The sequence below is a fragment of the Coregonus lavaretus genome (genome assembly GCF_964263955.1).
Source record: "Coregonus lavaretus genome assembly, chromosome: 3".
In the NCBI taxonomy this organism is placed as follows: Eukaryota; Metazoa; Chordata; class Actinopteri; order Salmoniformes; family Salmonidae; genus Coregonus; species Coregonus lavaretus.
In genome coordinates this window covers 68,924,689-69,213,046 of record NC_139990.1, presented here as the reverse complement: position 1 = coordinate 69,213,046, position 288,358 = coordinate 68,924,689, and the positions used below count along the sequence as shown (strand labels likewise).

Below are 288,358 nucleotides of genomic sequence, written 5' to 3'. Positions count from 1 at the left end.
TATCATCCTTCCTATAATATTATCTTTTTAAGCCAATATGATTCCCAAAAACCTACTTTTTAAAATCTTCTACCAGACAGCCGTCTAGTGTACATCTTATTGTACAGTTCAATTTACACAATGCATCTCTTCCCAATAATGCAATAGGTATATGCTCTAATATTAGTATCTTAAGAGTAATTAACTGTTTTACTACCTCAAATCCCTATCCTAATTAGTTAATTTTACATAGTGAGATGTTTACCCTCTTTAGGCTCAACACAGATAAGTTTTTCCACTATTCACCATTCTTCTCATAGTCCTCTGGTTTTTACTTCAATTGTTAGATATTTTCTTCCTAATTGGTGCTACCAGCTGACACCCCCCTTCGTATCTTCTAGGCACTCTAGAATCTTTAGGGTTCACCTGGAGAACAGGTGATCTTGACTGGCCCCTGTATCTTCCTTTAAAATGTTCTCTGTTGTTTCCTCCTGACTTGTTGCACTCACAGGTAAAGTGACCAATCTGTCCATAATTATAACAGTCTTCTGGAGATTGCTGGAAGTGTAGCTGAAATCTTCCTCCTCCTTCTAAGCCTTCTCGTCCTCTTCCTCTCCAATTCTGTGTCTGTCCAGAAACTGGCTGTGGATATGAAACATCTGGTACCCCCCTTGGTGGCTGGTACATTGCATTTGACATTGTTCAGTTGAAGCTGTAGTAGTGATTGTTGATTTGGTTCACTCTGATTCTTCATAACCAAAGCTTCTCTTCTCCTTCTTCTTCTCCAATTCTTGGGATCCTTTTCTCAGCAGTTTCTCCTCTTCTGTATCTTCAGCTGTGTTACTTCTTCTAAACTATTTGCTTTATCCAGGTATGATAAACATCGGTCTATATCTCTATTTCTTCTTTGCTAGTCATTGTAGGATAACCTCCTTTTGAATACACAGCACCTTTAGTCCCCTCTTTATCGCTGTCTTCATCTGAACTCGAATCTCTTGTATCCTTCTTCCTTCAACTTCCATCAGAGATCAAATCTCTAGTATCCTTCTTCTTTCCTCTCTTGCCAACTTCCTTCTGATCACAGAGTCATATCCACCCATGACCTCTTCTCAATCACTCTCATCTTTATCATCCTCGTCTTCTTTAACCTCACTCTTCTCTTCCAGACATCTCATTTTCTTCCTTCTGGAGTTTTGGATTCATCTTTCTGGTCGTTTCTGCTTGTCCTCTATCTATTATTCGTTCATCTTCCTCTCCGATGCAACAATCACCCTCCTGGATGATCCCTGGAAGCTGAGGATAAACATCCCTAAGCTCTACTTCCTTCTCGTAAGGTGGGCGTCTTTTTGCTGAATCCGTATGTGAGAAAGGTGTACTAACTTCTGCCATTAGTTTTCCTGTCGCCTTCTCTATACCGTTGTTTATCTTATCGCTGGAATCTTTTATCAGTTTTTGTTTGAGAATGAAGGGCAACTTTTGTTTCATTTGCCGGATAACCTAGCACTACTTTAGTTAAAGGATTACTATTTTTTCCATATCAACCGGTGTAATCACTTTCATAGCCTTGCTGTCCTTTCTCCCCATTGTAACAACCCTTTTATATTCCTTTATCGTGACTTATTTTATTTTAGCCTATATAGCCTATGGCTTCCCCCCTTTAATTATTAATATAAACCTAAACAACTCAAAAAAAAAAAATTTTTTTTTTTTTTTTTTTAAATAAATCAATTAAAAATCATGAATAATTAAAACCAATTTTTATTCCTATATCCTATGTCACCAATTTATCAATTAGTGGTGGCTATCTTACCACAACCCATCAAATGCAAGTAGTCAACTTCAGACTACAATACCCATAAACAAAGCCTGTAACCCCTTGCTCTATAAGCACCTAATTATCTTAAATTTACAGAATAATGTCAGTCCTTGATTCCCAACACAACTCCAATCAACCCCAGTGATGCACATAGCCTCCAAAATGCAATTTTTAATGAATCAGTTTGCCAAGCCTATGTGAAATTGTCATAACATCACATATCCTGTTAGGGGAAGATTTTGTGAACTAGCCTGATATCTGATCCTCTGTCGCGTCACATGATGTCACGTCAGCACTTCCTGTATCTCCTCTCTCTCTCCTGTCGTATCGTCCTATTGCTCCTCTCATATGACAGAAGAACAGAGACACAGAATAACATTTTAGTAGTTAATGCAATCACTGAGTATTTCCAACCATTCAATATTCGTTCGTTCTACATTCGCTCTAAGACTTAATTTAATTCATTACGTATTTTATTTTAATCCGTCATTTAATTTAATTCACTATACTCCGTCAACATATATTTAATGTATAAATTCACTACATCTCAACAAATAGTTTCATGTTCAAACACCAGCCGCTTTAAACTATAAGATTCGCGTTAAAATCTCTCCTCTTTGTTCCCTCGTCTGTGTCTATTCCTGCAGCACGCAGCCCCCCAGAAATATGACACGTTACCCACAATCCCGTTTTGTAGTTTTAGTAAACAACGTTTTGTAGTTTTTTAGTACCGGAACCAAACGTCTCATAATCTCGAGCCATAAACTACAACTCCCACGTTTTGTAGTGTAGTGTCATAAAATTAAACGCATGCGCAAATGCATTCAATGATACGATTCCCAGACAATAGAACGATAGCATTACGCTACAGCTTCACTATTTTATACCTTATACTCACACAATTACACATAACAGAGCTCACATTTGCGTAGAACTTTGAATTCTACACACACACAAACAAGTTTAAGAGGCTTATCCTATCGCAATAGGACCTCTAAGGACACGTTAGCATGTAGCACGCAACACAATTAGCATTTAGCCTTAGCATTTAGCATTAGCCGCTATGTATAATGTAGCATGACCCACACTCCAGCATTTAGCATTAACATTAGCCTTAGCCTTTAGCTAACTGCGGCCTACCACACAAATAAGCATCCTGCACTGCCCATTTTCTTTTTAACATATTTTCCTACCATTTTGTGCTACCGTGGACTTAATGACAATTCACCGAGAAATCACACCCATGCAAACCCCCCGTCGGACGAAAGTCGAGCAATAATCACAATCAGATACATTTCATTAATCCGAGTTTTTCTTTAAAAACACACCGAATTGCACATTCTATCGTACAAACGGATTTGTCGGCCCAATATCTAAAATGGCCCCCCTGGGGTCTTTAAGCGGTACAGTGCCCTAATGAATGCGCATATCTGCCTTAATTGTACACTGCCAATACTTAATTCCTACCGTTTTATGCTCTAAAATTCCAATTATCTGCCGTTTCCAATGGAATAACATTTTAGGCAGCCTCCTAGTCGACAGCAATAACGCCACATGAGGCACATTTCGGTCGTATGGTACACCCCTCCAGTGTACAATCACATAGCATCCAAACTAAGCTGTGAGGAACACTCACCCTTGTCTGGTCATGACTCCAGACCGAGTTAGCTTGAGTTAGCCTGGCGGCTACGAATGAGCAAAGGAGAGATGCAGACCAGCCCCACGTTGGGCGCCATTTGTCGTATCGGGTGAATGCTGGCAATTATTGCTGTCAATCAAGGAGTCCGCTTAGGCTGCACCGTGTTAGAGGCTTTTATTAAAATCACGAGGTTACAGCATAAGTTACAGACCCGCAGTGTCTGGAGGAGCACCGTCCAAAATAATCTGAATGCTCCTGACCCTTCTTCGTTTTTCCCCCAGTATATATAAACTCCCCAAGATGTGGGTGGCTCCCTCTACTGTCCAATCCCCTGTCTACAACACACTTCCTGTCTGTTGTATGTGGCGTTACACTAAAACATTCCCTCTTGATACTAAAATTAACGTCCTCTCTGGTTCCACTTAAAACATTAACAACGTCATAATCTCAATACACGACACAGGTTTTTAGAAATTTTTGCAAAAGTATATATATATAAAAAAACTGAAATATCATATTTACATAAGTATTCAGACCCTTTACACAGTACTTTGTTGAAGCACATTCGGCAGCAATTACAGCCTCGAGTCTTCTTGGGTATGACGCTACAAGCTTGGCACACCAGTATTTGTGGAGCTTCTCCCATTCTTCTCTGCAGATCCTCTCAAGCTCTGTCAGGTTGGATGGGGAGCATTGCTGCACAGCTATTTTCAGGTCTCTACAGAGATGTTCGATCGGGTTCAAGTCCGGGCTCTAGATGGGCCACTCCAGGACATTCATAGACTTGTCCCGAAGCCAATCCTGCATTGTCTTGGCTGTGTGCTTAGGGTCATTGTCCTGTTGGAAGGTGAACCTTCGCCCCAGTCTGAGGTCCTGAGCGCGCTGGAGCAGGTTTTCATCAAGGATCTCTCTGTACTTTCCTCCATTCATCTTTGCCTCGATCATGACTAGTCTTCCAGTCCCTGCTGCTGAAAAACATCCCCACAGCATGATGCTGCCACCACCATGCTTCCCCATAGGGATGGTGCCAGGTTTCCTCCAGATGTGACGCTTGGCATTCAGGCCAAAGAGTTCAATCTTGGTTTCATCAGACCAGAGAATCTTGTTTCTCATGGTCTGAGAGTCTTTAGGCGCCTTTTGGAAAACTCCAAGGGGGCTGTCATGTGCCTTTTACTGAGGAGTGGCTTCCGTCTGGTCACTCTACCATAAAGGCCTGATTGGTGGAGTGCTGTAGAGATGGTTGTCCTTCTGGAAGGTTCTCCCATCTCCACAGAGGAACTCTAGAGCTGTATCAGAGTGACCATCGGGTTTTTGGTCACCTCCCTGACCAAGGCCCTTCTCCCCCGATTGCTCAGTTTGTCTGGGCGGCCAGCTCTAGGAAGAGTCTTGGTGGTTCCAAACTTCTTCCATTTAAGAATGGAGGCGGCCACTGTGTTGTTGGGGACCTTCAATGCTGCAGAAATGTTTTTGTACCTTTCCCCAGATCTGTGCCTCGACACAATCCTGTCTCAGAGCTCTACAAACAATTCCTTCGACCTCATGGCTTGGTTTTTGCTCCGATATGCACTGTCAACTGTGGGACCTTATATAGACAGGTGTGTGCCTTTCCAAATCATGTCCAATCAATTGAATTTACCACAGGTGGACTCCAATCAAGTTGTAGAAACATCTCAAGGATGATAAATGGAAACAGGATGCACCTGAGTTCAATTTCGATTCTCATAGCAAAGGGTCTGAATACTTATGTAAAGAAAGTTAGATATTTTTTTTTTTTTTTAGTAAATTTGCAAACATTTCTAAAAACCTTTTTTTGCTTTGTCATTATGGGGTATTGTATGTAGATTTGCTGAGGATTTTTATTTATTTAATCCATTTTAGAATAAGGCTGTAACATAACAAAATGTGGAAAAAGTCAAGGGGTCAGAATACTTTCCCGAAGGCACTGTACCTCCACTACACTACATTGATATGCATCGTGGGGATTAAGAAGTGAGTATACGCAAGGCCCACAAAGAATGTGGGTATATGGCATATACCAGCGTTTACCTCCACTATACCATTGGGAGCTTGGTCAGATATAGGAGCCGAAGTCATGCTCCTTCATGACCGGTATCTGTGGCGAGATGGAGCCTGGAGCTGATCTACGCAGCCATACCCATCAGGCACAGAAGGTGATTACTAATAAGACAGTACATCACAAGAGTTTAGTAACATCACCCTTTCAATACATGTCACTCATCAACTCTTCCTCGTTTTTCTACCATTTAATCGAATAGTACTATCAAGAGGGGAGTGGCGAGACCCTGTGTATTCTTCAAACATGTCAGGGAACTCCGGTCTTATACGGGAGCGGGATGCTTTTAAGAAATCCCGCTATGACCTCTGACGAGCCATCAAACAGATAGCTAGATCGTAGGGTGTCCACCCACTCTGCTTCCTTATGTTAACATGTATTTGACCATGTTCTGAATTGTTCAGTGGCGTCTTTCTCTAACATATCATTAACATTATATCCACAAAGTTGGATTTCGTAACCTAATACATCCAATAGTAAACACAGAGCTCTGTTGACATAGCGGTGCAGGTTTCTCGTACCAACTTTTGAGGATTTTACATGTTGTGGTCGTCGTCTTCAAAGTTGTTTCTGCGGGTCGCAGAAAACAAAATTAGCATGACGAGCTGAATTAACTATAAAAGGCTTTGAATTAAAAAACGTTTTGTATACGCTCAGTGCGCCGTTGACATTTCACAGAGAGAAGCTCGTTTTTGTGAGAAATCTTCTAAAAATAACAGGAATTTCAAATGAAAATGAAAAGCGTATACTAAAATATGAAAATACTACATGTCATGTCTCAAAATCAACATCCATCTTACCTTTATATTGTTTTATGTCCTGCGGATTGGAGAAGAAAGATGACGATTTCAATGTGAAAGTGAACCTGTCAGGTAGCCGGTAGCCTTAAATCTTGCACAGAATCCAGCCAAGCTGACTCGATGCAATTTTCCAGATTTTTGACCTCTTTTTTAATCTGGCCTCCATTGATTTAGTCACCCTAATTCTGGCCATCCTACAAGGGTAAAAACTCAAATAACTTTTGAATGGGTTATGATAGACATGATCTTTGGACCATTGATTTTCTAAGAGGATTATCTACACAATTAACACCCAATTGGTCAAAAGTTGTGTTTTTGATTGGACACCCTATAGTTAGGCTAGCCAGCTGCAGCTATCCCCAAGCTATGCTAGCTATCTCCTGTCAGCTTGGCTAAACACAAGGTCAGTGCAGGCTTTAGCCTACACATAGAACTGAATTAGCTGACCATCGAGATGGCGAGTAAGGAGGGGAGAAGTCCTCAACTTCAAAACTTCTCTCCATAGCAAAGCTAGCTTAGTTTACCTTGCTGTCACTACTCACTACTGCCCTTGTTTTTGGTGATTTAAAGGCAAAGACTCACCCAAGAAACACCCACATCAAACCACACCCCTAACACAACTCTAGCTTGGCTTCAGTCATGGCCGCTAGCATTTCTTAATGAGCATTATGAAAACGAGGCCAAATCAGGACTGTTCTATGATGATTCCGTTTAAAATATATGTATATATATATATATTTTAAAATCCATTTTGGGCCCTTCAATCTTATTAAGCTGGTCATCCAAGCCCTACTGCAGCTGTGCTCCTGAATGACTGTGCATTCACCACCACCCTGATCCCTGTACAGATCATGGTCCTCCTACCCACCTCTGACGTTTCAGTAGACGGAGATCTTGGTGCCAGATAACATCAGACACACACACACACACACACACACACACACACACACACACACACACACACACACACACACACACACACACACACACACACACACACACACACACTTTCTCCTGCGCCCTCACTTATCTCTATACGTGTGGTTCTTCTGCTCGTACTCTAACACACATTTAGCCTCAGGCAGCCAGGAGAGGTTATGTGGAGGATGGTGGTCAGGGTCAAACGTGATGCAGTTTAGAGCAGGCGTCTTGGGAAAGATCACTGTTAATTTGTATCTCCATTTAAATTGGTGTTCCAGAAGGGCAAACAACCACAAGCTCGCCATGACCCCAGGGACACTTTTGATTGGCTCTTGTACTGCTTCTCTGGGTGTTCCTCATCCAAACATGGATGTCAATGTTCATGTCAGTTATTTTAGTACATTTTAATAGTAATGTCAATATTAGGATGGCAAAGATCATACTCATAAGATTTTTTTGTGTAATACACAAATCAAGCATATCCTCCAAAGTTCACGAAATATACAGTCAGGTCCATAATTATTGGCACCCTTGAAAAAGATGAGCAAAAAAGATAGAAAAATTATAATAAATTATATTATTTTATACTAATACAGTAATAGTAATAGACTGAGATGGCCATGGTAAAAAATCCACAAAGAAATGGCCACAAAATCAACATTTTGCAATAGCCATCTCAGTCTCCGTACTTGAACCCCATTGAAAACCTGTAGTTTGAATTGAAGTGGGCAGTCCATAAGAGCAGACAAAGGATATTAAGGATCTGGAAAGATTCTGTATGGAGGACTGGTCTAAGATCCCTCCCAAAGTGTTCTCCAATCTCTTTTTGTATTTTTTTTTTCATTTTTTTTTTCTCACTTTTATTTAACCAGGTAAGCCAGTTGAGAACACGTTCTCATTTACAACTGCGACCTCATAAAACATTTTTAAAAAAGGCTCAGTGTTGTTATCCTCGCAAAGGGAGGGTACTAGAGTATTGAAACGAGGGGTGCCAATAATTTTGACCCCTATCCTTTTTTGACTTTTATATTACTTGTAAAACATAATCTGTGCAATTGAATTACTATAAAATAATATAATTTGCAGATTGACTACAATATAGCTCAGTATTTGTATTATCTATTTTATAGTCTTTTTTGCTCATCTTTATCAAGGGTGCCAATAATGATGGACCTGCCTGTATATGCATTTAAATGATTTTTTGTTAGAAAAGTTGCCTCTGCTCTGACTGATCCATACCTAATTTCATCAGGCCATTGTGTTACGTAACACGTAATTCAAGAGGGAAGAATTCCAGTCTTACAAACCCCATTAATGTAACATATCCCAGCCATGAGGTAATACAAAGAAAAGGAGTTGGGTAATATATTTTGGATGAATTACAATATAAGTGTGTGCATTATAGTCTGGACCCCAATTCCCAGATTAGTTGTTGAAATTAAATTAAATGAGTTCTAATTGACTGGGCTTGTTGTGATTAAAGAATGGAATAATGGAAGAACCCTGAGTAACTTCTCGGAAAACTGAAATGAATGGGGAGCTCCATCATGCCGATGGATTCTCCTTAGTAGGGGGGGACGCCATCCCACATCCCACATTCAGCTCAAATTCACGGTAGACATTGTCGCATTTGTAAAATAATCAAGTTATAATGTATCTATTAGAATAATTACGAAGCAGATCTGATTGAATTATAATGTTGAAAAGGCGTGTAGAGAGAGAGAGCCAAGTTATGCGTAGATGAGTCTGTGTGTGTGTCTCTGGGTTGCAACGGTTCAGTTACTTTGTCGTGTTTACTGTCATGGTGGAGCACATCCTTTTCGAGCTAATGGAGGATGCTTTTGGAGGTTTTTGAAAATGAAGACGCTGCTTTTTGGCCTTTTAATTGTTCCTCCAGACTCTTGATGGAAGAAAATGTGTCTGTGAAAATAAAGTGAAATGTAATGTCTCGTGACATTATGACTTGGGGGTTGGCTGTGTGTCAGTGGACACTAATGAATTGGCACTGTCAGTGGTGTGAACTCTGGACCCGGCAGAGAGCATGTGCTTAGTGGCCGTGCTGAAGCATGTCAGCGAACCGGGCCAAGTGAAGTGGTAAGATAGAATAAGAGAAGAAGAAGAAAAAATAAAATCATGGGGAGCAAAACACCTTATTCGTTGGCCATTTTAAAGATCAGTGATGGGATCAGTTAGCTCTAGCAGATGGCCCATGAATGTGGGGGTTTCGTTCTCACTGCATGCACCGGTTATCTCTGTCTTGTCACAGACGCCTATAGACCATGATGAGTAAACTTTACATCATTTGGCTTGCTACCAAGATGCATGTTCTCTCTCTCCTGTTTTCTCTTCTCTCTCGTCTCTTGTTCCCCTTCTCTCTTACTCTTGCTCCTTACCCTCTCTCTCTCTCTCTCTCTCTCTCTCTCTCTCTCTCTCTCTCTCTCTCTCTCTCTCTCTCTCTCTCTCTCTCTCTCTCTCTCTCTCTCTCTCTCTCTCTCTCTCTCTCTCTCTCTCTCTCTCTCTCATATTTCCTATTCCACCCATCTCTCGTCAGCTACCTGAGGGCAGACATCCCACTAAGTAACAGACCAATAGACCAGGCGTGACAATAACTATTTCCTCCTGATTCCTGCTTACAAGCAAAAACTCAAGCTTATAGCGTCATACCCAAGAAGACTCAAGACTGTAATCGCTGCCAAAGGTGCTTCAACAAAGTACTGATTAAAGGGTCTGAATACTTATGTAAATGTAATATTTCCGTTTTTTAAAAATACATTTGCAAACATTTCTAAAAACCTGTTTTTGCTTTTCCATTATGGGATATTGTATTTAGATTGATGAGGGAAAAAACAATTAAATCAATTTTAGAATAAGGCTTTTACATAATAAAAATTAGGAAAAAGTCAAGGGGTCTGAATACTTTCCGAATGCACTGTCTTCCTCAATTACCTTGTACTCCTGCACATCGACTCTGTACTGGTACCCCATGTACAGTGGGGAAAAAAGTATTTAGTCAGCCACCAATTGTGCAAGTTCTCCCACTTAAAAAGATGAGAGAGGCCTGTAATTTTCATCATAGGTACACGTCAACTATGACAGACAAAATGAGAAAGAAAAATCCAGAAAATCACATTGTAGGATTTTTATGAATTTATTTGCAAATTATGGTGGAAATAAGTATTTGGTCAATAACAAAAGTTTCTCAATACTTTGTTATATACCATTTGTTGGAAATGCCACAGGTCAAACATTTTCTGTAAGTCTTCACAAGGTTTTCACACACTGTTGCTGGTATTTTGGCCCATTCCTCCATGCAGATCTCCTCTAGAGCAGTGATGTTTTGGGGCTGTCGCTGGGCAACACGGAATTTCAACTCCCTCCAAAGATTTTCTATGGGGTTGAGATCTGGAGACTGGCTAGGCCACTCCAGGACCTTGAAATGCTTCTTACGAAGCCACTCCTTCGTTGCCCGGGCGGTGTGTTTGGGATCATTGTCATGCTGAAAGACCCAGCCACGTTTCATCTTCAATGCCCTTGCTGATGGAAGGAGGTTTTCACTCAAAATCTCACGATACATGGCCCCATTCATTCTTTCCTTTACACGGATCAGTCGTCCTGGTCCCTTTGCAGAAAAACAGCCCCAAAGCATGATGTTCCACCCCCATGCGTCACAGTAGGTATGGTGTTCTTTGGATGCAACTCAGCATTCTTTGTCCTCCAAACATGACGAGTTGAGTTTTTACCAAAAAGTTATATTTTGGTTTCATCTGACCATATGACATTCTCCCAATCCTCTTCTGGATCATCCAAATGCACTCTAGCAAACTTCAGACGGGCCTGGACATGTACTGGCTTAAGCAGGGGGACACGTCTGGCACTGCAGGATTTGAGTCCCTGGCGGCGTAGTGTGTTACTGATGGTAGGCTTTGTTACTTTGGTCCCAGCTCTCTGCAGGTCATTCACTAGGTCCCCCCGTGTGGTTCTGGGATTTTTGTTCACCGTTCTTGTGATCATTTTGACCCCACGGGGTGAGATCTTGCGTGGAGCCCCAGATCGAGGGAGATTATCAGTGGTCTTGTATGTCTTCCATTTCCTAATAATTGCTCCCACATATGATTTCTTCAAACTAAGCTGCTTACCTATTGCAGATTCAGTCTTCCCAGCCTGGTGCAGGTCTACAATTTTGTTTCTGGTGTCCTTTGACAGCTCTTTGGTCTTGGCCATAGTGGAGTTTGGAGTGTGACTGTTTGAGGTTGTGGACAGGTGTCTTTTATACTGATAACAAGTTCAAACAGGTGCCATTAATACAGGTAACGAGTGGAGGACAGAGGAGCCTCTTAAAGAAGAAGTTACAGGTCTGTGAGAGCCAGAAATCTTGCTTGTTTGTAGGTGACCAAATACTTATTTTCCACCATAATTTGCAAATAAATTCATAAAAAATCCTACAATGTGATTTTCTGGATTTCTCAATTTGTCTGTCATAGTTGACGTGTACCTATGATGAAAATTACAGGCCTCACTCATCTTTTTAAGTGGGAGAACTTGCACAATTGGTGGCTGACTAAATACTTTTTTTCCCCACTGTATATAGCCAAGTTATCGTTACTCATTGTGTATTCATTATTATTATTATATTATACTATTATTATTATTATTATATTATTATTATTATTCATTATTTGTGTTATCTTTCCATTATTATTCTATTTGTCTCTCTGCATTGTTGGGAAGGGACCATAAGTATTTTACTGTTATTCTACACCTGTTGTTTACAAAGCATGTGACAAATAGAATTTAATTTGATTTGACAAACGCTCATTTAAAACGGCTAACTTGTCAGGGAGACAGAGGGAAAGGAGACTGGTAGATGGATGAATTAAAGGCATACTAAGGAAGAAAGAAGGAATGAACAAAGAGACACCAGAGAGGGGAGATAAAGAGGAGAGCGGGAGAGAGAAAGAGTCCTCTTAGGAAAGTGGCTGGATAGTTCTTAATGGCTTCGGGGTGGCTCTATCTAGAGAATTGCCACCCCTGAAACTAGGCTACAAACCCTACTGTTGGATGTAAGCACCACATCTTACAGAATGTATTTACAATACATTGGATGGGTGTTGACCAGCACTGTAAGGCATTCACTCAGTTGTCAATCAATATAATGTTAAAGAATAATAAATGTGTAAGTTAGTTATGCAATGTTATTTTTGATGGTCTGTAGTTAGAAAAAAGGCCTGATGCAAAACTTTTGAAATGGCGACAAAACAAAATAAGCTAGACAAGTTGGGATATTTTTGTGTCGGTAAAATTTATGATGTGAGAAATGGCGATGGAAATGTTTTTATGTGCAAATATTGATATAATAACCATCATATCAAAGTAAACTTGGGGTCACGCTATGATATGTTGTCCTTCCACTACGACTCGGGAAAGCATGCAATTTATTAGGCTACAGATTAAATAAGTTACGATGAACACAGGGTGGTGAAAATGCAGGGGATAAGCTTGATGGTGACATGATGATCTTTTGGTGACATGATGATCGATGCTTGGCTGCCATTAATCAAATAAAAATGATATTGCTATTTTGTCCATAATAATCTCATAATGTAGGTAGCCTACCCGCACTGTGTTTGTGAGCTGTTGGCTAGAGTGCACGTGCCAACACCAGAGTGGGCACATTTGCTATATAACGCAATTGTTTTGGCGACAAAACTGTCAGGAGAGTTGGAAATGCGATGGAAACCCATTCAAGTTGTATTTTTTATTTGGTACATGGGAATTTAACCGCAAAAGTAACTTTTATGTGCACTACATCATCACGCACAGCCTTTTATCCGCAACAAGTCAATATTATGGAAATACATCTCTGGTGGGAAAATGCACATATTGTTTTTATGCAGATTTTAGAATGTTCGCATGTCAACAATTGGATAGAAACCTAGCTATAGACATAATTTTCTCCTCTCAAAACTTTCCCCCTTCTCCCTGAGAAAGTTTGAAGCGAACGGATGGGCGGGGCAGCTGTTGGTTCCGGCGAGCACTGAGCAAGCGTCTCAGGACAGAGGTTACTCTCTGCATTGCATCCCAGTCACACAATGCACGCGGGGCTCCGCCATATGAATTCAATTTTCATTACCCACTCTAATAAATGCGGTGTGAATCCTGAGAGGCCGTGGTTTGCAAAAAATGAATCTGGAACATGAATAAACGATGTCCCACTGGAGGGTGGGCTCCTCCTTTGTGAGCGAAGATTGACTCCTCCAAGATAGGACACAACAGCCACAAGGAACAGAAACAGAAATTGAAGCCCGAAAGGCAGACTTTTTGTATAGCAATCTATCCCCCCACCCTACCCAACCAATCTGTGAAGCTGTATATCATAATAATACATATTATATGCAGTGTGACTGCAAGCCTTCCTAGCTATCAAATTCCCCCAGAGGTCAGCACTTGTATTATTCCAACAACATAGGGGATTTTAGACACAGAAGCTTTCTGTCATCGCTCGCCCGCTCTCTGCGTCTTTTCCCTCTGCCAGTCAGCGACATTCACTGCTTTGTGTTTGTTTTTCTCTTACATGCCTCATGACTTATTAGAAATTACCAGCTTGCTTTAAAGAGGTTGAAATTGAATGAGATTGATTCATTTTTCACTCTACTCCTAATGTAACAGTGATCTATCAATGACTGTGCTTCATTCCACAACAAGTAAACCTGGGTAATTATATAAAAACAATACCTTTTTCTACTGTCCTACGGTGATCTATCAATGATGGTACTTCACTCGACAACAGGTAAACCTTAGTAACTCCCTCACAGAATACAACTAGCATCCAATATACAGTTACCACTAAACATGATACTAGGCACAGAGGTCTAAACACTTTATTTACATTTTAGTCATTTAGCAGACGCTCTTATCCAGAGCAACTTACAGTTAGTGAGTGCATACATTTCTTCATACTGGTCCCCCGTGGGAATCAAACCCACAACCCTGGCGTTGCAAGCGCCATGCTCTACCAACTGAGCTACACGGGAGAAGCCACCGGTGTGTCCTCAAAGAGGACTATTAGATAGACCATTGAGCTCTCCCTCCTCTCCATCCTCTGCAGCAGATGGGGTGGTGGTCTGTGATCTGTGGAGGCAATTTTGTGCATGGCTGCCATGCCACGTCCTGGTGTGACATCTCATGCTGGTATCCGGGCTGTACCCTGACCTTCAGACACCACTGATGTGCAGCTGTCTGGCTGGGGAAGCACACACACTCTGAGGGGTGGGAATGAAAAAAAAAAAAGGTTTTGGTTAGCGACTTTTGTGTTAGCACTATTGGGAGATAGACACAATAGTGATTAGCGAGGCTGGTAATTGATAAGTGTTAGTGTTGTGTTATCTGGCTGGGGAAGCACACACTATTGGGGGGAAGAATACAAACAGGTTTGTGTTAGCGACTTTTGTGTTAGCACCCTTTTGTGTTAGCACCATTGGGAGATGCACAATGTAGTGATTAACCAAAGGGTGATAACTGATAAAAAACGTGTGTTGTAGTGTTTGTGTTGTGTTGTGCTGGGAAAAAATTCTAATGCATCTCTGAGGATTGGAGTAATATTGTTCCCTGACTTTCACCTGAGCAAGTGAGAGGGACTGAGAAGAAATATGAATACCAAAGGGGAGGATTGTATGAACAATAGCTACTTATAAGTGTTTCACAATGTAAAATCTCTAATCTGGACATATGAAACCTTTTGTGGTTTTTGAATCTAGTCATTTGCAATTATCAAGAGATTTAACTGATTACTTTACACATCCAGAGAATGTTTTGATATATATGAAAAACCAGGCTCATAAACTGTCCGTGTTCAAGTGAATGCTGCCTATACTCTCCCAGTGATTTCACAGAATTATGTTCTATTTCTGTAGAAGACGATAATGAGTGTAAATTGTTACATGTTCTCTCCTCGTTTTCTCTGCATTTCTTTCCATTCTTTGACATATGGGAAACACCAGTGATACATATAGGATGATACATACAGATGGTTTACCATAGGTATAAATAGCTATGGCTTACCGTAGTCTATGCATATTGTCATGACATTTCAAATCATAGTGGGTTGATAGCTGTGGATGGTAACCTATGCCCTAGTGCACATTTCCATCTTGACTTTCTGGGAAATGTGATTACAGACAAGACTAACACTTCAGCTTCTTCACTGGTATTGTACAGCCTGTCATATACACACACGCGAGTGCACACACACGCACACAGCCCGCCACGTTCCACACAAACACTTGCTATTTATTGGGGCAGAGTGGGAGGGCACATAACATGACACTCAAAGAGACACTTCCTCCGTGGGGAGAGATCGCCTCTAATTACTAGTGGGATTGACAGTCAGCCCCATCCTGTCCAGGGGGAGCCCAAAACAAATGAGAGAATAATTGTAAGAAGCGCTTGGCTTCCTGTCTGCAACTGCATACAGACCGAGGGAGGCTGTGTGGTGTTTGTACAACGAATGGGCAAAGACAAACACCAAGGCAGCAAATTTTGACTTATTCATACATGTTCTGAACAACAGCCCTGTACATTTTTTGGGTCGTCGTATATATTGTGTTGAGGTTGATATTTGTTTGGAAATGTCCATCAAGTGTTATAATCACTATGGCATACTGTGTAACCTAGAATATACAGTTCCAAACAAATAAAAGGAAACACATTTTCTTGGTCGAATTGGCTGCAGTATTATTCAGCAGTTGTATTGTAACATAATGCATCTTCCTAGACCAGGGGTATTCAAATCTTACCCAGAATACTGCTGGTTTTCTACCTGATAATTAATTGCACACACTTGGTGTCCCAGGTCTAAATGATTAGAGGGGAATAATTTTTAAAAAGCAGTGGAACTGATTAGAATTTGAGGGTCCTAGACTATCAACTATCCATACTATCAATGCATAACAACTTCTCTCTAAATCACAATAACCCTCCAAAAACCAACAACAAACCTATTGTAAAATGGTCTCAAAGGTAAGTATTTCCTGGCAGCCCAATTTAGCAGAGACCTCTGTGTTACAACATGTCAACTCTCAGAGCCTGGATGTGGATGGTTGGAGGGTATAAGAGGCAGTGCTGCTGTACTATCCTGTCTCCGACATGGAGGTGTGTTTGTATGTGTGTGTGTGTGTGTGTGTGTGTGTGTGTGTGTGTGTGTGTGTGTGTGTGTGTGTGTGTGTCTGTCTGTCTGTCTGTCTGTCTGTCTGTCTGTCTGTCTGTCTGTCTGTCTGTCTGTCTGTCTGTCTGTCTGTCTGTCTGTCTGTCTGTCTGTCTGTCTTTGTGTGCATGTGTGTGGAAGCAATGCTGCTATACCATCCTGTATCAGACAGTGAGGTGTGTGTGTGTGTGTGTGTGTGTGTGTGTGTGTGTGTGTGTGTGTGTGTGTGTGTGTAAAGCCCCGGCTGGCGGACTAACTTGTTACAGAGATGACAGCCTGTTTTGTTTCACTACATAGTAGCTCTCCCTGACAGTCTTTCAGTCCAGAGCCAGGAGCCAAACTAACAGAGGAGGTAACGATGCCAGATATCTCAGGATCTTTACTCGCTCTCTGAGATGTTGGAGGACCAACAGCTTTGATGTTTGGCCTCACTGCTTTGCTTTTTTATCCTTGGGTGGTGAACCGTGAGTGAGGATTTGTGGTAACAGTATGAGTCCTATAGTTTAAGCATGTATTGGGTACATCCTTTTGGTTTCCTCATGTGGAAGGTGTACATTTACCTGACCTTCATGTTACCGATATTGCTGATTTAAACAATAACATATAGACTGAGTGCAAAATATAAATTAAATACCATATCAATAGCACCATGTACTTCCTTGGTAGTGACTGCTGTGCGCCAGAGGACACTCTTGCAGATGCACCAAAAACACACCTGCAAGTCACCCATAATTCAAGTCCACGCTCGGAAAAAAATTCATTCGGCAGCCCAGATGATCCAACAGGCAGAGCTGGTAGTATAAATACCACAAACGTGCTGGACTAAATAATAACACTATAGCTAGTATTCATCCTCAGAGTTTTTAGGGGCTCAGATTGGCTTTTCTCAAATACCGCTCAGCTATTTCAATAACTTACGGCTGCGTTGGTTCTGACAAACTATGAACATGAGGGTTTTCAGACATTTGTATCTAACCAGACTATAGGTGGATTGGTTCATCAGAACCATAATAATACAGTCCAAATATGTCTGCCTATGGTGTCCATATTAGGACAGCCTCAGAGTTGTAAGGAGGGCGTGAATCCTTAATTACTAGATTGAGCCATATCCAGGTTTCCTTCCTTCATCAGTTCTTTCAGTGATGTCCAAGATGAAAGCGATCTCTCTCCTCCCCTCATCCCTCATTCTTTGACCAAAGCTATTCTTCCCCCTCCAGGATATCCTGACATCTACTGTATGCTACCTCCCCAAAGCAGTTGGAACAGGTTGTGGATAAAATATTGATGCCTGAAGCCGGTAATTAAGCTATAATAGGATGAGGTAGACGAACCCAGTCCAAATGATGGGAGAGAGGGTCACATGGGGCCGAGAAAGGTGTGCCGTGGCATCTAACGTGGGGACATCAGAGCATCACTCTTGTTATTTTTATAAGGTCAACTCAATTATGTGGCGACCCCAGGTAATTATTCAATACGCAAAGTTAATAAACACTGGAAGGGATGCTGCTACTGATACCTCCGAGAGGGACTTTGTCACTTGCAATTGAAATTCGGGCCTGACTCAGAGGTACAGAGATGCTGAAAATAGAAGACAGGTAATTATCTATTGCTTAAGAGAGAACGGCGGGAGAAAAAAGGAGCTTGTCAGGGTGTTGAGAGGGAGGGATGGTTATTTAGCAACTTATTTTTCCACAGCTGTGTTCAAAAACAAAGGGAAGAACAAATGAAAGTACCTCTGGAATTACTGAGGGAGCTGGCACACTTGTTTTCTGCACTCACTGTTGGAATAAAACATTTGTCGGCAAGTATTTTATTCTAACCCTCCTCCCTTTGCCATTTCGCATTCTTCACCCAGTGACATACAGTGCTTTTTTTCCGGTGGAATTCCAAATGACAAATACTGCACATTTATATAAAGTTGAGAGGTGGTATATAGAACACAGGCCCTTAAGTCTTTATTAAAATCCCAATGGGAAGATGGTGAATGAGGGTATCCTGGGATAAGTTACGCAATACGTGTATAAATCATGCAAATGTGATGTACTGAATATGACTTCATCATCAGAGTGTTGTACATTTGTCATTTCTTAATAGTTAGAATATTGGGGTTGATAGTAGGCACTGTCATCCCCTCGAGCAGCCCACTTCACCAGCATTTTTTGAATACTGAAGACCCCCCCCCTGTAAGATGTATTGTTTGTGTCACTGCCATTTTTTTGTATTTTTGGGGGGGGGGGGGGGGGCGGGTAGATCAGCTTAATATTGCAGATAGATTGTAACTTCCATCAATGTAATTGTCTGCATCACTTCCAATCCCCCATGTTTATATATATATATATATATATATACACATACACATACATACACATATACACACATACACACACACATACAATGGGGAAAAAATGTTTTTGTCAGCCACCAATTGTGCAAGTTCTCCCACTTAAAAAGATGAGAGAGGGCTGTAATTTTGATCATAGGTACACGTCAACTATGACAGACAAATTGAGGAAAAAAATCCAGAAAATCACATTGTAGGATTTTTTATGAATTTATTTGCAAATTATGGTGGAAAATAAGTATTTGGCCACCTACAAACAAGCAAGATTTCTGGCAATGATTTTTTTGTTGGCAATGACACAGGTCAAAGGTTTTCTGTAAGTCTTCACTATGCCTGAGTGGCGCAGTGGTCTAAGGCACTGCATCGCAGTGCTAACTGTGCCACTAGAGATCCTGGTTCGAATCCAGGCTCTGTCACAGCCGGCCGCGCAGGGATGTAGCTCAGTTGATAGAGCATGGCGTTTGCAACGCCAGGGTTGTGGGTTTGATTCCCACGGGGGGCCAGTATACAAAATAAAAAAAATGTATTCACTAACTGTAAGTCGCTCCTCCATGCAGATCTCCTCTAGAGCAGTGATGTTTTGGGGCTGTCGCTGGGCAACACGGACATTCAACTCCCTCCAAAGATTTTCTATGGGGTTGAGATCTGGAGACTGGCTAGGCCACTCCAGGACCTTGAAATGCTTCTTACGAAGCCACTCCTTCGTTGCCTGGGCGGTGTGTTTGGGATCATTGTCATGCTGAAAGACCCAGCCACGTTTCATCTTCAATGCCCTTGCTGATGGAAGGAGGTTTTCACTCAAAATCTCACGATACGTGGCCCCATTCATTCTTTCCTTTACACGGATCAGTCGTCCTGGTCCCTTTGCAGAAAAACAGCCCCAAAGCATGATGTTCCACCCTCATGCTTCACAGTAGGTATGGTGTTCTTTGGATGCAACTCTCAGCATTCTTTGTCCTCCAAACACGATGAGTTGAGTTTTTACCAAAAAGTTCTATTTTGGTTTCATCTGACCATATGACATTCTCCCAATCCTCTTCTGGATCATCCAAATGCACTCTAGCAAACTTCAGATGGGCCTGGACATGTACTGGCTTAAGCAGGGGGACACGTCTGGCACTGCAGGATTTGAGTCCCTGGCGGCATAGTGTGTTACTGATGGTAGGCTTTGTTACTTTGGTCCCAGCTCTCTGCAGGTCATTCACTAGGTCCCCCCGTGTGGTTCTGGGATTTTTGCTCACCGTTCTTGTGATCATTTTGACCCCACAGGGTGAGATCTTGCGTGGAGCCCCAGATCGAGGGAGATTATCAGTGGTCTTGTATGTCTTCCATTTCCTAATAATTGCTCCCACAGTTGATTTCTTCAAACCAAGCTGCTTACCTATTGCAGATTCAGTCTTCCCAGCCTGGTGCAGGTCTACAATTTTGTTTCTGGTGTCATTTGACAGCTCTTTGGTCTTGGCCATAGTGGAGTTTGGAGTGTGACTGTTTGAGGTTGTGGACAGGTGTCTTTAATACTGATAACAAGTTCAAACAGGTGCCATTAATACAGGTAACGAGTGGAGGACAGAGGAGCCTCTTAAAGAAGAAGTTACAGGTCTGTGAGAGCCAGAAATCTTGCTTGTTTGTAGGTGACCAAATACTTATTTTCCACCATAATTTGCAAATAAATTCATAAAAAATCCTACATGTGATTTTCTGGAGAAAAAAAATCTCATTTTGTCTGTCATAGTTGACGTGTACCTATGATGAAAATTACAGGCCTCTCTCATCTTTTTAAGTGGGAGAACTTGCACAATTGGTGGCTGACTAAATACTTTTTTTCCCCACTGTACATACATACATACATACACATACATATCCTTTAAAAAATATATATATTCCCCTTTATTACTTTCCAACCCCGCCACCCTTTCCCCACTTGGAGTAAACTAGTGAAAAACAACGCCTAGGCCTCTACTTCCAGCCCATACTCAACATCTACATTTTATGGACACAGTCAATTTTACAGTAATTACATTTTGTTCGTTCTTTCTCCTGAACTTCTTCTACTCTCAACCGCTCCGATCATTTTCATGATGTCCATCCGGTTTGCTTCTATATGCCATATCTTTCTAACTGTGCTCCTTCACAAAAGCTCCCAACCTACAACCCATACACTTATTATGGACACAGTGTGCCTACATTATTAGTTATCTTGTTATTGTTTGTTGTTAGTTGTTATTAGTCCCACCCTTCAATTCCATTCAACATCTCCCATCTATCTTTTAACACCATCCATATAGGATTTCTATTTGCCATATATATTTCAACTGTACTGTGATGTCTTACAAAAGTTCTGAACCTTTCTATTCTCATTGTTTCTACAGATTGTGAATTGAAAATAAACATTTTTGCTAATAGTATTATTATGTTATTGATCGATTGACTATGACTTTTCAGATCACCCAGTAGTGCTATCTGCAGGGTTAGCTCCAGGTGAATATTGCAATCCATTAGCCATTCCTGGACCTGTGTCCAAAAACAAGCTACAAATGGACAGTACCAAAACAAATTATCTAATGATTCTGTCTCTTCACAGCAAAATCTGCAGAGCTGGGAAGATTGTATCCCCCATATAAGTAACATTCTATTGGTAGCAAGAATTTTATATAATAATTTAAATTGAAAGATTCTAAGTTTTGAATCCGGTGTCGTTTTGCGTATCAGTTCATAAACACTATGCCATGTGATCGGTACGTCAAAAATCTCTTCCCAACTATTTTGCAATCTATATGGGATGGCTGTCAATCCTTTGGTCCTTAAATGAAACTGATATACCTTTTTATTTATCACAGTTTTCCTTAACCAATTATGTTCTTTAATGCAAGGCCAACAGACAAGTTCCTTACTTTCTCCTCCCACTTTCCTCTTCCATTTTTGCGGTAAGGCTGCAAATATTTGGTTGTAATTTTGGGTAGAGCAGACATTTCAATATGTTTTTGTTAGCTGCATGTGCGACATAACTCCACCAGTCCTACCGATGATATCATTTACAAAGATTATACCTTTTTTAAACATTTTGTCAAAAAAAAAGGTTTTTTGTCAATTAGTATATTTGAGTTTAACCACAATATTTGTTGCTTTATTTATTCTGTCGTTTCTGGAGGAGTAAATTGAAATTGCAACCAACTTTCTATGGCTTGTTTTAGAAATAGTGATATCTGGGAGATGATTTCCTTTTCAAATAACTGAAAGTGAGTGGTTGTAATCTGAATTAAGGGAAAAAGGCCATTCTTGAACATTGGGTGAGACAATCTTACTAATTTGCTAGAGAACCAGTTTGGATTTAAGTATAACTTTTATATGACTGAAGCTTTTAGTGATAGGTCTAATGCTTTAATATTTAATAATTTCTGTCCTCCGAATTCATATTCATTATACAAATAGGCCCATTTAATTTTGTCTGGCTTGCCGTTCCAAATAAAATGGAATATATTTTTCTCATATAATTTAAAAAACTGTTCGCTAGGCGTAGGCAAGACCATAAGCAAATAGGTAAACTGGGATAATACTAAAGAGTTAATCAGGGTGATTTTTCCACACATTGACAGGCACCCACCTTTCCATGGTAGCAAGATCTTATCTATTTTTGCTAACTTTCTATTATAATTTATTGAAGTGAGATCATTTATTTCCTTTGGGATATGTATTCCGAGTATATCCACATCACCATCAAAACATTTTATTGATGAACTACATGGCAATGTAAAAATTGTATTTTTTATTGATCCAATACGTAATATAGTACATTTGTCATAATTTGGTTGTAATCCAGAGAGGTTAGAAAATGTATCTAGATCCTCTATGAGGCTGTGGAGTGATTCTAGTTGTGGATTTAAAAGAAAACATGAATCATCAGCGTACAATGACACCTTTGTTTTTAAGCCCTGGATTTCTAATCCCCTGATATTATTGTTGGATCTGATTTTAATAGCTAACATCTCGATGGCCACAATAAATAGATATGTCGATAGTGGACAACCTTGTTTCACTCCTCTTGACAGTTTAAAACTTTCGGAGAAATAGCCATTATTTACTATTTTACACCTAGGGTTACTATACATGATTTTGACCTATTTTATAAGAGATTCTCCAAAATGGAAATGCTCCAGGCATTTATATATAAACCCCAGTCGTACTTTATCAAATGCCTTTTCGAAGTCTGCTATGAATAGCAGGCCTGGTTTCTCAGATTTTCCATAATGTTATATTGTTTCCAATACTTGCCTTATATTATCTCCAATGTCTGATTAGAATGAATAATAACGGACAATACCTTTTTAATTCTATGCGCTATACATTTTGCTAGAATTTTTGCATCACAACACTGAAGTGTAAGGGGCCTCCAATTTTTTTAATGGACTGGATCTTTATTTTTTCCACTTGTATCCTGTTTCAGTAATAATGAGATCAGACCTTCTTCTTGAGTGTCAGATAATCTACCATTTACATAGGAGTGGTTAAAACATGCTAATAGCGGTCCTCTTAGTATATCAAAAAAGGTTTGGTATACTTCGACTGGTATGCCATCCAACCCTGGAGTTTTCCCAGACTTAAAGTCTTTAATTGCATCCAGAAGTTCCTCCTCTGTAATTTCACCTTCACATGAGTCTTTCTGTTTGGCTGTTAATTTTACATTATCAATAGAAAAAAAATCTCTACAATTAGCTTAAGTTAGAGGAGATGGAGGCGACTGAAATGAAAACATATGCTTAAAGTACCTTGTTTCCTCCTTCAAAATATAATTTGGTGAATCATGGGTTACTCCGTCAATTGTAACCAATTTAATTAAATTATTTTTGGTAGCATTCCTATGTTGAAGATTAAAAAAGAAATTGGTACATCTTTCCCCATATTCTATCCAGTTTGCTTTATTTTTATAATATAATACACTTGATCTTTCTTGAATAAGTTTCTCCATTTCTTTTTGTTTTTCCTCTAATTTATTCTGAGCCTCTATGTTACAGTTTTTATTGCCATCTATCTGTTCTGTTAGACTTTCTATTTCCTTTGTTAGTATAAACTCTTTTGACCTAAATTGCTTTTGTTTTCGAGATGAGTACTGAATTGCATGGCCTCTAAAGGCACATTTAAAGGTGTCCCATACAATAAGGGGATTTGCTGTACCTATGTTATGTCGGAAAAAGTCAGTTATAAATTCCTTTGTCCTAGTTAAAAATAAATTATCATCCAATAGGCTTTGATTAAATTTCCAATATCCTCGCCCACGTGGAAATTCAGTAAGAGTAATGTATATGCCAATTATATGATGATGATATGAACACTTTTTTAACTTTTGGTGCCAACGAGAATGAGATAAGAAAGAAGTCAAGACGACTAGCTTGATTGAGTCTCCGCCATGTACAGTGGGGAGAACAAGTAGTTGATACACTGCCAATTTTACAGGTTTTCCTACTTACAAAGCATGTAGAGGTCTGTAATTTTTTATCATAGGTACACTTCAACTGTGAGAGACGGAATCTAAAACAAAAATCCAGAAATTTGCATTTCATTGCATGACATAAGTATTTGATACATCAGAAAAGCAGAACTTAATATTTGGTACAGAAACCTTTGTTTGCAATTACAGAGATCATACATTTCCTGTAGGTCTTGACCAGGTTTGCACACACTGCAGCAGGGATTTTGGCCCACTCCTCCATACAGACCTTCTCCAGATCCTTCAGGTTTCGGGGCTGTCGCTGGGCAATACGGACTTTCAGCTCCCTCCAAAGATTTTCTATTGGGTTCAGGTCTGGAGACTGGCTAGGCCACTCCAGGACCTTGAGATGCTTCTTACGGAGCCACTCCTTAGTTGCCCTGGCTGTGTGTTTCTGGTCGTTGTCATGCTGGAAGACCCAGCCACGACCCATCTTCAATGCTCTTACTGAGGGAAGAAGGTTGTTGGCTAAGATCTCGTGATACATGGCCCCATGCATCCTCCCCTCAATACGGTGCAGTCGTCCTGTCCCCTTTGCAGAAAAGCATCCCCAAAGAATAAGTTTCCACCTCCATGCTTCACGGTTGGGATGGTGTTCTTGGGGTTGTACTCATCCTTCTTCCTCCTCCAAACACAGCGAGTGTAGTTTAGACCAAAAAGCTCTATTTTTGTCTCATCAGACCACATGACCTTCTCCCATTCCTCCTCTGGATCATCCAGATGGTCATTGGCAAACTTCAGACGGGCCTGGACATGTGCTGGCTTGAGCAGGGGGACCTTGCGTGCGCTGCATGATTTTAATCCATGACGGCGTAGTGTTACTAATGGTTTTCTTTGAGACTGTGGTCCCAGCTCTCTTCAGGTCATTGACCAGGTCCTGCCGTGTAGTTTTGGGCTGATCCCTCACCTTCCTCATGATCATTGATGCCCCACGAGGTGAGATGTTGCATGGAGCCCCAGACCGAGGGTGATTGACCGTCATCTTGAACTTCTTCCATTTTCTAACAATTGCGCCAACAGTTGTTGCCTTCTCACCAAGCTGCTTGCCTATTGTCCTGTAGCCCATCCCAGCCTTGTGCAGGTCTACAATTTTATCCCTGATGTCCTTACACAGCTCTCTGGTCTTGGCCATTGTGGAGAGGTTGGAGTCTGTTTGATTGAGTGTGTGGACAGGTGTCTTTTATACAGGTAACGAGTTCAAACATGTGCAGTTAATACAGGTAATGAGTGGAGAACAGGAGGGCTTCTTAAAGAAAAACTAACAGGTCTGTGAGAGCCGGAATTCTTACTGGTTGGTAGGTGATCAAATACTTATGTCATGCAATAAAATGCAAATTAATTACTTAAAAATCATACAATGTGATTTTCTGGATTTTTGTTTTAGATTCCGTCTCTCACAGTTGAAGTGTACCTATGATAAAAATTACAGACCTCTACATGCTTTGTAAGTAGGAAAACCTGCAATATCGGCAGTGTATCAAATACTTGTTCTCCCCACTGTATATCTCACTAGATCAGGATATTTAAGCCTCCATATATCTACTAGTTCTAATGTATCCACGACATTCACAATTTCCTTAAGAGCATGTGGGTGATTGTTTGTGGTGTGATTTCCTTTACGGTCCATTGAGCTATTTAAAACAGTATTACAATCCCCCACCATAATAATATTGTCTTGATTTGCTTGCAGGGTTGATAATTTATTATATATTGTCAAAGAAGTGTGGATCATCATTATTTTGTCCGTAAATGTTAATGAGCCATATCTGTTTATTGTCCAATAACATATTTAAAATAATCCATCTACCTTGCGTATCTATTTGGACAATTTGCACATTCGGATCGAAATTACTATTACTTAATATCATCACCCCTTTTTAATTTCTTTGCCCATGGGAGAAGTATATTTCGCCCCCCCCCCCCCCATTCCTTTTTCCACGCAACTTCATCTAGAATTGTTGAATGAGTTTCCTGTAAACAATAGATATTATATTCCTTCTCTTTGAGCCATGTAAATATTGTTATTCTTTTGTTATTATCAGCTAAGCCATTTCAATTATAACTGGCTATACTTATTTCACCATACATCATAATGAGATACAAGTTTCAAGTCTATTTATCATTATATATGTTTGTAAATTTACCATGAAAAAAACGTAATGATTGAGTGTCCATATAGCTGTACCATGATATTTGCATTGCTACTGTCAGAAGAACCGATGTGGATGTGGTGGAGGAGTCAGGCGCAGGACACAGAGGCTTCGTCCAAACAGACTTTACTAGTCCAAAGTGCAACAATACAATACACGACCTCGAAAACAACAGAGGCGAAGGAATTACGCAAACATGCGTAAACATTAAACAAAACAAACAGAGCGCAAAACACGCAGCTCAGAACGACAGGCAGCCAACAACACACAATCTAACCAATACAAAACAGGGAACTTATAGGACACGTAATCAGCACACAAACAGACACAGGTGTACAAGACAGACCAAAGCAATCACACCCAGAAACATTCAACGGTGGCAGCTAGTACTCCGGGGACGGCGAACGCCGAAGCCTGCCCGAACCAGGAGGAGGAGCAGTCTCGGCCGAAACCGTGACAGTACCCCCCCCTTGACGCGCGGCCCCAGCCGTGCGCCGACCCCGGTCTCGGGGACGGCCAGGAGGACGCAGACCCGGGTGCGTGGGATGCCCACGGTGGAACTCAGTCAGGAGGGATGGATCGAGGATGTCCCTCCTAGGCACCCAGCACCGTTCCTCCGGACCGTACCCCTCCCACTCCACGAGATACTGGAGACCACTCATCCGGCGCCTCGAGTCCAAGATGGTCCGGACCCTGTACGCCGGGGCCCCCTCGATGTCCAAAGGGGGCGGAGGGGTCTCTCCTATCTCATCTTCTTGGAGTGGGCCAGCTACCACAGGCCTGAGAAGAGACACATGGAACGAGGGGTTAATATTTTTGTACTCAATAGGCAGTTGTAACCTGTAACACACCTCGTTCAATCTTCTCAGGACTTTGAAGGGCCCCACAAACCGCCGACCCAGCTTCCGGCAGGGCAGGCGGAGGGGCAGGTTTCGAGTCGAGAGCCAGACTTGATCTCCCGGTGCGTACACCGGTCCCTCACTGCGGTGGCGATCGGCGCTCGCCTTTTGTTGACGGATGGCCCGCTGCAGATGGACATGGGCAGCGTCCCACGTCTCCTCCGAGCGCCGAATCCACTCGTCCACCGCAGGGGCCTCGATCTGGCTCTCGTGCCACGGTGCCAGGACCGGCTGATACCCTAAAACACACTGGAAAGGTGTTAAATTGGTGGAGGAGTGGCGAAGAGAGTTCTGGGCCATCTCTGCCCAGGGGATATACCTAGACCACTCCTCCGGCCGGTCCCGGCAATAGGACCTCAGAAACCTACCCACATCCTGGTTGACTCGTTCAACCTGCCCATTGCTCTCTGGGTGGTACCCCGAGGTAAGGCTCACCGAGACCCCCAAGCGTTCCATGAACGCCCCCCAGACTCTGGAGGTGAACTGGGGACCTCGGTCAGACACAATATCCTCGGGGACCCCATAGTGCCGGAACACGTGGGTAAATAGGGCCTCGGCGGTCTGTAGGGCAGTAGGGAGACCCGGCATTGGGAGGAGACGACAGGCCTTGGAAAACCGATCCACAACGACCAAAATGGTGGTATTCCCCTGGGAAGGGGGTAGGTCGGTCACAAAATCCACCGAGAGGTGGGACCATGGTCGTTGTGGAACGGGTAGGGGATGTAACTTACCCCTGGGCAAATGTCTAGGCGCCTTACACTGGGCGCACACCGAGCAGGAGGAGACATAAACCCTCACATCCTTAGCTAACGTTGGCCACCAGTATTTCACGCTAAGGCAGTGCACTGTCCGGCCAATACCTGGATGTCCAGAGGAGGGTGATGTATGAGCCCAATAAATAAGACGATCACGAACCTCGAGCGGAACGTACGTCCGCCCCACAGGACACTCGGGGGGAGTAGGGTCGGTACGCAGTGCCCGCTCGATTTCCGTATCGACCTCCCATACCACCGGAGCCACCAGACAAGACTCCGGCAGTATGGAAGTAGGCTCAATGGACCTCTCCTCTGTGTCATACCGCCGGGACAGGGCGTCTGCCTTACCGTTCTGGGACCCTGGGATGTATGTGATCTTAAAAACAAACCGGGTCAGGAACATGTTCCACCTAGCCTGACGAGGGTTCAATCTCCTAGCTGCCCGGATGTACTCCAGGTTACGGTGATCAGTCAGAATGAGGAAAGGGTGTTGAGCCCCCTCAAGCCAATGCCTCCACACCTTTAGGGCCTGGACTACAGCTAACAGCTCCCTGTCCCCAACGTCATAATTGCGCTCCGCCGAGCTGAGCTTCTTGGAGTAGAACGCACAGGGGCGGAGCTTAGGTGGCGTACCGGACCGTTGTGACAGGACTGCCCCAAAACCGGTCTCGGACGCGTCTACCTCAACTTGGAATGGTAAAGAGGGATCCGGATGCGCCAGCACCGGGGCCGAGGTGAACAGGTTCTTAAGTTTGACAAATGCCCTGTCCGCCTCAGCTGACCACTGCAAACGAACCGGACCCCCCTTTAGTAGGGACGTAATGGGAGCTACAACCTGTCCAAAGCCCCGGATAAACCTCCGGTAGTAATTAGCAAAACCCAAGAACTGCTGCACCTCTTTTACAGTGATTGGAGTTTGCCAATTACGCACGGCCGACACACGGTCTACCTCTATCTCCACACCAGACGCGGACAACCGATAACCCAAAAAGGAGACGGACTCCTGGAAGAACAGGCATTTCTCTGCCTTGACATACAAGTCATGCTCCAACAGTCTTCTCAACACTCGGCGCACCAGGGCTACATGCTCGGCTCGTGTAGAAGAGTACACTAGGATGTCGTCGATATACTCTACCACACCCTGCCCATGCATGTCCCGGAAAATCTCGTCAACAAAGGATTGGAAGACTGAAGGGGCATTCATTAGCCCGTATGGCATGACGAGATACTCGTAATGACCCGAGGTGGTACTAAATGCTGTTTTCCATTCACCCCCCTCCCTAATGCGCACCAGATTGTACGCGCTCATGAGATCCAACTTTGTGAAGAACTGCGCTCCGCGTAATGATTCCGTCATAGTCGCAATCAGTGGAAGAGGGTAACTGTACTTAACCGTGATCTGATTGAGACTACGGTAATCAATACACGGGCGCAAACCCCCGTTCTTCTTCTTCACAAAGAAGAAACTCGAGGAAACCGGGGAAGAGGAAGTATGTATCCCTGTGCCAAGGACTCGGCTATGTAAGTCTCCATAGCCGCTGTCTCCTCTTGAGACAAGGGATACACACGGCTCCGCGGAAGAGCCGCTCCTGTTTGGAGATTTATCGCACAGTCCCCCCGTCTATGAGGTGGTAGCCGTGTTGCCCTCGTTTTGCTGAACACAAGTGCTAAGTCCTCATACTCGGGGGGAATGCGCATTGCGGGCACTTGGTTCGGACTCTCTACCGAGGTCGCCCCTAAGGAAACACCTAGACATCTCCATACACACTGGGCAGACCACTCCATAAGAGCCCTCTGTTGCCACGCAATAGTAGGATCATGGGCGCTTAACCAGGGAAGCCCCAGCACCACGGGGTACGCAGGAGAGTCAATCAGATAAAACTGAATGATCTCCTCATGACCCCCCTGCGTCGTCATCTTAAGTGGTGCTGTGACTTCTCTGATCAGCCCCGACCCCAAAGGCCGGCTGTCTAAGGCGTGGACAGGAAAGGGGGCTTCTACCGGCCGAAGAGGAATTCCTAACCTATAACAAAATGCCCGATCAATAAAATTCCCAGCTGCGCCTGAATCTACTAGCGCCTTATGCTGGGAATGAGGTGCCACCTGTGGAAATCTCACAGGAATACTCATGTGGCCAACAGAGAGCTCTGGGTAAGTGGGGCGCCTACTCACCTGAAATGACTCCCCAGTGCGTGACCTGTTGTCCCCTCTCCCAGGAGACCCTCCCCAGCACCTGGCCGCGGTGTGTCCTCCACGGCCACAGTTGGTGCAGGGGGTGGCCTCCCTCGGGTTCTCTCTCCTCCTCTCTCTAGCGCCAGCACCCCCGAGCTCCATAGGAATCGGCTCGGAGGTGCTGGAGGGTGGAATGGACGACCCCCACTCGGGGGGGGAGACGCTCTCGTATCCCGAGGGCGCTGGGTGTATGGTAGCCAGGTAGAGTTCCACCTGCAGGAGGAACCCCTGACACCCAGCTGCAGAACCGTCATATGCCCTCGGGAGCGAGAGCCGAATGCCACTGGGTTCCGGTGCTGAGAGAGGAGGACTGGCCGTTGGTGATGGGATGGTGTAAGAAGGCGTGGGCACCTCTCCAGTAACCAACCGGCGCAGAGTGTTGGACACCTCGTCCATGGCGGCCCCAAGTTGCCGGATCATGGTGTCCTGATAGCTGATCCGTTCTTCCAGCGACTTGGGTGCCGCCACTGCTCCTGCTGACTCCATAGTTGGTGTGTTGTTCTGTCAGAAGAACCGATGTGGATGTGGTGGAGGAGTCAGGCGCAGGACACAGAGGCTTCGTCCAAACAGACTTTACTAGTCCAAAGTGCAACAATACAATACACGACCTCGAAAACAACAGAGGCGAAGGAATTACGCAAACATGCGTAAACATTAAACAAAACAAACAGAGCGCAAAACACGCAGCTCAGAACAACAGGCAGCCAACAACACACAATCTAACCAATACAAAACAGGGAACTTATAGGACACGTAATCAGCACACAAACAGACACAGGTGTACAAGACAGACCAAAGCAATCACACCCAGAAACATTCAACGGTGGCAGCTAGTACTCCGGGGACGGCGAACGCCGAAGCCTGCCCGAACCAGGAGGAGGAGCAGTCTCGGCCGAAACCGTGACAGCTACTAAGTATCCCTTCAATTGTTCTCCACTAATTCCCCCGCTAAAGCCCCTCCACCCCCAACATCCCCACCCCCCCACAACAGATGCCGGACAAACACACACGCACATACTCACACACTCCAACACACTCATCCCCCCTCCTCCACAATCCACCATAAAATCAGATACTCAATGGTTGTTATAGCTCAGAGCCAAACTCAAGAAATGACCTGATTTACGAGTGCACATACAGTTACAGCTGATTGAGAAAGCATGCAAGATTGAGCAGAAATTGACAACAATGTCAGATTTGATTAATCTACTTAATCCATGTCAAGTCCTAGGTGATGGAGATCAGATCCACCCTCTTCACCTGAGACACAAACACTCTGGTCCCCCGTTGTAACCATTTTTCCCAAGCATCTCCGTGCAGTCAGACCTTTGATTATTTTGTGCCACCTGGGCCACAATGATAAACCCCCTCTCTGATTGTCCGAGTGTGACCCCCTCCCCATGGGTTACTGCAGCCAGTGTTGCCAGCACTGCCACTACCTGGGTGGGGGTACCCCACCGGAATCCCCACCGGCTAGGTAAAAGGTTGTCAAGGTTCTCATTAGCAGCTTTGAGAATTTCCTTGTGTATAATGCTCTCCCATCAGGGGGCACTGGCTTTGTAGGACCAACCCTGCCAGGCAGGCTCAGAATCTTGAGGGGGTGGTGCTGCTCAAGTAGGTCTCTGACCGCATTTATTTCTCTGTTTAGGCTGCATACTCACAGCAGGTCCATAAAAGAGATGGGAACTTCTCTTTGGTGTATGGGTCACTCAGGTGGGTGTCCAGGATATAGGGTTGAGGATCTTTCCATCATGATAGGACAATAAAAAATTAAATTAGATGTATACTATATTTAAAAATGTATATCCCTCATCTACACAAAATTGAAAGCTCTCCCTCACTACCCCTGCTCATAGACACCTGTTGGCTCTAGGATATGCAACCATTTCCCCTCTCACTCAATTAACACCGTACCTTTCCAAACACAAAAATGCACACCACATGGTTGACTGCGGAGGAAATGGGCCGAGCGTGCAAACGCACCCACTTCCCACACCCACCGCAAGGGGGAAAGGACGCCAGGGAGAACACAGGACCAACCCCAACAACCGTCCGCCAAAACAACAATTGCCCGCCAAAAAAACCAAGTTCTAATTAGTTGTATTTGAAGATGTATTATTCTGCTTGTTATCTTTTCTTGTCGTTTTATCCTTTTTGAAATACTATACTTACTATAAATGTTATTTAATATTCCAATCCCTATCATTGCTAGTATTGGGTGTTCCATTATTCAACTCCTCTATTACAACTTTTAGAATAGCCATGGAGTAGTCTTTGTGTCTCTGAACATTTGGTTGTCAATATATAGTTTATCGACCACAAGTGCCACACGTTTCCCTTTTAATCTATTTTCCTTGAAGATTGGATACAGAACTTTGCACCTTTCTGCAATCTCCCTCGGGAACTGATCATTCATGCCTATTTTCGTGCCAGCAGGTCTTTTTCCTAGGCTTTTAACCATAGCTTTATCCTTAAAAAATGATAGGGCGATCATATTTCTGTCCTCTTTGTCTGAAACGGTGTACACGTTCGAGTTGGATTTAATCGACAGCCTCGAGTGGTATTTGAAGCGCTGTATGCAGGAAATCCTTCATAATATTCTTGGTTATTTCTCCCTCCTTTTCCTGAATACCCGTAAGTACTAGATTTTCTTTCATCGATCTAGTTTGGATGTCTAGTAAGGCTTCTCTCAGAAGGTTGTTCTCCTTTTTAAGTTCCCTAATGTCCATTTCCATCTTAGTTACTGTCACTTTTAATTTTTTGGTTTCTGTTTCCATTATCGATGCTTTTTCGTCACACATTTCAAGACTCGCTTTCAACTCTTTTACGTCCTTACTGACCAATTCTAGTATGCCCAATTTGTCATTTATCGACTTCAACAGGTCGCTTTCCACACTTACCAGACCCAGTGATGAAAAGCATATAACATCTGTATCAGTCGACGAGTCACGTTTTTTCTTGGGGATTGGTTCTCCTCGTTTATCTTCTGCCATGTTTGGGTGTTGCGTGTTGTTGTAATATTTGTCAATATATTTCTCTAGCCTTATGATTTGTTTTGTGTTATTATCCAGATTGAATTTTATTTACTGCGAATATATGAAATGCTAATATTTAGTCTAACTTACTGATTTCGAATATTATGTTTTTATCTTGAGGTGGTTTGTACCGCTTTCTATTCAATACGCCATCTTGTCTACCTAGACATACTGCCATTTTTTTGGTAATACGCTTGGAAAGCGGATTGTGTTACAATACACATGGATGCATGACACAATCTGTCAAATATAAACACAACTGTTGATAGCAAAATAGTGTAGGAGGGTTGCTAAATAACTATAAACACATTTAGCTAGATAGCTAACCATCTTTGCAAACCGTGGGGTGAAACAATTGACATATTTACAGTTAGTTAGCTGTGCATTGCTAGCAAACCTAAGGCAGTCTCCAAAACTGACAAGGTGTGTCCAGTTTTGTTTACATGTTGCGGTTTATGACTTTCAACTTTCCAAGCGTATTGGTCAAATGTAAACACAACTGGAGACACCTTGTCATTTGTGGAGGCATGTTTCTGATACGACAGCACCTAACAGTAGCTAGCTATAGCATGTAGGAGCTGTTGCTAAATAACTGCAAATAACTTTAGCTAGGTAGTTAACAAAGTTGGTCAACTGTGGGACTAACTTGCTCTACTGTGACATCTCCACTTTCCAAAGATCTCTTGCAAAAAGCAGTTGCTAAGGGATGTGTGATACAATACTTCCATGCAACTCTAGTGGCTATGAGATACATTAGCCATTAGGTCAAACATGTCTCTACCCCTTTTACTTCCTCTCTGTGTGGCGGTTTTGGGAAATTGCATCGCTGCTCTTTCACTGTATATATCCATTAATATGTTATTAACATATATTATGTGTCATAAAAATCGAGAATGTCCTCACTATACGCAAATACGAGTGTTTCTGCATCTCACCGGTAGAAACGGGCTATCTACATTTCCTGGTTGTAAGCAAACCACAATATCCAGAATTCATAGCAATTTCAGGGCGTGGTACCACCCCTGTCGAGGTGGATCCGGTTCAGAATGGGTGTCAACAGGTAGCTAACGTTACTCGCTTAACAAGCGACTCGTTCATAGAACATCAGCTTGCGAATAGCTATTTATTTTTATTTTTGTTTCTACAAACAACTGTAAAGTTTAGTCATGGTGTGGTGCTCAGTACCTGGATGTGCAAACTACAATCAAGCACAGGCTGCTGGGGTAACATTTCATCAGTTACCTTACTAAGAAGTCGGGCAGAGGTAACATAGCTAACTTAGCTAGCTAGCTAAATAGCTAGCGAACTACATTTGTTAATCTAAACCAAAATCTATCTACCTAGCTTTCATAATACACTGGCTAGACATTCCAAAGCAAAACAATGTAATTAACCAGCTGCTATCTGGCGATGTGATTTGTAACTTTGCAAGCTAACTTTAGCTACGTTAGGTTATGTTAGCTACAGCCTACCGGACCATATCTAACCGTTAGCTAGCTAACTAACTACAGCGGAGGCTAACATGACTGGCCTATACGCTGTTTTTACAGAGTCCGATCCCATCAACATTTGCAGCGGCTTCAACATCAAACTCAGCACCAGGAACTCCATGACTCCATGATGAGCAAATACATATACTGGAGCTAGGCATAAACATGGTCATAGTTGGTGTGTTTATAAGTGGACTACAACTTCTACTGTAGTTCTCTGTATTATGGAGGCTTAGTTGATTGCAAAGCTTGAAGTCTAAATTGGAGAAAAGCAGAGTTATTAGTCAGGAGGGGATGGTGTGGGTGACTGACTTGTGTCTGTTGGGGGTGGGTATTATTTGTGTGTGAAGGTTAGTCAGCATGATCTATTGACAGGAGAGGTATGGGTGTAGATAGTACTTTGTTTGAGTGTGTATCGATGGGGACAAAGTAGTAAAATGTTGGCTAATCACTGACTACTGTATGTCCTACAGACTAATTCTGCTGCTGCTGATGACCTTTACACCAGCTTCAGTAGTACAGATCCTATAGACCCATTGGATGAAAGTTTTCCACCGGGAACAAGCTTAAGCTCAACATCATCTGACTCAGAAGAGGAAAAGACTGCATGACACTGGCAAGTGCCAAAGTGTATAGTCTATGTCCAAGGTCATGGAGCTCATGAAGTTCTGCCAGACCAGCTGCCATTGCACAACTCAAGACAAGGTTCACCAGCTGAAGAATATGCAGGACCCTGCCTGGAACATTCAGCCAGCACAACATCCATATTCAGTTAGACTGATGTTGGAGTAAAATATAGAATGCATAGTATGCTCACAATTGCATTGTGGTATTGATATTGCTAGCTCTTGTACATATGTTTACAATAGAGTTTCATATACTATGTTTTATATAATATTTTTTTTACAAGTATACTGACAAGTGACTAAATGATTCCATCTGCATCAGAAACCAATAGTGTCAACTTCAACTTCTGGATCAATTCATTGTGATAGTCATGGAAGTATTTAGCTACAATTTTACTGCTAAAACAGATGATGCTGCGAGTTGGTGCATCATTTCAACTTTCATTTGTTGGCAAGTAAACATGCTTCAATATAACAGTATATTAGTCTGTCAATGTAGCAAATAAGTAGACATGGCTTGTATTCAAGGCTAAGTTTATTTGCTCTGGAGACTGAGGTGAGTTTACACAGTAGTATGCAGGAACAGTTATGGCAATGTATGACATAAAGTTCCTCTGTGGAGATGGGAGAACCTTCCAGACGGATTACCATCTCTGTAGCACTCCACCAATCAGGGCTTTATGGTAGAGTGGCCAGACAGAAGCCACTCCTCAGTAAAAGGCACATGACAGCCCGTTTGGAGTTTGCCAAAACTCAAGATTCTCTGGTCTGATGAAACCAAGATTGAACTCTTTGGCCTGAATGCCAAGCATCATGTCTGGAGGAAACCTGGCACCATCCCTACGGTGAAGCATGTTGGTGGCAGCATCATGCTGTGGGGATGTTTTTCAGTGGCAGGTACTGGGAGACTAGTCAGGATCGAGAGAAAGATGAACGGCACAAAGTACAGAGAAATCCTGCAGAGAAGAATGGAAGAAACTCCCCATATAGAGGTGTGCCAAGCTTGTAGTGTCATACCCAATAAGATTTGAGGCTGTAATCACTGCCAAAGGTGCTTAAACAAAGTACTGAGTAAAGGGTCTGAATACTTATGTAAATGTGATATTTCAGTTTGTTATTTATAATATATTTGCTAAAAATTTTAAAAACCTGTTTTTGCTTTGTCATTATGGGGTATTGTGTGTGGATTGATGAGGGGGAAAAAACAATATAATCCATTTTAGAATATGGCTGTAACGTAACAAAATGTGGAAAACGTCAAGGGGTCTGAATACTTTCCGAATGCACTGTATATACAGTAGAAGAAAAATATACTACTAACGCCTATAATAAATACTACAGTTCTACAAAGGGAAAACTGTTTCAGGGTGCAGTGAGGTGTCCAAAGTTACTCTCAAGGGGAGATTGTTGTTATGGACCTTTCAAATCTCCTGTTGAATTGCTCAAATGGCCTCAACAACACATGCAGGCAAGGGGATTCGGTGTCCTGTGCCTAGCTTCTCCCCACGTAGAACAAACTCACAAAACAATCTGTAGGCCACCAAGCGGTATTGTTTGTAAGAGAATGACAAAAACGCTATTAAACTTTCATGGGCAATTGTTGTGTACTGTCTGTATTCCTGCTGTAGCAGCACGATGCAGAATATTACACATCTCACAGATACACGTTAGACACATGTCATTACTTTACTCTTCATCATCATCATCATCATCATCATCATCAAAACATTTATCCAGTTTTGCTCCTATTCCTAATTTGAGGCACTGAGTCTAACTAGTATACCTAGCTAACATTAGCTAGCTAGTTATCTATAACATTTGGCTAAAATACATTTTGGGTATAGCAACAAAGCTAGCTAGCTCAACTTGTAGTGTTACTAGCAAGCTCCGTTATGGTTGAATCGATCACAAAATTATACTGTACTAAACAGCACTGCCTCGTGTGAAAAGAGAGCTTAGCTAGATTGCTAGCTATCTACCAACAGCAAAACAACTTACTCGTTGTCAAGGGGTGCTGAAGGTGGGTGTGGTGCATGAATCAAGCGCAGGACGCAGAAGCTCAGTCCAAAAGACTTTAGTGCAATATTCACGTAGAAAATAAGCACAATAAGCCCGAAGGCGAAATAACGGCGCACACAGGTGTCAAACAAACGGCGCACTAACATGTGTGAAAAACCTCTCCAAAACACTGGAGGGAAGTACGTAGCTCCAACACAAAACAGAAGAGCAATCACACACAAAGACAAACACACACAACGAGAACTAAATAGGACACTAACGAGGACTAACAAGACACAGGTGTACAACATCAAGACAAAACCAAACGAACATGAAACATAGATCGGTGGCAGCTAGTACTCCGGGGACGACGACCACCGAAGCCTGCCCGAACCAGGAGGAGGAGCAGCCTCGGCCGAAACCGTGACAGTACCCCCCCCCCTTGATGCGCGGCTCCAGCATGAAACATAGATCGGTGGCAGCTAGTACTCGGGGACGACCAGGAGGACGCGGAGCAGGGCGCGCGGGATGGTCCCGGTGGAACTCCGACAGGAGAGATGGGTCTAGGATGTCCCTCCGCGGCACCCAGCACCTCTCCTCCGGGCCATACCCCTCCCACTCCACGAGATACTGGAGACCCCCCATCCGGCGTCTTGAGTCCAAGATGGACCGAACGGTGTACGCCGGAGCCCCCTCGATGTCCAGTGGGGGCGGAGGAGTCTCCCCTATCTCATTGTCCTGGAGTGGACCAGCTACCACCGGCCTGAGAAGAGACACATGGAACGAGGGGTTAATATTCTTATACTCAACAGGTAGATGTAACCTATAACACACCTCGTTCAATCTTCTCAGGACTTTAAAGGGCCCCACAAACCCCCGACCCAGCTACCGGCAGGGCAGGCGGAGGGGTAGGTTTCTGGTAGAGAGCCAGACTCGATCTCCGGGTGCGTACACCGGCCCCTCACTGCGGTGGAGATCGGCGCTCGCCTTGTGACGAAGGACGGCCCGCTGCAGGTGGACGTGGGCAGCGTTCCACGTCTCTTCCGAGCGCCTCATCCAATCATCCACCGCAGGGGCCTCGATCTGGCTCTGCTGCCAAGGTGCCAGAACCGGCTGGTAACCTAACACACATTGGAAGGGGGTTAGGTTGGTAGAGGAGTGGCGTAGAGAGTTCTGGGCCATCTCGGCCCAGGGAATGTACCGTGCCCACTCCTCCGGCCGGCCCTGGCAATACGACCTCAGAAACCTACCCACATCCTGGTTGACACGTTCTACCTGCCCGTTACTCTCCGGGTGGTACCCTGAGGTAAGGCTAACCGAGACCCCCAAACGCTCCATGAACGCTCTCCAAACACGGGAGGTAAACTGGGGGCCTCGAACAGACACTATATCCTCGGGTACCCCGTAATGCCGGAAGACGTGGGTAAATAGGGCCTCAGCGGTCTGTAGGGCAGTAGGAAGACCCGACATAGGGAGAAGACGACAGGCCTTAGAGAACCGGTCCACAACGACCAGGATGGTGGTATTCCCCTGAGAGAGGGGAAGGTCTGTCACAAAATCCACCGAGAGGTGGGACCATGGTCGTTGTGGAACGGGCAGGGGTTGTAACTTACCCCTGGGCAGATGTCGGGGCGCCTTACACTGGGCGCACACCGAGCAGGAAGAAACATAAACCCTCACATCCCTAGCCAAAGTGGGCCACTAGTATTTAGTGCTAAGGCAGTGCACTGTCCGGCCAATACCCGGATGTCCAGAGGAGGGTGACGTGTGAGCCCAGTAAATGAGTCGATCCCGAATCTCGAGCGGAACGTACTTCCGACCCTCAGGACACTGTGGAGGGCTGGGGTCGGTACGCAACGCTCGCTCGATTTCGGCATCGACCTCCCACACCACCGGTGCCACAAGGCAAGACTCCGGTAGTATGGGAGTAGGCTCAACGGACCTCTCCTCCGTGTCATACCGCCGGGACAGCGTATCTGCCTTACCATTCTGGGACCCAGGGATGTACGTGATTTTAAACACGAACCTGGTGAGAAACATACTCCATCGAGCCTGGCGAGGGTTCAGTCTCCTCGCTGCCCGGATGTACTCCAGGTTCCGATGGTCAGTCAAAATGAGGAAAGGGTGTTGAGCCCCCTCAAGCCAATGCCTCCACACCTTAAGGGCTTGAACTACAGCTAACAGCTCCCTGTCCCCAACGTCATAGTTACGCTCCGCCGGGCTGAGCTTTTTTGAGTAAAAAGCACAGGGGCGGAGTTTAGGTGGCTCGCCGGACCGTTGAGAGAGAACGGCCCCTATACCAGCCTCAGACGCGTCTACCTCAACCTGAAAGGGTAATGCGGGATCCGGATGTGCCAGCACCGGAGCCGACGTAAACAGGTCCTTCAGTCTCCTAAAGGCCCTGTCCGCATCAGCTGACCACTGCAGGCGCACCGGACCCCCTTTCAGAAGGGACGTGATGGGAGCTGCCACCTGTCCAAAACCCCGGATAAACCTCCGGTAGTAATTCGCAAAGCCCAAGAACTGCTGCACCTCTTTTACAGTTGTTGGAGTTTGCCAATTACGCACAGCGGACACACGATCCACCTCCATTCTCACCCCTGACGCGGACAACCGATAACCCAAAAAGGTGACCGACTCCTGGAAAAACAGACATTTCTCTGCCTTGACATATAGGTCGTGCTCCAACAGCCTCCTCAATACACAACGCACCAGGGTTATATGCTCGGCTCGGGTAGACGAGTACACCAGAATGTCATCAATGTACACGACCACCCCTTGTCCCTGCATATCCCGGAAAATGTCATCTACGAAGGATTGGAAGACTGATGGAGCATTCATCAACCCATATGGCATGACGAGATATTCGAAATGACCTGACGTGGTACTAAACGCTGTCTTCCATTCGTCGCCCTCCCTAATGCGCACCAAGTTATACGCGATCCTGAGATTCAATTTTGTGAAAAACCGCGCTCCATGCAATGACTCTGTCATGGTCGCAATCAGAGGGAGTGGATAACTGTATTTCACAGTAATCTGATTGAGACCACGGTAATCAATGCACGGGCGCAACCCTCCATCTTTCTTCTTCACAAAAAAGAAGCTCGAGGAGGCGGGAGAAGTGGAGGGCCGAATGTATCCCTGTCTCAACGATTCAGCTATGTAAGTCTCCATAGCTTTTCTCTCCTCTTGAGACAAAGGATACACGTGGCTCCGTGGGAGCGCTGCTCCTGCCTGGAGATCAATCGCACAATCCCCCTGTCTATGAGGAGGCAACTGCGTCGCCCTAGTTTTACTACACACGAGAGCTAAATCCCCATATTCAGGCGGAAGGTGCAGTGCGGGCACTTGGTTTGGACTTTCCACCGAAGTCGCCCCCACGGAAACACCCAGACATCGCCCCTCGCACTGAGCAGACCACCCATCGAGAGCCCTCTGTTGCCACGAAATAGCAGGGTTATGGGTGCTTAATCAGGGAATTCCCAGCACCACTGGGTACGCAGGAGAGTCGATCAGATACAGCTGTATAGTCTCTTCATGACCCCCCTGCGCACACATCCTAAGTGGTGCTGTGATCTCCCTAATCAACCCCGACCCCAACGGGCGGCTATCTAAGGCATGAACGGGAAAAGGTTTGTCAACAGGTAGGAGAGGGATCCCTAAATCTAAACAAAACTTCCGATCAACAAAATTCCCAGCTGCGCCTGAATCTACTAGCGCCTTATGCTGGGAATGAGGTGCAACCTGTGGAAAACACACAGGTATACAAAAGTGCGCAACAGAAAGCTCTGGGTAAGTGGGACGTCTACTCACCTGGGAGGCCCCCCCAGTGTGTGGCCTGTTGTCTTCTCCCCCGGAGAACCCTCCCCAGCACCTGGCCGCAGTGTGCCCTCCACGACCGCACTTGGTGCAGGAGACAGGCCCCCTCGGGCTCCTCCTCCTCCTTTCTCTAGCACCGGCACCCCCGAGCTCCATAGGGTTCGGCTCGGAGGTGCCGGAGGGCGGAATGGACGGACCCCCCTCGGGACGTCCACGGGTGGCCAGCAGGGTGTCCAGATGGATGGACATATCGACCAACTGGTCGAAGGTGAGATGGGTATCCCTGCAGGCCAACTCACGTTGAACGTCCTCCCGTAGGCCACATCGAAAATGGTCGATGAGGGCCCGTTCATTCCACCCTGCGTCCGCCGCTAGAGTCCGGAACTCTAGAGCAAACGCCTGTGCGCTCCTCCTCCCCTGTATCAGGTGGACTAATCGGTGGCAGCTAGTACTCCGGGGACGACGACCGCCGAAGCCTGCCCGAACCAGGGGGAGGAGCAGCCTCGGCCGAAACCGTGACACTCGTTTGTCATTTTTGTATGTAAAAGAACATCAAGACCTGTTTCATTGTCCAGCTCTTCTTGGAAAGAGGAATCATCAGAAGCAGCAATTGTAATTATTTTGCTAGCCATCTCAGATAGACAGTGCACAGTAATATAACTCCCCGTGAACCTGTAGAAACTAGTACCGCCCCCGTTTTAAAATGGCTGCCTTCTAGGGTCGGAACAAGGAAGTAGGGCTCTCATCAGGTTGTATTCTTTAAAAAAACAATTCCTCTATTGAACAAGGACAATCATATCTACTCGCTGCTAGCGTGATCATGCAATCGGCGAATCATAAAGGCCACAATAATTGCTACAAAACGTAATCAATTTTTAGAACAGACAGCAGGCTCACTCAACCAATTACGTCATTGGCTGAACTCTCCCGGCGTGAAAATCCCCCAAATACTGCTATGGTGCATATTTATGTCTGAAACAACCCCATCACTCATAATTATGTAGGGAGACTGGAAAAACACCCCAAATAGTGTCTAGTGGTGAAGTTTCACTTTAACAAAAATGATTGCGTCAACTGTCACACCAGGTGATTCAGTGTGCGACTAAGGAGTCCTTGGAAGGATGCTTATACGAAAGAGAACCTAAAGTGGAAGACTCAGGGGGTAAATGGACCGATGAAAGTTTATGAACCGTCTCCATGGTTGCATCATTATATACCCATAACCAGACTATGGAACCCCCCTGTAGAGAAATTACTCCATACGATACAGTAAGGTACATGGAGTGGGCGCCACTGGAAGCCTTGATGGCCGCTTTAAGGCATGCTAATAAAACGATAATGGCAAGATAAACCAGTGAGCAACAAACCGTGATGAGGATGAAGTGTCGGTCATGTGCGATACAGATGTTAATGACATGATGCAACATTACTTTATTGTTCGTAATTGTTGACTGACTGTGACAATTGATACTGTATAAACACAATGAAATGGCATATTTATTTGGGCTTTTTCCAATCTCCCTCATGTTGTATGAAGACATGTTTACTCATGTTCTGAACATAATTGGCTGGTGTATCCTCTCCTTCCTCTTTGATTATTTTTTTTTTGGGGGGGGGGGATCAGCTTTGATATTGCAGATAGATTGTGGCTTCCTTCAATGTACTTGTCTGCATAATTTCCAATCCCCAATATATTTTTTGGTATATATATACATAAAATATTATTTTCCCCTAACCCTACCATCCCTCCCCTAATTGGAGTAAACTAATGGACAACAACCTTTAGGCTTCTACTTCCAGCTTATACATACTATATACATTTTACGGACACACTATATTTTACAATAGTTATCTTCTGTTTGTTTTTAGTCCCATCCTTCAGCTCCACTCAATCTCTGAACACCATCCAGTTTTGATTTCTATTTGCCATATATTTTGCAACTGTTTCATTTTTTTATTTTTATTTCACCTTTATGTAACCAGGTAAGCCAGTTGAGAAAAAGTTCTCATTTACAACTGCGACCTGGCCAAGATAAAGCAAAGCAGTGCGATAAAAAACAACAACACAGAGTTACATATGGGGTAAACAAAACATAAAGTCAAAAATACAACAGAAAATATATATACAGTGTGTGCAAATGTAGCAAGTTATGGAGGTAAGGCAATAAATAGGCCATAGTGCAAAATAATTACGATTTAGTATTAACACTGGAATGATAGATGTGCAAGAGATGGTGTGCAAATAGAGATACTGGGGTGCAAATGAGTAAAATAAATAACAATATGGGGAAGAGGTAGTTGGGTGGGCTTATTTCAGATGGGCTGTGTACAGGTGCAGTGATCGGTAAGGTGCTCTGACAACTAATGCTTAAAGTTAGTGAGGGAGATAAGAGTCTCCAGCTTCAGAGATTTTTGCAGTTCGTTCCAGTCATTGGCAGCAGAGAACTGGAAGGAATGGCGGCTAAAGGAGGTGTTGGCTTTGGGAATGACCAGTGAGATATACCTGCTGGAGCGCATACTACGGGTGGGTGTTGCTATGGTGACCAATGAGCTAAAATAAGGCAGGGATTTGCCTAGTAGTGATTTATAGATGACCTGGAGCCAGTGGGTTTGGCGACGGATATGTAGTGAGGACCAGCCAACAAGAGCGTACAGGTCACAGTGGTGGGTAGTATATGGGGCTTTGGTGACAAAACGGATGGCACTGTGATAGACTACATCCAATTTGCTGAGTAGAGTGTTGGAGGCTATTTTGTAAATGACATCGCTGAAGTCAAGGATCGGTAGGATAGTCAGTTTAACGAGGGCATGTTTGGCAGCATGAGTGAAGGAGGCTTCTTTGCGAAATAGGAAGCCGATTCTAAATTTAACTTTTGATTGGAGATACATAATGTGAGTCTGGAAGGATAGTCTACAGTCTAACCAGACACCTAGGTATTTGTAGTTGTCCACATACTCTAGGTCAGACCCGCCGAGAGTAGTGATTCTAGTCAGGTGGGCGGGTGCCAGCAGCGTTCGATTGAAGAGCATGCATTTAGTTTTACTAGTGTTTAAGAACAGTTGGAGGCTACGGAAGGAGTGTTGTATGGCTAGTGTCCAATGAAGGGACAGATGTATACAAAATGGTGTCGTCTGCGTAGAGGTGGATCTGAGAGTCACCAGCAGCAAGAGCGACATCATTGATATACACAGAGAAAAGAGTCGGCCCGAGAATTGAACCCTGTGGTACCCCCATAGAGACTGCCATAGGTCCAGACAACAGGCCCTCCGATTTGACACATTGAACTCTATCTGAGAAGTAGTTGGTGAACCAGGCGAGACAGTCATTTGAGAAACCAAGGCTATTTAGTCTGCCAATAAGAATGCGGTGGTTGACAGAGTCGAAAGCCTTGGCCAGGTCGATGAAGATGGCTGCACAGTACTGTCTATTATCGATCGCGGTTATAATATTGTTTAGGACCTTGAGCGTGGCTGAGGTGCACCCATGACCAGCTCGGAAACCGGATTGCATAGCGGAGAAGGTACGGTGGGATTCGAAATGGTTGGTGATCTGTTTGTTAACTTGGCTTTCAAAAACTTTCGAAAGGCAGGGCAGGATGGATATAGGTCTGTAACAGTTTGGATATAGAGTGTCACCCCCTTTGACGAGGGGGATGACCGCGGCAGCTTTCCAATCTCTGGGGATCTCAGACGTTACGAAAGAGAGGTTGAACAGGCTAGTAATAGGGGTTGCGACAATTTCGGCTGCTAATTTTAGAAAGAAAGGGTCAGATTGTCTAGCCCAGATGGTATGTAGAGGTCCAGATTTTGCAGCTCTTTCAGAACATCAGCTGTCCGAATTTGTGTGAAGGAGAAGCGGGGGGGGGGATGGGCAAGTTGCAGCGGAGGGTGCAGAGCTGGTGGCCGGGGTAGTGGTAGCCAGGTGGAAAGCATGGCCAGCCGTAGCAAAATGCTTGTTGAAATTCTCGATTATTGTAGATTTATCGGTGGTGATAGTGTTTCCTAGACTCAGTGCAGTGGGCAGCTGGGAGGAGGTCCTCTTATTCTCCATGGACTTTACAGTGTCCCAAAACTTTTTGGAGTTCTGTTTGAAAAATCTAGCCTTTACTTTTCTAACTTCCCTGAAAAGTTGCATATCGCGGGGGCTATTCGATGCTAATGCAGTACGCCACAGGATGTTTTTGTGCAGGTCAAGGGCAGTCAAGTCTGAGGAGAACCAGGGGCTATATCTGTTCTTAGTTCTGAATTTCTTGAATGGGGCATGCTTATTTAAGATTGAGAGGAAAGCCCTTTTAAAGAACAACCAGGCATCCTCTACTGATGAAATGAGATCGATATCCATCCAGGATACCTGGGCCAGGTCAATTAGGAAGGCCTGCTCGCTAAAGTGTTTTAGGGAGCGTTTGACAGTGATGAGGGGTGGTCGTTTGACCGCAGACCCGTTACGGACGCAGGCAATAAGGCAGTGATCGCTGAGATCCTGGTTGAAGACAGCGGAGGTGTATTTAGAGGGTAAGTTAGTCAGGATGATATCTATGAGGGTGCCCATGTTTATGGATTTAGGGTTGTACCTGGTAGGTTCCTTGATAATTTGTGTGAAATTGAGGGCATCTAGTTTGGATTGTAGGATGCCCAGGGTTTTAATCATATCCCAGTTTAGGTCACCAAGCAGTACGAACTCTGAGGATAGATGGGGGCAATCAATTCACATATGGTGTCCAGGGCGCAGCTGGGGTCTGAGGGGGGTCTGTAGCAAGCGGCAACAGTGAGAGACTTATTTCTGGAACGGTGGATTTTTAGAAGTAGGAGCTCAAACTGTTTGGGCACAGACCTGGATAGTATGATAGAGCTCTGCAGGCTATCTCTACAGTAGATTGCAACTCCACCCCCTTTGGCAGTTCTATCTAGACGGAAAAGGTTGTAGTTGGGGACATTTCTGAATTTTTGGTGGCCTTCCTAAGCCAGGATTCAGACACCGCTAGAACATCAGGGTTGGTGGAGTGTGCTATTGCAGTGAATAACTCAAACTTAGGAAGGAGGCTTCTGATGTTAACGGTTACAGAAGTCAACAAATGATAGCGCCTGGGGAGTAGGCGTGATACTGGGGGCTGCAGGGCCAGGGTTAACCTCTACATCACCAGAGGAACAGAGGAGGACTAGAATAAGGATACGGCTAAGGGCTTTAAGAACTAGCTTTTTCTTCTAGTGCGTTGGGTACAGAGAATTAAGGGGCAGATTTCTGAGCGTTGTAGAATAGATTCAGGGTGATAATGGAAGGAAATGAGTACAGTGGAGGTAAACCTAAGCGTTGGGTAATAATGAAAGAGATAGCATCACTGGAGGCACCGATTGAGCCGGTCTCCGCGTGTGTGGGGGGTGGAACAAAGGAGCTATTTGAGGCAGTTTGAGAGGGACTTGGGGATCTACAGTGAAATTGTATAATAAGAACTAACTGGAACAGCAATAGGCAAGGCATATTGACATGGGAGAGAGGCATAAAGCAATCACAGGTGTTATTCGAGAGAGCTAAGACAACAACTGGTAATGGCGATGAAAGTTTGGGCTGAGGCTAAACAGATAAAACAGGACAGGGTACCGTGTAAAGGAACAGTCCAGCAGGCATCAGCTGTGCAGCTGAGTGATCATAAGGTCCAGGTAACAGCAATGTGAGTCCGAGAGCAGTTCGAATTGGTGCTACAGCACAGGCGATCAGGAAGCACGGCTGTTGAATTGCGTGGGCTAGCGGGCCGAGGCTAGCAGATGGATCTTCGTGGTTGTCACAACGGGAAGCCTGTTGAAACCACAGACGATTACGTCGGCAGACCAGTCGTGATGGATCGGCAGGGCTCCATGTAGACACTAGGAGGTCCTGTCCGGATGACAGAGAGGTAGATAGCCGGGAGATGGGCCTGACTCGAGGCTAGCTCAAGGCTGATTAGCCAACCACAAAATCCATTCGGTTGCAGCTAGCTAGTTGCGATGATCCGGTGTTAAAGGTCCAGTGATTCAGTGATTCCGGCAGAAAATCCGATATGTTCTGGGTCGATAACGCGCTGTGCAGACTGGCCGATAATAGTCCAGGCTAGAGCTGGCTGGTAGTTAGTGCAGGCAATGGACAATGGTGAAAAAACCCTGCTAACGGTGGCTAATAGCAAGTAGCTAGTTAGCTGGCTACTCCCGTCCGGTAGACAGAGAGGTAGATAGTCGGGATATGGGCCTGGCTCGAGGCTAGCTCAAGGCTAACTGGTGCTTGCTTCGGGGGCCGTGGTGATTAGCCAACAGCAACATCCATTCGGTTGTGGCTAGCTGGTTGCGATCCGGTGTTAAGGTCCAGTGATTCAGTTATTCCGGCAGAAAATCCGATGTTCTGGTTGAAAACCGCTAACGGTGGCTAATAGCAAGTAACTAGTTAGCTGGCTAGCTAGTTTCAACTGGAGATTCTAGATAAAATGTAAGTAAATAATAGAATCCGTTCCACATTGAGTGAGGCGGGTTGCAGGAAAGTATATTTAGTAGAAGGATGAAAAGTGTGATAGGGGAATATATACAACAAAAGACAAAAAAAAGTAAAAACTGGCTATTTACACGGACACACAAGAGTACACGACTGCACTGCTACGCCATCTGTGTTGTGATGTTTCACAAAAGTTCTGAACCTTTCTATTCTCATAGATTCTACATATTAAAAATTAAAGATAAACATTTTTGCTAAGAGTATTATTATATTATTGATCGATTGACGGTGACTTTTTAAATCACCCATCAGTGCTATTTGCAGAGTTAAATCCAGGTAAATGTTGCAATTCTTCAGCCATACACAAAAAAAAAAAAAAAAAAAAAAGGTATGCACTGTCAGAGTGGTGTGTGTAGATGAGTGGAAGGAATCAAGCGCAGGAACCAGGATGACTTCAACCGTCTTTTTAGTAACGTTCAAACACGTGAACAAAATAGTCGCCAACCCAACCGGGTGGCGCAAAACAAATACGCACAAAACACAGTGCGAAATACACAAGAAAAGCGCACGCAGTGCGAACTCTCGGGACAAGCCAACAACGAGAGAAATGTAACCTTACAGAGGCAGTCTGACAATAAACAATCACGCATAACACCTGACCCAAACAAACGAAACTAAATAGGGAACATCATCAAACACAAACAAGGGACAGGTGTTACAAAGAGACAAAACCAAACGAACAAGAAACATAGAACGGTGGCAGCTAGTACTCCGGAGACGACGACCGCCGAAGCCTGCCCGAACAAGGAAGAGGAGCAGCCTCGGCCGAAACCGTGACAGTACCCCCCCCTTGACGCGTGGCTCCAGCCGTGCGCCGACCCGGGGCTCGGGGACGACCCGGACGACGCGGAGCAGGGCGCGCAGGATGACCCCGATGGAACTCGGTCAGCAGGGACTGGTCCAATATGTCCCTCCTTGGCACCCAGCACCGCTCCTCCGGACCGTACCCCTCCCACTCCACGAGATATTGAAGACCCCCCATCCGGCGTCTCGAATCAAGGATGGACCTCACGGTGTAGGCCGGAGCCCCCTCGATGTCCAACGGGGGTGGAGGAGTCTCCTCAATCTCAAAGTCCTGGAGTGGACCAGCTACCACCGGCCTGAGGAGAGACACATGGAACGAGGGGTTAATATTCTTGTAATCAATAGGTAGTTCTAACCTGTAACTCACCTCGTTCAATCTCCTCAGGACTTTAAAGGGCCCCACAAACCGCCGACCCAGCTTCCGGCAGGGCAGGCGGAGGGGCAGGTTTCTGGTTGAGAGCCAGACTCGATCTCCAGGTGCGTACACTGGCCCCTCACTGCGGTGTAGGTCGGCGCTCGTCTTCTGTCGACGTATGGCACGCTGCAGATGGACGTGTGCAGCGTCCCACGTCTCCTCCGAGCGCCGCACCCACTCATCCACAGTGGGGGCCTCGATCTGGCTCTCATGCCATGGTGCCAGAACCGGCTGGTACCCTAATACACACTGAAAAGGGGTTAGTTGGGTGGAGGAGTGGCGAAGAGAGTTCTGTGCCATCTCGGCCCAGGGCACATATCTCGCCCACTCCTCCGGCCGGCCCTGACAGTATGACCTCAGAAACCTACCCACATCCTGGTTCACACGTTCAACCTGCCCATTACTCTCCGGGTGGTAACCCGAGGTAAGGCTTACCGAAACCCCCAACCGTTCCATAAATGCTCTCCACACTCTGGAGGTGAACTGGGGGCCTCGGTCAGACACTATATCCTCGGGTACCCCGTAATGCCGGAAGACATGGGTGAACAGAGCCTCTGCGGTCTGTAGGGCAGTGGGTAGACCCGGCATGGGAAGGAGACGACAGGCCTTCGAGAACCGATCCACAACGACCAGGATGGTAGTATTCCCCTGTGAGGGGGGAAGGTCGGTAACAAAATCCACCGAGAGGTGGGACCAGGGTCGTTGTGGAATAGGCAGGGGTTGTAACTTACCCCTGGGCAAATGTCTGGGCGCCTTACACTGGGCACACACCGAACAGGAGGAGACATAAATCCTCACATCCCTAGCTAACGTTGGCCACCAGTACTTCGTGCTAAGGCAGTGCACTGTCCGGCCGATACCCGGATGGCCAGAGGAGGGGGACGTATGAGCCCAACAAATGAGGCGATCGCGTACCTCGAGCGGAACGTACGTCCGACCCACTGGACACTGTGGAGGACTCGGGTCGGTGCGTAACGCCCGCTCGATCTCGCCATCAACCTCCCACACCACCGGTGCAACCAGACAAGACTCTGGTAGTATGGGCGTGGGCTCAACGGACCTCTCCTCCGCGTCATACCGCCGAGACAGAGCATCTGCCTTCCCGTTCTGGGACCCAGGGATGTATGTGATCTTAAACACAAACCGGGCTAGAAACATAGTCCAGCGGGCCTGGCGAGGATTCAGTCTCCTAGCTGCCCGGATGTACTCCAGGTTACGATGGTCAGTTAGAATGAGGAAAGGGTGTTGAGCCCCCTCGAGCCAATGCCGCCACACCTTTAGGGCCTGTACCACGGCTAACAGCTCCCTGTCTCCTACGTCATAATTCCGCTCCGCCGGACTGAGCTTCTTTGAATAAAACGCACAGGGACGGAGTTTAGGTGGAGTGCCAGAACGCTGGGAAAGAACGGCCCCTATCCCGGCCTCTGACGCGTCCACCTCTACCTGGAACGGTAAAGAGGGATCCGGATGCGCCAACACCGGCGCCGAGGTAAACAGGTCTTCAGTCTCCCAAATGCCCTGTCCGCCTCAGCTGACCACCGCAAGCGCACCGGACCCCCCTTTAACAGAGACGTTATGGGAGCTGCCACCTGTCCAAAACCCCGGATAAACCTCCGGTAATAATTCGCAAAACCCAAGAACCGTTGCACCTCCTTCACAGTGGTTGGGGTCTGCCAATTACGCACAGCTGACACCCGGTCTACCTCCATCTTCACCCCTGACGCAGACAACTGGTAACCCAGAAAGGAGACCGACTTCTGAAAAAACAGACATTTCTCCGCCTTGACATATAGGTCATGCTCCAACAGCCTCCTCAATACTCGGCGCACCAGGGCTACATGCTCTGCACGGGTAGGACTGTACACCAGAATGTCGTCGATGTACACAACTACTCCCTGTCCCTGCATGTCCCGGAAAATCTCATCGACGAAGGATTGGAAGACTGAGGGAGCATTCATTAACCCATATGGCATGACTAGATACTCGTAGTGTCCGGAAGTCGTGCTAAACGCTGTCTTCCATTCATCGCCCTCTCTAATGCGCACCAAGTTATATGCGCTCCTGAGATCCAATTTTGTAAAGAACTGCGCACCGTGCAGTGACTCCGTCATAGTCGCAATCAGAGGAAGTGGATAGCTGTACTTCACTGTGATCTGATTGAGACCGCGGTAATCAATACACGGGCGCAGACCTCCATCCTTTTTCTTCACAAAAAAGAAACTCGAGGAAGCGGGTGAAGTGGAGGCCCGTATGTATCCCTGTCTAAGAGACTCAGCGATGTACGTCTCCATTGCCTTCCTCTCCTCTTGAGACAAGGGATACACATGGCTCCGCGGGAGAGCTGCTCCTGACTGGAGATCTATCGCACAATCCCCCCGTCTATGAGGCGGCAGCTGCGCCGCCCTAGTCTTACTAAACACCAGTTTCAAATCCTCATACTCGGGGGGAATATGCAGTGCTGTCATTAGATTCGGACTTTCCACCGAGGTCGCCCCTATGGAAACACCCAGACACCGCCCCTCACACTGGGCAGACCACCCTTTAAGAGCTTTCTCTCGCCACATAATAGTAGGGTCATGGGTCATCAACCAGGGAAGACCCAGCACTACCGGATACGCAGGAGAGTCAATCAGATAGAGCTGAATTATCTCCTCATGACCCTCCTGCGCCATCATCTGAAGGGGTGCTGTGACCTCCCTAATCAACCCAGACCCTAACGGACGGCTATCTAGGGCATGAACGGGAAAAGGCTTATCAACTGGAAGGAGGGGAATCCCTAACTCTATACAGAACTGGCGATCTACAAAATTCCCAGCTGCGCCTGAATCTACCAGCGCCTTATGCTGGGAACGAGGTGCAACCTGTGGAAAACAAACAGGCAAGGTTAGGTGCACGACAGAAAGCTCTGGGTAAGTAGGGCGCCTACTCACCTGGGGGGACCCCCCAATGCGTAACCTGCCTTCTCCCTCACCGGGGGACCCTCCCCAACACCTAGCCGCGGTGTGCCCTCCACGGCCACAGTTAGTGCAGGGACCGGGCCCCCTCGGGTTCCTACTCCTCCGTTCCCTAGCGCCAGCACCCCCGAGCTCCATAGGGCTCGGCTCGGAGGTGCTGGAGAGTGGAATGGGCGAACCCCCCCCGGGACGTCCACGGGTGGCGAGCAGGGTATCCAGCCGAATGGCCATGTCGACAAGCTGGTCAAAGGTCAACGAGGTGTCCCTGCACGCCAACTCTCGCTGGACGTCCTCCCGGAGGCTGCAGCGGAAGTGGTCGATATGGGCCCGCTCATTCCACCCTGCATCGGCCGCTAGGGTCCGGAACTCCAAGGCAAAGTCCTGGGCGCTCCTCATCCCCTGTCGGAGGTAGAACAGACGCTCCCCCACCGCCTTCCCCTCTGGTGGATGGTCAAACACAGCACGGAAGCGGCGGGAGAACTCCGCATAGTTAGTGGTAGCGGCGTCCATTCTCCTCCATTCAGCGTTGGCCCACTCCAACGCCTTGCCGGTGAGACAGGAGATGAGGGCTGAGACGCTCTCATGTCCCGAGGGCGCCGGGTGTACGGTGGCGAGGTAGAGCTCCACTTGCAGCAGGAACCCTTGACACCCGGCAGTGGAGCCGTCGTACGCCCTCGGGAGCGAGAGCCGAATCCCACTGGGTTCCGGAGATGAGGCAGGAGGACTGACCGATGGGGATGGTTCGGTTCGTGGGGGCGTGGGTACCCCGCTGGTTTCCCATCGGTGAAGAGTGTTCATCACCCCCTCCAGGGCATGACAGACCTGGTTAATACGATCCTCCTGTCCACGAAGACGTTCCTCCATCCCGGCTGTTGGCGCGGTCGCTCCTGCTGATTCCATGGATAGATGCGTGATTCTGTCAGAGTGGTGTGTGTAGATGAGTGGAAGGAATCAAGCGCAGGAACCAGGATGACTTCAACCGTCTTTTTAGTAACGTTCAAACACGTGAACAAAATAGTCGCCAACCCAACCGGGTGGCGCAAAACAAATACGCACAAAACACAGTGCGAAATACACAAGAAAAGCGCACGCAGTGCGAACTCTCGGGACAAGCCAACAACGAGAGAAATGTAACCTTACAGAGGCAGTCTGACAATAAACAATCACGCATAACACCTGACCCAAACAAACGAAACTAAATAGGGAACATCATCAAACACAAACAAGGGACAGGTGTTACAAAGAGACAAAACCAAACGAACAAGAAACATAGAACGGTGGCAGCTAGTACTCCGGAGACGACGACCGCCGAAGCCTGCCCGAACAAGGAAGAGGAGCAGCCTCGGCCGAAACCGTGACATGCACGCATGACTGTAAGTCGCTTTGGATAAAAGCGTCTGCTAAATGGCATATTATATTATTATTATTATATTCCTGAACCTGCGACCAAAAACAAGCTACATATGGACAGTACCAAAACAAATTATCTAATGATTCTGTCTCTTCACAGCAAAATCTGCAGAGCTGGGATGGTTGTATCCCCCATATATATAACATTCTCTTGGTTGCAAGAATTTTGTATAATAATTTATATTGAAAAACTCTACGTTTTGAATCCAGCGCTGTTTTGTGTATCAGTTCATAAACTGGGGGGCATTCTTACTTAGTAGGGCTGGACATAGGGCTACAAGATCTGGAGAGATACACAAGGGTGTGTAACATTTCTTCCAATAAATTGCATATAACTTGATGTCATGACGTGACTTACTTTAAATGTATGACTGTTATTTATCCAATCACCTAACTATGTTTAATTGTCACTCGATTAAATTAATCATGTAACAATTAACTCATTAGGAATTTGGGAAGTTGTTTAAAGGAAGAAGTTGTTTAACAAGTTATTATCTCCCGAATTAAACTCTTAGAAGATATGTTATATATCGATAACAGTCACTTATCAAATAATTACCTCTTATCAGTCTTATTCTGAACGTCGCATAATCCTTGAACCTGCAAGAACCCTAACCTGATTGATGAATCAGCAATACACAAATTGGCTTAATTATTTATTTACTAACTAACTAAATAATAACAATATAAACACACATAGGTTATTGATTACTAACGTAATACAATGAAAACAGGTCCCTAGTGGACTGGACTAACATTAGCATGAATGCTTGGGTAGTGGAGGGGTCAGAATCGAAGGGAGAGACAGAGATTCAAACTATCATAGTTACTTTGGAAACTACGCTCATAGTAATCATAATTCTTATGCACCCTAATAATTGTCTATTCGGATTAGAAATGCAACATGTATTTACGTGTTGCTGTCCTCGATAGTTGAGTTGATGATGTAGGACTCTGGTTTGCCCACCAGAGATCCCAATGTCCTTGGTAGAGTTTCTGGTCGTAGTGGTGGTTAGAATGATTACTACAGATGTACCAGCGGTTGTCTGAGAGGGATTGTCCTCTCCTCTCTCGTGTCTTTAGTGAAAGTTCTCTAGACGACTATACATGCCAGCTGCAGACTGAAATGATAAGGTCTAGTGCATTGTCTTCTTCTTCGCCCCGTGTAGAGGTTGAGAGTTTCAGAGTTTCTCCATTTCAAACATGAGGACTAATGTCTCACGTTTTCTGGTCTTTCTAGTCTAACCATTTTGTAACGTGTAGCTTCAGCTTCACGCTTCTTGGTCTTGTAGAGTGTCAACCATTTTAAGTTGTGGGGCTTACTGGTGTCAAGGGGTGCTGAAGGTGGGTGTGGTGCATGAATGAAGCGCAGGACGCAGAAGCTCAGTCCAAAAGACTTTAGTGCAATATTCACGTAGAAAATAAGCACAATAAGCCCGAAGGCAAAATAACGGCGCACACAGGCGTCAAACAAACGGCGCACTAACATGTGCGAAAAACCTCTCCAAAACACTGGAGGGAAGTACGTAGCTCCAACACGAAACAGAAGAGCAATCACACACAAAGACAAACACACACAACGAGAACTAAATAGGACACTAACGAGGACTAACAAGACACAGGTGTACAACATCAAGACAAAACCAAACGAACATGAAACATAGATCGGTGGCAGCTAGTACTCCGGGGACGACGACCGCCGAAGCCTGCCCGAACCAGGAGGAGGAGCAGCCTCGGCCGAAACCGTGACAGTACCCCCCCCTTGACGCGCGGCTCCAGCCGTGCGCCGACCCCGGCCTCGGGGACGACCAGGAGGACGCGGAGCAGGGCGTGCGGGATGGTCCCGGTGGAACTCCGACAGGAGAGATGGGTCTAGGATGTCCCTCCGCGGCACCCAGCACCGCTCCTCCGGGCCGTACCCCTCCCACTCCACGAGATACTGGAGACCCCCCATCCGGCGTCTTGAGTCCAAGATGGACCGAACAGTGTACGCCGGAGCCCCCTCGATGTCCAGTGGGGGCGGAGGAGTCTCCCCTATCTCATTGTCCTGGAGTGGACCAGCTACCACCGGCCTGAGAAGAGACACATGGAACGAGGGGTTAATATTCTTATACTCAACAGGTAGATTTAACCTATAACACACCTCGTTCAATCTTCTCAGGACTTTAAAGGGCCCCACAAACCGCCGACCCAGCTTCCGGCAGGGCAGGCGGAGGGGTAGGTTTCTGGTAGAGAGCCAGACTCGATCTCCGGGTGCGTACACCGGCCCCTCACTGCGGTGGAGATCGGCGCTCGCCTTGTGACGAAGGACGGCCCGCTGCAGGTGGACGTGGGCAGCGTTCCACGTCTCTTCCGAGCGCCTCATCCAATCATCCACGGCAGGGGCCTCGATCTGGCTCTGCTGCCAAGGTGCCAGAACCGGCTGGTAACCTAACACACATTGGAAGGGGGTTAGGTTGGTAGAGGAGTGGCGGAGAGAGTTCTGGGCCATCTCGGCCCAGGGAATGTACCGTGCCCACTCCTCCGGCCGGCCCTGGCAATACGACCTCAGAAACCTACCCACATCCTGGTTGACACGTTCTACCTGCCCGTTACTCTCCGGGTGGTACCCTGAGGTAAGGCTAACCGAGACCCCCAAACGCTCCATGAACGCTCTCCAAACACGGGAGGTAAACTGGGGGCCTCGATCAGACACTATATCCTCGGGTACCCCGTAATGCCAGAAGACGTGGGTAAATAGGGCCTCAGCGGTCTGTAGGGCAGTAGGAAGACCCGACATAGGGAGAAGACGACAGGCCTTAGAGAACCGGTCCACAACGACCAGGATGGTGGTATTCCCCTGAGAGAGGGGAAGGTCTGTCACAAAATCCACCGAGAGGTGGGACCATGGTCGTTGTGGAACGGGCAGGGGTTGTAACTTACCCCTGGGCAGATGTCGGGGCGCCTTACACTGGGCGCACACCGAGCAGGAGGAGACATAAACCCTCACATCCCTGGCCAAAGTGGGCCACCAGTATTTAGTGCTAAGGCAATGCACTGTCCGGCCAATACCCGGATGTCCAGAGGAGGGTGACGTGTGAGCCCAGTAAATGAGTCGATCCCGAATCTCGAGCGGAACGTACTTCCGACCCTCAGGACACTGTGGAGGGCTGGGGTCGGTACGCAACGCTCGCTCGATTTCGGCATCGACCTCCCACACCACCGGTGCCACAAGGCAAGACTCCGGTAGTATGGGAGTAGGCTCAACGGACCTCTCCTCCGTGTCATACCGCCGGGACAGCGCATCTGCCTTACCATTCTGGGACCCAGGGATGTACGTGATTTTAAATACGAACCTGGTGAGAAACATACTCCATCGAGCCTGGCGAGGGTTCAGTCTCCTCGCTGCCCGGATGTATTCCAGGTTCCGATGGTCAGTCAAAATGAGGAGAGGGTGTTGAGCCTCCTCAAGCCAATGCCTCCACACCTTAAGGGCTTGAACTACAGCTAACAGCTCCCTGTCCCCTACGTCATAGTTACGCTCCGCCGGGCTGAGCTTTTTTGAGTAAAAAGCACAGGGGCGGAGTTTAGGTGGCGTGCCGGACCGTTGAGAGAGAACGGCCCCTATACCAGCCTCAGACGCGTCTACCTCAACCTGAAAGGGTAATGAGGGATCTGGATGCGCCAGCACCGGAGCCGACGTAAACAGGTCCTTCAGCCTCCTAAAGGCCCTGTCCGCATCAGCTGACCACTGCAGGCGCACCGGACCCCCTTTCAGAAGGGACGTGATGGGAGCTGCCACCTGTCCAAAACCCCGGATAAACCTCCGGTAGTAATTCGCAAAGCCCAAGAACTGCTGCACCTCTTTTACAGTGGTTGGAGTTTGCCATTTACGCACAGCGGACACACCATCCACCTCCATTCTCACCCCTGACGCGGACAACCAATAACCCAAAAAGGAGACCGACTCCTGGAAAAACAGACATTTCTCTGCCTTGACATATAGGTCGTGCTCCAACAGCCTCCTCAATACACGACGCACCAGGGTTATATGCTCGGCTCGGGTAGACGAGTACACCAGAATGTCATCAATGTACACGACCACCCCTTGTCCCTGCATATCCCGGAAAATGTCATCTACGAAGGATTGGAAGACTGATGGAGCATTCATCAACCCATATGGCATGACGAGATATTCGAAATGACCTGACGTGGTACTAAACGCTGTCTTCCATTCGTCGCCCTCCCTAATGCGCACCAAGTTATACGCGCTCCTGAGATCCAATTTTGTGAAAAACCGCGCTCCATGCAATGACTCTGTCATGGTCGCAATCAGAGGGAGTGGATAACTGTATTTCACAGTAATCTGATTGAGACCACGGTAATCAATGCACGGGCGCAACCCTCCATCTTTCTTCTTCACAAAAAAGAAACTTGAGGAGGCGGGAGAAGTGGAGGGCCGAATGTATCCCTGTCTCAAAGATTCGGCTATGTAAGTCTCCATAGCTTTTCTCTCCTCTTGAGACAAAGGATACACGTGGCTCCGTGGGAGCGCTGCTCCTGCCTGGAGATCAATCGCACAATCCCCCTGTCTATGAGGAGGCAACTGCGTCACCCTAGTTTTACTAAACACGAGAGCTAAATCCCCATATTCAGGCGGAATGTGCAGTGCGGGCACTTGGTTTGGACTTTCCACCGAAGTCGCCCCCACGGAAACACCCAGACATCGCCCCTCGCACTGAGCAGACCACCCATCGAGAGCCCTCTGTTGCCACGAAATAGCAGGGTTATGGGTGCTTAACCAGGGAATTCCCAGCACCACCGGGTACGCAGGAGAGTCGATCAGATACAGCTGTATAGTCTCTTCATGACCCCCCTGCGCACACATTCTAAGTGGTGCTGTGATCTCCCTAATCAACCCCGACCCCAACGGGCGGCTATCTAAGGCATGAACGGGAAAAGGTTTGTCAACAGGTAGGAGAGGGATCCCTAAATCTAAACAAAACTTCCGATCAACAAAATTCCCAGCTGCGCCTGAATCTACTAGCGCCTTATGCTGGGAATGAGGTGCAACCTGTGGAAAACACACAGGTATACAAAAGTGCGCAACAGAAAGCTCTGGGTAAGTGGGACGTCTACTCACCTGGGAGGCCCCCCCAGTGCGTGGCCTGTTGTCTTCTCCCCCGGAGAACCCTCCCCAGCACCTGGCCGCAGTGTGCCCTCCACGACCGCACTTGGTGCAGGAGACAGGCCCCCTCGGGCTCCTCCTCCTCCTTTCTCTAGCGCCGGCACCCCCGAGCTCCATAGGGCTCGGCTCGGAGGTGCCGGAGGGCGGAATGGACGGACCCCCCTCGGGACGTCCACGGGTGGCCAGCAGGGTGTCCAGATGGATGGACATATCGACCAACTGGTCGAAGGTGAGATGGGTATCCCTGCAGGCCAACTCACGTTGAACGTCCTCCCGTAGGCTACATCGAAAATGGTCGATGAGGGCCCGTTCATTCCACCCTGCGTCTGCCGCTAGAGTCCGGAACTCTAGAGCAAACGCCTGTGCGCTCCTCCTCCCCTGTCTCAGGTGGACTAGACGCTCCCCCTGAGAACTCGGCGTAGGAGATGGTGTTGGCGTCCATCTTCCTCCACTCGGCGTTAGCCCACTCCAACGCCTTGCCCGTGAGACAGGATATGAGGGCGGAAACGCTCTCGTGTCCCGAGGGCACCGGGTGTACAGTGGCCAGGTAGAGCTCCACCTGCAGGAGGAACCCCTGACACCCGGCAGCTGTTCCGTCATACGCCCTCGGGAGCGAGAGCCGAATCCCCCTGGGTTCCGGACCTGGGACTGGTGGACCGGCCGATGGGGTTGGCAGGGTAGGTGGAGGTGTGGGTACCCCGCTGGCCTCCCATCGGTGCAGGGTGTTGATGACGTCCTGTAGAGCGGTCCCCAGTTGTCGTATCTGGTCATCTTGGCCGCGAACATGCTCCTCGAGCGACTCAGGCGTAACTGCAGATCCTGCTGATTCTATTTTGGTGTGTGATTCTGACAAGGGGTGCTGAAGGTGGGTGTGGTGCATGAATCAAGCGCAGGATGCAGAAGCTCAGTCCAAAAGACTTTAGTGCAATATTCACGTAGAATATAAGCACAATAAGCCCGAAGGCGAAATAACGGCGCACACAGGCGTCAAACAAACGGCGCACTAACATGTGCGAAAAACCTCTCCAAAACACTGGAGGGAAGTACGTAGCTCCAACACGAAACAGAAGAGCAATCACACACAAAGACAAACACACACAACGAGAACTAAATAGGACACTAACGAGGACTAACAAGACACAGGTGTACAACATCAAGACAAAACCAAACGAACATGAAACATAGATCGGTGGCAGCTAGTACTCCGGGGACGACGACCGCCGAAGCCTGCCCGAACCAGGAGGAGGAGCAGCCTCGGCCGAAACCGTGACAACTGGTCTGGTAGAAATTCAACCATTTGCAATGTTTGGCTCATGCTTCACGTCTGCTGGTCTAAAGGTTGATTCGTTTTTCAAGGCTTTTTATGCCCTCTGGGTAAAAGGGGCGTTCCATCGTGATGACACGTGGTCCTCTGTAGCTCAGCTGGTAGAGCATTGCGCTTGTAATGCCAAGGTAGTGGGTTAGATCCCCGGGACCACCCATACACAAAAAAAATTATGCACGCATGACTGTAAGTCGCTTTGGATAAAAGCGTCTGCTAAATGGCAAATTATTATTATTATGATTTCTGATGTCACTCGGGCCTTGGCTAGACACTGTGCATAGTTTATATGAAAAACTATTATCTCATTAGAAGACTAAAATCACATTCCTATCTTCACCAAAATACTCTCATACTTAATCATATTTTTAATACAACATTTAGATGTGAACTTGATAGATAGAATATGTTCACTTTCCGAGTTACAGTTATTACTTGATACCATCCTTAATGACATCACAAAATAATAAACAATATGACATGATTATTCTTTAGATCCCCACTGACCATTCCAAACACTTGGAGGTCAGGAATAATGTTCCAATGTCCAATCTTTTGACGTTAGAGTTTTAAGGTGGCAAGAGTCTCTCTGTAACAAAGAGTTTTCTTTCTTCCCATACTAGAGACCAAAAGGAGTCCTTTTCTGCAAACTATTTATGACCGGCTGTTAATTCATAAAACTGGCCCAACTCCCCCTTCTCCTCTCCTGTGGGAGAGAGGGGGGGTCTGGCTATCTGTCAGCCATTTGCCAAGCTGATCTGGCACCTTTGATCCTCACCAAGGAGAGAGTCATGACAGTCTGCCTCTGGTGGATTCAACCTTGGAAGGATTCTTCAAGTTGGAACCCAGCATAAAAATGACCACCGGATGTCCTGGTTGTGGATCATCTTTGCGGTCCCCCTCTGGTAGTTTGAGGTGAATTTCTTCATGAGGCTTTTTATGCACTCAGGGTAAAAGGGGCGTTCCATCATGTTTGTGCTCATCTGGGTGTGGCCACTGACTCATAACTGGGAAGTGTAGCCCCCCAGAGATACAGTCATGTTGTTCCACCATCTTTAATGACATCACAACATAGTAATGAATTTGACATGATTGTTCTTTAAGTCCCCACGAACCATTTCCCACATTATTTTAAGTAGGAATATTGTTTCATTACCCACTTTTGGATGTTAGAGTCTTGGCGGGAAGACTTCCTTTGTTAACAAAGGGGTCCTTCCTCTTCATGGCAAGGAAGAGAAAGTCTGCACGGTATTTACGACCTGTCATAAAACTGGCCCCCAGGAAAGGGGCTGTTCAAACCTTTGCCTAGCCGGCATGTTTGATCCTCAACTCATGAGGGCAAGTCATGACATTGACTATCCACGTAATATGCAAAAGTTGATTTACATTCATGCACTGTTAATAAGCAGGTTTCCTGTTTCAAAACCTTGCATGCTGCTGGAAAAAAGGAACTAGATCACTGGTAAACAGCATGGAATATACTGAACAATATCCAGGAATGATCATAGCTTTGCTCCTTTCAACTTTCATGTTGTATTTTGAGCTTTTCAACTTTTATTGTGGTGCCACCTTTTTAAGTATTTATGACTCAGGGCAGTCCCTTTGTCGCAAGCAGAATAAACTCCCTAGTGACTTTACTCTCTTTCTGCTTCATGGACAGAGAGTAACTATTAATTTCCCCAAACATTCAACTTCATTTGACTGTTTTCCTATGGGCCGTACTGTAGTATGAAAGCTTTTCTCTGGTTTTCCTATTTTACCTCACAGAAACAAAGATTTAGGAAGTAATGCATTTGGTGGCAGAAGTCTGTTTGCAGAGACAGGTAGAAGCACAATACTGTAAGTGAATGAATGCAAGTTCTCTCTGAACACCTACCAAACTGTCAATGTTTGAAGTGTTTTTAGGCAGAGAAAATGCAGTAATTTGGAGGACATTACAGTCATAATTGCTGGTGAGATCCAGTGATTTTGCATGCAACCTCTGATTGAGGACTGGTGTCTGTCAGAAAGTCCATCAACAATCTGCTTTTTCCTGACTACATCTGGCAGGAGCTTTTACTGTCTAATACTGAGGTGTTTCATGTTGTTGCTGTCATTTTATTGGTTAAATGTAGAAGTGCAGTTTTTGTTTTTGTAGGAGAGGTCAACGTGTAGTTCTAAAATAATACACACCAAATGCAACCTGTTTTGATAAAGTCAATGTTTTATCTCTATCTTGGATTGACACTTTATGATCAGAAAAATAGTCTGCTCACTGTTACAGTGTGTATTTTCCACCATCACCCTAAACTGAAGGAATAGGCTACCTCTGTATCATAGCAGTAGGCCCTGGACCTCGGAAGTGAACAGCAATCTCATGTGTGATCTCATAAATACAAACTACAATACCTACACTATAAAAACAGGGAGTGATAAACATGATCTGGGTTTCAGCCTTCAGAGGTTGCTTGTTTGGTCAGAGGCAGTGGGAAACCTACACACTGTACATGTAGAGAGCTGACTATGAGAGCTATGCTTCTTGACAGCCGCGCTGCATTCCCCAATTCCATTTCACAGATGGTCTCCGCACTTCAACCGAGAGGGCGGGAATTTGTTTTATTCCTTATTCCGACTAACCGTCAACCCCCACTCTCGCCACAAATCATTTTAAAAGAGGGGGTAGTGTAAAATAAACCTCTATCATGGGAGGGGAAAGTACCTTTTAAGATCTGTCAAAGCCTCGGCTAATAGGGGTTATCCATCGTGGGCTTTCAAAATGTCACATTGGAGCCTCGTTTATTTGCATAACCTGTAAAGCATCCCAGAGAGCGCGAGTGCATTGATTTAGCCTGGTGTCTCGGGAGACTCCGCCGGCGCTAAGGCACTCCTTAATCCACTAAACTGGTCCACTCTCAGGTACTCTAGTACTGTTTTACAGGCGTAGCATGGCGTGAATTCCTGCTCCGCTCATTCCTATGCACTCAGCTAGCCTAATCTGCAGCCTGGCCACAGAGTAAATATCATCAGGTGATCTGTGGGATGTTGTGAAAGGCCTTCTAAACCCCCAAGAATAATTCTCGCTCAGCCTTTTTGGACGGATGTATTCTAAGAGAGATTCCTTGCAAATGTCCTCTAGCGATTTTCTTGTAGAATATTTAGAGCAAGGTGTAGGCTACATTTCATTAAAACTCCCAAATAGCTTTGATGAAACCTAAACATAATGGATTAGCTAGGCCAGTTATTCACAAACCAACTTGGATCAATTGCAAGAACAGCAAGAGGAATGAACCTGAGTATATTTACATTTGTTAGATTCAAACAGGGCTCCATCAAGGCCACATTTATCATTGCTTCCATCTTCCAAGTTGTTAATCCCCCGAGGCTATCGCTCCCCCATGGCAGTCTCACCAGATTGTGATCATTGTGAAACATCACTGACACTGAGGCCCATCCAGAGGAAATTCCTGTGATTGCGGATAGCAACTTTTTTGTTTTCCAATTCCTACTACATGCAGAACATCAAATGTTATGGTACAGCTTGAGACATTACTGTACTTAAATCCTATACACATGCACCGAACACATTTCTAAAGCACCACATCTGAAACTATCCAGTGTGTGAGTCCAACAATGAAATTCAATGAAACATCTTAGCATGCATGAGGTATATTGTACTATATTGAATAGTAAGAGTGCACTGTTCTTGGTGTGCTCAGGGCATTCAATCGATCGGGTGCTGTAACATCACCCGGAGTGTGTGAGCGGGCAGCTGAGGGTGATTCATGGAGGGATTTATGAACAATGATGAAAATCGATGTGGAATAAGAAATGAGAAACAACTGAGCAGATTATGGAGGTTATTAAGGCATTTCGGCAAAGAGTAAAAGAATGGACACTTACTACGGGTCGGCTCGGCTAAGAGGACAGAGGAAAAAGAAAAAGAAATACACAACGTGAAAATACTGTGTGTGTGTTTGTCCAGTGAGGCTGTAGTAGGAGCACATATCCTTAGCAGTTTTTTCTGACTTTTCTTCAAGGTAAGCAGGAGTTCCATGTAAAACTTCCACTTAACTAGAGGGTGGCAACTTCAGTTGAAAACTGCTGGAAAAATGCAATCGTAAACACAAACAAATTAAAACCAGAACTTAATTTGTTTCATTATCTATAAGAAAACATACAGGAGCCGTCTGCCTCATCCAGGAGAGTCATTAAAATGTATATTGATTAAAATATGCCTGTGGAGAAACCTGCACAAATAACAACGTAATAGGGAATTTGTGCTTTTTTAATAGAGCCTCCTGCTTGGACAAAACAAACCAATTTGAGTTCTATAACAGACAGGTGAAAATAGAGATATCGGAAAGACTTTGCCTAATCTGCATTAGACAGACATTTTTAAATAGAGGGGCTGGATGGACTCATCCAATATTTTGTGAATGTGGGAGGAATGGTAATTGTCAACAATGCTGTGAGTTGGACAATGAAATGCTTCCAAATACAATTGTATCCCTTTGACTACAAAAGTCCATCAGTCTTTGCCTCCCTCCAACAGTGTCATTACTGTAGGTGCATTATCAAGTAAGGACAGATGCACCCTCACTAAAATTGGCGGATTGCAGCGATTTATGGAAATTATTGAAAGTGTTTTAAAAGTATTGTCGATTACATTTTACATTTACATTTTAGTCATTTAGCAGATGCTCTTATCCAGAGCGACTTACAGGAGCAATTAGGGTTAAGTGCCTTGCTCAAGGGCACATCGACAGATTTTACTAGGCATACTTACCAAAAACGACTGACGTACTCCTCAATGTAAAGAGTCACTGTTGCATTTACAATGTTGCGTGCAACATGTCTTGGAAATGAGTGGCCAAAATTATTACCATCTGGCACTTGTTTAGCATATGCCCGGCACATTAACTCAGTAAGTTCAGTCAACTGGGAATGTTGATTCTGTTGGAGAGCAAACTCAAGTCTCAACATATTACCTTTGATATAGTAGGTGAAGTACTACTACAGTTGTACTACAGTAGGCTACTACAGCTACGATGGTGTAATAAAGGTGTAGATTCACGCGCAGAGCGCGGCAGGTGTTTATTTCGCCTTCACAGAAGGCAGGAATCGTGGTCACAGGCAGGCAACGGTCATACGCAGTTTGGCAAACAGACAGGTGAATCAAAACTAGGCCTGAAGGCAATAACTGGTTCTCACAAACAAGCTAGGAAAAGGCTTAGTAGAGTCAAAACGAACAATACCTCACAAGGCACAAACAGAAAGAACTGAACTAAATAAGGAGCTGATGAGACCAGGTGAGTAACTAACACAGGTGAAATCAATGAACAAACATGAAAGACAGGGCTACGTTCAAAAACACAAAGAAACAGGGCTACGTTCAAGAACACAAGGTGAACTAAGAAAATAAATACAGAACCTTACAGTTGGCTCTTTTGACACAGTAGTAGTAGCAGGATACTAATGTGGAATCCATTAATTTGAATCCAGGGGTTCAGAAATGTTGTCTGTTTTTACATAATTGAATGGAAGTGTGTCAAAATCATTACTGTAGCTGTTACAAATAGTGCTGAGCGATTAGTGCTTTTTGAGATCGGTTTGGATTAGGTTTGATAATTTTTTGGGGAAATAATGACATTACACTTTTTTAATGGAAATTCCAAAGACAAAAATCGTGAACATTCAATTGCCAAAACATTATTCCATTGTCTCTGTTAGGGCCACATTAGACATCAATAGAAAAATAGGAAATTACTATGAAATAATATTACTTATTCATATTTTTTTTCCGTTAAAGTCATAATCTCATCTCTGCTCAGGCAGTATCAGTCAGCCATCCAGACCATCTAACCTACAGTTGAAGTCGGAAGTTTACATACACCTTAGCCAAATACATTTAAACTCAGTTTTTCACAACCCCTGACATTTAATCCTAGTAAAAATGCCCTGTCTTAGGTCAGTTAGGATCACCACTTTATTTTAAGAATGTGAAATGTCAGAATAACAGTAGAGAGAATGATTTATTTCAGCTTTTATTTCTTTCATCACATTCCCAGTGGGTCAGAAGTTTACATACACTCAATTAGTATTTGGTAGCATTGCCTTTAAACTGTTTAACTTGGGTCAAACATTTCGGTTAGCCTTCCACAAGCTTCCCACAATAAGTTGGGTGAATTTTGTCCCATTCCTCCTGACAGAGCTGGTGTAACTGAGTCAGGTTTGTAGGCCTCCTTGCTTGCACACACTTTTTCAGTTCTGCCCACAGATTTTCTATAGGATTGAGGTCAGGGCTTTGTGATGGCCACTCCTGTCACGTTCGTTCATGAACGGGTCAGACCAAGGCGCAGCGTGATGTGCGTACATGTTTATTAAATATTAAACACCACGACAAAACAACAACCAAAACAAAACGTGAAGTCCAAGGCAGCACAACACAACATACCTTAACTGGAACAAGATCCCACAACCCACTAGTGCCAATAGGCTGCCTAAGTATGGCTCCCAATCAGAGACAACAAGCTACAGCTGCCTCTGATTGGGAACCACACCGGCCAACATAGAAATACACATAATAGAACACCAACATGGAAATACCCAACATAGAACATACACACCCTGACTCAACATTTAAGCGTCCCCTGAGTCAGGGCGTGACAGTACCCCCCCCCCCCCCCCCCCCCCCCCCACCAAAGGTGCGGACTCCGACCGCACAACATAAACATAACAGGGTAGGGGCCGGGTGGGCATTCCGCCTCGGAGGCAGATCCGGCTCCGGGCGTGACAACCACCGATTCTTCGCCTCCCTGTTGCGCCCCTGGTCTGGTCTGGACCTCGGCGCGCTGCTTGCCCTCTCCTTCCTCCCACGAAGTACCAAGCCCTGTCTGGACACTGGTGTGGGAGACCCCGAACCTGGAGAGGGGCTGACGTCTGGGTCTGGACTGGAACTGCTGACTGGAGCTGGACCCGACGACGGTGGAGCGAACTGCTCTGGCTCCGGAGTGGAGCCGCTGACCGGAGCTGGATCAGGCACCGGTGGAGCGGACTGCTCTGGCTCCGGAGTGGAGCCGCTGACCGGAGCTGGACTGGACCCCGGTGGAGCGGATTGCTCTGGTTCCGGAGTGGAGCAGCTAACCGGAGCTGGATCAGGCACCGGTGGAGCGGACTGCTCTGGCTCCGGAGTGGAGCAGCTGACCGGAGCTGGATCAGGCACCGGTGGAGCGGACTGCTCTGGCTCCGGAGTGGAGCAGCTGACCGGAGCTGAACTGGGCACCGGTGGAACAGGCACAGGCCGTGCCGGACTGGACACACGCACCACTGGCTTGGTGCGAGGAGCAGGAACAGGCCGGACCGGGCTGGCGACGCGGAACACTGGCTTGGTGCGGGGAGCAGGAACGGGCCGTACCGGACTGGCGACGCGCACCACTGGCCTGGTGCGGGGAGTAGGAACAGGCCGGGCCGGGCTGGCGATGCGCACCACTGGCTTGGTGCGAGGGGCACGAACAGGCCGGGCCGGGCTGGCGACGCGCACCACTGGCTTGGTACGAGGGACAGGAACAGGCTGGGCCGGGCTGGCGACGCGCACCACTGGCTTGGTGCGAGGGGCAGGACAGGCCGGGCCGGGCTGGCGACGCGCACCACTGGCTTGGTGCGAGGGACAGCAACAGGCCGGACCAGGCTGGCGACGCGCACCACTGGCTTGGTGCGAGGGGCAGGAACAGGCCGGACTGGGCTGGCGACGCGCACCAATGGCCTGGTGCGAGGAGCAGGAACGGGCCGGACCGGACTGCGAAGGCGGACTGGAGGTCTGGAGCGGAGAGCTGGCACAACCAGTCCTGGCTGGCTGCCCACTTTCGCACTACACGTGCGGGGCGCTGGCACAGGACGCACTGGGCTGTGCACGCGCACTGGCGATACAGCTCGTAGAACTGGCGCAGGATGCGCGGGACAGAGGAGGCGTACTGGAGACCAGGAGCGTTGAGCCGGCACACCCCGTCCTGGCTGGATGCCCATCTTCGCACGGCAAGTGCGTTGTGCAAGCACAGGACGTACAGGACTGTGCCGGTGCACTGGCGACACAGTACGTAGCTCCGCATAACATGGAGCTTGCCCAGTCATACGCCTTCTCGCGTGAGTACGGGGAGTTGGCTCTGCTCTAACCCTAGGCTCCGCCAACCACCCTCTTAGCCCCCCCAAAAAATTCAGGCTTCTTCCTCGACCGGCTTCCTCTGTGCTGCCGTTGCTCCTCTCCTGCCTGGGCATCTACCTTTGCCCATGGCCCTTTCCCCGCAAATATCTCCTCCCATGACCACCATTTGCCCACCTGTGACATGGCAATTCGCTCTTCCTGGGCACGCTGCTTGGTCCTCGTTTGGTGGGATCTTCTGTCACGTTCGTTCATGAACGGGTCAGACCAAGGCGCAGCGTGATATGCGTACATGTTTATTAAATATTAAACACCACGACAAAACAACAAACAAAACGAAACGTGAAGTCCAAGGCAGCACAATACAACATACCTTAACTGGAACAAGATCCCACAACCCACTAGTGCCAATAGGCTGCCCAAGTATGGTCCCCAATCAGAGACAATGAGCTACAGCTGCCTCTGATTGGAAACCACACCGGCCAACATAGAAATACACATAATAGAACACCAACATAGAAATACCCAACATAGAACATACACACCCTGACTCAACATTTAAGCGTCCCCTGAGTCAGGGTGTGACAACTCCAATACCTTGACTTTGTTGTCCTTAAGTCATTTTGCCACAACTTTGGAAGTATGCTTGGGGTCATTGTCCATTTGGAAGATCCATTTGCGACCAAGTTTTAACTTCCTGACTGATATCTTGAGATGTTGCTTCAATATATCCACATAATTATCCTTCCTCATGATGCCATCTATTTTGTGAAGTGCACCAGTACCTTCTGCAGCAAAGCACCCCCACAGCATGATGCTGCCACCCCCGTGCTTCACGGTTGGGATGGTGTTCTTCGGCTTGCAAGCGACCCCCTTTTTCCTCTAAACATAATGATGGTCATTATGGCCAAACAGTTCTATTTTTGTTTCATCAGACCAGAGGACATTTCTCCAAAAAGTATAATATTTGTCCTCATGTGCAGTTGCAAACCGTGGTCTGTCTTTTTTATGTGTCACGCCCTGGCTCTGGGGACTCTTGTATGTTGAGCCAGGGTGTGAGTTTTCATTGTTTTGTGTTCTAGTTTGGTATTTCTATGTTGGCCAGGGTGGTTCCCAGTCAGAGACGGCTGTAGCTCGTTGTCTCTGATTGGGAGCCATACTTAGGTAGCCTTTTGGCATTGTTTTGGTGTGGTATCTTGTTCCGTGTATGGTTAGTGTTTGTAACCAAGGACGTCACGTTATCGTTTTGTTGTTTTGTTCTCTAATAAATAAGTATGTTCAGTCATCACGCTGCGCATTGGTCCACTTCCTCCAGCGATAGTGACAGAAGATCCCACCTCGACTGGGTCAAGCAGCGTGAGGAGGAGAGAGGCTGGACTTGGGAGCAGAGGAGCGAGAGTCTGGCGAGAGCCATGGAGGCCTAGCCCAGGGGGAGGAGAGACGCCCAGACATTTTTTAGGGGGGGCTCACGCCGTGGACGACGGGGCAGCAGGAGGCCGGGATAGAGTGGTTCAGCGGGTTGGCAAAGGAGGCCGCCAGGTTACGGGAGTCACTGGTCACCAGGGGGAAGGAGAATGTAGAGGCACGGCGAGAGGTACTGGGGTGTGTTGCCAGTCCGGTCCGGCCCGTTCCTGATCCCCGCATAGGGCCAGTGGTGTGTGTCCCCAGTACGGTCCGGCTTGTTCCTGTCCCTCGCACCGAGCCTGTGGTGCGCGTCGCCAGCCCGGTCCGGCATGTTCCTGCCCCTCGCACCAAGCCTGTGGTGCGCGTCGCCAGCCCGGTCCGGCCTGTTCCTGACCCTCGCACCAAGCCAGTGGTGCGCGTCGCCAGCCCGGTCCGGCCCGTTCCTGCTTCCCGCATCAAGCCAGTGGTGCACGTCGTCAGCCCGTTTTGGTCCGTTCCTGCTCCCCGCACCAAGCCAGTGGTGCGCTTCGTCAGCCCGGTTCGGCCCGTCCCTGCTCCCCGCACCAAGCCTGTGGTGCGCGTCGTCAGCCCGGTCCGGCCTGTTCCTGCTCCCCGCACCAAGACAGTGGTGCGCTTCGTCAGCCCGGTTCGGCCCGTCCCTGCTCCCCGCACCAAGCCAATGGTGCGCGTCGTCAGCCCGGTCCGGCCTGTTCCTGCTCCCCGCACCAAGCCAGTGGTGCGCTTCGTCAGCCCGGTTCGGCCCGTCCCTGCTCCCCGCACCAAGCCAATGGTGCGCGTCATCAGCCCGGTCCGGCCCGTCCCTGCTCCCGGCACCCAGCCTGTGGTGCGCGTCGTCAGTCCGGCACAACCCGTGCCTGTTCCACCGGTGCCTGGTCCGGCACCGGTCAGCTGCTCCACTCCGGAGCTAGAGCAATCCGCTCCACCAGTGTTCAGTCCAGCTCCGGCCAGCAGGGCCAGACCGGACAAGGGGCGCTTTGGGGGGTTAGAGAGGGAGTGGGGGTCATGCCCGGAGCCGGATCCGCCGCCGAGGCGGAGTGCCCACCCGGCCCCTCCCCTGTTGTGTTTGGTTGGCGCGGTCGGAGTCCGCGCCTTTGGGGGGGGTACTGTCACGCCCTGGCTCTGGGGACTCTTATATGTTGAGCCAGGGTGTGAGTTTTCATTGTTTTGTGTTCTAGTTTGGTATTTCTATGTTGGCCAGGGTGGTTCCCAGTCAGAGACGGCTGTAGCTCGTTGTCTCTGATTGGGAGCCATACTTAGGTAGCCGTTTGGCATTGTTTTGGTGTGGTATCTTGTTCTGTGTATGGTTAGTGTTTGTAACCAAGGACGTCACGTTATCGTTTTGTTGTTTTGTTCTCTAATAAATAAGTATGTTCACTCATCACGCTGCGCATTGGTCCACTTCCTCCAGCGATCATGACATTATGGCGGTTTTGGAGCAGTGGCTTCTTCCTTGCTGAGCGGCCTTTCAGGTTATGTCGATATAGGACTCATTTTACTGTGGATATAGATACTTTTGTACCTGTTTCCTCCAGCATCTTCACAAGGTCCTTTGCTGTTGTTCTGGGATTGATTTGCACTTTTCGCACCAAAGAACATTCATCTCTAGGAGACAGAACTCGTCTCCTTCCTGAGCGGTATGACAGCTGCGTGGTCCCATGGTGTTTATACTTGCGTACTATTGTTTGTACAGATGAACGTGGTACATTCAGGCGTTTGGAAATTGCTCCCAAGGATAAACTAGACTTGTGGAGGTCTACACATTTTTTTCTGAGGTCTTGGCTGATTTCTTTTGAATTTCCCATGATGTCAAGCAAAGTGGCACTGAGTTTGAAGGTAGGCCTTGAAATACATCCACAGGTACACATCCAATTGACTCAAATTATGTAAATTAGCCTATCAGAAGCTTCTAAAGCCATGAAATCATTTTCTGGAATTTTCCAAGCTGTTTAAAGGCACAGTCAACTTGGTGTATGGAAACTTCTGACCCACTGGAATTGTGATACAGTGAATTATAAGTGAAATAATCTGTCTGTAAACAATTGTTGGAAAAATTACTTGTGTCATGCACAAAGTAGATGTCCTAACCGATTTGACAAAACTATAGTTTGTTAACAAGAAATTTGTGGAGTGGTTGAAAAACGAGTTTTAATGACCTAAGTGCATGTAAACTTCCGACTTCAACTGTATGTGCTACCCATACTGTCTTTAGTTATCCTATTTAGCTAGCCTGCCTAAGCATGCTGCAGAGCTGTCTGACAGAATCATTTGACTAGTTCTTCTAAGTAGATAAGGCATACTTTCACGTCTCTGTCGTCTTTGTGTTGTTTACATTCCTCTGTTATACGGTCTGTGTACGTATCTAACCTAACAGAGCAGGAGTAAAAGTGTATCCGTCCAGAGATCTGTATATACTTTAATGACGAGATGCTCATGTCTCCGCCCTAACAATGGGAGTTGTTGTCCCAAAGGCGGGAAGGCAGGCGACAAGCTTATGTTCAAAATAAGCCCATAGAAATGCATTGGGCTTATTGTGGACGGATTTTGACGAGAGTGAAACCTCGCGCTTTGCCTCTTCTTCGCTGATCTGTCTCTGTCCGAGATGGAAAAAACAGGCACAATGGGTTATTGTCATTGAAGTTAATTACCACGTTTTGGAGCTGAACTACACTGAATATTTTCTTACTGAAAACTACAACTTCCTTCAGCCCAGCGTCCCACATAGTTCTTGACTTGAAACAGCGCGTTGGGCTCACAATAAACAAAAAAACTAAATGGAATTCAAGTAATTGAACCGACATCGGTCAATTAATTGTTTAATAAAAAACGGAAATGTAGGTTAATTGCTCAGCACTAGTCACAAAGCTATACAATTGGAGCTTTGCTGAATAAATCACAGAGTATAAAATACAGTTATCAATACCAGAGCGAGAGGGTCCACAGTAAAATGGCCACTTCAATCAGAGGGTATAGCACAACCCTTATCATTTAATAACATCCATTTCATTTTGTGCAATTACAACAGCAGTATCAATAGGGACCGAGCCACCGACTTTGTCTATTACTCAAACCTGCTCTCTTTTTATTGTGGCTATTGTATCACCCAAGGTGGGTAACATACACACGCACACACACACATTCCACGAAGCACAGGTTGTCCTAGGGATTATGGATTAAGGCTTGGACAATAAAAGAATGGGCCAATTGCTTTGATGGAATTGCAGGGGCCATGCACAGCTGGCTGTATTGAATTCAGGGTGGCTGGCGTGGCTTGGGCCAGAGCGGGGCTCCAAGGGCTTGGAGCGGACGTGAGACCTCCCCATTCGGAGAGCTCCATCTGTTCCCTCTGTCAAGTCTGATGGGCAGAAGGCCCGTGCCAGGAGCCTGCTGGCTGGGCTGCCCCGTCCTTACTCTCCTCTGGAGCCCACACACTGGCACACTGGAGTCCATTCTGGAAAACAATGAGAATTAACTGTAGGGATAGGAAAGCAAAAGCAAACCAAAGAGTCCATAGTGTAATAGATAAAGTGTACTACCTGGAGGTGTAGGGGATGGAGAGAGTATGAGATGCTCTTTCTCTTTGACCCTCTTCCCCTTATTCATGAACTTGGCATCAGTGGTACCATGTTGCAGAGGATTTGTCCAGTGTTTGAGTGTTACCATACTAGCCTGGGTTTTCAACACACCTAACAGCATTTAAATCCAGACCATGTCTTGTCCTCACACAAATGCCCACTGGGCATCCCACTAAACTGTATGTACCTAATTTGAACATGTTTCAAATGCTACTTTGCATTATACAAACTGGTACTGAGGTCATTTGAAATACCATTAAACACACACAAAAATGATGTTTGCTATCCTGTTCAATCTCTTATGGATGGAAGCAACATTTTAGTTGATTTTCTGCTTTCTCTTAGTGGATAAGAGGATCCACTCTGCTAGGTGCTTCTGTGTTTTAAATCACTGTCGACAATAGGGCTCTCTCCAAGGATAAGATCTGTGATTTCATTACATTTGCTCCGATACCATCTCCCGCTGAATTGAGGCTTTTCTTAATATTTTAAACAGAAAATGTTTCCCCAGACTGAAATTAATTAAAAAGTCAAATAGACTCGGATTGTGTGTTCAGACACTGCCACGTTCCTTTTGAACTTTCTGTCAATCAATAGGACTGCCTCTGTAGATTTGATTTCTTGTATTTCAAAAGGCAAGTATCATAGGAGGGGGTACCTTTGTGTGCATGCTTGGGAGGATGGAATCTGAAGAGACATATTGACTTCATGGCAATGTAACCTCAATGCAGCTAGAATTAATTCAAGAGCTTTGCATAAGGACATCTCTTTTGTGTGGGCAATCACTTTTAATCAGTTACCATTTTGTCCTGTTCACAAGTGCTTATGACTCAGAGAGAGGCAAAGTGTGGTGTGTGTGTGTTTGTTGTGTGTGTGCGTGCCTGTGTGTGAGCGGGGTTGGAAATTTTTTTGGAGGAGTGGTGGGAGAGTGGTGGGAGAGTGAGAGACAGTAACACAAACAGACAGACAAGTCTAGTTCCTTGTACAGACTCGTGACTTATACCTTTCTCATGAATTTGCTCATACGATATGTAATACAGAGCTGAAGGGTCCAGAGTACAATAATCTGAGGGATTTGGGGATGTAAAGAATGAATAAGCACGAGTGGACCAGCAGACTTTATCCACTTTGTGATTCGCAGATACAAATCTCATTTGTGGAGTCGTAATAGTGGGGTTATCCTCTCTAAAAGCTGTGTGATGGGGGAATTGCCTGGCTCACTCCAACCAACTCATACTTGATAGTGCATTATCATTAGTGGAGAAACGCAGATTAATATTTCATTATGAGTACTGTGGCATTGACAAGGGCCTTCCAGGCGTATTGGGTGATGTGTTATTCTCCATCTCTCGCCAATTCGTCTTTCCCCGGCATAGTGATGGACAGGCCAATAGTGTGAGGTGCTGAGGACGAAGAGATACTCATTCATATCCATATTCATCCTTAGTGAATGAGCAATACTCTTTAGAGTGACGTATTATACACATTATACTCTTTCTAGAAGAGAGATGGAAGTAAGTTTGAGACTATGTATTCAATTTGCCTTCAGATTTGTCATAGGTCTATCAGTACACTGTTTTATAGGTGATATATGCACTGGTAATTGGTATTGGTATTCTATATCATACCTGTGGTGTTTTATGGATTGAGAGACTAATGGTTACACATACAGTGAGGGAAAAAAGTATTTGATCCCCTGCTGATTTTGTACTTTTGCCCACTGACAAATAAATGATCAGTCTATAATTTTAATGGTAGGTTTATTTGAACAGTGAGAGACAGAATAACAACAAAAGAATCCAGAAAAACGAATGTCAAAAATGTTATAAATTGATTAGCATTTTAATGAGGGAAATAAGTATTTGACCCCTCTGCAAAACATTACTTTGTACTTGGTGGCAAAACCCTTGTTGGCAATCACAGAGGTCAGACGTTTCTTGTAGTTGGCCACCAGGTTTGCACACATCTCAGGAGGGATTTTGTCCCACTCCTCTTTGCAGATCTTCTCCAAGTCATTAAGGTTTCGAGGCTGACGTTTGGCAACTCGAACCTTCAGCTCCCTCCACAGATTTTCTATGGGATTAAGGTCTGGAGATTGGCTAGGCCACTCCAGGACCTTTAATGTGCTTCTTCTTGAGCCACTCCTTTGTTGCCTTGGCCGTGTGTTTTGGGTCATTGTCATGCTGGAATACCCATCTACGACCCATTTTCAATGCCCTGGCTGAGGGAAGGAGGTTCTCACCCAAGATTTGATTCCCCGTCCATCGTCCCTTTGATGCGGTGAAGTTGTCCTGTCCCCTTAGCAGAAAAACACCCCCAAAGCATAATGTTTCCACCTCCATGTTTGACGGTGGGGATGGTGTTCTTGGGGTCATAGGCAGCATTCATCCTCCTCCAAACACGGCGAGTTGAGTTGATGCCAAAGAGCTCGATTTTGGTCTCATCTAACCACAACACTTTCACCCAGTTCTCCTCTGAATCATTCAGATGTTCATTGGCAAACTTCAGACGGGCATGTATATGTGCTTTCAATTGTTTTCTTGGTGACTATGGTCCCAGCTGCCTTGAAATCATTGACAAGATCCTCCCGTGTAGTTCTGGGCTGATTCCTCACCGTTCTCATGATCATTGCAACTCCATGAGGTGAGATCTTGCATGGAGCCCCAGGCCGAGGGAGATTGACAGTTCTTTGTGTTTCTTCCATTTGCGAATAATCACACCAACTGTTGTCACCTTCTCACCAAGCTGCTTGGCGATGGTCTTGTAGCCCATTCCAGCTTTGTGTAGGTCTACAATCTTATCCCTGACATCCTTGGAGAGCTCTTTGGTCTTGGCCATGGTGGAGAGTTTGGAATCTGATTGATTGATTGCTTCTGTGGACAGGTGTCTTTTATACAAGTAACAAGCTGAGATTAGGAGCACTCCCTTTAAGAGTGTGGTCCTAATCTCAGCTCATTACCTGTATAAAAGACACCTGGGAGCCAGAAATCTTTCTGATTGAGAGGGGTTCAAATACTTATTTCCCTCATTAAAATGCAAATCAATTCATAAAATTTTTGACATGTGTTTTTCTGGATTTTTGTTGTTGTTATTCTGTCTCTCACTGTTCAAATAAACCTACCATTAAAATTATAGACTGATCATGTCTTTGTCAGTGGGCAAACGTACAAAATCAGCAGGGGATCAAATACTTTTTTCCCTCACTGTACAGCATAAAAGAGATGTTGTAGAAATGTCCTCAAACGTTTGAGTTTATGGCAGCTTGCAAGCCTGGGCTGTGTCGGATTTAGGTGCAAAAAAATGCACTAGATGAAAGCTAAGTGTATTCCAACCCCTTTAAAGTGACTGTTTGATTTCTGACATCCTGCATAAACTCGGTGAATGTTCAAAGATGACATGTTTAAACCTGGGCTCGTTTGAAATATCAAAGTGTTCGTAAACCAACTTTCCAAATGTCACCACGGAGGATCCTCCAGTCGTTTGATACCTGTTTTATGAGTAGCACAAATGACAGGTCTGAAGGTAATTTACCACCGCTATCAGCATGGAAATGTTGCTCTTCTGTAAGTATTTTACTTTTGAATTGTCATTTTGTCTATATTAAATATGAATTACTATTTATCTACTCTACCCTTGACAGCTGTGTAGTCTTTTGAAAGACATAGTACGTCTTTGGCTTAAAGAATAATGATGAGAGTTGGCGTTTCCGTGGATTTCCTGCCTCAGACAGATAGCGATGGTGTCTGCAGACAGAGGCGTCATACCCGTTGAAACTGAGGGGCTCCTTACATACTTAAGAGTTACCAACAAACTGCTATTCACTATGGGATTAATCCTAACTAAGCAGCAGACAACATTGGAGGGATCTCTAAAATCTATAATCCTTAATTGAAACAATAACAAAGTAGTCAACCAGGCTCTGTTTTGGTAAAAAGCTGAGGGATGGGCCTGGAGAAATGTAACCACTCTCACATTCATAGACAGAGCTATGGATGCAAGGACTGACCATCCATGATATCAAAATGATAGTTTTAACCATGTTTTTAGGCTATACAGTGTTTGTTTACATTTACATTGTAAAACAAGCTTATATTTGGGGTTCTGATGGGTGTATGACAGTTGAACTAAGCTCATGGTATTTATAAGTTATATTCTTCAAGAAACAATGGGTATGTATCATTAATTGATCATTCCAAAAATGGATATAGCAACTAGGATTCCAGCTTTAGGTGATGATGAGTCTACGTCATTCATTCACTCAGTTACTCAAAAAGGACAAACCTTCCCTTGGTGATGATCTTGCTATTGTAATTTCATAAATGGCTGCTCTAACATGTTCTGTGTATCTTTGACAACATCAGCTCTCAGTCCTCCTAATTTCTGTCGCTCATTCTCTTCGTCTCTATCCCCCCAAACCCTCTTCTCTTTCGTCATTCTCTCTCTCAACAGTCTCTCCCACTCGTCTCTAGACTCTTCCATACACTGTGGATTTCCTTTGTCACCGAACACCTAGGAGAATGTCTGATGGAGTTGAATTAAGCTAATTAAGTCCCCCCCCCACTCCCCCTTACCCTTTCTTTACTTCCTGGCGTGTGATCAGGATGTCGAGGGCTCACAATAAAATAGCTGGTGATTGTTACGCAACACAACCTGTGTGTCCCAAATTGCACCCTGTACCCTATGTAGTGCACTACTTTTGACCAGGTTCCATAGGGAACAGGTTGCCATTTGGGACGTAGGCAAGCATACAATGACTTCACAACCGGCAAATTGATCATGAGGATCAATTCTTGCTAAAGAGCAGTCGACTGTAGCAATTTCTCACGTCTCCAAAAAAACGTCCTACATCAGTACAGTGTAGAAGTCCTTAAATATTACCAATCAGTGGTATGAGTGTGTGATCAGGACCGGAGAGACAAGAGCATTGGCAGGGAAGGAGGAGGGATCATTTTTTCTGGAGGAGTGAAGGGGGTAGCAGCAACCATGACCGAGAGACCCCACCTCTCCTTTGGGAACAGGTAGAAAGAGGAGGCTGTGGTGAGCAAGGGGATGGAACAGACAGAGCATGGTAGATACAGGTCTAGGTCCCTTTTTGCATGTCAAATGAATAAATTATAAAAGCCCACTTTCAGCCAGTTGCTGATTGTCCTCTCTCTCTCTCTCTCTCTCTCTCTCTCTCTCTCTCTCTCTCTCTCTCTCTCTCTCTCTCTCTCTCTCTCTCTCTCTCTCTCTCTCTCTCTCTCTCTCTGTCGCTCGTTCTCTCTCTCCCTGTGTATCTACGTGGCTCAGATTCTTATCTCCCTCCTTCTTGTTCACCTGTTTCTCAGGTCATCCTCCAGCACACTTCAAGGTGAGTGCGTCAGTAATAAGCTTTACCATCTGAAACAAGCATTTGTATGGATTTTAGAGGTCTAGATGGCTTTGTTGTACTGTTGGGAAAAGCATCATACACTTATTGTTCTGTGTTGTATACCAATGGTCTTGCACTTGCCATTTCCGGTGGTGGAGTGCTGCGTAGCGACCGATTTCAGCCTGTGGAGAAATGGGTGCATGTACGTGCACACACATGCATGTGGACACACAAATACACACTCAGGCACACACATGCTCGCACGCATGCACACACACACACACACACATACACACATACACACGCACACGCACACTAGCCTACCAAACTCTGAAACTCATTTACATGCAGTATTTAAGCAAACCCAAGGCAACATGTAGAGGCAAAAGTACAATATGTCCCGAATGGTTTGCCAAGAAAAGCACTTTGAGCGATGCTAATAAGATCCACTTTAGGTGAGGCAGTCAGTAGGTTTTCAATATTGTCTCATAAGTTCACATCCTCCTCAAGTCTTCTCCCAGTTGCAATATTAACCTGATCATTAACAAATGCCTCACACTGCAGGCGTCTTTCGTTAGCTTATTAATTAGAGATGGTCTTTGTGTTGGATAGTGGATAATTGCACAATTGATGCCCTTCACTAAAGCTATTTGCACACCAATTCTCCAGAAAGTTTGCAGAATCGTCTAAAAGTTTGAGGGTGCGTAGAGATACATCAGACTTTCTTTGGGTTGTGTTTGTCTGTGCAAGGGATGCAGAGGAGAGAGAGAGATAGAGGTAGCAAACTCTCCAGGCCTATAGGTTCTGTGGAGAGAGGGAGCGAGAGTAGCGGGAGAAAGAGAGAGAGGGCAACGAGAGCGAGAGAGAGAAATAGCAAACTCTCCCTAGGTTCTGCTGCAGAGAGAGAGGGAGACAGAGAAAGAGAGAGAGATCGAAAGTGAGAGAGAGGTAGCAAACTCTTTAGGCCTCCTAGGTTCTGTGGAGAGAGAGAGAGAGAGAGAAAATGAGCGAGAGAGAGAGAAATAGCTAACTCTCCAGGCCTCATAGGTTGGTTCTGCAGAGCTGTTCTGTTGTCTAGGCAAGCCTCTGATGCCTTCCCCCTCAGTTTGACATTCAACACGGTTCCACTCAGCTCCTGACCCCATGACCTCTTCATATCCCTCTCCCAGGTTGTCTGTGACTCACCAGAGTGACTGCGGCGACCTTGAGTTCTGCGCTCAGCGGACCTCTATAAGTAGAGCCCTGAAAAAACCAGCCATAAATATTTTACTGTCCAGATGGATCAATTATGAGTATAGGTTGTGGGTTACAGGATGTCTTGGGCTTGCTCAAGTTTTTTTTTACTTATTCATTGCTTTTTCTAAGCCGAATCAACATACAGTATTCTGTTCCCTTAGGAAATGGCTGTATTTTGTTTGTCTACTCGGTTTTCGGTGTTGTTTCTGTTGTTAAATTCAGGCGTCTCACTGAAGACAAAAATTATGTCCAGCACTGATTGTGTAACTACAGCTTTTTGGGGGGTTCTGTTTCTACATTCACCGCCAGTCAGAGTTATCGGAAATGCCAGAAGGCTTAAGAGGAAGATTACCCTGTTCTTATTTTCCATCCCATTGGCTGCAAAGTTTTCGCAGAGTATCTTCTTCACATGAATAGCCCTCCCCCAAGGAGTGTCTCCCAAAATGGCAGGCGGAGCAGCATGCTAAAGGTTCTCAGAGGCAAGTTTTTCTAAAACAACCCTGGCTTTTTTTCCACTTCCTACTTATTATTCCCAAAAAACAAGCGAATTCCCAGGGCAACTTCATCATACTTTTCTCTCTGAGTCTCAGTATGGTTGATGTTATGGCTTCAAGAGGACCCTGTGAAGTCTCACTCTCCTCAGAGCTGAAGCAGCGGAGGGTTTCAGCCATCAAGAAAACAAAGGGCTCTGGAATCACCAGTTCCCCATTTGCCAGAGCAAAGTTAAAAGTGGCACAGTTCCTTCTAATGCTCAGAGGCCTCTTTTTAGATATACAGTACTTATAATTTAATGTATAATGCACTCTGCTGCTGCAGCGCTCTCAAAAGTTACAGTAGCTATCTATTGTAACAGCTTGTCTTTCAAAGAAAACAACAAACAGGGAATGTTCCACGCTCTTCTTGGAAAAAAGGATGTATGCTAACTATGATACCGTTGCAACCGTGGACACATATGATGTAATTGCAGTGAAAGCCAATAAACATTACCATTCGTAACCTAGAGAACAGAATAATTGCCCTGATGGCTACAGTTATGTTCTGTACCAACATGAACATTTGAGAAATGTTACATATTCGATGGATATATGTTATTGAAAGATAGTGAAAGTTGATCATTCATTTGTACATTTGGACTACACTTTCATTTTGTACACCAATAACCTGTTGGCAGTGAAATATAATGTCAAGCTATAGACAATAGGCTTTCTCCTAGCCAGATCAATTGTATTAACTCTCACATTACAGCTTGCAAGAGGTGCAGTGGCTGACTGGGACAACAATGTGGCCCTGGCCTTTTATTCACACCACCCCACATCATTTTTTTGTGTACTGCGTCATCCAATTGTGCACCACGTCATCCATTTTGTGATATCATACGAATTTTGCAACATGTTACGAATTTGTTGCGCTTATGATCCTGGAGTGTGTCTTTAAGCCATGTTGTAAAAGCTAACGATTTAGGCCATATTACCAAATGAGTGCCTGTCATATGTGTTACCCTGAATTAGCACCTACCCTAAGTGTTAATTATTATTACAGGGCTCCAGACTAACATTTCCCCCTGTTGTCACTGGTGCCACTAACTTTTACAGTTGGTGGCACCAGCCCATGATTTGGTCGGACCCTTATAAGATCTTTCATAGTGCTTTATTAAGGAGTGTAATAAATAGACTACTGAGGTATTCAAGAAATACGTTGTTTCATCTAACACATCCAAGCAGGAATGCATGATTCAATATATTTTGATGTGCAACCTAATCCATTGATTGTCATGAATTTTGGGTTGACAATAAGACTATTGTTGCTATATTTTACTGTAGAAATAGGACTCCAGAATCTCAACTTTTTTGTTTAATAAAAAAGAATCAGATACATCTTTCTGTGCACTAATATCATAGGCTAATTAATTTGGGGTTTAACACCTGAGGAAGTGGAAACTCAAAACACATTAACTAGATTGCTAACTCTTAATATAATGCCCACTGCTAGCAGCAATGTAATCATCCAACAGTAAATGCATGCAGTTGTAGGCTACTACCTATGAGACCTATAGGCCTATGCCCTAGCAAAGGCCATCGCATTTCACGTGCGTGCCGCTCCATATCTCAAAGCTAAATTAAATATTTTGGTTGTAAAATAGTTCCTGTTGAGCTGAATATTGAGAGTTGAGAAATACAAATTATACCTACAGAAAGCTGAGACCCTCATCTGTTGGACAGGAACAAAGGGATGAAGCTTCCAAAGCTGAGTTTTTCCCACAATTGCATTTTGAAATGTTATACGATTAGAACACATTTTCCTCTCGAGTGCATGGGGGGAAAGGAGAGTGGCTCACTCATCACAGCAGCAGGCCCCAACGAAACAGACAGGGCAGACACTCATTAAAACAATCATGAGGATAATGCACTTTACTGTTTGACCAAATAATTTTTTTAGCCATCCAAAAATTTGATGTTTTGAGTGAGGTGACAATGTAGAATGTGCTCTTTCTACATTTATATGCACCTTTTCAATTTTTTTTTTTACAATTCATGAGCTTGGCTGACTAATGACAGAGTCAGGGTGGGTCTCTTTGCTGATGAGTGTTTCACTTTGAATGTGAATTTGAGCGACCTCAGCTCAGCCAATCAGAAAGCCGGGACATCTTGGAAGGGTGGCCAGTTGTTGCCCACTGATCAGCCAAATGCTCATTATAGATGATTATGACAACAGAGAAATTGCGCACAAATCAATCAAAAAATTACAGGCTCATGGGCCGCCGACATTGTCTCATAAAAATTATATACCAGTCCAAAGTTTGAACACACCTACTCATTCAAGGGTTTTCTTTATTTTTACTATTTTCTACATTGTAGAATAGTAGTGAATACATCAAAACTATGAAATAACACATATGGAATCATGTAGTAACCAAAAAAGTGTTAAACAAATCAAAATATTTTTTATATTTTAGATTCTTCCTTTCCTGTGGCGGTCCTCATGAGAGCCAGTTTCATCATAGTGCTGTGTAAGGACTATTTTACCAAGAAGGAGCGTGATGGAGTGCTGCATCAGATGACCTGGCCTCCACAATCACCCAACCTCAACCCAATTGAGATGGTTTGGGATAAGTTCGATGGCAGAGTGAAGGAAAAGCAGCCAACAAGTGCTCAGCATATGTGGGAACTCCTTCAACACTGTTGGAAAATCATTCCTCATGAAGCTGGTTGAGAGAATGCCAAGAGTGTGCAAAGCTGTTATCAAGGCAAAGGGTGGCTACTTTGAAGAATTTCTTTAACACTTTTTTGGTTACTACATAATTCCATATGTGTTATTTCATAGTTTTGATGTCTTCACTATTATTCTACAATGTACAAAATAGTACAAATAAAGAAAAACCCTTGAATGAGTAGGTGTTCTAAAACGTTTGACCAGTAGTGTATATATACAAAACATTACTTTTTTTGTGTGCCAATTTCAACCTGCACACCCAACAAAAAAATTGTCCAGCCTATCTGGTATTTTCCAGAATTACCAGAGAAACTGAGCGACAGGGAGCCAGAATGGCCAGGAGAGGGCTCTGCCTGTCAGGGAACAGACAACCTACTGATAGCATTGAGCCTATACTATCACCTCACCCACCATCATCATCATCCTCATCCATCTTCATCCATACCCCTGCAGACCTGCAGACCGACCCGACATTAATACGCTGGGCCAGGCATCGACTGCCTTTGAATATTTCAATATAGCCCTGCTTATCTCTCAGCCCTGTGACCTGTCGGTGAGAGAGAGAGGGTGAGCGAGGGGGAGAGAGAGAGAGTGCAGCGCGAGAAGTATGGAATGGATACTGTCTGTGTGCTGATATTTAAGTGAGGTATAGCCTTAAGGTATAGTAGGTTTTTCTATGAATACCAGATCTCACTGCACTCTCATTTGTGGACCCACAACTGATACTGAATTCCAGTGTTCTTTTCGAATCCCTAGTCAAATAGCCAGGGGAATGTAACAAAAGCAGCTGCTACAGTAAGTCTTTTACTTTCTGGAAAGAGATGTTCTCTAGTCTGCTCTTTTTGAGTCAACTGCGCCTCTTCAATGTCCAATTCCTAATTTAAAAAGGTTCTTAGGTAGGCGTTAAGAGAGTATCTGCTTTAAAAGTACAGATTAGCGCATTCAGATCAATGTTGAAGTTAATTTGCGCGGGTAGATTTATCAGTTTAAATGTTTCATATTCAGGGTTGTTACCTACCAGTCATGAACTACAGTATCTGTCTTAATGTGAATGCCATGGCTGACTAGTCTGGTGTCATTTGGCTCCCTGATGAAAAAAAATGTATTTTGGCAAAGATTTCCCACTGCCCAGCCTGAATTCATTGAGATAGGACATCAGTGAAACAACCCAAGCTGTCACAATGACCACATACTGCATCTACATCACTCTCTTGTTAAAGTGTATACATACAGTCTACAGACATTCTGTGGATGCTATTGACACACAGGCTGAATACGGTTGAAACAGCATTGGACTGTGAATGTCATCAAACATGCGTGCCAGGGCCTCCTTGTCAATATCTATCACCATCAGACAGGTGATACTCTTATATGTAGCCTGGCTTCTTGGCTGTGTCCCAAATGTCACCCTATTCCCTACGTAGTGTAATACTTCCCTATGGGCCCTTGTCAAAAGTAGTGCACTACATTTAGGGAATATGGTGCCATTTGGGACACAGATTCTTAAGCACAGACCCTGGTCTGTCCTTGATTTGTGGCTGGTGGTGCTTCCTGAATGCACAATGAGGCAGGGGAATAGACTGACCATCAGGCATCAGGGTAATCCCATCAAAAACCTCACACTGACTGCCACATGTCAGCTAGCTCATGTTAATGCATTTTAATGGAATTCACACGGTTAACAATCTAGAGGCCATTGCACTGTTTTGTTGTCTGGTAACAAACAGCATGATTGAACACAGAGTAATAGCAGGTAGTGGGTTGCCAATATGTCTGTCAGAAGAGCCCATCCATGGGGTCTGATTATTGGGTATGGGAGCAGGAAGAGCAGGAGGTAGCCTCACCTAGAACCCAAGACCCACAGTGGATAGCCCTGGTATAGCCTCGATCTAGAATTGGGCACAAGCTTGAGGAGGGATTTAACACCAACCAGCAGAGAGAAGTTAAAGGATCATGGAATAGCTTAGTGTGTGGGGTAGGAAGGGAGAAGGAAGGAGGGAAGGAAAATGGGTTGAGGGAACCTTGCAGCCCCTAATTGGTTTCTCATTCTGGGGAATCCATTGCTCCATGCCTCGGAGAGCTAGAGTTGTGCTCAGAAAGCCAAGACCGAGAGAGAGAGCAAAGCCTTCGGATTTAAAGGGAATATGTATCTTAAAGGAGTGCTGTGTTTCTCGTGGAGGGGTACTATACAGGGATCTATAATTCATAAGGCCTTCTCCTTATTAGGGGTCTTATAATGGTGCCAAGGGTGCTTACGCAGGGCTCTGTATCGGATGATAGGTTTCTCAGAGGAGCGACGCGGTTACAGGGGAACCCGCCGGCGCTCGACGACACCACTGCCAACCACCACCGTTGCACTTTCACCCGTTTTTTGACACAGATCCCTTTGTCATTCATGATCACTCACACATCTGGAACTCCTCCGCCACCCCAATCCATACTTCTTAGCATAACAATGGGTATGGTATATAAAGATCTTGGCTTGTTTAAAGAAGTGCTGTTGCTGCCTTTTCAATCCATACACTAGGTCAAAAATAAGGAGAAAATACTATTTGTTTCTACAGTGCTCACACAGGAAGGGTATGCATCCAGGATATGAATTGTAAGCATAATTAAATGACTGTAGTTTGGAATATACTGTATGAATTCTGATCATACTCCTGACTTGTGAGGTGGTAATCCAGGGTAGTGGTGTGTGTGTTTGACCGTTTGTGTTAGTGTGTCTAAGCATGTGTGTGTGTGTGTGTGTGTGTGTGTGTGTGTGTGTGTGTGTGTGTGTGTGTGTGTATGCTGCACTGTGTGTGTCCATACAGTACATGTGTGTGTGTCCGTACGTGTGTCCGTACGTGTGTGTGTGAGTGATGTGTGTGTTTGTATGTACGCGTATGTGCGTGTGAGCGTATGTACAAGCATACGCGCGTGCGGTGTATGTGTGTGCACATGTATGTATGTGTGTGTGTGTGTGTGTGACTGATAAATACAGAGGCTGGACAGACAGGAGGGCCAGCCCTCATCCCTGGCCAGTACTGATTAGAGCCCAGCTGCAGCAAGATAAATTACTCATCGGCCATGTGATGAGATCTAATCACATCAAACAAACTTTTTTTATCATTACCTCCCCCAGGTTTCCTTTTCACTTCGTGTTTGGCTCATAATCAAAAGCAATATAGACGGCAGTGAAGTTTCTTTCTTGAGTGGAAGATTCAGTCCAGATTTCAAGGCTAAAACTTAAGTATGAGTAGTATCCAGCAGTACAAGTGGTTACTGTATGGATAGATATATTTTTTTATTTTTTTATTTCACCTTTATTTAACCAGTTAAGCCAGTTGAGAACAAGTTCTCATTTACAACTGCGACCTGGCCAAGATAAAGCAAAGCAGTGCGATAAAAATAACAACACTCCCGAGTGGCGCAGCTAGCTGTGCCACTAGAGATCCTGGTTTGAATCCAGGCTCTGTCGTAGCCGGCCGTGACCGGGAGACCCATGGGGCGGCGCACCATTGGCCCAGCGTCGTCCAGGGTAGGGGAGGGAATGGCCGGCAGGGATGTAGCTCAGCTAGTAGAGCATGGTGTTTGCAACGCCAGGGTTGTGGGTTTGATTCCCACGGGGGGCCAGTATGAAAAAATAAATAAATAAATAAATAATGTATGCACTCACTAACTGTAAGTCACTGTGGATAAGAGCGTCTGCTAAATGACAAAAAAATAAAAATAAACAAATACAACACAGAGTTACATACAGTGGGGAGAACAAGTATTTGATACACTGCCGATTTTGCAGGTTTTCCTACTTACAAAGCATGTAGAGGTCTGTAATTTTTATCATAGGTACACTTCAACTGTGAGAGACGGAATCTAAAACAAAAATCCAGAAAATCACATTGTATGATTTTTAAGTAATTAATTTGCATTTTATTGCATGACATAAGTATTTGATCACCTACCAACCAGTAAGAATTCTGGCTCTCACAGACCTGTTAGTTTTTCTTTAAGAAGCCCTCCCGTTCTCCACTCATTACCTGTATTAACTGCACCTGTTTGAACTCGTTACCTGTATAAAAGACACCTGTCCACACACTCAATCAAACAGACTCCAACCTCTCCACAATGGCCAAGACCAGAGAGCTGTGTAAGGACATCAGGGATACAATTGTAGACCTGCACAAGGCTGGGATGGGCTACAGGACAATAGGCAAGCAGCTTGGTGAGAAGGCAACAACTTTTGGCGCAATTATTAGAAAATGGAAGAAGTTCAAGATGCCGGTCAATCACCCTCGGTCTGGGGCTCCATGCAAGATCTCACCTCGTGGGGCATCAATGATCATGAGGAAGGTGAGGGATCAGCCCAGAACTACACGGCAGGACCTGGTCAATGACCTGAAGAGAGCTGGGACCACAGTCTCAAAGAAAACCATTAGTAACACACTACGCCGTCATGGATTAAAATCCTGCAGCGCACGCAAGGTCCCCCTGCTCAAGCCAGCGCATGTCCAGGCCCGTCTGAAGTTTGCCAATGACCATCTGGATGATCCAGAGGAGGAATGGGAAAAGGTAATGTGGTCTGATGAGACAAAAATAGAGCTTTTTGGTCTAAACTCCACTCGCCGTGTTTGGAGGAAGAAGAAGGATGAGTACAACCCCAAGAACACCATTCCAACCGTGAAGCATGGAGGTGGAAACATCATTCTTTGGGGATGCTTTTCTGCAAAGGGGACATGACGACTGCACCGTATTGAGGGGAGGATGGATGGGGCCATGTATCGCGAGATCTTGGCCAACAACCTCCTTCCCTCAGTAAGAGCATTGAAGATGGGTCGTGGCTGGGTCTTCCAGCATGACAACGACCCGAAACACACAGCCAGGGCAACTAAGGAGTGGCTCCGTAAGAAGCATCTCAAGGTCCTGGAGTGGCCTAGCCAGTCTCCAGACCTGAACCCAATAGAAAATCTTTGGAGGGAGCTGAAAGTCCGTATTGCCCAGCGACAGCCCCGAAACCTGAAGGATCTGGAGAAGGTCTGTATGGAGGAGTGGGCCAAAATCCCTGCTGCAGTATGTGCAAACCTGGTCAAGACCTACAGGAAACGTATGATCTCTGTAATTGCAAACAAAGGTTTCTGTACCAAATATTAAGTTCTGCTTTTCTGATGTATCAAATACTTATGTCATGCAATAAAATGCAAATTAATTACTAATGATTTTCTGGATTTTTGTTTTAGATTCCCTCTCACAGTTGAAGTGTACCTATGATAAAAATTACAGACCTCTACATGCTTTGTAAGTAGGAAAACCTGCAAAATCGGCAGTGTATCAAATACTTGTTCTCCCCACTGTATGGGGTAAAACAAAACAAAGTCAAAAATAAAACAGAAAATATATATATACAGTGTGTGCAAATGTAGCAAGTTATGGAGGTAAGGCAATAAATAGGCCATAGTGCAAAATAATTATAATTAGTATTAACACTGGAATGATAGATGTGCAAGAGATGATGTGCAAATAGAGATACTGGGGTGCAAATTAGCAAAATAAATAACAATATGGGGATGAGGTAGTTGGGTGGGCTAATTTCAGATGGGCTGTGTACAGGTGCAGTGATCGGTAAGGTGCCATATGGATAGATACTGTATGGATATAGAGTATATATGGATACATACTGTATGGATAGATATGATCAATTTATAGTAATACAGATTATATAATTAAGGAACATTCCCACTAAATTACTGTAGCCTACATAAAGTACCATGAGGGACACTGTTAGAGGCAATATTCTCTGGTATATTGAATTCCACGTGCACTTCGTACAACTGAAATTAAATGCTGCGTAGCCGTGATCTGAACCAGATAAACGTTGATTACAGTTACGCTGTGATAAATGGAAGGGCTAGGGCACCCATGTGAGCAGTTTTACTCACCATAGATCACAATTTGTCAGTGTGCTGTAGCGGAGCAGCTTTGTACTGTCCATTTCACGAGGAGTCAATAAGCTGTGGTAATGTAAGGTTGGATGCATAGCAGAAACAACAGAAACAACTTGCATTAATTAATGGATGGATAACCTGTGCGGGTGCATGTGTGTGGATGTATGTCTTCAGCGGAGGACACACACATTTGAGCAGAAGTTAGATGATATTGTGGTGTAGTCTTCCCTGCTACTGCTGTCATGCATCATTGTATCCTCTCATTTTCCCTACAAGATACAAACTGCTGTGTTTATCACTGTGGTTACACTGTCTCTCATGTCATTAGCCCTGATCATCATTTTTCATATGGTTGCATGCCTGACAACTGTGTGTATGTGTGTGTGTGTGTGCGTGCAACACACAAATACACAGAGCTTGATTTGCAGAGCTGGAATACTGGCAATTTCTAATGTGAACCTCATTGTCTAGATGAGTTAGGACAGTCTGCTCTTATATTTGTTCATGGCCTTTTGACCATGCAATGTTGGCGATAAAGCAATGGATTTCTCTTACGTTACTGTCTGTGGTACTTTTTTGAGTCAATAGATTTGCTAAATAATTAGGCATGGAAATCAATAATCATATTGATATTACACAATGTTTCCACTGCAGCTGAAAATACAACTTTATTATTTCTGAGAAATGAAGCTCCAACACAACCCGAGCAGCGACCAATCATGATAAGAGACTGCAGCAAGCCAGGGGTCAAAGGTCAATTCATTAAGTCTCAAATCATAGGTTGCCATGAATTCCCATCTTTTTCGTTAAGTATGATGGTGATTGGCTGAGCAGATATGCTGAAATTAGAAACGGCCAGTAACTAGGCAGATTATATTACATCTGAGTGAACTACAGGAAATTACACAGCTCTCAAAACAATGTCCACTGAGCTGGATTCAATTAACTTAATTAGCATTCATTTGATTTGGTTAATTCTGAAGCACTTCTGCCTTGTACTATAAAGTACAGTTCCCTTTTACTTATCTAGTAATTACACATATGTTACCAATTCAAATGACATGATATGTGACCACATAGCATTTGGAGAACATACTATAATGTAAAGGTTTATTGTGACCAAAATGCATGCTTTTTTTAATGCATTTTCTCTCTCAGTAGTATTGCCCCATTTAACATGAAAGTGAAAGTTAATGAAAGAGTATTTCATAAATGTCATGCTAAGTGAGACCAAGTACTTCACCAAAACTCTTGAGTACTTTATATTTTTGTTGTCTTAATGTCTTGTTTATTTCCTACAAGTAGCACATAATTTGTTGCTCAATAATTCCTTTGTTTTGAGTTGGAAATATTAAGCTACTGGAGCCTGTATAGAAATGCTAAAATAATCTCTCTTACACAAGACAGCCATTAGACTTTTGTTTACCATGGAAATTCATCAGACTTTGTTTGTCGTAGAGAGAATGTCTTAATGCCTTATTCTCTTTGATATAATGAACTGCAACATGATGTAAACTAGTTAATTTCTTAATCCATTCCGCGTTTCGCATTGGCATATTACCCTCGAGTATATAGAATGAGAATTTAGGCTCTTGAATTTTCAATATTTAGCAACTATGAATTGTTTGTATATGCATATTTTTGGCTCATTTCCAAGTACTTGTGCCAGTCAAAAAGGCAATGTGACATTGACATGTCATTGCTCCTTTAAAACAAAATACAATCTGTCTGTCATCTAATCAAGACTGATACTGCAGCAGTGGGAAGCTTCTGTTGAAAGTCAGCTACTGTGACAGTGTAATCCTGTCTCCCATAGCTACCTTGTTTCAGCGCTCATGTTTCTTTTCGGGTAACTTCGGCTTCCCTTCATGGCAGAACTTTGGCTGGCCTCTCGCCAGCCTATACTACTGGACATCCATGTGAAAGATTGCAGTCATTGTTCTCCCCTGAATGGGATAATGTCCCTTCACAAAAGGCTCCTTGGCATTATCAGCTAAATTGTGTTTCCGGCTTTATGCCTGAAAGTCCGACTTTCATTAACTTTTTATCACTGGTTTATGACAGTGGCGCTGAAGTGAGCGAACCAGGCCTCGGTGGTACTAGCTAAGGGGTTGGCTTTAAATTAAAACAGACAGGTGATATTCACTTGTTGTGATGTCAGTACATTTTTTCCTTCTTTTCCTTATTCTTTGACGCTGCTACTTTATTTGATCGGAGTTTGCTGCCTTGTCCTCCCTCTATCACCTGGTTGGGTTTGGGCTGATAAAAATAGCTTGGCTTTCTGCAGCGGTGTGTATTGTTAGTCAGTGTTGCTGTCACAGCCTGTTTACGCACAAACAGCCTTTCCGAAAGTCTGCGGTCCTCATACTGTCATATGTGATCGGGTGGATGGAGTTGGATGGCCCATTCTACCAGCGTGCAGAGGATGTGTTACGAAGGCCCGAGGCCTTAGCCTGAGCGGTCACTGTCAGCTCTGGTCTTGGTTTAGGGGCGAGCGGATTAGCCAAGGTAGAGGATTGAAAGGTGACATGAGAAGGATGTAGGGGGAGGAAGGTTGCTGACAGAATATGCTTTGGAATGGAGAGGTCCTGCAAGGGCCAGCTTGACTAAAACCACACATGACTCACTGCCCGCAGGCAGATCAGGAGAGGGTCCTGTCATGCGCTATTACTCTAGCTACCTCTGTTGTGAGAGCAATGTTGCTGCTGCAGGACAGACCTATCCTGTTGTGTGTCATTGTCCTGCATATTTAGGTCTGAGGAGGCCATGGTTACAGTAGGTAGCGCTACTGTAACCAGACTTAAAACATACCGTACAATATTTTGATATTTTTGATAGGACGGTCACCTTTTATGTCGGGTCAATAGGGTAGCTCTGTTTTTTTTAGTACTCCTCACCATAGTAATTTCCCTGAGTGGTTGATGCACATAGCACTCAGTTTTCATGTATGCAACACTGTAAGGGAAATGAAATGGAATCAACAAACAATGACAGTAAAGCAGACTACGTCGATATTACACTTTAGTGTTTGTATCAGTCTCTCACACAACAACAATACTTTTGTTTACCATGGAAATTCATCAGACTTTGTTTGTCGTAGAGAGAATGTCTTAATGCCTTATTCTCTTTGAAATAATGAACTGTAACAAGATGAAAACCAGTTAATTTCTTAATCCATTCCGCGTTTCGCATTGGTCTATTACCCTCGAGTATTTAGAATGAGAATTTCGGCTCTTGAATTTTCAATATTTAGCAAATATGAACAGTTTGTATATGCTTATTTTTGGCTAATTTCCAAGTACTTGTGTCAGTCAAAAAGGCAATGTGACATTGACATGCCATTGCTCCTTTTAAACAAAATACAATCTGTCTGTCATCTAATCAAGACTGATACTGCAGTGGTGGGAAGCTTCAGTTTTTCTTTTTTTTCCAACAAACAACGACAGTAAAGCAGACCACCAATATTACAAGTTAGTGTTTATACCAGTCTCAGGTTTTCATTAGCACAGTCTACGACAATCTCTTCCATCATCCAACAACCCCACAGCACCTTGTGCTAGCATCAACATGGTAACACTCAACAAATGAGTGCTCCTTACAATGCCAGTGACAGCAGTAAAGCATATATATGAGTAATCCATGTTCAGCAGGAGTATTAGTCACATTCTAATCTCTCCTCCATAGGATTCAAAAAGGTGTTTTTGGTATGTTGGTTTTACTCATCCTCCTAGTATACAGGTTCATTAAAAAGACTGATAAACACTAACAACAGCCAAAAATGGCAATTCTGTTATCAGTAATAACTTGTATGCCAAGAGCGTTCACAACAAAGCTGCTAAATGTGATCAAATGGACAGGTGAGTGGCACTGCAGTTAAAAGGGCTTAAATGTAACCATGTTCATTTTCCCAAATCTTTTAGCTGCACATTGGCAGCTACATAACGGAAAGCCAAACTTAACAGAAGAAACAATGATTGATCAGTCATAACATTATCGATTGCCCTGGTCTAATTGGTGGAGGTAATTAATTTGTTAGGAAACTCTCAATGGTAGCTGCTAGCTACACAGGGTCACTGTTGGTAGGCCAGCCACCCAGCTGTTTGACTAAGGGTTGGTTGGAAGTTGAACTCTCTCTTTGACTATGAAGGGACGATTGACAGCAGTGGGAAGCCTGAGGGCCTCTGTGGCTGTCCTAATATGGACACCATATATTGACACTCCCTTCGTTGGCCCAAAGACTCAACACATAACTCCATAGGGACTGCTCTAGTCCTGAATATGCTTAGCGAAGACTGGCAGTGGCCCTGATATGATAATTTCGATTTCTAGCAGATGTATGAATGGATATGACTCCCTTGCCTATCACTCCACCAATACACTCACAAACCATAAAACACCACATGCAATCAAAAACCATAAAAAATCCAATTCCATTTGCAGTGTGTTTCCCGATAAGCATATTGGAGAAGGGCCAAGCTGCTTTAACCTTTAGCCTTCCACTGGGATCAAGGAACTGGAATTTCCCGCTCTGGTAAACAGTCAAATCTTTATCATCCATATTGACTTTTTGCATCACTTCACTTCAGGCTTCAATTGAAACTTTTCCTGGATTTGAAACAGACCAAAAATCAACTGTGTCATCATTATTGTAACGTCTCCTGTATTTTCTTATCCAGATGGGTGCGCTTCATTGATCCATGAAGTGGTCATTGGAGTGTCACTCGATGAATAGAAGCCTGATCAAGCAGAGGCGGTTGCCGTGGAGACGGATAGGAGGGGAACACAGGTAAGGGATGGATGATTGCCTGGTTGATGAGAGGACGGAGCTTCACTGTACAATCACAGCCAGTGAGCATTGAGCGTTCTGTCGTTTAGTGACAGAAAAAACACTGAACATTTTGGATAGAGCATGGATGGAGCCATGATTTCCAAATTACCTAAAATCTGAGAGTGATTTGCCGATCGTCCAAGCAAATCCCTACTCCTCAGGTTTTCAAAGTTACCCTTACAAAAAATATTGCAATTTTGAAACTGCAGTAAAAGTGCAGTAACTGCAGTCGACTGTGGTATTTTGGATGCAGTAAATGCATAATAACTGCAGTTACACTGCAAAATTACTGCAGTAAAAAACATATTTTGGACGCAGCATTTGCATAATACTGCACTCTAACTGCAGTTATAATGCAGCGTACTGCAGTTCTACTGCACTGACTGCAATCTTTTTTCGTAACGGTATATCTGAAATCTCATGAGAGTAGCGCAGGTCTCAGTCTGATATAGTCTGAAACCTTTTAATGGCTGTAGTATACCTGCCTCCATCCAATTAGAGAAACTCTGATTACCATATGAATTCCCACAATTGCAAACAAAATCAATTGGAGACAACATGCAAACACATTAGTTGAAAAAACATAGTACATTTTCCTCTTGGTACAGGACGTCGTGACGCATCTGTGTAATGAAAATAACCTTTCATAGTGTGCTCTTAAAGATGATCCATGAATAACCTATGGGGAAAGTGCTTTGTGTAAAATTATTCCCCTAATAGTCCTCTACAGATGCCCCATTATCGATTCCCATCCACTGCCAATACCAAGCTTAATCTCGCAAGGCAGTAGAGCAGCACAGGCATCATCCACCCATATCCTCCCCTCTACAATGTGGCTCATAGAGATAAATGGCTTCCTAAACACGGCAGCTTATTTTTTAGGCCTCTCTGCTGACGGATTAATTGTAGCTAATAAAATCTGTGTGGTGCTCCTTGCTTCTTCCTATGGCTGAAGCCATACAAGAGGAACATTTGGAGGGCGAAAAAACGCTGTACTGTAGCCAGCCTAGCCAGGGAAAGACTCTTGTGTTGTTATCTAATCGTGCAGGGGCTGTGATTTTGAGTGTTCTTGTGGCCATGGTGTCAGGTGTTGTCTGGGTATTGTCTGTGTAGTAGGAACTCAAAGTCACTGGCAGCAGGCTTGTGAGAAAGACAGCATGTCAGAGAGAAGAAGAGAGGACGAGGGCTGTGGTTGACGTTGGAGGTGTTTGTGAAAGGTGTTCAGACCTCAAAAACACATAGTAGAAAATTGAAATAGCCTGCCTTTGTCATTTTGGCTCATTAAAAAACAGGATTTTGTGTGAATCTATTACAGTAAGGTACTTAATTGTTACCCAGAAATTATTTGATATTGATATAACACCAGCTGCACTGGGCCTTTAACACTTTTAATTATTCTAATTCAATTAGTTGATTGTGCAAATGATGAAAAACGGAATGTATACAGAAAAGATACAGATACCGAAAACAATGACACAACATACTGCATATTACCCAGGTCTGGTATGTATGCAACGGTTATATATGAACTATTTACTCCTTGTTAAAAAGGTTTAGAGTGGACTGACGTTCCTGAAACTCTTGTAAATGAAGGAAATAATTTTAATATGTACAATCAGGTGGCCTTTCCATTATGTTACACTGTACAGCTCCTTGCCTGGTCTCAAACAAAACCATTTCCATGCAAATAAATGGGAGATATACACTAAGTGTACAAAACATAAATGACACCTGCTCTTTCCATGACATAGACTGACCAGGTGAATCCAGCTGAAAGCTATGATCCCTTATTGATGTCACTTGTTAAATCCACTTCAATCAGTGTAGATGACGGGGAGAAGACAGGTTAAAGAAGGATTTTTGAGCCTTGAGACAATTGAGACATGGATTGTGTATGTGAATGGGCAAGACAAAATATTTAAGTGCCTTTGAAGGGGGTATGGTAGTAGGTGCCAGGCGCGTCGGTTTGTGTCAAGAACTACAATGATGCTGTTTTTTTTACCCTCAATAGTTTCCCGTGTGTATCAAGAATGGTCCACCACCCAAAGTACATCCAGCCAACTTGACACAACTGTGGGAAGCATTGGAATCAACATGGGCCAACATCCTTGTGGAACACTTTTGACAGCTCGTAGGTAGACACCTCAATATTAGGAAGGTGTTCTTAATGTTTTGTACACTCAGTGTATGTCCCCTCCAAACAAGCTATTTATGGTCTGTACATAAGCTATTTTGAGACCAAGCGATTCAATTATGCAAGCGGCGAACACATGCCAAGTTTAACATTCAATGATAAATACAGTACATAGCTACATCCCCAAGTGCACATGCATATATTTATTCCCAGATGCTTTCGACGTGGTTAGGTGGGGAGGGAGGCAATGCCGTTAGAGAGAGTGTGTTTACAGAAGCGGATGAGGATCAGAAAATATCGTAGTAGTAATTTATTATCCTCCGTGACTCAAGTTTATGGAAGGCGTCCAGCGTTGCCAGATCTGCGCAGGCAGGCAGGCTGGGGAGTCCCCACTGGCCTCTTCTCTCTGGGCGAAGCCCGAGGCGTCAAGCTTTATCCGGCTCTCTCCTGCCAGAGGGGATATCTCGGAGATTGATAAATGATGAATTCCTGACGGATTGCCCAAGTTGGTCGGCGGGACAGAAAATAGCACTGCGCCATAATACACGAGGGATGTTGTCTGGCGCACACCGTACTGCATCTGACCCCCAGTCAGACAAGATAGACGACGTCCTGCGTCTTTGTTATTCTGTTCCGTTATTTTTTTTTATAACACACTGGATCTGTCAATAATGCTTAACAATTACGGTCTCGAGTCCTATGGTTACATTTAAAGTGACAGGGTTTCATTTCTTTAACATACGCATGAATTGATCATTAGCTTCGGAATCGTTAATTAAGGCACAGGACATTTCCTGGGCGAGCCGCACTTTGATGGAGAGACAATCATTAGTGGCCCTTTGGGTGCTTTTAATATACTCTCCAGACAGAGGCCGATGCAGCAGTCACTTGGGGGGAGGGAGGGCTAAACCCGCAAATCAACTTGCTTGACCTGCAATTTGCACTGGGGGAGATCAGTAGCAGTAAAAGCAGGAGACGCCCCCCGGTGTTTCCCTACTGTTGCTTTTCTATTATCCAGCCTTTTATTGTCAGCAAGAGAAGAGAAAAGCTCCACATAGCAGGCTGTGTTGTTATAGGAAGTCATTAACAGTGGTAGCATCTAGGTTTTGTGCAAAGTATCCCAGTCGTTTACTTAGTCATTTCTGTATCTATTAATCTCCTCCTTTCCAGCCTTTATTGTCAGGAAGAGATAGCACCACATATCATGAAGCAGTGTTGTTATAAGAAGTCAATGATAATAGTAGTAGTAAGATAGAGTGTTTTTAGTTTTTGTGCAACAAACCCTGAATCACAGCCATTTATTTGTTGTCATTTCTGTATCTTTCCGTCTCTGTACTGGCTGTTCCATGATTAATGTGTATTTATTCTGATAACATTAGAACTTGGGGTCATGTTTGTTCAATAAGAAATTATCACCTGTCCTGGAATCAATTATGCCCTTATTTTTAAACTTGTACATATTGGAAAATTGATAGATCTCATAACTTCAGGCGATCACATGTAATTATGAAGACTGAAAGGACTTTGGTGGCCGAGGCCACTGCATTTTAAACGACCTCTCCTTCGCTTCATGCATCCATATGCCTACATTTCCTCACAAAGAGAGGCTCTTTGATCGCATCGATCTCACCTTGAGTACATTAAAAGACTGGCTAGTAAGATGTTACATAAAGCTGACTGTCTCTGACACATAACACACCGTAAAAGGCTAGTGACCTTTATACGACGAGGTAGCTCTTACACTCCATCGAAGATGAACTCGGCATGATGGGGAAAAAATGACAAGCCTTCTAAAAAAAACAAAGAACAAGAATCAATAGGTCTTCTTATTCTCAATGGGAATGGTGGTCTACAGGGCCAAACCTTTGGGGTTGGCTTTTCCCTCGTGTGCCGCGAGACCTGGCGAACAGAGGCACCTCGGGTCACAAATCAAATGAAGCGCTTGATTGCATCTTCAACCGACATTGATTTCCTGGGTCGGAGGATGACCACAAGTCAATGTCCTCCCCCCTGATTAAACATCAACGTCTCCTTTGACAAACTGTTGGAGGTTATCTCGACCACTATCTCCCTCACTGGGAATCCATGGCTGATTGTTAAGTGGTTGAGTTATTTGATTGGTTCCATACGGCTGGTCAGAGGAAGCCTTAAACAAGGCCCCTCCAACAGTATAGAAATGATGGTAACACGTAGCTGTGTGCTATAGGCACACACGTAATACCTTCTGAGTGCATGTGCAAGGCCTTATCATACACTTACATTATGATGCATTATAACACTTGCTATAAACTGTCATAACAACACATAAGTAGTTGTAATCTTTCGTATGATACTGATATGGTGGATATAATTATTTGCCATGATAGACCACAGTAGTTTGCATTCGATCTCCATTTGCTTTGGAGGTTGCTATTTCTTCAAAACTAGTGTGAAACAAGCAAATGAGAAGTTAGCCAAAGCTTCACTGTGGAATGCAAGCTTGCAAAAGACATGCAATTTACTAATTTAGTGAATCACGTACACATGTTGTGTTGAGAAAAAACCACAACTTAAGAAATCACTGAAAAAATTCCCTCTGAAGCAGTGGGTCAATGTTGCGCTGTGAGGGGTGTTGACACCATTCCGACATTGTGGATTTGCCTCTCACACATTGAGTATGTTCAATGGATGTACTGGCTTTCATTTCATCGGACGAATTGCCTTAGCGTTACCTTTCAGTATGGTGTGCATAATAGGACCTGCATGCTACGTCAGACATGCCACAGCTGGCTTTGTTGGGTGCTGTCCATGGTCCTGACAGTTTTAGATCCTTTGGTGGTGCTGAAAAGACGGCTAAGTATTGTAAACTGTGTACATTTACATTTACATTTTAGTAATTTAGCAGACGCTCTTATCCAGAGCGACTTACAGGAGCAATTAGGGTTAAGTGCCTTCCTCAAGGGCACATCGACAGATTTTTCACCTAGTCGGCTCGGGGATTAGAACCAGCGACCTTTCGGTTACTGGAACAATGCTCTTAACAACTAAGCAACCTGCCGCCCCTGTGTACCATATCTTCTTGTGTATACAGTGTCCGTATTGGACAGCCTCAGAATCAATAAGTTGGTGTCAGTCATTCAACTACATGCACACAGCGATAATCTATTATAAACTGAATAATATTACTTTTTACAATGACTAATACCCAAACTTTTGATCTAATGGATGATTTGAGGCCATCAGTGTCAATGGTTAATGACAGGTAAACTTCTGGGGATGTCATTGGTTGGTCCTACAATATAGCTTGAGGCAAAGTTGGACACAACAAGCTTTGAAGCATTTGAGGCACACATTTCACTAATTACTTCAGGGCATGTATTTCAAGTCATTTGCTTCAGAAGTTCAGGATGAAAAATGCATGGATGTGTGTTCCCACCATGAAAGAGGTCTCCAGCAAGGTTGGGGTCAATTCCTTTTCAAGTCATTGAATTCAGGAAGTAAACTAAAATTCTAATTCCACTTCAAATTTTTTGTCTCATAAGTTAGCTTTCCATCCAATTGGTGACAGATTTTTCTCAAATCTGCGTAAAAACATTGCACATTTTCCCACCAGAAATGTGTTTCCATTAAATTGACTTGTTGCATATAAAAGGCTGTGTGTGATGACATAATGCACATAAAAATAACGTTTGTGGTTAAATTCCCATGTACTGAATAAAATAATACAAGTTAAATGGGTTTCCATCACATTTTCAGCTCTACTGATGGTTTTGTCACAACAAATGTTGCATTATATAGCAAATGTGCCCACTCTGGTCTTGGCACGTGCACTCTAGCCAACAGTTTGCAGATACAGTGCATTCGCTGTGTGCTTAGGGTCATTGTCCTGTTAGAAGATTAATCTTTGCCCCAGCCTGAGGTCCTGAGCACTCTGGAGCAGGTTTTCATCAAGAATCTCTCTGTACTTTGCTCCGTTCACTTTCCCTTGATCCTGATTAGTCTCCCAGTCCCTGCCACTGAAAAACATCCCCACAGCATGATGCTGCCACCACCATGCTTCACCGTAGGGATGGTGCCAGGTTTCCTCAAGACGTGACAATTGGCATTCAGGCCAAAGCGTTCAATCTTAGTTTCATCAGACCAGAGAATCTTGTTTCTCATGGTCTGATAGTCCTTTAGGTGCCTTTTGGCAAATTCCAAGCGGGCTGTCATGTGCCTTTTACTCAGGAGTGGCTTCCGTCTGGCCACCCTACCATAAAGGCCTGATTGGTGGAGTGCTGCAGAGATGGTTGTCCTTGCTCTGTCAGAGTGACCATAGGGTTCTTGGTCACCTCCCTGACCAAGGCCCTTCTCCCCCAATTTCTCAGTTTGGAAAGGCGGCCAGCTCTAAGAAGAATCTTGGTGGTTCCAAACTTCTTCCATTTAAGAATGATGTAGGCCACTGTGTTCTTGGGGACCTTCAATGCTGCAGAGATGTTTTGATACCCTTCCCCAGATCTGTGCCTCGACACAATCCTTTCTCGGAGCTCTACGGACAATTCCTTTGACCTCATGGCTTGGTTTTTGCTCTGACATGCACTGTCAACTGTGGAACCTAATATAGACAGGTCTGTGCCTTTCCAAATCATGTCCAATCAATCGAATTTACCACAGGTGGACTCCAATCAAGTTGTAGAAACATCTCAAGGATGATCAATGTAAACAGGATGTACCAGAGCTCAATTTTGAGTCTCATAGCAAAGGGTCTGAATACTTATGTAAATATTTTTACATTTATGTAAAATGTCTGTTTTACATTTTTCATACATTTGCAAAAATCTCTAAAAACCTGTTTTCGCTTTGTCATTATGGGGTATTGCGTGTAGATTGATGAGGAAAATAATGTATTTAATCAATTTTAGTATAAAGCTGTAACGTGACAAAATGTGGAAAAGGGGAAAGGGTCTGAATACTTTCCGAATGCACTGTACATGACGAGATTATTATGGATAAGAGCAAGATTCTTTTTATTTGTCAAATGGCAGCCAATCTTTGATAATCATGTTACCAGAATAAGACCCTATTGGAAAGTATTGTAGCATCAAGCTCATCACTGTGCACTTTCACCACCCTGTGAAGTTCATCATGACTTTTTAATCTGTAGCCTAATAAACTGCATGGTTTCCTGAGTCATAGTGTGAGGACCACACAACATATCATCACGTGGCTCCAAGTTTAATTCGATATGATGGTTATTATATCAATATTTGTGGATAAAGGCGTTTCCACCGCCATTTCTCGCATTAATACATTTTACAGACACAAAAAGATCCCACCTTGTCTAGTGTATTTTGTTTTGTCGACGCTTGGAAAGTTTGCAGACAAATTTGCTGTTTCCATCAGTCCTGTCATGAAATGTTTTATCCGACATGTACTTTACTCGCATAAAAAGGTTGGAGGGAAACCTGGTTAGTCCTTAAGAGTCTAATGCAAATTCATCAAATTCCATGAAACATGGAATTTGGCCTTACTGCTATTAGCCCATAGAAACACATTGAATAACAGATTCATACATAGAAAAACATATAGTCAAAAAATTAATCAAAAGGAAGTTTGTTTTAAAGTGTCTGTCCTATATCTGAGCGAAAACAAAAAACATCAGGATTATTTTATGACCGATATTTAACCCCTTTTTTTTTGGCACTCAACTAACTTTTTTTACTGGCACCAGGCTACCTTCAGACAGGTTTTGGCGGAGAAAAACACTGTGTTCGTGAGAGTCACATTTTCCATAGAGTGGTCATACTAGTTTTGTAGGCCAAACTGCTCAGACTCTACAGAAGTTTCCGTGAGAAGACAGATTTTCAGGGATGTCTCGTGGTCTGACGAACACCGCTGTAGCTCGGTCACCTTTCACCGCCGATGCTGAAGGCCATCATTTGGCGGATGTGGTTGATTGAGACACAGCCCATGCAAAAAAGATTTAACAAACAGATTTTGCTGGACATTTTTTTATTATGCTATTTAGATTTCTGTGGGGGCGTGGACATCGACTCTAGGGGGTTAGTGAGAATTGAGGAAAGTTTAAATAGGAATTTCAGTTGATTTCCTGAATTGATAAGGAATTGACCACAATATTACTCACCAGTAACCTTTATGGATTTTGTACACAGGGCCAATGTCCGGTATCCAGTATTACCCCCAGCCTAGCAGGTCGAAACCGACTGAAGTGTAGGAACTAGGAAAGTGTTTCTCGGTCTCTCTGACTGCCTTCCAGGAGAATGTGAGAGGTTGGGAGGCCTAGGAGAATAGAGGATTTGGGGAGCCAGCAGAGGCTGACTAATCAGCGGCTGCTTGGGAGAGCATTAAGACAGACGTGTGGAGGGGAAATGTGACACCTGGAAATTACACAATGTAATGGAATCAGCCAAGTGGTAAATGTAGCTTTTAAATAGGTTTTGTGTTCTCCATTAACTTCCCAGACACTGATTGCCTTTGACAGTCGGGGAAAGTGCCGGTCAGCATGTTGCCCCCAGCCCCCAGCCCCCAACCTGACTCGCCCCACCTCACCGATCCAACACACACCCCTTCCCACACACACACACCTCCCACCCACCCCCAGACACAAAGTTCTTCATAGTTAGTAAGGTTGTTGGGGGCAAAATGACAATCAGGTTGGCGGTTGATGTTCTGTAGAAAAGTGTTGGTGTCAGTGATCGATTTGGACAATGGGGCATTCGTTATTCTCTGACATTTTTTGGCTATACAATATGCATTATGTTTGCAGATCTGACATGTATTGCATGTTGTTGCATTGGTTATGTTGGCTTTAACAAAAGCTCTGCAGCTAATGATTTGTGACAGGGAGGAAAGGTTGCTCCTCCTAAAACAGAGGCTAATCATGCAAACTTTCACTTTGTACTGCCAATTAAACAACAAAGTCAACAAATTAGCTGATTGATAGAAGGATTGCTTTTGTGTTTGTTCTGATTTCATGGGAAGGTTGATATTGGAGAAGGATGAGGTCTCAAGATTGTGTTATCCATATGGGGTTTAGAAGCAAATGTAAATATGCTCTCTGACGGGAATATGGTTATTGCGCATACAACACAAACACTGCATCAACATCTGTTCAATCCATCTCTCCAGTCAACAACTGGAACAATGGTTTTTGATGCTGTTTATGTTTTGTTACATCAAAGAAACATCAAAATATGTTTTTTGGTCCAGTTAATTATTACTTCTGTGAACTGTTTTCAAAGCGCTGATACAGTTCCTGTCCCTGTAAGCTGTATCAATTTGATAAATGTACTACATTCAAATTAAAATACATAAATTATCAAGTACATTTTGTAGCTGTGTAATGTGAAGTCATGTGAAAACCACGATCTTGGAAGTATACAATTGTTTTGCATCAATCGTCTGTGGGTCTAATACTATATACAAACAGTGTAGGTTAATGACATTAAATCTCTCTTGAATCCATACCAAGGCCCAATAGGTTTTTATAATGCTTTTCTCCATATAAACATAGAACAGGCAAATGTTTGGACTCACATTTGCCTCGAAATCCATTGAACATGTACTCTAACATGTGGGAGTGTGAGCTGGCCCATGGGGGGCAGTTCTGTGCCATGAAACAAGCAACCTTCAGCCTTCACTCTCACCCTACAGGCCTTTCAATGCAAATTAGAGGAGAGTTTGGTGTGCATCCATCTGCTTTCCCTTTTTGCATTTCAAATGAATAAATGATAAAAGCCCACTTTCAGCCAGTTGCTGATTGTCCTCTCTCTCTCTCTCTCTCTCTCTCTCTCTCTCTCTCTCTCTCTCTCTCTCTCTCTCTCTCTCTCTCTCTCTCTCTCTCTCTCTCTCTCTCTCTCTCTCTCTCTCTCTCTCTCTCTCTCCACTCTCCGGTGTAGCTGCTGTTTTCAGGTCTCCAAGGAGGAGATGCAAGTGTATTATCATCATCAAATGAATTACTTTTGAAATTATGACTATTTATGTGCTTTGCATAGCATGCGAATGATGCAACTTTTACTGTCACTTTCCCAGAGCCCCATAGTTATTACCCCACTTATACAGCCAAGTGGCTTTGGCACAATATCTGAAACACATTGCAAGAGGCTAATTTGACCAGTTGTTAAAACTTTTTTTTCTGGCAATTAATTTCATTGACTTCAGTGCTTAGTGCCTGTGTGGTTCATGTTTATCATAATGAGGAGGACCCTCTATATTCTCCTGAGTGGCGCAGTGGTCTAAGGCACTGCATCGCAGTGCTAACTGTGCCACTAGAGATCCTGGTTCGAATCCAGGCTCTGTCGCAGCCGGCCGTGACTGGGAGACTCATGGGCGGTGCACAATTGGCCCAGGATAGGGGAGGGAATGGCCGGCAGGGATGTAGCTCAGTTGATAGAGCATGGTGTTTGCAACACCAGGGTTGTGGGTTCAATTCCCATGGGGGGCCAGTATAAAAAAAATATGTATTCACTAACTGTAAGTTGCTCTGGATAAGAGTGTCTGCTAAATGACTAAAATGTAAATGTATATTAACATCCAATGTAAGTCAGCAGGGTCTCTCTAACTGAGCAGAACCACTGGTAACACAGTATCACTGAATTCAGTGTTTGCTCTACCGATGAACATCCTACACTAGCTCTATTTGAACACTGGGGTAAAGCAATGGCGCTTGTAACAACGGGGTTGTGGGTTCGATTCTCACAGGGGAACAGTAATGAAATGTATGCACTCACTACTTTATGTCGCTCTCAGAGTGTGTGCTAAATATGTAAAAGGTAACACTGAACACCCTACACTAAAGTCAGTGTTAGCTTTTTTTACACTGAATATCCTACACTGAATTCAAAGCTAGCTATTTAACACTGAATATTCTACACTGAATTCAAGGTCAGCTCATTAACATTGAATATCCTACACTGAATTCAGTGTTAGCTCTACTTTAACACTGAATATCCTACACTGAATTCCCAGAGACAAGCAGGGAACCTTCTCTACCATTGTCTCCTCCTTTGCTCTCTAACATTACCAGCCTCAGGTAAACAGTGCAGTGTGCACAGATCTGTAAAATAATGGGCCATTACTGCTTCTGTTCCTGGTAGAATGTTGATGTCCACCACCGCAATGTTAGAATGGTGGGAGTGTACGAGTCAAACTGCGTGTTACCTCATGGGAAGTGGGGGTGTAGAGGAGTGTATGTTTAAGTCAAACACCAATTACTGTAGGCACTGAACTCTGGATAATCCAGAGCAAGAGTTTAAACTCTGCTGCAGATCCACCATGGCTAGGAATGACAGCTAACTCCCACAACTTGTCCTTATTTTACTTATTGTAAATATATCTAAAAACTTCATATCTTAATTCATGAATGATGTATGAGTTCTGTATGATGTTTTATTCAGAGTGGCTAGGATATACATGTATATAGATGTATCAGATACCTAGGGAATAATCATATGGTCCCCAGTCAGTCAGTGCACTCAAATTGACTCTTTAAATGATTCATGTGCGTTTGCATGTGGATGAACGTTCAGCATCCCATAGTACTCAACAACACACGGTGATGAATGTTCAGTGTTTTCAACAAGTTGTTTAGTTTGGCCACAGACTGGTTTGAGAGCACATAAATCTAGGACAAATTCATTAATTATTAATCTCATTTCTCATTTGATTATCTGCTTTTTTAAATGTCTGCGCTGTTGAATATTAATAATTCAGAAACGATGTTGGCTCCAGACACAGATATTTTGACATCCATGCTGTTTTGCAATGGTTTGTTTCACATCTGAGCTATAACGGAATATAAAAGATTGAGCTAACACAGTTAGTGTAATACTGCATCACCTTTACTCAATATGTGGTAAAAAATATTTTGACGTTTGAAAGTGAGAAGTTGCTTTTATGTTAGATGCTTAAACAATATACAGTATTTGTAATGTAGTTGACCCCACCCAAGTAATTACAGTAACTCAAATATCACATTGACTGGAAAATGAATTGGACATAAAGAATGTTGAACATCAATTAAAGCCTTGCTTTGACGTTTTTGAAGAGATGCACCGATAAAAGCTTTTTGCATCTTATTTTCAGCATCTCAGTCCTACTGAAGCTCAACTCCAAGGTAGAAGTAGCAAGAACAAGTAAATGAGAAGGCCTTTTAAAAAGAGAGTCTCCAGTTCTAAACATTGCAGTCCTTGTATCCTACCTTCAGATTGCTATGTGACTGGAAATTCTATTAGGCCAAACATTTAACCAAATGTAATGTTTAATGACACTGTTTCTAATTTTATCATATTTCCCTTTTTAGAGCATTATCTGAAATCAGCCATGCCTTGTGAAAATTCAGAGACCGTGGCGCGAAATGGTCTTATCAGAAAAGACAGATGGGATTGTCGATAGTTGATAGCGGGATTCTTTTTTATCTCAAATCACTTTATAGGATTGGAATTCCAGGCAGCCTGCATCTTCAAAGCAACACAAGGCCAGCCACTCATGCAGGCCTGACAGACGGAGGGGGCTATGTTTTTAATAACCTCAGTGCCACAGAGGCCTCGGGATGACGCCAGACACCGGGGCACCAACCGGGACACTGCCACGTACCTCCATGCCGGGACACCGGGCCTTGGCCCTCACACAAGCAGGACAGCAAATACAACAGACCGCTGGCCTGAAACAGGTGATAATGTCTTTGCGCGACCGCCGGTTCCACATGAGGAAAAAGTCAACAGTGATAGTGGAAGGTATCTTGGTATCTCGCGGGCTGTGACATTTAGCACCCTTTTTTTCCCACTCTGGGAATGTTTTTGATGAAAGCTCAGTCGATTCAATGAGATGTCTCTAAATACTTTAACTCAGTTATGAGTTTCAAGGTTATTTTACTTTAGCCTTCCAGTTTCTGTTCCAGTTTCTGTTCCAAGCCAGTGATCGAGGTCCAAAAATCTATCAAAGATGAAAAAGGTTGAAGGATGTTGAAAATAAATGTTTTGATGAAGAACTACATTCTTTATACTCAGACTAAAGTGCTAAAACCATTTTTTATATACCAACCGCACGAAGACCTAGTGAATGTTCCTCAGTATTACCAATAGTTCCCAATGAGTGTTTACAGTACAGTATGTGCTAGCCAGAATGCTATTTAAGAGAGCTCTTACAGTTTACAGATTAGGTGAAATATTTCTGACATCCGCTTGCCATACTCGTTCCTCACCCACATCTCATGCACCTATCTGGTTCTACCCATCATGGAACCCTTCCCTTCAACTGATGTTGAAGGACGTTATGTTGACAAGGTTATGGCGGACCCTTAAACATGGAGGCTATGGCAGCTGCCACCCTTCTCCCTTTCTGGCCCTGCTCTGTTTCTGACACCAAGGCTTGTTTTTCTGGCTCTGTGGTATAATTTAAAAGGGAAGGAAGTCCAAGTAATGGAATACTTGTTGAGAAACAGTGAATCACACATGCTGAGCCATAGTGTTCCATCATGTCTCAGAAATCCAGTATATCTTAGAGTAAAAAAAGGACTATTGACATGCTATTGATAAATAATGCATAACTCCACAGTACAATGCGAGGAGAATCGCAGACTAGCTGTAGCGCTCAATGTTTAATGGGAACATCGTTGAGAATGAATGTACAAATGATCTAGCCTGTAATTATCTTCAGTCACATGCACTGTTGCTCTTTTATCTGGAATATAGCAGTGGGTGAAAACTGGATATTAACCCAGTTATTTACTGTACATAGCAAATCCATTGGAAAATTGAGTCATACAATTCTGAGAAGATTCAGAGAAAATGCTTTATTCAGAAATCATGTCTACATGCATTCATGGACATCAGGCATAAACATCAATGGGACTATGTGCTTAGTACTGCAAGCTCCTGTACATCAAATGTTTTTATTTTCCCATGGTTGTATCTCAATCACTTCTTTATCATAATAAATGTACAGCTGTTGCGATATACTCCCTCAAAACTAACAGCAGACTGTTCAGCAACGATGCACCTCAGGCCAGACAGGTTTAGCAAACGCATGGTACATTATTAATGATGCTCCCCTAAGAGACAGGCCATGGGCCAGGCCTAGAGACGACATCTGTCAAGCAGAACTACATCTCTCTTTTGGTCGGAAATTCGTCCAGGGCCTCAAGAAAAAAAGAACTTGACAGACCAGGAGCATCCCAAGTCCAAAGAGATACCTGTTTAAAGGGCCTCTAAATTGACATTCCGGAATATTCAGGAATTCTTCCACTATTTCCCTGTGCCTCTTTCTTATAAAAGCCCTTGACAGCCCAGGAGTATCTCAGCTCCAAATAGATCCTATTTGGAAGGGCTTCTAAGGTGACATTCCAATCACAGTTCCTGATTTTGGGGAATTTACTTTCATGTACCTCTTCTTTATATACATATACACTTGGGGGTATTTTGGAACTCATTAGTTTAATTAGCAATAAACTGCAATTATTTCTGCAGCTGGAATCAGCGTGACGGTACTACAAACATTGTTGGGAAAAAGGAATGAAAGAAAAAAGGAAATGGAGCGCCAGCTTTCAGTGAGTTTTCTCTCTCCATACTCTGTAGCTTTTAGGAGCGATATACAGTGAGGGAAAAAAAGTATTTGATCCCCTGCTGATTTTGTACATTTGCCCACTGACAAAGACATGATCAGTCTATATTTTTTATGGTAGGTTTATTTGAACAGTGAGAGACAGAATAACAACAGAAAAATCCAGAAAAATGCATGTCAAAAATGTTCTAAATTGATTTGCATTTTAATTAGGGAAATAAGTATTTGAACCCCTCTCAATCAGAAAGATGTCTGGCTCCCATGTGTCTTTTATACAGGTAACAGAAGCAATCAATCAATCAGATTCCAAACTCTCCATCATGGCCAAGACCAAAGAGCTCTCCAAGGATGTCAAGGACAAGATTGTAGACCTACACAAGGCTGGAATGGGCTACAAGTCCATTGCCAAGCAGCTTGGTGAGAAGGTGACAACAGTTGGTGTGATTATTCGCAAATGGAAGAAACACAAAGAACTGCCAATCTCCCTCGGCCTGAGGCTCCATGCAAGATCTCACCTCGTGGAGTTGCAATGATCATGAGAACGGTGAGGAATCAGCCCAGAACTACACGGGAGGATCTTGTCAATGATTTAAACGCAGCTGGGACCATAGTCACCAAGAAAACAATTGGTAACACACTACGCCATGAAGGACTGAAATCCTGCAGGGCCCGCAAGGTCCCCCTGCTCAAGAAAGCACATATACATGCCCGTCTGAAGTTTGCCAATGAACATCTGAATGATTCAGAGGAGAACTGGGTGAAAGTGTTGTGGTCAGATGAGACCAAAATCGAGCTCTTTCTGTTTGGAGGAGGAGGAATGCTGCCTATGACCCCAAGAACACCATCCCCACCATCAAACATGGAGGTGGAAACATTATGCTTTGGGGATGTTTTTCTGCTAAGGGGACAGGACAACTTCACCGCATCAAAGGGACGATGGACGGGGCCATGTACCGTCAAATCTTGGGTGAGAACCTCCTTCCCTCAGCCAGGGCATTGAAAATGGGTCGTGGATGGGTATTCCAGCATGACAATGACCCAAAACACACGGCCAAGGCAACAAAGGAGTGGCTCAAGAAGAAGCACATTAAGGTCCTGGAGTGGCCTAGCCAGTCTCCAGACCTTAATCCCATAGAAAATCTGTGGAGGGAGCTGAAGGTTCGAGTTGCCAAACGTCAGCCTCGAAACCTTAATGACTTGGAGAAGATATGCAAAGAGGAGTGGGACAAAACCCCTCCTGAGATTTGTGCAAACCTGGTGGCCAACTACAAGAAACGTCTGACCTCTGTGATCACTGTTCAAATAAACCTACCATTGAAATTATAGACTGATCATTTCTTTGTCAGTGGGCAAACGTACAAATCAGCAGGGGATCAAATACTTTTTTCCCTCACTGTAATTACTTACTGTGAGGCAGGTAGGTTCATCTTGAAAAGTTACTTAGCACTACAAAGTGTCAATTTCTTTTTCCTCAGTTTAATAGTTATACATTTGTGGGCTTGTTTATTACTCCCTGTGACTCAATAAAAAATTGTATGAATAAATAATACGGTCAATTTAAGGGACTTGCTCTCTCTTTCTCTCTCACACACATACTATAGCTCCCTATTCCCTGACCATATCCATAATTCAATAGGTTTATGGAACGCAAGTGTTCGGTTAGACCTCTCACAGAGGAATGGCATCACACCTTGAAATAACTGGTGAATATACAGTATATTGAGGTTTTAAAAAATATAAAAAAGAAGTACAGAATATACAGGAGAGAAGGTAAATCTTATGAGGCTGAGGCCAGAACCTTTTACATCACTGGACTTGAAAAAGGATAAAGTATGGTAATTTATTAGATTTTTTCAATGAAGAGAGTCATGGAATGTCTCACATGACAGTAATATTATGACCGTTTTGTTATGCCATCTTTAGGGATTACAGCAATGGAACAGGTGAGTGTGATGTAATGTTTGAGTGTTGAGGAAGACAGAGGTGATGTATCACTTGACTGTCGTAACCATGTGTAGATGATGGTGGTCATAAAGGGTGGCAGAGGACATCCATCCAATCACGGGGTCAAACAGAGACCTGCAGTTACTCTGTGGGGCTTGAAAGTACACTATTACGGGGAAAGAGGTTGAGTTAAATTAGCTCAACTGACATTCAGGCGCACAATAATTCAGAGTATGAAGTGTATACTTTGTGTGTGTGTTAGTGCACTGATGTGTGTGTGTGTGTGTGTCTGTGTGTGTGCACTGATGCCTAAGACTGTGTCTGTGTACGTGGACTTATTTCTATGTGTGTATGTGTGTGTGTATTTGTGCACATGCCCAATGCATTTGTGAGTATATCTCACAGGCAATGAGATCTTGGACAGGAGGAGTAATTGATTTAGAGAATCTTAAAATCAATTGGCGGACAGCTGGGGCTGGGGAGATTAGAAGTGAAGCGCAGGCGGCCCAGAGTGCAGTCAGAGAGGCCCTAGAGCAAACAGTAATATCAGGATTATAGGCCTGGGGAGTTGTACCTGTTTTCTCTCATTTCGTTTCCTCTCTCTCTCCCAGCGGTGGCAGTCTATTCACTAACCACTTTCCCCCGTACCCCCACTCTCACTCCACCACACTCTCCTCCTTTTTCTCCCAATTCCCCTCTGGTGTCTTACAACAAGAGTAAAGAAGTGAATGTCCCCCAGCCTCGCAGCAATGGAGAAATATTGAGAGAATGACTGTGAGAAAAGGAGAAGGACAAGTCAGGCAGGTGATTTAGCGTGACCTTTCACCTGTTTACGCTCTACGTCATTGTCAGTTTCCCCCCTACAATCCATTTCAGAAGACGCCAAGTCAGAGAGAGGCAAGTGAGCATTCTCTTACTGTACTAACTCAAAAAGGGAACCACTTCACCCAATGAAGGAACTAAGGCAATGTGTTCAAAGGTCATTTGTATAATTGTTTTGGTTGACCGAGCCTTCGGAGAATGATGCAGACGTTTCTGGAGTATATCTTGTGCCCTTTCCAATAGATTGGATTAAACTCATTAGCATTGGAGCAGCCAGCACTACAGGTTAAAGTTGTCACAAAAATGTGACACTTCGCTTTACAATTCTCTCCCATGTTTGCAGTTACACCTTTGTCTGCTTTTTATTTTTCAGTCCCAGAGCTGGCCTGATAAAATACAGTTTAGTAGGCCTAATTAACTACGTTTGCTTGGTCCATTGGTCCACTGTAAGCAATTTCTGTGTACATAAAACAATGTCTATGAGTGGGACGGAATAATCCAATTCTATTACAAAAAGTATTTTTCTAAGGTTTTAATCATTTGTCGAGGGATTTTAATTAACAATGGCACAGCTGCATGAAGGGCAGTGTAGTGCTGCACTGTTCAAAATCGATCCAATAATTCAAATCAGCTTCTTTCAACCGAAAATGAAGTACCAAGCTTGTTTTTCATTACAGCATTTAATATTTAATGAACACGAGCTATTAAAAAATGGAAGGCGAGAAAACTCTTGTTTTAGGGACTACATTTTATTTTTCATCGCCTTCAAATGTCAAGTAAACACATTTGACTCCAGCTTACTGTTCCGCTCACTCATGACAATGTTAAATGAACAAAATTAACTTCCGACCATTACAACAACATAAAGAAATTAAGACATAACCGATTTGCAGTGAATGAAACACGACCAAACACTGCAATTAAAAGACGCTACCTGTTGAACATGTGTGCAGTCCCTTAATGTTTATTTTCCTCAGGGACAAGTGAGTCATGCTGCTGTTCGTCAAACTCCCAGAACTACCAATCCACTCTGCTCTTTGTCTGTCTGTTACATCACAGACTCCTCCCAACAACTTCAATGCCAGTTTGCTGCCTCTTCTTCCATTCCCATTCTAGCTTCACGTTCACTGACATTAGTGAAACAGTAATGAGAATTGGTCCTCGCTGTACCGTATATAAAGCAGCTGTCTGAATTGGTTTGCAGAACTCTTGAGGAGTATTCAGTACTGCGTACTACTTCAGCACAAGAGCCTTGTTTGACGTCAATAGGGAACCAAGGAGACTGCATGGTCATGGAGAATGATACATAAGATGTCACTTTGCTGTGTGTGTATAAAAAATAGTCAGAAGACAGATTTGAACTCAGTGTGCTGGAGGCTTTATGAACAATCATATGATCCATTTGGATGAAACAGTGAGGCTGAAGTAAGCGCAAGGACATCGGGAATTAGACAAGTGTCTCTACTGCACCTTTAATTGGCTTATAGCGGCACATGAAGTCACCGCCCTGAACTGTTTGAACATTTTACTAAGCACATTTGGAATTTGCAATACACCACAGCCTCTCTGAAATAGTTAACATCAAGACCTTCCTCTCAGTCCTCTCAGCGGAACTCCATGGTCAGAAAGAGAGTTAGACAAAAGGGAAAGCTCTCTCAGTGATTCTCTGTTTCCCAAAACCCTGCACAGTGCACAGACCGCAGACCTAAAAACGAGGTGCTCTAACTGGTCGTGGCTCTTTTCAGCTGTGGTGTGACATTGATGAGAGTAGGTGGCTGGCTCGCTGCATGTGGCTCCCAGACCTCTTCACTGGGCGTTTAGGATGAACTCCCTCTGATTAGCAGTGTAAGTCAGCAGATGCTTCATGGTTTAGAAGTAATGGGCGCTCCTTCAGTTCATAACCTTCCCATAACCCTCCTTTATGGTCACTGAGGAAGATCAGTCTGGGCAGGGCATACTTAGAACCGTGGATGAGATCTAACCTCTGACTGCACTTAGCTCTCACAGGGGACTGATGAATACAGTCACATGGTGGAGTGTCATGGTAGGCTGATTTCCTTTTGATATTAGCAGAGAGTGCATGCCTTTTAATTGTTACAGTGTATTACTGCCGTGGTATTATAGACTTTTGATTTAATTAGGATATCGTTGCAGAGTTGTCCTCTTTTGTTATGGACTGTTAAATGAAACCTTTTTCTGAGTGGTTCTTGGGGTAGCCTGGATATCACTAAATTGGAGAACTTCCCATTACATTTTGAAAAAAGATGATGGATTTGGTGCTGGTCCAAATCTAAATCTAATAATAAATTGACATCAAATTACTGCCGGAATATAGCACTAGTTGCTACTATCACACTGCTGTTAATGTTTTGACTGACAGACCCTTCAATTTATACCAAACCACCATTTTGACAAAGAAGCACAAGTCATCAAAATATTTGCAGATCTCTTTGCGGTTGGTGGAAACCCTTAGTTCGCCTACTAATTTTACCCTCTGCTGAGCTCTCCCAAGGCTGCTGTGGATTTCCTGAGGATTGGCATTTCCCATGAGCGGCAGAGGGTAGGTTTGGCACCATAGTAGAGAGGCTCAGGGAGGCACATGCATGGTTTCCTCCAGCAATCACATGGGCTGGGATGGGGAAGAGGATAGAGAAGGGGGAGGGGGCGATGGAAAGTTGTGAATCGGCAGAGGCGAGGGTGGGTGTGGGGTTATATGTGCTCACCCATCCAGAGGATGTGGGGGATCAGATCACCGAGGCAGAAGGGAGAGCTGGGAAGCTTCTCAGTGTATTTCCCAGCTCTCCATGCCGGAAGCCTAAGGTTTGGCAGGGCTGGGTATGCACAACATGTAAATCAGACCTGACAAAGAACACAGCCATTGGGCAGTGATGAACACCATGATTTAAAGCTAGCTAATGTACAGTAATGTATGTACATGTACATCTTGTTTACAGTAATCCCAAAAATACATTTAAGCCACGCAAGTGGTTACAACTGGAGTGGACTTTTATTTATTTTTAACCAAAAATTAGCAGGTGTCTAAAAATCCCTCCCTTGCTGTTTTAGCATTGCCATCTGCAGTAAAGAAATCAATAGCTCAAAAAATAAGGCTGCTGTACCTCCCAATCCTCCATGATTACTCCCATCTTACCAATAACTATTGTAAAGCCCTTCTTTATCCGATGTGTCTGATACACATTTCAGAATGACATGGCTCTGAATGTGCTCCTTCTAGACTCCAGACACAGTTTCTGATGGTAAAAAGAATAGCAGAATAAAATGGCGGCGGCACATGCAGCGCTCTTATCTACACTGCACCATACATACATTTCTCCTACCACCTCTATGATAACCATGGTGTTACACAAATACAGTGTAAATCTTCCTGGCCGTTGTATAGCGCTGTGGCGGATTCTCTGGCTGACTTATTGCTTCATTTATCAGGGGCCTAAAGCAGTTGCAATTGTCCGGTATCGTCATAAGCCGGTTGAGTCGAGCAGGTTTGGAGAATTGCACCGGCAGGGCAGGGTCCCCTTCAAACAGACATGAGGCATATGCTGGCTGGCAATGCTGTCGCACAGACGGATGCTGGGAGGATTTTGCTGGCAAGGAGAAGTGGCAAGAGTTCAAAGGCTGTGGGTGAAAATCCTCAGCACCTTTTTCGTGATCAACCCCAACGTCAAGTTACAGCACAGACGGCTTGAACCTCCATAGAAAATAATACACATTGCAAGTTATTTCAGAATAAGAGTATCTTTTTCAAGGTTACACAAAAGTAAAGTATGAAATACTTTTTGTTAAAGGACATTTTGTTTTTCCCACTTGTTGAAACGTTCCACTTCACCTTTCATCTACTCATTCCATGAGTTCCACATTCACGCATGCGATCCAACCAATTTAGGGAGAGAGAATGCATTATCGTGATTAGCAGGTGGCCCAAAATGTTGATTAATGTGATTTGATACAGGCAGATAATTCCGCCTGATGTCTAATATTTGGCTGATCCAAAAGACAATGGACATTAATTATCATCGTTACACATGCAACTGGCATGAAATTTGCTCATTACCTATTCCCATCTAATAGAGAGTCAATTTATTCAGAATTCCAGGAATCATCTGTGGAAATGTGAAATGAGAGGGTTGTCCACATACAGACGAGAATAAGAGAGCCCTTTTGCGTCAGTAAGTGAGTGAGAATATTATGGATGTTAATGGATTTCTAAGGTCTCCACCATTTCAAACAACAGAGTCAAACCCTTACCTTCGAGGTAAACATCAGTCAGACTGCAAGCTTTTTCCTAAAGGGTTCATTTAAAAATGTCTGGGTTCATATGCAATGTTTAAGTTAGTCCTGAATTTATCTCCAATAGTCCCCTTTTTATATCCATGGCAACCTGTTGGTGGTTGTTTAACTGTCAAAAGGGCCAGGCTTACTTTGAATACAATTTAGACATACTTTTCCAAATTATTTTCCCTTTCCCTTGAATAATTCAAAAGTAATGTGCCTTTCAGATTTAGAACATGGAAATTGTCAGTGAAATGGCTTCCCATTACCGTATTCTTGCTAAAATGTACTAGGTCCACCTTTTGAGAATCCATGGTCTCAGACAAAGTGTGACACCAAGCAAGAGAAATCGCCTTGTCACCACTATGATTTGCGGCAGTTTTGCGCTTTCCCATTCAAAAGGTTTGGATTAGGATAAAGATGAACTGAACCTACATCAGAGTTTAGAAACCAAACCCTTCCACCCTTAGGCCACATAAAACCTGACTCGGTGCAATGTTTTCCTGTAGCGTTCAATAAGAGAACAGCGAGTGGCCCAAGGGAGAGGCTGTGAGATTGATAGGCGTGCCACTTTGATCACTCAACTAAAGTAAGCTGCCCCTTTCTCTGCTTTGTGTACATCTGTGTTTATGAAATTGCAATCGATTGTTTCAATTACATGAGCAGATGGACCATGGCATTGTCACCGTTGGTGTGCAAGCTTTGAACAAACCTTTATGATTTCATGTTTTTGCTGCAAATAAAACGTTTGCTCCTTTCTTACTCCATACTCATTCATATTAGGCTTTTATATGCTTCACGTGGAGACTCTACCTCAAGTACTCCGTATAGAAAATGATGCATAAGTCTTAGATGATTGCTCTCGCAAGTGCTGTTGATCCCATTGAGGTGCATCAGTTTTCAGGTAACGTTGTTGTCCATGGTGCTGAAATTATATGAGGAAGTGTGGTTGTTGGAGGCAGATACTTGGTGTTGTCGCTCTCCATGGTGATGAAGTTATGAGAGGAAACGTGTTTCAAGGAGGCAGTTATTTGGTGTTGTTGCTCTCCATGGTTCTGAAGTCTTTGGCCAGTCTAACAGTCTGTAGTGTTGGTGCTTTAAATGAATGCACTGCATGAGTGCATCAAGGCAGTATCCTATAACATGATCAATGACATAGAACCCCACACAGTATGATAGAAACCTTTTGTAGATTTTAGGGTACACTTTCTCTTTCTTCACCACGCACAAAATCGCACACACGCACATACACACAACGCACACACACAAACACACAAACACATAACATACACACACACACACACACACACACACACACACACACACACACACACACACTGTGCTCAGTGTAATTACCAGTGCTGCACCTGTATTCGATTATAGCTATAGGTGACTGCTAAGATCATCAGCCCGTCAGTGGAGCATGTCGAAGACAAAGACTTCTGACAATTAATATAATAGGGCTGGCAATCAAGAACGGCTCTCCTTAGTATCGGGTGGATGCTCCCCCTTGAATGCAAAGCACACATCATGTAACGTAAAACAGAGCTGCATGGCAGTCTTGCGTAAGATATTAGGCTTGACGTTGTGTATACTCATTAATGCTGTGAGAACAGACCTCCTACTGGAGCAAACATCCCTCTGATTTGTTCCTGTCTTCTATACTTATCACAACCTAGGACAAACAAATTGCCTAAAGACAGTGAAAATAAATATCTGCTGCTAAAGTGAAGGCTAAAAAACAAATATATCTTCTTTATTTTTTACAATGGTCTAATTATAATATATTATTTCAGCTGACACGTTAGTTACATATGTCACTTTCGGTGACTGTTTTTGTAAACTATGCAGATACAGTATGTACTGTAACCTTTCTGAAGTTCAGTTTTATGTACACATCAGTGCTCTTCTCACCACTTAGTGTTTGTTCAAATGTTTTCTCCTCCCCCCTCTTCCACTCTTCCCCTGTTCCACTCCTCTGTGCACTAAACTGGAAATGTTACTGTCTGACTGTAATTGTTATGTTTGCCTCTCTCTCTGTCTCAGTCAACATATCCCACCATTCACCACGGGGGGACGCGTGATGACAGCCTATTGTAGTTGGTTGAGATAACACACGGATAGAGTCTTGGGTTGAAGAGAGTTCATTGGACTTGGTGAAACTTGGCTAAACTTGGCTTTCTATCTGTAGATACATATCGATGAGTCATATGTACAGAAAGCTTTGACAAGCTGAACAGTCAGAGTGGAAGTTGTTACGGACAGTATAGATAGCAACGATAATCTGTTATAAAAGATCATAGGGACAAACTCCAACATAATATTTCACATTTTGTTTTGTGGGCATCCCAAGGGATACATGAATATTGATTAGTAAAAATCTTAATACAGCAAGAATATTGCGACCACATAGAAAAGATTGGCAATATATTAATAGATTGTACACTTGCATTTCCCCCTCTCGTAGTCTATCTCCAATTGCCCTAGTAGGTTGTCTTGGAAAACGGTGAAATTCCATTGACTCTACACAAATCCCTGCTCTCTAATCCTTAAAATTTGAGTACATTGTATTCTCACTAACCACTCAGTGGCTGGTAAATACAAATCCCTTCACCTTTCACCATGCAGTCAACAGATAATTGCTGTATTCTTCTCTTAGAAGGGGGCCCATGGGGAAAACAAGCAAACAGTCAGAGAGAGAACCAGCAGCACAGTTGGGCTTGACACCGGTAATGGTGGGGTTAGCTCTGCAAAGGCCTTGTCTTGTACAGGTCTGCCATCCCTGACAGAGCAAACAAAATGGCTAATTAGACCTTTGCAACCCAAGGTGGTGAAACTTAAAGGGCTCAAGCTCTAAGTCTTTAAGGCCAGTCCCTGGTGGGTTGGGGCAATGCATGATGCTCTGATTCACGACTTCATTCATGAGTGGTAGGATGCTCACATGCTGTGACTGGGGAACTTCTCTCTTTCTGTTGCTAACACTTACTGTTGTCCTTAACCTCATCAGGCCCAAGGACCCCAGCAAAAATGTGTATTTTATCTGCATGTCTAGCCCTCAAAATGAAGTGTTTTACCATTTCCTTTTCAGGACAACCAGGGCTACAACACACAACAATTTGACATAAACAGTTGCATTCATGAGTTTTATTGACAAATGTCAATATAAAAATAAGGTAATAAACCCCTGATAAAAATGAATTTATTAGAATGCTTTAAGTACAGAAATGGTTTACTCAGTGGGAAATTAATATCTAAGTAGTCAGTGACAACAGTGTGGAGTTTGGAGTTTGTGACAGGAACTATTTGAGCTTATTGCAGTATAATAGACACTATGTCCTCGGATTTCCTATGATATTCTATGTAGAAGAACGCCTTACCTTCTAACTACTGGCATGTGAGCGTCATGGAGCAAAACATCACATGTTCGTGAGAGTCTCAGCTTTTAATAGATGGGTCATAATAGTTTGTAGCTCAAACCATTCTGACTTTACAGATGTTTCTGTGAGAAGAACCGTCCCCGGACCGCTTCGGGATCCGCCCTTGTCTCACAAACACCGCTCTAGCTCAGCCCCCAGGTATCACACAGACTAATGGTATCAATGGATGCAGAGGAAATAGACATATCCAATGGTACAACTCCTAGGTCTGTAGTTCAAACACACAATGTTAAAAAGGGGTTGGAAGTCCAAAGCGCGCCTGCATCACGGTGGGACTGTAGGAGTTAAAAGATGGTAGGATTTTAACATCTGGAAATCTTTACTATTGAACCCCTCTTTAAGGCCAAGATGAACCACGGGATGCCGGACACCATATGAACGATATAGATTAATTAATGCCTATAAGAGTTACAATGGTTCACAATTATTATTTTTTACAGAAATGTAAGTAAGAATTAAATAAACATAATTCACTTGAATGCTTCCTTTCTTCGGTATTGTCAGTACATCCTATTGATCCCTGGTGCTAGAAACAGATGCATATGAGGCTGCAGCTATGGTACAAGACACATCAATGAGGTAAAACTGCAGATACTTGCAGGTCTGTTGAAGTATGGTCAGGATTTTCCCCTCAAAGCTTCAACATTCAAGTTTAAAGCAAGATATGGTTTTTGAGTCATGATATTATAACATTTAATACCTAATACTCAACGTAGTACACAAGGGGGGCAAATGGTTTAGATACATGGAAATGAAGTTGTAACACATTGATTGGTACATTGAAGTCCAATTTCTAAAGTGCCAAATTGTATAATTAGGAGAAATCGAACATTTCTCTCTCCCCAAATCATGTACACATTTGCATTTCATCAAATGTTTGCCCTCTCTGTCTGTTAGAAACAACTTATTAATCAACACAGCCTTTTTGAATAAACTTGGACATCAACGTATTCAACATTGACATTTGCATCCGGTGCAATTTGAATACAATTATCTTGATAATCGGCTTGAAATTGTTTGCTGGCACTTGATTGGACCAAAAAAAATCAATAGTCAAAATCTAGGAATGTTGAAGTGTTACAAACGGGTTGATAAAATGCATTCATATCCCCTCTGATGTGTTTCAGCCTCCTTCAGATAACATCAGAAACGGTGATTCGTCTGATACCGTCTCAGTGAGACTGACTCCTGTAACTCAATATATGTTAATGTCACCCAGGCAAGGTTCACTTGAACTGATTATCTATGTACCAGATCTTTGATTAAACCAGTGCGGTGGCTGCTGCTGTATGCATTGATTGAAAGAGCAGGTTTTCTGACTAATCTATTTATCTCAATCTATCTTTTTTCTTTAGATCTCAGACAGTGATGACTTCAGTGAGGGTGCTACTCATTTTCCACTGTGTTTTTGATTTAGAACGATTCAGTCAAGCATTAAATCAGTGTTAAATACTGAAGCACAGGAAGGCATCTATTTTTATGCATTGTGATATAAAAATTGTGTTATTATACAGACGGACACAGAGAATCTCAACTGCAAGAACATTTCAGAGGAGTTGTCATGCTCAGAATGATTATATTTTCACTGATTTTAGTGTTTGGAAATTAATGTGAAATAATGTGTCTCCATTTGCAAAGGTTTTATTTGCAATTTCATCCCAGCCCAATGCATTTTAGTACATGAGATTCAGAATTAAATGGATTTTCAGACTGAGACTGTGATGACTGCTGAGCTGGATCTGTAGTGTGAAATAGAAATGACTAAATGGTTACTGCTCTTTCGTAAAATCACAGACAAATTCAAGCTCTGTAGCCTCTGTCAAGAGAATGGTGCATATCATTCATTGGCAGATTGTGAATAATCAGTTTGGCATGTTCCTGTTCAAAGAGGAACCATTACACAATTTAATGTTTCTGAAGAGCTATACCTGATAATATGAGGATACCAATGCAACGAGAATAGTTTACAATAGAGTTTAAAACTATTCACTGAACTTACAGTACTCTGTACAAAAAAGGACAAGAAAGTACAGTATATTGAACATTTCCTTCATCAGTGACATAGAAGCCACTCTCTGAGTGCTGTTGCATTTCCTTTATCAATTTCCTCATCCCTATATTGTTATCTATTTTGCTCATTTGTACCCCAGTATCTCTATTTGCACATCATCTCTTGCACATCTATCATTCCAGTGTTAATACTAATTGTAATTATTTTGCACTATAGCCTATTTTATTGCCTACCTCCATAACTTGCTAAATTTGCACACTGTATATTATATGTATTTCTGTTGTATTTTTGACTTTTTTTTGTTTTACCCCATATGTAACTCTGTGTTTGTTTTTATCGCACTGCTATGCTTTATCTTGGCCAGGTCGCAGTTGTAAATGAGAACTTGTTCTCAACTGGTTTACCTGGTTAAATAAAGGTGAAATAAAAAAATAAAATAAAATGACCTGTACGTTTTTGACATTTTCTTGCTCATTCAAATCAAATCAAATTGTTTTTGTCACATATGCCGAATACAACTTTACCGTGAAATGCTTACTTACAAGCCTTTTCCCAACAACCTATGGATTTCACATGACTGGGAATACAGATATGCATCTGTCGGTCTCAGATACCTTTAAAAAAAGTAGGGCCATGGATCAGAAAATCAGTCAGTATCTGGTGTGACCACCATTTGCCTCATGTAGCGCGACACATCTTCTTAGCATAGAGTTGATTAGGCTGTTGATTGTGGCTTATGGAATGTTGTCCCACTTCTCTTTAATGGCTGTGCGAAGTTGCTGGATATTTGTGGGAACTGGAACACGCTGTCGTACACGTCATCCCAAACATGCTCAATGGGTGACATGTCTGGTGAGTATGCAGGCCATGGAAGAACTGGGAAATGTTCAGCTTCCAGGAATTGTGTACAGATCCATGCGACATGGGGTCGTACATTATCATTCTGAAACATGAGGTGATGGCGGCAGATGAATGGCACGACAATGGGCCTCAGGATCTAGTCACGGTATCTCTGTGCATTCAAATTGCCATCGATAAAATGCAATTGTGTTCATTGTCCGTAACATATGCATGCCCATACCATAACCCCACCGGCACTCTGTTCACAACGTTGACAACAGCAAACCTCTCGCCCACACGACACTGTCACGCTCTGGCTCTGGGACTGTGTATTTTGAGCCAGGGTGTGTTCTTTTGGTTGTGTTTCCTTGTTTGGTCGTGTGACTCCCAATCAGTGGTAACGAGTGTCAGCTGTCGGCTCGTTATCTCTGATTGGGAGCCATATTTAAACTGTCAGTGTTCACCTTAGTGTTGTGGGTTTTTGTTCCTTGTCAGTCATTGTAACCGAGGATTTCACGATTCGTCATTGTTTGTTGTTTTTGTAGTGAGTACTTTAATTTAATAAAGTAATGTTCGCTCAACGCGCTGCGCTTTGGTCTCCCTCATTAGACGATCGTGACAGAAAAACCCACCATAACAGGACCAAGCAGCGTGAGGAAGAGAGAGGATGGACTTGGGAGCAGTTGAGTAGGAGTCTCGACTGGGCCAAGCCAAGAGAAGAGGAGAGAGGTTGGACATTGGAGCAGTGGGGTGAGAGTCTGGCGAGAACTATGGAGGCCTGGTCCACGAAGAGGAGAGAACCCCAGAAAATTTTTAGGGGGGGGCTCACGACGTCGGACCAGCAGGAGGCCGCGATAGAGCGGTCCAGTGTGTTGCCGGAGGAGGCCGCCGGGTTATGGGGGCCACTGGTCGAAGAGGGGATGGAGGAAGTAGAGGCACGGCGAGAGGTACTGGCGTGTGTTGCCAGTCCGGTCCGGCCCGTTCCAGATCCCGGTGTAGGGCCAGTGGTGTGTGTCCCCAGTACAGTCCGGCCCATCCAAGCTCCCCGCACCAAGCCAGTGGTGTGCGTCGTCAGCCCTGTCTGGCCCGTTCCTGCTCTCCGCGCCAAGTCTATGGTGCGTTTCGTCAGCCCTGTCCGGCCCGTTCCTGCTCTCCGCACCAGGTCTGTGGTGCGCGTCGCCAGCCCAGTCCGGCCCATCCAAGCTCCCCGCACCAGGTCAGTGGTGCGCGTCGCCAGCCCTGTCCGGCCCGTGCCTGCTCTCCGCACCAAGTCTATGGTGCGTTTCGTCAGCCCTGTCCGGCCCATTCCTGCTACTCGCACCAAGCCAAGGGTGCGAGTCGTCAGCCGGATTCAGCCCATTCCTGCTACTCGCACCAAGCCAAGGGTGCGAGTCGTCAGCCGGATTCAGCCCATTCCTGCTACTCGCACCAAGCCAGGGATGCGAGTCTTCAGCCTGGTGAGGCCTGTTCCGGCTCCACGCACCATGCAATGGGTGCGTATCGTCTGCCAGGTCCGGTCCATTCCTGCCTCACGCGCCAAGCCAGGGGTGCGCGTTGGCAGTCCTGATCCAGCTAACTGGGTCAGATCGGACTGGGGGCACTACGGGGGGATTGTAGTAGGGTGGTGGTCAAGCCCGGAGCCGGAGCCGCCTCCGAGGAGCAATACCCACCCAGCCCTTCCCTATTTGGGGTGTAGGCGCGGTCGGAGTCCGCGCCTTTAGGGGGGGGGTACTGTCACGCTCTGGCTCCGGGACTGTGTATTTTGAGCCAGGGTGTGTTCTTTTGGTTGTGTTTCCTTGTTTGGTCGTGTGACTCCCAATCAGTGGTAACGAGTGTCAGCTGTCGGCTCGTTATCTCTGATTGGGAGCCATATTTAAACTGTCAGTGTTCACCTTAGTGTTGTGGGTTTTTGTTCCTTGTCAGTCATTGTAACCGAGGACTTCACGATTCGTCATTGTTTGTTGTTTTTGTAGTGAGTACTTTAATTTAATAAAGTCATGTTCGCTCAACGCGCTGCGCTTTGGTCTCCCTCATTAGACGATCGTGACAGACACCATACACTACTGGTCAAAGGTTTTAGAACACCAACTTATTCAAGGGTTTTTCTTTGTTTATACTATTTTCTACATTGTAGAATAATAGTGAAGACATCATAACTATGAAATAACACATATGGAATAATGTAGTAACCAAAAAAGTGTTAAACAAATCAAACTATATTTTATATTTCAGATTCTTCAAATAGCCACCCTTTGCCTTGATGACAGCTTTGGACACTCTTGGCATTCTCTCAACCAGCTTCACCTGGAATGCTTTTCCAACAGTCTTGAAGAGCACTTGTTGGCTGCTTTTCCTTCACTCTGCGGTCCGACTCATCCCAAACCATCTCAATTTGGTTGAGGTCGGGGGATTGTGGAGGCCAGGTCATCTGATGCAGCACTCCATCACTCTCCTTCTTGGTCAAATAGCCCTTACACAGCCTGGAGGTGTGTTGGGTTATTGCCCTGTTGAAAAACAAATGATAGTCCCACTAAGCCCAAATCAGATGGGATGGCGTATCGCTGCAGAATGCTGTGGTAGACATGCTGGTTAAGTGTGCCTTGAATTCGGAATAGATCACAGACAGTGTCACCAGCAAAGCACCCCCACACCATAACACCTCCTCCTCCATGCTTTACGGTAGGAAATACACATATGGAGAACAACCGTTCGCCCACACCGCATCTCACAAAGACACAGCGGTTGGAACCAACAATCTCCAATTTGGACTCCAGACCAAAGGACAAATTTCCACCGGTCTAATGTCCATTGTTCATGTTTCTTGGCCCAAGCAAGTCTCTTCTTCTTATTGGTGTCCTTTGGTAGTGGATTCTTTGCAGCAATTAGACCATGAAGGCCTGATTCACACAGTCTCCTCTGAACAGTTGATGTTGAGATGTGTCTGTTACTTGAACTCTGTGAAGCATTTATTTGGGCTGCAATTTCTGAGGCTGGTAACTCTAATGAACTTATCCTCTGCAGCAGAGGTAACTCTGGGTCTTCCATTCCTGTGGCGGTGCTCATGAGATCCAGTTTCATCATAGCGCTTGATGGTTTTTGCGACTGCACTTGAAGAAACATTCAACGTTCTTGAAATGTTCCATATTGACTGACCTTCATGTATTAAAGTAATGCCTGAGTGGCGCAGTGGTCTAAGGCACTAGCAGTGCTAACTGTGCCACTAGAGATCCTGGTTCGAATCCAGGCTCTGTCGCAGCCGGCCGCGACCGGGAGGCTCATGGGCGGCGCACAATTGGCCCAGGGTAGGGGAGGGAATGGCCGGCAGGGATGTAGCTCAGTTGATAGAGCATGGCGTTTGCAATGCCAGGGTTGTGGGTTCGTTTCCCACGGGGGGCCAGTATAAAAAATAAAATAAAATATGTATTCACTAACTGTAAGTCGCTCTGGATAAGAGCGTCTGCTAAATGACTAAAATGTAAATGTAATGATGGACTGTCGTTTCTCTTTGCTTATTTGAGCTGTTCTTGCCATGATATGGACTTGGTCTTTTTTTACCAAATAGGGCTATCTTCTGTATACCCCCCCTAACTTGTCACAACACAACTGATTGGCTCAAACGCATTAAGAAGGAAAGGAATTCCACAAATTAACTTTTAAGAAGGCACACCTGTTAATTTAAATACATTCCAGGTGACTACGTCATGAAGCTCGTTGAGAGAATGCCAAGAGTTTGCAAAGCTGTCATCAAGGCAAATGGTGGCTGTTTGAAGATTCTCAAATATAAAATATATTTTGATTTGTTTTTTTGGTTTTGGTTACTACATGATTCCATTTGTTATTTCATAGTTTTGATTTCTTCACTATTATTCTACAAAGTAAAAAATAGTAAAAATAAAGAAAAACCCTTGAATGAGTAGGTGTTCTAAATCTTTTGACCGGTAGTGTACACGTGGTCTATGGTTGTGAGGCCGGTTGTACGTACTGCCAAATTCTCTAAAATGACATTGGAGGCGGCTTATGGTCGAGAACAGAACAACAGCTCTGGTGGACATTCCTGCAGTCAGCATGCCAATTGCACGCTCCCTCAAAACTTGAGACATCTGTGGCATTGTGTTGTGTGACAAAACTGCACATTTTAGAGTGGCCTTTTATTGTCCCCAGCACAAGGTGCACCTGTGTAATGATCATACTGTTTAATCAGCTTCTTGATATGCCACAACTGTCAGGTGGACAATGGACAATCTACAGGTCTCCTCAAGCCTACCCGACCCACTCACTGACTCTTGTCTTCTCCGATTAAAAAACTTGTGTCTAACCCTCAACTACTGAGATGGAGTATAAGGTCCCATGATGCCAGTGATGTATTAAAGCTACGTGTAGCTCCTGTCAATGTGCAGGGGTACGAGGTAGTTGAGGTAGTGTACATGTACAGTAGGTAGGGTTAAAAGTGAGGAGGCAATCAGGATAGATAATAAACAGAGTAGCAGCGGCGTATGTGAAGAGTGTGAAAGAGTGTGAAAGTGTGTCTGTGCATGTGTGTGTGTGTTTTGTGAGTGTGAGAGTACAGTATGTAGTATGTGTGAGTGTGTGGATACGTTAGCTTGGCTCTCTTGTGTGTTCGTGCCGTGGGAGGACGGGTTTCTTCGTTGGCAGAAAGCAATGGCTAGCTAGTATGCTAACTATTCTAGCTAACTAACTGGCTGAATAAGTTGACGACGGACTCGCTCAAGCTGTCGGGACTAACCCACAACGTTAGACACGGACACGAAAGATCTGCTTGGCGTGTTGACACACTGGTGGTTTGTTGTGGCCGAGTATTGGTGCTAAACCGTGTTGTTTGAGTCCGGCATGCTAGTTGGCTGTGGCGTCAAATGACTAGGTGCCCTGGACGGTTTTCACGGAAGAATACTGAACCAAGTTAGCTAGCTGAATAAACTAAGTTTGTCTATTCGTAGAAAACATTGAACCGCTGTAGTTTACAACAATTATAGTTTCTGAGGTGGAAGTTGGGAGAGTTATATTTGGGTGTTTCAGTGAAACGTAAGTGAGGGAGGCCCCGCTCTCTCGCTTTCCCAGATGTTTAGTTCATTTAATTCCGATCTCCTTTGCATTATTGTAGCCATTTTCTGTAGCCTGTCAACTATGCCTCTGTCTATCCCTGTTCTCTCCTCTCTGCACAGGCTATACAAACGCCTCACACCGCGGGGCTGCTGCCTCTCTAACCTGGTGGTCCCTGCACGCACGACCCACGTGGAGTTACAGGTCTCCGGCAGCCTCTGGAACTGCCGTTCTGCGGCCAACAAGGCAGAGTTCATCTCAGCCTATGCTACCCTCCAGTCCCTCGACTTCTTGGCGCTGACGGAAACATGGATTACCACTGAAAACACTGCTACTCCTACTGCTCTCTCCTTGTCTGACCATGTGTTCTCGCATACCCCGAGAGCATCTGGTCAGCGGGGTGGTGGCACAGGAATCCTGATCCCTCCCAAGTGGACATTCTCTCTTTTTCCCCTGACCCACCTGTCTATCTCCTCATTTGAATTCCATGCTGTCACAGTCACTAGCCCATTCAAGCTTAACATCCTTGTCATTTATCGCCCTCCAGGTTCCCTTGGAGAGTTGAGCTTGACGCTTTGATAAGTTCCTTTCCTGAGGATGGCTCACCCCTCACAGTTCTGGGTGACTTCATCCTACCTACGTCTACCTTTGACTAATTTCTCTCTGCCTCCTTCTTTCCACTCCTCTCCTCTTTTGACCTCACCCTCTCAACGTCCCCCCTACTCACAAGGCAGGCAATACGCTTGACCTCATCTTTACTAGATGCTGTTCTTCTACTAATCTCACTGCAACTCCCCTCCATGTCTCTGACCACTACTTTGTATCCTTTTCTCTCTCGCTCTCCTCCAACACTACTCACTCTGCCCCTACTCAGATGGTAATGCGCCGTCGCAACCTTCGCTCTCTCTTTCCCGCTACTCTCTCCACTTCCATCCTATCATCTCTTCCCTCTGCTCAATCCTTCTCCCTCCAATCTCCTGATTCTGCCTCCTCAACTCTCCTCTCCTCCCTTTCTGCATCCTTTGACTCTCTATGTCCCCTATCCTCCCGTCCGGCTTGGTCCTCCCCTCCTGCTCCGTGGCTTGATGACTCATTGCGAGCTCACAGAACAGGGCTCCGGGCAGCCGAGTGGAAATGGAGGAAAACTAGACTCCCTGCGGACCTGGCATCTTTTCACTCCCTCCTCTCTATATTTTCTTCATCTGTTTCTGCTGCTAAAGCCACTTTCTACCACTCTAAATTCTAAGCATCTGCCTCTAACCCTAGGAAGCTCTTTGCCACCGTCTCCTCCCTGCTGAATCCTCCTCCCCCTCCCCCCCTCCTCCCTCTCTGTGGATGACTTCGTCAACCATTTTGAAAAGAAGGTTGACGACATCCGATCCTCGTTTGTTAAGTCAAATGACTGCTGGTCCTGCTCACACTGCCCTACCCTATGCTTTGACTTCTTTCTCCCCTCTCTCTCCAGATGAAATCTTGCGACTTGTGACGGCCGGCCGCCCAACAATCTGCCCGCTTGACCCTATCCCCTCCTCTCTTCTCCAGACCATCTCCGGTGACCTTCTCCCTTACCTCACCTCACTCATCAACTCATCCTTGACCGCTGGCTATGTCCCTTCCGTCTTCAAGAGAGTGAGAGTTGCACCCCTTCTCAAAAAACCAACACTCGATGCCTCTGATGTCAACAACTACAGACCAGTTTCCCTTCTTTCTTTTCTCTCCAAAACTCTTGAGCGTGCCGTCTTTAGCCAACTCTCTTGCTATCTCTCTCAGAATGACCTTCTTGATCCAAACCAGTCAGGTTTCAAGACTGGTCATTCAACTGACTGCTCTTCTCTGTGTCACGGAGGCTCTCCGCACTGCTAAAGCTAACTCTCTCTCCTCTGCTCTTGTCCTTCTAGACCTGTCTGCAGCCTTTGATACTGTGAACCATCAGATCCTCCTCTCCACCCTCTCCGAGTTGGGCATCTCCGGCGCGGCTCACTCTTGGATTGCGTCCTACCTGACCGGTCGCTCCTACCAAGTGACGTGGCGAGAATCTGTCTCCGCACCACGTGCTCTCACCACTGGTGTCCCCCAGGGCTCAGTTCTAGGCCCTCTCCTATTCTCGCTATACACCAAGTCACTTGGCTCTGTCATATCCTCACATGGCCTCTCCTATCATTGCTACGCAGACGACACACAACTAATCTTCTCCTTTCCCCCTTCTGATAACCAGGTGGCGAATCGCATCTCTGCATGTCTGGCAGACATATCAGTGTGGATGACGGATCACCACCTCAAGCTGAACCTCGGCAAGACGGAGCTGCTCTTCCTCCCGGGGAAGGACTGCCTGTTCCATGATCTCGCCATCACGGTTGACAACTCCGTTGTGTCCTCCTCCCAGAGTGCGGAGAGCCTTGGCGTGACCCTGGACAACACCCTGTCGTTCTCCGCTAACATCAAAGCGGTGACCCGATCCTGTAGGTTCATGCTCTACAACATTCGGAGAGTACGACCCTGCCTTACACAGGATGCGGCACAGGTCCTAATCCAGGCACTTGTCATCTCCCGCCTGGATTACTGCAACTCGCTGTTGGCTGGGCTCCCTGCCTGTGCCATTAAACCCCTACAACTCATCCAGAATGCCGCAGCCCGACTGGTGTTCAACCTTCCCAAGTTCTCTCACGTCACCCCGCTCCTCCGCACACTCCACTGGCTTCCAGTTGAAGCTCGCATCTGCTACAAGACCATGGTGCTTGCCTACGGAGCTGTGAGGGGAACGGCACCTCCGTACCTTCAGGCTCTGATCAGTCCCTACACCCAAACACGGGCATTGCGTTCATCTACCTCTGGCCTGCTGGCCCCCCTACCTCTGCGGAAGCACAGTTCCAGCTCAGCCCAGTTAAAACTGTTCGCTGCTCTGGCACCCCAATGGTGGAACAAGCTCCCTCACGACGCCAGGACAGCGGAGTCACTCACCACCTTCCGGAGACACTTGAAACCCCACCTCTTTAAGGAATACCTGGGATAGGATAAAGTAATCCTTCTACCCCCCCTTACCCCACCCCCCCCCCCAAAAAAAAATGGTATAGTGGTTATCCCACTGGCTATAAGGTGAATGCACCAATTTGTAAGTCGCTCTGGATAAGAGCGTCTGCTAAATGACGTAAATGTAAAAACTTTAAATGGGTAGAGTCCAGTGAGTGTACAAGAGTGTCAGTGCAAAAAAAAGGGGTCAATGCAAATAGTCCAGGTAGCCATTTGATTAACTGTTCAGCAGTCTTATGGCTTGGGGGGGTAGAAGCTGTTCAGGAGCCTTTTGGTCTGAGATTTGGCACTCCGGTACCGCTTGCCGTGCGGTAGCAGAGAAAAAAGTATATGACTTGGGTGGCTGGAGTCTTTGAAATTCCAATTTCCCTCAGACCCTAATGCTCACAGTGGAATTGTTGTGACACTAGGACACTGCTCTCACAGTTTCAGCTGGCCCTGTTCCTCCCTTATTTCCACAAAAGCAGTGGTTTGTTTTGGACACATTTTCTGAAACGGGTCGAGATGAGTGAAGAATCAATCAAGCCTGTGGCTGCTCTTTGACTTTGGTGTGACTACAACCAATGGGAGGGCTTGTCCAGCACAAGCTTTGAGCGACATGCTTTTGGTTTCGAGGGAGCCTCACTTCACACCCATCTGAATGAACCAATGATGATGGACAAAACATGCACATTCATGAATTATTCCAACAGCAATTTTATGTGAAAATAAGACAAACTGACTTGATCTACAGTGTTTGTAGCAGACCTGGGTTCAAATACTATTTGAAATCTTTCAAATACTTTCAGCGTTTGTTCTAGCCTGCCTAGCGTGCCAGATGGGCTGGGTTTACAGTTTTATGGCTATTAAGCCAGGCAAGTTCAATCAAGCACATATAAAGTATTTTAATTGATTTAATATAGTATTTGAACCCAGGTCTGATCTGTAGAGTGGGGTAGTCTAACAATGTTGACAAAAGTGGCCTTTCTCCATCGAAAATAAATACAGACTTTAATCTCAAATCAAATCAAATCAAATCCAATTTTATTGGTCACATGCGCCGAATACAACAGGTGCAGACATTACAGTGAAATGCTTACTTACAGCCCTTAACCAACAGTGCATTTATTTTAAACAAAAAAAGTAAAAATAAACCAACAACAAAAAAAGTGTTGAGAAAAAAAAGAGCAGAAGAAAAATAAAGTGACAATAGGGAGGCTATATATACAGGGGGGTACCGTTGCAGAGTCAATGTGCGGGGGCACCGGCTAGTTGAGGTAGTTGAGGTAATATGTACATGTGGGTAGAGTTAAAGTGACTATGCATAAATACTTAACAGAGTAGCAGCAGCGTAAAAAGGATGGGGTGGGGGGGCAGTGCAAATAGTCCGGGTAGCCATGATTAGCTGTTCAGGAGTCTTATGGCTTGGGGGTAGAAGCTGTTGAGAAGTCTTTTGGACCTAGACTTGGCACTCCGGTACCGCTTGCCGTGCGGTAGCAGAGAGAACAGTCTATGACTAGGGTGGCTGGAGTCTTTGACAATTTTGAGGGCCTTCCTCTGACACCGCCTGGTATAGAGGTCCTGGATGGCAGGAAGCTTTGCCCCAGTGATGTACTGGGCCGTACGCACTACCCTCTGTAGTGCCTTGCGGTCGGAGGCCAAGCAGTTGCCCCGTCGATGAGAATGGGGGCGTGCTCAGTCCTCTTTTTTTCCCTGTAGTCCACAATCATCTCCTTTGTCTTGGTCACGTTGAGGGAGAGGTTGTTGTCCTGGCACCACACGGCCAGATCTCTGACCTCCTCCCTAGTCTACAACAGTAATGAATCTACAATTCATTACTGTTTAAATATTGCTGTACTTATTAAAATTCACTAATCCTACCCTGAAATCTTCAAATACCATGACCACAGTGCATGCCCCTAGGTTCCAAACAACCATCAAAAACAGACATATTTACAGACAAAAAGAAAAAACCCTGTAAATACACAAGTGAGTACAATAATGCAAGACTCTAGTGATGGCATTAATTCAGAAGAACAGTACGCTTTATAACATAATTAAAAGTGGTCCGGGTTAGGGAATGCTGCAGGGTGCAATTACTCATAACTGCCAATGTGATAACATGAAAGTCAGGGGATCACTGTATTGTTTAAATTCAAAAACATTTTAAATTAACGGGGCCCCATTCAGAAGGGTCGTACTGTTTCATGCATGTATGCACAGACCCAATCACACAGACACACAGAAACACAAACACACACACACACACACACTCACACACACACACACACACACACACACACACACACACACACACACACACACACACACACACACACACACACACACACACACACACATACACACACACACACACACACATACACACACACACACACACTCACACTCATCCCCCCTGCCCCCCCCCCCCACCACACACAGTACATGTAAACACACATACATGCACACTCACACAAGCAAAAACATCCATCCAAACACACACAGATACTGTCCACGCAAGCAGACATCATTGTAGCTATTGCGCAACAGTAGAATGTTGAGTTTAAACCCTGTGTGACCTTAACCCACTACATTACAAACGCTCTCTCAGTTATGCGCTGAATTAAGTCTTGTAGTGTTAACCCACGTCTCCAGGGTCAGGGTAAGCATATAGTGCCTTCAGAAGGTATTCATACACCTTGACTTATTCCACATTTTGTTGTGTTACAGGCTGAATTCAAAATTGATTACATTGATATTTTTTCTCACCCATCTAAACACAATACCCCATAATGACATACTGAAAACATGTTTTTTGAAGTTTTTGCAAATGTATTGAAAATGAAATACAGGAGTATCTTATTTACAAAAGTATTCACACCCGTGAGTCAATACTTTGTAAAAGCACCTTGTCTTGACCTGACTCAGGGGACTCTTATATGTTGAGTCAGGGTGTGTGTATTCTTTGTTTGTGTATATTCATGTGGGTTTTCTAGGATGGGTATTTCTATGTTGGCCGGTGTGGTTCCCAATCAGAGGCAGCTGTCGCTCGTTGTCTCTGATTGGGAACCATACTTAAGCAGCCTATTGGCAAAGTCTAGTTGTGGGATCTTGTTCCGTGTAAGGTATGTTGTGTGTGCTACCTTGGACTTCAAGTTTCGTTTCGTTTATTGTTTGGTCGAGTGTTTATTAAGTTAAAATAAGCGGGGGTTAATAAAGGAACCCAGTCCTGCTCCTCGCACCAAGCAAATGGTGCGTGTCGCCAGTCCGGTCCGGCCCGTTCCTGCTCCTCGCACCAAGCCAGTGGTGCGTGTCGCCAGTCTGGTCCGGCCCCTTTCCTGCTCTCCGCACTAAGCCAGTGGTGCGTGTTCCCAGCACGGCCCGACCCGTTCCTGCTCCTCGCACCAAGCCAGTGGTGTGCGTCGCCAGCCCAGCCCGGCCTGTTCCTGCTCCTCGCACCAAGCCAGTGGTGTGCGTCGCCAGTCCAGCCCGGCCTGTTCCTGCTCCTCGCACCAAGCCAGTGGTGTGCGTCGCCAGCCCGGTCCGGCCTGTTCCTACTCCTCGCACCAAGCCAGTGGTGCGCGTCGCCAGTCCGGCCCGGCCTGTTCCTGCTCATCGCAACAAGCCAGTGGTGCGCGTCACCAGCCCGGCCTGTTCCTGCTCCTCGCACCAAGCCAGTGGTGCGCGTCGCCAGCCCGGCCTGTTCCTGCTCCTCGCACCAAGCCAGTTGTGCGCGTCGCCAGTCCGGCCCGCCCTGTTCTGGATCCTCGCACCAGACCAGTGGTGCGTTTGTCCAGTCCGGCATGGCCCGTGCCCATTCCACCAGTGCCTGGTCCGGCACCGGTCAGCTGCTCCACTCCGGAGCCAGAGCAGTCCGCTCCACTAGTGCCTGATCCAGTTCCAGTCAGCTGCTCCACTCCGGAGCCAGAGCAGTCCGCTCCACCGGTGCCTGATCCAGCTCCGGTCAGCGGCTCCACTCTGGAGCCAGAGCAGTCCGCTCCACCGGTGCCCAGTCCAGCTCCGGTCAGCGGCTCCAGTCCAGACCATGACGTCAGCCCCTCTCCAGGTTCGGGGTCTCCCACACCAGGGTCCAGACAGGTCCTGGCGTATCGTGGGAGGAAGGAGAGGGGAAGTAGCGCACCGAGGTCCAGACCAGGGGCGCAACAGGGAGGCGGAGAGTGAGAGGTCGTCACGCCCCGAGCTGGATCCGCCTCCGAGAAGGAATGCCCACCCAGCCATGTTTATGTTGTGCGGTCGGAGTCCGCACCTTTGGGGGGGTGGGTACTGTCACGACCTGACTCAGGGGACTCTTATATGTTGAGTCAGGGTGTGGGTATTCTTTGTTTGTGTATATTCTATGTGGGTTTTCTAGGATGGGTATTTCTATGTTGGCCGGTGTGGTTCCCAATCAGAGGCAGCTGTCGCTCGTTGTCTCTGATTGGGGCCAATACTTAAGCAGCCTATTGGCACAGTCTAGTTGTGGGATCTTGTTCCGTGTAAGTTATAATAATAATATGCCATTTAGCAGACGCTTTTATCCAAAGCGACTTACAGTCATGCGTGCATACATTATTTTAATTTTTTTGTGTATGGGTGGTCCCGGGGATCGAACCCACTACCTTGGCATTACAAGCGCCGTGCTCTACCAGCTGAGCTACAGAGGACCACAGTTATGTTGTGTGTGCTAACTTGGACTTCACGTTTCGTTTCGTTTTTCAAGTGTTTATTAAGTTAAAATAAACATGTATGCATATCACGCTGCGCCTTGGTCCGTCCCGTCCTTCAATGAACGTGACACACCTTTGGCAGCGATTACAGCTGTGCATCTTTCTGGGTAGGTCTCTAAGAGCTTTCCACACCTGGATTGTGCAACATTTTCCCATTATTCTTTTCAAAATTCTTCAAGCTCTGTCAACCATTCTCAGGTCTTGCCATAGATGCTGAATGGTGAATTCATCTCCCAGTGTCTGGTGGAAAGCAGACTGAACCAGGTTTTCCTCTAGGATTTTGCCTGTGCTTAGCTCCTTTACGTACATTTTTTTATCCTGAAAAACTCCCCAGTCCTTAACGATTACAAACATACCTACAGCTGAAGTCGGAAGTTTACATACACTTAGGTTGGAGTCATTAAAACTAGTTTTTCAACCACTCCACAAATGTCTTGTTAACAAACTCGGTTAGGACATCTACTTTGTGCATGACACAAGTAATTTGTTTATTTCACTTATAATTCACTGTATCACCGAGCTACACTACTCTCACAAAATAACAATCACCCACAAGGACAAGGGGGGCAGAGGGAACACTTATACACTGACTAATTGAAGGGATAAGAACCAGGTGTGTGTAATTAACAAGACAAGACAAATGGAATGATGATATATGGAGCGGCAGTGGCTAGTAAGCCGGTGACGACGAACGCCGAAACCTGCCCGAACAAGGAGGGGAGGCAGCCTCGGCGGAAGTCGTGACAGACATTTCACATTCTTAAAATGAAGTAGTGATCCTAACTGACCTAAGACAGGGGATTTTTACTAGGATTAAATGTCAGGAGTTGAAATGTATTTGGCCAAGGTGTATGTAAGCTTCCGACTTCAACTGTATATAAGCTTGCCATAACAAAGGGGTTGAATACTTATTGACTCAAGACATTTCAGCTTTTCATTTTTTATTAATCTGTAAAAATTTCAAAAACATAATTCCACTTTGACATTATGGGGTATTGTGTGAAGGCCAATGACAAACATTTTTTAAATTCAGGCTGTAACACAACAAAAATATGGAAAAAGTAAAGGGGTGTGAATACCTTCTGAAGGCACTGTACCTGGCCTGAAGCCACCTCTGGAACACCTCAAGTACCACACACGTCTGAACTCAGAAATACCTCATCCATTTCACGAAAATAATAATAAAAGAAAATGTATATTCTGTCTAATACTTCTTCAATACACATCCTCAACCAACCCTCCCCCTCCCCTGATCTCTATATTTCTCTTAAAGAAAATTGCAGTTCTCTCACATGCATTTAGATTCTGACAATAAGGCCATGAGTGACTATCAATACAACTCGTCCAGTCCTGAAATATCCCATTTTGCTAATGTTATCCAGTTTTCAGAAAAGAGCCGTTCTCAATATCTGCCCCCCTCCCAAACCGTCCTTCCTCTCCCAGTCCTGACACCTGTTTAAGTTTTGAATCCTATTTTTCATTGGTGAAGAGAATTTTAATGGCCCATTGAGTTGGCAGCCGCAAACGAAAACAAAGTGGAATTGCATTCTAAACCATTTATAAGGTACTTTTGAGCCTACCAAGCCGGTCTGGGATGGATATTGCATACAATTAATTTCTCATTGTTTGTGTTAGACAGGGTCATTCAGGTTAATTGAGTCTTATTTCAAAATCCTGGCTGGGGGCCACGCGTGGAGCCTTTACTGTATATCAATTTTAATTGATATACAAGGAGTAGGCAGCAACGAGCATTGCCAGACTAATGATGGGCAAACACGGTGTAAACAAAAACAAAGCCTGGCCTGTTAAACTGCCGGAGCGATATTAGCCGACGTAGCAGCTAATCGGACAGTCGCTGTCATCGACTGTCTCCTTTTTGGTCATTGACAGATACTGAGTGGAGAATTATAAGAATATAGATAACCTCTCCAAACATAGCATTAGGTTTTTCGACTGGTGGTGTATTAGTTAGCCAAGCATATTTATGATACAGTCCAAATGTCTCATTACACTTCTAGCATTGTATGAACCCCATTGAGATAATCAACACATTATTCCGAAAATGTGTTCTACTGGTGGCATGTACATTTTGTAATGAGCAAAGTGAAAACAGTCATTAGCTATATGAATTAGCCATTTGCCTCAATGTCAACCCTGTCAACATTTATGGATATTAATACTTTGCGTTAGCTCCATAACATGCAAACAAGAAACATAAGGGTTGGTGGTGGAGTTGAATTTCACTTCAGCTAAGTGGGATACATTATGCTGCATACATGTAGCAACATCCATTCCCAGAGGTTTAAATGTGTATTTCATCATAAGTGTTTGGTGGGAGTTGGATTACAGGTATTGAGGAGGCAAAAAAGTGCCACTTCACCGACTGCTGTGGGGATTACGGAATGTGCTGTAAGACAATGCCGATGATGAAGGAGGTCTTGAGTTCCACATGCTAATTAAGTATGCAAATGAGATTTCATCAGCATAGGTCAAACAGAGCATTACATTTCTTCAAATCGCTCTCTGATGACAACCCTGAGTGTAGGTCAGGACAACATTTGATCTCTGACCTCTGTGGACTCCCTCTCTGAAGCACATCGCTGCAGTCCAGGTTCAAGTACATTTCAGTCATAGGAGTTCTCTGAGATAATTAATCGCTCCTTGATTAATCTCGACAAGGTCGCCAACCGTCCCTCTCAAGTGTCCAATCTGTTTGCACTTGCTGACCTGAAGGTCCCATTGAAGATACCAGCCACTTGGGTCTTGATAGACCATTGCCTTTTGCGAGTGTAAGGGGAATAGGTCCTTGTGTGGCACACATGATGCTATTTTACCAATGACCTGACATTACATTTAATATAATGTAATCACTGTGAGGCAACCAGTGGTAGAAATACATAATTTGAGAAACTAATCAATGATTTTGTAGGTCACTGGTGTCTGCTCTTGCACAGCAAACAGCAAATGTCTTGAAGCTCTGCTACTGGTACGTTTGGATATCAACTGAAATCGGGATTCTCATCTATAACCTTTTGGATTGAAACCCTCGCAGCATTCATTTCCCATCTCCCAGACTGTCTAGATGAATGATCAGGCCTGTGATTGTCTGCCCTCCCGCCACGGCACAACACACATCAGGCGCACCACATAGATCTTCAGCTCAGTCTCCAGCTCCGAGCCAGAACGGGCCTGAGCCCACAGTATATAAACGTTGTGATCAGAGCCAGAATTTGTCCAATTCCTCATAACCTCATCTGCAGATGGCACATTGCCTTGAATCATACGCTACGAGGCCATGGCCAGCGTTCAATCTGTCAACAGTGAGCAAAGCAGTAGGGCAATATTGCTCTAGTAAAGTTGAAGAGAGTAAATCGACATTTAATTATCTGTCTGCCCACTAAAGCGGCAAGGACGTTATGGCAGGGTGACACAAACCCACAGCGTTGACAGGCTTACAGTATGTGTTAAGGAGGTGAAGTAGAAATAGTTGTGGTTCAGCGTGACCATACTAAACAATGTAGATTATTGTCACGCCCTGGCTCTGGGTACTATGTTATGTTGAGCCAGGGTGTGTAAGTCTATGTTTATTTTTCTATGTTGGTCTGAGTGACTCCCAATCAGAGGCAACGAGTGTCAGCTGGGTGTCTCTGATTGGGAGCCATAATTAACTATCGGTCTTTTCACTTTGTGTTGTGGTTTCTTGTTCATTTCGGTTCGTGTTTAACCGTAGACGTCACGTTATCGTTTATTGTTTTGATCGTGTGATCTGTAAATAAAAGGATATGTTCACTTTCAACGCTGCGCCTTGGTCCACTCTGTTAGACGATCGTGACAGAAGAAACCACCATAACAGGACCAAGCAGCATGAAGAAGAGAGAGGATGGACTTGGGAGCAGTTGAGCAGGAGTCTCGACTGGGCCAAGCCAAGAGAAGAGGAGAGAGGTTGGAGTTTGGAGCAGTGGGGTGAGAGTCTGGCGAGAACGATGGAGGCCTTGTCCACGGGGAGGAGAGACCCCCAGAACATTTTTAGGGGGGGGGCTCACGACGTCGGACCAGCAGGGGGCCGCGATAGAGCGGCCCAGTGGGTTGCCAGAGGAGGCCGCCAGGTTACGGGGGCTACTGGTCGAAGAGGGGATGGAGGATGTAGAGGCACGGCGAGAGGTACTGGGGTGTGTTACCAGTCCGGTCCGGCCCGTTCCAGATCCCGAGGTAGAGCCAGTGGTGTGTGTCCCCAGTACGGTCCGGCCTGTTCCAGCCCCTCGCACCAAGTGTACGGTGCGCATCGCCAGCCCAGCCCGGCCTGTCCCTGCTCCCCGCATCAAGTCTGTGGTGCGTCTCGTCAGCCCGGCTCTGCCCATTCCTGCTCCCCGCACCAGGTCTGTGGTGCGCGTCGCCAGCCCAGTCCGGCCCATTCCTGCTCCCTGCATCAAGTCTGTGGTGCGTCTCGTCAGTCCGGCACGGCCCGTGCCTGCTCTCCGCACCAGGTCTGTGGTGCGTTTCGTCAGCCCTGTCCGGCCCATCCAAGCTCCCCGCACCAAGCCAGTGGTGTGCGTCGTCAGTCCGGCACGGCCCGTGCCTGCTCTCCGCACCAAGTCTATGGTGCGTTTCGTCAGCCCTGTCCGGCCCGTTCCTGCTCTCCGCACCAAGTCTGTGGTGCGCGTCGCCAGCCCGGTCCGGCCCGTCCAAGCTCCCCGCACCGGGTCAGTGGTGCGCGTCGTCAGCCCGGTCCGGCTCATTCCTGCTCCCCGCACCAAGTCAGGGGTGCGCTTCGTCAGCCCGGTCCGGCCCGTTCCTCCTCCACGCATCAAGCCAGGGGTGTGCGTCGTCAGTCCAGCACAACCTGTGCCTGGGTCATGTCCGGAGCCGGATCCGCCGCCGAGGCGGAGTGCCCACCCGGTCCCTCCCCTGTTGTGGTTGTTTGGCGCGGCCGGAGTCCGCGCCTTTGGGGGGGGGTACTGTCACGCCCTGGCTCTGGGTACTATGTTATGTTGAGCCAGGGTGTGTAAGTCTATGTTTATTTTTCTATGTTGGTCTGAGTGACTCCCAATCAGAGGCAACGAGTGTCAGCTGGGTGTCTCTGATTGGGAGCCATATTTAACTATCGGTCTTTTCACTTTGTGTTGTGGTTTCTTGTTCATTTCGGTTCGTGTTTAACCGTAGACGTCACGTTATCGTTTATTGTTTTGATCGTGTGATCTGTAAATAAAAGGATATGTTCACTTTCAACGCTGCGCCTTGGTCCACTCTGTTAGACGATCGTGACAATTATAAAATTATATTTTTGACCATGACAGACATAGGATGGGAAATGATTGAAACGGTCTGAAGGGAGAAACTATGGGCCCTTCTCCCAAAAAAAATTATATATATTCCTCACATCCTCTCTCCTTAACTCCTTCTCAACATGCATTGGAAAATAAGTTCAGAGAGGAGTGATAGAGGAGACAAGGCCTTTATCAAGATGTGTAGAAAGATATAGAAGTAACATTGTCTGAGTGTCCGTCAATAGTGCAGCATATTCATTTATCCCTTAGAAACCAGGGTCCAGCGACTATCAACCCAACACCTTAGCCATTACGGCAAGAGATACGAACCTCTTGACAAGGTTGCTTGGTGTTGAGTTAAGTTCACTACACTACATTGCCAAAGAGTATGCAAAGAAATTACCATATCAATCAGGCTAAACATACTTTTGAATTTGCAGCACATAATCTTTTTAAATGTTTTGTTTGAATCTCATTTAAATGTTCTTTGGGCTCAAAAATTTCCATATACAGTCTGGAAAGTAGATTTTGTTGTATTTGATGAAACCAATCATAATGTTGTGTTTTAAAATCACTTCCTTTCAAAGGAGAGGCTCGAAAATCCTGACACCCAATTCAAAACCATATTGGACTGTAGTCTTTCTGAAAGCCGGGTTCCAATTCACCTTTTGTTGTAGGGAGATGTTCGATCTCAAACATTATCTTCTGCCTGGTGGAGATGCCTTTTATAATCTTCTTAAAGAGAGAATGAAAATCAATGAGAACAAATGTTTCACATGATTCATTTTTGCAGCTCAATAGCAGCACAGCAATTTCTCAAAATAATTATGAACAATCTAACACTGTGGATTGCACATCTCGTCCTAGCCAATCCCAGACCTGGGTTATAAGCAGCTATTGAAAGGCGCCTTGAGAGAAACATTGATCGTATCTTTCTGTTCTGTTACCGTCACTCGAAAATAAACTAAATGTGCTGATCAATCCAGTCAACTAAGTGCAACACTTGTCGATGTTTCTAGTTTTACAATGGGGACTTGGTGTTTTCTGAACCATTAGCTATGACTGACTCTCCAGACAAGTAATTGATTGCAAAAGTCTTCTAGCTTGTAAATGCGAAGGCAATCATTTCACAGGGAAAAAAAGAGGACAGAAGCACACTCAAACTGTCGTCAAATCTGAACGTGTGACTTAACAGGTGTCAGGTTGAATTATCTTTTAATTTACTGCTTGGCCGATGTGTAACGATTTTTGGTCATATAAGGTAGCCTACATAGGCTGCCCTGTAACACCACAACAGTAGTGTTCATTCAGATTCTGAGCAAAACACCAACCCCTCGTACACACATTCAGAACTTATAACCAATGATGACACTACCAGTGAAAAGTTTGGACACACCTACTCATTCCAGGGTTTTTCTTTATTTTTACTATTTTCTACAGTGTAGAATAATAGTGAAGACATCAAAACTATGAAATAACACATATGGAATCATGTAGTAACCAAAAAAGTGTTAAACAAATCAAAAACTTTTTTATATTTGAGATTCTTCAAAGTAGCCACCCTTTGCCTTGATGACAGCTTTGCACACTCTTGGCATTCTCTCAACCAGCTTCGCATGAATGCTTTTCCAACAGTATTGAAGGAGTTCCCACATATGCTGAGCACTTTTGGCTGATTTTCCTTCACTCTGAGGTCCAACTCATCCCAAACCATCTCATTTGGGTTGAGGTTGGGTGATTGTGGAGGACAGGTAATCTGATGCAGCACTCCATCACTCTCCTTCTTGGTCAAATAGCCCTTACACAGCCGCCTGGAAAAAAACAAATGATAGTCCCACTAAGCGCAAACCAGATGGGATGGCGTATTGCTGCAAAATGCTGTGGTAGCAATGCTGGTTAAGTGTGCCTTGAATTCTAAATAAATCACAGACAGTGTCATCAGCAAAGCACCCCCACACCATCACACCTCCTCTTCCATGCTTTACGGTGAGAACTACACATGTGGAGATCATCCATTCACCTACTCTGCGTCTCACAAAGACATGGCAGTTGGAACCATAAATCTCAAATTTGGACTCATCAGACCAAAGGACAGATTTCCACAAGTCTAATGTCTAATGGCTTACCATAGCAGCCCATAGCTTCCCATAGCAGCCCATAGCTTCCCATAGCAGCCCATAGCTTCCCATAGCATCCCATAGCTTTCCATAGCAGCCCATAGCTTCCCATAGCATCCCATAGCAGCCCATAGTTTCCCATAGCATCCCACCATGTCTTGGGTGATGGCACACACACCTGTCTGACCATTGATCATTGTCATCGATCAGATCCATAGATCAGTCTGGGTGATGGAGAGCACTGCCACAAGGCTCTCTATAGAGGGCACCCCCAGACCCCAGAATGTATTGTTTGCTGAAGCTGTGTACATTTAGTATTTGAAAGAGCAGCAGTCAATTAATCTTGATAATGTGAGAGCAGGGCCAAATCACTCACGTTGATAGTCCTTATATTGTGCCAAGGGGCCATAGATCTGCTCCTCAATACATGAATATGCAGTGGCAGAGTCAGTTCTGGTTGTTTTACCTCGCATGCCCTCTGATACAAGCAGTTGATTTCCCTCCCATTCAAAATAGGAATATAAAACCAATGGGCCAAGCTGTTCTCCAATCAATGCATTCATAAGCTCATTAAGACTAGATCGACATTTCGCCATCTTCAGACTGAGTATCTTCAACAGACTCTTTTAAATCCCTTTATATTTCAATTTAAAAATCAAGTGCAGAGATAGAGGTAGGGACTCAGTATAGAGATACCAACATTTCACTCTCAGCCTTTCCTTCATTAAAATATAAATTCCATTTCTCACAAGGGACAAACTGATATATTAATTTTAGTTTTCACTGGAATGCATCATGGCAGTAAGTAATACAGTACTGTGTGTCACTGTGTAGATTAATACACGTGTGATGTGACTTGATACTTCCACACAGTCACTACTGTACCTACAGCAGACAGGAAGTGGCGGAGAGAGGGGGTGTGCACTGCAGGCGGTGGCACACTCTCTATGTCCGTCTTGCGGCTGACGGCTCCATATAAAGCATGACAAATTGACAGACAGAAGGGCGCTAAGTAGTTATGTGAGCTTAATGTACTCATTGACACAGACAGAGCACTCAAAATAACCATGATGAGCAGTCTGCTTTGTCAATGGCCCATGCCCCACTGCCAGACTATTATTTTCCAACATGTAAATTCACAATTTCACCCATTCAATCGTTTCCTGCTACATTTGTTCACAAGCTTTCTTTGTCTTTAAACATGTTGATTAGGCCTGAAAGGAGTGAGAAAATGGCTGCACTTTTTACGTTAGAGACACCTTTAAATTAAAAATGACTCAATGGGATGGGTAGACTATATACTATTAGATTAAAAGGGGAAACTTTGTAGTGTAGAATTGGCAGAATAACACACAATATATATTTATACTGAACATTTCAACTGCTTTTTAGGGAGCATTAATCTAATAAAAAAATGCATCATCAACACATAGATGTAAAATATGTAGAAATAAATAAGAATTGAAAACGGAGTAATCTGGTCGTATAATCTCGCGTGTAAAATGTTTCATGGACATAATTGTGACCTATGCTTAATGATTCAAGTGCCTCTAGTGGCACAATGGAATAAGGCTGGTGGCGCTCGCTCTCACAACCCAAACTCTGCTCAGTACCAAAAAAAGATAATCACCAGTGAATCTGTCCAACCACGCACAGGTTGTGAGTTGAACAAGCATTCCATTTAAAAAAGCCATTCTGGTCGTGCACAGATTTTTTGTTGTTGATTTTTCAAAAATTATTAGGCTAATCTAAAATTTGAAGCACGATAGGCTAGTCAGTCCTTCATTGCACTATGAGATAAACAGACAGCAACGACTACTGCATCATGAAGAAGCTTTTCTTAAACCTTTCGAATATTTTTTCTAAATGAACATTAATTACCATTTTGACAATAATCATTATTGGCTAAATTGGCTTTATCAACATTTTTGACAAATTGAATATTTCAAATCAGGACTGATATTTTAAATATTTCAAATATGTGATGAGCTTGCATGAATTCTGAAGAAACGTTTTAAGAAACAGGTTTTCAAGGCTTCTTGTGGCTAACACCGGTCAGAGCATTGTTGGAGGCGACCAAAGGTACCGCAGGCGCAGTTCCCTTCCACATTTGTACGGGAATCCATCCCGGTTGTTCTCGAGCCAGCAGACAAATAGCATCAACCGTAGGAGGCGAAGGGATACAGACTCGTGCAGGCTAATTGTAGCAGCCAGCGTTCGCAGGTGTAACGTTGATCCGCCTGTGTGTGGAACTGGGGTATAATCTTGACAAGCCGTTCAGAGCCTTGAGATTGAAAAAACTGGGAGAATGTTGCACCAAGTACAATGAGCGCCCATTTGTCGCAGACACACATTTCAAATTTGATGAGCAACACTGAAGCGTCTTTGGAATCTTAAAAAGTGGATCCCACGACTTTACAATCATGCGAAATACTTGGTTGTCTGCCCGGAGTTCGATTTTGGAATACTGGACACCGGCCATTCTATGTCTCTTTTGGATTCAGTACTCTTGTGGGATGCCTCATGTCATTCGAATAGGTAAGTGTTATTAATTGTCTATTTATGTGTAATGTGGACCGGCTATAGATAAAGAATCAGTATAATTATTGGAGTGGACATCCTATCTATTTAGGAAAGTGAGGGTCTCTCTCTATCTGTGCTTGTGCAGCATCTGTGGTTTTTGGAGTAACGGTTTGCCCTTCATCTATAAAATATATATTTTTACGGTCTTTTCAAGGGTATGCTATCAGATGATTGTGTGCATCTAAAACAATATTACAGAGACTATAGCCCACAGTAGTTTATACGACAGTGATGAATTTGATTAAATGCTGTGCAACTATTGTGACTTCATTTCAGGAGCCTGCGAGGCTGCGATGCAACCACATTGTAGCCTACATGTGTAAAAATGACCCCTACCCATGCTTGTTTGTTTTTCAATTCCATTATTTTCTGATAGTCTATTATACGTCCCCTATGTGGCAATCGATATTTTTGACGCGTTATAAATACAGCCTAAGTCGATACATATGATTAGTCTTCATCTCACGTCAGTTATTCATTTTGGAGAAGGTTGACATGCTTAAAACTGCTTGAAAAAGTAGAGAAAGTTCGCATAGCAATACAATAGAAGTGTGCACAACCCAAACATTGTATTTGTACTTAAGAGGGCAAATAAGGAACAACAACAAATATTAAGGGGCCCCGTGTGCTGAGATGGCACAGGTGTCGCCCGCCCTGGACAGCCGCATGACGCGTAGGCCTATGGAATGAAATAAGTTCGTAAGCAACCCCTGCGCTGATCTCTAGTGCCTTTTTTCACAATCTTTCCCCATTGCTTTAACGTTAATGTGATGACACAAGTGAGCGCGTGATGCTGCCCTGTCTTTTGGAATCACTCCAAGTAAAACAATGTGAGAATTCTCATTCTGAGCGCGGCGATGCGATGAAACGTTTTGTGCCGCAAGGAGAGAGGGACAGAATGAAGATCAATACGTTTTTGTCCCAAGGCAAATCGCTTTTGACAAGTGGCTCGGTGCCATGCAGGACAATTACTCAAAATGGCATTAGCTGACATTAACGTAGCTTTACAAGGCTCAATGTAAACGATGGAGAGAGATATGATAGGGCCCTGGACAAATGTGTGTATTTTGTATTAACAGATAACCTAACCAGTCATTATGTAAAAGAGTGAACAAACATAATGAATATAAAATATAGTTTTAATTTTACAAATTGTGGGGTATAATCTATTTTGCCCAAATCCAGTCCATTTGTTTTTAAAGAACAGGCAGGCCTATGTCTTACAGTAAAACATATGTTATTACATAGTTATTAGGTTACACCATAGTCTAGTTTTTCACCTGTCAACAAATAACCACTAAGACAGCCATACAAGCCGTACATATTCTAAATAATCAAATATTTGGATAAATAAAAGCTGTGTGTATATTTTCCTATACAACTTGTTAGAAAAATATTGAGAGCAAACCAAACCATGATGCCTATGCATGGTATTGAGTATTAGAGATGTGGTTTGTCATCACTTATTCTGGCTGGTCATGTCTTGATGATTGACTGCAGCATTGTGAACAGCTATGACTTTGATTTTGTTGTTGAGAGTTGTGATTTCTTAGATGCTGTTTAGACTCCTCTTTGTTTTAGTGATGCAAATGTAAGGATTTTGTCAAAATAACCTTTTTTTCTATTACCGCAGCACATTCAATGTAGTCTGAAAATAGCCTGTGACAGGTCTTGGTTTTGAAATGCCACAGAGCTGAGACAAATGTACCTTGAAATTGAAATTATTGCTATTTTTTTTGGTGGATATTATTTGTATTTTTATTCTAGTGCAGGTGCTGTTCTTTCTGTATCCGTGAGTTAGGCTTTTGACAAAAGGCAGATGAGAACGATGTGCCAAGAAAATGTGCTGAATTTGAGTTGATGTCCATATGAACAAAAACATACAAATGCTTTAGAACAGAAAAATGAAATGCATGAAAATGTGTCTGCACGTACACTCTGAATGTGTGTGTGTTTGTGTGTGTGTGGTTTGTGTCTACTGTGCTTCTTGGGCATATTTTATACGGTAATAATACAGTGACATCTATGTCAGTAACACTGTGTCTCTGTGTAAATCTTAATTTTACAGTTAATTTCTGAGTGGCTTTGAATGGGTTTGTATGTCTGTCTGCACATAATCTACTTTAAATTTGTCTATGGGCATCTTAGCATGCTCATGTATGGTATGTTTTATACTAGGCCTAGACTGTATGTGCATACAGGTTGTCAATTGGCAGTCGCCATACCCTAGCTCAACACCAACAATTAAAAATAGGCTACTAAAATCATTCCAATCCTGATTAAAAGCCAAATGCAGTTTAGAGGTATTAGAAATCATTCCAATCCTGATTAAAAGCCAAATGCAGTTTAGAGGTATTAGAAATCATTCCAATCCTGATTAAAAGCCAAATGCAGTTTAGAGGTATTAAAGGCTGACTTTAGGACCATGCGGAAGCCTGGCTGGCTGGCTTTATGGAGAGCGCATCGATGCAGCTGCAGGGGACAGCACGTAAAGATGGCTGTAGTAAATGGCTTTGGATAGGTAACTGCTGTTTGACATGACATTAAACTAAACTAGAGTTTTAATCCCGGTGCTACTCTAGTGCCTAGCAGCTAATTCTTGTATAACGTGTTTGTAGAAGGTTAAGTCCCCTATTAACTGAGGTGAGTGAAGCCACAGCAACAAGGTGATCATGGCTGGAGTCAATCTAGCTTTGCCATACCCTAGGATTAGCTGAAATGACGCTGCTGTGTGCATGTACATTATGTGAGACGTTAAGAGAGTGTATCCGTGAGTATGTGTGTGGGTGTGTGTATGAGATATACCATTCAAACACTCGTATTCTGGATCAAAGCCATTCATCAACAGACCACCAGAGGGCCCTGTTGTAGTTCATGGTCGCCGGCCAGCGTCGAACAATACGTTACAATACCAAACAAGCAAGCAACATTCACTGGAAGTGGGTGGTGGTGGCGGGCCAGTGGCGTGGGGTGTTCTGTCTGTGCAGTGTCTGCTCTCCGTTAGGTAGCCTAAGCAATTCTCTCCAAGTAAACCATCTGTGTAATGGTGGGCATCCAAGGTGGAGTTGTTTCCATTGATTTGAGTGCTTTTACAGTGCATAGCTCCATACTGAGGGCCAGATGGTCAATCCTTCAGCAGGCCTGTAAACGTCTGAGGGAAGAAAATAGAAAATACTCTTTCTAGTGTATCTAGGCCTATTTTATTCCCCCTAACCTTCAGCGTTCTCCCTCTTCTCTTCTATTTCTTGTCTTTACCCTGCTAAACAAGTAGTGCTCATACCATCATTTCTATGGTACATAGATAATGTATAGGATAGAGAGATTTCAGTATATTTATGCTAGGCTACCCTGGTTGATAATGAGGTCTGGTTTTAGCTTATAATCAGTGAAGCTCAGACAGTGATTGTGTCTACCGGTGCTCATGAATAAATTGATTCTCTCAGTCATACGTGGAAACAAGGACCATGTTAAACGGTGCAACACTGTACAATAGTCATGAATGCAGGCATTTGTTTGTGCTTTGTCAGAGACTAGACCAACAGCCTGCCGTCTGTTTCTCTACAGCATCCTGTCTGACTTAGGGTCTAAAGCTTTACACCTAAAGCTATAGTTGTTCATTTTGTGTGTCTTCTGTTAAAGTGATGCTCCTGAACAATTGTATAATTTCAACCAGTAGTGGTGCTCACGAGCCAGAACAGGTCCTCGTTTCTTGTGTACTACGTCATCCAATTGTGTACCACGTCATCCAATTGTGTACTACGTCATCCATTTTGTTTGATGTTACATCCTGAAAAAAAAATATATATGTTTAGCAATTTGTATAATATGTGACAAATCCAATGTGTACAATATGTTGTTGTGCTTAAGATCCCGGACTTCATCTTTAAGTTATGCCAACTTCAATGGATGCCAATGGTTATGTAACAAATTCAGCCAATCAATGAGATTTGAGCATACTTAATTTGACAAGAGGAAGGCTGTAACACCCATTTTAGACTGTAAAATGACAAAATGTACGACAGTTTACAGGGAAGTTACTGAAATCTATGTGATGCAATGCAACTATATAAATACCTGAACAGCAGGTAAAGGAAAATATGGATTTTGTAACAGCTTAGAACAATGGCAATGATTATATATATAATGGATGTCTCACTCTCATGCCTCACTATCATAGAGGAGCCAATGCTTATGCTGAGAACCAATGTTTTTGAAATTACAAACCAGCCCACAAACCATTTAATAAATACTTATAGTTATGCTTATTTCATTTTAGTTGGAGGCAGAAGATTGATTAAACTAATTTATATTATCTTGTCTCTTTTATTTCTTAATGCTGCTATTCAGTGCCAGACAGGGATGTATTGAATATTCAATTACTTTATCTACCTAATACCTAGTGCTTCATCATGGCCAATTAATCAATCTTTCTCATGATATGACATCGCTTTGGTTTCTTTTGCTCCCTTTTGCCCCTCCTCCTCAACCAGCCGGTGTCTGCGTTTTCATTTTGTCTCCCCAAATGGAATTTATGCTTTGGGGAAAACACTACCTAAATACATTTTCTGCGTGAAATAACAGTCGAGAAGTCTCCAGATGTATTTGCTGCTGTATGCATTGTGACTGTTCCAAAGCTAGATTTCTGTGAGGAGAATTAGAGCTGCGTTTGCTAGCTGATGCTCGGTTGAAATTCTCCAAACACGACGAGTCCCTTCAGAGGCTGGTCTTTATCCCTCCCAACCAGAAAACGTTCTTCATGTGATTAGCTTCTGCAGAATGCAGGCGAGAAGGAGAGCGCTCTCCACTCACACTCTCTATCACACACTCTCTCTATCACACACACACACTTGCCTAGATCCTCAACAGTGTTCACGAAAATCTTCTAATTTTAAATGACTCGCAAATATTTCAAGAGGCTGCGAAAAGGGCCGTTGTATAGTACTTCGCTTCTATTTATACAAAAGTTGAACTCAAGACCGTGTGCAAAAGAATTCCCCACAGAGTCCCGACAACAGAAAGAGAGAGAGAGAGAAAAATAGTTGCGTTAGATAAAGAAAGGCAACAGCGAGAGGTAAACACATCAACAGTTGTGTGAAATTAAGATGGCCATCAATTGCCAGAGTGGAAAACAAATATTAAATGTTCATGTAAATGTAATCTGTCCCTAGCCAGAAGAGGAGAAGGCAGGCAGGTAGAATCCTCTTGGCAGTGAGCTAGGCTAGCAGCCTGGGAGTTGTTGTGGTGCATACGAACAAAGACTGGGAGAGGTCACAGTACAATTGTATCCAGCGAGAGCGGGCTCCTTTGATGTGTGTGATGCAGTGGTCTCTGTTAGCGACGCAGAGACAGAGGAGGAGATTGAAGGATACAACAGTTATTCTACCTGTACAAACCCACTCGTACACAAAGGCACAATATACACAACGTCTTCACTTAATACCTCATACCATTGGGTTACTGTCTCTCTCTCTCTCTTTCTCTCGCTCTCTCGCTCTCTCGCTCTCTCGCTCTCTCTCTCTCGCTCTCTTTCTCTCTCTCTCTCTCTCTCTCTCTCTCTCTCTCTCTCTCTCTTTCTCTCTCTCTCTCTCTCTCTCTTTCTCTCTCTCTCTGTCTCTCTCCCTCTCTCAACTACTACACCCATAGTGACACTTCAACTAATACACATAAACGCACACTCACAAAAACTCCATCCACGAACACACTCCAGAACATATGTCTGGTCTCACAGGGGCTCTTGTACACAATCCAATTCCATTCACTGTCAGCACACTTGCGTCCCATCATTAGCTTCAATATAGCTGATGAGAAACGGCAGATGTTCATTTTGTTCAGGAGAGGGCCCTGTCTCAGAATGTGTTGTTTCCAGTTCTCCGCTGTCAGCAGGACACACTGTTTCTGCTCCATAGGAGACAAAATGTTACCCTACAAACAAGCAAATACTCCAGGCAATATACTGAAATATAGGGCTACTGTTAGGAATTTTCATATTCATGTGTTACGTGTTATGAATCCAGACATATGTCACTGATAACTAATATGTCAGCTTGGGTGACATAACTACAAACGTTAAATGTCACTATTTTGACATAATCTAATGAGATTCTAATGAAAGACAATAATATGAAAGGTTTAATATAATCCTTTGTGAAAATGTTGATGAGGTCAACAAGAGGTAATACAGAGACACAATGTGTCAACACCATGATGATCATATGCTATACTTAGCAACAAACGTTGTCTCAAGAAAGAGTACACCTGCCGTATACAATAGTTGTATTATTCATGCTAGGTAATGTTTATTAAATCCAAAATCCATTGGGGATTAATGTAACGGAAATCCCTAACAGTAAGGTAACCCTATGACACAGTAGGGCCTTTTAGCTACACAGCTAGCCTAGCTGTGTTTCCACACCAGATGGTGTTTTCATATCATACTACAAAGTGTGTGCTCCACAGTGAAAGATCTGTAGCAAGCATATGCTTCTGATAACTATTTAAATAAATAATACTGAGCAACCCTCACATCAATGCGTCCGTCTAGTTCTAAAGAAATTAGCCAAAAACTTGGAAAGGAGTTTGGAAAGGAGTTTTATTGAATAGAGTTTCAGCATTTACTGTTGATGTTTTTCTAGATGATTCTTCTGTACTTGGTACTAAGTATTGAGGTAATGTAATTTATTGAATTGAACATAAACAAAAATTGCTAGCACACGTGGAAGTCAGGCAAAATGGCCACCTGATAACTATCTCAGTTAACTATCTCCCCGTCTCTCCCCAGCAGCCTCCTGGGACAAAATGTCATTATAGCAGCCAGACGTGTGCTTTCCTGGATTTGACAGTGTTTTAAAATTCATGGCTTGTCAATGTGGGCTTTTTTTGGTTGTAAATGTTGCTGTACCGAGGCAATGAATCAAATTTCATGCTTTAGCCATTCTGTCACGCCCTGGCTCTGGGGACTCTTTATGTTGAGCCAGGGTGTGTAGGTTTCATTGTTTAGTTTTCTATGTTTGTGTTCTAGATCGTTTAGATCTATGTTGGCCAGGGTGGTTCCCAATCAGAGGCAGCTGTAGCTTGTTGTCTCTGATTGGGAACCATACTTAGGCAGCCTGCGGGCATGTTACTTTGTGGGATCTTGTTCCGAAAGGTTTGTGTTAACCTAGGACTTCACGTTTCGTTTGTTATTTTGTTCGTGTGGTGTACTGCAATAAAAGATGTACGTTTATCACGCTGCGCCTTGGTCCGCTTCATCAATCAGCGATCGTGACAGAAGATCCCACCATGACTGGATCAAGCAGCGTGAAGAGGAGAGAGGATGGACTTGGGAGGAGAGGAGTGAGAGTCTGGCGAGAGCCATGGAGGCCATGTTCACGGGGGAGAGACAAGCCCCAAAAAAATGTAGGGGGGGGGGGGGGCTCACGCCGTGGACGACGAGGCAGCAGGAGGCCGCGATAGAGCGGTTCAGCCGGTTAGCAGAGGAGGCCGCCAGATTAAGGGGGTCATTGGTCACGAGGGAGAAGGAGAGTGTAGAGGCACGGCGAGAGGAACTGGTTAGGCAGCAGAGGGAGCGGAGGTTTATGAGGAAACCCAGTCCCGCTCCTCGCACCAAGCAAGTGGTGTGTGTCACCAGTCCGGTCCGGCCCGTTCCTGATTCCCGCACAAGGCCAGTGGTGTGTGTTCCCAGTACGGTCAGGCCCGTTCCTGCTCCCCGCACTAAGCCTGTGGTGCGCGTTGCCAGCCCGGTCCGGCCTGTTCCTGCTCCCCGCACCAAGCCAGTGGTGCGCGTCGTCAGCCCGGTCCGGCCTGTTCCTGCTCCCCGCACCAAGCCAATGGTGCGCGTCGTCAGCCCGGTCCGGCCCGTTCCTGCTCCCCGCACCAAGCCAGTGGTGCGCGTCGTCAGCCCGGTCCGGCCCGTTCCTGCTCCCCGCACCAAGCCAGTGGTGCGCGTCGCCAGCCCGGTCCGGCCCGTTCCTGCTCCCCGCACCAAGCCAATGGTGCGCGTCGTCAGCCCGGTCCGGCCTGTTCCTGCTCCCCGCACCAAGCCAATGGTGCGCGTCGTCAGCCCGGTCCGGCCCGTTCCTGCTCCCCGCACCAAGCCAGTGGTGCGCGTCGTCAGCCCGGTCCGGCCCGTTCCTGCTCCCCGCACCAAGCCAGTGGTGCGCGTCGCCAGCCCGGTCCGGCCCGTTCCTGCTCCCCGCACCAAGCCAATGGTGCGCGTCGTCAGCCCGGTCCGGCCCGTTCCTGCTCCCCGCACCAAGCCAGTGGTGCGCGTCGTCAGCCCGGTTCGGCCCGTTCCTGCTCCCCGCACCAAGCCAGTGGTGCGCGTCGTCAGCCCGGTCCGGCCCGTTCCTGCTCCCCGCACCAAGCCAGTGGTGCGCGTCGTCAGCCCGGTCCGGCCCGTTCCTGCTCCCCGCACCAAGCCAGTGGTGCGCGTCGTCAGTCCGGCACGGTCCGTGCCTGTTCCACCGGTGCCTGGTCCGGCACCGGTCAGCTGCTCCACGCCGGAGCCAGAGCAATCCGCTCCACCGTTGTTCAGTCCAGCTCCGGCCAGCGGGGCCAGACCAGACCAGGGGCGCAACGGGGGGGGGGTAGAGAGAGTGTGGTGGTCACGCCCGGAGCCGGATCCGCCTCCGAGGCGGAATGCCCACCCGGCCCCTACCCTGTTGTGTTGGTGTGGCGCGGTCGCAGTCCGCGCCTTTGGGGGGGGGGGTACTGTCACGCCCTGGCTCTGGAGATTCTTTATGTTGAGCCAGGGTGTGTAGGTTTCATTGTTTAGTTTTCTATGTTTGTGTTCTAGATCGTTTAGATCTATGTTGGCCAGGGTGGTTCCCAATCAGAGGCAGCTGTAGCTTGTTGTCTCTGATTGGGAACCATACTTAGGCAGCCTGCGGGCATGTTACTTTGTGGGATCTTGTTCCGAAAGGTTTGTGTTAACCTAGGACTTCACGTTTCGTTTGTTGTTTTGTTCGTGTGGTGTACTGCAATAAAATATGTACGTTTATCACGCTGCGCCTTGGTCCGCTTCATCAATCAGTGATCGTGACACATTCGTCTTTATTATGTGCCGTTGTCCTTTCAGTTTGACTCCCTCTCTCAGCCTTTTCCGGGTTCTGCTGGAAAAGTCAAATAAAATTAAAACAGACAGGAAACCTTGATCACCAGCCATTTTATTTTGTGGGTCATGGAGCTCTATAGCATGGTTAATTGGAACTGATCTTGTTAGTGGGAAATTTGGCAAGTATTTGTTACATTTCAGCATGGGGAGCAATTTGTCTTTGGATTTGTAAACATGCATCCATGTATGCGCACAAGCACGATATGCATACACCAAGATGTGTTCCCAGAGGGGTGGCAGGTAGAGTGTTAGGCCAGAAAACCGAAAGGTCGATGATTCGAATCCCCGAGCCGGTAAGTGGAAAGATCTGCTGTTCTGCCCTTGAGCAAGACAGTTAACCCACAACAACAACTGCTACCTGGGCTCCGATGACGTGGACATCGATTAAGGCAGCCCCCCGCACCTCTCTGATTCAGAGGGGTTAGGTTAAATGCAAAAGTTACATTTCGGTTGAATGCATTCAGTTGTGCAACTGACTAGATATCCCCTTTCCATTCCCATCCCACACATGCCTACACACAGACAACACACACAAAACGCACACACCGTTATGGTCTCCCATTGTTTTTCCCTCCACGCTGCAGTATAAGTGAAAGAGAGAGAGAGAGAGAGAGAGAGAGAGAGAGAGAGAGAGAGAGAGAGAGAGAGAGAGAGAGAGAGAGAGAGAGAGAGAGAGAGAGAGAGAGAGAGAGAGAGAGAGAGAGAGAGAATGTGCGCACAGACGAAGCTTGGGAGACTCTTATTTAGTTTGTTAATTAGCTTGAACCTTTTGATCCCAATTTTAAAACCTGCCACGTCGCTATGCCAGCTTCTTTTGTGCATTGCCCCAAGCAAGATAAAAACAGAGCCTTTATTCCATCGCCTTTCAAAAAGCATGGCATTCAACATAGCAGTTTCCTTCGCCTTCTATATAAAAATACTGCCTTATCTGTCCACGGACTGTGTATACTGGTGTAACTACGCAGCTCTAAGACACCCCTTGTTACACAGGCATTACAATAGCAAGACCTTTTCTTCTCCTCTTTATAGTAATCAGGATTTGACACCGAAGGTATCAGTGGCCTGCACCGGTTTAAATCCTATTTAGCTGGGACTTAGTACAATGCACAGGGCGTGGTATGATTTCATTCTGCCATTTTAATCAGGCACCTTATTGTTATGGGTGTGCTGCAAATGTCAGTTCTGGTCATGTGATTCCGTCCCTGCATTGTGTGTGAGGTTTCATGGCTGGGGGTTGGGGTGGGGGTCTGTGTCTGGTTAGGATGGGGCTGGAGGTGTGTGTCTAATGTGTATGTGTGTGTATGTGTGTAGTGTAGTGGACATGTGTATATATGTGTTAGTGTCTGTGTGTGCATGCGTGCATGCTGGAGGTTTATGTGTGCATGCATGTGTGTGTTTGTTTGCATATGTGCATGCGTTTAACCCCCTAGCCAGGAAACGGTGCACGTTAGGCTACCAATCAACAGTGACAGAGTGTGCTGGGAAGAACTCACCCTCCGTTCCCCCTTGGCGAGGAGTAGCAGCTAAGAAAAACCTCTCTGGGCCAAAATATTGCAAATTAATGACTATCACTCTGAGAAACAGAGATCCCTTCAAGACAATTCCGCCTCACACCTTTTTCCCCGGCGGTGACAGTCGGCAACAATATCAGGAAAGATACCTGTCGAGCTTCCGCGTTCACTGCACTCGCTTACTCCCTCACTCCTTTCATTGACTGATAGCTTGGAGGTTGGAAGCCACTGTCAAGGTATCCTCCTTCGTCTAAGGGAATGTTGACCATCTACTGTCCGACTGTCCCCGGGGTACACTATGGTTAACCACAGAATGTATGCTGTGAATCACTTAAGTGCTGCCTGTCTGCATGTGCCCAGACGAAGATAAATGGGACTCGAGATGGAGATTATCATTGTTGGGGAGGGATGGGAGAGGAATTGAATGGGGGAGTGGAGGTTAGTGGGCGACTTGGGATTGTCGGTGCAGATCAGCTAAGCTATTAGCGATATTTGCATGAATCTTAGCATTAGCAGAAAGGCATTCCATCCAACGTTCAGAACCGTACCCTTCCCTCAGGTCACAACTTCAGATGTTCTTTGTGAAGTGAGCGAGAATCTTAGAAGGCCTGGCTGTCATAGTAACAGCAGCTCATGTTGCCTGCCAATCTGCTACGTGATTGCGCGGCAGGTAGCTTAGTGGTTAAGAGCGTTGTGCCAGTAACTGAAAGGTCGCTGGTTCTAATCCTCGAGTCGACTAGGTGAAAAATCTGTCGATGTGCCCTTGAGCAAGGCACTTAACCCTAATTGCTCCTGTAAGTCGCTCTGGATAAGAGCGTCTGCTAAATGACTAAAATGTAATGTGATTGGATGACGCCGGCTCTTTTTTATCAAGAATGAAGTGTTTGATTGGTCCTCGATCTAATCAGCACACTTATTCTTCAAAATCAATTCTCTATCAAAGAGACTTAATGAGGAGTTTCGATGCTGTGCTTTTCTCAAATATTTTTTTTACACTCTCAACTTTCCCCTCAGTATTTGTATAATGACTGATTCGTTCACTTATTAAACAGTTTCCAGTTACTCATAGTAGCTCTCAGTTTGGTTCCACAGTGTTATAGTTCTGTTCTAACTTGCCAGTCTTTTTTGGTTAACCTCATTGTCTTCTTTGTCATGACATGGGTTTTGACTCCACAATTGGTCTTTGATTAGTTACATGAACCTTGTTGTGCAGTAACACAATCTGTGTATAATGCATTTTAGTGTTCATATCATGGCTCAGTCTATATACAGTACAAAGGTTATACATGCATTCATAATGCATCACTTACTGGAGGCTTATAGACATTGGTACTAACATCTGTCACTGTTCATTTGGTCACTAGTAGTGTGGTTTGCATATTGCTTGAAGATGTGAGTCAAGCAAAGAAAATTCAATCTCACGAACAAAAGCCCTTAACTCTTTAACTTCAACCTGATTTTACACACAATATATAGAGAGTGAGATATAGATAGAATCTGGTCTATATTCTGTTTAAACTGGTTAATTAGGTAAACTAAGTGCACGACATCAAGGGTAAACTTGAGATGATACAATTTGCATGAGCAACAATAGTCTTTAATCAGCTACTTTTATTTGCTTAGATTAAAATAATCAGCCTAAGAATGCCATGTAAATGTAACAAGACATCTGCAATGTATTTAAATACTCTCAAGTCAGAAGTAAACAATGTTTATCATATTTGTCCATTTGTTTATGCAAATCATTTTAGATCTAATTGATTATTGTTCTGTGTATTCTTTTATACAGTATGTATATGATTCGGCCTAGCAGAATATTCAATAACAGGACAGAGATTTTTGTCATGTTGCCATGGCAATGTTCTAATTGTTTGTGTTTCCTCTGTGTGCTTCATGATATATATATATATTGCCTTCACCACCTTTTCATATAATCGTCAAGATTATAGTCTTCATATACGTATGGAATCCTTTCATACAATCTTCCCTTCTACCATCCTGCTACCATCTAAAACATGACGTCAGCCAGGGAAAGCAAATGTGCAGCTCTGTCCACAAGTGAGCTCATTACACTGGAAATAGGAGAAATATGGGGAAATGTCAAAGGCACTGTTGAGTCATTCTGCTAAGGCCCAAGAACATTGAGGTGAGAGGTGCATCAGTGACCTCTAGGATTGGAAATAAACACCGGAAATAGCAGCTTAGCAGCTGCCCTCTACGACAATGCGATGTCTAGACGGTAAAATATATTACGGAAATGTAGGGGAGCATTACAGCTTAGAAACAGCAATACCCTGAATGTCTAAAGTGATCTATTCTAAATGTCAGGTATTAGGGTTGAGGAGAGGGTAAGGCTGCCTTTGGTGGTAATACAGAAACCCCCCTGCTTTTTCATGGTATTGGTATTGTACTTCACCCTTACATTCTGAATACATTATCTTTAAACAAATATCAAATAAAACTATGTAAACATTTCCATATAATCCCAACATGGTGTCATTATATATGTCAAAATAGTGAAATGTAATATTAGTCACTTCCGTTGACATATTGCTTATCTCACTAATTTTTTCGATTTAATTCAACCAAAATATACTTGTACCTACTGTACATGTATTTGTTGTATGGCATTTCGCAAAGTATCTCCTATGAAAACAAGAGGCCCTCACCATTACCAGTCTGATGGTTGTACAGTTATATGTGACCAACAGAGAAAGGCCACACTTAAAATGATTGGCATGCAGGTGGCGTCCCAGAATTAATTATTGTTTAATGCCCTGCACTTGCTCTCTCTGCACTGTCCACGTATGGATCTCCTGTCTGTCTCAAGGAGTAATTACTTTAAACGTGCACAGGTCCATTCCTGAAGGAGACATAGGCATTCTGTGGAGAGCAACCTGCAATGTAAGCCATGTTTGAATACTTTTCAAATGAATCCTTCCTTCTTCCCTTCATTGAGTTTGTTTAAATCGTATTATTGTGAATACTCAGATTAATATAATAGTTATATTAAAACGTTTACATGCTTTGCAAGAAAAACTATTTTCTTAATAATCCTGTTTACATGGACACATCTGAAATCAGGCTACCTGGTGGGACTTTGATAAATTCAGAAAATCGGCAGTCAAAATAAACGTTCTACCATAACGACCATGTTATTTTTGAGAAGCCTATTTGATTCTGTGTTCGGACATATAAAGTTTGTATGTGAAAACTACAGGTAACTGCCAAAATAAAGGAAACACCAACATAAAGTGTCTTAATAGGGCGTTGGGCCACCACCAGCCAGAACAGCTTCAGTGCGCCTTAGCATAGATTCTACAAGTGTCTGGAACTCTTTTGGAGGGATGCGACACCATTCTTCCACGAGAAATTCCATAATTTGGTGTTTTGTTGATAGTGGTGGAAAACGCTGTCTCAGGCGCCTTTCCAGAATCTCCCATAAGTGTTCAATTGGGTTAAGATCTGGTGATTGAGATGGCCATGGCATATGGTTTACATCGTTTTCATGCTCATCAAACCATTCAGTGATGACTTGTGCCCTGTGGATGGGGGCATTGTTATCCTATGGGGGCATAGCCATTTTTTGCTATAATAATGGCCTGCCCAGCATTTTTATACATGACTGTATCCCTCATTTACTCAAATGTTCCCATTATTTTGGCAGTTACCTGTATTTCTATGACGCATACTTTCAGTTTTTCCTAACTCACTTCACTCGCGCAAAAGAGGGAGGCTCGCACTGCTGGTGCTATCACATGCGCAGATCAAATACCGGTGTATTTGATCTGCGCATGTGGAACTCCGATTAAGGTGTTTACATGTCCTAATAATTCGAAAGATTGCTCAGAAATCCAGGTGTTTTAATCAGCGTATGCTTACTTCGATTATGACCTTTACGCCAATTAAGGTAAGCAGAGTAAGGTGTTTACATGACTAATACCATACTCGGCCTACTGCCATCGAATTATTAGTGTGCATGTAAACGTACTCGTTGAAGTAATCACTGATCTGACGAGATTGGATAGGTAAAAGTAAGTGTTACCCAACACAGCTTCCACCAATCCACATTATGTCAAATGTGTTATTACTTCAAGGAAAGTAGGACAGCATTATTTTAGGTAATTGAACAGGGCAGTAATTACAAAGTAACTTGAAATATACATAACAGGCCTGTACATTATATGCTATGTATGGAATTCATTGCTTGATCCAAAGTCTGATTCATGTAAGCATGATTCAAAAGTCTATTCACAATTGCCCATTGTTAGACTTGAATAGTCGGTTTTGCTCACACCAAAATCACTGATTGAACCACATGAGATCGTAAGAGTGATTGAAAAAAGCTTTATTCCTATTCGGGGCACTCTTGGAGGCCAGGGTACAATCAGCGGGGCTTTGTGAGGCTCTGTCTGCAGCCGTTAATGACGGCTGGCACGAGCTGAGCAGAGAGATCAGAGCGTGCATGTTCTCCGTCAATAGACAGAGCAAGCACTCTGGAGATAACAGAGCCAGCACAGTGAATGTGTGGCTGTGAGTGACTGTGTGTATTTGCAAATGTGTGTGTGTGTGACTCTGTGTGTGTTCCGAGTGGAGCCTATTAGAGCGGGGAGCTGCTCCAGCCGCTGTCAAACTTTAAAAGAGAGGACCAGAGAAGATATTACCTGCAATGATGGGCTTTTGCCGACTAACGCTGCAGTGTTCAACTGTAAAGACTGGGCTCTATCAAACTGTCAGGATGTCAGACTTTTGTTAATTTATTAATTCATTTATCCTTCGTTTCATATTAGACATGAAGATGATAGGAAAGGGTTCCTTTTCCTTTTCCCCTCTTAACAACCTCCCTCCTCCTCCTCCTCCTCCTCCTCTCCTCCCTCCTTTTATTCCTTGAGCGGTGAAACAACCGCTCATTTAAACTCTTGTTCCTTTAGGAGGAAAATATAAGCTTTTGTTTGGGGTTTCATTCACTCTCTATTCCATTTCCTGTCAAACTGGAGATGCAATCCTGTTCAGCATGTGCTCATTGTTGTAATCCCGGCAAGGGGACAATGGCCTTTCCTTTCCCCTCGCCTTCCCTCTGACAAATACCCCATCTTCCTCCTCTCACTGGATTATCGTGCTTAAATTTTTTCAGACCAATTACAGGGTTTTACACGCTGCCGGTTGTGAGGGAATTGATTACTGTTCAATCATTTCCCATATTTCCAATCCATTTATGCTAATTTGAGGGTTGAAAGAAGTTCAATGGAGCACTCAGTCAGTGCTATGTCCAGTGCATGTGTCACGGATACGGCCGAGGCTGCCCCTCCTCCTCGTTCGGGCAGGCTTCGGCGGTCGTGGTCACCGGAGTACTAGCTGCCACCGATCGATGTTTCTGTGTCTCACTAGTTCTGTCTGTATTGTTCACACCTGTTACTCATTAGGCTTATTAGTTTCCCTATATTACCTCTGTTTTCCCTCCTGAGTGTGTGCGTGATTGTTCTTTGTTACGTCGTCTGTTGAGCTGTTGTTTTGCTCTTCCCTGCGTGGAGGGTTTGCTGTGTTTACTTGGAGTCAAGTAAAGCCATTTATTCTCAGTTCTGTGTCCTGTGCCTGATTCCGTTTCCCCACTGCACCCAGACGCTGACAGAATCACGCACCCGTTATGGAGTCAGCAGGCACGCCCGATCCCAGCGCTTCGGTGGAGGAACGCATCCACCAGCACGCGACCATGCTGCAGCGACTAGGTTCGGCTCTGGATCAAGTGATCAACACCATGGGTCGATGGGAGAGAGTTGGGTTTTATACACCTCCTCCTTCGCCGATTTCTCTTCCATCCAGATCCTCAAACCCTGGGTCCAGTGGTCTTCGGCTCTCGCTCCCGAGGGAATACGATGGGACAGCTGCCGGGTGTAAGGGTTTCCTGCTCCAGGTGGAACTTTACCTGGCCACCATCCACCCAGCTCCCTCGGGATACGAGAGCGTGTCCGCCCTCATCTCCTGTCTGTCGGGCAGAGCCCTGGAATGGGCCAACGCGGAGTGGGGTGGAATAGACGCTGAGTCCGTTCGTTATGAGGACTTTACCCGCCGTTTCCGGGCAGTATTCGATCATCCGCCTGAGGGGAGAGCGGCGGGGGAGCGTCTGTTTCACCTCAGCCAGGGAATGAGGGGCGCACAGGAATACGCCCTGGATTTCAGGACACTGGCAGCCAGTGCGGGATTGAACGAGAGGGCCCTGATTGATCACTACCGATGCAGTCTACGGGAGGACGTTCGTCGGGAGCTGGCCTGCAGGGACACTAATCTTAACCTGGACCAGCTGGTAGATTTATCGATCCGGCTGGATAACCTGTTGGCTACCCGCGGACGTCCAGATCAGGGTCCGTCCAGTCCATCCCCCAGCACTTCCGAGTCCACACCTATGGAGCTTGGAAGTGCTGATGCGGAGAGACCGAGCAAGGGGGTGGTCTCCTGCACCAACTGTGGCCGCAGAGGACACACTGCGGGCCGGTGCAGGAGAAGACCCTCATGGAATCGAGGCAGCAGGCAGGGTTCTGGGGGATCATCCCAGGTGAGTAGGCACCCAACTCACCGAGAGCTCCCTGTTGCCCACATGATGATTAATGTTATTTTCCCTGAGTTTTCCCCACATTCCCAGCATAGGGCGCTCGTAGATTCCGGCGCAGCTGGGAATTTCATGGACAGATTGGTTGCGCATAGATTAGGGATTCCTATATTGCCGTTAGATGTGCCCTTCCCCATACGTGCACTAGATAGTCGCCCATTAGGGTCAGGTATGGTTAGGGAGGTCACAGCTCCACTTCGGATGGAGAAACAGGGGGGTCATGAGGAGAGAATTAGTCTCTTCCTTATTGATACCCCTGCGTTTCCCGTGGTGCTGGGCCTTCCCTGGCTAGCCACCCATGACCCCAGTATTTCGTGGCAACAGAGGGCTCTGAAGGGATGGTCACCTCAGTGCTCGGGAAGGTGTGTAGGTGTTTCCGTAGAGGCAACCACGGTGGAGAGTCCAAACCATGTCTCCCCAATGCACATTCCCTCAGAATATGCCGATTTGGCTCTCGCCTTCTGTAAAAGGAAGGCGACTCAATTACCACCCAATCGACGAGGGGATTGTGCGATAGATCTCCGTGAGGGTGCTGCACTTCCCAGGAGTCATGTGTATCCTCTGTCACAGGAGGAGATGGTGGCTATGGAGACATATGTCACCGAATCTCTGGGACAGGGATACATTCGGCCCTCCACTTCCCCTGCCTCCTCGAGTTTCTTTTTTGTGAAGAAAAAGGATGGAGGTTTATGCCCGTGCATTGACTATCGAGGTCTAAATCAGATAACCATAAAATACAGCTATCCTCTTCCTCTCATTGCTAGTATGACGGAGTCATTGCACGGGGCACGCTTCTTCACAAAATTGGACCTCAGGAGCGCGTACAATCTGATCCGTATCCGTGAGGGGGACGAGTGGAAGACGGCATTTAGTACCACCTCTGGTCACTATGAGTACCTCGTCATGCCGTACGGGTTGATGAATGCTCCCTCAGTCTTTCAATCCTTTGTCGATGAGATTTTCAGGGACCTGCATGGACAGGGTGTAGTGGTGTATATAGATGATATTCTCATATACTCCGCTACACGCGATGAGCATGTGTCCCTGGTGCGCAAGGTGCTTGGTAGACTGTTGGAGCATGACCTGTACGTTAAGGCTGAGAAATGTCTGTTCTTCAGACAGTCCGTCTCCTTCTTAGGATACCGCTCGAGATGGAGTGTGACCGCATTTCAGCCATGCGTAATTGGCCGACTCCTACCATGGTAAAGGAGGTGCAGCGATTTTTGGGTTTTGCCAACTACTAACAGAGATTTATCCGGGGCTTTCGCCAGGTAGCAGCTCCCATAACCTCTTTGCTAAAGGGCGGTTTGGTGCGCCTGCAGTGGTCAGCGGAGGCGAACAGGGCTTTTGGTCAGCTGAAGGTGCTGTTCACCACGGCTCCCGTGCTGGCTCATCCGGATCCGTCCTTGCAATTCATAGTCGAGGTGGACGCGTCCGATGCGGGGATAGGAGCTGTACTGTCTCAGCGCTCGAGTACGCCTCCCAAACTCCGCCCCTGTGCTTTCTTCTCGAAGAAGCTCAGCCCGGCGGAGCAAAACTACGACGTGGGGGATCGGGAGCTGTTAGCTGTTGGGAAAGCTCTTAAGGTGTGGAGACATTGGCTTGAGGGGGCTAAACACCCTTTTCTCATTTTGACTGACCACCGCAATCTGGAGTACATTCGGGCAGCGAGGAGACTGAATCTTCGTCAGGCAAGGTGGGCCATGTTTTTCACGCGTTTTGTGTTCACCCTATCATATAGACCAGGTTCCCAGAATGCTAAGGCAGATGCTCTGTCCCGGCTATATGACTCAGAGGATCGGACCAGGGAGCCTACTGCCATACTCCCTGGTGGCGCCGGTGGTATGGGAGGTTGACGCGGACATCGAGCGGGCGTTACGCACGCAGCCCACTCCCCCCCAGTGTCCAGTGGATCGTGCGTACGTTCCGTCCGAGGTTCGCGATCGTTTGATTTATTGGGCTCACACGTCACCTTCTTCTGGCCATCCTGGCATTGGTCGGACAGTGCGCTGTCTTAGTGGGAAGTACTGGTGGCCCACTTTAGCTCAGGACGTGAGGGTTTATGTTTCTTCCTGTTCGGTGTGCGCTCAGTGCAAGGCACCTAGACACCTGCCCAGAGGTAAATTACAACCTCTCCCCGTTCCACAGCGGCCGTGGTCACACCTATCGGTGGACTTTGTAACAGATCTTCCTCCGTCACAGGGTAACACCACGATCCTGGTCGTTGTGGATCGGTTTTCTAAGTCCTGTCGTCTCATTCCTTTGCCCGGTCTCCTTACTGCCCTACAGACCGCAGAGGCCCTGTTCACACACGTCTTCCGGCACTACGGGGTTACTGAGGATATAGTGTCTGATCGGGGTCCCCAGTTCACATCGAGGGTCTGGAAGGCTTTTATGGACCATCTGGGGGTCTCGGTCAGCCTGACCTCAGGTTTTCATCCCGAGAGTAATGGGCAGGTGGAAAGAGTAAACCAGGATGTGGGTAGATTTCTGAGGTCGTATTGCCAGGACCGGCAGGGGGATTGGTCAGTTTACATCCCCTGGGCAGAAATGGCACAAAATTCCCTCCGCCACTCCTCCACTGACCTGTCTCCCTTTCAGTGTGTACTAGGTTACCAGCCGGTCCTGGCACCGTGGCATCAGAGCCAGATCGAGGCTCCTGCGGTGGATGAATGGTTTCGGCGCTCGGAGGAGACATGGAACGCTGCCCATGTACGCCTGCAAAGGGCAATTAGGAGACAGAAGGCGAGTGCCGACCGCCACCGCAGTGAGGCTCCGGTTTATGCACCGGGGGACCGGGTCTGGCTCTCGACCCGAAACCTGCTACTTCGCCTGCCCTGCCAGAAGCTGGGTTGGCGGTTTGTGGGGCCCTTTAAAGTCCTGAGGAGGTTGAACGAGGTTTGTTATAGGTTACAGCTCCCCCCTGATTACCGTATTAACCCCTCGTTCCATGTGTCTCTCCTCAGGCCGGTGGTAGCTGGTCCGCTCCAGGAGTCTGAGGTGCGGGAGGTTCCTCCGCCCCCATTGGACATTGAGGGGGCACCGGCGTACTCGGTCCGTTCCATCATGGATTCGAGGTGTCGGGTTGGAGGCCTGCAGTATCTCGTGGAGTGGGAGGGGTACGGTCCGGAGGAACGGAGCTGGGTTCCCAGGAGGGTCATCCTTGATCCCTCCTTGTTAAGGGAGTTCCATCGTCGTCATCCGACTCGCCCTGCTCCGCGTCCTCCTGGCCGTCCCCGAGGCGGGGGGGGGGGAGGGGGGGGTACTGTCACGGATTCGGCCGAGGCTGCCCCTCCTCCTCGTTCGGGCAGGCTTCGGTGGTCGTCGTCACCGGAGTACTAGCTGCCACCGATCGATGTTTCTGTGTCTCACTAGTTCTGTCTGTATTGTTCACACCTGTTACTCATTAGGCTTATTAGTTTCCCTATATTACCTCTGTTTTCCCTCCTGAGTGTGTGCGTGATTGTTCTTTGTTACGTCGTCTGTTGAGCTGTTGTTTTGCTCTTCCCTGCGTGGAGGGTTTGCTGTGTTTACTTGGAGTCAAGTAAAGCCATTTATTCACAGTTCTGTGTCCTGCACCTGATTCCGTTTCCCCACTGCACCCAGACGCTGACAGCATGGGCCTGAATGTGATCTGGCAGCATTGTGATTTGCTAATCATAGGGATCAGAGGGACCATTCCAGACAACTTTGACACCGACAGCGGCACACACTTCTTTGTCAAATAATCTCTACCTTTCCGTCATATTCAACCCCATGAACGGTTATTTACTTGCCATTTTCAGATTTTTTCCCATCCCTTGAATTCCCCCCTACATTCCTTCCCATGGCTGTGCCAGTCATCTGTACACCTTGGTGTTGAAAAAACTGCACATGGAAATGGGCTGGTGATTGCCTCCCTTGGTGGTGATGGATGGTTTGAGAGGAGGATTTGAGTGATCTCCCCACAGACATAGCCCCTCCTTGGGGGTTGATTAGCTATAGAGCAGGCTGCCACGCTGGCTGAACAGCCCCGCTCAGCCTCACTCAGCCCTGTCAGGGACCCATTGATTGCAGGGTGCTTCAGAAATCAGCCCGCCGCTCTGCCTTGTCGTCCAGGGCTAACATGCTATCAGGTGGGAGAATGCACAATGCATTACTTTTCCATTTGCCGGTGAATATGCACATTTGAAAATGTTTCACGCACTTCAACTTGGGATGGTGGGGGAGGGATGGTCAGTCAGCCTGTCTGAAGGATCTGCATGGGAGGATACTGTCAGGGTGTCCTTGAGTGACGCATTATGACAAGGCATTCTATATTGTCGTATATTGTCCCTATCAATGTCAAAATGTATCCCTCCTCTGCCTCTGTATCCCTCCTCTCCCTCTGAAGCTTGAAAGACATTACAGAGACACATTAAAGGCTGAGAGTTTTGGTGTCTTTGGAGGAAATCTCTCTGAGATATGCTGTTATGTAACACAGTGTATTATTGTGCAAACAGAGAGCAGGAATGCATTAGTTGTTCTCTGTCGGGTGTCTGAGCTTGAGCAATGGATGTCAAAGAGGGCGGCTTCTCTCACTGTCACCGGTGCCGCCAGCTGAAAATGGGACTCATGTAATGACTTTTTTAACAAGGCAGTTGTAATAGAATATCTATACTGGCATTCATAAACATTTTGTCAAGAGACATGATTGAAATTAAAATGATTCTGAAATGAGAGTTCCAGCTCAGGTTATTGGTTCTTCTGTCGCTCATTTATATCAACTATTGGAGGACTGCAATTTATTTAATCGCAGATTCTATTAATTCAGACTTCGGATTCATCCTCGCCGATCTTTTATGACTGTTGCAATTTGTTTCATTGGCTGTTGGTGTTAGTCACTTCATACTACTTCAACGGTTCAACCTAGGACAAACCCAACACATTTGAATGCATGTATAACTGCACCAAAGAGTGTTCTAGACTAGCCTGAATCATATCTATTCCATAACACTGAGTCTAGTAACACATGTAGACTACACACTGTACATGTACAGACTGCTGTACATGCTGTCGAACAAACAAACACACAAGCACAGTCGCTACCTGGCAAACCGTCTCTGCCCTCCCGTTGTCCATCCTTCTGCCTCTAGTCAAGGGCGCAGCAGGCTTGCCTTGGCCACACAAGCATGTCCAGGCTTGTCGACTCACCGGGTAGCTGGGACAACCTCCAGTCACTCAATCCAGCAGCTGCTTTCAGTCAACCAAGACAGGAACACACAAGATGGCACCATGCTACTGTGTCTCTTATAGGGTTTTTGTCATCCAAAACACTGTCAATAAAATACAACTTTATTGTCCATCGAAGCGAAAATTAGTATTTTTAATGTCTATTCTGATGTTCTTCTGTCTAGACCTGTAGTGGTATTTCAACTGCAAAAAGATGACGAAATTACCATGACCATCTTGATGTGTGCAATTGCATTTAGCTGGCTGCCAGCTTTTATCCCATTTTTGAAGAGAAGTGGGGGACTGTGACCACATGCTCATTCATGTCCAGTCGGAAATATGTCTCTTTATTCAGACATCGCACAGTCATACTGTGGATAAAATCACTCCCCCCGAATCCCATGTTTGTTGCTATCCACGTCCTATATTTCCTTTTGCTTCTTTCAAGGGGAAATGCATGTTTTCCAAGTAATTTGGTTGGATGCCAGTCTCCCTCACCCCTCCAGCTACAGCACTGTATAATCTTCTATATCTAGCTATGTTGTTCCGCCGCCATTAAAATGTCAGTCAGTTTAAGCCATTCCCAACACCGAGCTCCTACTATATGTTTACCAGACATTTTGTATTAACCCTACTCTTTTTTCAGTGCTCCTTTGACAAAGATTATAGTGTCACATCACTTGAATGGTATAGGTTTCACTGTCTCCCCTGTGCCTGTAATAGACTTGTGCCCTATTGCGGTAGAATAGCATTGTAAAATAAATCCACAATCATATTCTGCACTGCATTTGCATAAGAAGTGGAAGGCTGTCGCAGTCGAGTGTCTTGTAGTAACATTATACATTTGTTCAGCAAAGAATGTTTGTCAAAGACGGGGAAGCTTGAGAGAAAATATTGGCTTTGTCAAGGGCCCCTGAAGAGTGTTGTAATCAGAGGGAAATAACATGCTAGCTAATGCTACTGCAGCACGCGGGTGTGTATGTGAATGTGTGTGTGTGTGTTTGAGTGCCATGCTTTTCGGAAGATAAGCTGGGGACTTTGAATACCAGTAATTCATTTGTTCCCGCATTGGGCATAGATATGGTGGAGGGGGGGGGGGGGGGGGGGTGATGCCTGTGGTGGCATGTCTCTCCCTCTTCCAGACACATGCACTCTCTCTCTCTCTTTCTCTCCCCCCTCCCCTCTCTCTCTCTCTCTCTCCCTCGCTCTCTCTCCCCCACACGCACATGCCCTCAATTTCTCTCTCTCCCTCTTTCTCTCCCCCAACACACACATACCTGTACATGCCCTCTCTCTCTCTCCTTCTCTCCTCGACACACGTATATGCACTCTCTTTTCCTCTCCCCACACTGCCTCTCTCTACACTATCTCTCTCTTCGTCTCTCTCCCCCACACTGCCTCTCTCTACTCTCTCTCTCTCTCTCTCTCTCTCTCTCTCTCTCTCTCTCTATATATATATATATATATATATTTGCCAGTATGAGTGTTTTTAACTCAAAGGTTGTGAGAGATAAGGGGACATAGTCTACCCTTGATATGGCCAGTCAGCCAAACTAAACTCAGCCTCTCAAAGTGTCACGCTCTCTGTAGTGCTGACCAGAGGGAAAAAACATCTGAAAAATCTGCAGGTGCACACACACACACGTACACACGTACACACGTACACACACACACACACACACACACACACACACACTCACACACACACACACACACACACACACGTACACACACGTACACACACACACACAGGACAAGAAGAGCAATGCGGCTTGGGGTAGTTTATCATGCTCAATGGCAGTGGAGCAGTGATCATAAAGTCATAATACATTAAGTAAGGTTGTTTCAGCCTCTGACCTACGTAGGTAAAAGAGTCCGCCGTGACTCCAGAAGTCAGATGAGATAGGCCTTCACAACATTTTGTCATATTGAGATAGCCTACATGAACAACATACACATTATTATGACATTTGAGCATGCAACTCATCCATATTACCTTATTTGTTAGACCTCTTATAAGCCTTCCACCATCTTATGTTCTGACCCTTACGTTTGTCATATGAACTACAGTATGTGACTCCAGAGGCTACAGCAAGCAGCTTTCTACTGCAATTAAAATGTTATTTTCTACTCCATTCATAATACACTTTCATACACTTCCCTCTGCAGATTCCTGATAGCGTCTCCCTGCAGGACACAGTTACAGTAGAGAGAACCATTCAAAGCAAGGCATATCATTCAGTTGACAAGTAGTTCTAACTGTGTGCCTGTCTGTGTGCCTGCGAGCATGCGTTTTTAAGAACACTGGTTATATCATAGCCTGTATCTTAATATGAGGAACATCCTTAGTCACTCTTAAGCCACATGGAAATCAGCAAGGGTGGCTGTCGACACGTGTACATCGTTTGCATCCCAAATGGCAGCCTATTCCCTATGTAGTGCAGTACTTTTGAAAGTAGTGCACTATGTAGGCATTAGGGTGCCATTTGGAAGGCAGGAATTGTGATTAACATGTCCAGAGGCTGGAGGAGCTGCAATTAAGGTCCATTCGAGGTCAAGGAGAAATATGGCAGCCATTTTTTGTCTTCTCTGAATGTGGAGGAGGGGACATTTTCTCAGTGCTCATGTAATACATGATTACTCTCTAGAAATATTTGAAACTCTATTGTGACATTTAGACAGTAGGGAGCGGATAATGACTTCTCTTGTGGTTATGCTTTTGCAAACAATGTTCTCTCTAAATGTCTCTCAGATCCATCCCACCCGCTGATTTACAGTAAAAACAGATGCTGATTAGCCATATTTCATCAAATGAGAAGGCCCACTTTGTCCCTCTTCAAAATTAATCTCTGATGTTCAACAATTTTATTCAATCTTTTGGGCATTTCCCATTTCCCTTTATCCCCATTGACAATGTGTAATTGGAGTAGCAGATTCCTCTGCTTTTATTACTACATCCATCCTGAATGTTTTTGAAAATAAATTAAACTTGTCAAAGTAATCGTACTAGGAAGGAACAGACAATGCTGTCTATCCAAAGCATTGATGTGGGCCTTATAAGGCAGCCATGGTTACATTTAGCTGTTCTCGTATTTAAAAAAATCTACTTGATTCACTGTGCTACTTCCCAAACATGCACAGAGGCACTTACACATTCACCCACCTGCAGAGACACACATACACATGGACACACCACAAGCACACACACACACACACACACACACACACACACACACACACACACACACACACACACACACACACACACACACACACACACACACACACACACAGATGCATACAAGCACACACACTACACACTGAAGGGTATACTGCATTTCTTCAACCCTGCAGAGGAGAGGGAGGTGAAGAATATGAGACAAATGGTCCATTATATAAACTTGATCTGTTCTGTGGCGGCAAACATCAACAACCCCATTTAATCCCTCCTCCCTGTTTGGGGCCTCCACCTTTCATCACTTTCTTGTCAAGCATAGCAGACAGCCTAATATGAGAGGGCAAGAACAGTGTAAACAGTGGGCAGATTTGAGATGTATCACTGTAATGGAGTAATTACCCGGCAGTGGGGAACTGCACAAGGGCGCTAACCAACACTCCGGCGTTTGCATTAGGGTCGACCTCTATGAAGATCAAAAGGAATGTCCAAATATGGTATTTCATTTTTTATCACCTAACCCCTATTGCCCTCATTTTTTTGTTAAACACCTGGTAACCACGGGACAGCTTCTCCTCAGCTTTTTCTTTCTTTCTATTGGAAACCAGAGGCTGCATGGGGAACGTGAAATTGGTAGACTGCTCGCAGTTGCGGCCGCCTCTGTATTGAAAACGAATTATTAGATTTAATGGTATGTAGGGGAGAGAAAAGCAATGAATAAATAACAGGTTATAAAGGCGCGGAATTCAAATCAGCCTCGGATTCAATTTGTCGACAGAATGGTAATAGGGAGACCAGAGAGGGGAGGCAGAGAGCGGTGCGATTCTCTCCGCCCACCAGTGTCACACCGTGCTAATTCATGTTTCATGCTCGGCAAATGCAGGCCAAACCGCTATTTTCTCCCTTCAACCATTGCCTGCCATTAGAGTTATCTTTTTTTCCCTCCTTTTTTTTCAAAGAGCTCCCCCTCTTTAAAAGCATTAGCCGTGGATGATAGCAATTTTACGAGGGGGTTCGAGAATAAACGTCCAGAGCTTAATGGCCCTTCCGTGAGCCGGTGAGTTGTTTGCGAGGCCGCAACACATTCATCGGCTACAGGGACTAGTTGGGCCTCCTTTTCATGGCTCCCGTGTAGCAGCACATCCTTATGGCTTCTTCAAAGCACTTTGGCGCCACGCTAGCAGAAAGTGTGTGGATAAGAAAAGAAGCAGACTGTAAATGCCCTGCTAATGACTCTCAGCAGGACTACCCTTGTATCGTTTATGAAGCGGGGAAAAAGGTCTGCATCATTATACAGCGCCCATCTGAATTCCACCGGCAGCATGATGCTCAACAAAGAGAATCCCCTCCTGGCGAATTGTGCATAATGGGACACATTAGCGTATCGTTAGCCTGCTAGCGTTGCCTGGAGGTCAAGCCAGTGCTTCGATGTTCATGCTGAAGAACTCCTGTGTCTCCAGATGGTAATTAAGTCATTTCTGAACAGACAAACACTAGTAGCTAGAAACGCTTGCAGACACATTTGGGTGTGTAGTTCACATGATGTTGCGGCATTGTTGGTTTGTTGAAGAATTGTAAACTTGAGTTAAAGGGAAAATCCACTCTAAAACTCTTTTGGCATTTGGCATTAGTCCACTGTTGATACAGTCCCTAAAGCTGAAATGCAAAACATTTTGGGACTGTATCAACAAAAGATAGTTTGGGGGGATTTTCCCTTTAATGTAGGCTGTGCGTCTAACGGTTAGTCTTCTAAAGAAGATTTTGGCTCTTTAGTCTATACTGCATCCAGCTGAAGGTGAATAGGTGAACTCAACGATCTATTCCAAGCTCTCCAGTGGCCATTGTGTTGGTCTTTGAGCGAAGGTAGTGAAGGATGGACCTTTTTGTGGGAGATTTCTTTGAAGCTCTGGTCCATTGTCAAGCCTCCTATTGGGCACACTCCTCAGAACTATGACTCATTGTCCCTCATCTCTCCACTTAAAGCTTGAAAAATGGAGCAGGCGACCTAAGTTTAGAGCACTACAATCTGCAAAAAATGTGCGCTGTAGGATGTTGAGTATTTCCATTGTGTCACTCAGTGCCTGGAACATCAAACACTTGAGTATGAAGATAGAGGAAATTAAACTACATGGCAACATGAATGATTTGAATGATTCAAGGCAACAGAGAGTTTTTGCTACAGGTTCCCAGCTCCAGGAGTAGACACAGTGTCACCACCACGCTATAAGAAGATGGTTAAATGATAGAGGGGCATGATTACGGTATTGTCAGTTAGAGGGATGTAGGGCTGGGTAGACAGAGGCAGAGATGGATAGTGAGGAAGATGGATCGTAAGCACGATGATTGTTGAGAGGGATAGACGGGTGGACAAAGTGAGAGATAGATGGGGAGAGCTAAAGAAAGGAAAGTGAGAGATAGATGGGGAGAGCTAAAGAAAGGAGTGCACAGGGAGGAGGGGCCTAATGCAGCTGCAGCAGATACGTACCAGGCTCTATCTAGTACTCGCTCAGCTATTCTCTCACAATAAGGCAGTGCCCTAAAATATCAATTGATTTCAGTCGCTTCCAAAATGATACGGACTGGCGTTAGTCATCATGGAGTTTACTATGGCCAAAATATATCAAAAGCAAACATGATAGGCTGGCCCTAAAAGAACACCTGTTCATCGAGAACCTTATTTTTGATATTGTGACGTCTTTCCATTGTAAATCAATGATAACGGGAGGTTCCATCGTTCAGTCTGAAAGCAAATGTGGGTGGAAGGTGTAGAGGCGAGGGATTGTCAGGCTAACAAGTGAGGGTAAGTTAGTGGATAATGGGAAAGTCATCTGTGAGAGATGAGTATCAATTATAGGCACTTAGGGCGCTAATGATCAGAAAAAGGATCCTAATGAGGATATGTGAAGGTGGTGTCGCATTTCCCAGAGTCAAGAGTGGCGCGTTAAGATTCCAACAGAGTGCTGATAGCTATGAATACACAAATGTCCTCACGCCTGCTGCCAAGGTCGTCAGACAGCACAATGCAATTAACACTATTCCAAGGTTGGAACATGTCTCTCATCTCTTACTGCATGAGATGGAACTGCTGTGCTGCTGCTGGCTTGCAATGACAAGATTTGCTGCTGACTGTGTTGGTCGGTTTTGCAGTGCACTATGGGGCCTGGTAGTCAACATAAAAATGTTCTAGCAGAGCGCAGTGGGGTAGCTAACTGACTGTAAATAAATAAATGGTTTCACCAAACAGTTAGCCAAGATGGTTAGCTAGCACACTAAAGTTGTTTATAGTTAGCTAGCAACCACTCCTACAGTCGATTGCTAGCTAATGTAATGCTGTTGTATCACAAACGTGCAAAAAAATGACAATGTTTCTCCAGTATTTACATTTGACACATTGTGAAATAATCCCTTTTTTAAAAGTGTTTTCGAATAGGGACTCAAGCACCCTCTATCTGTAATATTAAAATGCAATTTTCTATTTTCACTAGTTGTTATGGTCATCTTAATTTGGTGAAATTGTTTGATTGACGGTAGTTCTTCCAAACTGTTTACATAATGACTTTTAAAAATATATATATATTTTTTTACAAACACTTTCGCTTGACTCCCTCCCTTTCTAGCTCTGACTTTTCTGATAGCTTTATTGAGGAAAACTGTACTTACTATACCTGTGATATGTGGTTGTCACACCTACTGTAGCTCTTAAGATGAATGCACTAACTGTAAGTCGCTCTGGATAAGAGTGTCTGCGAAATGACAAAAATGTTGGAGAAAAAAAATGACATTGGACAAAGTCTATGGGAGGTGTTGAATTGGCCCAATCCAAAGATTTCTATCCCTTTGTCCTATGACGATTGGGCCTTGTGCTTTGTGTGGGGGCTTTATGAAGAGAATATGTCTGGGCAGGAAAGAGAGCATGATACCACTGACATCGCAGCACCTTTCCTTCGCTCCTGGGTTATTTGATTATGTCTGGTGGCAGCTTGCTCCGAGATGACCTCATTACCCATCTGGCTCACAGGTCAGCTCCACATTACGTCAAAGAAGATGTACTTCCTGACAATCTCTCACCACAAGGCCACAAGAAACATGGGAAACGCTAGGAAGAGCAAGAGGGCCCTCTAGATTCAACAATGACACAGCAATGGTTTTATGGATTGATTCATTCACTTACTGTAGACATATATTTTCCCCATTTTCCGCAGATGGCTGTAGCCATTGAATTATGTTTTTGAAATATGTTATTTATTTGTACTTCAGGGCATCTGGAGCATTTGACCTCCTGAATTGCAAATGTAATTTCCATTCTACTGCCCAATCCACTCTGCTTGATGGTGTTTCATTTAGTCTCAGTCTACCACAAAATTGTATGATTAAAGGGTGTAAGAGTGTAACAATGTGCAAGAAGTTTTAATTTCAAGGTTATACAAAGGTTTATTTAATATATCATGTATTCTTGACATTTAAGGACATAAAAGGAGGAAAATACATGCAATGATGGTTTATTTATGAATGCATATCACAAGCATCACTAAATCCATTACTCAGATTGTTTACGAATACATTATTACAACACTGGTATTTTATGATATTGTATGCATCTTTTTGTTATTTATAATCAAATTAATGATTACTTCTTGAGTCTGATGTTTCTTCTGAGGGGACTACTCCAGAACTGAAGTATTTTTCTATTGCCATTTGTAGTTTAATTGATGACACAGTATAGTTATTGTTGCCTTTCTGAACCCCCAAAGTTAGGCAGAACCCAGACTGTCCTTGATTAGCTGATTCTACCCCAAAACATTTGCTCTGTTGGTTCATCTGAGTCATTGATAGCTCTTTCATATACTAGAACATGTGTTATTCTTTCCTTCCTGTTCCTCCTATCTCATCCCATGGGGTACTCCGAGGAATTACTATGCTCTCAAGCATCCTGAGGCATTCCTGTTTGTGCAACAGTGTTTTGGGTCAGACAAAGTGAGACGTGGGCCATAATGTAATATGTGGGTTCCTCAGCAGTGACATACTGCCTTGTTTTTGGACAGAGCTGAGACAGAGTTTGTGACAGGGTGCCTTGACTCACCTAGGGGTTTATTGCATCTAGCTGAGAAAATGCTCTCCTCTATTACCTTCTCGTTTGATATGGCTGCATTCGACAGGCCTCAACATGTAGGCCTATACCACAGAAGGAGGATGTGGGCTCAGCGTTGAGAGTGAGCTAGGCCGTGTTCATTTAGGGAACAACGGGAAACTTTTTGCAATGGAAAACAGAAATGAGCGTTTCTTATTGGACAAGACTAGGTAGTCCTTCCCTTTTTGTGCAGCAATATATTGGAGGGACTGACAGTTAGGGTTGTTTTGAAATCTATACAGCACACTGGAATGACTTAACGCAAGCTGTTTTAGAGGCTGATACCTCTGCTAACAAATACTTCAGTGGCCTGAGATGATAAGACATTGAGATGCAAACAGATTTCTTTACACAATGCTATGCTTTCATGAGATTGTTATCATACAGCATAAGCCTACTATAGATGTAACTCTGGTATTTTTATTTATTTTTTCAAAAATATAAACATTCCATATGCACAAAAAGCTTATTTCTCTCAAATGTTGTGATCAAATGTGTTTACATCCCTGTTAGTGAGCATTTCCCCTTTACCAAGATAATCAATCCACCTGACAGGTGTGGCATATCAAGAAGCTGATTAAACAGCATGATCATTAGACAGGTGCTGGGGACAATAAAAGGCCACTTTAAAATGTGCAGTTTTGTCACACAACACAATGCCACAGATGTCTGAAGTTTTTAGGGAGTGTGCAATTGGCATGCTGACTGCAGGAATGTCTACCAGAGCTGTTGCCAGAGTATTGCATGTTAATGTATCTACCATAAGCTGCCTCCAACGTCGTTTTAGAGAATTTGGCAGTACATCCAGCTCGCCTCATAACCGCAGACCATGTATAACCACGCCGGCCCAGGACCTCCACGTCCGGCTTCTTCACCTGTGGGATCGTCTGAGACCAGCCACCCGGACAGCTGATGAAACTGTGGGTTTGCACAACCGAAGAACTTCTGCACCAACTGTCAGAAACCGTCTCAGAGAAGCTCATCTGCGTGCTTGTCGTCCTCACAAGGGTCTTGACCTGACTGCAGTTCGCCATATGAATCTACTTCAGTGGGCAAATGCTCACCTTCGATTGCCACTGGCACGCTGAAGACGAATCTTCACGAATGAATCACGGTTACAACTGTACCGGGCAGATGGCAGACGGCGTTGTGTGGGCGAGCGGTGTGCTGGTGGCGGTGGGGTAATGGTATGGGCAGGCATAAGCTACGGACAATGAACACAATTGCATTTTATCTATGGCAATTTGAATGCACAGATATACCATGATGAGATCCTGAGGCCCATTGTCATGCCATTCATCCGCCGCCATCACCTCATGTTTCAGCATGAGGATGCACGACCCCATGTCGCAAGGATCTATATACAATTCCTGGAAGCTGAAAATGGTCTGCATACTCACCAGACTGTCACCATTTGAGCGTTTGGGATTCTCTGGATCGATGTGTACGACAGCGTGTTCCAGTTTCAGCCAATAACCAGAAAATATGCACAGCCATTGAAGAGGAGTGGGACATGCCACAATCAACAGGCTGATCAACTTAATGTGAAGGAGATGTGTCGCGCTGCATGAGGCAAATGGTGGTCACACCAGATACTGACTGGATTTCTTATCCACGCCCCTACCTTTTTTTTAAGGTATCTTTGACCAACAGATGCATACAGTGAGGGAAAAAAGTATTTGATCCCCTGCTGATTTTGTACGTTTGCCCACTGACAAAGACATGATCAGTCTATAATTTTAATGGTAGGTTTATTTGAACAGTGAGAGACAGAATAACAACAAAATAATCCAGAAAACGCATGTCAAAAATGTTATGAATTGATTTGCCTTTTAATGAGGGAAATAAGTATTTGACCCCTCTGCAAAACATTACTTAGTACTTGGTGGCAAAACCCTTGTTGGCAATCACAGAGGTCAGACGTTTCTTGTAGTTGGCCACCAGGTTTGCACACATCTCAGGAGGGATTTTGTCCCACTCCTCTTTGCAGATCTTCTCCAAGTCATTAAGGTTTCGAGGCTGACGTTTGGCAACTCGAACCTTCAGCTCCCTCCACAGATTTTCTATGGGATTAAGGTCTGGAGACTGGCTAGGCCACTCCAGGACCTTAATGTGCTTCTTATTGAGCCACTCTTTTGTTGCCTTGGCCGTGTGTTTTGGTTCATTGTCATGCTGGAATACCCATCCACGACCCATTTTCAATGCTCTGGCTGAGGGAAGGAGGTTCTCACCCAAGATTTGACAGTACATGGCCCTGTCCATCGTCTCTTTGATGCGGGGAAGTTGTCCTTTCCCCTTAGCAGAAAAACACCCCCAAAGCATAATGTTTCCACCTCCATGTTTGACGGTGGGGATGGTGTTCTTGGGGTCATAGGCAGCATTCCTCCTCCTCCAAACACGGCGAGTTGAGTTGATGCCAAAGAGCTCGATTTTGGTCTCATCTGACCACAACACTTTCACCCAGTTCTCCTCTGAATCATTCAGATGTTCACTGGCAAACTTCAGATGGGCCTGTATATGTGCTTTCTTGAGCAGGGGGACCTTGCGGGCGCTGCAGGATTTCAGTCCTTCACGGCATAGTGTGTTACCAATTGTTTTCTTGGTGACTATGGTCCCAGCTGCCTTGAGATCATTGACAAGATCCTCCCGTGTAGTTCTGGGCTGATTCCTCACCGTTCTCATGATCATTGCCACTCCACGAGGTGAGATCTTGCATGGAGCCCCAGGCCGAGGGAGATTGACAGTTCTTTTGTGTTTCTTCCATTTGCGAATAATCGCACCAACTGTTGTCACCTTCTCAACAAGCTGCTTGGCGATGGTCTTGTAGCCCATTCCAGCCTTGTGTAGGTCTACAATCTTGTCCCTGACATCCTTGGAGAGCTCTTTGGTCTTGGCCATGGTGGAGAGTTTGGAATCTGATTGATTGATTGCTTCTGTGGACAGGTGTCTTTTTTTACATGTAACAAGCTGAGATTAGGAGCACTCCCTTTAAGAGTGTGCTCCTAATCTCAGCTCGTTACCTGTATAAAGGACACCTGGGAGCCAGAAATCTTTCTGATTGAGAGGGGGTCAAATACTTATTTCCCTCATTAAAATGCAAATCAATTTATAACATTTTTGACATGCGTTTTTCTGGATTTTTTTGTTGTTATTCTGTCTCTCACTGTTCAAATAAACCTACCATTAAAATTATAGACTGATCATTTCTTTGTCAGTGGGCAAACGTACAAAATCAGCAGGGGATCAAATACTTTTTTCCCTCACTGTATCTGTATACCCAGTCATGTGAAATCCATAGATTAGGGCCTAATTCTTTAAATTGACTGATTTCCTTATATCTGTAAAAAGGGACAGCAGCGGCTTTTTTTTTTTGTTGAGAAAGATGAACACTTTTAATTTCAGCAAGACACTGATGACACTGTTTTACAGGAGTTTTATTGAATCCGTATTGATGTTCTCGATGGTGGCCTGGTTTGGCAATCTTAATGTTTGCAACAAAAATAGCTTGGACATGGTGGTTAAGGTGGCCAGCAAGGTCATCGGGGTGCAACAGGCACAGCTCTCTGTGACATTCAGAAAGCAAGTGGAGAGGAGAGCTAACAGTATCCAAGACTGTCCTGATCACCTCCTCCTCAACGATTTTGCTCCTCTCCCCTCAGGTTGTCATTTTAGACTTCCAAAACTTAATAGCAACAGATACAATAACTATTTTATCCCACAGGCCAAAAACCTTCTGAATCTGCACATGAAATGAAATGTCTATTTATTGCTGCACTTTTGCACATTGATTGCTCCTTTTTATCAATCTCATTGTTTCATGTTATGTGTATATCAGTTTTATGGTTGTCACTGTTTTTAATTTACATTTTTATTGTTGAACCCTGACTGCACAACAAATTTCCCAATTGGGACATTAAAGATAACTTGAACTTGAACTTATATGAACTGTAACTCAGTAAAATCTTAGAAATTGTTGCATGTTGTACAACATTTGCACATTATATTTTAAAAAATTCTTTAAGCTCTGTCAAGTTCGTTGTTGATCATTGCTAGACAGCCATTTGCAAGCCTTGCCATAGATTTTCAAGCCAATTTAAGTCAAAACTGTAACTAGGCCATTCAGGAAAGTTCAATGTCATCTTGGTAAGCAACTCCAGTGTATATTTGGCCTTATGTTTTAGGTTATTGTCCTGCTGAAAGGTGAATTGATCTCCCAGTGTCTGTTAAAAAGCAGACTGGATCAGGTTTTCCTCTAGGATTTTGCCTGTGCTAAGTTTTGCCTGTGCTTAGCTCTATTCCATTACTTTTTATCCCCCAAAAAAACTCCCTAGTCCTTGCCGATGACAAACATACCCATAACATGATGCAGTCACCACCATGCTTGAAAATATGAATAGTGGTACTCAGTGATGTGTTGTTTTGGATTTGGCCAAAACAGCCATTCAATTCTGTAACTGTTTTAAAGTCACCCTTAACATCAAGGTGAAATCCCTAAGCAGGTTTCCTTTCTCTCTGGCAACTGAGTTAGGAAGGACACCTGTCTCTTGGTAGTGACTGGGTGTATTAATACACCATCCAAAGTGTAATTAATAACTTCACCATGCTCAAAGGGATATTCAATGTCTGGTATGGTATATTTAGACCTGTTGTTACATATATTGAGTTATTTTAGGCACCTACATCAGTGTTTAAAAACCCATAAGATTATGACACCTACATAACAGTTTAAAAACCCACTAAACCACAGTAGTTATTTTATGGCTGGATGTGACACCTACTTAAGTGTGTCAAAACCCACAAAACCTACCACACAAGGCAAAACATTCCGTTACACCATATTCTATGTGTTAACAGTATGTTTGTTATATCTATTTTTTCATTGACCATGTTCAATTATCATTGTAATTGCGCACACATTGATGACTGGGTTGAATGCAGGGGCAGATTAAATCTCAGGAGCAGGACAAGACACTCTCTTTTTGACTGATGACGGACATAAGGGCATGTAATGATAGGCCTATCTGGCTTATATGATTATGATGGTCATTATGCTTCTTGAAAGTGTCATAAAGTGTATTTTCTTAGTCCGAGTAAAGTGACTCAGGATGGTCATAATGCTTCATGACAGAGTCATAAAGTGTATTTTCTACAAGTTATTTAAAATATGATGAAAAAAACTTGACTGTAAAGAATGTATTATAACAAAAACAAAGGATTTAAGAGAAACTTTCAAATGAAAGGAAAATTCTTGGCAGGGGATAAAACTAATTTGAATAGATGTTGGTTTTGACACTGTAGGTAAAATAATGCAATATATGTCACAACAGGTGATAGTAAATATAGTGGGGAAAAAAAGTATTTAGTCAGCCACCAATTGTGCAAGTTCTCCCACTTAAAAAGATGAGAGAGGCCTGTAATTTTCATCATAGGTACACGTCAACTATGACAGACAAAATGAGAAAGAAAAATCCAGAAAATCACATTGTAGGATTTTTTATGAATTTATTTGCAAATTATGGTGGAAAATAAGTATTTGGTCAATAACAAAAGTTTCTCAATACTTTGTTATATACCCTTTGTTGGCAATGACACAGGTCAAACGTTTTCTGTAAGTCTTCACAAGGTTTTCACACACTGTTGCTGGTATTTTGGCCCATTCATCCATGCAGATCTCCTCTAGAGCAGTGATGTTTTGGGGCTGTCGCTGGGCAACACGGACTTTCAATTCCCTCCAAAGATTTTCTATGGGGTTGAGATCTGGAGACTGGCTAGGCCACTCCAGGACCTTGAAATGCTTCTTACGAAGCCACTCCTTCGTTGTGTTTGGGATCATTGTCATGCTGAAAGACCCAGCCACGTTTCATCTTCAATGCCCTTGCTGATGGAAGGAGGTTTTCACTCAAAATCTCACGATACATGGCCCCATTCATTCTTTCCTTTACACGGATCAGTCGTCCTGGTCCCTTTGCAGAAAAACAGCCCCAAAGCATGATGTTTCCACCCCCATGCTTCACAGTAGGTATGGTGTTCTTTGGATGCAACTCAGCATTCTTTGTCCTCCAAACACGACGAGTTGAGTTTTTACCAAAAAGTTATATTTTGGTTTCATCTGACCATATGACATTCTCCCAATCCTCTTCTGGATCATCCAAATGCACTCTAGCAAACTTCAGACGGGCCTGGACATGTACTGGCTTAAGCAGGGGGACACGTCTGGCACTGCAGGATTTGAGTCCCTGGCGGCGTAGTGTGTTACTGATGGTAGGCTTTGTTACTTTGGTCCCAGCTCTCTGCAGGTCATTCACTAGGTCCCCCCGTGTGGTTCTGGGATTTTTGCTCACCGTTCTTGTGATCATTTTGACCCCACAGGGTGAGATCTTGCGTGGAGCCCCAGATCGAGGGAGATTATCAGTGGTCTTGCATGTCTTCCATTTCCTTCCTTTGACAGCTCTTTGGTCTTGGCCGTAGTGGAGTTTGGAGTGTGACTGTTTGAGGTTGTGGACAGGTGTCTTTTATACTGATAACAAGTTCAAACAGGTGCCATTAATACAGGTAACGAGTGGAGGACAGAGGAGCCTCTTAAAGAAGAAGTTACAGGTCTGTGAGAGCCAGAAATCTTGCTTGTTTGTAGGTGACCAAATACTTATTTTCCACCATAATTTGCAAATAAATTCATTAAAAATCCTACAATGTGATTTTCTGGATTTTTTTTGCTCAATTTGTCTGTCATAGTTGACGTGTACCTATGATGAAAATTACAGGCCTCTCTCATCTTTTTAAGTGGGAGAACTTGCACAATTGGTGGCTGACTAAATACTTTTTTCCCTACTGTATGTAGGTCATGACAGTGTTATGACCATATAATGACAGGTTATGTCAGCAGTTATAACATATTATGACATGGTTATGACCGTGTCATAACGTGTTATGATACTGGGTGTCAAGTAACGTGTTACCGATAATTGTATGTGTGGGGTACAAAGATGAGGTAGTCACTATTATGAGGTAGTCACTAAACACTATTATGTGACTTGTTAAGCACATTTTTACTCCTAAACTTATTTAGGCTTGCCATAACAAAGGGGTTGAATACTTATTGACACAACACATTTCAGCTTTTCATTTTTTATGAATTTGTGAAAATTTGTAAAAACATAATTCCACTTTCACATTATTGTGTATTGTCTGTAGGCCAGTGACACAATCTACACACAATACCCCATAATGACAAAAACAGTTTAACATAAGAATTCAGTATTCAGACCCTTTACTCAGTAATTTGTTGAAGCACCTTTGCCAGCAATTACAGCCTTGACTCTTCTTGGGTATGACGCTACAAGCTTGGCACACCTGTATTTGGGGAGTTTCTCCCATTCTTGTCTGCATATCCTCCCAAGCTCTGTCAGGTTGGATGGGGAGCGATGCTGCACAGCTATTTTCAGGTCTCTCCAGAGATGTTCAATCGGGTTCAAGTCCGGGCTCTGGCTGGGCCACTCAAGGACATTCAGAGACTTGTCCCGAAGCCAATCCTGCGTTGTCTTGGCTGTGTGCTTAGGGTTGTTGTCCTGTTGGAAGGTGAACCTTCGCCCCAGTGTGAGGTCCTGAGCGCTCTGGAGCAGGATCTCTCTGTACTTTACTCCGTTCATCTTTGCCTTAATCCTGACTAGTCTCCCAGTCCCTGCCGCTGGAAAAACACCCCCACAGCATGATGCTGCCACCACCATGCTTCACCGTAGGGATGCTTCCAGGTTTCCTCCAGACGTGACGCTTGGCATTCAGGCCAAAGAGTTCAATCTTGGTTTCATCAGACCAGAGAATCTTGTTTCTCATTGTCTGAGAGTCCTTAGGTGCCCTTTGGCAAACTCCAGGCGGGCTGCCTTTTACTGAGGAGTGGCTTCCATCTGGCCACTCTACCATAAAGGCCTGATTGGTGGACTGCTGCAGAGATTGTTGTCCTTCTGGAAGGTTCTCCCATCTCCACAGAGGAACTCTAGAGCTCTGTCAGAGTGACCATCGGGTTCTTGGTCACCTCCCTGTCCAAGGCCCTTCTCCCACGATTACTCAGTTTGGCCGGGCGGCCAGTTCTAGGAAGAGTCTTGGTGGGTCCAAACTTCTTCCATTTAAGAATGATGGAGGCCACTGTGCTCTTGGGGACCTTCAATGCTGCAGAAATGTTTTGGTACCCTTCCTCAGATCGGTACCTTGTCACAATCCTGTCTCGGAGCTCTACGGACAATTCCTTCGACATGGCTTGGTTTTTGCTCTGACGTGCACTGTCAACTGTGGGACCTTATATAGACAGGTGTGTGCCTTTCCAAATCATGTCCAATCAATTGAATTTACCACAGGTGGACTCCAATCAAGTTGTAGAAACATCTCAAGGACGATCAATGGAAACAGGATGCACCTGAGCTCAATTTCGATTCTCATACTTACGTAAATAAGTCTGAATACTTATGTAAATAAGTTATTTATGTTTTTTTATTTTAATGCATTTGCAAACATTTCTAAAAACCTGTTTTTGCTTTTTCATTATAGGGTATTGTGTGTAGATTGCTGAGGATTTGTTTTTTATTTAATCCATTTTAGAATAAGGCTGTAACGGAAGAAAATGTTGAAAAAGTCAATGGGTCTGAATACTTTCCGAAGGCACTGTATGTGTGTTGCAATGGACGTATGGGTGGCTTAGCTCTGTATTTCCACAGTGAAATGTATGAGTAGTATGGGACTTTCAATAATCCAGTGAATTTGTGAGCTAACTGTTTAAATTAAGCCATATTATAACATGTGGACATAAACCTCCTCCAATGGCTGACAGTGCAGTCAGTGCAGTGTTTCTATAGTTCCATGGGGCTTTGGAGTCACTAACACAGGGGTTGCAGCATGCAGCACAACACTCCACCTCCCTCCTAATGCCTCACCCCAGCCCTCACCCCTTCTAAGCTCCAGGGGGATGCTCCTGCCCCCCCCATCCCCACTCTCCCACACCTGGCCTGCCTGCGCCTCCCCCCACCTCCTCTCCTCTATGCCTCCTTCTCTTCTTCCTACTCCCACTGGCAGCAGGCTAGGCGGTAATTAATTTTCCACATTTAACCGGGAGGAAAAACGGCTAGCGTCTTGGGACACGGCAGCGCATGCCACCAGCCTGCATCCCGGATTCCGGGGATTAGGATAATTAGCCCCCGGAAGAGCGTACCAGACAGATGGAGAGAGGAGATGGTGGCATCTCGTGGCAGTGCATGGTGGAGGACTGCTGATTCCTCCTATTTTTCCCCTCTCCGCCAGTTCTCTGAAAAAAGTAAAACACTGGAAACAATAGCTTGCCCACCCAAGAAATGAGGAGGGAGAGCTCAAACACCAACAGATCTCAGAGCGGTTCTGAACACATTTCTGCCTCAGGATAGAAGTCTTCTGATGTGCTCTGTTTTGTTGCTATGGGTGTTTAGGTTGAGATTGTGGATACGTTCTCAAAAAGTTTGGATTTGAAATCAAACAATGACTTTGAGGTTAAAGTGCAGACTGTCAGCTTTAAATTGAGGGTATTTTCATTCATATCGGGTGAACCGTTTAGAAATGACAGCACTTTTTGTACATAGTCCCCCCATTTTAAGTATGCCTTATCTTGCACCAATTGGATTCACACACTACTTACATGCAGTCTATTAAGTTGACCAGTTCAACACATGCTTCTTCGATGCCGAATGTCACTCACACGCATGCTCTGGTTTCTCTTGCTGCCATTGCGTTGCTGCTTTAACTAGCTGTTACTCGCTTTTCTTGCTGTTTTCTGATATCCCACCACCACCTCAGCCTCCACCTGTCTGGGTTCTGTGTTTGTTCTTTCAGGGGATTTGGTATAGCATATCGTGCTCACTGCCAGTAGTTATTTCATAATCTTTATTTGATGCTTCGCTCTGGCAGTGAGCTACCCAGAAGGAGCAGAGCCAAACACCAAGACTATGCATTGTAATATTTTTAAATAAATGGTTAATCGTACACGTGGTGTTTCCTTTCTGAAAACAACTAAATGACCAACATCGGTTCAATTGAATTCCATTGAGTTTTTTTTTTTTGTGATCCCAACGCGCCATTTTCTAGAGAGAAATTAAGTTAAGAACTATGTGGGCTGCTGGGCTTAAGGGAGTTGTGGTTTTCATTAATCAAATATTCAACCTAGTTCAGTGCAGAAACATGGTAATTAACTACAATGCCCATAATCCATTGCCCCAGTTGTTTTCGGCTCAGAGACGGATCAGAGAGGAAGAGGCGAAGAGTGAGTTTTCACACTTGCCAAAATCTGTCCAAAATAAGCCCAATGCATTTCAATTGGCTTATTTTGGACCTAAGCTTTTCACCTGCCTTCCTAGCAGGGACAGAGACAGTTTGTGAAAGTATGCCTTATCTACTTTGAAGAACTAGTATAATGATTTTGTCAGACAGCTCTGCAGCATACTTAGGCAGGCTAGAAAAATAGGATTACTAAAGACAGTACAGTATGGGGAGCACATAGATAACGTTAGGTGGTCTGGCTGGCTGGCTGACTGCTACTGCCTGAGCAGTGATGAGATGATGACTTTATGGAATGAAAAAATTAAGTAATCAAATAAAATGAAGTAGTAGACACAGCTGAAATATTGTATTATTTAATAGTAATTTCCTATTTTTCTATTGACATCTACCCAATGTGGACCTGACAGACACAATGGAATATTTTCAATGTTTTGGCAATTGAATGTTCACTATTTTTGGCTTTGGAATGCCCATTAAAAAGCTTTAAAATCATTGTAATTTCATTATTTCATAATGCATTTAAAAGGTGCACTATGCAGAAAACGCTGCGCCATTTCCTGTTTGCAAAAATTCTAATAGATCGCCTAATTTCAATTTGTGTGACAAAACAAGCAGGTATAGTGTGGAGAATCATTGCACCATCTAAACTGCTGTGAAATATATTTTCCATAACCAAAAATATTGTATTTTCAGCTGTTTGAAACTGGTGTACAAAACCGAAAGTAAAAGACGCAAAAACTAAACTTAAGAATGGGAAGCATAGAAAGAGCACACAACAGAACAGATCTACCGCTTCTTAGACTTGCTTTCAATGAGAATGACAGATCTATAACTCAAATTTCTATGTGAATTTCATTGGGTGATTTTTATTTTTTATTGAACCGAAACCGAACCAACCTCAAAAAGCACTAATCGCTCAGCATTGTTTTCCTGCCTGTGTGGGGAAGCCTGCAAGTGCTTATCATTTGTGCGATGGTCAGGCAGACAGGGCAGTCTGACAGCGGCTCCACACTCTCCAGTCCGCTGACCAGCCGCTCGGCCCTCCAGACTCCATCAGTCGGTTAATGAAAAAGAGAGTGAACTTGTTGCAAGGCGCCAATGCAGAAAACAGATTAACTCAGCTGGGCTGCACAAAGCTAGGCCCGAACATCAGCTGCACCTTGGGTGGTGGGATGTGGAATGAAGTGAGTGAAAGGGAGCAGGGGTGGGGGTGAATCTGTGTAGATATTCTAGCCTTTGGGGCAATTCCTTTGACCCTTCCCCTCCCTCTAGCCCCTAGTATGCCCGCATCGCCGAAGACATTAATGTTACAAGCCTCCAAACATCTGTATATCTTATAGATTTCTAGCGTGGACTGGCAGCTTTGGCTGTCTTTTCCACCCTGGGTGTTTTTTCTCTCCCCTTTTTCTTTTATTTTCTCTCTCTCTCTCTCTCTCTCTCTCTCTCTCTCTCTCTCTCTCTCTCTCTCTCTCTCTCTCTCTCTCTCTCTCTCTCTCTCTCTCTCTCTCTCTATCTCTCTCTCTCTCTCTCTCTCTCTCTCCATATCTCTCTCTCTCTCTCTCTCTCTCTCTCTCTCCATATCTCTCTCTCTCTCTCTCTCTCGCTCTCTCTCTCTCTCTCTCTCTCTCCGTATCTCTCTCTCCGTATCTCTCTCTCCGTATCTCTCTCTCTCCCCCCTCTCTGTATCTCTCTCTCTCTCTCTCTCTCTCTCTCTCTCTCTCTCTCTCTCTCTCTCTCTCTCTCTCTCTGTATCTCTCTCTCTCTCTCTCTCTCTCTCTCTCATCTTTCTCTATCTCTGTCTTTCTGTATCTCTCTCTCTCTCTCTGTATCTCTCTCCCTCTCCTTCCATCTCTCTGTATCTCTCTCTCTCTCTCTCTCTCTCTCTCTATCTCTCTCTCTCTCTCTCTCTCTCTCTCTCTCTCTCTCTCTCTCTCTCTCTCTCTCTCTCTCTCTCTCTCTCTCTCTCTCTCTCTCTCTCTCTCTCACACACACATGAGCAGAACAAAGTGACAGTTAGCTCCAGAGACTCTAACGCAGTGGTGCGCAATGTCTGAGGCTGGCATCTGACAAACCACAATAGGGGGCCTGCGATTTTGAATCAGCTTGACTGAGGGGAGACGAGGGGGAGAACGTAGGAAGGGAGCGGGGATACAGAAAAGGCGTTTGACAGGTAGACAGCAGGTGCAGGGATGTGCATGTTTCTCCCGCACAAAATATTTTGTATCAGTCCTCACCGCGTCTTCAGAGTGATATTAGTGTCTTATCATTTTTACAGTAATGTATGTAGACCAACTGAATTTAAATGATGTGCCAAGCTCCAATACTGTATGTCAATTCTCTGTCTATTAGATCCTAGGCCATTTTGGGTTCTCAGTATCATAGTTTGGTCTTTTAGAGGTTAGGGTCTACTAACATGCTCTCATGTTTCATGTCACATATTGATGTTTTGATCTTATCCTAGGATATTTACGTTGTGAAAACCTTCCCTGTTCAATAATATAGTTACCATGGGTTGCCAACAGCCTATTTTGTTATTTCTGTATAACAAAAAATATATGACAAAGTTGGCTCTTTTACAATGGGGGTCAATGGGAAAGAATGTTTGTTTTACCCAATTTGTGGGTGTGGTCGAGGGGAATTCCGTATTATTATGTAGTATACCGCCTCGTGATGTCACCAGGCAAGCCAAAACTCCACCCATGCAAAACCTGCTGATTACAAGGTCCTGTGAAGATTGTATTTTCAACCAGCAACTATTAGGAAATAACATCAGCTGTTGTACAATATGATACAAAACACAGGATAAACATAATTTTGACTGCACTGGGCCTTTAAGTAGTCAATTATTTGAATTTGTTCAATAAGGTTACTTCTGAAGGAAATTGCTTTACAAACATATTGCAATGTCACCATAATAGCTTATTTATTAAACTGTTTTAGATAGAAGCTCACTTGGAATAGTGTAAGTGACTACCTGAATGAAGGCACCTCTGTCTATTTGATAAACTCATTTGTTGGGGCCCATAACATCATTGATCCTACTCATCAATCATTTTTAATAGATACGTTGTCCTTTAGCCTTCCTCAGTCAATTTACAATGAAAACATTTGTTTTATTGGATAGTAAAATACAATGGCTCAGTGAAATTAGCATGGTTAGCTGATATTCGCCAAGGTTACCTCTAATTAATAGAGTTCTCCAATTGATACAATACATAATTAACACGGCTAATTAAAGATGTGTTGACAAAATGTTGACTTGAGCATATCCCTGTCCTTATTTGCTCTGAACAAAGAAAAAAATTATCTCAAAGGCAAAGAAAGTCACCTGTAAATACCTGGTATCATAAATTCACACCAGGTGGGGTACATTTGGGTCACAGGAAGGAGGGCTTTAATCATGCTGAACAAGCTTAATTGCTTGTAACCCATATGAAACGGTAGAGTTGTGACGTGATTAAATCTAATAATACTTCCAACATACAATTAAGATAATTAATCAAGTCATATAGATCTGAATTTAGTAGCACCTCATTGCATATCATGTTTAGGGGAAGACATTACAACAATCGTATTACTTCTACTCTACCTCAATCTCTTTTTGCCAGGAAGCAAAGCAAAGCAAAGTAGGAGCATTTTTGTTTTATATGCCATAATCTAATATCTATCTGTTGGGAAACTATCCTAACCTACCCTGATTTACCTTAGTAGCAGTAACTTGGTAGCAGTAAAGTGGATAAACCCTGTAAAATTTCATTCTGTACGGTATGAGCTTGCTGCAAATAGAAATAATATGTCCAAATTACTTGGTAAGGAATCACTTCATCTTCCTTATCACAATGAATAAGGATTAATTTGCATGTGAAATATTACAAGATGAATAATTGAGCAGAAAACCTCCCATGCCAAATTAGTCTTGGGGATTGATTTGTATGGTCTTAACCTGTGATCCCAGGACAAATATCACACAACCTATTGGTGACATCACGCAGACAACTTCCACCCAATGATGAATACATTTCAGAAATTTCAGTCAACTTCATTTCAGTTGACTGAAATGACTGTCCCAGTCGAATACAGGTTAGGTAAATAATAAATAAGCAATGTCGCTTCATGCAGTGGACCGAGTTATGATTGCGTAGTCACTGAGCTTGTTAATTAAGTCTGTTAACAGGCAATGACAGCGCCTGAAACAGCACGCGTCACACGTAATGAGTCGTGAGCTATGAGTCGCCGTGATTCCACCAGACACCTAACATGATTTAGTGCAGTGTCCTTTGGATAACGACATGTCTTGACTGACAAGCAAGGTCTGACTCTCCGCTCACTGGGATGTGGCAGACGTGATATTGCGACCCATGCTGTCTTTCTCAACAATATGTGCAGTTAAAAGTCCTTAAGGAGTCCTGGTACTTACTCTCCTCACCCTCTCTCACTGTCTCTCTTTCTTGACATGCTCTCGCCCTGGTCTCTTGATCCCTCAAGCAACCTTGAGATTGGCCACGCGTATTTGAAAGACGCCCTCCTGGCAGATGCCGTTCATTTAACTGGGTTAGATCGGCAGGGAAAACAATGACGCCTTTTTCTCCCAGAGGCTTCGGTCAGGCTGGGCTCACACCAAACAGAGGGCCTCCCCGGGAGGTCTATGTGTGGACAGCTGAGATATGAAGTGAGGAAAAACCCTGCACACTCCTAGTAATAGTCTTTAGAATGTTAGTTGGTGTGTTGACCTGAGATGTTCCATTATCTGAAACAAAATAAGGAAATCCGTACTGGTCTACTGAAATATCCTTATCAAATATATAGGCTTATTACTGGCTACAACAATACAGTAGTAGCCAGTCATCAAAATGCATTTTGCATGTTTTGGGCACTCTGTATGCTCCATAGCTAAATCATGTATATGAAACATTGTTTGCTTGATGTATGCAAAGCCTTTGTGAGAGTGGGAGAAAGTGATTACATTTTATGTGGTGTCACGAACGTCGTAATGAACGGACCAAGGCGCAGCGTGATATGCGTACATCTTTTAATAGTACTTAATACACGATACAACAAAACGAAACGTGAAGTCCTCGGTCATAAACACACAAACCTACACGGAACAAGATCCCACAAATGACAAGTGCACAAAAGGCTGCCTAAGTATGGTTCCCAATCAGAGACAACCGCCGACTGCGACCGCGCCAACTAAACCCAACAGGGGAGGGGCCGGGTGGGCATTCCGCCTCGGAGGCGGATCCGGCTCCGGGCGTGACCACCACCCTCTAACTACCCCCCCATAGCGCCCCTGGTCTGGTCTGGCCCCGTTGGCTGGAGCTGGACTGGACATCGGTGGAGCGGATTGCTTAGGCTCCGGTGTGGAGCAGCTGACCGGTACCTGACCAGGCACCGGTGAAACAGGCACGGGCTGTGCCGGACTGACGACGCGCACCAAAGGCTTGGTGCGAGGGGCAGGAACAGGCCGGGCCGGGCTGGCGACGCGCACCACTGGCTTGGTGCGAGGGGCAGGAACAGGCCGGGCCGGGCTGGCGACGCGCATCACAGGCTTGGTGCGAGGGACAGGAACAGGCCGGGCCGGGCTGGCGACGCGCACCACAGGCTTGGTGCGAGGGGCAGGAACGGGCCGGGACGTACTGGGAACACGCACCACTAACTTAGTGCGGGGAACAGGAACGGGTTGGGCCGTACTGGGAACACGCACCACTAACTTAGTGTGGGGAGCAGGAACGGGTTGGGCCGTACTGGGAACACGCACCACTAACTTAGTGCGGGGAGCAGGAACGGGTTGGGCCGTACTGGGAACACGCACCACTAACTTAGTGCGGGGAGCAGGAACGGGTTGGGCCATACTGGGAACACGCACCACTAACTTAGTGCGGGGAGCAGGAACGGGTTGGGCCGTACTGGGAACACGCACCACTAACTTAGTGTGTGGAGCAGGAACGGGTTGGGCCATACTGGGAACACGCACCACTAACTTAGTGCGGGGAGCAGGAACGGGTCGGGCCGTACTGGGAACACGCACCACTAACTTAGTGCGGGGAGCAGGAACGGGTCGGGCCGGACTGGGAACACGCACCACTAACTTAGTGCGGGGATCAGGAACGGGCCGGACCGGACTGGTGACACACACCACTTTCTTGGTGCGAGGAGCGGGACTGGGTTTCCTCATAAACCTCCGCTCCCTCTGCTGCCTACTCAGTTCCTCTCGCCGTGCCTCTACTCTCTCCTTCTCCCTTATCGCCTCCAGTAGCTCCTCCCTCTGACCAACTAACTCCTGCTCCCTCATGACCAATAGCCCCCGTAACCTGGTGGCCTCCTCTCCTATTCTGCAGATACGCCCTGTAGCTGCCTCCAGCAGCCCCGTCGTCCATGCCGTGTGCCCCCCCAATTTTTTTATTGGGGGTGCCTCTCGCCTGTCCGACGACGACACTGTTGGCGCCGTACCTCCTTTCTCGCCAGGGCTTTAACCTTTGCCCATGGCCCTTTGCCCGCGAACATGTCCTCCCAGGACCACCATTGGCCCACCTGGGCCATCGCCAACTTCTCCAGCTCCTTACCCGGCGTTTGCTCCGAAACACGCTGCTTGGTCCTGTTTTGGTGGGATCTTCTGTCACGATCGTCGTAATGAACGGACCAAGGCGCAGCGTGATATGCGTACATCTTTTAATAGTACTTAATACACGATACAACAAAACAACAAAACGAAACGTGAAGTCCTCGGTCATAAACACACAAACCTACACGGAACAAGATCCCACAAATGACAAGTGCACAAAAGGCTGCCTAAGTATGGTTCCCAATCAGAGACAACAAGCAACAGCTGATTCATGTTGCCTCTGATTGGGAACCACCCCGGCCAACATAGAAAACACATGAACTAGAAACTGAACATAGAACACAAAACATAGACCCTACACACCCTGGCTCAACATATAAGAGTCCCCAGAGCCAGGGCGTGACATGTGGTCTATTTGACATACACTCACAATAGTGGGGTGGTGGGTAGAGAGTTGCAGACTGTGCAGTTATTGTATAACATTTTAATAGTAAACCCTTTGTAAAAAAGACCCACAAGCAACGCAGGTTCCTGTGGTAATTAACTTGTCAGCCAGCGCTGAAGCTTTGGAGTTTTGGGCCTCGTCGTTTCTGTTTTTATTATTCAATTCAGCACTAAGGTTGCTCTCCTCTCCCCCTCTGATTTCTCAAATGCCACGCTCGGCCTCTTGTTTTGCTACCAGGAACACATTTCCCACTTTCCCCGTGGAGCTGGGATATACTGAATTGCCTCTCATTCAAAATAAATAATCTGCTCCTATAATGCCGCTAATGCCATGTATTCACACAAATGCTAAACAGCCAAAAGTCACATAAGCAGAGGGGATTTTCTTCTCTTTTTCAGCTTTCTATCAATAGTACTAACGACTGCCGATAAATACATTAGAGACTTGACTTCACAAGAAGGTGAGGTTCAGCGTGCTGTATGGATTTGAGCTCTGTCTCAGTTTTTCTGGCCCTCAGTTGTTGGGGGAAAAGTGCCATAGCCAGGCAGACGGTATAGATTAGCCTAACATGCAGTGCTCAGAACATTTATGCTAGAGCATTTGTAGCTGAGGGGGGGTTTTGATGACAGTATATATTTAGAACTACAGTTGAAGTCGGAAGTTTACATACACTTAGGTTGGAGTCATTAAAACTTGTTTTTCAACCACTCCACAAATGTCTTGTTAAGAAACTATAGTTTTGGCAAGTCGGTTAGGACATCTACTTTGTGCATGACACAAGTAATTTTTCCAACAATTGTTTACAGACATATTATTTCACTTATAATTCATTGTATCACAATTCCAGTGGGTCAGAAGTTTACATACACTAAGTTGACTGTGCCTTTAAACAGCTTGGAAAATTCCAGAAAATGATGTCATGGCTTTAGAACCTTCTGATAAGCTAATTGACATCATTTGAGTCAATTGGAAGTGTACCTGTGGATGTATTTCAAGGCCTACCTTCAAACTCAGTGCCTCTGTGCTTGACATCATGGGAAAATCAGAAGAAATCAGCCAAGACCTCAGAAAACAAATTGTAGACCTCCACAAGTCTGGTTCATCCTTGGGAGCAATTTCCAAATGCCTGAAGGTAACACATGCATCTGTACAAACTATAGTATGCAAGTATAAACACCATGGGACCACACAGCCGTCATACCGCTCAGGAAGGAGACGCGTTCTGTCTCCTAGAGATGAATGTACTTTGGTGCGAAAAGTGCAAATCAATCCCAGAACAACAGCAAAGGACCTAGTGAAGATGCTGGAGGAAACAGGTACAAAAGTATCTATATCCACAGTAAAACGAGTCCTATATCGACATAACCTGAAAGGTCGCTCAGCAAGGAAGAAGTCACTGCTCCAAAACCGCCATAAAAAAGCCAGACTACGGTTTGTAACTGCACATGGGGACAAAGATCGTACTTTTTGGAGAAATGTCCTCTGGTCTGATGAAACTGTTTGGCCACAATGACCATCATTATGTTTGGAGGAAAAATGGGGTTGCTTGCAAGCCGAAGAACACCATCCCAACCGTGAAGCACGGGGGTGGCAGCATCATGCTGTGGGGGTGCTTTGCTGCAGGAGGGACTGGTGCACTTCACAAAATAGATGGCATCATGAGGAAGGAAAATTATGTGGATATATTGAAGCATCTCAAGACATCAGTCAGGAAGTTAAAGCTTGGTCGCAAATGGGTCTTCCAAATGGATAATGACCCCAAGTATACTTCCAACAAAGTCAAGGTATTGGAGTGGCCATCACAAAGCCCTGACCTCAATCCTATAGAGAATTTGTGGGCAGAACTGAAAAAGCGTGTGCGGGCAAGGAGGCCTACACACCTGACTCAGTTACACCAGCTCTGCCAGGAGGAATGGGCCAAAATTCATACAACTTATTGTGGGAAGCTTGTGGAAGGCTACCCGAAACGTTTGACCCAAGTTAAACAATTTAAAGGCAATGCTACCAAATACTAATTGAGTGTATGTAAACTTCTGACCCACTGGGAATGTGATGAAAGAAATAAAAGCTGAAATAGATCATTCTCTCTACTATTATTCTGACATTTCACATTCTTCAAATAAAGTGGTGATCCTAACTGACCTAAAACAGGGAATCTTTACTAGGATTAAATGTCAGGAATTGTGAAAAACTGAGTTTAAATGTATTTGGCTAAGGTGTATGTAAACTTCCGACTTCAACTGTATATATGATTTTATTTTGTTGACAAATCATACATACGGTACATGCAGTTTCAAACCCTTATGAAATAACTTTAGACAGATATGTTCGACAGTACTGCTGAAGTAATGGTATGCCAAACCCCCCTTTATTGTTCAAGGAATACAAAACAGATGGACAAAATAAACACAGCTACAGTGGGGAAAAAAGTATTTATTCAGCCACCAATTGTGCAAGTTCTCCCACATAAAATGAAAAGAGAGGCCTGCAATTTTCATCATAGGTACACGTCAACTATGACAGACAAATTGAGATTTTTTTTCTCCAGAAAATCACATTGTAGGATTTGTAATGATTTTATTTGCAAATAATGGTGGAAAATAAGTATTTGGTCACCTACAAACAAGCAAGATTTCTGGCTCTCACAGACCTGTAACTTCTTCTTTAAGAGGCTCCTCTGTCCTCCACTCGTTACCTGTATTAATGGCACCTGTTTGAACTTGTTATCAATATAAAAGACACCTGTCCACAACCTCAAACAGTCACACTCCAAACTCCAATATGGCCAAGACCAAAGAGCTGTCAAAGGACACCAGAAACAAAATTGTAGACCTGCACCAGGCTGGGAAGACTGAATCTGCAATAGGTAAGCAGCTTGGTTTGAAGAAATCAACTGTGGGAGCAATTATTAGGAAATGGAAGACATACAAGACCCCTGATAATCTCCCTCGATCTGGGGCTCCACGCAAGATCTCACCCTGTGGGGTCAAAATGATCACAAGAACGGTGAGCAAAAATCCCAGAACCACACGGGGGGACCTAGTGAATGACCTGCAGAGAGCTGGGACCAAAGTAACAAAGCCTACCATCAGTAACACACTACGCCGCCAGGGACTCAAATCCTGCAGTGCCAGACGTGTCCCCTTGCTTAAGCCAGTACATGTCCAGGCCCGTCTGAAGTTTGCTAGAGTGCATTTGGATGATCCAGAAGAGGATTGGGAGAATGTCATATGGTCAGATGAAACCAAAATAGAACTTTTTGGTAAAAACTCAACTCGTCGTGTTTGGAGGACAAAGAATGCTGAGTTGCATCCAAAGAACACCATACCTACTGTGAAGCATGGGGGTGGAAACATCATGCTTTGGGGCTGTTTTTCTGCAAAGGGACTAGGACGACTGATCCGTGTAAAGGAAAGAATGAATGGGGCCATGTATCGTGAGATTTTGAGTGAAAACCTCCTTCTATCAGCAAGGGCATTGAAGATGAAACGTGGCTGGGTCTTTCAGCATGACAATGATCCCAAACACACCGCCCGGGCAACGAAGGAGTGGCTTCGTAAGAAGCATTTCAAGGTCCTGGAGTGGCCTAGCCAGTCTCCAGATCTCAACCCCATAGAAAATCTTTGGAGGGAGTTGAAAGTCCGTGTTGCCCAGCGACAGCCCCAAAACATCACTGCTCTAGAGGAGATCTGCATGGAGGAATGGGCCAAAATACCAGCAACAGTGTGTGAAAACGTTTGACCTGTGTCATTGCCAACAAAGGGTATATAACAAAGTATTGAGAAACTTTTGTTATTGACCAAATACTTATTTTCCACTATAATTTGCAAATAAATTCATAAAAAATCCTACAATGTGATTTTCTGGATTTTTTCCCCTCATTTTGTCTGTCATAGTTGACGTGTACCTATGATGAAAATTACAGGCCTCTCTCATCTTTTTAAGTGGGAGAACTTGCACAATTGGTGGCTGACTAAATAATTGTTTTCCCCACTGTATGTGCAGCAGCACTATATTACTGCTACTATATTTCATAAATCATAACTCAAAGATACATAAAAGGTACCGTGCCAGCACACTATTACTATCACAGAATAGTCGATAAATAATTGAGGTGGCGGAAATTCAAGTTATTCATAAAAGCTAGGCAATGAATTCTGAATGGGTAACGTTTTCACAAAGATCATTCCATATCAATGTGCCTCCTGTTATACATATGTATGTCCTTCCCCCCATAAGCTTTTCTGTGTAGGCTAGTGCCTGCTATAATGGAATTATTATATCAGGCAGGTAAATCATTGTTCTCTCTCTCTCTCTCTCTCTCTCTCTCTCTCTCTCTCTCTCTCTCTCTCTCTCTCTCTCTCTCTCTCTCTCTCTCTCTCTCTCTCTCTCTCTCTCTCTCTCTCTCTCTCTCTCTCTCTCTCTCTCTCTCTCTCTCTCTCAGCACATTACCCAAGCCTGTGATATGAAAGAGAACCACAAGGTGCAACTCATCTCATTCTCCCCGTGTTGTTATTTTTCTGCTTGGTTGTCAGGCGTCGTGGCTCCAACATAAAGCTGTCGGAGAAGGAGAGGGCGGCGTCCATGTCGGCGATCAGAGAGAACAGAGAGCACAATTTATGCTGTGCAACGAGTGTGACCATCCCTCAGAGAGAATGGGTGGAGGAATTGACATACATTTTTATTTTTTAAACAAGCAGTTGTTCCAGATAGTCAGAGAGATAAAATGGTATGGCGTGAAGTCAGTGAAGACAAGAGAGCAGTTAATGTTTAGATACCCATACACCTTTAGGCTACCCACATACACCTGCGAAGCCATACATCATTCTAATCCTCTCCACTCAAAATCTTCTTCTGTTATCTTCTTTTATCAAATAGCAATTTATTTTTGGTTTGGTTTTTGTGTCAAACGACGAAGACCAACGGTTGGGAGATTCATGGTATTTATAAGTGGGAGAGGAGTCAAGGAGCATGTACAGCTGGGTGCTGCATTGCAGTTCAATTCGGTGAGAAGAAACTGAATCGAAGGGCAATTCATATAGAGGACCCAAAAGTAATACGTTAAGGATGGTGTACTCAACTCACCCCTCCTTGAGTCAGTTCATGCTGAGGGTGTCCTAAAATGTACACTGTGTAGAGGACATTATTGGAAACTCAGCAATGAAATGAAAGTGAGATGTTTGTTGGTTCACTCTGTTTATGCATTGCTCATGATTGTGTTGTTGACAGTGGTATTAAAGTGGTATTAAATGTCTGGGACTTGGAACATGGGGATATGTACGTAAACAGCACCATTGCACATGTTTATATGCTTCCTCATCACCAGCAGCAATTCCAGTCAAGGACAGATTGCTGCAGGTAGCCTCGAGGTTAGAGTGTTGGGCCAGTAACCCAAAGGTTGCTGGTTCAAGTCCCGGACCTGACAAGGTAGGAAAATAATCTGTGGATGTGAGCAAGGCACTTAACCACAATTGCTCCAGGCATGCTGGACAATGATGATCCTGGCCGTGACCCCACTCCCTGTGGGTTTCTCAGGAGGAGTTGGGAAATGCAAAAAACACATTTCTATTACACGCTTGTTTGTAACAGGACAAATATTAGCACCCCCAAAATTATTATCGTATACACAGAGTCGGACAGAAGCTTGGGGCTTGAGTTATGGTTTTAAATTGGGTGGCAATGATATGGGCCTTGAAGTTTTTTTATATAGTTGTAATAAGGGAATGTAAGATTGGGTTTAGGTTTCCAGAAGGACAATGAGGTTAGGGCTAACGTACGGTGTCCATATTAGGACAGTCACATGTTCAAGGAAGCTGTGTCCTAATATGTCCTAACCGATATTCCCTCAAAAAAAATTAGACACTGAGCAGATTTCAGGTCTTGCTGAGCGCAAACTTGAACATTGTGAAAATTCTGTGCAACTTTCTGCGCGCATTTACTGTGAACACTGAGGCTGTACCCACTTTAAGTTACATTTTTAACAGTGGCCAAGTAGACTGCTGTGGCTATTTGACCATAATGTAGGCCTACCATATTGACCTACCGTCAAAAACAATGGAGAAAAATGCATCCCATAACATTTTAACATGGAAATAGCTGTTCTGTCAGTAGCAGCAAAACATGCAGGGCTTGACATTACCCTGTTATCCACTTGTCCTTCAGACAAGGTGGTGACTGAAAATGTTGTGTTGTTTGATGAAAGAAACCACTTTACAAAAGAAAATTCATTATTATTCCCATACCATTATTAGAAAGAAACAGACAAATTATGCTACCCTCTGCTTATTGGCTACTTAGCTTATTCAAGAACGTCTCAAAATACAATACTGCCCCTTTAAGACATAAAACAAGCTCTTTACCTGACTCTTTACCTAGAAATGCACACATTTTGTGTTCTTGTAGGAAGCAACCACTCCCCCATTGTTAACTAGAAATTAATAGAATAGAATCCTACTCCAATGCCCTCTGCCTACAATAAAATCTTCCGCACAGTTAGTTTTGCATGCTGTCTTGCATTGTTCGTTTTGTTTCGGTATATTACATTGAAAGTGGCTAATATTGAGTTGATTGGAGCACAATTCCCACAGTAGAGTGAAAAGTTGATAGAGTTAACTAAAGGGGAACTCTAGAAAGTTGAGTTTAGTTCAATCTCGTACTTCTCTGTGCGGGCTGATATTTCTTCTGTGCGCCAGTCTGAGGGGAGCTGCGCACCCCGCAGCTTAGAGGGAACATTGGTCCTAACCCTAGCACTAGTACGGTGTCCATATTAAGACAGACTCACACTCTGATACAGCTTCCATGGACATGTGTCTGTCCTAATATGGACAACATTTTGGTGCTAGGAATAGGGTTAAATGAATACTTAATGTGAAATAAGGATGTTTTCTTTTAATTAGTGCATTCAGAAAACTTTGAGAAAATATCTGATGTTCATGAATGCAGTATTTTTAATAGCTTCAAGGGCAGAGTAATGGTTGACAATGTGATATGCTCGGCTGCATTTAATATGGCAAAATAAATAAAAACCTGAATTATTTTTCAGAAGGCATTGCCTTGGATCTTTATCCTAATGGATTTGTTTAAAGTGGCCTAATGGTGTTCTTGGTTGTCGTCCAACGATATTCCAAGAGGCAATACAGGAATAATTTAGACATTTAATGTTGAACCGTATATTTTTGTCAAGGGCACTGGTCTCATTAGTATTATTCTCATATGCCATCTGAACTGGGTGTCTTTGGAACTAGCGCTTTGTTTCCCTCCAACTTGTATTTCTTTGATTGCGATTTCACTGAGCCTGACAGTACGAATGAGAGAGAGAGAGAGAGAGAGAGAGAGAGAGAGAGAGAGAGAGAGAGAGAGAGAGAGAGAGAGAGAGAGAGAGAGAGAGAGCTTGGCACTGTGAAAAAAGATTAGTGATGAGATGAGTCTCGATGCACCTGTCAGAGTTGACCAGATCAGGTAATGAGGATATACTCCCTGAGGATGCTAATGATGCTAACGAACCCATTAGCCGCTCATGTGCGAATCACTGAGAATTACTGAGGAAGCCGGGACGTTCAAACGCAGCAGCCAAATTAAAATGCACCGCACATGGCCCTGAAATGTAAATATCCTGCCTTTGCAACGATGGAGCTGGCCTCCTTCTCTGCTCCTCTAATCGGCTTTCAGAAGACGGTGCAAAGTGCTCAGGAATAATGGCTGTGTGCTGTGATAAAACACCAGGCTTTTATTATAAACCGACAATAGTCAAGCTGTGTTTGAAAAGGGACTAAAATGTAAGCTCTGCGCATATTGTTCCACACGTCTCGAATAAGTGGTACTTCTTTTTGCCCTGCCGTTGCTATTTTTCCAGAGACGTGTCTCGTGTTACACATTTCCATTTTCATATTCATATAAACACTGGTATTTCCTTGCCAATTAGATTGTGGTATTGAGGAAATTAGATTGTGTAGTTATTTGTCTAGTCATTTTATTTCATGTGCCATCCAGAATCATCCACTATTGGCCCTCCTGTAGCTTAGTTGGTAGAGCATGGCTCTTGCAACGCAAGTATGAAAAATGTATGCACTCACTAATTGTAAGTCGCTCTGGATAAAAGCGTCTGCTAAATGACTAAAATGTAAATGGTCATGGCAGTATGCTGTATACACTGTCATGGCATATATTTGGTTCCCCGACAGTCCCCTCATATAATAGGCATACAGCAATAACACCCCTATACTTAGAGTAACAAATATATTGACTAATAACTACTGTTGATTGAGGGTATGTCGGCTGAATGTGTTTTAGATACTGTAGCTGGTATTTGTTAAGATGACTGAAGTGAAATGTTATATAAAACAGACCATTGCTAAATGTCCCTTGGCTTACCGCCAGGTTCCCCACCTCTGGAAAGACTTTCGAAGAGGAGCAGGTAACCATGTCTTTTATGACTGCAGGGATTAATCTCGCTCCCCAATAACACCAGAAAGGGAGGAGATGATGTAAAAAGGAAGGGAAAAAAAGAGTCTTGAACCTGAATTGAGATTTTGTGATTGGTTCTGTTCCAGGGGAAGTGAAGGCAATCCGACTGAGGTCACTTAATTTCCATTTTAGTGTCTAGCTGTCCCAGAAACTAGCCAGAGGTGTCCCAAACGATGTTCCCCCACACCTCTCCCTCATTTGTCTACATTAACTTTGCATGGTGTGTGGTCCTCGCGCATAATATCTGGGCCAGTTTTATATTTAGCCCTGTCCGCAAGCACCTTGAAAACAGGGTAACCTAGTCTCCTCGAACCCTGTCGACGATGTGGCACAAAACTTTCCTCTCTTCCCCATAGAGATGCACCTGGCTACATTTTAATACCTTTGACAAAAACCTGTTGAAATGCAGTAATAGAGACTTCATATACACAATGTTTTATTTTTCAGTTTTGCACTTAAACATTTATAGAATGTTTCAACGTTTCAGAGTAAGACAAGTGGTCATTAAACAAATGTCCTTTCGTCTTTTATTACCGCTTTTGGCAACATAAACTAATTTCAGTGTTCGTGGGAAGATAATAGTTCTGTCAAGAGAGTTTTATACACAGCTACGAATAGAATCTCCTGTTCTAATTTTGTTACGCCGTAAAAATAACAGAACCAGGGTCAAAACTACCTGAGCTAATCATGTGTAGTCCATAAACAATGCCAACCCTTTCCCTTGACTCCCTTCATATGGAATTTGAGGTGGCACTATCCACAGGGCTAAACACAGCCTCGATATTAATTGCATCCTTAGTTGTAAAATCAATGTCAATTACAGCAGCCTAAGTCGTTGTGACCCACAGTAGATATCTAACCTTGTGATCACTGTTTTATGTTTTAGAGGCCCATTTTGCAGCGGTTGGAGAGAAGCGTGGAATTAAAAGCCCCTTTCAAGTCCCAATAATGAAAACGAAGCCACGAAGCCCCTAAGCTACCAATTGACCTGTTGTTTAGAATTATGCACATGAAAATATACTGCTGCACAGTTCCGTTGTTGAAAGCTATTAATCTTCTCAACACCTCCACCCCGTCACACTCAGTCAGATTTTAAGCTGCTATTTCCCTAACCCTGTTCGCTTAGTTACTAGTCAGGCACTTTACATTGTGAGGATACGAAGAAACAAAACACAAAGCAATTGTTTTGTGAAAAAGGATTATAAAGACTCTGCATTTGTGATAATTGTCCATTTTCATATGTGCTGACCTAGAGCAGGCTATGACACTTACTTTTATTTAATTTGACTGTTTTTATGTGTGTGTTTTTTCTAGGTTGACATTGCAGTGTTTAGGGAGAATTTGTATATGCAGTGCCTGCTAGTAGGTGATGTACATTGGGAAGAGAAAAAGTGATGGTTTGGCATTGTGTTGCAGTGTTTCGTGCGGGGCAAATTGTGGCATGTCAACCTGCTGCAGTGGTGGCAGCTGGCATGTTTACAGAGCTCGTTCTCCATGCTCGCCTGGCTCATTTTACTCATGAAGGAGCCCGCTAGGGCACAAAGATTTCAATCTTTGATGCTCTCTCTCTCTCTCTCTCTCTCTCTCTCTCTCTCTCTCTCTCTCCACATGAAAAACAATGGCATCATTGGAAACAGAAACCGTTTTTGTCTCTCCGCAGATGCAGAGAGAGTGGCTTTCTCCTCCTGCGAGCCAACTTTGTGTCCTGCAGTGAAAAGATGCCAAGGCTGTGGGTACTGGTTCTTCTCTGCCACCGTATGTGGACAAAAGAGGGTGGTGGTGGAAGTGAAGAGGGTGGCGGGTGGAATGGGGGAAAGCTGGCACTGCTCTGGGCCCCCATCCACCTGGCTTTAGTTACCATTGTCCCTTGTTCTGGCACAGTCTTTGATTGGACAGGCGGTTGGAACACATTTACCTCAGTGATAACAATGGAACTTAATGGAGAGGGGGAGATGGGGGGTGTTTGTACCTGGCATGGTGGTGGTGGACTGTCCATTGGAGGTGTGCATTGCGTTGGGCTGCTGTGCAGAGAGGGATTTATGGTCCATAAAAAAGGCAGCTGTGTCTACCCTATAAACATACCATTATATTAATCAATACTCTCTCACCCCCTCTGGGTTGTCCCAGAGCCCTGGTTTTAATGGACTGTACGTTATTTATAATGAGGGACACCTGGAGAAAATCTGACTTCTCTAAAATGAAAATATTTTTACCCGACCTTCCCTGCATGCTTGAAAAAAACCAAGTGATCCCTCCCCTGTACCCAAAATAATAATTAAAACATTAAATGGATAATAGAGAATATGCCTACCGTTTACCCTCACTCCTAGGACAGACCAGAGCCTTAGATATGCAGTTTTAGAAACTGTTCTTCGTTTTGTAAACATGAAATGGCAAAGTAGCCAGAAGGTTGTGAAAATATTATAATAAAAGCACTGCATGAATCTATCATCTTATCTGCGGTCCGAGAAAAAAATGGCCTTTTATAAACCATTTCATGCAATTCTACATCATTTTACATGACTGGAAATAAGCCCAATCTTTTTAATACCACAATAGAGCTTAAAAATAAATGAGTGCATGCTGCAGCACTGGAGACATTCTGATTTCTATACAGGCTATTGTTAAAAAAGAGGATAGTCTAAGTTTGGAACAGTGCTAAAGTTGTCTATCAACTGTAAAAATGTAGCGCAACAGAACCAGTTACAACTGAAGTATCTGATCATCAATGAATTTAAGAAAAAGTCAGTTGATGTTTAACACAGCAGCCGCATATCATCAGGTAGGCCTATATACTTTTTTCATTTCGGAAACTATGATTTTCTGATTTATTATATTTGATTCCATGATATTGTTGTTACAAAATAGATGTGTGTTGACTGTGATTAGGGCATGGGAATATAAGAACATCTGCTAGGCTAAATTAACAAACTAGGCATGCATTGCTCACCACATGAGCCTCAAACCAAAGACTGGCCAAACACTGTAGAATGACTGTATTGCCTAATAAGGCATTTTTAATTTCATTATTATTTAATTGTAAGTACTTATTTTTTTAAATGTCATTTTATACAGCCTAAATGCTAAATGTATAGGCATGTTGTTGAAGTGCTGTTGTTGATGTGTTGTTGAAGTGCTGAGTGCTCCTGCTAGCCTGTAGCATGTCACAAATGCTTCACAATTGATTTCTTAAGTGGCAGGCTATAGCCTTGAAATAATAATAATAAAACCAAAATATTTCATTTTAATTCCTTCTTAGGCTACCTGGCTTGCTCCTGACTGATTTAGAGTTAGTATGTTGTTTAATAGCCTGTTGAAATTTGAAAGATCAATTGAGAGTAACAGAATCACACATTACTTCCCAAGCAAAGTCATTTTTTTGTCTCCTCAGCTATAGAAGGTTGAAGCGCAGCCTCTGAATGTCATAAAGACAATCCAAAGATATCCAATATGCATCGGAGTCACGTCTTTCCCCTGCATTTTAAAGCTTGTTTCTTGCGGACTAAAGCGTTGTTATACATTGCTTTATATCAGCGATGGGCAACTTTGATGGGGGTGGGGGCCACAAAAAAACAGAACTCATCATGAGGGGCTGCAGTGGCTGGTGGGTCTGCCTACCCAGATCGAATTTCCTACAATTCTACACATTTTGCCATAGGGTGGAGGCACATTTTTGCAGTTTTTTATATGATAACTGATGATACTACAAGTTTAGATAGCTAGCCGGTTCAATTTATCAATCTAAAAAATCAATCTAAAAATGTTTTGCTGACATGGGCTAATTGAGTGTCTGCTGATGCACAACCAAATTTTGAAATTCCACCTTGTTCTATTATTCTAACTCTCAACAGTAAATTGAGACCCAGACTGAGTTTCTATATATACACAGTAACAGTCAAAAGCTTGGACACACCTACTCATTCAAGGGTTTTTCTTCATTTTTACTATTTTCTACATTGTAGAATAGTAGTGAAGACATCAAAACTATGAAATAACACATATGGAATCATGTAGTAACCAAAAAAGGTAACTTTTAACAAGGCACAACTGATAATTGAAATGCATTCCAGGTGACTACCTCATGAAGCTGGTTGAGAGAATGCCAAGAGTGTGCAAAAGCTGTCATCAACGCAAAGGGTGGCTACTTTGAAGAATCTCAAATATAAAACATATTTTTATTTGTTTAACACTTTTTTGGTTACTACATGATTCCATATGTGTTCTTTCATAGTTTTGATGTCTTCACTATTATTCTACAATGTAGAAAATAGTGAAAATAAAGAAAAACCGTTGAATGAGTAGGTGTGTCCAAACTTTTGACTGGGACTGTATATATATAATTTATAAAAAAACAAACTAAACTGAAATATTACATTTACATAAGTATTCAGACCCTTTACTCAGTACTTTGTTGAAGCACTTTTAACAGCGATTACAGCCTCGAGTCTTCTTGGGTATGACACTAGAAGCTTGGCACACCTGTATTTGGGGAGTTTCTCCCATTCCTCTCTGCAGATCCTCTCTAGCTCCGTCAGGTTGGATGGGAGCGTCGCTGCACAGCTATTTTGAGGTCTCTCCAGAGATGTTCGATCAGGTTGAAGTCCGGGCTCTGGCTGGGCCACTCAAGGACTTTCAGAGACTCCTGCGTTGTCTCGGCTGTGTGCTTAGGGTCGTTGTCCTGTTGGAAGGTGACCCTTCACCCCAGTCTTAGGTCCTGAGCGCTCTAGAGCAGGTTTTCATCAAGATCTCTCTCTGTACTTTGCTCCGTTCATCTTTCCCTTGATCCTGACTAGTCTCTCAGTCCGTGCCGCTGAAGAACATCCCCACAGCATGATACTGCCACTACAATGCTTCACTGTAGGGATGGTGCCAGGTTTCCTCCAGACGTGATACTTCGCATTCAGGCCAAAGAGTTCAATCTTGGTTTCATCAGACTAGAGAATCTCTCATGGTCTGAGAGTCCTTTATGTGCCTTTTTGCAAACTCCAAGCGGGCTGTCATGTGCCTTTTACTGAGAAGTGGCTTCCGTCTGGCCACTCTACCATAAAGGCCTGATTGGTAGAGTGCTGCAGAGATGGTTGTCCTTCTGGAAGGTTCTCCCATCTCCACAGACGAACTCTGGAGCTCTTTCAGAGTGACCATCAGGTTCTTGGTCACCTCCCTGACCAATGCCCTTCTCCCCCGATTGCTCAGTTTGGCCGGGCGGCCAGCTCTAGGAAGAGTCTTGATGGTTCCAAACTTCTTTCATTTAAGAATGATAGAGGCCACTGTGTTCTTGGGGAACTTCAATGCTGCAGACATTTTTTGGTACCCTTCCCCAGACCTGTGCCTTGACACAATCAGGTCTCTGCGCTCTACGGACAATTCCTTTGACCTCATGGCTTGGTTTTTGCTCTGACATGCACTGTTAACTATGGGACCTTATATAGACAGGTGTGTGCCTTTTCAAATCATGTCCAATCAATTGAATTTACCACAGGTAGACTCCAATCAAGTTGTAGAAACATCTCAAGGATGATCAATGGAAACCTGATGCGCATTAACTCAATTTCGAGTCTCATAGCAAAGGGTCTGAATACTTATGTAAATAAGGTATTTCAGTTTTTTTTTGTAATAAATTTGCTCAAATGTCTAAAAACCTGTATTGTGTGTAGATTGATGAGGATTATTTTTTTTAAATATACATTTTAGAATAAGGCTGTAACATAACAAAATGTGGAAAAACATACAGTGCCTTCAGAAAGTGTTCACTCCCCTTAACTTTTTCCAAATTTTGTTGTGTTACAGCCTGAATTTAAAATGGATTATATTGAGTTTTTTGGTCACTGGCCTACACACAATACCCCATTATGTCAAAGTGGAATTATTATTTTTTGAAACTTTAACAAATTAATAAAGAATGAAAAGCTGAAATGTCTTGAGTCAATAAGTATTCAACCACTTTGTTATGGCAAGCCTAAATATGTTCAGGAGTAGAAATGTGCTTAACAAGTCACATAAGATGCATGGACTCACTCTGTGTGCAATACTATTCTTTAACTTGTTTTTTAATGACTATCTCATCTCTGTACCCCACACATACAATTATCTGTAAGGTCCCTCAGTCGAGCAGTGAATTTCAAACACAGATTCAACCACAAAGACCAGGGAGGTAAATGGCAACAACAAAAAAATTATGAGGGATATCACCATAGGGCCAATGGTGACTTTAAAACAGTTAAAGAGTTTAATGGCTGTGATAGAAAAAAACTGAGGATGGATCAACAACATTGTAGTTACTCCACAATACTAACCTAATTGACAGGGTGAAAAGAAGGAAGCCTGTTCAGAATACAAATATTCCAAAACATCTATCCTGTTTGCAACATGGCACTAAAGTAATACTGCAAAAAATAATGTGGCAAAGCAATTAACTTTTTGTCCGGAATACAAATTGTTATGTTTGGGGCAAATCCAATACAACACATTACTGAGTCCCAGTCTCCATATTTCCTTGCATGGTGATGGCTGCATCATGTTATGGGTATGCTTGTAATCGTTAAGGCCTGGGGAGTTCTTCAAGGTAAAAAAAAGAAACGTAAATGAGCTAAGCACAGGCGAAAACCTAGAGGAAAACCTGGTTCAGTCTGCTTTACACCAGACACTGGGAGATCAATTCACCTTTCAGCAGGACAATATCTTAAAACACAAGGCCAAATCTACGCTGGAGTTGCTTACCAAGAAGACAGTGAATGTTCCTGAGTGGCAGAGTTACAGTTTTGACTTAAATATACTTAACAATCTATGGCAAGACTTGAAAATGGTTGTCTAGCAATAATCAACAACCAATTTGCCAGACCTTGAAGAGTTATGAAAATAATATTGGGCAAATGTTGCACAATCCAGGTGTGGAAAGCTCTTAGACTTGCCCAGAAAGACTAACAGCTGTAATCATTGCCAAACCTGCTTCTATAAAGTATTGACTCAGGGATGTGAATACTTACAGTATGTAAATGAGATATCTCAATTTACTTTTCAGTAAATTTGTTAAAAAATCTAAAAACAAGTTTTCACGTTGTCATTATGGGGTATTGTGTGTAGATGGTGAGAAAAAAAATATATTTCATGCATTTTGATTTCAGGCTGTAACACAACAACATGTGGAATAATTGAAGGGGTATGAATACTTTCTGAAGTCACTGTATACAGTGCATACAGTGCATTCGGAAAGTATTCAGACCCCTTGACTTTTTCCACATTCTGTTACGTTACAGCCTTATTCTAAAATAGATTAAATTGTTTTTTCCCCCTCATAAATCTACACACAATACCCCATAATGACAAAGCAAAAACAGTTTATTTTATTTTATTTTAGCAAATGTATAAAAAAAATAAAAAATAAACAATAACATTTACATAAGTATTCAGACCCCTTACTGAGTACTTTGTTGAAGCACCTTTGGCAGCAATTACAGCCTCAAGTCTTCTTGGGTATGATGCTAGATGCTTGGCACACCTGTATTTGGGGAGTTTCTCCCATTATTTTCTGCAAATCCTCTCAAGGTCTGTCTGGTTGGATTGGGAGTGTCGCTGCACAGCTATTTTCAGGTATCTCCAGAGATGTTAGATGGGATTCAAGTCTGGACTCTGGCTGGGCCACTCAAGGACATTCAGAGACTTGTCCTGAAGCCAAACCTGCATTGTCTTGGCTATGTGCTTAGGGTTGTTGTCCTGTTGGAAGGTGAACCTTTGCCCCAGTCTGAGGTCCTGAGCGCTCTGGAGAAGGTTTTCATCAAGGATCTCTCTGTACTTTGCTCTGTTAATCTTTGCCTCGATCCTGACTAGTCTCCCAGTCCCTGCCGCTGAAAAACATCCCCACAGCATGATGCTGCCACCACCGTGCTTCACCATAGGGATGGTGTCAGATATCCTCCATACGTGACGCCTGGCATTCAGTCCAAAGAGTTCAATCTTGGTTTCATCAGACCAGAGAATCTTTTCATGGTCTGAAAGTCTTAGGTTCATTTTGGCAAAGTCCAAGCGGGCTGTCATATGCCTTTTACTGAAGAGTGGCTTCCGTCTGGCCACTCTACCATGAAGTGCTGCAGAGATGGTTGTCCTTCTGGAAGGTTCTCCCATATCCACAGAGGAACTCTGGAGCTCTGTCAGAGTGACCATCAGATTCTTGGTCACCTCCCTGACCAAGGCCCTTCTCCCCCGATTGCTCAGTTTGGCTGGGCGGCCAGCTCTAGAAAGAGTCTTGATGGTTCCAAACTTCTTCCATTTAAGAATGATGGAGGCCACTGTGTTCTTGGGGACCTTCAATGCTGCAGAAATGTTTTGGTAGCCTTCCCCAGATCTGTACCTCGACACAATCCTGTCTCGGAGCTCTACGGACAATTCCTTCAACCTCATGGCTTGGTTTTTGCTCTGACATACACTGTCAACTGTGGGACCTTATATAGACAGGTGTGTGCCTTTTCAATTCATGTCCAATCAATTGAATTTACCACAGGTGGACTCCAATCACGTTGTAGAAACATCTCAAGGATGATCAATGGAAACAGGATGCACCTGAGCTCAATTTCGAGTCTCATAGCAAAGGGTCTGAATACTTATGTAAATAAGGTATTTCTGTTTATTATTTTTAATACATTTGCAAAAATCTCTAAAAACCTGTTTTTGCTTCGTCATTATGGGTTATTGTGAGTAAATTGATGAGGATAATAATTTCTTCCTATTCAATAAATAAGAGGTAGGCCTACCTGTTTAACAGATTAAATTATAGTCTACTATCCATAGATTATGTCAGACAATTTTGGATTATAAAATTGATGAGGATTATAATTTTGATGAGGATTATAAAATTGTCTGACATAATCTATGGATAGTAGACTATAATTTAATCTGTTAAACAGGTAGGCCTACCTCTTATTTATTGAATAGGGAGAAATATGCTCCAACACAAAGCCCTCTTGTTGTTAGTAGCCTAAAGCCAAATTAAAATGAAGACTGTTTCAATGAATTAGGCCTTCTCAAATTTGCCTACTTTCAGCACCCATGCGCTGTCCATATCCACAGCTGCTGCTTAATAGTAATGTAAGTTATGTAAATTACTCGAATATGGCTAATTGTGAGGTTGATAACACTGATAAATAGCTTCATTATGGACTACGAAACATATTGTTTTGTTAAAATCAATTATAGCAGTAGCAAGCTTACCTCCGGTCCTCCTTCTCATCTTCACCCTCTCCCTCGCAAACTGAACAGGACATCAGTAGGCCTAGTCCGCGCTCACAGATATTTCATTTTTTGGACAAATAAAAAAGTGTTTTTGGAAGAAGACTTTGACTCACCTCCTGAATTGCCACCGTACACAGCACAGTCATTGGTTAGGCAGCACAAAATGTTTACATCAGCAAGAGCAGGGCAGGCCAGGGCTCATGATTGTGTTTTAAATACACCATCCCAGCAGCGCAAAAACTCTGGAAGGAAGTACATTTTCTTAAAATATAACTTTGCTCTGTGTTTCTCCGAGCATGCTCTTTGTATAGCCTAGGCCTATAGGATAGGCTATGGATCATTTTATTGAGACCACACTAGGTGCTCTTGATATTGCGCGCCCAGCAGAGTATCAGGGATGAGGGGCATCATTGGGCACACACATCAAGATACTATAATAAACAACTAATTCTCAAACCCTGAGCAATATGACATTTAATCGTTTGCAAATTACATGACCCTCCCCTGGACTTAATAAAAAAAATACTAAACCCTCCCTCTGACTGAAATTGAAAAAGCATGACCCTCCCCCATTTTCCCCTGGGTAACAATTATCTACATGTCTACCGCCTCCTTAAGCATAAAGTTCTGGCCTCAGACATTTGTGACCGACCGGCTCGATTCAGTCTTATGTAGCAACATTTGAAATTGTGTTTTTTACATTGGATAAAAGTAGAGACTCAGAGCTAGAAAATGGTATATCATACACTACAGTTGAGAAACAATGGGAAAGTAATTCTGCTTTGAAAGTAGATAAACTTGTAACCCCAGTTTTGATAAAATGGCCCTTGAATGTTTTGGTACACCTACTGGAGAACTCAACTTTTTTTTTTTTTCTTTTTTTTTTCCACTTTTATTTAACCAGGTAAGCCAGTTGAGAACAAGTTCTCATTTACAACTGCGACCTGGCCAAGATAAAGCATAGTAGTGCGATAAAAACAACAACACAGAGTTACATATGGGGTAAAAAAACATAAAGTCAAAAAATACAACAGAAAATATATATACAGTGTGTGCAAATGTAGCAAGTTATGGAGGTAAGGCAATAAATAGGCTATAGTGCAAAATAATTACAATTAGTATTAACACTGGAATGCTAGATGTGCAAGAGATTATGTGCAAATAGAGATACTGGGGTGCAAAATAGCAAAATAAATAACAATATAGGGATGAGGTAGTTGGGTGGGCTAATTTCAGATGGGCTGTGTACAGGTGCAGTGATCGGTAAGGTGCTCTGACAACTGATGCTTAAAGTTAGTGAGGGAGATAAGAGTCTCCAGCTTCAGAGATTTTTGCAATTCGTTCCAGTCATTGGCAGCAGAGAACTGGAAGGAATGGCGGCCAAAGGAGGTGTTGGCTTTGGGAATGACCAGTGAGATATACCTGCTGGAGCGCAGACTACGGGTGGGTGCTGCTATGGTGACCAATGAGCTAAGATAAGGCGGGGATTTGCCTAGCAGTGATTTATAGATGGCCTGGAGCCAGTGGGTTTGACGACGAACATGTAGTGAGGACCAGCCAACAAGAGCGTACAGGTCACAGTGGTGGGTAGTGTATGGGGCTTTGGAGACAAAACGGATGGCACTGTGATAGACTACATCCAATTTGCTGAGTAGAGTGTTGGAGGCTATTTTGTAAACGACATCGCCGAAGTCAAGGATCGGTAGGATAGTCAGTTTTACGAGGGCATGTTTGGCAGCATGAGTGAAGGAGGCTTTGTTGCGAAATAGGAAGCCGATTCTAGATTTAACTTTGGATTGGAGATTCTTAATGTGAGTCTGGAAGGAGAGTTTACAGTCTAACCAGACACCTAGGTATTTGTAGTTGTCCACATACTCTAGGTCAGACCCGTCGAGAGTGGTGATTCTAGTCGGGTGGGCGGGTGCCAGCAGCGTTCGATTGAAGAGCATGCATTTAGTTTTACTAGTGTTTAAGAGCAGTTGGAGGCTACTGAAGGAGTGTTGTATGGCATTGAAGCTCGTTTGGAGGTTTGTTAACACAGTGTCCAATGAAGGGCCAGATGTATACAAAATGGTGTCGTCTGCGTAGAGGTGGATCTGAGAGTCACCAGCAGCAAGAGCGACATCATTGATATACACGGAGAAAAGAGTCGGCCCAAGAATTGAACGCTGTGGCACCCCCATAGAGACTGCCATAGGTCCAGACAACTTTGTCTACACCCATTCAGCATCGTTCACACCCTCCTAAGCCTTAGCCCAACATATATTTTTAAGGATTCACATGTGAGGCCATGTGCTAAACAGAGTGAGTACGGTAGTGTACTAAACAACCAAAGATTTCAAGAATAAAGCTGGTTTATACTACTGTAAGAATATTCGAAGATAAATACACACAACGCAGAGGACTAAAGGTCAAGAGGGAATTAACGATCAATGGAAATAGTTGTTTTTCAGTTCAACATCTGTTTAGAATCTTTGTAGGGGTTCCAACCGGGGACTCATAGCTACATGGGCCAAGTTCTCATTGGTATACATTGAGCCTGAAACAGGATACTTGGGGGTTTGGCCAGTAGCCCAATTGTATTGCAAGGAATTCTAATTGGTCAGCCACATGCTAGGCTTGAGGCTATAAACTACATCCTGTCTCTTTATTCAGTGGAGAAAACATTGAGGACAGGGAAGAATATACATCTACCATCTACTTTCCAGCATAACAACTATGATTTGTTCTCTTTTAATAAATATATTTTTCTCCCCCTGATTTGCTTTGGGGTCTGTGTTATTGAAGTATAACATCAACTGCTAACACTTTGTCTATCGACATGTCTGTAGACAGTTGTCACAGTGACATCATGAACATTCTATTGTCATCCGACATCAAACTTGTCGTTGTCGTTATGGAAAAGTATAAACACAAAAACAATAGGCTGCATGACAGCAGCCTGGTGGTCCAAAATAGCATAACAGGTGTATTTTAACACCAATAAACCCATCCGTTCAAAAGCAACTTTCTAAACAATGTTTTGGTTAATTTTTAGCTTGTTAGCTAGCTAGCTAACGTAAAGTTAACTGGCTCACCAGTTCAAATAATGACCATATCTTATAGCTGACAATGTCTTAACTTTGTTCATTTTTACAGGAAAATAAACTCACAATAAATTCACAACAAGATCATTATTTACAAGTTAATGGCGAGCTAATTACAGAAAATAGCTTACTGTTTTGAATGTGACTAAATAAAAGCAAGGCATTCTACCGGAGAATTGTCTTGTTGGTTTAACATTTTTTCCTAATTTGACTTTGGTGCAGGTGACATTACCGTCTCTGGTAAACATACACTATATCAAATAAAATCAAAGTTTATTTGTAACATGCACAGCATACAGAAGGTGTAAACAGTACAGTGAAATGGTTTAGCAAGCTAGTTAAACAATTAACCATAATCCCAACTCATAACGTTACTACCCTGCATGAATCTGCAGGTAGCTAAAGCTAACCAACTAGGTACAATGTTAGCTAGCTAACATTAGGTTTTAATGAGCAATGCAAATGGCTCTTGAGATACGAATAATATTACTACACAGCTCATACACATAATGTTAGCTAGTGAGCCAGTCAGCTAATGTTAGCTAGCTAGCTAACAGTATGCTTTAACATGCAATGAAAATAACTTTCTGACAAAATTAGAAATGTATAATATCTGAAAATGTAGCTGGCTAGACTGTCTTACCCATATACACGGATGAACGCTTTTCCCTCTGTTACGGATGCCATGGTTGCCCTTAGTTTAAAGATGTAATCCGGAGACAGGTATTTTATACAACAGCCTTCTGTGTGTTCTTTTTTCGACTCCCTCTGCATATTTGTAATCAAACGCCAGTATTTTATCCATCTCCTTAGCTATCATACTCTGCTTCCACCGGGCAATCCACTGATTTCAAAACTTGGTCCTCCAGAAAATGGAGAGCATTAGAAACACTTTTGCAGTTCTTCATGATATCTTTCAAAAAAGCAGTGTTAGAAAGGATTAACTACACATACTGAGCAGCTCATGTTATAGACAGAAGTGTGCTACATGGCAGACCAATCCGAACTCATCTCTCGGCATGTCCAGCCCAACCATTATCTCAGCCAATCATGGCAAGTGGGAAGGTTCCTGTCTTTTTCCGTGGCTAAGCCAACTAGGCTCATAATTTAACAATTTTATTCATATTTACAGATGGCATAAAAGTTTGTTATTAAGGCACATGAAAGTTAATATGTTCCAGAAGGCATTTCTGACAAAAAATGCATATTGATAAAAAATTAATGTTTTACGTTCAAATGCCTCTCCTGTGAAGTAGGGACGCGCGACATACGCCAAGTTTCCTGAAACGAGTCAAATTTACTGTCAGCTTTCAGCTACCACTTCCTATTGCAATGTGCTGAAGGAGCTGTCTCCTTGTCTTTGGAAACAGCCTAGGGTCATATTCATTACAGCAAAACGTTTGCACGTTTCTTGTTGGACAAGTTAAGATAGTAGCTCTCTGTTTCACTCCATCTCTTAAAGGTCCAATGCAGCCATTTTATTTCAGTATCAAATCATTTCTGTATAACAATTAAGTACTGTACTGGGATTGTTTTAAATTAAAATGGTCAAAAATAAACAGAAATAGCTTCTTAGCATAAGGCAATTTCTCAAGCAATAATTTTTCAAGGACTGTCTGGGAGTGGTCTGAGTAGGGAGGGGAAAACAGGACATTTGCTGTTATTGGTAGAAAGGTTTGGATCCCTCTTTCAATTGGTCTATTAACTAATTTACCACATTGTGATCTCACCAGGCAGGCCAAAACTCCATCCCACCAAAACAGGCTGAAATTTCAGGCATTCTTTTCAAACAGCTCTTACACTAAAACAGGGTTTCCCAACTGGCGGGTTGTTTTCTGAGCATGTTGGACATAAAAAACTGTAAAAACACCAGGAAATCAGCTGCAAGTGTTTTTAATTTAAGAAATCTGTTCCCAAGTATTCCCACGCAAAATAGAGAGACACGTGAATGTATACAAATGTAAGCAAGGTTTGAAATGATTATGTTTTAGTCAAACATTATATCTGTTTGGGCTTCTTGCGGTCAATTTGCAGTCTGCAAATTATTTGTAATTATGTTCCGGCTCCCCGACCATCCGCTCAAGAAAGAATAGGCCCTCGGCTGAATCTAGTTGATGATCCATGCACTAAAAGGTCGTTATCATCATTTTCACAATTTCACAGTATTATTCCAACCTCATAGTGTGGAAATATATATAAAACACAGGAAAATCAGGTTTTTGACTGCTCTGGGCCTTTCAAATGTTCTTCAGTCCGGTTCCTACTGAGAGCACGCCCCTCACCCTCATAATTTGGACCGAGCTACCATATGCGAAGCAGAGTGCAGGCTCCTGCCCCTGACAGATTATCCGGTGTGGATGTTTGAGAACGATAATGAGATCAAAACGCAGCCACGCTAAGCTGGGAAAGAGAGGGAGGGAGAACGTGAGAGAGGGTGGCGAGAGAGAAGGAGAAGAGAAGGAGAAGAGGTTGAAAGCGATAGCTGCGATAAATTGCAGAAGCAGAACCACTTGAGCATAAAATTAGATTTTACGAATGTGTTGTTACCTGACAGGTCTCTGACGAAGGAGATATCACAACATTATAAGGTTGCAAGAGTATTACTATCAGTTAGAGTGTTGGGCCAGTAACTTAAAGGTTGCTGGTTCGAATATCCGAGCCGACATTGTGAAAAATCTGTCGATGTGTCCTTGAGCGAGGCACTTAACCCTCATTTTCTCCAGGTGCACCGTACTACTATGGCTGACCCTGTAAAACAACACATTTCACTGCACCTATCCGGTGTATGTGACAATAAAACCTTTTTTATTTTATTTTATATCAAATAAATAAGGACGTCTCTCAGCTTTGATAGAGTTAGATGTATATTCAATATAGACCTAGTCAAAAAAAGGGGGTCTAACTTAATTAAAACCCCTTTTCTCATTATGGACTTAAACATTATATGGGGCCAAATTAAATGTATATGATGATATAAGATGCTTTGTAAAACTGTCCCCCATTACAAAGCATTCATTTGAGTGCTGTAGCAGAATCAGGGTACAGACAGTGAAGACAGTGAGAAGTTAAACAGATTTCATCTCATGAGTGAACAGGATATTAGGGCAGATTTGCAACAGGAGTCACATCAGTCCCTTTATGGTCGTTCCAATACAAAGACAAACGACTTTCCCTATATTCCTGGGAGAGGTGTATCGTTGTCATCTAGGTAGGAATCATATTGATTTCTATACTCCTTTCAGTATCCATTTCATGACAGATGTAATAATGAAAGTCTTCCACTTCACTAAGAGTAATGTAATGACCCAACCTAGCCAATCAGAACTGTGTCTGTGTGCCTCAACCATAGTCAACTGGTATCATATGGTCAAGTAATTGTTTTAGGACTAACCAATTATATGCATTTCCACATTTTGTAGAGGTGGTTCAGGGAATTCAAGTTGTGTGCTGAGTAATATTGTTTTGTTTTTTTTAGATCTCAAGACTTGTGTTATATAGATCCCAGAGCTAACACCTAGACTTTAGCTCAGTGGGTTAACTTGGTCTTGAAATAGAAACCAAGAGTTTGATATAAGGTTTCCTTCATGCTTAGCAGCACTGACAAGAGGCAAGAACTGGATGCACAATTCAAACACAACACAATACAAGTCAATTGTACAATACAAAACAAGTCAATTGTAGTCTTAAGTGGAATATACAGTAAACATTATTATGTTTTCCCTCACCACAACAGGTATCAGAATGATACATAAACCAGGTCAACAGTGTTAGTGTTTTGCCTCGGAAGCAAAAAGTGGACACATAGCTAGAATGGACCTGTGTTTGCTATAATTGATGCGGTGTTGTGGTGTGAAATGTTTTTTTGAGATCTGAAGACCTGTGTTATATAGATCCCAGAGCTAACACCCATACTTTAGCTCAGTGGGTTAACTTGGTCTTTAAATAGAAACCAAGAGTTTGATATAAGGTCAGTTACATTGACAACGTGTGCAGATTACTATACAAATGTAGAACAACTCTGTAATTCCAACAGATGGATAGATGTGAGCAGGAACATTTGTTTGTTATGGTGTTAGTGGTTCTGAGGGGTAGTTAATGCATCATTAAACCATATAAACATTACTTAAGATTGAGTGCTTGCATTTGGATGATGAATGGGTATAGTTGACAAAAACAGAATAGCGACTGTACAATCAATTTAAAAATGAACTCTCATTTGGATAAGATGTGCAATGTGCAATTGTGGGTACGTTGATAAAATGTATTCAGTGAATTGGAACTCATTGCAAGCTTTCTGATGCCTCATAAAGTCTTTCAGCTCTCTAAACAGCACTTGAGTTGCACTTTTTTCTCAGATCCCATCACTGCCACCGAATGGCATACCCAGTAGCTGGCTATTGAGAGTGTTAGTGTGTGTTACATGTAATTAAAGAGGAACATATTACAGCTAAAATCTGTTATATTTTCCAAACCTACAGGGTTTTGCAGGTGCTTTGTGATGGTCATTGTTTGCATGCATCTTTTCTCTCATTGTTTCGCGAAGTGCTTTCACAGATCTAGGGAGCAGGGAAGCTATTCACAGGCAGATTGGGAATCCTACCAGAGAAAAAAAGTACAAAGGAGCTACACTCAGAAATTCAGTGGGCTAGCATACCTTTATCCAAGAGCATAATTATATTGTGCCATTGTTTAGGCCTTGGCATTGTTCTGTCTGGCAGTATGGCGAATGTGAACAAGCACAATGTGTGGTAGGCTATATTGGAAGGAAGGCTTATAGAGAAACCACTACAGTGTGGACCTGCTATTTCCTCTCCCAATTTTACTCCTAGCTGATTTTTGCTCTAGCCAAGCTACTAATTAGATCTACAGTAACCAACAAACAGATTTAAGACCACAGCTTTGTTATTAATGTGATAGAGACATGTACATACACATAGAATTAAGATGAGAATTTCTCTGAATGTTCCTGGCAATTTTTCATTGTGACTTGGTAAAAATCAGACATACTCAGTTGGAATCCTCAGGACTAGGGTTGCAAAATTCTGTGACATTTCAAAACATTTTGTGAAATCCTGGTTGGACGGGTCTAGATTTCCTGCTTATTCCCTCCTGATTCCGGGAATCCCCCAACCTGGATTTTGGGAAAACTAGGGAATTTATTGAACGTTCCCAGAATTTTGCAACCCTACTCATGACACAGATGTAGATTGACAGTATCAGAGAGGTTTGCTTCATGCTTAGCAGCACTGAAAAGAGGCAAGAACTGGATGCACAATTCAAACAAAACACGATACAAGTCAATTGTACAATACAAAACAAGTCAATTGTAGTCTTAAGTGGAATATAACAACAATGTTATTATGTTTTCCCTCACCACAACAGGTATCAGAATGAAACATAAACCAGGTCAACAGTGTTACAGTGTTTTGCCTCGGAAGCAAAAAGTGGACACAAAGCTAGAATGGACCTGTGTTTGTTGTAATTGATGCAGTGTTGCGGTGTGAAATGTTTTTTTAGGATCTGACCTTGTGTCTAGTGCTTTGTTTTTACTCAATTTCATGGTATTACACAATTAGGCACATAAGCCTCAAGAAGGCAGTCAGGACACGTACTATAGGCTTATATTACGCAAGGTTATGTAATGTCAAACTTTTCTTTATACGGTCATAGTTTGGGCGTGTGCTTTTTCTCACACACAGCTGTTCATTTGTTTTATTTATAGGGAACTATTGTAGCTTTTAAATGCAGCTGATTTCCCCAAATGTTCACGAGAGCCAAATTATGAAAATAGGGAGTTGCAATTAGGTGCCTGTTGTTTTGCATCAGGCTACAACCCAAGAGATTAATTAAGGGCCTTTGTGAGGCAGACTAAGAATAGGAAACATGTTAATCTGAAGGCCATCGACTGAAGTTCACAAGAACAAATCCCAAATCTAAAGTTGCATCTCAATTTGTGTTTACCCTCAGTCATAAATTGCATTACATTGCCTAACCAGGAGTGCTTATTTTTTTTGTGTAACTATCGTTCAACAATAATATGCCCCTTTGTTTATTAGTGTGGATATTGTGGTATCAAAACAGAGCTGCTTATTCCTCATTATTTGATGCGTCTGGAAAATCCTAACACATTAATCCTAGGCATTGTGCTTATGGAAGGATTGTGAAAAAGGATGATGCAAATTATCCCCGGATTTCTTCCCAAGGAGCAGGTCTCCCTGTTTATAAAATGTGTTAAAGTGCTTCCGAGCAATGCACATTTTATCCTCTTAACAGTCAAATTAGTATATACTCCAGCAATTACTTAATGTAGTAATCACATCCCCTTGCAATCAAAGGGGGTTTCAGAGTCATACATAGTGTATGGTGTCCATATGAGGACAGCCTCAAAGTTATGTGACTCTGAGGCTGTACTAATATGGAAACTGTAGTACCTTAATGGGCTTGGTTTCTTCCGTTTCCACTGCAAATACAGTGCCTTCACAAAGTATTCACACCCCTTAACGTTTCCCACATTTTGTTGTTACCGCCTGAATTTAAAATGGATTGAGATTTTGTGTCACTGGTTTACACGCAATACCCCATAATGTCAAAGTGGAATTATGTTTTTCAAAATTTATACAATTTAATTACAAATTCAAAGCTGAATTGTATTGAGTCAATAAGTATTCAATCATTTTGTTATGGCAAGCCTAAATAAGTTCAGGAGTAAAAGTTTGCTTAATAATAAGTTGCATGGACTCTGTGTGCAATAATGTTTAACATGATTTTTAAATTACTACCCTATCTCTGTACCACACACATACAATTATCTGTAAAGTCCCTCAGTCGAACAGTGAATTTCAAGCACATATTCAAACACAAAGATCAGGGCACCTATTGGTAGATGGGTAAAAAAAATAAAAAAAATACATTGAATATCCCTTTGAGCATGATTAAGTTATTAGTTACACTTTGGATGGTGTATCAATAGACACAGTCACTATAAAGATACAGGCGCCCATCCTAACTCAGAGGAAAGAAACAGCTCAGGGATTTCACCATGAGGCCAATGGTGATTTTAAAACAGTTACAGAGTTGAATGGCTGTGATAGGAGGTAACTTAGGGGGGATAAACAACATTGTAGTTACTCCACAATACTAACATAAATTACAGAGTGAAAAGAAGGAAGCCTGTACAGAATAAAAATATTCCAAAACATGCATCCTGTTTGCAATACGGCACTAAAGTAATACTGCAAAAACTGTGGCAAAGAAATGAATTCAAAGTGTTATACACTGCTCAAAAAAATAAAGGGAACACTTAAACAACACAGTGTAACTCCAAGTCAATCACACTTCTGTGAAATCAAACTGTCCACTTAGGAAGCAACACTGATTGACAATAAATTTCACATGCTGTTGTGCAAATTGAATAGACAACAGGTGGAAAGTATAGGAAATTAGCAAGACACCCCCAATAAAGAAGTGGTTCTGCAGGTGGTGACCACAGACCACTTCTCAGTTCCTATGCTTCCTGGCTGATGTTTTGGTCACTTTTGAATGCTGGCGGTGCTTTCACTCTAGTGGTAGCATGAGACAGAGTTTACAACCCACACAAGTGGCTCAGGTAGTGCAACTCATCCAGGATGGCACATCAATGCGAGCTGTGGCAAGAAGGTTTGCTGTGTCTGTCAGCGTAGTGTCCAGAGCATGGAGGCGCTACCAGGAGACAGGCCAGTACATCAGGAGACGTGGAGGAGGCCGTAGGAGGGCAACAACCCAGCAGCAGGACCGCTACCTCCGCCTTTGTGCAAGGAGGAGCAGGAGGAGCACTGCCAGAGCCCTGCAAAATTACCTCCAGCAGGCCACAAATGTGCATGTGTCTGCTCAAACGGTCAGAAACAGACTCCATGAGGGTGGTATGAGGGCCCGACGTCCACAGGTGGGGGTTGTGCTTACAGCCCAACACCGTGCAGGACGTTTGGCATTTGCCAGAGAACACCAAGATTGGCAAATTCGCCACTGGCGCCCTGTGCTCTTCACAGATGAAAGCAGGTTCACACTGAGCACATGTGACAGACGTGACAGAGTCTGGAGACGCTGTGGAGAACTTTCTGCTGCCTACAACATCCTCCAGCATGACCGGTTTGGCGGTGGGTCAGTCATGGTGTGGGGTGACATTTCTTTGGGGGGCCGCACAGCCCTCCATGTGCTCGCCAGAGGTAGCCTGACTGCCATTAGGTACCGCGATGAGATCCTCAGACCCCTTGTGAGACCATATGCTGGTGCGGTTGGCCCTGGGTTCCTCCTAATTCAAGACAATGCTAGACCTCATGTGGCTGGAGTGTGTCTGCAGTTCCTGCAAGAGGAAGGCATTGATGCTATGGACTGGCCCGCCCGTTCCCCAGACCTGAATCCAATTGAGCACATCTGGGACATCATGTCTCGCTCCATCCACCAACGCCACGTTGCACCACAGACTGTCCAGGAGTTGGCGGATGCTTTAGTCCAGGTCTGGGAGGAGATCCCTCAGGAGACCATCCGCCACCTCATCAGGAGCATGCCCAGGCGTTGTAGGGAGGTCATACAGGCACGTGGAGGCCACACACACTACTGAGCCTCATTTTGACTTGTTTTAAGGACATTACATCAAAGTTGGATCAGCCTGTAGTGTGGTTTTCCACTTTAATTTTGAGGGTGACTCCAAATCCAGACCTCCATGGGTTGATACATTTGATTTCCATTGATACTTTTTGTGTGATTTTGTTGTCAGCACATTCAACTATGTAAAGAAAAAAGTATTTAATAAGATTATTTCATTCATTCAGATCTAGGATGTGTTGTTTAAGTGTTCCCTTTATTTTTTTGAGCAGTGTATTTGGGGCAAATCCAACACAACACATCACTGAGTACCACCCTTCATATTTTCAAATATGGTGGTGGCTGCATCATGTTATGGGTATGCTTGTCATCGGCAAGGACTAGGGATTTATTTACTTATTTGATAAAAATAAACGGAAGAGAGTTAGGCCTAAGCACAGGCAAAATCCTAGAGCAAAACTTGGTTCAGTCTGCTTTCCAACAGACAATGGGAGACAAATTCATACTTTCAGCAGGACAAGTACATAGAAAGCAAAGCCAAATATACACTGGAGTTGCTTAACAAGAATGTTCCTGAGTGGCCGAGTTACAGTTTTGACTTAAATCAGCTTGAAAATGTATTGAAAAACTTGACAATGGCTTTCTAGCAATGATCAACAACCAAATTGGCAGAGCTTGAAGAATTTTTAAAAGAATAATCTGCAAATATTTTACAATACAGGTGTGCAAAGCTCTTAGAGACTTACCCAGAAAGACTTACATCTGTAATCACTGCCAAAGGTGATTCTAACATGCATTGACTCGGGGTGTTGAATACTTATCTAATCAAGATATATTAGTGTTTTATTTTCCATTAATAATAAGAAAAAGTTAGAATTTTTCTTCCACTGAGTTTTTTTTGTGTAGATCGTTGACAAAAAATGTCATCCATTTTAATCCCACTTTGTAACGCAACAACGTGTGGAAAAGGTCAAGGAGTGTGAATACTTTCTGAAGGCACTGTAGCAGCAGAGGTCTGTGATTCCATTGACCACTTGCAGTGGCTTGTTGGGGGATATCTGTAGGCCACTGGTGCTGATTCTGTCTCCAAGCAAAACACTGAAATATTGATGGGAAGGTGTATCGATCGGAGCCAAGTTTTTGGTCAGTATTTTTCAGCCTTATTTTGATACATGCCCACTCATGTTGTGTAAGTTATTATTTATTTTTGTACCCCCTTTTTCTCCCCAATTTCATGATATCCAATTACGATCTTGTCTCATTGCTGCAACTCCCCCACGGGCTCGGGAGAGGCGAAGTCATGCGTCCTCCGAAACATGACCAGCCAAACCATGCTCCTTAACACCCGCCAGTTTAACCCGGAAGCCAGTCACAGCAATGTGCCGGAGGAAACACCGTTCAACTGACGACCGAAGTCAACCTGCAGGCGCCCAGCCCTCCACAAGGAGTCGCTAGAGCGTGATGAGCCAAGTAAGGCCCCCCGGCCAAACCCTCCCCTAACCCGGACGACGCTGGGCCAATTGTGCTCAGCCCTATGGGACTCCCGGTCACAGCCGGTTGTGAACGAACATGGGTCTGTAGTGATGCCTCAAGCACTGCGATGCAGTGCCTTAGACCACTGCGCTACTCGGGAGGCCCTCTAATTGGTGTTTTTAAATGAAAAACAAGAGAAAGTTGATCGTATTTAGTTAGAGGTTTTTTTACATGGAAACGTGTTATGCTCCTCATATCTAACTGATACAATAAGACATTTCTATAATACCAAGGGCCCTAAATACAACATGCTCAATTTAGTAATAGTAATAGTGATTTAATTCAATATTTTCTATTATACCTGAGTAGTCTAGTACCTACTCCAAGTTATCTGATCCACCTGTGTTTTAATGTGAACTAAAATGACACCCTAATGGAGTAGAGAAGAAGCTGAGCTCCTGTTCTGATGGAGCCATTTTCTCTGTCTCCTTTCCACTCTCCTCACTCTCTTCCATTACTGCAGCAGATTTCAAAGCTGCTGTTGGTATTCACAGCATTCCCTGAAATGGAGTGGGGCTCTCTCTCTGTTTACAGAGCAAATCTAATGCCGGCTCTAATGTACACAATCCAGTCCACTGCCAGTGTTGCAAAACCCCTTAAGAATGTTGGTGGTAGTTTCAGACAACTGTGTTCCAGACCAGTTGGCCTTGAGCTAATGTGACTGTCTCCTTTTCTCAGGGGGGATTTTCGAACAAACAGAGGGACCGGTGCCGCTCGTCAGCCCAGAGGAGCTTGCCTTTAAATTTGCAGTGAACAACATCAACAGAAACAGGACTTTATTGCCCAACACGACGTTAACTTATGACATACAGAGGATTAATATCTACGACAGTTTTGAAGCGTCGAGAAAAGGTGAGTGACATGCACTTTGTTTGTCCAGGGATTGTGGCCAATGGCCACACTGTGGAATGGATGGAAGCAAGGCCATTGGACGACAGCAGAACATAACAAACCAACCTAAAGGTTTATTGCAAGTCTTTCTGGCAAGGGGTTTCAGTAGTCTAACTCATAGTGCGTTATTATATACTTGGCTGTTATAGATTTTTAATAGTGGCATTTTGTTTGATGTTAGTTAACTGCACTTTGAAACCAGGATTTATTCTAGTAGACATATAACAACAATTTTGCTTTGTGGTGAACAAAACCATTATCCATATATCATTTATTTGACGATTCACCAAATACATTATTCAGCTCACTTGTTGAGCGTCTGTCACGGTTTCGGCCGAGGCAGCTCCTCCTCCTTGTTCGGGCAGGTTTCGCCGGTCGTCGTCTCCGGAGTACTAGCTGCCACCGCTCTATGTTTTCTGTTTGACTAGTTTTGTCTGTTAGCCACACCTGTCTTGTGTTATGTCTAATTAAGCACCCTATTTAGTTTCCTTGTTGTTAGTGTAGTGTTGTGTGTAATTGTTTCGTGTTAGGTGTCATTTTCGTACCTGTGTTTGGTACGCCTCTACTGTATTGCTTACTTCTCGGTTGAGAAGAGTTTTGCGCGCCTGTTTATGCGCGCTTGTATTTTACGCCTGTGTGCGTTTTGCCTCTGGCTGTTTTTGGATTATTGCCTCGCACTTTCCAGTAAAGATTATTGGACTATCAATCTGCTTCTGCACCTGATTCCACACCACACCATTTCTACACGGCCCTGACAGAATTACACACCACTTCGATGGAATCAGCAGGAGCACAAGTCGACAGCGTGGAGGACCGTCTCCAGGGACAGGAACATCGCATCAATCGGATCGGGCACGCGTTGGAGGGCGTCATGGACACTCTTCGGCGCTGGGAGATCAGCGGTGTTCCCACAGCCCCACCGGTCGCTCCATCACCACCAGAGAACCTGCCTACTCATCCACCGGAACCCAGTGGGATTCGGCTCTCGCTCCCGAGGGCGTACGACGGCTCCGCTGCCGGGTGTCAGGGTTTCCTTTTGCAAGTGGAGCTCTACCTGGCCACTATACACCCGGCGCCCTCGGGATACGAGAGCGTTTCCGCCCTCATCTCCTGTCTCACCGGCAAGGCGTTGGAGTGGGCCAACGCCGAATGGAGGGGAATAGACTCCGCCACAGTCACCTATGCGGAGTTCTCCCGCCGCATTCGTGCGGTCTTTGACCATCCACCAGAGGGAAGAGCGGCGGGGGAACGTCTATTCCACCTCCGACAGGGGATGAGGAGCGCTCAAGAATTCGCACTGGAGTTCCGGACTCTAGCGGCTGACGCGGGGTGGAATGAGAGGGCCCTCATAGACCATTTTAGGTGTAGCCTTAGGGAGGACGTCCGCAGGGAGTTAGCGTGTAGGGACGCTACTTTAACTTTTGACCAGCTTGTGGACATGGCTATTCGTCTGGACAACCTACTCACGACCCGCGGGCGTCCCAGATGGGGGCCTCCCATTCCACCCTCCAGCACCTCCGAGCCGAGTCCGATGGAGCTCGGAGGGGCTGGCGCTAGAACGAAAAGAGGAAGGAACCCGAGGGGAGCAGTCTCCTGCACCAAGTGTGGCCGCGGAGGGCACACCGCGGCTAGGTGCTGGGGAGGGTTCCCTGAGGAGGGAGATGGCAGGCCATACAGTGGGAAGTTCTCCCAGGTGAGTAGGCGCCCTACTTACCCAGAGCTTTCTGTCGTCCACTTTACATTACCTGTTTGTTTTCCACAGGTTGCACCTCGTTCCCAGCATAAGGCGCTAGTCGATTCAGGCGCAGCTGGGAATTTTATAGATCGTAAATTCTGTGTTAAGTTAGGGATTCCCCTCCTTCCAGTCGATAAGCCTTTCCCCGTACATGCCTTAGATAGTCGTCCGTTAGGATCTGGGTGGATTGGGGAGCTCACAGCGCCACTTAGGATGATGACGCAGGGGGGTCATGAGGAGATGATTCAACTCTATCTGATTGACTCTCCTGCGTATCCGGTGGTACTGGGGCTTCCCTGGTTGACTACCCATGATCCTACTATTTCGTGGCGAGAGAAGGCTCTTAAAGGGTGGTCTGCTCAGTGTGAGGGGTTATGTCTGGGTGTTTCCGTAGGGGCGACTTCGGTGGAAAGTCCGAACCAGATGTCCGCACTGCACATTCCTCCTGAGTATGAGGATTTGGCACTCGTGTTTAGTAAAACCCGAGCGGCACGATTGCCACCTCATAGACAGGGGGATTGTGCGATAGACCTCCAGACAGGAGCCGCGCTTCCGCGGAGCCATGTGTATCCTTTGTCACAGGAGGAGAAAAGGGCAATGGAAACTTACATTGCCGAGTCTCTGAGACAGGGATACATACGGACCTCTACTTCTCCCGCGTCCTCGAGCTTCTTTTTTGTGAAGAAGAAGGATGGAGGTCTGCGTCCGTGTATTGACTACCGCGGTCTCAATCAGGTGACTGTTAAATATAGTTATCCACTTCCGCTGATTGGGACTATGACGGAGTCATTGCACGGGGCACGGTTCTTCACAAAATTGGACCTCAGGAGCGCATATAATTTGGTGCGCATTAGGGAGGGCGATGAGTGGAAGACAGCATTTAGTACTACCTCCGGCCATTACGAGTATCTCGTCATGCCATATGGGTTAATGAATGCTCCATCAGTCTTCCAATCGTTTGTAGATGAAATTTTCCGGGACATGCAGGCGCAGGGAGTGGTGGTGTACATCGATGATATTCTGGTGTACAGCCCTACTCGGGTCGAGCATGTAGCCCTGGTGCGCAGGGTATTGAGGAGACTGTTGGAGCATGACCTGTATGTCAAGGCTGAGAAATGCCTGTTCTTCCAGGAGTCAGTTTCCTTTTTGGGTTACCAGTTGTCTGCGTCAGGGGTGAGAATGGAGGTGGACCGAGTGTCCGCCGTGCGTAATTGGCAAACCCCAACGACGGTTAAAGAGGTGCAGCGGTTTTTGGGTTTTGCGAATTACTACCGGAGGTTTATCCGGGGTTTTGGACAGGTGGCAGCTCCCATTACGTCTCTTCTGAAGGGGGGTCCGGTGCGCTTGCAGTGGTCGGCTGAGGCGGACAGGGCTTTTGGGAGACTGAAGGACCTGTTTACCTCGGCTCCGGTGTTGGCGCACCCGGATCCCACTTTACCGTTTCAAGTTGAGGTAGACGCGTCCGAGGCCGGTATTGGGGCCGTTCTATCTCAACGCTCGGGTACACCACCTAAGCTCCGCCCCTGTGCTTTTTATTCTAAGAAGCTCAGTCCGGCGGAGCGGAATTATGACGTAGGGGACAGGGAGCTGTTAGCCGTAGTCCAGGCCCTAAAGGTGTGGAGGCATTGGCTTGAGGGGGCTCAGCACCCTTTCCTTATTCTGACCGATCACCGTAACCTGGAATATATTCGGGCCGCTAGGAGACTAAATCCTCGCCAGGCTCGATGGACTATGTTTCTCGCCCGGTTTGTGTTTAAGATCACTTACATCCCTGGGTCCCAGAACGGGAAGGCAGATGCTCTGTCCCGCCGGTATGACGCGGAGGAGAGGTGCGTGGAGTCCATTCCCATACTACCGGAGTCGTGTCTGGTGGCACCGGTGGTGTGGGAGGTCGATGCGGAGATCGAGCGGGCGTTACGTACCAACCCTAGTCCTCCACAGTGTCCGGTGGGTCGGACGTACGTCCCGCTCGAGGTCCGGGATCGGTTGATTTATTGGGCTCACACGTCGCCCTCCTCTGGACATCCGGGTATTGGCCGGACGGTGCACTGCCTTAGTATGAAGTACTGGTGGCCAACATTAGCCAGGGATGTGAGGGTTTATGTCTCCTCCTGCTCAATATGTGCCCAGTGTAAGGCACCCAGACATTTGCCCAGGGGTAAATTACAGCCCCTGCCCGTTCCACAGCGACCCTGGTCTCATCTATCGGTGGATTTTGTTACCGATCTTCCCTCCTCTCAGGGGAATACCACCATCCTGGTCGTTGTGGATCGGTTCTCTAAGGCCTGTCGTCTCCTTCCCATGCCGGGTCTTCCTACTGCCCTACAGACCGCTGAGGCTCTATTTACTCACGTCTTCCGGCATTACGGGGTACCCGAGGATATAGTGTCTGATCGAGGCCCCCAGTTTACCTCCAGAGTCTGGAGAGCATTTATGGAACGTTTGGGGGTCTCGGTGAGCCTTACCTCGGGTTACCACCCGGAGAGCAATGGGCAGGTCGAAAGAGTCAACCAGGATGTGGGTAGGTTTCTGAGGTCATATTGTCAGGACCGGCCGGAGGAGTGGGCGAGATATGTGCCCTGGGCCGAGATGGCACAGAACTCTCTCCGCCACTCCTCCACTAGACTAACCCCTTTTCAGTGTGTCTTAGGGTATCAGCCGGTTCTGGCACCGTGGCATGAGAGCCAGATCGAGGCCCCCGCTGTGGATGAGTGGGTAGGGCGCTCGGAGGAGACGTGGAACGCTGCTCATGTCCATCTGCAGCGTGCCATACGTCGACAAAAGACGAGCGCCGACCTACGCCGCAGTGAGGGGCCAGTGTACGCACCTGGAGATCGAGTCTGGCTCTCAACCAGAAACCTACCCCTCCGCCTGCCCTGCCGGAAGCTGGGTCGGCGGTTTGTGGGGCCTTTTAAAGTCCTGAGGAGATTGAATGAGGTGTGTTACAGGTTAGAACTACCTATTGATTACAAGAATATTAACCCCTCATTCCATGTGTCTCTCCTCAGGCCGGTGGTAGCTGGTCCACTCCAGGACTTCGAGATTGAGGAGACTCCTCCGCCCCCGTTGGAGATCGAGGGGGCTCCGGCGTACACTGTTCGGACCATCCTGGATTCCAGACGCCGGATGGGGGGTCTCCAATATCTCGTGGAGTGGGAGGGGTACGGTCCGGAGGAGCGGTGCTGGGTGCCGAGGAGGGATATTCTGGATCCGTCCCTGATGACCGAATTCCATCGTGGTCATCCTACGCGCCCGGCGCCGCGCCCTCCTGGGCGTCCCCGAGGCCGGAGTCGGCGCACGGCTGGAGCCGCGCGTCAAGGGGGGGGTACTGTCACGGTTTCGGCCGAGGCAGCTCCTCCTCCTTGTTCGGGCAGGTTTCGCCGGTCGTCGTCTCCGGAGTACTAGCTGCCACCGCTCTATGTTTTCTGTTTGACTAGTTTTGTCTGTTAGCCACACCTGTCTTGTGTTATGTCTAATTAAGCACCCTATTTAGTTTCCTTGTTGTTAGTGTAGTGTTGTGTGTAATTGTTTCGTGTTAGGTGTCATTTTCGTACCTGTGTTTGGTACGCCTCTACTGTATTGCTTACTTCTCGGTTGAGAAGAGTTTTGCGCGCCTGTTTATGCGCGCTTGTATTTTACGCCTGTGTGCGTTTTGCCTCTGGCTGTTTTTGGATTATTGCCTCGCACTTTCCAGTAAAGATTATTGGACTATCAATCTGCTTCTGCACCTGATTCCACACCACACCATTTCTACACGGCCCTGACAGCGTCATGACATGTGATATGCTGTCTTTCCTAGAGTTAACTCTCTCTCTGTTCTTGCCATTCTAGCCTGTGACCAACTGTCTTTAGGTGTCGTGGCAATATTTGGGCCGTCACATAGCTCATCCTCAAACGCCGTCCAGTCCATCTGCAATGCTTTGGAAGTGCCACACATCCAGGTGCGATGGAAACATCACCCTATGGACAACAGGGACACGTTTTACGCCAATCTGTACCCGGATTACTCTTCTCTCAGCTACGGCATCTTGGATTTGGTGCAGTTCCTCAAGTGGAAAACCGCCACAGTCGTATACGATGACAGTACAGGTGGGAGTATGACATTTTCTAACCAATGGGGGGTGAGTTTCCCGAAAGCTTCGTAGTACTAAGATCAGCTTAAGTCCAATCATAGTGATACAAAGCTTTCCGGAAATGCAGGGTTTGTTATACTCTACAGTATATACTTTTGAATTGTGATACTTTTGTCTGGTAAATGTGATATGTGTAACATCAACCACCAAACAGCTAAATTACACTTTACTAGAAGCAGAATATTCATTTTGTTAAACGTTCTTGATATGTGTGTGTTGACAGTTGAATGATGTTGTGCGTGGTTGTTAGCTTTCTGATGTTTGTTTCCTAAAGGTCTTATTAGACTACAGGAACTGATAATGGCCCCCTCCAGGTATAACATCAGGCTAAAGATTCGCCAGCTCCCTCTTGACGGAGAGGACACCAGGCCTCTCCTCAAGGAGATGAAGAGAGGACGGGAGTTTCGCATAATCTTTGACTGCAGCCATGAAATGGCTGCACAGATCCTTAAACAGGTGAGAGCCTTACAGGCACTGCCTGGCACTGTCCAGAGCTGACAGAATGTAACTGATTGACGCTATAGACAATATCAAATTCATATTCTACGTTGACATACATTCTGGAATTGGGCTTATTATAAAGCGGTAATGTTGTGTTAGAAAATAATCGTTCTGCTTTGAGCCATTCTGAATTGCAACAGTGTCAAAACTGAGTTATGTAAATCTGTTTTTCAAAGCCAGTATTATGTGTTTTGCTGTGCTTATTTTGGTTGATATGATATTTATTGCCTTTTACACTACAGATGAAATGCTGTTATTTGATGTTCTAACTCGCACACCAGGAACACTTTGTTGATTTTAATATTGATATTGAAGCACATACTGTGGTTTCTGATGAAAATGGCTGAATTTGGCTCATGTATCTTCCACTGTAATCTGCATACGGTGGTGACGGATGCATATCAGACCAATAAACTACAAAATATAGACCATCACAGATTTATCACTTACAGTATGTGATGAGGAGACATGTCTTCTTGAGGCAAAGAATGGCTTTTGAAGAATGTAATCCAAATGCATTTTGACATAAGTAGTTCAGTTTATGTTTGATGTTGTAAAAAGTTGCTGATGATTGAAACACAATAATATACTCAAAAGATTGCTTGCCTTATGCATCATACCCCTTCTGTTAGATATGACGCTTCTGAGGACGAAGAGATATTCAGCAACTCTTGGGTGGATAATGGAGGTTGCTTAAAAATATATATATTGTATTTCTAAAGCCTCTTTAAAAATATACATGAATAACACTACTCCAAGACTTCTGCAGTACCCTACGTTTGAACTTTGATATGGAGTTTGCTGATAGTCCCTGGCCTTCCCACAAGGCCCTGCTTTCTACCTGTCTGTTTGCACTCTGCAGCCTGTCTGGTGTTCTCACCTAAAAACAACCTCCCCTCGTCAGATCTGATCCCCCCTCAAGGTGTAGAGAAAATAAATGGAAAACATGGCAGGACCAGACCTTTTGTCTGGACCTGTCCCAGAGCTATATCCCAGGTGTCTCTTAAAAAGCGCTGACCCCTTTAGCGACGGTTCCATCCTGGTAGCACTTTTTGTCTCATTTCTTTAAGTGTCTCGGCCACCGGGGGAGAGAGGGACAGATGGAGGCCAATGAAATGAGGTTGATGAGGCTGTAGTAGAGTCAGGTGAGGGACCCAAAACACACATCTTAATGTGACTTTGAAAGTGCAGGTTATATATTATATATATCAGTGGAGGCTGGTGTCAGGTGAGGGACCCAAAACACACATCTTAATGTGACTTTGAAAGTGCAGGTTATATATATATATATATATATATATCAGTGGAGGCTGGTGACTTAAACGCACAGAGACGACAAAGTGTCTTTCAAAAATCTTCAAAGACTAATTATTTTAACATAAAGCATTTAATAAAGACAATTATAGTACAATATTATGGGGAATGGGAATGAGAGGGCTACTTACACAGTATTGGGAAGGGATCACAGCAGTGATTGAATGAGGGTATGTGGCATGAGTTGAGGTGTTCAGAGGCTTGACCAGTGCAGGACAGGATTTGAATGGGAAGACAAAAAACAATAACACAACACACTACACAGTTAGACAAAAGAGCTAAGAATGAGTTAGTCCAAGCAAGGAGTAAAATCATTGATGTGTAATAATGTGATTGTTTGTGTGTATGTGATTGACTCTACATACAGTAAAGAGCGAAAATTGATAAGGGTATTCACAGTGCTTGGAGAGGAAACATTAAATGTGCCAGTGGATGACCGGGCACATGAGATGTGGCTTCAGTTCATGTCAGGAGAGAGTTCAGCTCTTAAATCAGGGAACAGTAGGGGACTTAGCTGTAAATACAAATAGCAGATACATTCCATTACAGCTGCGCCATCGTAGGTTTGGACAACGAGTTTCTCTATGAAGTTAAACTAAGACATCTCACAATTCATAAAGTCAATAACAGACTGCGCATCTCGCCCACTTGACACATCAAAGCAGCCCAAGAAATCCCTGATCATCCACATACCTGACGATAACTGACAACTGCAAGCAGACTGGTGGCACCATAGGTCAAAGAGTGGTGGGGCAATTTTTACCCCCTGGGGCCTGGAGTTTTTCCATATATGTTAACCTAACTAGGAAAACTCTGGACCCTATAAGGTATGACAGTGATTCATCAGTTGTAAAAAGGTTTTATATGGGCTATGATGGGACCAGTTTTTCCTAATCAGGTCACATGGTTTTAAAAAACTCCTGGCCCTGGGGGGGATGAAAACGCTGTCAAACTGCAGTTACCTTATATTTGTTCATATAAATTATATTTAGACTAGATTAGGAGGAGGATTTCCTCTACCCAGACACATAGACAGCAACTGATAGACAATAGAACTCACAGGGCTGAGCTTGCTTTATGCATGTTCACATCATGCAGGCCTATGCAACTGTAGGCCTTATAAAACATTTACTCACATCTGTCATCACTATTATGTTGACTGATTAATTCAAGTTAATAATAAACACCCCCATAATACTCTGTGGCACAATCCCAAAACAACACACTAGGTTCATTCTCTGATCCTATTTCAATGATTGGATGGACAACATGTCAGTTCATACTGCAAAAGCTTTGATTGGTTAGAGGACGTCCTCCGGAAGTGGTCATAATTACCATGTATGTCTATGGAAGGGGGTGAGGCCTACGAGCCTCCTAGGTTTTGTATTGAAGTCAATGTAGCCAGAGGAGGACGGAAGCTAGCTCTCCTACGGCTACACCATGGTGCTACCCCAGACAGTGCTGTTGAAGTTACTGTAGACCTTCATTGTAAAACAGTGCATTTTAATCAATTACTTGGTGACATATTCAGTATAGTTTTATCTAAAAAGCATAACTTTTTTATGTTTCTAATGTTTTAATTTTTATGAAATTTCACTGAGGCTGGTTCTCCCCTTCCTCCTCTGAGGAGCCTCCACTGATATATATATATATATATATATATATATATATATATATATATAAAATCATACAATCTTTATACTCCCAACCACTATACTTTCCATAGGCTGGTATTCATCCAACAATAGTGGAGATCCTATATCTAAAAATTGTCGTTGGAAATATTTTTCCCTTCTGACATCTCATAGCATTTATAGTCTCGTGAATTTTCTTTGTAGTCGGTAGGTGCAGTAAATGGAGAAGAGACTTCCACTTCCAAAAAACACTGCAATTTTTTTGCATAACCTTGGGTATTCTTCACAACAGATGGTACAATTAAACAGGAAATACTGCCGCCATGGGAATGTAGAATATTTGAATGTAGATTGAGTGAAACAAGTGGTGGTCGTGATGGGGGGATGGTGCAATAGGAGGATAGGAGGAACACATTACTGCTCACTTCTTTGATTGAAGGCTCCCTTTCTCCAGGGAGGGAATCACGTGATCAGAGTAATTGCAAACCCTTTAAATGCATGGTGTCAAAAAAGCCCTCTGGCACCGTAGAATCACAACTTGATTTTACTTTATTATCTAAGGGTCACATGTGGCACCATAATTGCAACAAAAACAGCAGCACGAACTTGGCAAAGACGGAGACATACAGCGATGGTCAATACACTCATTAAGACCTGTGGCTTTTCTTCCATTGCTCCTAAACAGCTTCGATGGCGTTCAGCGTTTTGTTTGCCATTTTTTGTTTTGACTGCGGATATTGATTGCAAATTACCCCAGCGTGACACAGTGACCTTCTTCATTGTCTTGTCTCTCCATTCCTCTCTCTTCCTCTCCTCCTCCTCCTCCCCCTTCTCATCTTTCCCTCTCTCTCCCCTACAGGCCCAGACGATGGGAATGATGACAGAGTACTACCACTACATCTTCACCACTCTGGTAATTTACAATGCTTGCTAATGCAAATCGAGTCAAATTCTTTCCCATCTCCTCACCGTTTGATTTTTTTTGATGAATGGTGCTTAATTGCCGATGGGGGTTTGGATCCGGTCCACAATACCAATTTTGTTTGACGAGCTGGCAGCGTAATGGAGTCTTCAATACTCCGCCACCTGTAAACACTTCTCTCGCTGTTAAAGTCAACATTAGTCTTTGAAGAGGTAGTACAAAGGAAGCAGATTGGAAGTAGATGATAGAGAATGTTGTTTGAGAGTTTGATAGAGGAAACGTATTCATGCAGATAACCTACAATAAGTCTTGAGGGAAGGTAGATTACTGATTAGGCCTATTGTGTATTATGTCTGATTATTTTGGACATTATCCCCCATTGTGAGACATATTGAATGAACACTAACACATTAGTGTTTTGATTGTAAAACATGCACAAGCATTTTTCAGGTAGTGCAGCCTTGTCCTTGCCACCGTTTGAGTGCTGTAGTCTAATGGCCCCTTTTAGCTAGATGTAATTTTGTTCAGAATAAGCACAGGTGTTTTCCATTTTACAAAATTTGAGTCACACCACAATTCGAGTAAGACTTTTGTTTAAGAGTAAGACATTTTGTTCAAGGGTTATACTTCATATGCACATCCTGTGTCCTTTCATCAACAAACTATTCACAGTTCCACCTTGAATATCCCGTACTGCCATATTGAATTTGGAGGACGTCAGAAACACTAACTCACAATACAGAAACACATTAGTAGGAGACGACGACCTCCCTCGGGTTTGTTATTGTGTCCTGTGGCCAGTCTGTCCACTGATCCCAGCAGAGTACAAGGCTGGGCAGCACAGATTTCATCTTTCTGTCTGGTGACAAAAGGACAGGGCAGGATTAATACAGTGGTCCCCATGGTGATGGTGCTGGTGATGCTGTATGTGTTCCTATTGGACAGATCTCTCTCTCTCTCTCTCTCTCTCTCTCTCTCTCTCTCTCTCTCTCTCTCTCTCTCTCTCTCTCTCTCTCTCTCTCTCTCTCTCTCTCTCTCTCTCTCTCTCTCTCTCTCTCTCTCTCTCTCTCTCTCTCTCTCTCTCTCTCTCTCTCTCTCTCTCTCTCTCTCTCACACACACACTCGCAAACACTCGCAAACACACACTCAAACACATACTCAAACTGGGGATCAGGAGGATGGGATGACAGACCCTAGCATGATGGACTTAGCCAGTCTGTTGTGATAATACAATATGACATACATGGCCAGGCGTGACGCGTGTCATCTTTCATGCTCGGCAGCATGGCAATGGCATTCTGCCATGCGTCGTCGTTTGTGTAGGCCCATCACAACAAACGCTTTAATAGTACCCAAAACTGTCTCTGTTGTCACACTGTGTAGGTCTCAACCAAGTGTGAGAGAAACTGGTTGAGTTATTGATGGTTGAGTACTTCAAATATTATATAAAATATAGACTCAGACTGTGCTGAGAATATTGTTTCCCACCTTCCTGTACTTCCTGTATTAGTGTATTGTATATGGAGCATTCTGAAGGCACAGAGGCACAGAATGTGTGGTACTGTATAAAGGCTAATGTTGATTGACAACTGCTGAGTTTTCAGAATTCTGTTTTCCCAGTCAAGTAACTGAATTCAAAGATGAATGCAACTCTCATAAATGTTGCATGTTTAGTTCAAATCCATTACCTGCATGTATTTTATTGGATATGTTATACCTCGCAATGATTGACATTGCCCTCAACAACTCACAATCTTCTAATGGCTGTTTGAATGTGTGCTTGAGTTATAAGATAATTTACAACATCACAATTTCATGTCAAAACATTATTTTGAAGGACCTTGTATATTTCGCAATAAACCTGGTGCACATAACCTGAAGAAAATGGTTTCCCACAAATGGTATTTAGTACGACAGGGACTTTCTTTGATCCTCCATGGTAAAACATTTAGTGCCATATGAACCCTACTGCTTGTGGAGAGAAAAAAAGTAACATTTTGTGTATCTGGCGGCAAGCGGTCGTCAGCGTGTGTCTTACACACTCCCGTTCCCCCAGCACTAACCCCACAGGGTGCTAATGAAATATCTATTATGTTCTTCCAAATGTCTTTTCCGAGGCCCCGTGGCCCATTCCAACACGATATGTGTCGACATGTGACTTCACACTTGAGCCGGGATGGATGCCCTAGAAATTACAGTTGCTCAGAGAAATCTGTGTTTGCTTATGGGTTGCAGAGGGACCGTAGCGGCTGCATTATTAATTAGATCCAGCAGATTAAGTGGTTCCCCTTTTAGGCGGTGAACGTCGTCTGCCTCATTTACTCAGGGAATATTTAGGATAAGCCACAGCGGCAGAACATAAAGTTAAATGTCATGCCTTCAGGTTTTAGTTCTGCACAACGACCAGCTAAGCAAACCTTTGAGACATAATGAAGGAGTCAAAGCACAGTTTTACCTGGTCTCTCTGTATCATTGTAATTTGCATGAATGTGTTCCATTTATACTTGCAGTTGGGGTTGTGTATAGTCATGAAGGTTCAGGTTGCATTACATTGGAGGAAGTCAATTTGTAATGCCATTTTAAGGTCAACCATTCAACATGGTTTACATCTGGTAGTTTAAGTGAACCTACCTATCATACCAAAATGCCTCTGTGAATGAGGCTTAGTGAATGGTTTTAACCACACAGAGAGACTGACACCAAAGCCTTGTGTTTGGTTATATTGACTGAGGCACACACTACAATTGAAACACCATACCCTTATCCTCCAGATGGCTCAAAGCTCAATCCTTTATTTCACTTTAATATATCTCCCATTTACCACCCTATCTATCCCCTCTTTTTGTGGGAGCACAAATCAGCTTCTCTAAATGCTTCTCTAACAGTAACAGCGAGGCCCCAATCCCAGCCATCTAAAGCTAAACAAGATAATCTATTTTTCTCGCCTTTCTCTTTCTCTTTTCATCCCTCTCTTCTGAAGGACCTCATGGCTATCGACCTGGAGCCCTACCGTTTCTGTGGCGTCAACATGACTGGCTTCCGCATCCTCAACGTGGACAACCCTCAGGTGGCGTCCATCGTGGAGAAGTGGTCCCAAGAGAGGCAGATACCTCCCAAGCCCGACTCGGGCCTCCTGGAGGGGATAATGACGGTATGTTTTTGGTCTTCTGTTGTGGAACTCTGATTCTGATAGTATGCTAAAATCAGCATGAAAGACACTTTAAAAATCATATTGATATCTATATACCCTGTGTCTTTCACCAGCCCTGCTCTCAACATTTTTACCAACAGATCTAGGACATGGCCTATGTATGATAACTACTACTGCTACCACCACTACTACTAATAATCATTCCGAACTCTCATTGGTGTCAAGCAATTTTTTTTATCTTGTATTCTTTTGAATGTAACAACATAAATTGAGGTATTTAGAGTACTATATAGCTAGAGAACATTGAACAGAACAAGGCTATGTCAATAACTACATTTTGAAAAAAAATGCAGATAGAACATTATAGTCTCAAGCTCTATTAACAGTATTACCACTATATTACTACTATTAGCAACAGTATTACCACTATATTACTACTATTAGTAACAGTATTACCACTATATTACTACTATTAGCAACAGTATTACCACTATATTACTACTATTAGTAACATTATTACCACTATATTACTACTATTAGTAACAGTATTACTACTATATTACTACTATTAATAACAGTATTACTACTATAGTACTACTATTAGTAACAGTATTACTACTACATTACTACTATTAGTAACAGTATTACTACTATATTACTACTATTAGTAACAGTATTACCACTATATTACTACTAATAGCAACAACAGTATTACCACTATATTACTACTATTAGTAACAGTATTACCACTATATTACTACTATTAGTAACAGTATTACTACTATTACTACTACTGCTACGTACCACCAATGATGCTAATAATAATGACAATGGTGATACTTTTGTAACATAATGTCAGATAAGAAGCACTTGGAAGCAGGATGGTCACAGTCTACTAAATTCTGAACTAATTCATTCAATGTATTCAGGGGAGCTCATAATCATTCTCAAATCCCATCACAATGGTCTAAATCCAATAATCACAAATCCCATCCCTGATATTCCAATAAAGCCTCCCTTTATGCTCTAACTTAATAAGCGAGCGTAGCTAATGGAAGATAAAGAGTTATACATGCATGTGATATATTCAATATGAATATTATATTGTTGCAATCCCTCGTTGTTTGTTTATCTATTAATGGATTTGACTGGGGTTCAGATACACCCACACGGCACTCTCACAGGTCTCATTATTTCTGTATGGAGAAGGAGGGGTTTTATGGAAAGGAGTGCGCTCTCTCCGTGTAGTACTCACTTTTAATTGCTCCCGGAACTCCGTATGAGATAAAATCTAGGTGATACAAACATCAAGGTAGGCTGCCTTTAATTTGGTCTTACTCGCCTGGAAAGCTTCATATCCATATTTACAAAAGGAATTGAGCTCACTTTCTCGGGGCATGCTATCTGGAAAATAAGAAAAATCTGAGCGCTTTGATTTCCCTTTGTTAGCTTAGCTTTTTCTCAAACACTTTTGCTGCTACGGGTGCTGAGGAAGTGGACTCCCATTGTCCACAGCCGTCAGCTGAAATAATGTCCCCCTTTATTCCAGACAGATGCTGCTCTGACGTACGACGCGGTCCACATCGTGTCCATCTCCTACCAGCACGCACCACAGATGACGGTCAACTCGCTGCAGTGCCACCGCCACAAACCCTGGAGGTTCGGCGGGCGCTTCATGAACTTCATCAAAGAGGTGATGCTGAGCGTCTTGTTTTCATCTGATGTTGATGTTTGATATGTTGTGCAGCAGACAAAACTCTGACAACTGACGACTTCCTAATATGGATGCTGTACTAATTGTCTCTGAATCCATTTCATAAATGCAATTACAATTGGAGAAGAAGGAAACATTGTGTAATCATGGCACATACATTTTTACAGACAAAGGCAATGTTATCTGGATAAATCTCTTTGTGATGAGGTGGTGTTGAAGGAGTCAGGCGCAGGAGGGTAAATCACAGAATAACAGGCTTCAATCCGCAAAATACAGGTTTACGCAGAAATGCGTCAAACACACTCCTGGGCACAAAACAGGTGCACTGGAAAATATAAGGCACACAGGAAAATACTCCCGTCGATACAAAATACACGAGCTCCACCGAGCTTCACTAACCTCCACAATAAACAATCACCCACAAGGACAAGGGGGCAGAGGGAACACTTATACACTGACTAATTAGGGGATAGGAACCAGGTGTGTGTGATTGGATTGACAAGACAAGACAATTGTGATGATGATTGGGGCGGCAGTGGTTAGTACTCCGGTGACGACGAACGCCGAAGCCTGCCCGAACAAGGAGGGGAGGCAGCCTCGGCCGAAGTCGTGACACTCTTATTCATGAACGGTGTCTCACAGTAATCAACTACTCTAAGCTGTATTAATGTAATCTCTCCAGCTAAATTCCCTGTATTCATATCCTATTTACAGATGGCAAAACTCACAGTGAGTCATTGTGTCCTATTTATACTGAAAAGGGAAACTGGTGCGACCTTCTGTGCACTCTGCTCACAATAAGACTGTTTGAAACAGGCAAATCGTATAATCAGCTCTTGTTTCATTTCACAAGAGAGTGTGTGATGACTGTGACTCAGAATAGTCCGATTAAGGCTGTAGAACATGATGCCATGGTGCCACGGCGCCCAGTGTACTGAACATCACAAGGCCAGAGCCTGGAGTATCAGTGAGGGGAATGCGTTAGCTCCATAGCTCCATCAGTAGCTCCATCATTGCCAGGGGTAACAGACACCTCTCTGTGAGCGCGGAGAAACAGGAGGAGGGCTCTGGTGGGAGGGAGAGAGGGAAGGGGGGGGGGGCATATCAGTGGATCATAATGATGGGCAGTTATGTGTTTTTTTCTCCCTTGTGTGGAATCAAGCGAAGGAGATTGTCTTTAATTAACACTGTGGTCTGGGGGAAAATGTGTCTGAGGCGTTGGGATGTAAAATGTAATTAAAAAGGAAATGCAGCCCAGTGTGTGTGTGTGTGTGTGTGCCTTTCCGCCATGGTGTGTGCAAGCATGTGTGTGTTTTTACATGTGTGCGTATTCACATGCTTTAATGAATGAGTGTTTATGTGTGGTTGTGTGTGTTTCTCTGCAGTCTCACTGGGAAGGACTGACGGGGAGGCTGTCATTCAACAGGACCAGTGGCCTCCGCACAGACTTTGACCTGGACATCATCAGCCTGAAAGAGGAGGGCCTGGAGAAGGTAACACACCTCATTCTGACACACCTCATTCTGACCACAATGACTTCAACTATCAAACTAACCACACCTTAAAGAAGTGTAGTGTTACATAATAGTTTAGGTTTTCACTCAGTCTGAGGACATGAATGGAAATGTAAAATCCATGCTTATTTTAGGAGCACAACAATAAGACCATACCCTGGTGAGTTAATATTTTACACATACAAAGGTTTATTTATACCCTCCACAATACACTATACTCTCTTTTTCTCTTAGGACTTAACATTTGTTTTGCATATCCCCTGTTACATCGTCTAGAGTAAAAATCTGAAATCCATTCCAGTTTTCTTCTTTAATATGGAACAAATAATGCACAACGGTCTCCATTTGACAGTATCGTTTACCTCCTAACAAGGAAGCCAATGGGCTGTTCAAACATAAGCATACGTTAATGGATCATAAAGTCAATTGGATGAGGGTAGACATTAAAGTGTTAATTGCAAGTCTCTAATCGTAATTCGAGTTGTTGCCCGAAATGCTGTTTGCTAATGAGGTGTATAAACCTCACTGATTTACCCACAAAAGGAAGTCAAAAGTTGGTAATGAAGGAGGAGAATAATAACTTCCTGTGTTATTTTAAAAGGCAGAATAGCACCCTGCGGACTATAACGGCTTTGTGGTGATATGGGTTTTCATACATTATGGAAACATAAACTCAAGATAAGTGCCATTATGACTTCCTCAAGCACTCCCGTATGGCAGAGCCGGTTTGAGCCTGTATAATAGCTAGGACGTCAGCTCAGAATATCACTGCAGCTCCAGGCTGGAACAACCACAATGCGCCAAACTATTTCCATATCTAATTTTTCTGCTGTGCTGGGTCTGCTCCTGTGTTTGCACATCTCTGAGGCTGAGTAGTGTGCTAAAACCAGCATGAAAGACACTTTAAAAAACAATATGTGTGGATAGCTACAGTGAGGGACAAAAGTATTTGATCCCCTGTTGATTTTGTACGTTTGCCCACTGACAAATAAATGATCAGTCTATAATTTTAATGGTAGGTTTATTTGAACAGTGAGAGACAGAATAACAACAAAGAAATCCAGAAAAACGCATGTCAAAAATGTTATAAATTGATTTGCATTTTAATGAGGGAAATACGTTTTTGACCCCTCTGCAAAACATGACTTAGTACTTGGTGGCAAAACCCTTGTTGGCAATCACAGAGGTCAGACGTTTCTTGTAGTTGGCCACCAGGTTTGCACACATCTCAGGAGGGATTTTGTCCCACTCCTCTTTGCAGATCTTCTCCAAGTCATTAAGGTTTTGAGGCTGAAGTTTGGCAACTCGAACCTTCAGCTCCCTCCACAGATTTTCTATGGGATTAAGGTCTGGTGACTGGCTAGGCCACTCCAGGACCTTAATGTGCTTCTTCTTGAGCCACTCCTTTGTTGCCTTGGCCGTGTGTTTTGGGTCATTGTCATGCTGGAATACCCATCCACGACCCATTTTCAATGCCCTGGCTGAGGGAAGGAGGTTCTCACCCAAGATTTGGCGGTACATGGCCCCATCCATTGTCCCTTTGATGCAGTGAAGTTGTCCTGTCCCCTTAGCAGAAAAACACCCCCAAAGCATAATGTTTCCACCTCCATGTTTGACGGTGGGGATGGTGTTCTTGGGGTCATAGGCAGCATTCCTCCTCCTCCAAACACAGCGAGTTGAGTTGATGCCAAAGAGCTCCATTTTGGTCTCATCTGACCACAACACTTTCACCCAGTTCTCCTCTGAATCATTCAGATGTTCATTGGCAAACTTCAGACGGCATGTATATGTGCTTTCTTGAGCAGGGGGACCTTGCGGGCGCTGCAGGATTTCAGTCCTTCACGGCGTAGTGTGTTACCAATTGTTTTCTTGGTGACTATGGTCCCAGCTGCCTTGAGATCATTGACAAGATCCTCCCGTGTAGTTCTGGGCTGATTCCTCACCGTTCTCATGATCATTGCAACTCCACAAGGTGAGATCTTGTATGGAGCCCAAGGCCGAGGGAGATTGACAGTTATTTTGTGTTTCTTCCATTTGCGAATAATCGCACCAACTGTTGTCACCTTCTCACCAAGCTGCTTGGCGATGGTCTTGTAGCCCATTCCAGCCTTTTGTAGGTCTACAATATTGTCCATGACATCCTTGGAGAGCTCTTTGGTCTTGGCCATGGTGGAGAGTTTGGAATCTGATTGATTGATTGCTTCTGTGGACAGGTGTCTTTTATACAGGTAACAAGCTGAGATTAGGAGCACTCCCTTTAAGAGTGTGCTCCTAATCTCAGCTCGTTACCTGTATAAAAGATCAGTCTATAATTTTAATGGTAGGTTTATTTGAACAGTGAGAGACAGAAATCTTTCTGATTGAGAGGGGGTCAAATACCTATTTCCCTCATTAAAATGCAAATCAATTTATAAAATGTTTGACATGCGTTTTTCTGGATTTTTTTGTTGTTATTCTGTCTCTCACTGTTCAAATAAACCTACCATTAAAATTATAGACTGATCATTTCTTTGTCAGTGGGCAAACGTACAAAATCAGCAGGGGATCAAATACTTTTTTCCCTCACTGTATATAGGCCTACTGTGTGTTTTTCTCCATCCTTGGTCTCAAACATGTTACATATCACATAGTACTCAATGGATTGCAGGATTTTGTCTCTTTATATCCGTGGAATCGGCTTTAGCTAACTGTTCGAGCCTGTAAAGATAGGGACTTTTTAGGCCTAATCTGCCCTAATTGAATATTAGCCCGAGTTTGAGCTGAGACTGGAATTAGGAAAGGTTTCCAGTCAGAGTGGCAAATTCACTGACATATAAAAGAGGAGTTGCACGAGTAAATCACTTTTGAATTGGTTCTTTGGCTATACACATTTAATGAATTGAGTTAATTGGCCACAATTAGTAAGACTGGGCTGGCATGCAGAGTGGAAGACATGGATATTTTTTTAAGCAGATCTTCTCTTCAGTTGCGTAGTCCTTTTTTTTGGACTGTTTCACACAAGCTGTAACTAATATGTTTTTCAAATTCAAGCATATGCTCCTCAGTGGGTCAGACAGAAGGACTTTATCAGGTGTTTTTCACGCTGGCTGCAATGCAGCGTGTTTGTGTACCTTTAAACGGATCCACCTCAAGTGCCAGCCAGCCCTGTGAATATTAAATGGCACTTTGGTAGTTACGCAGAAGGAGAACGAGAGGAGGATGGGGGGAGGAGAGTAGGGATAGCAAATGACTGCGAACTCGACTTGCAAAATTAGATCGTTACCGACAGTCTACAGGACTGACTATATTATGATAATGATATGTTCCAGAGTTGTCACGACAGTATGGAATGGGCTTTTTTGCCCGGAGGGCACTACTCGTGTGCAACTCCTTTTATTTGCTCTAATCTTTTTGTATTTATCTTAGTGAGATTACTCAGAGCAGAACTTCTCTGCCAGCATTATCAAGCTTTTATATTTCCATTGCCGACAACCCCATGCTGGGCTTTCTTTTCCAAATTAATTGTAGCATTTGTGTTTTGCTACATTCCTAAGGGCACAAAACTGCAAAGATACCAGACCTGAAATAGCCATATGATAATCACGCTAGGATGCATATCTAGTTTGCTATTTTTAATGCTCTGGTTTCTGTACGTGTTTTAACCAGCGAAAGGAGGAGATTATGAAGCCTAAATGGAAGTCTAAATGGAAGACATTGATCAAGAAATTGTATTTGATTGCTCTCCCACTTTTTCTCTGTCATGGTCACACACATACTACACAGAAACTAACAACCTATCCTCTTTTCCTGCATTCAGAAAAGTGCTCCAATTACCTATTGTGTGTATGTAATAAGAGAAAAGTTGCAAGTGAAAATAATGTTTGTTGTAGTAGTGTAGGAGTGGAACAAGGCTGTGCTCTCTCTTCATTTCAACAATTCATAAGCTATGATATTCATAAGGTATTGGTATTTTTAGAACAAGGCCAACAGAGGGGGTGACAGGTGACAGTTTGGAGAATCTGACATCTTTTGATACGGAAAAGTTGCAGAACACAACACAATGTTTTTGTGTTAATCTTAGAGACTACTACTGAAACATATTGTTTAAATTCGATTACATTTGGAAAAAAAATCAACTTTTTGCATATTATTTATGTTCCAAACATAACACCAGGATGAAGTGAAACATATCCATCATAATTCCATAATTCCCAACAGAACGATTTGCCTTCTTAGACTTCTCTCTCCTACAATGTCAATTCTTTTAGAGCCTGCCTCCACATCCCACCACTTCCTCTTTGCACAACCTCTCCCAATAACCTCATGGCGTATAGTGTGTCCAGAGGTGACACAGCCAATCAGCTAATGGATATGTGTCCCGGTGGGCGCTAATGCAGCATGGTGGGCTTGTGGGAAGTCGGGGTCACGAGTTGCCGCAGTAGAGAGGTGAAGTCGAACACTTACACGCTTTTCATCTTCCCGCAGGTGGGGAAGTGGAGTGCGTCCGGAGGTCTCAACATCACCGAGGTCCCCAAGCGGAAAGGGATGAACATCACCGACTCGCTGGCCAACCGTTCCCTGGTCATCACCACAATCCTGGTAGGTCAGCTGACTTTGATCAGCCCTTCCTGAAATACCTCTCTCTCTCTCTCTCTCTCTCTCTCTCTCTCTCTCTCTCTCTCTCTCTCTCTCTCTCTCTCTCTCTCTCTCTCTCTCTCTCTCTCTCTCTCTCTCTCTCAATTCAATTTCAATTCAATTTAAGGGCTTTATTGGCATGGGAAACGTGTGTTAACATTGCCAAAGCAAGTGAAGTAGATAGTAAACAAAAGTGAAATAAACAATAAATATTAACAGTAAACATTACACTCAGAAGTTTTAAAAGAATAAAGACATTTCAAATGTCATATTATGTATATATACAGTGTTGTAACAATGTGCAAATAGTTAAAGTACAAATGGGAAAATAAATAAACATAAATATGGGTTGTATTTACAATGGTGTTTGTTCTTCACTGGTTGCCCTTTTCTTGTGGCAACAGGTCACAAATCTTGCAGCTGTGATGGCACACTGTGGTTTTTCACCCAGTAGATAAGGGAGTTTATCAAAATTGGGTTTGTTTTCGAATTCTTTGTGGATCGCTGTAATCTGAGGGAAATATGTGTCTCTAATATGGTCATACATTTGGCAGGAGGTTAGGAAGTGCAGCTCAGTTTCCACCTCATTTTGTGGGCAGTGTGCACATAGCCTGTCTTCTCTTGAGAGCCAGGTCTGCCTACGGCGGCCTTTCTCAATAGCAAGGCTATGCTCACTGAGTCTGTACATAGTCAAAGCTTTCCTTAAGTTTGGGTCAGTCACAGTGGTCAGGTATTCTGCCACTGTGTACTCTCTGTTTAGGGCCAAATAGCATTCTAGTTTGCTCTGTTTATTTGTTTGTTCTTTCCAATGTGTCAAGTAATTCTCTTTTTGTTTTCTCATGATTTGGTTGGGTCTAATTGTGTTGTTGTTGTTGTTGTTGTCCTGGGGCTGTGTGGGGTCTGTTTGTGTTTGTGAACAGAGCCCCAGGACAAGCTTACTTAGGGGACTCTTCTCCAAGTTCATCTCTCTGTAGGTGATGGCTTTGTTATGGAAGGTTTGGGAATCGCTTCCTTTTAAGTGGTTATAGAATTTAACGGCTCTTTTCTGGATTTTGATAATTAGCGGGTATTGGCCTAATTCTGCTCTGCATGCATTATTTGGTGTTTTACGTTGTACACGGAGGATGTTTTTGCAGAATTCTGCATGCAGAGTCTCAATTTGGTGTTTGTCCCATTTTGTGAATTCTTGGTTGGTGAGCGGACCCCAGACCTCAGAACCATAAAGGGCAATGGGTTCTCTAACTGATTCAAGTATTTTTAGCCAGATCCTAATTGGTATGTCAAATTTTATGTTCCTTTTGATGGCATAGAAGAACCTTCTTGCCTTGTCTCTCAAAGTAGAAAGCCAGACTACGGTTTGCAACTGCACATGGGGACAAAGTTCGTACTTTTTGGAGAAATGTCCTCTGGTCTGATGAAACAAAAATAGAACTGTTTGGCCATAATCACCATCGTTATGTTTGGAGGAAAAAGGGGAAGGATTGCAAGCCGAAGAACACCTTCCCAACCGTGAAGCACGGGTTGGCAGCATCATGCTGTAGGGGTGCTTTGCTGCAGGATGGCATCATGAGGAAGGAAAATTATGTGGATATTTTGAAGCAACATCTCAAGACATCAGTCAGGAAGTTAAAGCTTGGTCAAAAGTGGGTCTTCCAAATGGACATTGACCCCAAGCATACTTCCAAAGTTGTGACAAAATGGCTTAAGCGCTACAAAGTGAAGGTATTGGAGTGGGCATCACAAAGCACTGACCTCAATCCTATAGAAAATGTGTGGGCAGAACTGAAAAAGCGTGTGCGAGCAAGGAGGCCGACAAACCTGACTCAGTTACACCAAAATTCACCCAACTTATTGTGGGAAGCTTGTGGAAGGCTACCCGAAACGTTTGACCCAAGTTAAACAATTTAAAGGCAATGCTACCAAATACTAATTGAGTGTATGTAAACTTCTGACTCACTGGGAATGTGATGAAAGAAATAAAAGCTGAAATAAATCATTCTCTCTACTATTATTCTGACATCTCACATTCTTAAAATAAAGTGGTGATCCTAACTGACCTAAGACAGGGAATTTTTACTAGGATTAAATGTCAGGAATTGTGAAAAACAGAGTTTATATGTATTTGGCTAAGGTGTATGTAAACTTCCGACTTCAACTGTATGTATAATTTACATTTGGCAAAATAACATACACTACATCTCCTTTTAACATGGTCCACGTTAGAAGGTTGAAAAAACATGTTTGGCCTTGAGGCCCTCTCTGCTACCACCACTCCGACAGGGAAATCAGAGATATCAGTCAAATTAATCACAGTGAATTAACCAAACACCACCTGGAATTTACCTCGCCAATCTGAATCCAGGTTGGATTGTCAAAGGATGTAATGTAGATCATCATTATGTCACATTAAGATCACAGTGGGGATGTGAGGCATTTGCAGTGCAAGGAGCCCATAGAGAAGAAGACATGGAGCCACAATGGACCAGTCTGTATAACATCCATTAATTACATGTTAGGAAATAAACAGGTTCTCTCCCACCAACTCTCCACATTCATTTGCAGATCATCTACTGTGTATATTTAAGCCTGTCAACTGGGAGGTTAGAGGGTCTTTGTGGAGCTATCACCGAGGTGCTGACAATGAACATCCCCCACAAGCTTATTCTGGACGGACACACAAGTTATCAACAATGATAAACACTCTCATTAAGTCTGGATTGGAGCGCAAGGCTGTAATTATGACCGAGTGAGGTTTAGAAGAGATATAATTAGTGCCTTCTGGTGCCAACCATGGGGAGTAGCAACTTCAATCACAAAGACAAGAAATAGAACCATAAAACAGGTGGTGTTTAGAGCTGCACCCAAAAATAAATACACAAAATAATACGATTTAGGGTCAGTTTCTTTGAGCCAGATTAAGCCTATTCCTGGACTAAAAAACACTTCCAATGGAAATTCCCCATTGGACATGCTTTACAATCCAGGAGTAGGGTTTAGGTCCAAACCAGGCACCTGCATGGATCACCTGCATCTTTTGACAGTGTGCGATGGTTTAGGAGTATTTTAGGAATCAACACTTTTAGATTGTAAAAGCAGATTTAGAATTGAGCATCAGCAGTACTAATATCAGTGTCTGTGTTTTCTCCATTCTGAGCTTAATGACATTGCATCAAACTGATCTCAGCGATCCGTGAATAAGACGTCTGACAGTTTTATGGTGATAACTTCTCGTATTCTACGACGAGATTAAGATATTTAATGCGTTTCCCAGCTCTCACATTAATTGTTTTCACTCCATTGCCTGTAACTGTGTCTGCATATCTCCTTCCCCGTTCTCTTATGTACACCCATGCTGCGCTAGAGAGTGTGAAACTGGTTTAAACACTTTGATTTGAGTCCAAAACTTGGGGAATTTAGAGAGTTGGGAAGGCTAGAAACAGATGGTAATGACTTTTTTCTACCCCCCTCAACACGCAAACTTTTTGATCAAGATAATTGGACGACTTGAACAAAGTTTTCCTCTAAACTCTTGCTTTCTATCTAAATGCATTATAATCAAGTATTCCTTAGTTATCATTTATTTAACGGGACGTCCTAATTGCGAACGGACAACTAGCTACATATTAAGATTGCAACCATTTATTTGAAAAAATTCTGTCCCTGAGATGGTATTTTGGGTGTAGAAAAGGAGACCCGTGAAGTGTCAGACTAGGATGTGCTAAACCAGGGGTGTTTTGATTCTTCCACCAAGACATCCCTTCAAGGCATTTACCATCAAGGCAACACGATTCGAAACAACAGTCAAATTGATTTCCATATTTCGCCACAGCATTATTATAATATACATCAATCACTTTCTTGGGTAAACCGTGTTATGACTGGTTATTTCCGCCTCTTTAACAGCTTTTCTAGCAGTTTTGTGTCACACAAAGACGTGGCCGATGGGAATACAAAAGCAGAGGTCACCTTGACTGGAGAATCAATTACTCTGCTTATGAACAGACTTTATGAATTGTATGTCTGGCCATCGGAAGCAATAAATAAATTGCCCATGAGGAAGTGGACCACCATGTCTTTAAAAAATGCACAGCGGGATATGTGTGGGCCCTATTTTGCAGACAGATAGTGGCAGACACTAAATAAAGGGAAATATCGAGCCATCCGCCATCATTTCTTTGAGATTTTAACCATTGTTCATGCAGGCAACAGGCATCACCTTGGTTACTCTGCCTTGTGAGACCAGTGACGATAGAGACAACTACATTGCAGGCATGTTCCATTTCATTGCAGCATTCTGTTCCTAATCAAGCTTTTATTCAACCTGATATTATGAGGAGCCAGGGAGAATATTACAGGGCAGTAAAGACCGCTGGCTATCTGACCGTAAACTGCATTGCACTGTAGTATACAATGTCTACAAGGGGCAGTGGGCAGGGATGTGGGAGGGGGAATGGCCAGGGAGGGTTGGCTGGCTGCAGAGGTTATTTTGGAGTGCCCCTTGTAGACATTGTATACTACAGTGCAATGCAGTTTACGGTCAGAGAGCCAGCGGTCAGAGAGTTTACGGTCAGAGAGCCACCCCATCTATTATATAGCAAAGAGACTTCCCATTGTGTGCTGTACATTTCTCAGATTGCACAGCACAGCATAGCCGCCACTTAAATCAGTTAGATTTTCCTGTCGACATACATTCTGTTAATGCAAGGAAAACCATTGCACTCGTCCATATTTAAACATACAGTATAGCTAACCACACATTGGACTGGAGTCTCCCTGTCGCTCCCTGTTAGACGGAACATGGATTTATCAGCCCAGATCACTTTGCCTCAATTAGGTGCATGTGCTGAAGAACAAATGGAAAAAGCTGACCTCTACGCTGGTTTCCATTTGATTTTTTGTGTCTGTGCAGGAGGAGCCATATGTCATGCTTAAGAAGTCTGACAAGGCGCTGGTGGCCAACGACCGTTTCGAGGGATTCTGTATCGACCTGCTCAAGGAGCTGGCCAGCATCCTGGGCTTCACCTACGAGATCCGCCTGGTGCCTGATGGGCGGTACGGATCGCAGGACGACAAGGGCCAGTGGAACGGCATGATCAAGGAGCTGATGGAACACGTGAGTTGGACTACCAGTTACCTTTTGACTGTTACTATTACTGTCTTACTATTGCTTATAGCCAGTGCTCAACATTGTACATTATTAGATGTTTTGACTACAGATTCAATAAGTTACCTCTGAGACAAACCCGTTTCAAATAATTTGTCTTGTTTGTTGGGACCCTGTTTTTGTCTGTTAGGATCTGGTTTGAAACTTATCACAATCAAACTTAATGTGTTGTTTTACGACAAATATATTTAAGAAGAAGCATATGAAGAATAAAAGTATAGCATTTTGCCTGGAAAAATACACTGTGCTACCATTGAGGACAACACCAACAACAATATCACCTACAGTGTGGGAAAGAAACATATTGAAGTTGGTTTTGAAAGCATCAAATGAAAGCATCAAAGGTTGCTAAAATATAGCTTACATTGACAACAAGGACAGTGCCCTGCTGGCATTTTCAGAGTGTCCCTCCCCATCGGCCTCTCCCTGTCCTCAGCCCCCCTGGTCAACGATGTGCTCGGCTGAAAAAGTTGTAATAGCTTAAGTGGCATTTAGAGAAGGGAGAGGGCAGGAGTCGGACGGTAAGTGTCAATGGCTAGGTGCTGAAAGGGTTAGTAAAGTTGGGCTAGCGCCGCAGCACTTAATCTCTACCTTAGCCAGATCCAGCTTTTATCAGATCCAGGTTGATATCAGTAACCTTGAGGGGGAACTAAGAGATTATGGCAGGAAATGTTGCTTATAGAAATACAAGCTTTCTTCATAATGAACAGTAAACATAGGATAGCATGTATGTTATTGTATCCTACTCTTTCCTATTATTATTATTATTATTAGTATTATTATTACTGTATTCTGCATTGTTGGAAGGGCCTGTAAGTAAGCATTTCACTGTTAGTCTACACCTGTTGTTTACGACACATGTGACAATTAAAATGTGATTTGATTTGACAGAGTTTAATGTTACCAATAGCCACTATCTAGACAGTAGCCTGGATATACACACTGATTTCAGCTTTTCACTTTTGTTTTAAGGGAAACAATGTGATTCACTCTGGGTTTCAAAACTATCTAGACAGTAGAGCACATTTGAAAACAACAACCAGTTTCAGAGCACCTGTATCTATCTCCATTCATATATCCCATGCTGTGAAATGTACTTTGTACTGTACTCAGTGCACTCCAACACATTTCCCCCTTATAGTGTGTTATGGGCAACACATACTTAGTACAATGGAGATGAATTCAAGCCCTGTGGTCCTCCATTTTGTGTTTTATGGTTTGAGTTCACTCTCAGAAGTTCCTCACAGTTAAATAGTTGGCTGAAGAGGTCTCTGCGCCCAGTAATTCCTATACACTTATCTTGGCTTTGGTAGAAATGAGAATGCTACCTGATCTTTGTACAGTTCTACTGTATTTGGGTCTATATTGCTTCCATGAGAGTAATGTCAGCTGATAGTAGAGGAATCAAGAACACCAATGTTACATTGAGATATTACGTACTGTAGGTCTATCCTCATCATGGTTGTATAATACAGTAATATAGGACTAAATTTAGATCTAGTATGTTTCCTACACAGTCTGTAAAGGGTAAGTGCGCTATAGACTGTCTCCATGTGCTACAGCTCTTTATTTGAATGGCCTACACTGCATCACCACTGCTATATGGATTTATTTAGCTGGTTCTATTTTGTGGCTCAGAGCTTTTCTTCCTCCTGTCTATACTGATAAGCTGATCTTGAATCAGCAGACCTGAAAGTAAACTTTGGAACCAGCTCAAGAGAACTGACCTGGGATTGCCACAATAAGCTTGGATGGATATTGGTTTCCATACAAGTAAACCAACAACCTTATCCCTAAGTATTGGAATCATGGCTGTGGTGCTGTATTCTGTTTATCCCAAATCAGAATCACCATGCGTCATTGGCTAATGTGTTGGCAGGTTTGACATCCAATGGAAGTCATGGATATGTTTCTAGGATGCTTTTATGCAAATTAACAATGGCATGAGCTCAGATGACACTGACAGCCAACAAATCTTTCTGAAAACCAAACAAAAATAGTACACAGGGAATGGGGGGTGGGCTTTATTAATGGACACTGGTAACGTTATTTATCTGTTAAATGTATTTCCATCAGATATTTATTAACCCCTAAAAAAATGTTTTTGTTGGGATGACAATGCTACATTACAACGCTGCCGTGTACTAGTGACAACTCATCCAACGGGTCACCTAGTTAGATAAATTCATCGGTTTAAGGAAGACGACAAGCAAAACAAAGCCATCTGGTTGTTTTTAGCTGATTCATCCTGTCAGCCCACAATCTCACATAAATCATAGTTTCATTACTCAATGGTGCAGTACTCGTGTGGGTTTATTAAAAGCAGTTGTAAGCCTTCATTCATCTTTGTAGGTCACCGAACCCTGTCAAACAAAAAAAGCAAATGTGGAATGACAAAAATAAAGTATTTGTTGCTATCTCTGATGTCAACTGATGTCAACATGTAGGAAGGAGTGAAAAACTAAAAACATGCATGTAGCTGGGTTAGTGTTTTTATATACATTTCCTGAGATTGTACTATTGAATAAACAAATAATTAAGTATTGCAGTGTGTCTCACCCACAAGTCCAACTTTGTGTGCATCACGTGAATATCTTGTGTATGTGCATAATATACATGATTAATTGGCCATTGTGTAAATACAAATGGGATAAATCTTGAATGAGAAAGAGTGTGTGTGTTGTGGCTAATTAAATACAAAAAGCCTTTTGTGCCCATGTAGCGTAGCGGCCTTTATTTTCCTCAGAGTCGTCAAAGCCCACTACAAAGCCAAAGGGCATTGTGGGAAAGGCGCTAAATTATGCAACAGGTCCTGTTAAACTTGATTTAGTCACAATAGATGATCCAATTAATCATGATGTTGATGCTAGTATTAATAGCTGGCTTAACACATCATTTGTTTCTGTCGGGGCAAATAATCTCTTGCTCCGACAGATACACATGAAGGTTATGGTAAGACCACGGCACGCCACGGCAAGCCACGCATCTCATTGTCTACATGTAGCGACAGCAGACTGGATTTGGGACCTTGGCAAGAAATTGGATTGAAAAAGGGCTTTATTTGCAATCCTAGACATGTACATGCACGTGGGTCTCTATCTGAGGGTTGCAGACCTGATTGGTTTTACAGTGGAACGTGAAGGTGGTTTTGACTACTGAGGGCAGGATAGTGGTCAGAGCTGTCATTTTGACGGACAGGCAGCATGACTTTCAATTGCGTCAACAATCACAGCAACATTATTCTGCTACATTATAGTGTTTTTGTGCTTTAAAACTCTACCTGAAGGATAGGATGATGTTATAGCAATCCTTTCATTTCAAGAAGGACGTACTGTAGAGTCAGACGATGGAATTACCAGACCAACATTTCTATAGTCGTATATGCAAATTGAAACAGTGGTGGACAATGAGGCAGTTGGAGCACTGTATGCAAATCTTTGTAAAACAATCATCGAGTTAAGAGGTACAGGAAATGTGGTGAACTGTGTCATTTGTGAGGCAAATGTGCTCAGGCGCTGTCCGAGATTATCATTCAATAAACCTATAAGACTAAATAATCAAGCCCCACAAATGTGAAAAACCAATAAATGTCAAGGGACTGCAAGTAACACAGATTGTTATAGATTGTTACAGTTAACCTCTGCTGGGAGTGTTGAGCTAGGTGTAATTGTATGAATCCTACAGAATGTAATCAGGTGTGGTAGTATGGAGGTAGCACAGTGCGAAGTTTACAATACCATCTGCGCGCCCACAGATAACACAGAGCCATGTGGCACTCAGCAGTGTACTGTCAGGTTATCACACGTGTGCCCGGCAATACGTGTCTAAGCAGAAAATAGCCGTGCGGCGTGTATATTAGCCCACCATAGGGATGGCTGAGATTGGCTGGGATCACCTGCTGCTAGGTCTTCCGGTTGAGTGGCAGCTAGCTTGAAAAGCGGCGGTCGGCAGCAGAGAACAGAGGAAGCGGGTGTGTGTTGTAAACGTAAATGTTTAATGAGGGCACAGTTGATTGCACCACATGACAGATTGGCTGTGCCCACACTGTCTCTCTTTGGTAGGCTGTCCATACATTGCAAATGACAATTTTTTGGGAGGGAAATCAATTTAAACTATGTATTTGATTGTCCTAATAATAATGTTGGGTTGGGTGGTACTTGTCATACAAATCAGCTACATTTGTTCCTTGGAATACTTGTGAGCACTTTCTTGGAATGCTTGTGACCTTATAGGGAGCAGGGTTCTGGTAATTCAGACCTTCATATGATATACAGGACTAGACATCCTCCACACTTGCCAATGTACACACCAATACCTAATTGAACTGACCTCCATCAGAGATGTTCTGGTACTAGCACACTGAGCGCTGTTCCTTTGCCACCACTCAAAAAGGAAGAAAAAGAGATTGGCCCAAACCCCTTTGTGAGTTTCCTTCGTTTCCGAGGAAGGGAGCTATCCAAGCGTGAACCAAGCAGCTGGTTTCATTAACCTCCTGTCCAACCCTGACGTGTGGGAGGTGTGGGGGGAGGCAATGTAAATGGTGACCTTCTGAATATGCAGCCAGACGCAAAATCGGGGGCCGCAACGTTCACCGTCAGACCCTGCCATGTCCATGGCTCCCGGGGCAGTATCTCAGAGAGCTATATTAGGCTAGTCAGAAGGCACCAGGCTCCAGATAGTGGAGGCATGGGGAGAAGCTGTTGGGAAAGCATGTGGGAATGGGCGTTGTTTCTTGTGATTCATTGGGGCAGGTGTTCGTCGTTTCTTATGTAGAGAGCGGAAAAAAAGATTAGAGAAAAATTGGAGGGAGGGGACGTACTCTGCAAAATTACTTTGGTGTAAAGTTCAACAGAACTTTGATTTTATCAAATTCTGTCATATGTTACAGGACTTAATACTTGTTATGAAACTAACAATGTAACATACTTTATTTTCCTCAAACTGGTTTTCAAGTTTCATGTACCTTTTTGGTGTAACAACAATGGTTCATGCAGATCTATGTTTTTCAAAGATACCTGAAGAACATATGAAAGTACCAGCAAAAGAACGGAAGCTCAAATCAAATCAAATGTTATTTGTCACATGCGCCAGATACAACAAGTATAGACATTACCGTGAAATGCTTATTTTACCTTTATTTAACTAGGCAAGTCAGTTAAGAACAAATTATTATTTACAATGACGGCCTACACCGGCCAAACCCAGACGACGCTGGGCCAATTGTGTGCCGCCCTATGGGACTCCCAATCACGGCCGGTTGTGATACAGCCTGGAATCGAACCAGGGGGTCTGTAGTGACGCCTCAAGCACTGAGATGCAGTGCCTTAGACCGCTGCGCCACTCGGGAGTCCTTTCCCAATTATGCAGTTATAAATTAAGAAAATTTACAAATAGATACAAATAAAATAGTAACAAAATAAAATAACACTAAAATAATAATATTACAGGCTATTTACAAGGATCACCGATACCAAGTCAGTGTACTGGGGTACAAGGTAGTTGGGTGATTGATTGAGGTAATATGTACATGTAGGTTTGGTTAGGTGATTGATTGAAGTACTATGTACATGTAGGTAGGGGGTGAAAAGCAGAAAGTCCGGGTAGCCGTTTAATTAACTGTTCAGCAGTCTTATGACTTTGGGGTAACAAAGGTAATAAAGCTAACGAAAGGGTCTGATCGTTTGACTGATCGTCTCTTCTCTTGTCTCCCCTACAGAGAGCCGACTTGGCTGTGGCCCCTCTTACCATCACCTACCTGCGTGAGAAGGTCGTGGACTTCTCCAAGCCCTTCATGAGCATGGGCATCAGCATCCTGTACCGCAAGCCCAACACCACCAACAACGGATTCTTCTCCTTCCTCAACCCCATGACCCCTGACATCTGGGTCTACATCCTGCTGGCTTACCTAGGCGTCAGCTGTGTCCTCTTCGTCATCGCCAGGTGAGTCCCAGACTTTTCTTGGCTACTTCCTTGGCTACTTCCTGTTCTACCTGTCTGTGTGTGTTTGTGTATATTGATCTTTATTGAGAGTGATATATTTTGTTTATTTTACTTGTAGGGCTAAGTTACAGTTGCAAGCACTAAAAAGTTAATTAAAAAAAGAACTTGTACTGCGATACAGTTTTTTGTGACAAAACACTGTCTCTCACGAGGAGAGCACCATGTTGAACATGCCAAAACCACAGCACAACCTAACGTTTTAATGCCCGCAACAGTGTATGGTTGCAGCTATGTGGAAATGTTTTATCTGGAAAGATATAGTGCACAAAATGAGGCTGGCCAATCCGAATCTCTGCAGAACTGAGTGAGTCAATGATGGTCTCAAGTGATTCCATCAGTTGGGGATAAGGAGAGGTCTCTGCTCTGCGGTAGGGCCATGTTCAATTGGTACAAGTCCACAATTTAGTGTGAGCTGGTGGGTAGTGATCAAGGCAGTTATGTCAGCGTGGGTGCTCTGTGGAGCCCTGCAGTGGAAGAAAAAGGATTAGAGTAGCAAACCACCAGCGAAGTTATACACTACAATTCAAAGCATTTCCTGTATAATTTCTCTGCAGTTGAGACGCTTCTTTGAACTTCATCTTTCAAATGTATAAAAATAAATACCTGCCAATACCTGGAGAAAGAAATTAGAATAATAAAAAATAAAAAGGCATCATGACATTTACTTGTGCTTGTTATCTTTTCCACATTCTCCACAAATCATTGAAAATCATTGAAAGTGGAACGTATTAGTAATGCATGAAATTAGTATGGATTGAGATCATTGAAGAAGTATCTCTGATTTGTTTTCTGTTTCCCTATGTGTTCCAAATGTGTTCCTGAGAACTTTCTATGGAATTATTTACATAAGAGAGAAAGAAAATAACCCATGTGCCACTTGTAGACATCCTCCTCACCTTGGGTGGTCATTGTCACTGCTTCTCACCGCTTCCTGGTGCCTCCAAATGCAGAGTGGTGCTTGAGGAAGTTCTGAGAATGTGGAGCTTATGAAGGGGCTTGGGGTTCTGAGAGGAGCCAGCTGCACTCCCATTATGTCTTGAGACAAGCTCACAAGCTCGTTTTAGCACCCTGTTACAAGTAGAAAATCATCTCTGACTGTTGCATCATTCTTTGGAGACCTGCCTAGAAAGTGAGCAGAAGTGCTTTGAGCCAAAAATAATGATCAAATAGCAGTTTAATGTATGGGTGTTTGAGATGTTGAAAAAACCAGAACGCTTTGACGAAAGAGGCAAATGTATGTGTTCAATATCAGGTAGGCACATACTGTACTGATAGTCTATAGTTGAAAACAATTCAGACAACTTAGAAGTCAAATGCTTTTCTGGACAATCACAATCCATGTCACTGACCAGGCACCCACGAGAAGAGAACTATGAAAGCACTAAGCCTTATGTTTTGCCACAGCCATCTTGGAGTCCATGACTGCGGGTCAACAATATGGGAAACCTACTCGAGTGCTTACAGAAGTGTGAAAACAGAAAATAAATGTCAAGCAACTATGCTCTAAGTACGAGAAAGAGGAAACATTGAGCAGTGCCCGGTATATGCACTTGCCTTATCAGTGCTCTTAAAACCTGGGATCACTTTAAGGATGTAACTAGGGGGGTAGAAATCACCACAAGCTTCAATGCTGCAATAAGCTGTCCAGGACCTGGAAAATATATAATTGAAATTCCATAAGATAAAAATGGGCAGTGGAATACAGATTACAAAATAAGACTTCTATACCATGCCAATCTTGCTTTAGCAAGTGTGTAATAATGGAGGTTTTCCCCAGTCATCCTTATCATTTCAAATAGCAACACATTGGCCAAATTTCAATTTCTTTGAGTTACCGCTTCAGGTGCTTCTGCTATGTCTGTCTAGCTGCCGAGACATAGGGAGAGGCGAGGGTTTTGCTTTCTGATTATCATTCAGACTATTTAGAGGGTTTATGTTTTGGAGAGATTGCTGCATCATTAGAGTGTGACCAGATTTAATGAAAAACACACTATGAATGGCGAAGGTGCATAAAGATGTCGGATTTCAGATATGAGGTCATGGTTTTACCACTATCCATGGAGTTTTTAAACTACGGTGCGTGACATGGTTCAATGCGCCAATAAATCAGCACAATCTATATTTTAGTTTTTTCAAATTGTCTGCTTAAATTGTGATTTTGTATACTGTACATACTGTGCTAATGACGATACAAAAAATTGTAACAGAGCAATGTACAATACAGCGAACTTGGTAAACAACGAATTTGTGTTAAGTACATGGATGCCGCCATCTTCATGCACCTTCCCCATTAAATGGAGGCAAATGAAGATGCAAATCAGTCTCCTGAGCTATGTGTTCCATTAAATCAAAAAAGAAAATTCAAGAGACTTTATTGACACTGTACAGTATATGTATGGTCCTCACTTGGAAATTTTAGTTAACACAAATATCGCTCCGAGTAAATGTCAAAGTTACTGACGAGGTAAAAAAAGATCATAGGCGTTTGACATCTAACTCGAAGGTCTTGATTTAGTGTCTTCTTTTTGAAAAGAGACACATTTTGGTCACACTTTATTTGGATAATCCGGAGAGTCCATCTGTAGAGCATCATACTATCAACAAACTATCTGTTGATAGTAACTGCTTGCTAAGGTTACGGTTAAGGTTAGTTTTAGAATAAGGGTAAGGGTTAAGATTAGGGTTAGGGTTAGTAGATAGTTAGTTTGAAATGTTAGTGATAGTCTGTAGAGCATCTACAGATGGACTATCCAAGTAAAGAGTTACCTTATTTTCTCCACTCGTTGGCCAACTTTCATAAAAGCCAGTAGAGATAGCATCTCTTCTTAAAATATGCTGCTTCTATCTGGCTTCGAAGGATCTAAGCATCCTCTTCCTCTCCTCTCCTCTGACAGCAAAACACCCTGAATAAATTTGAATAATCAGATCGTATTTGAAAACATTTTCAAAATTAATTTCAGGAAGGGAAAGCACTGACATTTAGCATGTTTTATCTCTCCATCTGCCTTTAAAAGTGACTGTTTCATCTACATTAAAGGATTTATGGTGTGCAGCACTTTGAAAAGATGTTACACTAAATGGCAGAGGTACGTGGATCCACGGGCTTCGCAGGTTTTATACTGCTACATTTTCAGCGTTGCATGCCTCACGTTCTATCACAAAATGACATTTCAATATCTGTCGTCCTGAAAGTGGTATTTTTTGTGGAGAGTTAGCTACCTTTGAGCACAGCGAGATATCTACTGAGATATATAAAGGTACCGCAAACGTTTTGATTTGAACAGCGTTGACAGACAGCTATCGTGGACACATAAGAGCACGTCAACACAACTGACAAATGCTATGTCAAATGTACCGCTAACAATCAAGTTACTGAAAACAATAGGTGGACATCTTTACAGCTTGTCTTTTGTTTGTATAGTGAGTAAAAATCCATATGAAAATATGACTCCTTTTGCACCCCATAATTTGTACCCACAGTTGCACAGTTCTTTAGGGACACTGTAGGCTAACGCTTCATGGGTGGTTTTGTCAGGCGAAATTCAGGTTAAGTGCTAGGCTCAAGGACACATCAGGAGTGCTCTACCCAGCGGAGAGGCCTTCGATGCAGAGAACTAGGATGTATTATTAAGCACAGCTTCTGTTCCATCTTATTAGAACCAATTTCAGATTCATTACTGTGGTTCAACCCAAAAGCCACAGGATTACTGGCCAAGAGCATGAAATGAATCCAAGATATGTATACCCATGCATAATACATATAAACTTAGTAGCAACATATCATATCTGTGTAAGTCCCTATATTACCCCCATTCCCATAGTACAGTCTTAACACAATAATATCATTGATTATTAAACTGCTTTGAGTCAAAGTTTTCCTCATTTTTCTCTTTCTTTGTTTATAATTTCTGTTTGCAAACATCGGAGGGCTACATGAGTATCCATTATTAATATATTGATATTGATGTTGGTGAGAAAGGGATTGAATTCTAATGCACATTATCTCTTTCCCCATGCCTCATCAGGGTTAACTGAGCCCCGCAGTAACAATACACTATTATGCCGAAATTGTGGTACACTAGAGCCTTTGTTCCTGATATCTTTCTCCTCCTGTCTCCCTATAGGTTCAGTCCATACGAATGGTACGACGCCCATCCCTGCAATCCCGGATCCGACGTGGTGGAGAACAACTTCACCCTCCTTAACAGCTTCTGGTTTGGTGTGGGCTCCCTCATGCAGCAAGGTATGGTATAGCCTAGCTTATTCCCCATTTCACCTGTAAAAAGCAACAATACCCCCTCCACTTCCTTCCTCCTCTGCGCAGCCATCCTCCCTCTCTCCACCTTTTTAACTGACAAGCTACCTAATTTCCATTTTTGAGACTGTTTTAGAAGACACTTGTCTGTCAGGAACAACTGCAGATGGCAAAAGAAAGCTGTTGTCACCTCCCTGCCTGCTCATAGAAACAGGAGTGGTGAGAGAAAGTAGGTGTCAGACACCTGTCAGAATGTGGCAGGTAAAGACAGAAAACATGGTAGCATTTGTTTCCCCCATAACACAGCTGTTTGTGTTTTGGGACGAAAGGGTAAGTTGGAGAACGTGTCTGACAAATGCCAGCTGTCACTCCTCGCTGGCGTTGGCTACGGCCACAAGGTTGACGTTTACATCGTTGTGTTGCCTGAGTGCCCATACCAAAGACCCATTGTCGAAATCTATATCCTCCACACACCTCAGCTCTCGGGACAAATGACATTTTGTTAAATGCCACTTGCGCCTTTTATGGTGCTGGAGTAGTGTATTGTCATTATTGTCCTTTAGAGATCATTTCCTAATATTATAGTATGTCAATTCTCAGCATCTTTCTTATGCAAGAGCAGACAGTTAGCTTTAGGCTTTCCCCAACCCCCAAAGTACCTATTTGAATTATTCTGCCTTCTGTGTAAGCTTACACAAATCTGAGGAAGGTTAGTTGAAGGATATTACGGGGCACCAAGCTAATGCAGTCTCCTCGTCCACCCTTAAAGACATTCATAAGCAAATGGAGCCCCCTAAATGATTTGACTTAATAAAGTCAACCGGGGATAAAAAAAGAGCTAGTAATAAAATGTTTAACCTCAATGTAACAAGACAAATTAGAGAGGCTCGGCAGGGCTTGATGGTGGATCTCTGCCGGTAAGGAGAGCAAATGCGTCAATTCATTAAGCACAAAAGCTGTGCAGTTTCTCGGCAGCTCTCCCGCGTAGTTGCGTGGTATCCCTGAAAATGTGAATTGTGAGTGGAGGCTAGGAGGAAAACTGTTTTTATGTGATGAGGCTGCTAAGGAGAGAATGTTAAGTGCAGGTAATGATTCTCACGTGAAGAGCTGCCTCTCTGATGTTAAGTTGAAGCCTTGCTTGTGGGGAAAATAACATGGGGAGAAAGCCAGGGCATTGCATTTAATAGTACTCAGTGCTTCTAAATCCACCGAGATATACACTGTAACTCTCAGAAAGGCTCTGATTGTCCTTTTTCAAACTGACGATGGAGCAAGCCGTTTCCGTTTCTATGAGACACTTCTGTGTAATGCATTATGAATCTATCTTAAGCATGTGTGCTTTTGTCAAGGCTGTTATAAGGAGTCACGAGTAGTTATGAATGCTTTTTGCAAGTCGTATATTGTACTATGGGGAATAGAGGGTACTGTAAATACATTAATTTCACACGGGTGGATCACAGCAAATGCTACTACTGTATGCAATATTACAAGCATCAAGAATTATCAAGAATTATCACTGAATTATCACAGTGAATTATTGTAATGTTTGTTTGTGTCAATTAATACCATAAGGGATGAGTTGCCAACTGGTGATTTGACACGAAAATAAAATGTCCTTCATTCATTCATTCATTCATTCAGCATCCCTGAGCCTAATACCTTTCTCAATACAATTTTGCCGTAGTGTGTATTTAGAGTCACATCCCCCATCCTGTAACATACTTTAGATTGGAATGTTTTGTCATAGTGGTTTGCATGGCCTTTCACTGTACTTGTGCACATGACATTACAACTTGAAACTTGCAACAGGAGGACGTCAGCACCTAGCCATTCTAGCTGCGGCAGCACTGCAGTCACTGAGATTGATGTGTCGCTTTGTTGACTGGAATTGCATCATTATCTTCTGCTCTGAAATGACATTTATACTTCTTTGGCTTAGAAGACATGAAGTCCTTCTTCAAGGAGATGTATAGTGCATTGACAAGGTTTTATATCCTCGGCAGCACTATATGTGCAGTGAGCTCCAGCTGACAACAGCATTTTATGGCCTGGAATCCAATTGTGTTACCAGTTGTTCCAGTTCCTTACCAGTATGACTGCTGAGCTGGGTGTCCTCCTATACTTAAGTGATAGTTCTTACCTTGGAGTGTTACAGTACTGGTCTTGTTTGCCACCGTGTAAGGCTGTCAAATCGCAAAGGACAAATCCAATCAGATTGGGTAAGGAAGGTTAAAAAGCTGACCACTTTACCTCCTTTCAGTGGGGTGGTTACTCTTCAAAATTGCCCTCATAAATCTTATCAGTAAAGTAGTGGAGGGCACTGAACGCAACCTCTGGTGGAGAGGTTGTTTTAGATGTCAACAGGGACAGAAAATAAAGTAACTTTAACCGTGAGTCAAAAAGCTATTGTAAACAAGATATATGGGAATTTATCTGACAGAGGACCTCACAAAGTCATACTAAATGCTGTTGGAGGCAGTCTGGCCAACCTAAGTAATTGAACATTTATGTCCTGAGACTGATAAGCCATTTTCACCCTGTCAAATGTAAGTTGTCACAAATTAATGTATGTTATGGATGCATTCTTTGTGAGACACTGCTCAACACAATTCAAAATCATGCAAAGAAGAATACAAAACACAAATAGACAAAATAAAAGAAAGCATATAGTGCATGTATACTATGCAAGCCATTTTACGAGCGCAGGGAACATATGGCTGTGGCAAAGGAGGTGGAACATTTCAAAGGCAGAGAAAGAGCAGAATCACATTTAGATGTGACCTCTTTGTCTTGGTGACATTATTTTAATTGGACGCAGGCCTAGTGTCAGGGTTATTTATGAAACCCCACAGCGAAAAAGCAAACGCGTGTCACTTTATTATTTCAAAAACACCAGAATAGATTTACCCCCCCCCCTCCCCTCGGCTCCCAATAAGAATATTCCAGATTCCACCATCAGTTTGTGTTTTCTGTGTGTTAAGCTTGGTGGAATCAGAGGCCGCGTTCCAGGCTGACTACATTGCAGATGCATGCCAGATCTCCAGCCCAGACCACCCACTACTGCTTTGATCTCCTCCCGTCAGGTTGGAGATACCGGACAATTAAGTGTTCGCACTGCGCCCTTCTGGAGGAGTTTCATCCTGGCGGCTATCACTATAATGAACAATTCTATGTAGCTTCCCTCTATGGGCAGGTGGGGGGGGGGGGGGGGGGGGTGTTATTTATGTCTGACTGTTTGTTTCTTGCCGTGTTTCCTAAGTGTTTTATGCAATCATGTGTGAGCTGTGCTAAGATTTTCCTCTTGTAGGACAATAAACCTGATTCTGACCCGATTCTGATATCTCACAATGCATGTACAGGTGTTTAACATTTCAACTAACCTCATCATATGATATATATCAGATACCTGACTCTGCAGTGAATGACTTGCACACAACCATTGGATGGTGCATGCAACACAACTGGAATATTGTCAGCTTGGAACATGACCATTATTTTAAAAGGAACACTCAACCCAGACTGGAGGTTTGTGTGGATCCAGGAATCCTACTGTATCTAGCAATTAGTTTGGGATCGCCCCCGAAAAGTTGCTGATCCGCTTCCTTCATAGTCAGCCAATTGTAGTCAAATTAAAATGTAATTCATTTTCCAAACTTAGGAAGGCTGCCAGGTACTTAGATATGCCCCTGTAGTTGTTTTCCCTCTGAGAACTTGAGTAAAACCAAGAGTGTATGTGTGTTCCATTGATCACCTTTATGTGAAAAAGCAACCATATAACCATTGTGTTTGTTATATTCTGTAACAGTGTTACATAATGAAGATGCATATGTGATGTCATACATCTCCATTATAGAGGCTATACCAAACTTTTGCCTCTGGGGGTACACTTAAGTCAAAATGGGTCCCCTAAATGGATAGAAATATTGCCCAGAAATGACCTAATATATAATAGAATATGTATATGAACCATACAGCAAACATTCAAGCCAAAATGTGAGGTAAACAATTAGCAACTGAACACCTATGGTGTATCTGTAAGATGACTGTTGTTCTCACACACCCTGTCTGCTATTCAGGCTCTGAGCTGATGCCCAAAGCCCTGTCCACCAGGATCATTGGAGGCATCTGGTGGTTCTTCACCCTCATCATCATCTCCTCCTACACGGCCAACCTGGCCGCCTTCCTCACCGTGGAGCGCATGGTGTCGCCCGTGGACTCTGCCGACGACATCGCCAAGCAGACCAAGATTGAGTACGGTGTGGTCAAAGACGGTGCCACCATGTCTTTCTTCAAGGTATGTACATTAAAAGTTTGGACATAGTCTGTCTTTGCTTTGGTTTTGAGTTGTGTATTCTTTCATGTTGATTTCATTACTCATATGAAATGAACAATCTGCAAAGAACATTATCTGAAAATAACATAATTAAATCTCTTAATTTCATTTCTACAGTCATTTTAAGCAGTTTGAATGCAGCCCCATTGATTGAAGCACACTGATTACACACAGTTATATTGTCATAAAACGTGTTTATGAAGAACTGAATCAGTACTTTTTGGCCTACTTTTTAAGAAATGTTTTTTTCTCTCTATACAGTTGAGGAAAAAAATCAGTACTATTCCACAAAAGACAGATTTCCAGTTAGATCTTAATTCCCACTGCAAAAGCAAATTCTCCAGCTTCTCCACTTCTCCACGCTGTTTGATGTGATCCTCCATAATGATTTTTTTATTCCAAAGTTTCAGCTTTTGCCCTGCAGGGTTCTCAACTTTATTTTATTATTTTAGTTTCGCCTCAGATGCTGTTACTGTGGTGCTGAATAACATATAAGGGTTTGCTGTTTTTCGGTGTAAGAAATTGAAAACATTGGACACATTTCTATGGAAAATGTTTTATGGACAAGGGAAAAGTCCATATGTTTATGACACACAATAGCAAGGAAAACAGATCCTTTTATCCAGGGTGATTGCCCCAGTTTTACACTTTCAAATATTCTCTGTTGAGTAGTTCATAAATACTGTATGTAATATTTGTGCCTCTGCTAAAGAGTGTATCTTTGTAGTTTCCTCTGCACTGACAATATAATTGAGGATGTATTTTTGGACTTCTCTCTGGCCCATTTGCTATTTCCTTCATCCCTATGTCCTCTATATTGGTTTATTCACATTATATTATATTTATTGGCACTTTGGGTTTTTGAAAACTGTGCTACAATTATTATTATTATTATTATTATTATTTTATTTTTTAATAATGTATCTCTTTCTACTCTCTGTTAGCATTATGTCTTAGCTGCTCTATGACCCGGTCAGAATATCCACCAATAGAATTTTCACCCACATAAAGATTCCCAGTGACCACCAAAAAATCCACTGGGGGAGAAAGAGCACATTAGTAACCATTCTATTCCATAAGGTTAAATTAACATTGAGTTCAATGAGGGATTAGGCATGGTCCATGGAGTAACTAGAATGTGTGATTATACCAAATTAGAGTCATCAGTTGCCTAACCATTGGAACTACTGGCTATGGTATAAACCGGAGGTGGCCAACCCTCCTCTTGGAGAGCTACTGAGTGTGTGGGCTTTTGCTCCAGCCCCTACTGAAACCCACCTGATCCTACTAATAATCTGCTCATCATGGCCTTTAGTTCCTAATGGCTCTGCCTGTCAACCCTGAGCTATACCCATCTATTTGAACCTTCTCTAAATTATAGATTATTGACAATTAGTCAAGAACTTGCTGTAAGTTCTCAGCACAGTAAAAAGTGGATTTTACTCCTGAAGCGTGTTTACTTTGATTAGTGACAGATATGATTGCAGTGTTATTAGTCAGAGGAGACACAGGTGTCTATAATTACCTCATCAGTTGCAGAGCTCAAGTGCCCTCGGTTCCTTATCACTGGGAGGGCTAACGAGCTCGACTGAAGCAGATGAGGGAGCTGATAAATACTGAAGAGGTCGGGGAGTAGCTGTAGATTTGTCAAATCACACTGCATGGAAGGGCACTGTAGGGCAAAGTAAAGCTTTGCACTGTAATCTCTGGCACACTCATGGTAACACTATGCTATCTTGACAATCAGATGTACTGTATGTGTTTTATATTTCATATACAAACATATCACCTGCACATCTAAATAATGTTTTTCACATTTCAATCGTCGATGCAGGAATTAAGTAACTAAAGAGCTTTGATATCCTTCATAGTTTCAAATGCCTATGGTAATGAGACAGTCATTATATCAAATTAGGTATGGAATAACATTTGATCCCTTGTCAAATAGCATGAAATATCACACAGACAAACGCAAGGCTAATGGAGAGGAACTCAATTAATCCAGCCTTTTTTTCCTATTTCCCCCTGGATGAAAACAGATGTACCGTACCTCCTCATGTCTTACTAAATTATTATATCCAGTGGCCCAAGTCTCTTTTTATAAAAAAATTAAATAAACAAAAGATGTTTGAAAGTATACAAGTGTCAAAGTAGATACAGTACTTGAAAGCTGTGAATGTTAGTGGCATTGTAAAGGTTATTCGTTCACTTGGAGCTCAAGGCTCCAATGCATTCCTTTATTCTTACAATTACAGTGGGGAAAACAAGTATTTGATACACTGCCGATTTTGCAGGTTTTCCTGCTTAAAAAGCATGTAGAGGTCTGTAATTTTTATCATAGGTACACTTCAACTGTGAGAGACGGAATCTAAAACAAAAATCCAGTAAATCACATTGTATGATCTTTAAGTAAATAATTTGCATTTTATTGCATGACATAAGTATTTGATACATCAGAAAAGCAGAACTTAATATTTGGTACAGAAACCTCCGTTTGCAATTACAGAGATCATACGTTTCCTGTAGGTCTTGACCAGGTTTGCACACACTGCAGCAGGGATTTTGGCCCACTCCTCCATACAGACCTTCTCCAGATCCTTCAGGTTTCGGGGCTGTCGCTGGGCAATATGGACTTTCAGCTCCCTCCAAAGATTCTCTATTGGGTTCAGGTCTGGAGACTGGCTAGGCCACTCCAGGACCTTGAGATGCTTCTTACGGAGCCACTCCTTAGTTGCCCTGGCTGTGTGTTTCGGGTCGTTGTCATGCTGGAAGACCCAGCCACGACCCATCTTCAATGCTCTTACTGAGGGAAGGAGGTTGTTGGCCAAGATCTCGCGATACATGGCCCCATCCATCCTCCCCTCAATATGGTGCAGTCGTCCTGTCCCCTTTGCAGAAAGGCATCCCCAAAGAATGATGTTTCCACCTCCATGCTTCACGGTTGGGATGGTGTTCTTGGGGTTGTACTCATCCTTCTTCTTCTTCCAAACACGGCGAGTGGAGTTTAGACCAAAAAGCTCTATTTTTGTCTCATCAGACCACATGACCTTCTCCCATTCCTCCTCTGGATCATCCAGATGGTCATTGGCAAACTTCAGACGAGCCTGGACATGCGCTGGCTTGAGCAGGGGGACCTTGCGTGCGCTGCAGGATTTTAATCCATGACGGCGTAGTGTGTTACTAATGGTTTTCTTTGAGATTGTGGTCCCAGCTCTCTTCAGGTCATTGACCAGGTCCTGCCATGTAGTTCTGGGCTGATCCCTCACCTTCCTCATGATCATTGATGCCTCACGAGGTGAGATCTTGCGTGGAGCCCCAGACTGAGGGTGATTGACCGTCATCTTGAACTTCTTCCATTTTCTAATAATTGTGCCAACAGTTGTTGCCTTCTCACCAAGCTGCTTGCCTATTGTCCTGTAGCCCATCCCAGCCTTGTGCAGGTCTACAATTTTATCCCTGATGTCCTTACACAGCTCTCTGGTCTTGGCCATTGTGGAGAGGTTGGAGTCTGTTTGATTGAGTGTGTGGACAGGTGTCTTTTATACAGGTAACGAGTTCAAACAGGTGCAGTTAATACAGGTAATGAGTGGAGAACAGGAGGGCTTCTTAAATAAAAACTAACAGGTCTGTGAGAGCTGGAATTCTTACTGGTTGGTAGGTGATCAAATACTTATGTCATGCAATAAAATGCTAATTAATTACTTAAAAATCATACAATGGGATTTTCTGGATTTTTGTTTTAGATTCCGTCTCTCACAGTTGAAGTGTACCTATGATAAAAATTACAGACCTCTACATGCTTTGTAAGTAGGAAAACCTGCAAAATCGGCAGTGTATCAAATACTTGTTCTCACTGTATATATCTCTCGAGATGGAGAAGTGTGGGAAAAGGATAACAGCATGATAGGTGCTCAAGGTTGCCAGAGTATTTTCAACACCAATACTATGTGCTACAAAGATGAGAGGGCTATAATGTGCAATGGCATCAACACATGTTAAAACATGTTAATTTCATAAAGGTACTGTGTAGACTCAATGCCCCTTTGACCAGGTGTAATGCACAATCTGAGATTCAACATTGATTGTACTTTCAATTCTTCCCCTTACAGAAATCAAAGGTTTCTACTTTTGAGAAGATGTGGGCCTTTATGAGTAGTAAACAGAGTACGTCGTTGGTCAAGTCCATTGAGGACGGCATCCAGAGGGTTCTGAAGTCTGACTATGCCTTGCTCATGGAGTCCACCACAATCGATTACATTACCCGGCAGAACTGCAACCTCACCCAGGTTGGAGGCATCATTGACAGCAAAGGCTATGGAATAGGCACTCCCATGGGTAAGATAACAAAATATATGTACCATAATAGATATAGTAGGTTGTTGATGGTATAAACACTCTCCAGCTCTCCATAACTCCTGCAGCAAGCACCATCCCCTCCATTGATACATTGGTAGGAGGTGGTCCTTCGAGCTGGACAGGAACAAATAACACATTAATCCTATATCTGTGCTTTCGATGCAGAGCATTTCATTGAACTACTATTGTACTACTATTGTATTTTACTCTTGTTATTTAGTACATTTTTGGACTATGTGTATTGTTATTGTGTTGCGAGATATTGCTGCACTGTTGGAGCTAGAAACAGAAACATTTCGCTGCACCTGCGATAACATCTGCAAAACTGTGTACGCGACCAATAAACTTCGATTTGATTTTTATCAATATGCAATGACAACATATGCATTTGAGCCATGTTTCATGAAAATTCCCCTGTGGCCTCATCAGCAAGGTCCAGCTAATGGTTTATCTTATATTTCAACCAGACTAAAGCAGACCTTCTGTTGCTTGCCTTACAGGCTCTCCATACCGGGACAAAGTGACCATCGCCATCCTGAGCATCCTGGAGGATGGCCGTCTGCACATGCTCAAGGAGAAGTGGTGGAGCGGCAGCAGCTGTCTGGACGAAGAGCGCCGTGAAAGCGCCGGCCCCATGGGCATTCAGAACCTGGGAGGGATCTTTATAGTGCTGGCGTCTGGCCTGGTTCTCTCCGTCTTTGTGGCTATAGCTGAATTCATATACAAGCTAAGGAAGACGGCAAAACGTGAGCAGGTAGATATTATCCCCATGAATCTGATTCAAGATTCTTGATCAGTAATTTATTTACTTGATGTGATTATTTTATTAATGACATTGTTTGCATGACGTACAGTATATATTGGTTAATTTTAGATCCTTCACTTCCATTGTTCAACTTGCCTAACTGTGTGTATTTCTGACAATATGAACACAACCTTTAAATCCAAGCTGTACTCTGTCCATTTTAGTGCCATTTATTAAAGAGATTTGCCTGCCCTCAAATAATCCCTGTGCTATTTGGCCATAAACTAGAACATTTATTTAATTTTAACAGGCATAATTGCAAATTGGAGCATGCCGAATTAATCTGTTATTAGTCATTGCAGATGTCAGAATAGCATGAAACTCAACAGTTGTAAATCACATATTTGAGTTATGCAACTAAGTGGGTTGCGTCAAGCATGCTTGTATAGGTAATGGGGTAAGAATACGGCTCTGTGTCAATCTATCTGACAGAGCAGGAACAGTGCACATTGCGTGGGTTGCATGTGGTGGGGGTTGCAGTATGACATGGCTGTCAGCGATGGGAGAGGAACAACATACATAAATGTATTGTGGGTAATGTGTTTTGCACTCTTGATCTTGTTGACACTCTATGCTGTCAGAACCATTTAAAGCTAAGGCATTTACCCCCCATCCCTTTCCCCCCCCCCCCCCCCTTCTCTCCCCTCCTCCTCGCCCTTTTTGCCCAGAGGTCTTTCTGCAGTGCCATGGTGGACGAGATCAGACAGTCGTTCACCTGCGGGAGGCGTGTGAAACACAAGCGCCACCACCAGGCCCCGGTCATGGTCAAGACGGATGCAGTGATCAACATGCACACGTTCAACGACCGACGACTCCCGGGAAAGGACAACATGAGCTGCAACACTGGGATGACCCCCGTGTTCCCGTGACGGTTTGCGCCTCCCAGAGAAAGAGCCTCCTGAGCAATGTGGAGGGCGTGATTGGTCCCGAAACCTGGGACAATGGAATCGAGGGGATCACCAGATTCACCATCAACCACAGCGACATAGGGACACTAACGAAACATGGAACACTAACTAAACATGGTACTTTCAAAATGGCAGCATCGGCGACACAGGTATGACAACGTCCACCCATGTATTCCAAAAGAGACAGAAAAAGAGAGAGAGGTGGAGGAGGAGAACCATTCCAGGAAAAGGAAACAACATCTCCAAATAATCTGTATTCAAGTCCGATGTTTACGTACGTAACACAAAAATACACTCACCAAGGAATCACAAGATATCCAAGGAATCCTTGATTGACAACAAAGATTCAACCTTTTTATTGGACATATGGCATAAAGACAGAGGTGGCTTCGTTGAGCATGGCAATAAAAGAACTACAGACAGGGGAAATGGGGTTTTGATGGGAGATCAGTTATGTCACACATAGCACATCACGATCATTCAAAGTAAAAAATCTGACCTAATATTTTTTATCTTGTCTGGAGGTCCTTTGGCAGCAGAAAATGATGTTACCTCAAACCTTGTACAGACATAACATTGGGTTCTTGATTTCCTCTCTTTGAGTCACAGTCTATTTTATGAGAGGCGTTTTTAAATGCATGGCTTGGACCATCGGACTTCTGTAATTCCACTAGAAGAAACACGTCCTTAGTACATGCAGATGACAGCAATGGAATCCCAACAGTGAGCAAATCCCATAGAAAGATAATTAGGTTTGCAGATTATCTTTAATTGACGAAAAATTACTGTTCAAAGAGAGAGAGAGAGTTGACATCACTGAAGCTATCCCAAGGTTTTAATGGGGAGACCTTGATTTATTGTTATTGAATAACGTTTCCACATATTGTGCCATTTTGTTATTGTGACTAAACACAATGTAGGGCCCTATTTGTTTGTGCTTCACCACATTATTTGCAGACATATGTTTTGTGGACATTAAGATCATGAAGAAAATTATGATCAATGAACTAGCCAATTGCCAAAGATCTGCCCGTAAAATAAAACAAAACGTTGGATGTGACTGCTCATGCAAGTGCTTCATGAGATAGAAGTTACTGATCCAATATTTTTAAATTAGAGTATGTTAAAGAAGATTATCCATGGCCTTTTTCTTCTTTACAACACAGGGTAATGTGTTTCTATCAGATATAATGACTTGTTTTTGGCATCTTAGTAATCAAACAAACAAATATACAATACTCTTGGGATAATGAACGAGGAGGGATTTGCTTTCTATTTATTTATGTACCAAAATGCTAGTAGCCAACTTGAAGTGTTTACTCTTATTTGGCTACCAATGATAAATGGACATGAACCCCCTTATACTTGTTGCACTACTAGTCTATATTGTCCTCTAATATAACTACCTGGTCTCATTACTTTTTTAGACATTTACAAGTTGAAGAACTGTACGATTTAGGGGACTAAACTGAAATTATTTACTCATAAAAGCATAACATATTTATGGTTATGTTAAATCCAATCATACCATTCATGTCTGAAGGGTTATGGTAGGGTTATAGTCAGCTAGTTAGTTAGCCAGCTAGCTAGGCTAGCTTGGCTAGTTGGTTATCTCTAGTTGGTTATCTCTGCCCATATCCCCTTAATAAACATTTCAGAGAAATGTGTCTACATTGGCTTTGAGTTGTTTTTAAAACACCAATGGCAATGTAATATTTTCAGAGGGCAATTAGCCATCTGTTTCCATTTTGTGAAAGTGTCTCTACAATAAGGCCCCTCAGAAATAGCCTTGTTATAAACGCACAATGTCCATTTAATTGCTGTTGCTGCTTGCAATTAATTACCATTTAACCCTTCTGACTGCTAGATACTCTAATCTAATATTATCAGTGATATGAAAGAAATGCAGAGAGCACAGTACAGATATACAGACTGCATAGTTACTGTTTTAAGCTGTTTGGTTTTAGTTCTGTAATTGCAGGTGACTGTAAATGACTTGGTTTAGTAGTGTGTTGGGCAGAGGACATTGGACAAGGGACCTTATGAGTAAGAAACAAATGCTGTCATCATTTTGAATGGTACTACATACTGTTCCTATGTGTGTTTACTTTGTGGCCACGGCAACAGTGAATGTCCTTGGGACTCACAAATTATTTAGCTTATTCATATTGCAGGCCCGATCTAAAAGCTTTGTGGCAGCGTTACCGAACGCTACGCTACCGTTGCGGAAATGAGATAGGCTAGCTCTGAGTGGCAAGACCCTTTGGTTTTTGCATTTGATTTTCATCCTGTGCACTAGAGATAAATGAATCAATATCATGAATCAATATCATGCTCAGATGATGAGATGAACAAACAGACGGAAGATCTGAAGTTTGGTTTTCTGTGTTTATGTCGTCTGTAACGCCTATAAACTGTATATCTGCAATGAGTATTGAGCTGTAGGATGCTAGGAGTCTATATGTGAGCTGCTGAAATAGGGAGCTGAAGAGACAGCATACCTCTGTGAGGTTTACAATATTGATAAAAAATACAAACTATCCTGGGTTCCTTTTTTTCAACATTAACAATGTAAAGATTCAAGGAAACTTAAATCTGTGTGACTTATTATTGGTTTGGTAGGAACTCATTGTATACATGTTAATCAACTCCCTTCTGCAAAGTAGAGTATATGTAGATAGGATTAACAGGAAAAAAGGTATTTTGCAAAATTTTTACAGGTAAATACATACATTTTTGTTCTCAGCCAAACATATAGTGCAATTTCTTAATTTAAATTTGGTTTCATATGCCACTTTAACCTGTACCCCACTCCCACTTCCCCATCCTCCATATTAATATCTTTGATTGGAATGGATTATAATATATTATATTGGATTATGATCACCAAGAGCAGAATAATATATGTACATCTTATTTTATCGCACCTAATATATTGATATGAGGTGTATGTGACGTTGATATTGAATTCCCCCAAACTGTAGAGGAAACACCTTTAGAATAGATTTTGTATGATCTTGCTGGCTCTTTTCTTCTCTTGAAATCCATGATGCAGTTGGGCAAAGACTGGTTGCTACACTACAGGTTAGACTGGCTTCCAGTTGAATTCCCCTTTGACAGCAAACACAAGTTTCACATACTCTCCGAAATAATTGTGGTGAAAATGGACATCAGTTATCCATTGATAAAACTATTTGAATTTACTACCAAGATTTGAGTTTAGTTCATTCAATCAGTCCCAGTTATAAAGCATACTGTCTTTTTTATACCAAAATTTGAATCCAGTTATTTTACAACATTTTATGAAATCTAAGATTAAAATAAAAAAATGACACATAACTTGAGCAGTATGTGGTATGAGTTAGAATGAGTTATACTTTATTAAGCAATCCAACAGTCACAGCGCTAGGTATTTATTTATGTTTTGTTTTGAGTTGAGCTGAATAGTCTGCTTCTATCGTTTGACGGGAAACCTCTCAAACAATAGGATTAATATGTTGGTGCCGACCAGCGTTTTCTTTGTGGACACGCAGAATTTCTATGAATATCGTTTTTTGTAACGTTTTGTAACATTTTCTGTTTACCTAGTAACTGTATGTGTTAAGAGAAGACCATTATTAGAATAACCAAGTAAAACATGGGGAAATACAAAATAATAGAGAAGCTATTGGGTTATTTTCTTTTTAACACACTGTGAATAATTCAATTGTACAGTTTGCTGTATGGGTTATATGATTTTAAAGTTTTAAATAAAAAATATAAAACTATATTACTCTTGTTTGAGTCTTATTATTCATAGTGTCAGTTGATAGAGACTAGATTCATACAACTAAACTCGAATGCATTGTTGCTATATTTTAGTCATTTAGCAGATGCTCTTATCCAGATCGACTTACAGTTAGTGAGTGCATACATTTTTCATACTGGCCCCCCGCGTTACAAGTGCCATGGAGGCTATACAATGCTATACATTGTAGTCTACCCAACATTATATTCTCAGGTTAAAATCTCCAGCTGATTGGTAGATTACAATGTATAGTAACAATGTACAGCACAGATTGAATGCAGGTCTGAACATCTACCTCTGGAAAACTATGTATTAGCACGTTGTTTTGCACTATTAGTAGAGTGGTAAATTATATTCTCAGGTTATTTCACGTTTGGATTCTGCTCAGTATGGAAAGGTAAAGTTTTCACACTGCAGTGTATCCAAACTCTCTCTGCAGAGCTGGCTCAAAGATAACTTTTTTTGCAATTTGCCGTATGGATCCATTCACTCTGGGTGGAATATCCCTTTGAAGTCATGCTTTACCTGAGCTTGCTGATACCGAACCACTGACGTATAAGTGCACAGTGACATGGAAGACAGGAACAGAGAAACATGCATTTTTAAACCTGCTATTTACAAGGTTACTGGGATACCATTGACGACTCGCTAAGACATGCACATCAAGCAGGGAGAGTGGAGAGAGTAGTGCATGTTGGAGTGGTAAGTGACTGAGCTGTCTAATGTGTGGGGCACTTCTTCTACACGAAAAGATGGATAGAGGCCTTCTGAAGAGAGTCCATCTGCAGCGACCGCATCGGAGCCTCCAGGGGTTATTACTGATACACACTGAGCGATCATTTGTCTATTTCATGACTATTACTCAATGGCAAACGTCCATACATCAGAGCACAGAAGCCTTCTTAGAAATGGTCTCTTCTGCTCTTGTCTGTTACCGTGACATTTAATGAGGAACAGCAAGCAGAGATACATTCTTATAGAATAGTCTTTATCTAGGCCTTGATAGAGATTGTCAACCATCAACCCTTATACTATCCCAGTTATCATCATCATCATCATCATTGTTTGGCTGCAGAACAGTTGTATAAGCGACATAACAAGTGACAGAATAAGTGACAGAATGCAATATTTCAAGAAAGGAAGCCCATAATACATGGTCCGGCCATTGAATCATGACCCAAGATACACTACCTCACCAAAAGTATGTGGAGACCTGCTCGTCGAACATCTCATTCCAAAATCATGGGCATTAATATGGAGTTGCTCCCCCCTTTGCTGCTATAACAGCCTCCACTATTTCGGGAAGGCTTTCCACTAGATATTGGAACATAGCTGCGGGGACTTGCTTCCATTCAGCCACAAGAGCCATTAGTGCGGTCGGGCACTGATGTTGGGCGATTAGGCCTGGCTCGCAGTCGGCCATCCAATTCATCCCAAAGGTGTTCGATGGGGATGAGGTCAGAGCTCTGTGCAGGCCAGTCAAGTTCTTCCACACTGATCTCGACAAACCATTTCTGTATGGACCTTGCTTTGTGCATGACGGCATTGTCATGCTAAAACAGGGAAGGGCCTTCCCCAGTCCAATGGCGGCGAGCTTTACACCACTCCAGCCAACGCTTCGCATTGCGCATGGTGATCTTAGACTTGTGTGCAGCTGAAACCCATTTCATGAAGCTCCCGACAAACAGTTATTGTGCTGACGTTGCTTCCAGAGGCAGTTTGGAACTCGGTAGTGAGTGTTGCAACCGAGGGCAGACGATCTTTACACGCTTCAGCACTTGGCGGTCCTGTTCTGTGAGATTGTGAGGCCTACCACTTTGCGGCTGAGCCGTTGTTGCTCCTAGACGTTTCCACTTCACAATAACAGCACTTGCAGTAGACCGGGGCAGCTCTGGCAGGGCAGAAATGTGACGAACTGACGTGTTGGAAAGGTGGCATCCAATGATGGTGCCACGTTGAAAGTCACTGAGCTCTTCAGTATGGGCCATTCTACTGACAATGTTTGTCTATGGAGATTGCATGGCTGTGTGCTCAATTTTATACACCTGTCAGCAACGGGTGTGGCTGAAATAGCCGAATCCACTAATTTGAAGGGGTGTCCAAATACTTTTGTAAATATAGTGTATCTCACAACAATTAACAATAGTCCACAGACTGTAAACGTCTGACTGGTGTGTGTGTGTGTGTGTGTGCGTGTGAGCGTGTGTGCTCGCGAGCCAGCAGACAGACAGAACTGCGACAGAGAGAGATTAACCTTGCTGCCGCGGAGATGCCAGACGTCGGTGTTAAAGAAAGCAGGGGAACCCCGGGCCTCGGCGCCCAGGAGCAGCTGGTGCATAATGAGCGATGGGCAGGGGCCTGCTCCTAATGGGAAGATTTATTATCTCTCACTATCAATTAATCCCTGCGGACAGGCAGGGGCCGGGATGAGAGCATCATGAGTATGTAAAAGAGAGAAGGACAGAGGGAGGCAGGGATGGATAGAGGGAGGGAGAGGGGGAATGAAGAGAGAGATGTGAGAGGTGGTGGAGGGAGGAGTGGACTTAGAGGTAGTGAAATCAGAAGTATGTAAAAGAGGGTGAGAGGAAGGGATGGAGGGAGGGCGGGCGGGAACTGGCCATATGAAAAGAGAGAGATATGAAAAGAGACGAGAGATTCATGAGTGAAATCATGAGTGTGTAAAAGAGAGAGGGATGGAGTGGAGGGAGCTGGCCAGATAAAGAAAGAGATGTGAAGAGATGTTGGAGGGAGGAGTGAAAGGTAGAGTGAAATCAGGAGTATGTAAACGAGAGAGGGAGGGATAGGGGGAGGCAGTGGGGGAACTGGACAGATGAAGAGAGAGATGTCAAACGCAACAAGTGAGGTAGAGGGAGGAAAGACAGGTAGAGTGAAATGAAGACAGAAAACAGACACTATGCAAGGAGAATAAGCGTATGCAAATGTTATGGGGGATAATGCCCACAATTGACAACGATACAAAGGGGAGAGAGTAAGTAATAGTGAAGGGTTAAAAGTGTGTCATGTGAAAGTAGAGTAGGAAATGATGAGTAATACGATAGGAACAAAGGAAGCCAATGTATGAAATAGAAGCGAGAGGGAGAAGAGGGGAAAGAGAGATGAGAAAATGTGTCAGCTAAACTGAGAAACGGAACAGAGGTGAGAGATAAAAAGAAGCCAAGAGGAGGGAGAGAGATTTGGAGATAACAAGGCAGTGAAGGGAGGAAAAGACAAACAGAGATAATGAAACACATAAAAACAATGATAAAGAAAATATGTAGCTAAATATAGAAGCTTTGTTGGAGTGATGTAACATTAATTCAGATAACAATCGCTCAAAAGGGCAAAACATTGTACAATTTTTATGATTATTAATTTAGTTATTTAATTAATTTGGTGAATTAAGTCCCCCACTCAAAGGGATTCATATTATGTCAAGCAAAGTCTTAAATATATTTTCCAGTGGTAGCTTTTATGCAAGGAAGCAATATGTTTTAGGTGATGCAAAGTCTCTCTTTAATGCTACCCTAAAATGTGCTAGCTCTGCTGTCGGACATAACACACTGAGTGTACAAAACATTAGGAAAACCTGCTCTTTCCATTACATAGACTGACCAGGTGAATCTAGGTGAAAGCTATGATCCCTTATTGATGTCACCTGTTAAATCCATAATGGTGAGAAGACAGGTTAAAGAAGGATTTTTAAGCCTTGAGACAATTGAGACATGGATTGCGTTTGCGTGCCATTCAGAGGGTGAATGGGCAAGACCAAAGCTTTAAGTGCCTTTGAATGGGGTATGGTAGTAGGTGCCAGGCGCACCGGTTAGAGTGTGCCAAGAACTGCAACGCTGATGGGTTTTTCACACTCAACAGTTTCTCATGTGTATCAAGAATGGTCCACCACCCAAAGGACATCCAGCCAACTTGACACAACTGTGGGAAGCATTGGAGTCAACATGGGCCAGCATCCCTGTGGAACACTTTCGACACCTTGTAGAGTCCATGCCTGACGAATTGAGGCTGTTCTGAGGGCAAAGGCGGGTGCAACTCAATATTAATAATGTTTTATACACTCAGTGTATATTTACCCAAAGTGGTTTTTACGTCCTTCCTACCGTTATGTTATAACTTATGTTATGAATGTAGACGTAAATTACAGTAAATATTAATCCCCTCCACAAAGTGTTTTATACTAAAGTGTATTAATTCATCCTAGTTTCTCCTTATGTTTCCTTTTCATAAAATGTAAAGTTGAGAAATACAGACATATAATAAACACAATATCATACTCTGTGAAATATGAAGCCTAATGCACAGTTTATGTCTATACACAGTACATTGGCTTTACAATCTTTACTGCTATATTGATGTGCTCTGTTGCTCATGCATGGTTGTGGTGGTGTTCTGGCTGTAATGGCAGATGTCCAGCATTCCTCACGATGACCTTGACTGGGCCGTTCCACGGGTGTTCCACGTTCTGTCCGGCCCTCTGGGGTGAGCTGCCGGAGCCCAGCGGCCATGCATCATCGACCCGTTTGAGGGTGAGTGGAGCTGCCACAGCCCTGGCCGTGCCCATCTCCCTGGGCCCGTAGGGCGAGTGACCCATTTAAAATGGAGCAGCATTTTTTTTTTTGCTTTGATAGGGGCCAGTGTGCACCGAACCTTAGCATGGACTATGACTGCACAGAAAACCAAGCTCCCTACAGGAATACCAGGATGTAACCTTGAAGGGCATGGCTAAAAAACAAGATTGCCCAGCGCGAGCATCTGAAGAATGTACTGTAGGTATCTAGTGCCTTACTTGTTGAACACATACAGTGGGGAAAAAAAGTATTTAGTCAGTCACCAATTGTGCAAGTTCTCCCACTTAAAAATATGAGAGAGGCCTGTAATTTTCATCATAGGTACACGTCAACTATGACAGAGAAAATGAGGAAAAAAAATCCAGAAAATCACATTGTAGGATTTTTAATGAATTTATTTGCAAATTATGGTGGAAAATAAGTATTTGGTCAATAACAAAAGTTTCTTAATACTTTGTTATATACCCTTTGTTGGCAATGGCACAGGTCAAACGTTTTCTGTAAGTCTTCACAAGGTTTTCACACACTGTTGCTGGTATTTTGGCCCATTCCTCCATGCAGATCTCCTCTAGAGCAGTGATGTTTTGGGGCTGTCGCTGGGCAATACGGACTTTCAGCTCCCACCAAATATTTTCTATGGGGTTGAGATCTGGAGACTGGCTAGGCCACTCCAGGACCTTGAAATGCTTCTTACGAAGCCACTCCTTCGTTGCCCGGGCGGTGTGTTTGGGATCATTGTCATGCTGAAAGACCCAGCCACGTTTCATCTTCAATGCCCTTGCTGATGGAAGGAGGTTTTCACTCAAAATCTCATGATACATGGCCCCATTCATTCTTTCCTTTACACGGATCAGTCGTCCTGGTCCCTTTGCAGAAAAACAGCCCCAAAGCATGATGTTTCCACCCCCATGCTTCACAGTAGGTATGGTGTTCTTTGGATGCAACTCAGCATTCTTTGTCCTCCAAACACGACGAGTTGAGTTTTTACCAAAAAGTTATATTTTGGTTTCATCTGACATTCTCCCAATCCTCTTCTGGATCATCCAAATGCACTCTAGCAAACTTCAGACGGGCCTGGACATGTACTGGCTTAAGCAGGGGGACACGTCTGTACTGCAGGATTTGAGTCCCTGGCAGCGTAGTGTGTTACTGATGGTAGGCGTTTGTTACTTTGGTCCCAGCTCTCTGCAGGTCATTCACTAGGTCCCCCCGTGTGGTTCTGGGATTTTTGCTCACCGTTCTTGTGATCATTTTGACCCCACAGGGTGAGATCTTGCGTGGAGCCCCAGATCGAGGGAGATTATCAGTGGTCTTGTATGTCTTCCATTTCCTAATAATTGCTCCCACAGTTGATTTCTTCAAACCAAGCTGCTTACCTATTGCAGATTCAGTCTTCCCAGCCTGGTGCAGGTCTACAATTTTGTTTCTGGTGTCCTTTGACAGCTCTTTGGTCTTGGCCATAGTGGAGTTTGGAGTGTGACTGTTTGAGGTTGTGGACAGGTGTCTTTTATACTGATAACAAGTTCAAACAGGTGCCATTAATACAGGTAACGAGTGGAGGACAGAGGAGCCTCTTAAAGAAGAAGTTACAGGTCTGTGAGAGCCAGAAATCTTGCTTGTTTGTAGGTGACCAAATACTTATTTTCCACCATAATTTGCAAATAAATTCATTAAAAATCCTACAATGTGATTTTCTGGATTTTTATTCCTCATTTTGTCTGTCATAGTTGACGTGTACCTATGATGAAAATTACAGGCCTCTCTCATCTTTTTAAGTGGGAGAACTTGCACAATTGGTGGCTGACTAAATACTTTTTTTCCCCACTGTAGTTCAAGGAGGAGTGAATTACAAATAGAAACTTGAGAAGTTAAACTTAAAAAGCCATGAAGGATGAAAGGTTCTTGACTTAGTCCTGTACTGGCAAAAGCAATTTGGAAGGATAGATATCATGAAAGGGCAAAACATTATGCATTTTCTTCATACAAGCATCAAATCTAAATCTAACCTTAGCCCACAGGTGAACAGCGAATTTCAGAGAAACATCATTAGGAGATTGTAGTAAGTATGTCTTTGAAGTTTCTAGGCTGGTGCGCATAACTAGCCTACTGTATAAGATTGGGCCCAGAACCAGTACATTTAATACTGGAGTGTAATAGAAGGTGGCTAAAGCCGCCCAGACCAATAACATTAGTAACGGTGAATAATTGATGTGTGTAATTACAGTACACCATAGTCCTCCAATGGAGGAGTCCCATGGAGGGAATAATCATGCATATTCTTCTCCCCTAATGAGCCTGGCACAATATGCATCGCTCATGTACCGGGAGAAACCATATGGTTGATTATTGGAATGAGAAGAAGCCATTGTCTATTATGTAGTCTTCGTCTTTCAATGTACTGTACATTGCCAACACAGGCTGGTATCAGAGTTTGGTCCTCAGATAATAATGTTGACAGGTGACTGTTTCACCTTCAGTGAGAACTGAGAAGCCTCTTGGACTTAAGTGGAGATGCCAATTGCAGAGATGTCTGGAAGAAAATGGATACCTCAGTGACACACACAAACCATTCATAGACTAGGACTTTGAAAGTGCCATGATTTGCATTGAGAAATGTACAACATTTTGTAACAGGTTGTTGTAGGCATATTCAATGAACATCCATATTGTAGAACAAAGGTAAAATTGAGACTTCAAATTTGTCAGAACAGAAAGGACAAAATGATATGGCAGTCTTCTTAGAATGTACTGTATGCATGTGGTATCGTTTCACACTGACTACATTGCAGACGTTGCATTGCATCAACTAATGGTTGTGTGCCACATCCCCAACTGTGCAGTTAAGTATCAGATTGCTATATCATATTTGGTATAGCAAATTTGGTTGAGCTAATATGTTAAACAGCTATCCAGGACTAGCGAGATCTGGCAGGAGTCTACTTGTAGTCAGCCTGGAGCCATGCCCTGGTCACTCTCTAACTGCACCCATAGTCAATTCTTGGTTAGACAGGCAAGTAGAGAGAAAAAGCAGGCAGACATTTTGAAATTGAACTAGGAAACTATTTCTCAACTCTATATAGTAGACCAGCAAACCTAGAAAAAGTGCTTGCTTTTTTGGGGGGGTTGTTAAAGGCTGTCATCCATGCTAGATCAAACAATGATGGGGTGATACACAAAGGCCGGATGTCACGTAAAATTTAGTTTAAGGCTATTATCAAGGGGTCAAATCTGGTGAAAATGGGCATAATGGAAATAGTAATAGATTTAGGGTAAATATCCTGAAATTCTTAACTAAAACTGAGTAGATGATCAAACACAGGGGCACAACTTTGGTTTTAGAAGTGGGGGGGACATAACAATTAAAAACATGTCCCTGATCAAACATAAACACTTAGACTTTTGAATGAATGCATTAATAGTTACCTTTTATACAGTTATTATGATTTAAGAGATGCTAGTATACAGAAAATATGAACATTCGCGTGTTCACCTAGAGTTGGGGTCTGTAGAGCCACCAAGGAGAACTTTATCTCATAAGAATCTGGCTTTCTGGGCCAGAGATATTAAAACTGTAATGTCATTTTTAAGCTGTAAAATGTACAAGCAACCAAATAGGATGGTCACAGATTCAGACCAAATTTACTGAGGAAATCAACTGACTATTCAATCATACATACAGTGCATACGTAGACTGTGGAATAAACATATTTATAGTTGCTTTAAAACCATGTACACTGAACAAAAATATAAACGCAACATGAAGTGTTGGTCCCATATTTCATGAGATTAATAAAATAAAATAAAAATGTTCATACTCACAAAAAGCTTATTTCTCTCAAATGTTGTGCACAAATTTGTTTACATCCCTGTTAGTGAGCATTTCTCTTTTACCAAGATAATCCATCCACCTGACAGGTGTGGCATATCAAGAAGCTGATTAAATAGCATGATCATTACACAGGTGCACCTTGTGCTGGGGACAATAAAAGCCCACTTTAAAATGTGTAGTTTTGTCACACAACACAATGCCACAAATGTGTGCAATTGGCATGCTGACTGCAGGAATGCCCACCAGAGCTGTTGCCAGAGAATTGAATGTTGCTTTTTCTACCATAAGATGCCTTCAACATCGTTTTAAAAATTTTGGCCATACGTCCAACCGGCCTCACAACCACGTGTAACCACTCCAGCCCAGGACCTCCACATCCGGCTCCTTCACCTGCAGGATCGTCTGAGTGTTTTTTATGAAGTGTTTTTATCCGGACAAACTTTAGAGGATGGCTATTTCCTTCTTAATGCATTTGAGCCAATCAGTTGTATTGTGACAAGGTAAGGGTGGTATACAGAAGATAGCCCTATTTGGTAAAAGACAAAGTCCATATTATGGCAAGAAATAAGCAAAGAGAAATGACAGTCCATCATTACTTTAAGACATGAAGGTCAGCCAATGCAGAAAATGTAAAGAACTTTGAAAGTTTCTTCAAGTGCAGTCGCAAAACCCATCAAGCGCTATGATGAAACTGGCTCTCATGAGGACCGCCACAGGAATGGAAGACCCAGAGTTACCTCTACTGCAGAGGTTAAGTTCATTAGAGTTACCAACCTCAGAAATTGCAGCCCAAATAAATGCTTCACAGTGTTCAAGTAATATACTCATCTCAACATCAACTGTTCGGAGGAGACTGCGTGAATCAGGCCTTCGTGGTCGAATTGCTGCAAAGAAACCACTCTAAAGGACACCAATAATAAGAAGAGACTTGCTTGGGACAAGAAACACGAGCAATGGACATTAGACCTGTGGAAATCTGTCCTTTGGTCTGATTTTTGGTTCCAACCGCCGTGTCTTTGTGAGACGCAGAGTAGGTGAACGGATGATCTCCGCATGTGTGGTTCCAACCATGAAACATGGAGGAGGAGGTGTGATTGTGTGGGGGTGCTTTGCTGGTGATACTCTCTGTGATTTAATTAGAATTCAAGGCACACTTAACCAGCATTCTGCAGGGATACGCCATCCCATCTGGTTTGCGCTTAGTGGGACTATCATTTGATTTTCAACAGGACAATGACCTAACACACCTCCAGGCTATGTAAGGGCTATTTGACCAAGAAGGAGAGTGATGGAGTGCTGCATCAGATGACCTGGCCTCCACAATCACCCAACCTCAACCCAATTGAGATAGTTTGGGATGAGTTGGACCGCAGAGTGAAGGAAATGCAGCCAACAAATGCTCAGCATATGTGGGAACTCCTTCAAGACTGTTTTTTGGTTACTACATGATTCCACGTGTTATTTCATAGTTTTGATGTCTTCACTATTATTCTACAATGTAGAAAATAGTAAAAAATAAAGAAAAACCCTTGAATGAGTAGGTGTGTCCAAACTTTGGACTGGTACTGTGTATTTAAGTATACATTCCGATATTCAGTGAGTATGGCAAAAATCTATCATTACCGCCCAAAAAGTCAACTTTGACTGCATTTACAGTCTTGACAACTTTGTCCCAATATCTCTGCCCCAGAACGTCCGATCCTCACAAGGTAAAGTGATTATTGTTCAAAAGTGTCTCTATGAGAAGTTAGAGGGAAGCTGTCTGAGAAAATTCTTTTTGGTTTGTTAATGCCCAAGTTTGACCAAAATGCTGGAACAGATGGATGCTTTATGTGAATATGCATGGATTTAAGCATAATAATTATGCCAAAGTCAACTTTACATATGTTTATTCCATAGCCTAAGTATGTATGTATGATTAAATAGTCAGTTTGTATTGATTTGCTAAGTAAATTTGGTCAGAATCTGTGACTGTCCGATTTGGCTGCTTGAAAATGACATTACAGTTTCAACATCTCTGCCCAGAAAGTCAGGTTCTTACGAGGTCAAGTTCTCCTGGTTCAATGGGGTCTCCTGCAGTTTTTTGAGAGGTTCTTCATCATCTGAGAATAGTACTTGGTGAGCCAACAGACCACAACTGTAGCTGAACATGTGAATTTTCATATTTTCTGTATATTTGCATGTCTTAAATCATAATAACTATATGAAGAGTAACTACTAATTTATCCATTCCACAGTGTAAGTGTTTATGTTTGATGATCTACTCAGTCTTAGTTAAGAATATCAGGATATCATTTCCAAGCCAAACCTTCATATCATAACCGTTAACCGCTACACATAGCCTACATCGTTGTCACCATATTAACTAACGTCATAGTCAACATAGCTACTAGAACTAACGTGTTAGTAAACCCGCTATAAACATGCAGTACAGCGTACAGGAACAACAGGCAAAATCTTAGAGGAAAACCTGGTTTAGTCTGCTTTCCACCAGACACTGGGAGATGAATTCACCTTTCAGCAGGACAATAACCTAAAATACAAGGCCAAATCTACACTGGAGTTGCTTACCAAGAAGACAGTTAAAGTGCCTGAGCGGCCGAGGTACAGTTTTGACTTAAATCTACTTGAAAATCTATGGTAAGACCTGAAAATGGTTGTCTAGCAATGATCAACAACCAATTTGACAGAGCTTGAAGAATTTTGAAAAGAATAATGGGCAAATGTTGCACAATCCAGGTGTGGAAAGCTCTTAGAGATTTACTCAGAAAGACTGACAGCTGTAATCTCTGCCAAACGTTATTCTACAAAGTATTGATTCAGGGGTGTGAATACTTATGTAAATGAAATATTTCTGTATTTAATTTTCTATATATTTGCAAGCATTTCTAAAAACATGTTTCACTTTGTCATTATGGGGTATTGTTTAGATTGGTGAGAAAGAAAACAATTTAATGAATTTTTTTAATTCAGCTTGTAGCACAACAAAATGTGGAATAAGTCAAGGTGTATGAATACTTTCTGAAGGCACTTTCTGAAGGCCACGTGAGAATGTCTGGTAATTTAACCTAGGCTATTTCTTGGGTTACATTTGCTTATTTGATATTGCCTATAGGGCACAAAAATAGCTGGGACCATGGCTGGCATGTGAGCTGCATCACATACCCCTAAAATAACATTGCAGGACTGCGGTTGGGTTCGGGACCAGTTCTTGTGGTAGCGGGTGGGAGTCGGACAGAAAGCCAGTGGATGCGGGCGGGTGCAGTATGAAAAGCTGCGGGTGCAGGTAGGAGCGGGATGAATTCATCAGTCCCGTGCAAACCTCTATCCTAATTCTATTACTATTTCCATTATGCCCATTTTCACCAGATTTGACCTTTGACCACTTGAAAATGGCCTAACTTTGTGTATCATCCGGCCTAACTTTGTGTATCATCCGGCCTAACTTTGTGTATCACCCCATCATTGTTTGATCTAGCATGGATGACAGCCTTTAACAAGCAAAAACAAAAGCAAGCACTTTTTCCAGGTTGGCTAGTTTATTAATACACTGTGAACTGCAAGTTTGAATGACTGCAACTTTTAATGACTGAACTGGTAAGATCAATCCTTTTTTTCAGTTTTTTCAGTTTAATTTATTGGATTTTGCTTATATTTGGGATTTCTTCTTCATTGACTTCATATTGAATTGATGATTTACGCTGGAGGACAGATACATACAATAGGTTGATTGCAACAGAGACTTGATTTTGCATTTTCATTTGTGATTTAGTGACTGAAATTTTGGTTGCATTCTGTATGCAAGCTGCTATATTTGTTAATGCACATTCTATGCATGACATTTGTGCTGTCCCTTGTTTTTCTACTAGTGGCATTAGCTTCAGTGCTAACTAAAGTTATAGTATAACTGTGAAAACTAATTGTGCTTACACAGCTTGGCATGTTTAGATGCAATATGTGTTTTCCTTTTCATTCCTTGTTCAAGACAGGTTTTGCTCACCATCAAATAGCAACTTCTGATCTTTTCAGTTCATTTCTACCTGAGGAGAAACTGCCAGTGTTGTGTTTTTACCCCCAAGGTTGCTTGCTGCCTACAGCTAGGCTGTTTGAAGTCCACCCTGGACCATCCTCTCTCCTGTTCCAGAGGCGGTCAAAAGTTCATGAGGTAGTGTTTAACAATTCTGTATCAAACCCCATCCCAGATTTTCTATATCTCCATCCCTGCTTGGAGAGCATGCAGTGCATCCTCTAGTGTTCTTTCATATAACCATCCTAAAATGTGTGCTTGCATAAGAACGAGTGGTAAGCCTAAAATACAGCAAAAGAACAAAGACAATGGATGTGTGTAATAGTTTGGCTTAACCCCTGCTTTTATAGGTAGATGGATCGGTGGTGCCTTCTCTTTATAGTTGTGAAAGATGTGTTCAGATGTGATTCACCACCACCTGTAAGGCTAAGCTATTGCAGCTAACCTATGCGGTCTGACATCTCTTGGCAAACACTAGAGTGTACAGAGCATACATAATACGCATGCAACAACAACATTCGGCTGGTTTCATTCAAACCTGCCATAGGTCTAGGTTTAGGTACAGTATTTACATGCATGCACATGTATTATTTTGAGAATTTAAAGAATTTACTGTACCTGTGAGGGGATTCTAAATGCTACTTATAAATTGTCTGAACAGTATGGAAATGCAGAAAATAGCCATGTTCAAACTGTAAATATCGCAATGCGGGGTTGATTCAATTGAGCCCTTTTATATCAAGGTCCATTTTGCCCTTTCACAGTGACTGTCACACGGAAATAATCATTAGCGATATAAGTAGGAGGTCGCTCGCTCTTTATTTATTTATTTATCTAGTGCACTTTATATGGCCAGTCCGCGGGGAAGAGGCTGGAGGCAGGTTAGCTGGGGGGAAGTTTATGGGCTATGAAGGCCAATTTGAGCAGCTCACGGACGGACTCCCGGCCTGCTGTGTCACCCCCCTCTTCCATCGTTCCTCCATCGCTCTACGTCAGGACCTCGAAGG

At 43.8% G+C, this 288,358-nt stretch overlaps 1 protein-coding gene across 1 annotated transcript; it reads left to right on the top strand.

The window, feature by feature from the left end:
* Positions 1-144,123: 144,123 nt before the first annotated feature.
* On the top strand, positions 144,124-271,089 carry LOC311119166 (glutamate receptor ionotropic, kainate 3-like; the record flags this gene model as incomplete). Its single annotated transcript, XM_084157717.1, has 16 exons — positions 144,124-144,238; positions 223,863-224,036; positions 229,642-229,899; positions 230,218-230,399; positions 234,252-234,305; positions 237,295-237,465; positions 239,015-239,158; positions 240,565-240,672; positions 245,158-245,271; positions 250,217-250,420; positions 256,188-256,411; positions 260,596-260,714; positions 264,803-265,020; positions 269,169-269,394; positions 269,916-270,169; positions 270,889-271,089. 16 exons carry the CDS (start codon positions 144,124-144,126, stop codon positions 271,087-271,089), a joined length of 2,766 nt encoding a protein of 921 aa, XP_084013843.1.
* Positions 271,090-288,358: the final 17,269 nt, after the last annotated feature.